This window comes from Plodia interpunctella, chromosome Z, assembly GCF_027563975.2.
Source record: "Plodia interpunctella isolate USDA-ARS_2022_Savannah chromosome Z, ilPloInte3.2, whole genome shotgun sequence".
Classification (NCBI taxonomy): domain Eukaryota; kingdom Metazoa; phylum Arthropoda; class Insecta; order Lepidoptera; family Pyralidae; genus Plodia; species Plodia interpunctella.
Genome location: NC_071324.2, coordinates 8,121,531 through 8,394,446, shown reverse-complemented (window position 1 = coordinate 8,394,446; position 272,916 = coordinate 8,121,531). Strand labels below are relative to the sequence as shown.

The window sequence follows — 272,916 nt, the reverse complement described above, 5'->3', positions numbered from 1 at the left end:
TTACAAAAAAAATTAGGCCGATAAAGAAAAATAATTTAAAAATATATCTGTATGCTTATCTGTTTGTACCGCTAATCTTTTCATGGTACAACTTATATATATATATATATATATATATATATATATATATATATATATACATATATATATATATATATAAACAAATGTATAAGTATTTATAATTACTATTGAGGTATAAATATTGAAAATCTGAAGTGTGTGTGTATGTATATAAATGACGTCTTGTTGAACTGACTTAAAAGTTGTTGAATCTGATCATAGATAAAAATAAATAATTTCTTTTTAACTATGAATCTGATGAACTCTTTCGAAAATCGAAAATCTTTTCAACATTTTATGTGGAATTTAACTTGACCGGCTACACTATAACGGCAAAAGTTGTTCAACGTAATAAGTGATTTTTCAAGTTTCATAATTTAATAAAATAAATTATAAGATACAACCTGATCGAAGTAGTATCACTTAATTTAGTTTTTATCAAGACTGCATGCAATCACTGAAGTTAAACACCGCGTTTTATCTATTCGGTAAGATTTATGTCAAAGAGCACTTGAGACGCTAATGCTATCTTGCCGAGCGAGTTGGACGGTCGATAGAGTGGTCATACATTTTCCAATAATTCGTCCGAGCCCGAACTTGAGCTACTCTGCTTGTCTTGATAACCAACCGATAGGAACTTAGCCGTGACCATCAATGATCAGTATAAACATTGTGTCAAATAATAAATTCCTTATTAAGTTTCTATACCATCACATTATTTAAAAAACCTAATGGAAGTAATGTCTGTCGAATATAAAGGTATTAAGAATTATAAGTATACTTAAATATATTATATGTGCTATGAATTTCTTTGGGAAGTTCTTTCGGAAATGTAATGGACGTTTACAAATGAAACTAAATAGTCAACTTGAATATAAACAACATCATCGACGATTTAGTTAGCATTTTTTATTCAACTAAACAATCATACGGCCCACCTGGTGGGAAGTGCAACACTAAAGGTGTAAACAGGCGCAAATCTCTGCATCCTAATTTTATTAATATATATTTTCAAATACTTTGCTGATACAAATAGGTCCACACGGGATACAACTGGACTTTCTGTCCGGACGTTGATATGACGATAGTGATGATACAACATAGGGTCATTAATTCCTCATAATCGACGTATTAAACGGTCAGTTGGATTGAAGCCAAGTTGAACTCAGTTTTAATTATCACGCAGCGCGCAACGCAGTGTTATCGACAACCTACACAGAATAAAAAGTTATGAATGACCAATGTAGTTATATAGGTATTACTCTATAATTTAGATAAGCAGTTACTATATTATGTATATACTTAAGCAACTACGCCAACGGCCCTCCACTTCATTGGAAATTTGGGAGAATTGAATGTGCTCAATACCAATTCTGTAATAAAAGGATCAGAGTCGATTGTTAGATACCAAAAACTCTAAATCAACTACAACCATATTACCTAAAAGACACGGCCGTACCATCCTTTTCTTTAATAGAAAAACTGAGGTTCGATTTTGGTTTTTTACAGCATGTTTTTGATAGCATAACTATTATAAGAACTGCAATTTGTTCGTAAACTGGTAAATAAGAAACAAGACACAGAGGTTTTAAAACTGATCAATTTCCCCGATACTATACTCACTCAAATATAAAAGTTTTAACCTGTCTTATCTTGAGTATAAGCAAATTTGTTTTTTTATAATGTGACCAAAAAGTGTATAAAAATTTTCATAGATTCATAATAATTCTGTGAAAATGTTCTATATTTTTGCTGAATTTTATATAAAATATAAAAAGTGCGCTTTTAAAATTTTAACGTGTCAACGGTCACGCGTTGGTGCCAATCAAAAAACATAAAACAATGTCTGAAAACAGCCAGTAGAATAGACTACTAATATTTTAAAAATCCGATTTGTGCAAGGATATTTTAAATTGAAGAAAGGTTGATTGGAAATGAAAACTTATTTAAATTACTCTTAGAACCCAAAGCATCAACACTGCGCGATAAATAAGAGAAAGAATAGCAATACTCGTTAGAGAATATAATACACCCTAGTTCAGGCACCTTATTAATTAATGATCCTTTTACTTATATGCTTATTTCTGTTATATATTATTCTGTGTGAATTGAATAAAGAGTATTTTCGTATGTGCAAATCAATAAGGCAAATGAGTGTTTTCCATCAATGCCTGATGATGATAAAAAATCCGATTAATAGGAGAATCAAGTGAATAGATTTTTTTTTCGTATTTTACAGCGTTAGTCTATCCAGCATGTTTGTCTACGAACGACAGTATTTTGTTGATTTTCTGGCATTGTTCCGATATAACAAGCGGCTTGCGTAAATCGAGGCTTTTTCATTGCTTCTACACTGAAACAAAAATTAAATGCTATATTTTTACTGGTTTTAAATGAAAAATAATTAAATTTAAACTAGTCTCGGACAGACAGGGGTTTGAGTTAAAATTCTGTTCGATCCTAGATTATATATATCCCAAAATACACTGAAAGGCAAACATTACGTTTTCTGAAAATCACACGCCACACACGCCTGGACTAGCTGTCGCAAAGTTCAGCAGAAATGCTTAAATCTTTTTTCGTCATCGCCATAAGAAACGAACGCCGACTGTTTCTGAGCGCTTTTTTCCCAAGATGTCATAAATCAGATCGCATATGGCGTTGACCTACACTATTATTGCCATGTTGCTACTCCAGCTAAGAATTATTATTGCTCTCGTTTCTGGACGCCAGTTTCTATTCTGTACACACATTTACAAGTCAAAAAGCGTTTTAATTATACTATAATGAGAACAAAACAAATACAAAATTGATCAATTAAGGTGACATTGATTATCGTGTTCCATTATGTGAACGCATTTCATGGCATACATATAACAGCGGTGAGCTTGTTTGCTGCTTATTCTGTAAAAAATCTTACTTTATTACTCATGCTTAAAAATATGTCCATTAGTTTAATTAGCGGAACAAACAATATGCGATACACAACATACCTCTTTTAACTTTGACCCTACATTAGAGAATTGAAAATATTGTTTTTTTTCGATAAAGTTATCATTGAAACAGTAATAATGGTGTATAAGAACAATAAGAAGCAGCTAGCTCTGGATTATTTGGGCCACAAATAAATGAGATCATATCAGACAATAAAATAATGTATATACAGAAGCAGCCCTCAAATACAACATGCACAATACTTTAGTCAACGGCAGCGGTAACGTTAAACTATATGTGAAACGTCTACCAACTACGCGCCCATACAAAAAGAGAAAGGAGTTTTCTAAATACTATAATTTTTGGGATTTCCGTACATCAACAGGTTAAAAACGATATCCTAATAAAACCGTGCGTCTATCTGTCCGATCTTCATAACTAGTTTTCTTCGAAACTACTATTAGCCTAAGTGCTTATTATTATAATTTTTCATTATTTGTACAATACTATGTCGGAGTGAAAAAATTCGAACGTACTTTCTTAATCATTCATTAGCTCTTTCAAACGCTCTTCAAACTTTCAAACGCGCATTTGATTAGTTCATTCATTATTTGACTCTTTGTGGTTCGATTACCTAAAACAGCATTCAATAACCAACTGTTGGTGTGGATGGGTATTCAAAAATTATAAAGTGCTAGTGAAAAGGATACCATACTGCTGGAGCAATCACAAGGTCAGTTTTCGTGTTTTTATTAATAATATTGTTATTTGGAAACCCCTTTTATTAATAACTAGCTTTTGCCTGCGGCTTCGCCTCCGTCAATTTTACACGAGGACAGTTTAGATCTATAATTTTTTGCAATATTTCACGAATGTAGATTGAATAGAAGCGTGAAGAGGAACATACAAACTCACTTTACATTTATCGTAGATATTAAAGGAAATCGAAAAAGTGGAACAGGATTGAACAAATCTGAAATTATTTTAGGACTCGGTTGTATAGAATATTGTTTGTTCTCTCAACACTATAGGCCTGGGATGGAAAAGCATCTAGATGTACTTACCTACTTCTGCAATCTTCAATGTCGGTCAATGGAAAATTAGTGGGGATTATTGGGCCGGAAGCTAGAAGAGCTTTGTTCCGTATCCATGATTGTATCAATGGATGATTAACGCAAGGCAATATTGCAGAGTCATTAATATTAAATCCCACAAGTATAGAACTTTTTGGTTGCCCTTCATCGTACTCCTGTGACTGAGAATGCGAAATTTCAAGAAGATTTGTAGAGTAGATAAAGTGTGAAGATGTAACAAACTACCAAACAACCAAAAGTACTTTCACATTTTTTGTTTCGGGTCCAGAGTCAACAAATGTCATGAAAACAGTTTCGCGTTTCAAAATACACTCACACTTAGCGCCATCTATTGTATAGGATGTACTAAAATTCCAAATCGCAAGAGAGAAAATTTCTGAGAATAGTCTATTTCTCTGCTTTTCTCACATCTCTAGTCGAGATTTGTACGGGAATTGTAAAAAAGCTAACCGTTTCGCGTTTTAACATACACTCTGCCTCATCTATTGATCTTTTATAGTACTAAAATTCAAAGTCTGGCAGTCTTATATAGCTAATTTCACGGCAATAGTGGTATTTGGATAATTTGGAAATGTAAATACAAAATTTCATGGCGCCTACTTCCAGAAAGACCAAGTTTCATACAAATTTTTATTTTCCGCCCTTAGGAAAAGAAATTCCAAAAGTACTGTCTTAGCGGACCTCTCCAATCCATAATTTACCTTCCAGCTACATGTAAATTTTTTTATTAATTAATACAAAATTCTCTCAGCGCGTTTAGCGCCACCTATTAGAGAATACAGATTTTTCGCTGATCCCACGGGAACCATAGTTTTTTCTGGGAAAAAGGCACCCTATATTATTCTCCATACTCTATTTTATATATATGCGAAATTTATTGCATATTGGTTGAGTAAATAACCTGTGAAGAGGTAACAAACAAACTTACTGTCGCATCTATTATTGGGATTGGGATTAGTTACGACTGGGATTATGCAGCATATTCTGCAAAATGCGTACCAGGCTTGGATTCAAATCCTAACTAATAATATAAATGCGAAAATAAGTTTGTTTGTTACTTCTTGACGCTCTATCTACTCAATCTCTCTTCTTGAAATTTTGCCTACATGTGGTTTGAAGCATGGATGGAGACGTACCTTTCATCTCGAAAAAATAACTGTTCCCATTGGAAATTTACGCTGGCGAAGCCGCGGCTAAAGCTACTTAATGCCATTGCCTCAAATTAGGTAGGTTTGAGGCAACATCTTGGTAATCGGCTACAAAGTATATTTGCAGAGATTTTAGAACGTCAGTGATAGAACGTCTATCGGGATAGAATTTCGGGATAAAAAGTAGCCTATATTCTAATCCAGGCAACAATCTATCTCTGTACCGAATTTCATTTAGATCCGTCCAGTAGATTTTGTGTGATGCGCGAAAAAACATACAGACAAACAGACAAAAATTCTAAAAAACAATGTTTTGGCTTCTATTGACCCTAAATCCTTAAATAGTCTTCTCCAATTTTTTTTTCGTAAATATCTCCTATGTACAGACATAGTTCAGTTACAGTTTTATTATAAGTATAGATGTTGTGAAAAATATGACAATCTATGTGTCTGTTAAAAGCAAATCGTTGAATTGTATTACCACTGGAAATTATATTTTGTAATAAGAAATGTAAATTAAGTTTTAGTTATTTTATTTAAACATTAAAATTCTGAATGCCTTCACTACTGAAACAATGAGTTAAAATTTCCTATGTATATTAAAAACGAAGTTTCGCAAAATAAATCGTGTGATATATCAAAATAAAAGGTTCGTTTTGAGAATAATCAAATACCTTTGTATAATACCTTACCTACTTTGTATAATATATAAATATAAAAAGTTTAATAGTATAACTGTAATCAAAAGGAGATTACGATACCATGTTACACATTCTATGGCGCATCGCCGTTTCTACAAATTCTTTACTTTGGTCCAGACCGCTACATCACCCCCAATAATGAACTGCGGGGCACATTTGTTCAGACGTTTGCTCCGTCTTACTCCACTGCCCAAAAATAAGAGTTACAGTAGAACATCTTCATTGATTTTCATCCTATCCAAATGTATGTAAAAATCTCTTAACAACATGTAATTCGTAGATAATTTCATTTCACATAAAGTTATCTGCAAAAAATATCACGATCAACGATCAATTTTGATTGATAACATCTATCTATATTTGATTAATCAAACAAAAACTTCAATGTAGTTGGGATATGTTAACACCGCCCGATCGTGACTATTATGTTTACCAAGAGACTTAACCGACAAATGCAGACAAACATACAAAATACAAAGTGCGTAACAGTATAACGACGCCGAATCCTGAAAAAGAACAATAACGCACGTCGCCAAATCCACGTGCGTCAACAATACGCTCCACTTAATCAACTTATCTAAATACATCAGCGAAGATAAAGTAGAAATCTCGTAAGCTCCAGATTACAGTACATTAACGCGTTTGTTCAATCATAGTAATGGATAATATATGAGAGTCAATTGGCAGCGGTACGAACGCACAAGCATCAAGAGATAAGTTCCAAGATAAGGGGAGGTCATTTGTGGCCCGTGATTTATACGCGCTGAGATCGAGCCGACCTCCTGCAAATGGAGAGGGAACTACGGGGACCAGTAGGACAACCTTACGTAACAATTGCAACAGTGCAAAATTTTACAATCACACGTTTCATTATCGTGACGTTAGAACATCATTAATATTTACAATGTATTGATGTTTAATTATGAATATATATATATATATATATATATATATGTATGTTACTGTAAAAGCCCGTATATAGGTAAATCTTAGATTGTTTCAGAAAATGTTATAATTTACCGTATAAGTAAAATCTCAGTCATTATTTTATCGCATATTCTGTAACCCTGGTGAAAAATATATATGATTCAAATTAGTATTTATCTCATATTTAGTTCAATTTCCCGTTTCCCGCTACGTGTCCCGTCTCGCAACTGGTCCAATCCCGCTTCCTGTAATGTAGGTATCCCGTACCATTTCCTACATATTGTCCCATAACGTTTGATCGCAATATGTCCCGCCCCGTTTCTATTTATTATATATATTAATTATTTTCTTTTATCGGTGGAAGCCAAGGACAAATTTACAAAGTAGTGGTTTCCCATCTGAGACAACTTCTAACTCCCTTTTTACCCCTATAGGGATAGAATTATCAAAGTCCTATGACAGCATTATTCTTTTTGACTAACCACAAAAGTAAATCTAAAATTTATGTGTCTCAATTCGGATAGAATTTTGGGATAAAAAGTAGCCTATATTCTAATCAAGACCACAATCTATCTCTGTGCTGAATTTCATTTCCGAATTTCAATCACATCCGTTCTGCAGATTGTGTGTGATGCGCGTACAAACATACAGACAGACAGATAAACATTCTAAAAAATTGTTTTAGCTTTTTGTGACCCTAAATATTCCTCTCCATTTTTTTTCGTAGATATCTCCTATGTATCTGTACATATTTAGTATAGTCCTGTTACAGTTTCATTATAAGTATAGAACATATACATAGTTTTGGTACATTTTAAACAGATTTACGCATCTTATGGAAAACATAGTAAATGCATATAAAGTATTGTAATAAAGATATCAAATAAAATGTTGACGATTCCCAGCTCATTTCTCTTAATAATAGTAATTAATGTCGACAGTGTGCCCTCATCCAAATTAAAATGATTACTTTTGCTCTAAGGCCCTGGGGGCTACTGGAAATAATTTGCGTCCAACTTTCACAAAATATAGCCTTTTTTTTGTTAACTTAGAGTGAATTTGGAAAAGATGAAAAAGATCCTTTGTTGTCTTGTTGAGTGCGATTCATTAATGAACATCAAAATTAAAAATGTGATCTATTCTTGTTTTCACACTGACAATATATTTCATTAGCTACGCCCCGGGGCTTCGCTACCGTGGGAATTTCCGTATAAAAAGTTCGCCAGATTATACTGGTAGAAACCAGTGTACCAAATTTCATAACAATCCGTCTAATAGATTTTAGCTGAAAGGGACACACATGTACGTATACATCGTCACAAACTTTCACATATAAGATTACCAGGATTTTTAAAGAAGTACACGGAATATTATTCCAAATACCCTATAGCTGTTTCCTTTTTTTATAATGGTAATCTGATCACTGAACGTAACCCATTTGATAATATAAATTAACAAACAATTATTTGCTGTACAGTACAAAGTAGACAACTTATTTTAAAGCCTGAGGATATATATAATGTCTGTGGTTAAAATGTTATTTGTACCAAGATTTTATGAAGACATATCATTACTTGTATTTTCCGAAACATGGCAACATTATTTACAAAACAATCATAGAATATTTTTAATGTCGAATTTCAGACAACAGAATTGAAATGCGCTTGCTACCACGTTAACAAATTTACACCACAATCACTAGTCGTACAGCAGTGTTAAAATATTCAAATATCTGTTTAAGCGCATTGTTCATTTGTGTAGTTTTATATCAAGTGATAACACTTGATATCTTTTGTCTTCTTTGGTAACCAAGTTGGGTTGCACCAGTCAACTTTGTCGCCGTTATTTAGATAAAATACTTACTTAATGGGATATTGCAACACACCCTAAATTTTTTGGTAGATAAATAGACCTACTATACTTAGGCATTCAAAAATAAAATAATTGCTCGTCAACCAGGCCGAAGTATGAAAATAGGTAGAAGTATGAAGCCCAAAGCAGATTGTTGAGTTATAATTGCAAAAAAAATTGTTTCGTACTTATAAGGTATAATATGGAGTCCATATATACTAGAATTTTTAATGCGGAAAGTTCCTGTGACATATTGTCATTTCGCAATTATTATAATTGGAATATATTCTAATACTACTTAATGATACACGTGTAAACAATTTTTTTATGTCTTGTCAACCACGCGTACCTACATTTTCTTTCCTTATATTGTTGACGTGAAAAAGCAATACTTTCATAGAATTCACATTAATATCATATAAGAATCGTAATCGAAGCCTTTTGAGCGAACCTTATTTGGCTGCGTTTTCGAATACAGTGCCATTAAGTTAATTGAATTCCTTTCGGTATAGCCGAAGAGAATCAATATTCGACGGCAAAATGTGCTTTGTTGTATAATATTCGTTGGGTTATTTTTCGTTATTCTAATTATAATTACTGATAATTATATCAAATTACGTAACTTTATTTTCATTAAAACTTTTTGCAGTGAAATGCAGCCATCCAACATACTATATGAAACTGTAAAGACGTCGATCGTTAATCATTTTGGTTCCATAACGTATATACAACAATAACTTCGATTTCATTAATATTATAATGAATAAATTTCCTTAGATGCACTTTATTGTCTCTGTTTGGTGTAGTGATTGTATGGCATATGGTTATATAGTTGCACAAAATTGCAATTTATGCAATAGACTTTTAAAAAATAATAAATATAGACAAATGACTATAATTATTGTAATCATTTCGCTCAAAAATTATGTAAGACCAAAAGCATGTTAAGAAATTAATATACTTCAACAAGAAATTGGTAAGTTAAACAACCTGCTTTCTAAGCCGAAATTGCTTTTACCACTAAGGATTCCGTATTCAGAACACTGTGGCTCTACCAATAATCTGTTATTTTATTTGACGTTAAAGCCACGACACTATCTGCCACACTGTACTTTGATGTGAACTCCTATTCAGAGTGTTACGAAATACCAATATACATGTCGAAGCTCTAAATAGTTGTCTATGTAGCTAGTAACAGTACTAACGTACGTAGTACGTAACTAAGTTAATATTAACACTTTTTAAAAGTACCAATCTGTACACAGGTAGCACACCAGCATTTCCGAAGCTAATTTGATTGGTTGATCTGGAAACTACGTAAAGAAACCTTTATAACAAATAATGATTTCTTATGATTTTTTATTATGATATTTTTGATAATAATGAGATAAAAAAAATCTGGAATTCAATTTCATTTGTGGTTCATTCCCCCCTCGATTCCAGAATTTTTTCATCTTATTATTATTTTCGAAAATAAGTTAAAAAGCATGTGTGACATGAATATCAAATCCGTCAGATAGCCAGCAAATCGGATGTAAAGGTAGTCAACAATTTTATTTTCTAAGTATTTTTTATTGTTATGAGTAATTTGATAGGGGTTTTAAAAAAATCTGTGAAGTTAAATTTATAAAGTTATATATTTATAAAAAAAAACTGTTTCCACCAGAAGTATATTACGTTGATTTACCTCCGCTATTCAGGTTTTCAAAAAGAGGGCCAAGACAACGTGCTAAACATCCCTTTTCATATAGTAGACAATGGGGTAACAACCAAGAAATATAGCAGAATTCCTCACAATGCGAGGAATTATAAGTCGCCTTTGGTGACGTGTGACACGCAAATAATACAGTTTTTTAAATAGATAAATAAATAACTGAATGTTCGCCAAAATTCAATCAATAAACACTAAAGGGATAACTATAAGTATAAGATAACTATAAGTTGATAGACATCAATGAAAATAGAAACACTTGGTGTTTCAACCAATTACGGTCGAAAAATCAGTCATTGTCGAGTTGTAATTTACATTTTTGTAATTTCATATGTATATGTAAGTATACGTTACAAATTACACAAAAAATTGAATTCAAGTTATTATACCACACATTTTACAAACGCGTAAAAAGTAGAACACAGCGCGTAGGGAATGCAAAACAACGCGAATTGGTCGAATGCCAATCATCAAAACAAAACAGCATGCACTTAACTACGCTTTTGTAATAAAAGCAGCAATAACCACTTAATTGTATTAAATATAATTACAGTTATTTATTTCTCATCTGCAATAACTACATATAATACCACTATGTCACGAATAAATTTTTATTGTTTTCTTAATGTACAGCTGCGCCCCGGGGCCTCGCTCCAGTGGGAATTTCGGGATAAAAGTAAGTGTGCTAAATTTCATACATGTGCGATCGTATTTTCCATCTCACTATTGAGTCTACAATGCCATGAGACTGTGAGACGCAGCTAATCACGTTGCTTTGTGGTAGTTGTAGCGCGTCGTAACTCCTCATTTTTTTGGTTGACTGCTTCTGTGGTTGACTGCGTGTCACTGCGAGCGGTTTCAACAATGAATATACCTATTCCATTTTGTTTCAAGTTAGTTAATAAAAAAATGAGTAAGTAGGTAATTTAGATAACTACTTATATAATAATAGCTTTTGCCTTAGTTTCACTCGTCGAAATAGCTGTATGATTATTAAAGGCCAGCTTTAAACTTATTATTGAAAATTAATATTCACAGATGTTCGTAGAAAAATATGATTTGAATAGCATCAAGTCGCTAGTTACAAACGGAGCCCCGGGACCGCTTCGCGACAAGCAATATGTCTCTAAAGCGCTAATGAACTTTATTCATGAACTTAGTTTCAAACGCTTTTGAATATGTTTTACTCCGGCCTTGCATTCTAAACATCCACTGTATACATAACTTGCATTAATCCCGTTAGAATTAGTGAATTGATCATTTTCACCTCCAATTGCCTTCGTTTTTGGTTTTTTTCTTCACTTGCGCTCGATTTGGCGCGTCCTCTCATAACTTATTATTATCGATAGTACGCTTAAACCTAATCAATAAAGATCTTGACCTTAAAAACTACATAACGAATTTTGATGCGATGTTTTTTATCAAATAGAGTGATTAAAAAGGAAGGTTTAGGTGTATAATTTATTACGGTTTTACACGAGCGAAGCCGGGACGGGCCGCTAATACCTACCTGATAATTTATGTAATATGGTACAAAAGCTTTCCATACATGGTTAGTGTTTACACAAAGGCAAAAAATCGTCAAGGGCATGTAAATACGGTTAGCTTGCTCCTGCCTATGTATAATGTCAAATAGTATTAAAAGTAGAATTTGCATAGATATTGGAACCGAGTCGGTTAGACGCTATTTGCTAAAGCAAAAGTGCTGATTATTGTGCTGTTTGTTTATCATCTTTTATTGAATTGTATTTTCGCAGTTGCCATGGATATTAATTCACGGGATAACTATGCAGGCTAATCAATTTTTAAACTTAATTTGATCAGAGGTACTAATAGTCCCGATTTTTTTGTTCATGTAGTAATAACCTATCCGTTAATCTTGTGTCAATCATTACGTTTTTATAAAATACATATCGTTTATATTTTATTATTCAGTCATTTACGCTTATAGATACCTCAAACCTGAATATTGACCGACAAATAATGAAACTAACTGAACCTATCAGGTGTTTCATCTGGGGGCACGGCATTGCCCCCGCAAGTCGAGCAAAAAAAAAGGCACGACCATACCATGCTTTTCTCGAAGCAATTCAGGCCAATTTCGAATCCTAATAATAGTTATGGATAAAACAGGAAGTCTGCATTTTCAGTAATAAAGCAGGTATTGTATAAACACAACAATTTCAAAATTCATTCAATTTGAATCAGTAATAAAAGAATATCCTTATTAAATTTCTTGATTTTGCCACTCACTCACTCACCAAATGACATAATGACTGGCAACATGGCTCTGGGGGCATTTGAACTTGTCAATAAACCGAGAAGTGGAGATGGGATCTGGTGCAGCCAATTCACTAATACTCTTGTTCGCCATTTAAATTTCAGGACAAATCATCCCACATCGGAAGGACTTTGGTGAGAAACCAGGTTGATAGCCCGTAGTATTGTAAGGTGTGATACTAAACAATCTAATCATGCGATGGCCAAGTCGATCTATTTATTTAAAACCTAAAAGATCTTTAATATTGTTGTGATAATAACTTACGTAATACCTTAAGATAGAAGGTCCTTATAAATTAATCGACTTGGTAACATGGATCTCACTGAAAAACTAAGCTGTGAGACTTGAGTTATTCACAGCATGTTTTTAAAGGCATTTGATTGTCCGTTAGAGGTTTGGCACCTTGGGGCATCGCTGTGAAATTGGAACCACTCCTCTTCTGCTATAGTTGTAGCTGTGCTATTGGCATGCCTGTTTGCGATATGTCAATGGAGACACGTATGTATTTTACCAAGATAATAAATGTCCAATATACAAAAACATTATATTACAGGATGATAAGAATATTTTCAATAGTAACGTAAAATTTTATACTAAATTATTGTGTTATTGTATCTAACTATGTTACACATATATAGACAAAGCTACGAGCTAAATAAAATTCACAGGCCACGCACAGCTGGATCTGATACTTTTCAGTGGAATTGTCAAAGTACTATCAGATCATAGCACAGAAAGAGAAAAAGCTAACATATCGTCTATCCTCCATTCGCTTACGATCAAAAATGAGAAAAATATTATCGAATTTTAATATTATTTAAATTGTTCATATAAAAGCAACATTATCTTATAGGCAGTTAATAACTTTCTTGTAAACTGCTTCCTTCGAAACTTCGCAAGCTTCCATCGGTTTAAAAGGATTAGCTTGCACTTCGGCAGGTTCGCCCATGGGAAATAACAACACTCGCTTAGGAGAATTGCTATCGAACTCTATACTCTCTGGATGTAATGACGTCACAGGTGCGCCGCTCTCTTGGCTGGTACTTATCGTCTGTGCCATAGACAAGATTGTTTGCTCACACATAAAGTAAGGACGTTTGTTTGTTAAACGTCTCGTTATGCATATACTTACTTACTAGATAATCGTTTGGTTTACGTCTATTTGTTCAGGCTTATGGAAATAAATTCCCGGTTGTTATTGAAGGCTTCTGATGAAGGGGCAAAGAAATCATTAACGCTAAGACAATAATTTAGTATATCTAGTATACTTACCCTCAGAAAGTCATTATTAGGTTTTCTCGGCAAAATATTCCTAACAAAAATATTTCCCTACCTATAGAATAACAGCTAAACCTGAACTTTTTTTACAAATGACATGTACTTATGTTGTATCTCTTTTAAAAATGTCTCACACTTTTAAAAACTTGTTGTCATTAAAATGTTTGTCGTTTTAAAACTTCAGTAGATAAGAAAATCAACCGAACATATTTAACTCAGGTCTAAATACCGTATACCTTCGATATGTTTATAGGTAGATAAGTAAAATGTGTTACAATATGAGGCAAAATCCATTAAACTTTATGGAAAGCTTAATGGTACTATTCATATCAATAATTATGAAGTTCCTCAAACAATTTATAAAGAGCGTTTTCACACTATGCGATCCGATATCGAACCGATACGATATCGGGGATATAATAACTTACCACACTGTATATTTCTAAACCCGGCATTGGGGTTCGCCAGCAAAAGAAATGAGGCAACCTCCTACAAGGTTCACTGCACTAAAACCACCAACTCAAAGACCAACTCAACCTTTCTTTCCAAACTCTCGCGACTTTTTGCAATTAAATAAATACAGATACCTAAAGAAAGTCGTAAATAATTTTGTCTTTCTGTAGCCCAAATATGTTTAACATGTTTACCATGCATGTTCGTGTATTCGAAAAGTTTGAAAAACACTACTGTATGAAATAATGTTAGACTTTAATTTGGGTAATAAATATCGGATTGCATAGTCTAAAAACACTAACGCTAAGTACCCAGGTAGCTTGTTAGCTCCGGTAGGTATTGTGTGAAAATAACTACAACTATAAACCAAATTCAAAAAATATATACTTGTATAAAATTACATAGGTACTACATTTTTAAACAAGTATATATTTTTTCAATTTGGTTCATTTTGCTCACTGATTTTGGATTGGACTGACTCAGATGTACTTCTGCAACCTGTGTTTGCCAATGGAAAATTTGTGGGAATTATTGGTTGGAAGCTAGAAGTGCTTTGTTCTGTATCCATGACTGTATGAGTAAGCAATGCAATATTGCAGAGTCATTTCTAGTAAATCCCACAGGAATAATAATTTTTGGTTGCCCTTCTTCGTACTCATGCGACTGACTACAGATATCCGAAATTTCAAGATTTGTTGAGTAGACAAAGTGTGAAGAGGTACAAACTACCAAACAAACAAACGTACTTTCACGGTTTTGTGTCGGGTTCGGAGACGGAAACTGTAAAAAACCTTCATTTCACGTTTTAACGTGCACTCTGCGGCATCTACTGATTTTTATACTCGTACTATTAAAATTCAAAACATTTATTGGCAGTCTTTTATCGTAAATCTCACGGTAAGAGATTTTGATAGTTTGGAAATGTAAATCTAAAATTTCATGGCGCATACCTCTAAATTGACGAAGTTTCATACAATTTTACAACCCTTATTTCACGCCCTAAGGGCGTGATAATAATTTCCAAAATTCCTTTCTCAGAAGACGTCACCTATCCATAATCTACCTTCGTGCCAAATTTAATCTTTATTGATTTGAAATTAACTCAGCCCATTTAGCGCCACCTGGAATGCGCTATTGTAGGCCCTTACCGTTTTGATTGCGGATGTTCTCCATATAACAACTGTTCCAGTGGCAAACCCACTTTGCTTGATGAACAACACATTCCTTTGGGCTCTTCGTGCCATTTCGAAGCACGATTTTGCGGGCATATATGGTTATTGAGCCTAGTTCCAAATAATTAATATATTTATTGATACAGATCGAGAGGCAGCATCCAAACATTCACAAGATTCCCTTTCACAAGAGTCTCAAAGAGTGGAATCTAGAAATGCAATCTTGCAACGCTGTGAAGCTAAACGCTCATCACGATCCGGTCGACTTTCTGTCAACCTTCTCAAGCGTGCACAGAAACAGAAGAATGATTAGATCGTTTTCGGGAAGGCGTTTTCAGTTTTGGTATCTTTGAGGCAAAAGAAAAATGTATTGTTTTATCCGAATCGAAAATCAATCTTATGTGCGTACGTATTTCGAGTTTGATATAATTTCCCGGCGGACACTCGAATCGACATTGCTTTTTTTATTTCCTTGTAGCGCCATCTTGTATCAGATTAAAAATGAAGCGAGTTCAGCTTCTATATTCAATGGTGAAACGTCGATGGTGAGAGTAAAATAAACTGTAATTGTTTTTTAACAAAAAAATAATTTTATGGGAGCTATAATTATTATTTGACGATTTTATTTTCAATTTATGAGTTTATGTGGCGCCATCTATTATCAGGTAGTAAAACTAATTATCCGTATATTTCTTATAGAAGTTCTAAGTAAAATTTTCGAAATTAATACTTATAAAATAAAAAATTACAAACTTGTTTTTGAAACTTCAACGTAAAGATAAATGTAAATCTAAAATTGTACGTGTCTCACTTCAAAAATAACAAAAGTTTCATACAAACTTTCACTTCCTATTTCTCCCCTTTCGGGATAGAATTTCGGGATATAAGGCATAGTTTTGATAATTTTAAGGCAAAACAAATTGCATAATGTATTTATTCGAATCGAAAGTCCAAAAGGTCCCATATGACGATATAATTTGCCGACGGTCACTCCAAATCACATTTTAATTTCCTTGTATGTGGCGCCATCTTGTTTTAGATTTAAATTGCACCGAGTTCAGCTTCTATATTCAATGATAATAGCTCGATAGCTAGAGTAATATAAACTGTCAATTTTTATTCTGACAGAAATTAATTTAATGGGAATTATAGTTATAATTTGACAATATGGTTCATGCGCGATTTATTTTTCAATTTTATGTTTTCACATGTCGCGCCGTCTATTATCAGGTAATGAATGTAATTATCCGTGCGCCATCTATTATCAGGTAATAAAACTTATCCGTATTTTCTGATTGAAAATCTAAGTATTTTCATGAATTTAAATAAAAAATAAATAATTACAAACTTATTTTTGAAATTCCAACCTAAGGGTGAACGTAAATCTGAAATTATACGTGTATTACTTCAAAAATAACGAAGTTTCATACAAACTTACACTACCTATTTTACCCCTTTCGGGATAGAATTTCGGGATAAAAAGTAGCCTATATTCTAATCCAGGCAACAATCTATCTCTGTGCCAAGTAGATTTTGTGTGATGCGCGAACAAACATACTCGTAAATATCTCCTATGTACAGACATAGTTAAGTTACAGTTTTATTATTTTTATTATATTAGTATATATTATTTTTATTTGTATTTTATCTCAGCAATGGAGCTCAGTATCCTGTAGCATAATTATTCCTGTGGCATTTTTGAATATTCGCTACAAATGTAAATACTTATTCTAATAATAAAAAGCACTCATGTTTATTTTTAAGGGACTTACAAATTTTGAATTTACTGACTTTTCCCTTTATTTCCAATGTTAACTCCAATTTAACGCCAAATTTTAACATTCTATATCAACGGGAAGTATCCAGGTTTTGAGTTTTCTGTAAATTACAAAAATGATAACATAACTGGCAATATACAATTAACGTTGGTTTACACTATATATTTCATAGGAAATATTATGATTATGCATAAGCCGGTTATTTCAGGTAAATTGGATAAGTCCTGAGAAAAAGTCCTTTACCTACGGACAGATGAACAAGGAATTGATTCTTCAAGGTTCCGTTTTATGTAAAAGTGCTCAGGCAGCGTAAGTTATTTTCTCTTTATAATATTAGTATGGATATGTAGGTTTATACAGAGCACTTAGACCAACACGTCTGCGCCGCCGTACATTGCACTTTAATAGCTAATAGCAGCGTCTACACAATCGGAAGAAACGCCCCAAGTCGTACGGAACCACCGCCTTTACTAAATATTTTAATCTTGAATTAATAAAATAAGTATATTTTACTAATTTAATTTAACTAAGTTTTTAGTGTAATAGATACTTACTCAGGACCCGTTTGTCTTGTGAAAAAGTATTTTGCTTTATCAAGTCTAAGTACTTATAATAACAAAATGTAGCTTTATAAGTATAAAGCTGCATTTTTTCATTATAAGTACTATTATTTAGTATAATAAATAAGTATTCAGTCAGTATAGTAAATTACTATTTAAAGCTTAAATCCGGAACAGTTTGAATAACTTTATAAATTTTATTTTTATTTAACAATTTTAAGTCATTTAAAAAATTTAAAGTAAATTGATGTTTTATTTGTCAAGAACTATTTGTTCTAAAAAGTCATTATTAGGTAAAAATATAATTTACAAAGTTATTCAAATTATTCCGGTTTAAGCATAGGCAACATAGGCAGCTGCCTATGGGCCGCGTACAGAAGGGGCCGCCACTATACCAAAAACAATTTTCGCTGTCCTTAGTTTAAAGAGTGGCGTGTGAGAGAAACAGACATAGATAAAAGAATAGTGAAACAGACTTCGACCATAGTATCGACATATTATTGTATTAGAAGTAGGTAGGCGCCAAGTCGTCCAAGCTAAAGTGAGATTGAGCTGGACGTGTTCGCCGCGTGCCGCCGAAGAGATGGACTCGGCTGGCTATAAGGACGTGTAGGCGCCTAGGCGCAGAGGGAGACTCCAAAAGAGATGGCGAGACGACCTGGCAACAGGTTGCTCGTGACAAATATTTGTGGAAAAAGGAAGGGGATGCCTTTGCCCAGCACTTTGTACACATCAAAAGACTAATAAATAACAAGGAAAATGCGTCGAAAAATAATTAAGCTTGTAGGTCTAATTTAATCAATTCATATCATCATCAGCCATCAATATCATCAATAGATTATAATAAAATTGAAGAAAGGCAAAATTTGTACATTGTTTTTTTTTAATTCTTCATGTAATATACTTAGTTTCTGATATAGATGACGAAAATATAATTTTGGAATTTTTTGTCCGTCTGTCTGTCTGAACGCGCATCACTCGAAATCTACTGGACCGATTTGCTTGAAATTTAGGTATGTAGGTACTTTATATTTAGGTTATAGGTATTTTCTTAGATACATTTCATCCCGGTAAATGGTCAGGTACCCATAGGATAATAGAAAAGCTAATAATGAATCAAAAATACCTCGGAATCCCGGGTTCACATCTTATAGACCGGAATATGAGGGTCCAGTAGGAAAATTAAAAAAACAATCCACGAAGCCGATTTACTTTAAAATTTTGTAGAAAGAAAAAGGGGTGAATAACTGTTAATATGAATGTTCTACATCGTTGAAGTTACTGACATGGAAATTTGGATTTTGGTTGTTTACAACAAATTAATGAATACGTGTTTCAGATTTTTCTGAAAATTAACCCTCAAAAGGGGTATGAAAGATTATATGGGACTTAATTGGCACACTTACTTTTTGTAGTAAATAACAGTAAGTAAATACAAAAAATATTTATTCACGTTTGTGGTTAATAAAAAACCGGGATGTAAAACGTCATGGAAAATGGGACGGCACGCGTTGCAGAAAGTGGGAGTGGGAGTAGGAGCGGGAAATGGGGAAAAGACACATAGTGGAGAACGGAACGGGACACATTGCGAAAAACATTATGGCACAATATGTAGAAAACGGTGCGGGATATCTACATTACATAGCAAGAAGCGAGATTGGATAAGTTTGCGGGACGAAACACGCAGCGGGAAACTCGAAATTGAACTAAAGATGAGAAAAAATGCGATTTTAAATAATATAATTATGTTTACCAGTCTTACAGAGAACGCGATAAAAAAATTACTGAGATTTTGCTATGAAATTCAAAAGCTAGTATTGAATAAGTTTCATGTCAGCCAACTTATGAAGTTGCTCTTTTATTTAATTTGATTTAAATAGAAACTATAATATAATTAATATATTGAAGAAACACAGACGATTTGTGTGCCTCCACCACTTTCCACTGCTCAGCCTATGAGCTACCGAAGTGTAAATCCGGCGCTGTATTCAATTAACCAAACTCAATAATGAAATGAAACTTTATTCGATCAGTTGTTATACGAGTACCTACCCACTTTTCTTTTGTTTTGATTCTCAGGACTGTTTATTATTAATGCTTTTTGTTTGACTCCAAAATCGTGACGACATAGCATAAGATATTACTGTCTCAAAATCAATCCATATAATATACTTACTTATATTGTTTGTTTTCAGATTTAAACCAGGCCAAGTGCGAGGCGGACTCTCGCGTCAAGGATTCCTTAATACAGTAGGTTATCTATAAAACGCGTTGGTTCAGCTGTGAACATTTCATCTGTCTATCGCGGTTCGTGAGATACTTGGTGACATACGGACAGAGACGTACGTCCGCCGCCCTTTTTACTCTTTCCTAAAAAGTATCTGTACGTAGTTAGGTACGTACGAGCTAGGTCTCAGAACCAAATTGTTTCTCAAAAATCTCTAAAACCTATCTATACCTGTATATAGAGTTTAGAAATTTGACACTAAATATAATAACTGAATCAAAGGGAATATATTTCTTCAGTGATATGATTAAAAGTAAGCGTGTTGAGACGCACAGCTACCGGAAAATAACATGAAAAACCGAAAAAGCTTTCAAAGAATCGATTTATAAGAAGTGCTTCTTGCATTATACATGATTCTTTCAAAGTTATTTTTTAGGGAAAACTTTTTTCATTGATCGACACTCAATAGGAAAAATAAAACACAAATGGTCCAAATAAAACCCTCACTTTTTATCATAAATGCTTATATGTTTCAGATGATTTATTTCTTCTTCTTCTTTAAATATGGTTTAATTTTGGTTTAATTTCGTAGTAGTAGTACTTACCTAACTAATTGATGAATGAGAAACAATTCTACACAGACACAACGGAAGTAACTGTGCCGGTATAATTTAACAAGCCAAAACATTCCACCATATCAATATAATACAACGTAAAGATGTTAAGAAAATAAAACCTGTAACATACCTATTAAAATCGTTATTTGAACCACATTTCAGATTCATATTTACTATCCATGTATTATGTAATCTGTGCCCTTGGATTTGTCAAGGTGCTTGAACCTGTGTCGTATTGTATACCGAATTCGGAAATCACACACAACCCTATACCGAATTCGAAAACCTAAATGTCATGAATTAATTATTACAAAATGTAGTAATATCGCCATACCTATTAGCAATCTGACTCAATTTTCATCGACTACCACTTACTTCCGGTGAAGGAAAGAGACGTGATGAAACTGTTATACTTGAGTGAGAAATGGAGAAGGTAATGGCCAACTACTTCATAAATAGTGGCAAATAATAGTTGTGTATGTTTCATTTCACATAAAGACCACGATCCTAAGCTCTCATAGCTTAGGGTCGTGAGTCATGTCGTGGTCATGACGTGAAAGACGACTATGAAGAAGATAGAGTTAAATGGTTGAAATGGTCACCAAAATAGTTTTAAAGATAATACATTAATAAAACCACTACTAAACCTAAGAATTCCCCAACTCTAAGAGACAACAGTATCGCTGAAGTGGCCACACTGCTTGGGCAGTTTGGATTCCGAATAGAAAAAACCGTAATGTGCACGCCAATATCACAGAATTCCTAATCTGAAAACGTCATCAAAAATTCTAATTCAGAACCCGAACATATGCGGCCGCACTTATTCTCATCCGTATGAAATATGTACCTGTACACTTACATATAATATTGTCATTTACAAGTTTTTACATTATTTAGCCCAGAAAAGATGCCGTATCAAAAACAAGTATTTTTGTTTGTGATTTTTCTTACGCATTAAAATAACAGCAATGTTTGGTACATTGCTTTCCCCGAAAGTTAGGGAAACTGTTCGACGACAGGACACTACCTATTGGTTTTTCCTCAGTAGTTTCGGAAACAAAGGACCGTCGTCGCTAGGAACGTCAGGGGCGTCACGCACATGTTTTCCATTATGAGTTTTTGTATGACGGTATAATTGAAATAAACAATTTATTTCAATAAATACAACAGCGCGAAATATTATCACTACAACCAACCATTTTAAGCTAGTGCCATTTATCTTATTTTTTTGCATTAATTTAATTTCAAACAACTTGCGCCATCTATAAATTTTTCTGGAATTAATTTAATTTCAAACCACTAGCGTCATCTATGAAATTTTTATCTTATTAATTCATATGTTTCTTAATTTGGATCAAAGTCGCCACTTGAAGCGACATCTATCATTTTTTTCTCGAATTAATTAATATATTACCTAATTTGGCCCCAAAATCACGCCATCTATATGTTTTTTCTGGAATTAATTAAATTTGAAAACACTGGCGCCATCTATCTAAATTTTCTGGAATTAATTTAATTTCAAAGCATTGGCGCCATCTATCAATTTTGTTTTGGAATTATTTTAATTCAAAACCACTATAGCGCTATCTGTCTATATTTCTTGGAATTATAATTTAAAACCACTGTCGCAATCTATCAAATATATTTCTAATTAATTCATACCAAAAGTTCAAAGCCAAAAGCATAAGTGCGCGAGTAGGAAATATTGCACATAGCTCGGCGCAGATGGCACTACTGGTACAACTAATTAGTTGTACCAGTAGCGAGCGTCACAAATTAATTTTCAATATTTAATGAAGATTACGATACGACTAAAATTCCTTCTTCGCAATCGTGGTGCGACATTAAAAGATAGAATAGAATAAGCTTCAGAATACAAAGTGTTAAATACAAGACGTCTGCTAAATTATTCAAGTCCATTGTCAAACTCAATACCTTTATTGAACACTATTGATAGGTATCACATTGCACTTTTTGTGTACTGGGATATGTATATTATTTTCCACCACATCTTTAACATGATCAATTAACCACTTCCACCCAAAAACTATTTAATCCAAAATATAAACACAAAATACCGTAACTTCATATACGACAACGACGACACATATTTGACTTTTAGCTTCACGTTTAGCAGCTCACGAACTCAACACACATGTCGACCCAAAGCATGAGTGCGTTTATTTCTGTGGTTTATTTACTGCAATGAAAAACCAATTCGGCGTTTGGCGAACTCAGTAAAAATAAAAATGTTTCCTAAATAAATATGGGGTATATAAGATTTTTAATCTGTGCTAGTCAACGTTGACGTTAACTTTAACTTGCGCGTCCCTCTATTAGATTTTTGTTCATAAAAATCATACTAATAGTATCTAGGTACTCTATTAATATAGAACGATTTATAATGTTTTGTTTTGATACAGATATTTCAATTTCTATAGCATAGTGGGTTCGCAGAGCGTTTCGACCGCTGCGGTCGTGCTGTCATTATTTTTTTTTTCAAGAAATCCCTACAAATCTTATTTTGGTGGACTAAAATCAAAACTAGATCGTATTCATGACAATATATTTATTTACCATACAGATTATTGATTGCGAATTCTACACAAATAATTTGGAAAAAAATGAGATTCTTTTAAAATATCATAAAATTCATTGAGGTCTTATTCAATATTATGTAAATTCACCAGTGTTTCAGTCTTATACATTCAGTTTGTTGATATTCTATTAATGCGGAATAAAGTTCTGTAGTCTCTTATTGCTGCTCTCCGATCGTTTCAAGCCAAACTATATGTCAGCCCAGACTATTTTTTCCTAGGCCAAACCGATTTGTCCTAGGCGTGTCAGAACGAACTAGATAGGCCTAAGACAAACTAGTTTAGTCTAAACTAAATCGGTCTAGGCAGATCTGCTTTTGAAATATTGTACAATCTGCCAATCATCACAATGGATTGGTGTCCCACTAAATGTTGATATCTAGTAAGTCACAAAGAGCAGAATTGCGATTTAGAAGAATTAGAATTTTTATTTACATTTAAAATTCACGTATATAAATATAAATTGTAACGTGTACACAACTACGTATTGATTGTTATAATGCTAGTCTTTTGAATATTACTTTCCCTCTCGATATGCTATCACGGGATAGTTTGGACAATTGTGTATTTAGATTGTGCATATAACAAAATTTAAAAGTATGCTACATTTACTTCTGAAAAGCATCTAAAAATAAGAGCATATGAATGAGATGTTTGGCTTAAAATCAGAAATGATTATTTGTCAGATTGAGTCAGCAAGCAGACTTGCAAAAAATACATTTAAATTTAAATATACATTATTAATTCATTACTAATTAAAATAAAAATTGTTATCATAGTAAAGGTCTACGACTGTTTATTTTAGCAAACGTGTAAACGTAGCATTAGATGTATATGATTGTATACATTGTCATACTGACATATTTTTATACGTAAATAGATAATAACACAATATCAATATAAAATATACAATTTAAATACAAAAAATGCAATGTTTGAATCTAAATTCAAACTATGCTTAGTAATAATGTTGAATCCTGTAATACCAATTTGATATTATTAATTTAATTAAATAGAATAAATAGCATAAGACCTCCAATGAGTAATGTAAAACACAGTACATAATATAAATCCTACAAAAATACAAAGAAAGGAATGTATACACTAGATTGCACAGGTACTACGAGTTATTGCAAAAAAAAAACACATTTTGTGCACATTGAATTAAAAACATACTTATAAGCGTATCTAATCTACTAGTAACACGAATATATTTTAATAGATACCTCAAACACTATGTTGTCACTGCGATGTATTTTATTATGATTAAACAAATTAAATGGAAATAGTTACTAGTAAGGGTACAATACAAAGGCCAATACTAATGTTTCACAATTTTTAGATAAAATATCACACATTAAACAAGCTGCCAAAATTATTCACCAATTAGCCCTTCACAACACTGACATACAATTTTAAACGTTACCTCTGTTCGACCTATAGGCTATTAGATACTTTGATAATCAAGCGGTGAAACAGGTCCATAGAATACACAAGGTTTCACATATTACAATAACTTTTTATGGTAATAAATTACAGACATCGCCATTTTAGAATGCGGTTTGTATAGGCGATTCTCGCATTCGCCTAAATTATAATAACAACAAAGAACTATGTTCTCTATTTGTGCTTTATAATTTAATATATAAATGTGTACTTATTTTAAAAGCAAATACAGAAATTACACAAATCACAACATGGGAATTAACTTCCGAGTATACACGTTTAACAATCGATACATAATAATAAATTATTTTAGATATATTAATTTTAATACTTATATTAAATCGTAACACCATAGCTAAAATTCAATAATAAATAACACATTAAAATTAAACTGTACTGAAAATTGACATATACATTATTCGGTGCCATATTGTAATATTAATACTTTTATGACAAGTCATTAGTACATTCGATAGTGAATCATCAACTCATTGTATGATATTCAGAAGCTGCGTAACTTACACATAATACATCTATATTGTATAAATTATATTACATTATATGAAACTGTATGTAGTATATATTAGCAGAAAGATAAAACTGTCTATAAATAGTAGAAAATGAGGGGTGTTGCGACCATTTGGCTGATGGGTGACACTAGGTTTTTATCAACCAATCTTGACCTTCTGGTATTGGAATGGAAAAGAATGTAGTTTGGTAAAAATCCGATAAATGCAATTTGAATAAAACAGTAACATATCGTATTCAAAAACGTTTGAAACTAAGTCTTACTTATGTGATGTAACTCTGACTAAACCTCATTTTAGACACTAAAAATACATAACATACACTTCACAAATCATGTCTTTGCAAATATAAAATCACAACACTTCAAGGTTTGTTAAACTTTTTGAAAGTATTTAAAAACGGTGTACTATGGATAGTCTAAAATAGAGGTTATGTTCGTTTCGAGGAATGTTTCATATAGATTCTCATATGTTTTAATGTTAATACTTTTTATAATTATGTTATAACATGTGATATAATACATTTTATAAGACTGCACATTAAATTTTAGTCTGAACCGACTCTCTAAATGGCGACTTTGTGCACTATCTAATAAATGTATAATAACAATATACAAATTACTTGTACTTTAATATCTTTGAAGCCACACAGTTACATATTTTTCAGTCAGTTTCATTTACTTCAAATCGCCGCTAGAGGCGCTGGTGTGGAGTGAGGTTCATATCCAAGGCGAATTTGAACTTTTATGTGTGCAGTCGTTCATTTTGAAATTTCAACCCTAAAGAATACAACTTCGCTTAATAGCTTTATATCGTCACAAGAATAGAGGGCTAGCTTAAGTATATATTGTGCATAAAAAATGCGTTGCATTATATACAAATCAAATACTGTAATTGTACGAACGCCAAAAGAAAACAGAACCAGTATGACTTAAGGGGCCGCTGTCTCAGAAGACAAATCCCAAAATAATATTCTAAGTGTGAATATTGTTTGTCTATTTGTATTGACACGCCACTACACCAAATATATAGAAAGTAACGCGCGTAATTTCAGACCAAACTGGAATTAACTAATTATAAGGATAAGCGTGATTAAAACATAGGTTTTAACTACTGAACACATGGGCGAATACTTGCCCGTATCAGAGATCACTTTCAGTTTAAGATTTCCTGACAAGAAGGCAGCAGGAACTGAGTCCAGTGGACACCTTGGCTAGTTCGGAGAAACAGATTGATCTTCTGGCAAAGTCTATCTTTTCGCAGAATACCTGAAAATATATATAAAATGATAAAGTTTATAATTTTTGCTATCTGGCTACTGGTTTTACTAACAACGCGCGTTAATTTCTGATGCAATTAAAATTGTTTAACTATTATTTGACATGTGATGTGTAATTCCAGAGATTTTCAAATGGCAAATATTTGTACATTTCTAACTTTTAAAATGTCACATTAAGGAACAGAAACACATAAATTATGTCGTATCAAGATGAAATATTTTTTTTAATAAAGATGGTAAACCCACCTTAAAAGATTCAGGAATTTCCTCAATAGCTCTATGAACAAGAGTTCCATTAACATATAGGCAGTTGGCAGCATCATCCTCCGTCACCGACAGGGTCTGGTATGAAAAGGTGGCTTCTCTCTCCATTCTTTTGAGCAGTTCTTTTGCCTCTTTGCTTGCACCTACGCAAAGTATGTCTGGGCCGGCAACGGTAACATATTTTTTCAGATTATGCGCCCCTTTCGATATCTGAAATCGAACAGCATAGTGTCCATATATATAAAATAATCTATTATTACCCTATTATTAGGCGACATTGAAAAAGCCTCCAAGGCCTTGCGCCGTGGCACGTGTTGAGTCATGATTTAAAAATCTTTATTGCGTAACAACAGAAAAAAATGGTAGATATCAATGTGGTAAAATAAGATGGGCCGAGCCATATCTTTTATTTTATATAATACAATCATATATTAGTTATAGCCCAATGCTAATATATACAAGCATTTTCCCGCGGCTTCGGCTTCCTGGGATGAAAGATACCATTCTCCAAACTACATATATGCAAAATTTCAAGAAGATTGGTTAAGTAGATAGAGTGTAAAGTTACTTTTAGACAAAAATAAATTTATAAACTTAAGGGAAGCTGTGAAGTATTATCTGGTCAGGTAAAAATACCTTTATAGGAGTGCAGGGGAATTCCGGGAAAGCGTCTGCAACCGCACTCGCTCCCGCTTCGTTACTTGTCTCAGATATACCCACGAAGAACTCTCGACCTCAAATATATGTAAATATTATTATTTATGTAATTCAATAATCATAACTTGTGAAGTGCTTAATATGATATTTTTGTATGCTTCTAAAGTACTTAATCTGTATATAAAACCTTGCGTCATAAGTATTTATGCAAATAAATAATCTAAGTTTGGGTATATGAATCTTGCATAATATTTAGACCTAAATACTCTCACGTTTTGTCACTGTGTGATAGTGATGGAAATTCGAATCCTAATTTAAATATGGTGTATCTGTCGTAACTAAGTTAATATGTAATGTATGTAAGCCATGCAACTTGTAGAAATGGATTTACTCCCAAATTACAAATATTTATTTTGGAATGAAAAAGCTGAGAGCCAAAGCTCAACTGTGGTCCAAAGTGTGGTCAACAGCAGATAAAAGGCCTGAGAGTGGAAAACAGGGTCCATAGATACATATTCAGTGGAGGTTGGCAGAAGTGTCTACCAATGTATAACATTATGCTGGCATCACTGTCTTCTGATACAGATTAGTGCGGGGGATGTCTCAGTCATAGTATATCTATTTTGTCTACAACACTCAGTAGTTTCAGTTTATCACATATTTTAAACTTACCAGTAAATAAAACATCTGATCCGACTATCTTTGCATCAGGATCTGTCACATCTATAACAGTCTGTCCCAGATCTTTATGCAGGATTTCCTTTATAGCCTTCATCTAAAATAATTCAAAATACTTTAAGTATTTAGCATTCCATCTTTCCTATGGGTGGTGATAGCAGCTCCATAGTTAGCTATAATCTGTATCAAGACATCAAAATCCCCATGAATACATCTGTTTCATTACAATTCACCTTGAGTCCATTCCATGCATTAAATTCATAAATAAGAGTTAAATAGGGGCATGTCCTATTAAGTCTAATTATTAGGCCAAGGCTGTTTTCCACAGTTTAATCTTAATCAATTCTGATAATCACATAGTCTGCTCTCTATATATAATAATATCTCTGCATATTCCTGGTTGCATTCAGGCATATGAAGGCTGTGATTTTATAATCGGCTCCTGACTGCTATCAACCTATCCTGTATCTGTGTCCTGCTATCAGCTATAATGTATGTTGCCTATAAAATACCTAGGCTATTAGTCCCTTAGTCACCTCATACTACAACCAAGGAGGATATCGAGCCTGGTCCTATTCTAGGGTGGAAACACACACAAAGTAAATAACATGTACATAGAAAAAATATAAATCACTAAACATTGAATCTAGAATTGGAATATCAGGAATGTGAAATATCTGGAAAGAATGTCCAAACAACTTACCTTTAATTCATCGGCTGTTGTAGCTGGTTTGGGCAACAGGGCTATACCATGGCAGACAATAGCAACATCTTCCAGAAACACGTTTTCAGGAAAAGCACTTGCAATATCCACTTCCAAGACTTCTACATTCAACTCTCTTAACAGCCTCAGGTAGCAGTCATGTTGCCGTCGAGCATCATTCAAATCAGCTCTATCTGTCAGCCTCAAGACAGGTGTCACTTTACCAACAATTGCATGTGTATATTCATGCATTTTAAAATCCATTTTCAAAGACCAATGTGATTATATGCAGGCAATTATTCAGACCTGTAAAAAATACTCAATTAGAAGTTCGACATGTAATATTTCTTACTGCTATTTGAATTGTCATTGTGTATTATAAAAAACCTACAATGTGTAATCAGAGATTTGATTATTACTAGAAGAAAATCAAGATGTAGACATTAACCTCTTGAATGTTATTGCATTTTGGGCATAATTTCAAGTATATTTTTATATTTTTTAAATACCTAGGTACCTATTTAAGTCCTATAAAAATAAGTACATTCATTAAATTGAATACCCATACACTAAAATATGATTGTCACAGTGAAGTTTTGGCCAAACACATTGCAACTTCATCATAATATGTGGTCAAGGTCTCAACCTCTGTACCCCTTCATTTGATACATTAGCATTATGCCATCTGCCAATATGGAAAGCAGTTACAATTACAATACAATATTATTGCTACAGATGATGTAAAATTGACAGAGTTATATTATAGGACCTACACTCATTTTCTTAGATTTAATACAAATAGATATAAATGAGGAAACCTAAGTGGTACAGTAGAAATAACTCAGACTATTATAACACACAACACACACACATGCCTTGGCGTTGGAGTAGTAAGTATACTATATAGGTACCTACATACTCATTGTTCATGAAAATGACAGTGAAATACTTGCCTAGGTATCTATGGAAATTTTATTCGTATTCACGAGTAGTAGAACTCGCAGAGCTAGAGTATTGTAACTAGACTCATATTTGTACCTAGGTATGAAATTAATTATTCGGCACCTACCTACCAAAAGCAATACTTTTATCGTATGGAGTAAATTGACTTAAGTGTCCAGCATATTCGTACATAAATATAATAATATAAAACACTCGTATAAAATAAAAAATTGTGTAACTTTCCTCAAAACAAACTATACAATGGGGAGAACGATCTTAACTTTACACATTCCTTCAAAGATTGGTGTTTGAGAAACCCGCGGCGCCAATTTTCATCATTACAAACAAAAATCACCACAAATATACCTAGATGCGTTATTCTTGCTCCTGCTGTGCTGCCCGCTCTACTTGATTGTCTAGGTAGGTAGGTTAGTTCTGGTCTTGCTTTTGCTAGGTAGTTATTTTGATTTGCTGACCACGGAACACGATTACTCCTATTGCTGACCCGCGTTGTTAGCCGCTTTGGTTGATTACCTGCCTTCCCGTAAGTAGGTTATAAAATAGGACACGTCGTCGATTTTGATTAGAAAGGATCCCGCGCGCGGGTTTATAGATAGGACAGGACAAACAGATTTAATTTGCTTATTTTGCTTTGCCTGATCTGCCTGCCTAGTACCTATAAGGTAGGTACCTACCTACAATCTGTACCTAGCCTACACTATCTTGTTGCCTCCTACCAGTGTTGCCAACTGCTAGCTGTGCCCAAAAAGTTGCTATAATGGTCGTTTTTAAATGTTAAAATAAGTAGACAAGTACTTACAAAAAAGAAAGACAATCTCTAATATAAAATTAAAATACATAATACATCCTTTTCAAATATACCTACCTATATGAAACGGATACTTGTATTACTTTGTAGTTAGAGCGTTGAAATAAATACCTACTTAAAAAATATGTGACGTCAAACGACTCGTGGTTATGAAAGAGGAAGATATAGATTGTTTGGGTTCCGTAACCACCTACCTATACCTATGTGTGTACGATAGTCTACCAATAGTTGATGCTAATGAAATATTGTCAATTCTTCGAGCTGCTAAGGGTGTCTCCATAACAACCTAATAGAAGTTAGTTATTAGTATTCTTAAGTCCTTTTTGTCCATAGGTTATCAATAATATTGATAGTCGGCATACATGAATAGTTGCTAGGAAAAAAAGCTAAATATTTTAGCTACATGCAAATAATAGCTGTCTGTCACCAAATATAAGCTATATCGAGCATACAAGTTGCTAAGTTGGCAAACCTACAGTAGTAGTATAGTACATAGTGTTGCCATAGTGTGTTTACTTACTGATGTATCAACTAATGTAAGTGCACCAATAGGTAGATACACCATACCAACAACTATGATACACCAAAGTGTGCCACGGTACCTAAATGGTCTGTGCAGGTTACGTCTATTCTCTAAAAGGTTACGGTACACAAAGTGTACAAACACATTTTGCAGAACAAAGAGTCATAGCCATATCAGGCAGATAAGCTCGGTATATACCTAACATACCGACAAAATACGCAGGAAACCAAAGGGAAAAGAGGAAAATCAATAATGTATTGGCTTGATAATAGAGGTGGAGGAGGCAAGGAGGCTTGCCTATTGAAATGAACACTATGTAAGTTACGCGTGGACAAAGGCTGTCTCTGGTCCCCAACGCTGTGGCGGGAAATGAAGCGGGAAAACACAGAGTGAGAGGTGTGCAAGGTCAGTCGACTGACCATTTTGCGCAACAAGAATAAAACAGTAGGTAATCATATTCTAAAACTAGTGGATTACCTATATACCCTTTATATATTTGTTAACAACAAATTATATATATTACCAAAAAAAGAAAAATACATCAATTCCACAGACATACATATTATTGATCAATCTAACGATACTTTTGTCTTTACACAACTTATTATCTATAACTTTACGACTATCGATAGTGTAGTGGACTGTACTATCGAGCGGCAGGCAACACTAACACTAGTGGTTTGTTGGTTTTGGTCATTGAGTTTTGGTGGTTTTGGTTACCTAGGTACATAGTATTGATCGTTTTTGTTTTGTTCCTGCCACGCCACCACATCTTTTTACTTTTTCTCTGATTTTTCATTATTGATCGAATCTTACATTTCCATATCTTCTTAGTTCTGTCTGCCTATGACTGTGAGTGACTTAAAGAGTGATATTTATTGTTCGGAGCGAAGTATTAAGTATTCATTCCTTTCGCGACAAGATCAAGAAATCAATGAAGAATTCATACCAGTACATAATACCTCTAAAAGTATATTGTTCACTTGAGAATTAATTCGTAGATTCTATTGTGCACTAGGATTGTATTACCATTAACACACACAACACCCTTTTTTCGTTGAATTAATAATTTGACGACTTATCTCGCTACGTGCTACTGTGAATGATAAGAATGAGTCGACCAGATAAGCGAGAGCTTGAATATCCCACCGAACTGGAATCCCAATTCATATTGAGGCTCCCAGAAGAACCTGCCAAGGTTTTAAGAAATGTCTTAGTCACAGGAGATAATTTAAAAAATCGTTTGACTATTCAAATAGGGAATGACATGAGACATGGTGAAGTACGCTTCGACCACTGGCTTATGCACGGTAAAATTGTGGATTTACCAACCATAGTAGAATCACTCAAAACTATTGACAACAAGAGCTTCTACAAAACTGCAGATATATGTCAAATGATGATTTGTAAAGATGAACCAGATCAACCTACAGCTGAAGATGATTCACCAGCAAAGAATAAGAAGAAAGATCTATACAAAGTAGATAAGAAATTTCTTTGGCCACATGGGGTAACACCACCAACAAAAAATGTTAGGAAGAGACGTTTTAGAAAGACTTTAAAGAAAAAATGTGTTGAAGCTCCAGAAATAGAAAAAGAAGTGAAACGTTTGCTTCGAGCTGACAATGAAGCATTTAGTGTTACCTGGGAAGTAATTAGAGAAGAAGATGAACACCATTCCAAACCTGAATCAAGTAAACCTTCACATGTCAAACCAGAAAAGAAAACAAAATCTGAACGTAATATTAAGCGTGAATCTGCAGCAAAGCATAATGCCCCAGGATCTTCTAATGTGGTCGATATTTTTGGAGGCAATGTCAGTGACAGTGATTTGGAAGATGATCATATCAATGTAGAACTGGAAGATAGCAGGCTTTCAGCATATGATAGTCGCATGTCTGACAACTCAACGCATGGAATGAGTGATTTGTCAAAGAGGGAACTGCCTATTGAGTTTGATTCACACATGTTTCAAACACCTAAGAGATCTTCAAACATCAGTTCTACAATGGCATCTACTTCACACTCTAGGAGTGGTCACTTGTCATCTGAAGACGATGTTGACTATCATTCTCGAGGCATGTCTAAGGAAAATATGACAGAGAGAATTGAACAGCTTCGAACTGAACTTGAAGAACTGAAACAACGAAGACAAAAGACACAGCTTGAGATAGCTAGTATGGAAAATCAGGCTTTGCGGCAGAGATTTTCAGAAGCATTGCACACTTTGAATAAGGAGATAATGTACAAAGAGATGGAATATCAAGGGCTGCTAACAATTCAAAACTCTGATGATATTTAAGTGTACATTTATATCTTATTTACTATTTATTATATATATACTGTTCATTTTTGTATTATAATTGTGGCTACATTTACATATTAGAATAGAATCTCAATCTTTCTTTTACAACTAAACTATATTAGTAAGAAAATACTTAATGTTTAGAGTAATTAATTGATATTATTTATTATATTAAAAATAAAGTAACTAAAATGTGGATGGAGGATCTTGACTTAGCAAACACTTTAAAGGTATTTAATTATCCATTTTCGAGTTATTAAAGGTATTTTGATACATCACTAGTGCAACATTTCAATGTTATTTATCAAAAAGCACTTAAGATTTAATCAATGACTGTTTTGTGAAATTCCAGAAAAGAATGCAACAAGAATTTTCATAGAATTAAGTTGAAAATTTATCCATTATTCTATCAAATTAGGTTAAGATGTAAATGTATGATAAATATTAAAGTAGGGAGCTTTAATATGATTGTCACTGTCATCAAAAATGTGTATTGTCATGATTGATGTAGAAAAAAAAGGTATTATTAAAGTAAATAAATAACAATGTGTTATTTATTTAGTCTAATAGTAATAAGTATAATCTAGATTAGTACACATTGATTTTCTTAACAGTATTTGTTACAGATACATAATGAAATTAAGCACATATATTGATGGTTTTCTTTTTACACAAAAATATTTTTAAAATATTTACATATAGGTACATTTACTAGGATTTTTAACTTCAATTAGGCATAATTTCATGTGAATTTATCAAATAAATAATTTAGACTCGAAATGTTTTTGTTACCTATGAGTAGTACCTAGGCACCTATAATTTTGGTTTTTTGGGTATATAACTGCAGATTACAGGATATTACGTGAAATTAGAAGTTATAATTATGTAACTATGAATACATATAATAAAATTGAAGAAAGGCCAAATTTATAAATTGGATTTTTTTAATTCTTCATGGAATACACTTAGTTACTGATATAGATGACGAAAATATAGTATTGGAAATATCAAATAAAAACATCACAGTTGTTGTTTATTGTACTCATTAAGTCTTATTTTTATTAGTATTAGCAGCATTGTGGCCAGGCACAAAATGCTCAACATCCATCCGTCAAAAATACATAATGTAGCTATAGCTTCATACGATAGATTCTGGTATTCTAGTAAGATTGGTAGTAACCATAGATTTAATAACTATTATGTTATAAAACTTTTAGTGGAGTGATCCCCGCGAGAGAACGTAGACTTGATCCATTTGACTGATCTCCAGATGACATCTTCGAGTCCTTTTTGTTTAGTCTCGAACTCCGAGTTTATTCGAAAGAAAACCACAAAATCTTTACAAAATACACAGCGATAGTGACAACAAAAATATATCTGCTTAAATTCCTTTAAATTCTAGAGCTCTTCGTGCTGATAACGAATATTAAAATGTTTGTATGACAGAGTTTATTTTTGAAGTGTCTTAGTATTCTTTTTCATTAGTCAAAAGCTATACAAAACTAAAAAGTTTTATAACATATTAATTCCATGGTAGTAACAAACGCAAACTATAAAGACAGGATAAGTGTTGTTAACCCACAAGAATATATAAAAATATACAACATGGATATAAAAATGTCTGAACAATGGGTAGGTTACCTGCTACCTAAAAACCTGCATGAAGATCCCAAGAATTTCATACCTATTTGAGTACTTACTTGTTACCTGTTGATGCAAGTTACCTACATGTTTTGCTATCCCTTTCAATAGCTATCGATAGACCTATCTCCCAATCTTGCGCGCTAAAAGGTATGAGGTATGCGTGTACTCAACCTGTATAATAACCCCATAACATTTTATGATTAGATAAGGTATATATATCAATAACTACGAACACGCATTAGAAATAAAGACGATGACCGAGTTAGGACTACATGTAGGTAAAATCTTCAGTTTAAATCAAGTTTATATCAGTTTATGACCACAGTTGACCAAATAATGCAGAATATAACCTAAATTGTGTTATTATTTTCAGGATAATCCACTAAATCCTTCTTTTTTCCTTTACACTAGCACCATCATTGCGTAGAAGGAATTGTTGGTCGTTAATCTGCAACAATATTGAAAATTGGCGCTTTTTGCCTCCATTGGCCATTGCCACAAACATTTTTGTGTACCTTAGTTGTACCAGTACCGCCATCTGCGCTGAGCTTTACGTAATATGCCCTTTCCATGCTGTGGACAAAAGTACTGTTATGGTACTGACTGAAACCACGCATTTAGAAACATTACATTGAAACACAGAGCTCAGATTTTATAGAAAAGTTAAATTTAATTTAACAAAGGATATTTTCCCATTAAACTAGCATTACTGAGTAGCATGAGTATCGATAGCTTTAAAGATAACTTTTAAGACTGAAATTTGAATTTCTGAACGCAGTTGTAGTTTAGGCATTTAATTCTGGACACGTCAAAACGTCAAACTGAAATCAAAAAAGGTATCACAGACCTACTGCCTAGGTACCTACAAAAAAAGTCTAGTCGTGTGAAGTAAAATAATGAGCACCACTGTGTAAAAATTACATTACAAGAATAAAATCCGGGTAGGTACGTACCTATCCGAATCAAGAATTTACTTAGGATATAATTAATTGTATAGGTAAGTGTACACTTTTCGAAATGATAAATTATTGTACCTGTTTTCGACATTAAATTTCATGAAATTAGTTTTCTTGAAATTAATTCTTTTCCAACGAAAGTAGGCACTTAGCTTACTTTCATGTATTTATGATTTTATATTAGATTGTTTCTGTATAGTAGATACCGCCGAGGTAGGTAAATAAATTATACATAATTATCTTACACCTGGGGCTTACCATCATCTCTTAACGCGGTCTACTTTACGACCTAACTGAACTGCATCGCAAATTCGTACTATCGACTTAATTTTTAGTATGAATGTCATTCATTTTAGGTTACTAGATTGAACTGAGTTGCATTGGAATCGTTCTGTAAGAGTTGATAAGTGGATGGTAAAATAAGTGCATCATAAGCATGATATTCATAAGCATGAACTGTCAGTGGATGATACCCATGGATTTAGTAAGTACTTCGTACAGAGTACCTACTGGTTCCATGATGATACCTATGTTTACTGTCACTGTAGCAAATAAATATTTTTTGTATATACACTATATTGAAAGTTAGGAAAGACCTACTCCAAAAAGGGGTTATTTTATTAAGTTTGTATCCAGGCATTGTCTGCCAGGTGATTGTGGTGTCAAAATAAAGTGGGATATGGGTAGGCTGATGAAGATTAAGTATTAGTCAAATATTATATTTCTTACCTGCAAAGGGCAACAAACCATCTTGTTAACTCTCTTTGGTCAACTGAGAGTAAAAGAGAGAATAACAAATAAATTAAGTGAACCATTTGTACCTACATATGATATTGTTTTGTTATTAGACATCTTAAAACACAAAAATGTTATTTCCAGATCACAATGAGATTATTTTCAAGTATAATATGTTTGACGGTGGTTATGCATTGTTCATATGCCCCTCCAGTGAACCCCGACAAATCTAATGAAGAAGAAAGTGATGTGAAAGACAATTTGGTGAGTTTTATCTTATTCAGGTATTTTTAGTCTTACTTGCATTATTATAGAATATAAATATTTTGTTAACTGTAACTGAATTACAATTATAATGTGTATAACTGCAAGATTATTTTGCATTCTTAAATCTATATGTGTGTAGTATAATATAATAACTAATTTAACTATAAAACCACAATAAACATTTGTTTTTATAACAACAACAACATATATACTTTAATTTTTTTTATTATATTCAAAGTGAACAATTGTTTCAGCTGCATGCAAAGATGGCAATGCAACAGATTATCTATTTGTCTTTAAAATATGTTACTATAAGTCAGATGTGTATTTTTATATCTACTCTATTGTAATCACAGCGAATGTTTAATAAGTCGATAAAAATGTGATAGTGATTGATTGTCATTACTCTTTAGTTAATGATTATCACTTTTGCTTTACATTGTCAAGGATCATTATATGAATTCAATATTTTTATCAAAGGATTGGTATTCTCAAAGTTATCATTCATTTAAAATAACCTAGTAGGTATTCAAACTTAGGTTGAAACTAAACTTAATAAAACTTAACTGTGCTAGTTTCAATGTTGGTTCTGGTTGGTTCACATCAACTTTACCAGTGAAAGGTAACAAAGAAAAACTGGCTGAGCTATGCGATTTAAGTTACGTCGATGTTCTTAAGGTTTAGTTTACCTTGTGATATCATTGTTAAATTAACTGTACCACTATGCTAAGCAATAATAACATGTTTCTGGTTTACAGACGACTGAATGAAAAGTAAACTGGATCTCTTAATTTTTGTACTGAAATATATCTTTCAAGACTATACTACAGACTAAAAATAACAAAAAAGAGATGTAAAAGTTTATTTATTACTAACAAAACATATTTAATATAGGTATAAATATATATTTGTGTAGATACCTATTATATGTATGTACATATAGTAAATGTACCTATACTTAATAAGGTGTCCTTATTGCTATCGCGAAGTTCTTATTACATTAAGTGAGTATCTATCGCCGTTCTCTGATTTTCAATATGAGTTTTCTAGTACATTTGGCTTTTTACACTACGAAGTGATTCACGCTTAGTACTTATCGACCTAACTAGGCACATGTATATTCCAATCAGTGATTGAGTCATTGTTAAATGGCCCCTAGTGGGCCTATTTTCTATACGTGGGTACCTACCTAGGTAAATTATGCAAAATATTGAACGTTCAATAGATACACACTTAAATAGTATGTGCTCATATATATGCTGCCATAATAATTTTATTTCAATAAAATATGATTTGTTATCATTTTGGTCTGTATTTTAAAAAGTTTATTGTACAGTTTTTTTACTTTAAGGCATGCATACATTGCATATATACATACACGACGCATGTTTATAAAGAATATAAACTATACAAAAACATCTTACATAAGCAATTATAATTTAATGTTTACATATTTTTATTCACTTATTTGAACACGAACAGTCATTACGATATTATTAACACAGGCCATTTAGGCTAAATGGTCTGTGATTATTGTATATGTATTACATCATTTTAGACATTGAGTTCCGAACAAATATTAACAGAACCCATTGCGGTTTCTGTTGCAGACTAAATTAATAAGTATAATATATTTTATATTAGTATTATTTTATATTTTATTATTCGTAACTTATGGTAAACATAAACAAGAAAATAGTCATTTGATATCTTAATTATTTTATACATTATCGCCAATTCTAACATCTACTCGTCGTTTAGTAAAACTCAGATAACGAACATTAGTCACGTATAGCACGTACGTTAACATCTAAAATCTAAATAGGTACCTAATTGACAACAAACTCAGAATAATGTGAATATTCTTGTATGAGTACCTACTTGTCCTAGGTATATTATAATCCTCGATCTGTACAATGACTGCTACCGGTTTATTGGCTTTGCCTTGAAATAAATGAAAAGCGAGGTTGCTGACCGGATATATACAGTCGGCAACATATCATGTCAATCACCATATTGGACCTTATTTTCACATTAATAAAAAGTCCGTATGAGTAGTAACTTGAGGCTGGTTCCATGCTAGCAAATAACAGATTTTCTTATTTAAGTTCGTAACTATATTCTTCTGACATCAGAAGAATATAGTTACGAACTTAAATAAAAAAGTACATGCTTTTATTCATTACGCCGGCATTGTTTTATTTTTTCGATATTTCACTTGAGCTGAGCGTTTTATTACTTTTAATTTACATAAACTTTATCGAATAAAAATACAATTTTTAAAAGTACAGTAGATAAACAAAATGCTAAAAGCTTTATCTTTAACTGACAAACATTGGGTGATACAGAAATTGCTATTTTAGTTTATTTCACGCTCTCAAGGCTCATGACGATATTTTTTATCGTATAAGTGCATTGTGTTCATGTAAACTCATCAAAGTTTGCCTAGATTTTTTTCGTAAAATGATTGCCTATACGAAACTTAACAAACCCGATAAATAGTCACGAATAATGTATTGCCTTCTTGTTGTTTTTCTATTTCTGCTATGCTTCTATTATGCGCAAGTCTATTCATCACCTGCAGAAACATTTTGTTATTCGTCCACTACAATTCAAATATGTACTCTATTCATGAGTCGTGTGTTGTTTCAGGATGAGTACATGGAATATTCCAGGTACTTGAAAGAGGTTGTGCAGGCTTTGGAGAGTGACCCTGACTTCAGGGAGAGGCTGGAAAAAGCGGATGTTGATGATGTCAGGGTAAGTAGTTGATTACCTTATTGTAAGTACCTAATAAATAGGATATCAACCAAAGCAGGTGCAACAGATACCTCTAAAAAATAATTTTAAAAACTTTAAGTTTTCGGCACTTCTCAGTTTTGGGCTATACATTTTAGTCTCAAAACGACACGACTTTCTTACTTTTTAGTCTGCCTGCTTCTGGACCCACTTATTCTCACAGTTTTCTTTTTAAAATGTAGTAACGTGGCGCGTTATGTGGCCAACCATCCTTTTACACAACGCTTGTTCATTAGTTTTTCTTTCTAACCAACTTATTTTCTCCCAAAAAAAGAATTAAATTAACAAAATCGTTTATTTTTCACAGTCTGGTAAAATAGCTGACCAGTTGGACTTTGTAAATCACAATGTGCGGACTAAATTAGACGAGATCAAACGACGGGAGCTGGAGAGACTACGCCATTTAGCGACGAAGGTAACTATTAAAACTAAATTTTACTAATATTATCAATGCGAAATTTTGTGAGAATGGGTGTAAGTATGTATGTTTTTTTTACTCTTTTTCATAAAATCTACTGGGCGGATGGTTATGAAATTTGGTACACAGCTAGAATATAACCTGGAATAACATATCGGGTATCTTTTATCCCGAAATTACGACGAGAACGAAGCCTCGGGGCGAAACTAGTTATACGTAAAAATGCGGTTGTGTTGAGATAAATTAGTTAATAGCTTATTAAGCTGGAAACGTTTCCAATCTTTAGTTGAAATGCATAGATGAACTAATAACTTGATTCATTCAGATTGATATCAATATAAGGATTGATACATAGAGTTAAAACTCTATGTATAAATTTCGTAAGAATTTAAATCCACCAAAAGATTGTAATAAAACTTTTTCACACGATGTTGTATAAACCTGTGAAATCGATTATCGTTTCGTTACGTTTTCAGTGACGTGTCCAAAACATGTTCTTATCCACAATAAGAAACGTAACAATGATTTAATATACATTCAGCAATATTATTCCATCTACTACTACGACGATAATGTTTGGGTTTTGACGCTCTTATCCTTACATATTATAATAGGAAATCACGTCTATCTGTTTGCTTGAATGCGTTAAACTCAAAAACTACTGGACGCTTTGCATAAATAGATTAGGGGTCCTGATGAATAATTTATTATGGTTTTACCAGAGCAAAGTCGGGTCTGGCCGCGAGTTTTATGTAAATACTGAATGATACATATACGCGGCTTCTAGTTGGGGAATATGTATGACACAAAACGAGGTCATATTTCCCCCAGTGATTTTATTCAATTGTCTTTATTCATACACACAAACAAGTTGTTGATGTGAATAACAATGTGCAATATGTGCATAAGGAATAAACAAACTGATTGACTTGTACATTTTTCAGAAAATTTACATGTTTGAATTGTGTTGACTTGCAAAATATTGGTATTGGGTTAACTTGTAAATGTGTTGATTGATATTCTAGATACTATTATTATGTATTCGTGCCGTGATATATTATTCAAGTAGACACTTATACATGATAGGTAGTGACCCTTTATGTGTTTACTGCTATATTCTTTTTTAGAATTTCAGTTCATACAAATGATTTTGGATGTGCTATTTTAGATTACATTCTACCCGTTTACCGAATTTCACATTTCACAACCTCACACACACACAAACACACTTTCGCATTTAAATTCCGGCTAATACACTATAGTCAAACAGCTCTCCAAAATAAGGCACGTATGTCACATTGCTCGTTTTTCTTCGGTACCTAAATTAACGCTCTCATACAAACTAAACTATGCAGTGTTCGTGCATTCGCGTCGCTATCTGCCTGAGTTCCGCGATAGTATGCAGCCGGCATCATTTTTTAGTTTAATTTTCAACTGTTGCTCACAGATAAGTGTTAATATCCCATATTAGTAATAAATGATGTTGCATTTCCCAGCAATATGAGCTGACAAACAACCTGGACGCACATATGGGGAAGGTGCCGACCAACGAGCACCTGGACCACGCTAATCCTCACACCTTCGAGGTTGAAGATCTCAAAAAACTTATCAAAAAAACGACAGAAGACTTGGAGACAGCTGATAAGCAAAGAAAGGAAGAATTCAAGGTTCATCTTTTTTTTATAGCTTTTTGGCTTTTCTGAGGACCAATACGCGATTGGTACTGCAATGTCTGTGGCATCAGTCTTTCAATGAGCTGGTGGTATTGGGTTGTGGCTATTGGTGGTAGGTGTTGGCAGGGGCATATTCCGTTTGAAGATTCAGTAAAACAATGACGTTCAGAGACGAAGATCTTTTTTTATATATTTTTTTGTAACACACTTGACTGCCTTCTTTTCTGCTCTCCTGTTATAGGGCTGCTGGGAGAAATTTTTGGAATACGCGGCACCTTTGTACTTGCTTTCCTATTTACTATATCTGCCTCTTTTTTGTATCTTTGTGTACATGAACTATGAAGTAAGGAAAAACTAACTCAATTTCCACTAGTGTTATAAAACTATTAAGTCACATATCTATTTAAAAAAATCGTATTTCGATTATTTGTCCTAGAAATATTTTTCTAGAATAAATAATCGAAACACGATTTTTTAGCTGAAAACTTAGCTGTGTACCGTTTACAGGAATACGAAATGCAGAAGGAGTTTGAAAAACACCAAGTGATGGAAAACATGGATGAGAAGCAAAAACAGGAGTACGAAGACAAAATGAAAAAAGAAGAAGATGCTAAGAAACACCACGCTCCGGTAAATAAATATTAATCTACATATATGATTTACTTTACTGCTATATATAAGAGTGTGGACCAGTGAGATACAGGTCTTTTTTTTCTTTAAAATCTGTTAAGCGATCTTCTCCTGTAAATTTTGTGTGAGGTGTGATAGTTATCGTCTCCAGTCAAAGCCAGCTTTTGTAGTTGTAACATTTAATAGACAATCCAATATCGAGTCCAATGGGTGCGTGGATATTTGAAACGAAAAATATAATTATTTTATTGAGAAACTTTGTTACTTTTTACATAGGTATTTACTATATAATATATATATATATGATGTATATATAAACATAAATATGTATATGTATAAACATTTTATAATGTCAATATCATATAAATCGAAATTCAATACAATATTTCACCAAATAAAAATAATATAATAATAAAAATATAACGCAATAAATTTTTATGTTCAATCTTTGATTTACAAGTTTTAATGCAATACAGCTTCACCACCCTGGCTCTAAGCAACAACTTGAGGAGGTCTGGGAGAAACAAGACCATATGGATCAACAGTTTGACCCTAAAGTATTCTTCATGATGCATGGTGAGTTAAAAAAACAATGATTAATTCTTAATTATCTGTGGCAGCTTCATCATCCGGGTACGAGAAAACAGTTGTTAGAAATATGGAAAAACGCGGACCAACTGGACGCAAACGATTTCGACCCAAAGGTGTTTTTCATGATGCACGGTAAGATCCATAGCGCGGCTTCCAGATAGATAGTCGAATCATCTGCATACTTAAACAAGGAGAAATTTCAAAGTTACTTATAATACAGCTTTTTCAGTGATATTGTATATTATAACAAGTTTATAATTATATAAATAAAAAATGAGGAAAGACAAGATACAGATGTAAAAATAAAAATAACTATTTGTTATAACGTTGTTATAGTTCGTGGAGAGTAGTAGTGATTAATTGGCTAAAAAGGCTTCTTATTATTAAAAAAAGACAAACGCTCAGAACTTGATTATTATTACAGTTTACGCAGATGTAACTTTGTTTAATTCCTCCAAGTTTATTGCCGAAGACAACAGTATCATAAGCACGCTATTTTGGATTTTACTGTTTTGCATGATAGACTCATCTAATTTTTGTTGGAATACTCGTCCCATTAGATTATCATTTAAATTAGATAAGTGTTTACTAAAATTTATACATTTAACTACGTAATAATTTAAAGTTTACAATATTATTTATTGGTTGACTAAATTTCAGAATTCAGATTTTCAGATGTGTGAGTATTTAGCGTATTATTAACATTTACTGAATTTAAAATGACTAACAATTTGCTTGTGTTTTTTTTTACTTACACATGGCACGTTGTTTTGCGATTATAAAGCACAGTTGCACGAAAAAATAATTTACATATTTTTACAATACGCTACATAATGACAATGCTTTTGTTTTCAAATGAACTGATCACACTTAAAAATAAGTCATAATTACGTAAAACATATTTTTCTTTCCTCTGTCTTCTAATGATCATGTCTTGTCATAATAATTGATAAGAAAAAACTTGTGTATTTGGACATTTAAAAAGGTTATTGAATGATCAATTTTATCTGAGAAACGACAGAGTAAAATAATAGATACTGTGCTTTAAAAAAATTAAGATTACTTATATCTCACTATAAACGGAATTTGAAATCTTGATTTGAATTAAACAGAGACTTCAGTCTATGGTACGTCTTTGATATACGACATATTTGTGGCAAAAATACGGTGAATGAGTATTATATTCATGTACATGAATCTTTGAATTTAAATTAATTTTCAAAAAATTCTAGCATCGTGTCATTGTAGAAAGCTAGATAATTTACATATATTATATAAATTTTAACGCTACAGCAAGTTGATTTGGTTTAAAAGGGAGGGATGCTTAAGCTTATTTAAAAAAACTGTCAATTTTATTTTTTTACAAAACGGCTGAAAGTTTGTTGTGGGTAAACAAAGCAATCAATAAAAATACGAGTATATAAGTAATTTATAATAATAATTTATTTCGCAAACATATTCACAGTTCAATTTGATATTACATAGAATGTAGTCTTACAAGTACATACATTACAGATTTTGTCTAAATTCTTGTTCTTATGTCTAATGTTTGTAACAGACGTGGATGGCAATGGCGTGTGGGACGCTGACGAAGTGAAGGCGTTGTTCATCAAGGAGTTGGACAAGTTGTATGGTCCAGGAGGCCCTAACAAGGATCTACACGAACGGGCCGAGGAGATGGAGCGCATGCGCGAACACGTGTTCAAAGAGAATGACAAGAATCGCGACGGTCTAATTGATTTTCAGGAGTTCATGATGGAGACGCAGAAATCCGAATTCAACCAAGATGAAGGTATATCTATTTTATTATATCTGAGGCTATAGTTATGACGAAATTTCAGAGCAAAATATATCGATTATAAAACAAAGTCCTCTGCCACGTCTGCCTGTGTATAGATTTTTATGCGGTTTTCACCAATTGATAGTGTGATTCCTGAGGAAGGTTTAGGTGTAAAATTTATTATGTTTTTACCCGAGCAAAGCCGCGCCGTGCCATTTTTGTTTTGATAAAATAGGAAACACTCACTTGTCATATGTTTCAAGATAAAATCACCACTAGCGACACCTTCCTAATGAAATTATATAATTGCTTGCTAATTCAGAACTTGACAGCTGAAACGTTTCAGAGAACATCCTCTAGACTCGACATTTTGTGATAACTGTAGTCTACTCCGTATTCTTTATTGAGCTTGAAACAAAAATAAACCTTTATAATTTCGCATGTATAAAACACTGGGTCCCGAAGCAGGCCCAAGGGTGTGCAGGTGGGAACGTGGACACATTTAGATGAGAGAGAGAGAGAGAGACGTATGTATACGTATACGTGACAATGAATGAAATAATAAAAATATTAGCGAGAGTTACAAACAAACATACATACATGACGGTGCTCCTCACAAACGTTTGCATTTATAATAAAGTGGGAATTTCAGATTTCATTCAGATTATATTCTATCTATCGTCGAAATCCGTCCAGTAGAAAATGAAAGCTAACGTTCAACCATCAACAGAATCTTCACAATTTTTGGTTACGTATTTATTAGAATGAAGTATTAATTGCATTAGTATGATATTTCTACATAGATAGGGTGGAATCGATATAACACGAGTTAATTCACCACTAGTGTGGCTGGCGTTGCGAAAGGTTAGTAGTTCTGGTACACATGCGTTGAAATTCCATACAATTTTGCTGTGTACGTGCTGGATTTGCATTCGTGTGCACGGGGCTGAATCCTTATGAATCCGTACCCAGTTTTGGCGCTTGCCCTCTGACCTGGACAAATTAAATGCATTTTGAGCGACGTCTGTCTTCTTTTAATTCCATTTTCTTTTATTTCATTTACAAGGCCTTGGAAGAGATGAAGGTACTTATCAACTTCGTAATTTGAGTCCTGAAATCGATCCTTTAGTTAGAGGCACTGCATACCCCAACTGCACTTGTTTCAAATATTTGCACCCTAGCATTATTGTCACAATTTTCCTATAGAAATACATGTATTCCATACATTTGTCCAATTCCTAATATTTGACCTGATTAAATAATCAAAAGATGGTCTGTGTAAAATTTTGATGTTCTTTGAATTGATTAGATTTTGTTATTGCTTTCATTTATTCACACATTTTAATATTATATATACATATAAAAAGTGTGATATACTTTTTTGCAAAGGTCAAATATCCGTGTATATGTTATCCAGGTTGGAAACCAATAGACGAGAATCAGATATACACACAAGCCGAGTACCAGGAGTATGAGAGGCGCAGACTCGAGGAGTTGAGATACCTGCAACAGCGAGGCTTGGTAAATATCGTAGATAGTCCTCTATCTACATCCTTTATTAGGTCCATACATCGTCATAGCTTCTATTTAGTTCATACAAGCCAGAGAAACGCGTAACGGAAAATTTGACAATTCAGAATATTTTTGTTGCCTATTGTGTGCCTGGCATTACAATGCGTATTTTACCGCTTTGTATGAGATTGGTCGGAAAGGTCTCATAAAGTCCTATTCCTCTCTAATTGAGTAGATAAAACGTGAGAGTAGATAAAACGTGAAGTCGTGACACATAAACTTTCGCATGTATCATTTATTAGTTAGGATTAAGAGTACAATAGTCTGCGAGCCTAACGCATTGAACATGTTAGTTCTAGGCTAGTGCTTTAAATAAACAGCCTCGATCCATTTGTGACTCGGTTGACGATGTAATAAGATAACAAGTTTGTTATTTAAATTGATTCAGATTGTGATAGCTCACCCTTCAATGCCGATTTAGATTTCATGTTGTTATCGGCTTGGTAGAATGGCGGGACAGACAGAGCAGGCCTTTGTCTAGCAACGGGACACAAAATAGGCTTATAAAAATATTTGTATGATAAAAAATGTTTATATTGCGAAGAAGCTGATGACCATTAATCTTATTACATTAGTGTACACACATTCACAGGTTTTTAATGTTTGTGTACCCAGTATATTTTTAAATTACTTTTCTTGAGATTGAATTTTTATTACCAAGCAAATAGAAGTATGGTTTTATTTTTCAAAATAATTTTAAATTAACTTAGATGTCTTGAGTCCCAGTTAGACGTAGATATCCGACATATCCTCATCAAAAACGACCGTCCCACAAAAAGCTAATCTCTATGTTGTAAAAAAAGAGATTGGGTATTAACACTAAATTTTAATTGCTTGCTAATTCATAGTTTTTGAATCAATTTCTATCGGTAATATTATCTAGGAAACATTGTCAAAAGTATTTGATTATTTGTAATTGTAGGATTAAACTTTCTTTTAACTTTTCCTTGTATGTAGGTTGACGCGCACGGGCGCCCGTTACCAGGAGCTCAGCACCAGATCCACCAGGCCCAGCAGGCGTTCCACCAGGCTTATCAGCAACAATACCACCAACAGGGCTATCAGCCCCACCACCCAGGTCAACAGTACTACCCTCAAGGTCAACCACCTCAAGGTGTGCATTTTTTATTCTCTCTCTCATCTTGCTGACGTTTTGATCCCATCCTACAGTATGGTCGTTTTATCAACGTGGATATATTGCTCTCGAGGACTACCCTGAATTCCATAATGTTCGCGTATTTCTGCCTCGCGGCTACACAGCCCGGGGTCAGTGTAAAAGGTAGTCCTTAAAAAAATTAAGATTCGGCTGTGATTTTACAACCGGCTATTTGCCTCACATCAGCCCTCCTTAAGAAAGCTGTTATTAACTAAGCATAATCAATGCTAAGCCTGTAAATCCCGTAGTCCCCTCGTACGACATCCACGGAAAGATATCGTAGAGAGTACTAGAAGAGGTCTTTTTCTAGACCACACCACACTCCATTGTTTATTATTGTAATAAAAACCACTTATGAAGAGTTATCTGCTTTTAAATAAAAATGATTCATGTCCTCCGAGAAGCTTCGGTCCTGTGAGAAAACCGTTAGATAATTTTAGAGATTGTAAATGAAGAAACTCTTTAGTTTAATTATATTAGTGCAGTCCCATTTACGTGTGAGTGAGACACAGTCAACTGCACAAAGCCGCACTAAGATGATCGTTTGTAATTCTATTAAATGTTTCCCTCTAAGTATGAAAACGAATTTTTTTTTCTCAGGTTATCAACAGGTACCTGGACAAGTGCCTCCACAAGGCTTCCAGCAACCTGGGCAACCTCAATACCAACAATACCAACCTCCGCAAGGTCAACAACAATACCAGCCACCTCAAGGTCAACAGCAATACCAACCACCTCAGGGCCAACAACATTATCAGCAGGCGCAGGGCCAACAATATCAGCCTCAAGGTCAATACCAGCCTCAAGGTCAACAACAGAATCAGCCTCAAGGTCAACAACAGAATCAGCCTCAAAGTCAACAACAGAATCAGCCTCAAGGTCAACAATTCCAGCCTCAAGGTCAACAGAAACAGCCTCAAGGTCAACAATTCCAGCCCCAAGGTCAACAAAACCAGCCTCAAGGCCAACAATTCCAGCCTCAAGGTCAACAGAACCAGCCTCAAGGCCAACAGTTCCAGCCTCAAGTTCAACAGAACCAGCCTCAGGGTCAGCCACAACAACAGGCCCAGTCGGCTCAAAACTCTAATCAACAAAACTTAAACCAACCGCCTTCAGTTCAACAGCAAGGCCAACCCGCGCCGGTACAATACCAACCTGCCCAGGGTCAAAATAAAATACAGGCTCAATCTCAGGGCCAATCCCCACCTCTTCAATCACAGGGACAACAAGGGCAACCATCCCAATCAAACACAGTCTAAAGTATAACCAGCCTCTCAATCAGGCTCGTTTGCATGTTTATGAGAGAAACTAGGGATACAAGTAATCATAGATCATCAACGTAAAACATTGAATTTTATTTACGTTACCATTTCTTTCCATATCTTTCGTAATTACCTACATATCTTGCTGTAAAAAAATTGGGAACTTCCTAAAGTCAATCTAAAAGTCATCAATCAGTAAAGTCATTTTAAAAGTCATCAATCTGTTAATCAGTCATCAGTCAAGTGAAAAGTCAAATTTTATTCAACAGTAGCGACGCCCTTAACGGTCAAATTAATTTATTCCTGTAACCCGATCAGACATGCAAGAGGGCCATCTATATTAAATAATTAATTACGCTTTTTTGACTTTGTGATCCATATTTCACAAATGGTGCCAAATTACCACTCAATGTTAACGTAAATTATTGTATTTAACTTGTTCATTGAATTTACAGACGTAAATAAATTAATGAATCTACGTATAATGTTGTTTCATTTGGAACTTGATTTATCGTATTTTTACTACATAAGTAAACAAATAGTCGACCTCTGTGGCCTAATGATCATTATGCCAGGCTGCTACACTGAAGGTCCCGGGTTCGCTTATATTTATTACTAGCGGCGCCCCAAGGCTTCGCTTCCGTGGGAATTTCGAAATAAATAGAACCCGTGTACCAAATTTCATAACAATCGGTCCAGTAGATAATGCGTAAAGAGGTAACAAACAAACTTACTTTGGGATTTACAATCACGTCCTTTCGCTGGGATTCAATTTACATATAAAACTTGACAAATTATTTTTAGAAGAATGTCCAGACTTGGGACATCATTAGTTGGACACATCATGAAACGTCGTGAAGTTCACAGACAGGTACATACTTCATTTTAAAAAATAATTTGTTCATCGCTATCAATGTTAGTGTAATACGACGGAATTGTATTGAGATCTGTCTAAATGACGTTTGTAAGCAGCGAGATTAACATTTATTTCGACCGGGTTATCTATACTATTATTATAAAGAGATAGCGTCTGTGAGTTTGTATGTTTGTGGTGCGTAATCACCGAAACTTCCGAACCGATTTCAAAAATTAATATAATACCAATTAGAATGGTACTTACATTATCTAAGATTGCTATAGGCTATAATTATATCTCAAAATTAACACGAAAAGGAAGCCTCAGGCAACATCTAGTAATTTATATAACTCAAGTGTACAAAGGATTTTCATAATTTTTTTCAGGCTGGCGTTTATTCGACTTTAATTACTACGTAGGTACTGTAGCGATCGGGATTGCTTATTATTTAATAGTACATAATTGCAGCCCGTGATATTTAGCCTATAGTTCGAGGGTGAAATTGATGCTTACACCCCAGTTAACCACTCTACATCTCGATTGTGAGGTAAGTCGAAAATAAACCGGCATTACAAGAATAAAACATTTTGTTAGGTACCTAGTTAAAATGTATAAGTTTTCTATTCCCGCCTTTTTTCATTAAAAAGAACCAAATAAAGAACTTTTTATTTTTTGAGAACGAAATGAGCTTTGCCGTTCGATACCTATTTAACATTGATAACTATATAAACGAAGACAAGACTAAGCTGAATACTCTCTGAGTAAAGCCATATAAATAAAAAATAAAAAAAGGTTGAATAGCGAAGCAACCTCTTTGGTCATTGGGCTAAATGCATGATGTCTATTGCCAGTATGATGGTTAGATGTAGGTACGCGAACTTTTTGAAAGAGTGAAGTGTTTTTTTTAAATTACTTACCATCCTAGGGCTTTTCTAGCTACATATTACCCTAGAACGCTAATCACTAGTCACTTACCATTTGGGGGTAATAAGGACCTACTTACCGAACATGAGAAAAACTTCCACCTCTCACACTTGATTTTAATTTTTTTTTATTATTATTTATATATTTTCTTGACATGTTTATTACATATATTTTGACATTTATTGTAAAACATATACGTGATTTGTGATCTCCAAGTGTCTGAAAGTAACATAGGTATCTATTATGTTAGATTATGAAGATCGAGTATGTCATGCACATTCAAATGGTCAAACCGGTAGCGGCATCGTGGATCGGGTCGGGAGGTTCCCTCTATTGTGGTTGAGCTTCGCGATGGCTGACTCACGCGTCAACTCGTGAACGGGTGCTGCCGGGGGAACTGGTCAGCTCGATCTTTTATTAAAAGTTTTTTTTTTTTGTTTGGTTAATTATACATATATATATATAAGTATATATATATTTTCCTTTCATCAGCACTTGATCACAATCATAATATGTTTCAGTATACCTTTTGACCATGTACTTTATTATGTACTTAATGTTATATTACTGATAAAAAATTATACATAAATTTATATATAAAAAATGGTAAGCCCTTCTGGCATAATAGGGACCAACACTGTTTGAATGAGTTTCTTTCGGCATTTCTTCTCAGCAGTGGTCGTTCCGAAATGCTAGTAGTTTGTAGCTTTGGTAAACATCATTTAATTTAGATTATGACGTGAAAAAGTGCCTGTGAAGGCCTAATTTCTGAATAAATGATTTGATTTTGATTTTGATTTTGAGAGATGTAAAATATTTTTTTTATTCTTTGATTTATGAAATTCTTCATCTATACATATTATGTAATCAATGCGTATTTTCATTCATTCATTTTCACACTTAAAACCAAATGTAAACTGTTTTTCTTAAGAGTCCTAAACAAATAAAATATTAGTTCAACATGAACATTTTAAGGTAAAGCACGAAAACAATTCCAAACAAAGTCTTCTGTGTGTGTATTCAACTCAATTATAATTCTGTAAAATCATAATAAGATAAGTTTGTTTAAATAATAACACTTTTAAGAAAAATCTGAGTTTAGATAGTTTTGTCCATTTGTCTGTTAGTAGGTACGCTTTAAAGCATTATTAACTAAGATGTGAATGTTTCCGTGACGAGCGAGAAATTTCCAAGAAAGTTATTAGGTTGAACCCAAATAACCCTGTTGTGTTGATGTTGATAAGTAAGACACAGTTAACCTACAAAATGTCAATCTAGTCCTCACATTATTTATTTTGTACGAAGTAGGTACTTCCCGTTGGGACAATAACATAAATAGGTAGTGAATAATGTAATTTGATTTTCCTGTTTAGTGCGATCACACAAGGTACCTACTAACGCTGATAGTAGGCGGTCTTACTTATACATGGTATAGGTACGATTTGTTGTGTACCTGCTCATACCTTCCTTACTTATTTGTGTCATTAGACTATAATACCTGTATAAATTAATAACTTAGATATAGATCGTGTTGCGGGTGGCAGACACGGGGTACCACCCTCGGTCGAAGAAAGTTGTACAAATTAGAAATTGCCTAATCTCTCGAGGACCAGAAGTGAATTTTAAATACCTACCTTACGAACTGAATTTGTTTGATCTTGATTTAAAAATAATAGCTACTTATTATTTTTTGAATATTTTCTCCAAATTCGGAATGAAAAGTGAGACAAGGTGGCCAAGTCATTAATTTCAACTCTGATATAGCCGACCTCCCCGACCTCACTGCGACGGTACTGCGTCATCAAAATAAATACTATCTCGTATGAAAAGTTATTTGTTTTGAACATTTACGAACAATCTACATATATTAGTAGGTACGAGACTAGCAACGCCCAGCTGCTTCGTACTAGTCAAATATCTGAATTGCTGTTTTTATACTCTTTTGTATTTGTGTCTGTTTTTTATTCTGGCGGTAGGCAGCACTACTTTGCTCCCTTCATCCACCGCAGTGTGTGCAGGTTACATTTGTGAACCCTACTAGTTTATACAAATGACTCAAAAACTAAACCACATTGGTATTTGAGCGTTAACTTAAAAAAATAATCGATTATCTGCCGCTTGTATAAATTTTAAATCGTGGTTGTTACACGCGTGATGAGATCACGGCTACGAGCTATTGTGGACGGTAGTTGAATCACCCACAACATACCTTTGTATTCGAAGCATGAGCAGAACCTCAATGATAAGATAAATAAGATCTAGCTAGCACTGTGTAGGCTGAAGTCATTCTCAGAACTGACAATGTTTGTGTATAGAAGCAATAAGTACCTATTTCATGGTTATATCTAGCAGAACATTCATTTGGATCGGACACAATTGACTCAATAACCTGCAATACATGATCGAACTAGTTCACAGAATACTATATCTAATCCTATGAATTTAAAAATAAGTAGGTAAGTAGGTACCTAGTGTATCTCCTCCGACTTTCAGAAAATTTTCAGCGTGGTTGGCAAAAACGAAAGACCTAAATCTATGGAAGACAAAGCCTACCCTGCAATAAAATGTAATAAAATGTAGAAATTTAAATAATAATTTTACAATTCATAAGTTAGCATAAACCTTTGAAGAACGTTTAAAATTTCCCAGTTGATTTTGTAGGTACCTAGTCAGTGCCGGTTAATCGTCAAGTAAGATAACTATTAATTTTTTAAAACGAACCTGAAATGATAATGTGAATTCTATTGTAGGTAGCTACCTAAGTGAATGATTTGTGAACTGCCTCAAGGTCGCGGAAACGGTGACCACTTCAAGTTGAACATTACGTGAAGGTCATTCAAATAATGAGAACTCTATTACAAATATATATAAATAATTCACTTGTTTATTTGTTACGAAGATTTATCGGCTTAACCGATGACAGTGATATTAGGTACGTAGGTAGGTACGTAACCTACTAGCTGATGCCCGCGACTCGCACGGACTGCATGACTGCGGCGAAATTGCTTATCAGGCTAAACAGATTTTCCATTTCCATAAGTGCTACGTACCCACATCATCTTAGATCTCACACATCTTCGTTTTATATACGAGAACAATACAAACGAACGAGAAAATGCTTATCGGGTGGAACCCTAAGCTAAGGCGCTATTTTCGTACGACTTGTACCTATGTAGTTTAACAGTTATAATTATTTTTACATGTTGCCCAAGCTTAATAGCTATGCAATAAATAACCGGTCATGTGTGTGTCGGGCCACGCGCAATGTTAGGTCTAAACTCAGCCTCAATTGGTCCTAGGTACCTGTATACATATACATAAGGAGTACCTAATATTACGTTCATACTTAGATATTATAAACGTACTGTTTAACACAGCTTAGTATACCTAATTTCTTATCTTGTTTTCGTGCAGTTCCTGGAATTTATTTAAAATTCGGCAACCTTATTATTTCAAAAACATGGTTTTAGGCAAGTTTTTGGTAAATATGATAGAAAAAATGAGGTACATTTTCCGTAAATAAGTTTTAACATGTTAAGTATATAATTGGTGTAAATCGTTAGATGTAGATGTGACACCGTCGATCGAAAGCAGCGAAATATCAAAATGGAGGTAGGTAGTCTACAAGACTCGTCGTATAATTCGTATGAATACAATGTAACAAGTTATAAGGATATTGACAAAAGGATATTGGCAAATACATAGTAAAAGTGGCTTTAACAAAATTTGATGTATAAAAATAAAATATTTTTAACATCTCATGAGGACCACAAAGATACCTACCAAAAACGCTGTAACAAGACACAAAAATGGCATCCATATGTCGTCTTAGCAAATTATATCGTAAGAATGTGCTATTTCGATAACATATTAGCACTATTAAGGGCATTGTATTGCATCGCATGCATGTAAATTAACATTTTGATGACGTATAAAATACAAAGATCTGTCTTACAGCTGGTGGAAATTCTAAAAGGTTAGCGACCACGTGGCTACAGCCAGGGTTGGGCAGTATTTGAATTATTTGTAATTTCAATACAAATACGTATTTGGTATTCATATTTTTTAATGAGCTAAGACTTGTTACCTAGGTATTTCGGTATATAAGTTCTTTTTTAAATATTTTTTAAAATAATTATTGAGTTAATACAAGCTATCATTGTCGCACAGGACAAAAGTAACTAGGTACCTACCTAAAAAGTACGTATTTTAGAAGTATATCGCACAATCTTAACTTCCGATTAGTAAAACCAGTTAATAAGTTTTAAATTTTAGATAAACGGACTAAAAAAACTTGGTCCCGTTAAACTGAATAATTAAGCAGTATTTTATTGTTATGTGATCAAGATTATATTGGTGTTAGTTCTTCATAGTCGTATTCCTCATGGCTGAGGGTCGTGGTTATTCCGTGGAATGAAACATACACAACAACTTTCTTGGCATTATTAATGGAGTGGTTTGCCATTGCCTTCTCCATTTCACACACAAGTTAATAAGAATCAACCAGTGTGCAGGTTTCCTCACGATGTTTTCCTTCACCGGAAGCAAGTGGTGGACGATGAAAACTACAAACTCATGTAGCACGAGTAGGATTCGTACCTGGGACTTTTCAATCCACAGGGGGCTGAAAAATCCGTCCAGTAGATTTTGCGTGACAGAGTAACAAACATATACACATACGCCCATACATCTTCGTACAAACCTTTTCAAAATAAGTAGGTTTAAATAAAATAAATATAAATGGGAAATTGTAATAAACATTTCAGTGGAAAACGATGTCTCTCAGACAACTTACGTCAAATTCGGAAACTTTATCCACATCGGTTGCAGAGGGTCCTGAAGCATTTTTATGCTCATTAAGCCCATCATTCTAAAAATATAAGAAAAAAGTTAAGTTAATTATAATTCTTATGTTTTAATTTTACCGGTACATAAAGACCGGAGAGAGAATCTAATTAATGTAAGTCGATGCTCAAATGGCCAATCGATTATGCGGTCATCACTATTTTGCTAACCTTTAAAGAGCGGTCGCGCGGCCAGCCGGCTCATTCGCCACACACGCGCCGTGGGAATAACACATATAGTACATACCTAAGCTGCCTAGTAAATTTTATTAAATTACCTATTCTTTTGCGAGTAGTTCCGTTTTCCGAGTAATATTAAAAGTAACGTGAACCATGAAGGCGGCCTTTCTTTTGGCCGGGCTTTTTGCGCTGGTCCACGCAGACACGCCGGCTAGCTCCAAAGTCGTCTGCTACTACGACAGCAAAAGTTATGTCCGAGAATGTAAGTACTATTTTATTTTATTTAGAGCTCAGCGATTTTTACACGTATTTCATATTTATGTGCACATTATACTTGTCTAGAATATTCTGGAACGAGTACGTCTTTCCAGAATATTCTAAACGGAAATGTAGGTAGTTTTTTTAAACTACCTACTTTTCCAGTACTACCTAGATTTTGTGTGTAAAAATTATAATCTTGCTTATAATATTATCTTATTTCCGTGGACGTCTGCGGCACACATGCACCACGATTATATGAAATTTTAACGCATGCGTACATGCACAGGTGCGTTTAAATTCCATACAAGTGTGGGTATGCTTACGTAAGTATGCAGCATAGCATTACATTTTATACAGTAGGTTTTCAGTTTTACAAAAAACTGCTAATGAAGGCCATAGGTACCTAACCTCTCTTTTAAGATTTGCATGTAGGTATTCGCATAGGGCATTTTTATAATTATCCGATAAAAATTCTAAAACCATTTTCAATCCATAGATCGTATGAAGCTTCTTTTAAATTCATAACTTTCGTATTGTTTCTTAAAACATTTATTTGTTCTTTTATATATTGTAATAAAACAGGTCAACAAGAAAGAAAATGTATAGAAAGAACAGACCAGTTGGATAGTGTCACTAAATGTGGGTAGATAAGTAAAATGCTTCCTAAAAGTTGCACATGTAGCATACACGTTTACAATTAGCGAATTATACAACACTTGAGGCCGACTTGTTCCGTAGCTTCTCTACCTTATTCTCAAAAAACTTTTTATGTAATGAATAATTTAAGAACCTGTCGTTCCTTGCGATAAATCTAACATTAGACCTATGGACTAGTTATTTTACCATACTATACTGATATACCTACCTACCTTTGAAAAATAATACCTATAACGGATTAAGACTGTATGGATCTAGGTTTTTATTCTAATATTTTTTCTAATATTTTCACATATCTATGTGAAAATATATACCTATATTATTATGTATAAGCTATGTACCTATATTATTATGTATAAGCATAACGGGCTCCTTGTATTTATTATCAATTGATCGGTCTGTAGGTTTGTGTGGATTTTTAAGATACTTTACATCATTAGCACGGTTGTATGAATTCAAAACTATTATGGCGGTTGGTATTATTAAAACCAACTTGGACGCTTATCGACGTAGCACAATGGTCAGCTAGTTGCACTGACGCACAGCCGATGTTTTCATAATGAAACGATCGAGGCACTTGTATGTTCTTATGTTCATAGGTTAATATATATGTAAATAATATGCTAATCTTTTAAATATCATTCTACACGCACCTGTCTGAATGAGTGTTAGTTACTTTGAAAGTGGAATTTAACTTAGAAACTAGATGAATAATATCTAAATCTTATACTTTTTGCGGACTTTGGCTATAAATCGATCGATGGAATTTTTTCTCGTTTAGGTTTACTTTATTATTTTTGGAATATTTGTTCAAAAGTTGTGCAAAAGCGAGCTTTATTGATTTTTGTATTTAGGTATTTGTTTTAATTTAGTGTCTTGTCACTTCCACGGCTTAATCCCTGGGGTGATTTTGATGAAGTTTGGAATAGATATACCTATCTACCAGACCCGAGGTCAAACATAGGCTACTGCGGGAGAAGCTGCGGGCAATAGCTACATAGTTTCCTAAAGCTTCGCACATTTGCTTTTCATTTAGTACTTACCTACTTAAATTATCTTTTTTTAAAAAATAAAATATGAGATCATCTGTCCATTATGTAATACAGTCGGACTATTACCTTAACAGGATAATTGGCATCAAGGTACTTATCTAAACTTCGTCTGTTTACTATTTTCATTAGGAGGTAGGTAGAAGGTTCAATTGAAGATCTTAATTAATATCATATAACCTATGTGACTATAGCAATTGCTTTTCTTCAAAGATAGAATTTAAGATATTTTTTGACCAAACTAAATAACTTTGAGATTACGGTTATACATTTTTATTTTATAAGTTGAAGGTAGCATAACATGGTAGAAATAAAATCCGAAACAAGATGGCGTCAAGGCACACTCGTGCTCTTGACATGGCGACCTCGCTCGCAGCTAAGGTTTCTTTAAGGAAAATGGCCTTTTTGCGATTATTTGATGATTATTTTGTGCATATAATTATTTTAATTTTTAAATACTTCCTGTCAATAGGTTTGTTTTCTCTTTTACCTTTTTCAATTTTCTTGGCGGTGTGCAGTGTCCCTTTTCTCCTAATCATAGGAAATAGGCGTGATACTCGTAATATTTATGAACCTATATGCAAAGATATAGGTTAAAAAAATCAATTTTAATCTAGGTACATATTTTAATTACAATAATTAAACAAACTTTTTAATGTTGGTGTTCCAACAATAATCTCAACCCCATTTTACTGATGTCACATGAACAAACAATACAGATAAGTAGTTACTTAATTGGTTTGCTAAGAAACTTATGTTGACACGGCCCCGGATAACCTTTGACTTGTTACACATTCTTGGAAGCCGAGAAATCAAACATTTATATTTATGTACGTATGCGGGTAAATGTATTTTCAAATTGTAACTATCTTATACTTATATTTTTGAAATATTTTCATAGTAGGTTTGTATTATGGATTTATTATATATGCTTTTTAACTTATTTTTGAAAATAATGAGATGAAAAAAATCCCGCTCGATTCCAGAATTTTTTCATCTCATTGTCATCATTCAAAAATAGGGTTGTATAATGTTTAATATTCCACGAAAATGTTCGTTTTTCATTTTTTCGATGACAATAAATTTAGATTTCCAAACTGGTTACCATGTGCGATGTAATTTAGTGCTCGCCTTCTATAAGTAGATAATATTACCTACATTTAGACATTAATATACCTACATAATCTTATATTTACGGTTTAATGCAAGGGATAAAGATTGTGTGATTCTGTATAAAATTTTATTTTCGCAACATGAATGTTGGCTAAAGGATGCATTTTTTCAGCGAACGCGCGGATGCTGCCTCTGGACTTGGACCCCGCTCTATCCTACTGTTCCTATTTGGTGTATGGCTACGCTGGCATCCAGCCCGACACTTACAAAATGGTGCCCCTCAATGAAAACCTTGACATCGGGAAATCGCACGACAATTACCGAGCCATCGTTAACTCTGCGCATAAGCTTCCGAACCTGAAGGCTCTTCTCTCCGTGGGAGGCGACGCCGATAAAGAAGATGAACTTAAATATAACACTCTGGTGAGTTATCTCAATTATCCTACATTATTTCTGTTGCGCGATGAGATATGAAAAAAAAATTAATAAGGTTTTTTTGTGGTTTAGTGATGAAGTCATGCTATTGTGATGAATCTTAAATTACAGAATTATGGTAATATTTGTGATTCATTATTTCTGAATTTTTAAGGAGGTAAAATAACTAAAAAAAGTACATTAACTTTCTTGTAAGACTTGCACTTCTTTACAACTACAATGGTATATTATATTTTTTCCTGGGTAATATGTAGGTTGTTATCGCGTTAGAAATGGAAACGTAAATATGGTTGAATAACACATATCACAATGTCCCGGGGCTTTGTTTGCTTAGTATTTCTTCCGCCTAAGATTTTTCCATAGGTAGGTATAAAATAATTGTACATAAGCACATACTTGTGTTTTGTTTAACATAGAATCGACACTACCGAATAAATTATGCAAATGTACTTTTGTTTTTTGGAACTTAATAACTGTTTCATCTTTGTATAAACTGTTTCATCTTTGTGTTACAATATCAATTGAAAATAGGTAGATAGCTCTTGTCTTGTTTCACTCACTATGTTCATGATCATTGATAACGACATTAAGAAAAAGTATTTGACTTGATTTGTTACAAACCCATTCTTATCTTGTGGTTCTCCAAAAGGTTTTCTAGACAAAATTGCTCACAGCGATAAGGCCTACTGCGCATATGATTTTATTTTCAAGTTTGTAACTTGTAACTATGTTTTGTTTTATATGCATTATAGCAACTTGGCGGGTAGATCTGCAAGTGAATGACCGCATGTTATGTTTTATTGTACAGTTGGAGTCACCTCAGAGTCGCACGGCTTTCGTAAACTCCGGAGTGTTGCTCGTGCAGCAATATGGGTTCGACGGGCTTGACCTCGCCTGGCAGTTCCCGAGAATCAAGCCCAAGAAGATCCGCTCCACTTGGGGTAAATAATGTCCTAGTAATTTATTTGTTGTTTTCCTTAATGCAGTAGCTAGCATTGAAGTAAGTATATCATACAATAACAATAATGTTAATGTATGATACTTATGTGTCCATACCGAGCAATGTGAAAGAACAGTTTTCTATATTCTTTTAGCATTATGCTGAATGGTACATCCGAAAGACACCAGTATACCGCTGAATATCCTTCGGTTTACTGCACGGACATGACATTTTTGTTTGTCCTACGTTGAATGCAAAAATATCTCACTATCGAAAATAAAAGCTTAGTATTGTAAAATAATTTTGTATTTTGTTATAGGAAGTTTATGGCATGGCGTTAAAAAAACTTTTGGTACGACTCCCGTGGACGACAAGGAATCGGAGCATCGCGAGGGATTCACAGCTCTAGTGCGTGAGTTGAGGTCCGCCCTCAACGCTGTCCGGCCCAACATGCAGCTCTCCGTCACCATTCTACCGAACGTTAACTCTTCAGGTAAAAAATAGTTATTGTTTTATGGCGATTTCTTTACCTACAAAATTTTAAAAAGTTCCATTTTTTTTTCCGCGACATTATCATCCGTCTTGACCTCGTGTTCTGAAGCTATTAAAACACATCATCCACCTACCCCTATGCCACTATGTTGGAACAGCATGTCAGACCACTTGACCTGTCTGATATAACTGATCTGTTACCTGCTTTTCTTTTAGCTATAGCCTGCCGAATGGACTCTCCTCTTCAAATCCTGTACTCTTCTAATACTAGTTATCTGCCTCTCAACTTCAGTGCCTAATGACCTGTCAATAATTGATTTCAGTGTACATCGACGTGCCTTCCATCATTAACCATGTAGACTACATCAACATAGAGTCTTTCGACTACTACACTCCGGAACGGAACCCGAAGGAGGCAGACTACGCGTCGCCGACCTACACGCCGCAGGGCCGCAACAACCTACTCAATACTGACGCAGTAGTTTCCTATTTGTAAGTAATTTTAACTTCAAATCTCCTCTCTCCTCTTTCAGTCGTGTGCTCACTGCTGAGCGTCGTGATGATCCCGATCCAAACTTTTCGTAAGCTCTTTGTGACGAAAAATTGAGAATACAATTATTTTTCTTACTATTTTTTTTGCAGCTCTTCTCTGCAAAATATATCGGGTGCATTTGACATACAAACCCCATTTCTATTCATCAAAATCAATTCAGCGGCTTAAGTTGTTAAAGGGTTCAACAGACTTTCGGATTTATAATTAGTAAAACTAAACTCTAATTATAATTGTGTAAATCTGTCTGCCACGCTTTCACAAATAAATCTCTGTAAGCCTACCTACTTGAAGATATGGATATGTATAGTATGGAAGTAGGTTCTTAGAGATATTTGTAAATATTTCAGTTTACAAAGCGGGGCGCCAAGCGGGAAGATCATCGTCGGTATTTCCACCATCGGCCGTACCTGGAAACTCGACTCTGACAGCGAGATCTCGGGAGTGCCGCCCCTACACGCTGACGGCCCTGGTGAAGCAGGTAAATATTACCTTACTTATTTTCCTATTACAGGCTGTTCGTTGCAAATAAGTTATTTCTTTCTTTAGTTATACTCACCGCGTGGTTTCGCCCTAAAATAGCATCACTCCATAACTTCACGTGGAACATGCGAACATGAATGATAAATAACTATTTGAGAATTGATATACGATTACAGTCACATATTCACAAAATTTCACTAAATGCACCTTCTTTTACAAGTATATTTTATGTGTATCATTTAGTATTTATATATTTTTGTTACAGGTCCTTACACCAAAATCGAGGGTCTCCTGAGCTACCCCGAGGTCTGCGCCAAGCTGATTAACCCCAACCACCAGAAAGGCATGCGTCCCCATTTGAGAAAGTTCACCGATCCAAGTGAACGTTTCGGTAAGGATTAGCTGTATAATTGGATTACATTCGTACTTCCATTATAATTTGGGTCATTAACCACTTATATTACGTAGACAAGGGGTTAAACTTGAAAATATATCTTATTTTACCATATCATTGATTATACTGTAGTCACAGTGACCATAAAGTAGATTAGATAAAAATATTTTTGATTTCAAATGTAAGTGACTTGGTTCCATGGGGAATTACAAAATATGACAGTAATATTTTCAAGATCCTTAGCACCTTGTACGCATAATATAATGAATTACCAGACTAATACCGATAGTTTAATAAAGTGTAGTGATAGTGACTGACTATTTTCCCATGTCAGGTGCTCGTGTATTTTAATAATCATATGTCATCATTAGTTGACATGACACGGGTTATATATATATTGCTTGTTTAGGATGGTTTAAATGGCAAGTCTACGTTGATTGCCAGAAATCAACGTCAAGTTTTTGCTTTTCAGAGAAAAAGGAAAATAAAGAAAGACCATTTACTAAGGATGCTGATTTGTCAAATTCATTTGGTTGGTACCATTTGTGGCTTTTGTGGCTTATCTTTTATAAAGTTATATCCATTAAAACATTAAATGTATAGATAGGTCTAACACCGTGTGCTGAACCTGGAACTAATTTGAATGAAGTAGCACTAGGGTTACAAACGTACTACTTATTTTATATTATACTGTGCTAGGTCCGTATCTCAATGATGATGAATATAAACATTGAGCACCTAATCCATAGTTCCATGAAAAAGCTTGTCAGATGATTGAAATACTAAAGCAATTTTAAAATGCTTTTCCACTTTTACATTATAAGTACAGCAATTAAAATCAAAACACTAGATATCGTTATTAATAATCTTTCAATTTTATTCTTTAGGTACTTGGATCCCACTGCTGGGCAAAAGCCTCTCTTAATTTCTTCCACGCATCTTTAGGTATACCTATGTTTTCTCCATTCCTTGTAAATGCCTGAGCGTGTGTAACATTAAAATATAAATTTTCAGGAACATATGCGTTCCGCCTCCCCGATGACAGCGGCGAGGGAGGACTGTGGGTAACCTACGAGGATCCAGACACTGCTGGCAAGAAAGCCAATTATGTGAAGTGAGTTCTTTTTCACAACTTTCTAGGTATTTAACTTAGTATATCTGTTTTATCTCCGGATGTTCCCGGTTGCGTTTGGATGCCTCGAAGCTAGGGTCAACGTTAAAAATAACTTTTAAATTTTAAAGGTTCGGCTGTGATTTTACAACAGTTGTAATTAATATAACACAGCGTTGCCGAAGCCGAAATTTTTTTACAATTTTGGATGGATTATACATATAGGTAGTCAAAATTTTGTCGTCCATGCGGTTCGTGACACTGTTTGCGGTCGATGCGCGTGTAGACCGCAGTGTTGCCATATTTGGAAATCACTTCAGACACGTGTCTTTTAGGTACCTAGTTCTAATATTCATTTTAAAATCACTTGATATTACATGACACAAAATAATCTATTTCAGGACGAAGAAACTTGGAGGAGTGTCTATCGTAGATTTGTCCATGGATGACTTCCGTGGTCTTTGCAACGGGGAGAAGTACCCTATTCTCAGAGCCGCTAAATATAGATTGTAATACTAGGTAATTTAGGTATATTATATATTGACATATGATTAATATCAGGCATTTATTTTTAGCAATTGACTAGTGCTTTTAAACGGATTACATTTTTCAGTAAAATTGACATATTTCTAATGTTATATTATTGATTTAATTTAATGTTTATCTAGTTGGTAAATTTTAGATATGATCTTTATTTCACGTCTTTGACTCCTGTGTGCGTAGTGCGGCTTTGTTATTTACATTTCACCATCGAGTCGCTTCGCAGGTACTCGTCTTTGAAAGAGAGAGAGTCAAAGAGTTTACTGCGGCAAATTGAGGGCAATGCATTGAATTATTTCTAGTTTATTTACATTCATACTTTATTAGCTTCCATTTTAACTACACTGTGTCTGTGTTATTAATTTATTTATTTATTTCTTTCTTTCTTTTATCGATTAGATAGTGATAAGTGAAATGCAAACCCGCACTTCGCCCTGTGTACTAATATGATGTAGGTTGTAATATTATATTATATTTGTAAGTTCATAAAATAATAAGAGCTCCACACATTTGTATCTAGGTTTAGGTATTTACTGTTACAACTAGATTAGCTGGGCCCGCTAATTGATGTACCTATCGATGATCGAGGAGCCAATTCAGATTTTAAAAGGAAACTTACCACTGTAAAAGAAATTCCGAAATTGTGTTTTCTGTGGTTGCCGGACGATCATAGAATATAATTATATCCGTTTAAAAACACCAATGTGTTATTTGGTGTAAATGAAAGACAATATTGTAATTGATGTATTTGATCTTGTAATGAAAGAAAATATTGTAACTGATGTATTTGATCTTGTAATGAAATAAAATATTGTAATTGAAGACATATTTTCATTTCTTATAGGTGTACCTACTGTCTTAATTTTCATTTGTTTTGGTACTGTCTGAAAGAGTTGCAAAATCCTAACTTCGTTCGGGAAATAGGTACCTATACTCTTTAATACCTACTTTTCGATCGAGGGCAGAAAGTAAATTTTGAAAATAGAACTTTGATTTTGATTTGAATTGAATTGAATGTTACCAATGATGGCCCATGGAATTAGTAGGATCCCTACTAATTCCATGGTTTTGCCTCGAACAATCGGTGAATGTTTTTGAGGATGTGTGTATGAATATTTGTTACTCTTTCAGGAAAAATCTACTGGATAGTTATGAAATTTGATAGGTACACTGGTGGAACATAATCTGAATTAATACAGGGTACTTTGTACCTATACAGAAATTCCCACAGGAGCGAAGCCCCGGGGCGCAGCTAGTTTTAACTAAGTTTACATTTTTTATTTCTACTTGATTTTTTATTAAAATACAATATTGTTACGTAGTGGTCGATTTAAATATTTAACACTGTATATGTAAAAATCACGAGTCTTTTGCCGACCAAGAAGGGCGGGCAACATAGCTTATTTTAAGTTTTTATTCCATGTAGGTAACATAACTCTATATGGCTTTAATACCTAATAATCAGTTCGATTGTTGTCATAAGTGTCAAACCGTCATGTTTTTATGCCAGTCAACATTTTTATAACAATCAAAATTTACATTTTAATAACATCAGCTTAGTTTTTGCAAAAGTAACCCAAATATGTTTGCTCAACGACTGACAAGATTGTTTGTTCGAGCACCTTCACGCACCCTCTACGTACCGACAGCAATTTATGCGAAACACACACCAGGGTGTCCTGCGACTAAAGGTAAAGGAGCCAAGGGGGGAGGGACGGCAAAAGGTGAATTGAAACGACGCGAATACTCCGACAAAGTCCGTTTAGCATTTATGCCCGAGGAATGGTTTCTGTTTTTCCATTCAAAAACCGGAGTCTCTGGACCCTATATTTTTGGCTTGGGCGTCCTAAACTATTTATTCAGTAAAGAAATTTATGTTATGGAACATGAATTTTACTTGGGTCTATCAATAGCCATAGTTATAAGCTTAGTGCATAAAAATCTTGGGCCAGGCATTGGTGCGAGTTTGGACAAAGATGTTGACGATTATGTTGCTGATATGGAAAAGGGTAGAAACGAGCAAAGGGCGATGTATGAAGAAATAATAAAATCTGCAAAGGATGCCCAATGGAGAGCCGAAGGACAGAAACTATTAATGGATGCTAAAAAGGAGAATATTGCGATGCAACTAGAAGCTATTTATAGGGAGAGAATGATGCATGTTTACAAGATGGTCAAAGGTCGCATGGACTACCACTTGAAGAGATACCAAGCGGAGGCTAGAATACACCAGAAATGGATGCTTGGGTGGATACTAGAAAATGTACGGAAGTCTATAACACCAGAATTTGAGAAACAAGCTTTAGACAGAGCTATTCAAGATTTGGCTACCGCTGCTAGCCAGGCAAAACAATAAATTGTAAAATTATATGTAGAGGTACATGTGTTATATGGTTAATGTACAGACTTCTTTAGATAGCAATGCTAAGTTTGTTATCTTTAAGGAAATGTGTAGATAGAACAGGCTTTGCGTTATATTCAAAATTATTGTATGAAAATTGAATTTATTTTATTTCACATATTAGTGAATAAAAGGATTTAAAATACAATAAAATTTTACTTTCACTTGAAAAATTACAAAGTTTCATACAAAACTTGCAACCTCTAGGTATATTCACCCTATTAGGAATGTAATTTCCAAAAATAAATTCTAGTTACAATTTACCGTCTTTTGGCTCGAGATTTAGTATTTGATTTGTTTTTCGCTTTTATATATTATTATTTACATTCTATGCATATAATGAAACTAGACCTAAGTGGGCTATATATGTACATAGGAGATATTAAAGAACAATTAATATTGGGTCTTGATGAGATGAGTAAAACATTTTATATTTTTTGCTGTATGTTTGTTCGCGTATGACGAAAACTACTGGACTACTGCACTACTGGATGGAATTGGATGCGTTTGTTTGCTGCAGAGCTATATAATAATATAATAAGACGTGCGAAATTAATGAGTTCGAAGCTGCGGGCAAAAGCTAGTAAATATAAATATATACATATAGCTTTAGCAAAACTGTCAATCCCGTCACCTTAATTCACGGAATGATTCCAACAGTAATAATTCATTCTCTGATAGAAAATATCTAAAACATCAAAGATTTATCGTAGTCGAACCGAACCGTTGCCCTTGTACAATTTCTATTATTCATCGCAATAACTATAAAAAGATTAAACATTTTGTATTTTTTTCCGAATAATGAGTTTAACGTCGATTTTCGTTTTGAATAAGGCATTTTATTGTCCGGTTACATAATATTAATAGTTTTTTGAAATATATGATTTTATTGAAAGACAAATAGATACTGTAAGCGTAGGAACGATATTAACACACTATAATGCCAATAAATTAATACGTGAGCCCTCGCGACTCCCGCGCACCCCAGGTCGGCCATGATCTGTTAATGGATCCTTAGAACTACCGCTTCAAAAAAAAAAAAGTTAAAACGGGGTAATATTTACTTTAGTAGTAGGTTAGCTATAATACGAATAGGTACATTATATGTTAGTACATTATGTTGATTAAATTTCCATTTTACGAGCGCGTTGTCAACAACATATTTTAGTCGAAAGATTTTACAGTTAAACTCTTATTTGCAAAAAATGTATAAGGAAATTATATTTGCTATTTTTTTAATATATTATAATGACGTTATTTGCGGCTTGTTGGAAATGGAAAAAGAAGAAACTACACGAGCACCGAGTAAGTTATCTCACTGATATTTTAAATGCGAAATATGATTGAGTAATGATTTGGTAAATAAGATTCGATGAAATTTGGAATATAGGTAGAATATATGTTGTAAACACATAGGGAAATTCAAAGGGCGGAGCTATTAAGAGAAACATGCAACATGAACTCGTAAGAAAAAGATATCTATGGAAAGTGTCCCAAAGATACAATGTATCGTATATGTTCATCTTTATTTGTACAAATACGTTATGCCAGGGTATATTGTATCCATGTAGCAAATTTCATGACAATCCATCCAGTTGATTTTGCGTAAAAGAGTAACAAACATACATATATACACGCATATAACCTCATAAACTTTCGCATTTATAACATTAGTAGGATAGGATATAAGTAAAGAGCTATGTTCTCATCATAGATGTGTTGCGTTTCTAGTGGACCTTACGAAGTTGAACAATGAGTTATATTGCAAGTTTCAGCCAAATGAGTACGATTGTGGTGAAAAAGATAGACGCCATTATAATTGGTAAGCAATGAGCAATAGCGTTAAAAATTTTGCTGGATCGCAGTTGAACATCGATCGTTTCATAATTTTTTTACCATTTCGGAATCGTGAAATATTTCGTCAGATTCTTGGATCAAGTCTGTACCGTAAACCATTGTTGTCTTTGTCAAAACAAAAAATATCTAAGAGATTAACCGAAACGTTATGATGAAACGGTGATGATAATTCTTGCCTTTATTACCCCACCATATGTGACTATAAGGAAGGTAATGCAGGCACGAAATGGCTAAGGGTTGTGGTCGTTAAGTGCAATGAAGCACATACAACTTTTTGGCAATATTTCTTTACCACAATTATTAGTTTCCTCAAGATATTTTCCTTCACCGGAAGCAAGTGATGGTCTATTAAAACAAGTATGTTAAAAACTAGATGTTAGATTAGTATTAAACTCACGTGGCACAAGAAGAATTTGAATCTGGGACCTTCCGGTTCCTAAACCATTAGACCGCGTAGCGGGCTTCATTATTTACATGAACGACAGCCAAAATAGTATGTTTATGCTTAAATTTATAAGATTTATTATAAATTTAAGCATAAACATACAATTTGGGTAGAGCTGTATTTTCAATATTCATCTTTTCTCCAGGTATTACTTTGACCTTAAATTGGAAGATTGCAAACCTATTTCTAGTTCGGTAGGAGATTGCAGCGACAACAAAAATGCATTTTCATCTTTGAAGAACTGTAAAGAAACATGTCGTGGTAAGGCTCAGAAGCTCTAAAAGATAGGTATAAGAGTTTTAACAAACCCCGACTCCTATGTTTCTGGCATTCGCGGCTGAAAAACTATTCTCCTTCTGTCGTCAGGGTCAGGGGTTGTAATAGAGTATGCATAGTAGTTAATAGAGCATGTATAGTAGCAGCCAAACAGCTGAAGTGATTTTAATGTCGTTTTTTTATTGGAAAGATCGACATTGTTAACTATGTATGGAACAGTTCAGTTTTTTTATCAGATGGGAGGGTGGCAACGACATCGGAGTCTGCAGTTTCTTAAAATTTTAATTTTATATTACAGAATTCGGCATGGTTTCTATTTTGCCTAATTTGACGGAGAATGTTTTTTGCCGTTTACAATTTGATTTCGGAGATTGTAGTGATTACCATCCTTTGTGAGTATACAAAATATTTAATAATAGTTCGGGCAGTGTATGGTTACACTACCCGATCTAGGTAGTATGTTACTTAACTATCTAGACTTTGAAAATGAGCAGAATTTTACATTAGGTTGATTTAGGCATCGTATTTGTAAAACTAGCCCGTCTCGTTCGGGTAAAACCACAACAAAAAAGCGGCTAAGTGCGAGTCGGACTCGGCAATGAAGGGTTCCGTAGCAGCAAGTACCTAACATAACATAAAAGAACTGGGTTTGATAAAAAAAATGAGTTTCAGTTTCTAAGTATCTGATATACTGATTTTGGGACGATTCCCAAAATGTATTGTGTTTTTATTTCTATTTTTGTGTAAAATCTTAATTCGTTCCACAGAATACATCTACTTACTTACCAAGTTTCAATAGATAGTCCTTATGGTTTTGGAAAGTGGCTATGACATACAGACAGACACAAATGTTTTCTTTTTTTATATATTCGTATGGATGACGGCACTGCAGCTGAGAGGTATTTCTGGGTATTTCATTATAAGCAATGCAATAGGCAGGCTACAAAGCATTTTTCTCGATAAATTATTATTATTATATTTTTAATTATTAATCTTCATATTCGAATAAATTGTGTACAGTCAACAGCACATCATAGGTAGGTACCTAAACAGAGATGGGTTTACGCCTATCTATGCTTGCGAAACAATATGTTGCTTTCAGGTGGTATTTCGACGTGTCAACGAGAACTTGCAAGGGATTCTCCTACAGTGGCTGTGGCGGGAACCAAAATAAGTTCGGGACGCAGCAAGACTGCACCACGGCCTGCCTGCCAAACGTCGACTACAATGTTAGGGTGCTGTAGTCATTTCAGCTGTATTTAAAATTTTGATAAGAAATAAACCTGACGTCAACCAGGATGTAAAATTAATCTTTCTAAAAGCGTATGCAAAGGTAATTAATTTCAAAGTCGTATACGTCAATCAATATTTCTTTAGAGATGAAAATATTTTACGATGATTGAACATCAACCTATAACAATCGTAGACGCGTAAAATGTATAGAGAAAGTTTATTTGTTATTATATTTTTCTATACAAAAACAGTTGTTGGTCGAATGATAGGAGAGCACAAGGAGGAAACAACGCAAAAACCAAGTAAGTATAAATAAAATTACTTTATATAAAATTAATTGGCCAAGATATCTACACAGCAAGCTATCACAAAAAAGCTTTAACGGGTTTGTGATTTTCAGTCATAGTTTTAGTTACTTGAAACATATTAATCAGTTATGGAAAACTAAATGCCTATAATGAAGATATCCATAAAATCGATAATTTCAGTGTTAATTACTGGTTTGACTTTCGATGTGTGGTGCAAGTTCCAAACGAATACCTACGATTGCGGTGAGCACGGGAGACACGCCTACAGGTATGATTTTGCTATTATTTATGTATGTTGAGACTAACTAGTTGGATTGTTCGTATGGAATTATGCAACTAAATATTTGAAGTATATTTGTAATTACCTACGATTAATCATAGTCATCATTAACCAATAGAGTAGAAATGATGTAAGTAATACTGAGACAAGATCTCACTGACAATAAAGACTTGTTTCTAAAATTACCTATATATATATATTAACTATAGCTACAGGATAGCTTATAAAACCCCATTAACAGTGTTGACTACGTGGATTTTAATGGCCACCGTTTTCAGTTCAGTCAACTAAGAGACATTGTATAAAACAACCGTATAAAACTGTGTAAAATCTTTTGTCTAGAATACTATGATTTTATTTGTTTTCGCTGTTGAATAAAATATTTTGACAAAAAATGTATGTATATTATTATCATATGATGTCAATATTTTAATACATCTATGGATGTCATGTATGTTATGTAAGTAAGTATAAATATTCAAGAGTAAAAATTCTAAATAACAGTCATAATGACATCAAAAGCGTGATATGCTTAGAAATGACGTTAGTGTGGATTGCCTTGCGATTTTATCGTGTAATCTACGATTGTCTGCAGGTTTTACTATGACACATTAAATGAAGGATGTAAAGCCACCCATATAGGTGACTGTGATAATAATCTTAATAATTTTTACGACTTGAGAGAGTGCAATGATATTTGCCGAGGTAAGGTTCGGTTAAGGGTACAGGTTTGTATCTACTTAACAATTTTTGCTTATTGCATTAAAATGTTGAAGGAAGCAGAGCCGCTTCAAAATCCTATAGAATATGGTTGAGCTTCGCGATAACCCACGCGTCAACTCGTGAAACGGGTGCTGCCAATGTTAATGTAAATTATATACTAATTGTGTGTGTCATGGGAGGGGACTAATACTATTTGAAAAAGTGTCCGACTCATTACCTCCCATCAGTTCTAAAATGCGAGTAGTTTAGTAGCTTTTAGAACGATATTGTCAATTAGATATGTGGGAAAGTGCCTGGAAAGTAAATGTCTAATTACTTAAATTAACTTTCACAACTTAAGCCCATACTTCATCGAAACTGATCGAGGAATTTGCATGATCGAGTAAAGTACCCTCACACACACACATCCAAACTTTCGCATTAATAATATAAGTAGGATGGAAAATGAGTGGAAAGAGGATAAAATTATTATTCTACTCTCTCATCTGGGCGTTTTCCAGGCTCTTTCTCATCCGTTGACCGTCGGAGCCCAGACAAATCTGGGGGCACAGCAGTGCCCCCGCAAGTCGAGCGAAATAAAAAGCGGCGCGGTCGTACCATCCTTTTCTCGAAGCGATTCAGGCCAATTTCGAACCCCAATAACTTGGTTTTGGATAATACAGGAAGCCTGCATTTTCAGTAATTAAGCAGTTATTGTATAAACATTGTAAATTTCAAATTTCATTCTATTCGAACCAGTTTGAACTCGTTAAAGTTTCTTGATTTTGTCACTCACTGACCGATCATCAAAAGTCTAAGGCACTTTTAGCAGATATAAAAATTTAGAATACAATAAGTGTTTTGCCTAAATCAAGGGAAAATCTAAATATTTTGGAATTCCGGTTAAATTTTCTAGATACATAAACTGCATTAATAAAGTTGCATTTGCAGTTAATGAATCATTGTACCTGTTTAATGGAAAGGGTGTGTTCAGCCCATGAAATTGAACAACATTCTCATAGGAAAATATGAAAAGAAAACTATTTTCCATACAAAATCGACATATGACTACAAAGATAAGTGAGATGTGTTAGTGAGAACCCATGTCTCGCAGCTCAGTTTTTCTACGGTAATAAGTTAACAACCTAATATAATATGTGTTACTCGTGAGATACATTGTTTTCATGCGATGGCCAAGTCGATCTATTTATTAAAACCTAAAAGATTTTTAATATTGATATGATAATAACTTAAGACAGAAGGTCCCTTAAGTAGGGACTGAATAAATAATTCGACTTGGTATTACATGAACCTCACAACTTTTTACGGTAGAAAAACTGAGATGCGTGACTTGGGTTTTTTACAGCATATTTTTGATGGCATTATTATTTTCAGCAAAAGGGCTATATTTTTATAATTTTTTTAGAACCCGGAAAGCGTGTTGTACCTGAAGTGTTGACACCAAATGTATATTGTAGAATGCAACCAGACTTCGGGCTTTGTAGCAATTATCACCCCATGTAAGTATCTAATTGTTTAACTTTTTTTTGCTGAAAAGTTTGATTTAGCTTAAATAAAAAATAATATTAATAACATGGGATTTTTGGGGTTTATTTATGTTATGTTCTCTTTCACACTCCTAAAGACCTAATTATTGTTGGTATATTTATGCAAAATTTAAAGAATGATTCACAGTTCTTTTTAATTATCTACATACCATAAAACATATTTTTTGCGAAAATATGTTTTATGTAGATTTATATTGTTCGGTTGTGATCTCAAAAATGGAGTAATAAAATATATGTTTTATTTTATCAAGGTGGTATTTCGACATCTCCACGAGAACATGTAAAGGATTCTCGTATAGCGGGTGCGGTGGGAACCAAAATAAATTTGGAAACATTCAAGACTGTACTATGACTTGTTTACCGAATATCGAATATAGAGATTGGTAAAAGTCAGGTTTTATTTTTAATCTATCCAGTTTTTGACCGATCGGCCGAAATGACCAAGGTTTTTAAACAGGGCGAAAATCGAAAATACATTTTTATGGTCAGTTTTGCTTCATAATAAGTAAGCACTTATTATCAAGTTTGTCACAAAACCTAAGTAGTTTTTTAGACTGCAACATATTATTATTTAAATTAAATTAAATCTTTGTATACAAATTATAAATAAAAAATTATTAATATATCACCTGATTGTCTGTCTATGGTGAGTCATGGCCCAAACTCCTTACACATACATTAGGCCCGTGCTTCAGCTGCTGGGACGTTTAAATGGCTGTTGATGATATTACTTGAATTCACCTCTTTGTGCGATAATAAATTTTCATTTCGGAAAACTTATTTATACATAGACTAAGCACTAGAAATACAATTCTATGACTTTATAGCCTAATTTTGTTTTTATATAAATATATAAAATGTACAGGATTTTTTTCCACTGTTTTAATGTATGTATTGATTAGCGCAAACGAATTTATATAGCTACTTTAGGTAAATAATTTTATTAGAACGTAGTTATTATTCAATACAATCAATCCAATTCCAGTCAACTGACTACAAACATTTTGGTGGCCACCGTTTTCGTTTTAGTACATTGTGACAGCGGTGTCAAATATGTTTGTTTAGAAGATAAATAACTGAAATCTAACAAACCTATATCAAGACTTTATAGAAATAGCTGGAGGAGGTATTACTTTTAGTTATTGTAATAGCTATTTCGGTTATTTAGGGGAAGGGAGGGCAAAATGGAAGTATTGGACGAAATGGACACTCCCCTTATACCCCAACCACGCGATGACGATGAGATATGTCACAGGCGCAGCATTGCCCAGCGATACACGGCGAGTTTACCACTGAAGTTCAGTCCTGAAGAGTGAATATTCGTTGTCTATTAGACTGTTAAATGTTACAAAAGCATTTATAAGTGAACTTGTTTGAATATGGTAAGAAATATTCAGTTAATTTATATACAAGGTATTTTCTTCTTGATATCGAGCATGCATAAATACATAAATGTATTTATACAATTGTTAATTACAATTATTGGTTGTTGCAATATGTTAGAACTATAGGTAACTACTTAGTCAGCGCACAGTAAATTTGAAAATTCGAAGTTTAGGGATAAACAGAAAAATAACATACATACCATAATATGGTGGAAGGTATTTTTAAGTTGTATGAATGACTGATTTTGCTAAGTTACAATTACTTCTTAAGTTTTTTTAGAATGCCAACTAATGTGATAAAGAGTCATGCGTGAGGGGGTAACTTCGAAGATGTGAGATTAGGAACAATTTCTTATTCCGTAAAAATAAAAATAATTATGAAGATAAAAGGAGAGAACCGTAAGAAGAGAACTATATCTTAACTTATTATATTCCATTTTGCCCACATATGCATTCAATTTTACGTACAGGTGAGCAAAATACTTATTTGCTTATTATTGTGATTAGACATTTAGTTTAATTTATTATATTATCTTTAAAGACTGATCAAAATAAAATATTAAGACAAATAGCTGAATTATTTTTAATATTGACATTAAGAAATAAACCGATCTTGCCCTCCTTAAAGCCTATGAAATTGGCAAACTGTTAAGTTTACTTTATCAATATTCCATAGTTCCGCGTAAACAATAAACAGGGTCCTAAGCTAACAAATGATAGTTGACGCTGGTTGGCTTTATTATCCCGAGTATCGCTTCCAATAGATTCATGCTTAACTGGAACTAAACAAAGAAAAGTAAGTACATATTAGCCCACTACAGAAAATAGAAAAAAGATTTAAGTTACATCTGCAGCAATTCAGTTATATCGGGAAGTATCTGTCTATTTGTCTGTATGTACACGCTAATCTTCGGAACTACTGGACGGATTTGAATTAATTTTTTTTTTTTCTTAATAGCCATATAAAAAATTTTTTTGTTATATAGGGTTATTTTGTTATTAAGCCTGGGCAACATATAGGGTATAAATTATTTTGAAAACTAGAACACCTGATGGAAAGCAATGATGGTACAGGCTAAACAAAAATTGTTTAGCCTGTTAAGCATTTTCTGTTTAGATATAAAAATGGAAGATCTGGAACACTTGCTGCATACCCATGATGGTCCAGATAAACTATAGGAAATAAAGAAATGACGCCTTAACAAAAGTTGTTTAACCTGATGAGGTTGTTCGGCCTGATAAGCATTTTCTTTTGAGGCATAAAAATTGAAGATCTGGAACACCTGATCTAGACGGTACAGCTAAACTATATGAAATATAGATATAACGACTTAACAAAAATTGTTCAGCCTGTTGAGCATTTTCTGTTGAGATAAAAAAATCGAAGATCTGGAATATCTTATCCAAGATGGCATAGCTAAACTACAGCAAATATATAAATGACGCCTTAACAAAAGTTGTTCAGCCTGATGAGCATTTTCTGTTGAGGTATAAAAATCGAAGATCTGGATCATATGAAGAAGAGTCATAATAGTTCAGCTAAACTATAGAAAGTATACTTTTTTAGTCTGATTAGCATCTTCTGTATGTATAGGTATTGTTACATTTGTCTGTACAATTAAATTTCTCTAATAATTTTGACTCCTTACCCAAAATTGTTCGGCCACGCGAGCGAAGTCGCAGGTATCAGCTAGTGTGAATATAAAAGCAATAGGTACTAACGCTTTACATTTTCAAGGGAGAATATTCTCTTTAGCCGACGATAATTACGACAGTGAAGGAATTAACATTCTAATAGCAATTTATGCTGATTACGGAATATTACTCTATTATGCCTTTGCTGAATTATTCAGTATAAAGAAAAAAAATGGAATACGGTATGTACGAGTACAACGAATTATGTCCACATTATTTTATGAGACTGGCTGTTGCCCGTCACCATATTTTGAATAATATGTGTTTATCATAATGTTGGAAGCTTTAATATAATTCAACAAAGGTAAGTATACTTACCACGACTTCTAGTATTTGAAGATATCTAGTATAAAAAATATTAATGCAGCAAAATTTTCACATATCAATGTAGCGGTCGCAGTGTGTGGTGTTAACTGAAATACAATTGAGCTTTAATTACTACGAGATTTAACCATTTTATATCCGTCTGCGGTTAAGCGGTCAGTCACATACTTTATTGTTAATGATGTACATAATATACCAAATAAATAGCGTAGCTACCTTCTGGGACTCTGGGATAAATTCATTGGTTTAGGGCACAGAATTGGGCAGCTGATAGTGGACTATAGTATTTCTGTATATCACAGTCTTAAAAAAAAGATGTTTGCAAAACCTTGGAATAAGGTTGCTACTGTTAATTAACGTGAAAACTTTCAGAAGTATAATAACTAATTTTATCACGTTTGAAGTTGCAAAAACATTACATATTAATATAAAGGTAGATTTAATGATATAGTAATAATTTACATTTTGCAATAATGACACAACGTTTCATTTGAAAACAATTTTTCACTCTTTGCGTTTATTTGCAAAAATTATTTTAAAATTCAAGTTAAGTGGACTGTTCAAAATAGAACCAATCTCGTAAAATCTAACGGAATTTTAAATTTCATAATAACAACACAAAGAACACTTTGTGTTGTAACTTGACATTAAGCTGTATAAAGATAAGAAAATATACAGACAATGTCATAAACGGTAAACCACGTTTAGGTAGGTACTTGTTTAGAAATATTAAAATTATGCGAAAATCTATCTGTCTTTCCCACCTAAACCGCTGCACTGATTTTGGTAAAATTTGTTTGCATATAATTAAAGAAACTTATAAAAACATAGACTGTTTTACAAATACAACCTCCGTAGGCCAGAAATGGGAATGAAAATTTGTATGACGCACCCTTTACATTTTGATGATGATTGATGTTCATTGATTCCCCACATCTAATAAACCCAATTAATATGTTTTGAACATTTTAAAAAATCTGCACGTTTATCAGTAGGATAAGCGATACACTCACAATACCGAGAGCCTTGGATTCGCAACAGATGTTCCGTTCGCACGGCATCATGTCTACAGCTTCATGATAACTAAACCAACTATTTTACCCTCCTTTTTATAGTAAATAATAGTATTTTTTATTTTTGATTATACATTCGTATGCAAGTTAGGTACTGTAAGCACTGGGGCATAACAAAGTAGGCAATACAGGCATGCTGTGACTATTGTCAATGAAAATTTTTGTCGATAGCAGGTATAGTTCATTAACATTTTATAAGTTGGTATCACTGGCATGGTGCTATACCGATAGCGAAGTGATTTCTTGAAATTATTGTAAAGAAACCGCAATAGTATTTACCGTTCTACAAAATAATATAGGTTTTACTATTCATAATGCCTATCGAATTTTCGATAATCGAAAACAAATCGTATTTGTTTCGAAATGGGAGGATAATATTGTGAAAGAGGTCATATACGAGAGAGACGTATTTTATGTGATACTAGGCTTATACTTATCATTATCATTGTATAATTATACCAGTGTAAAGTGACACCGAGATGCTAATATATATATTTCAAAATTCCAAATTCGAGAGTTGAGGTTGTTGGATTCTGCCTTCATCAAAGCCTAAGCGTTGCTCAGTAATTTCGGAGTGTTTTCTCTTAACAAAGGGGGATCAAAAGATCTGTCAGGAAACATCTGACTAAACAAAATTGAAGGTTGTTGCCTACTTCATAATGAAGCGCGTTAGTTAGGAACAATTACAGGGCGGGTAGGGTTCCGTGCCTTTCTGAAGTTTACTCGTAAATTGTGCTCTTGGGACGTTTTTGTTGGCGTCAGTAGGGAAGAAAGGAAGACTAATAGAGATGGCTTCGTAATGAACTTTATGCTTATATCAACGAGACATAAATTGTGATTTGGTGATTTACAGCGGTAATTCGAGTGACACTAGACCGAAAAATATAATATAAATCTTGAAAACTAAATAAATTGCATAATCAACATGACATCACATCACATGACATCTTCCATATTAAAAAAATCTCTATATTTTCATTGACACACTTCCAAGAAATTATTAGGTACACCTCATGTACCTACCTATCACTTATCAATATCAATAAAATCTACTTGTAAGGTAAAAATGACTTTTCGGCGATAACGGATGTAATAATGTAACAGTCTTTGAAATATTTAAACGTAATGAGATGAAACTTTCCACAGCGAATTTTTTCCAAGGGTTTCGGGTAAGAGCGAAAGCATGTACACTTCACTCGATTTCACTTCAGCTGAAATTAAAGGCGGCATCGGCGTTTTTCTGCCGAGCTCGCCATTGTTGGCGGCAATATTACATTGAGCTTTAGGTGTCTAGTGGTGGGATATCTACTAAGTATTTATAGTCAAAGTAAAAATAAATAAATAATATTTTGTCCGTGCAACTGTTACTGTAAATATCTATTAGTTCGCTGATATAAAGTTTTGCTATGATAAATAAAGCATCACTTGAAATTTTCAAATATATATTATAGATTAAAAATAAAGATTTTTCGCGAATGTAATTTAGGTAGGTATATATTATATTTTGTAGACCTTCTAAGTAGTTATTTGATTTAGATATGACACGTAGATACTTTGTGTAAACAGAAAATTAAAATATTATTGAATTATGGTTTTGTGCTATTCACATAACTATTTTTTTTTATATTAAATATATTCCTATAAAACCATTAAAAATATTAATTTCTTACAACGTGAATCTACTACGCTAATTGTTAGATAAATTCAAAGTTACCTACGCATTTCATTACCATAAATAGGTGGGCAGTTTATGGTGCAACGGGAAGGTAGTATTGACTATAAAACGAGGAAAAGAGACAAAAGATACGATACGTTGTTTCTGTTATGGTCGTGGGTTTATCACCTGTTGTTGGCTCGTTCCTCGTTTGACGATTGGAATGACTCACACTCACCGGAGGCTTTAGGAGTTTAGGTATTACATAATTATGAATTCTTAACTATATTTTAACTTCTTAACTAATTTCCTTTTCATTTGCTAGGTACCTACTAAAGTTCTCAAAAGTTTGTCAAAGTTAAGTAGTCCGTGTAAAAGTTGCATAGCGAAAAAGAATAGCCTGTAAGCTTTTAAGCTCTCACGTAGTCGTAGGCTCCAGATTATTCTCCTGCGAGAGCGGTGAGATAAGAGATGATGAAACAATGACGTTATCATGTAGGCAGTGTCGCTGGGGTTCCTGGGCTCGGCTGTCGGCGAGGGGGGCCGCGCGCTCGCTCGCGTCCGTCACACCGCGTGATACCTTCCGCGGAGCTTCGCGTACCCACCGAGCGCTCCGTCCCGAATAAACTTGTAAACTCACTTTTCGCCGCCGAAAATATATCACACATAAAACAACTTACCCTTGCTCAACGCACTTGTTTTACATCGATACTAAAAATTATTATTTCGAGTGAACACTAGAAACACGCGTTCAAAAAACTTCACAAAGTTTGTTTTCAAGTCCGTGTGCATGTGTGAGCTTAAAGTCATGGCTGGACGAAGTCCCCTCTAAACCGGTAAGTAAAACGGATATTACTGGATATTATGCATTTGAATTTTATCATTCATTCTTAACTTTAGACAAGTTCATCTATACATACCTAAAATATTACAAGGTGATGGATGAGTGAAGAAGAGTCTGTTATATTATGTTTATAGCCTATGGGTGTTTTATTATATATTATGGTCATTGACTATTTTGTTGTCGGGTTGCATTCCGAGTGTGCCTCGTGTCGGTTCCACAGATGCGGTACCGCGTCAATAAAGGCCTTGTTTAATAACGTTTAATTTCTTCGAAGTGTTGCGCTGTTTGATGCTGAACACAGAGTTTACAGTGCTCAGCCAACACGTAAGTACTGAGTGTCGGCTTACACATCATTGTGTGATTCGGAACTGCGTTAAATTCTTACCACCTTTTGCCTCCATGTGACAAGTTTTCAAGAAACACGAAAGTTCTCATTGTCGAATCAAATTAGTCATCGATTACCGTCACGGAATTGCTTCAAGTTAACAAAGTTCACAAACTGTTTAGCACAAGTTCTGAGCAATGAGTCGAGCTTTTGTTGTACCTACTGGTTGCTTAGTAATTAGAAGGCAAATAATGATTAGCTGTTAATTTTTAACCTATCCAGGATAATAAACAGCTATCTGATGATATCTATATGATGATACTACCTACCTACATGTTCATTTTGAAAATGCATAATTAGGTAATTATCTAATTAGGTATGCATTTTCAAAACTAAGGAATTACAATGAACATGTAGGTATGACACAAGACAATGTATTCCTCGGAAATAATTACGTAATTTGTTTTATCCTCAACGACAAACAATACATCCATCATTGTCGGGATGGGACAAACTTAGGAAAAAATACAAAGCTAACCGACGTTACGAGATATCAGTGAGAGGATAAAATGAAATCTTGAGACATCAGCTAAATGAAAAAAAGATTACCTACCTACACAATTTTCCTGCCTGATGTCTTTCTGAACATAATTTACAAAAGCAGGTTTAAATATTACCTTCTTGTCATTTTGTAAAGCCGCGAACAAAAATAAATTGTCCATTAAAGTTATGAATTTGACTGACAAGCTACTGATAGATTTTAATAAATTTCAGTTAGAAACAAAAAGGATACAACTAATCAAATTATGCCAAATATTTTTACGTTAGAAATGAAAGTAATTAAATTAATGGTGTAGCCAAACAAAAGATCAAATGAAAGAGAAGTTAAGTAAGTAAGGGAGCTTTGGACGATAAGTAAACGTTAACTTTAATTTTTATCGTTCGCTAAATAACTATCGCTTAAATAAAGAAAGAGAAGACACAAATAGAGAAAAATAAAATAGCGCACTTAGTGATAGAGATGTTTAAAATACAGTACGAATTTAAAAAGTTACTGGTTAATGTTATTATTTAAAATATATTTATATTTTATTCCTAGGTCTGATATGAATACAAATAGTACAAGGAAAGCTTTTGTCAAAATGTAGGCATTCGTTTAGTAATTTTAGACTCGTCACCCTTTATCACCGGTGGGGAGTCAAGTTCAGTCGAGTGAACCGTTGTTGCCTTCCTTCTGGAGTATTGTGAGTCAATTTGTTTATCTCTATACTTAAATAAATAAATAGAATTTGTTCTTCGTTTGGGCCGTTCGAAAAGATGACGCATTTTTATCAATTAAGTAACAACAAACAAGTAAATTATATTTAGGCTGCGGTGTCAACTCACCATTAGGTAGGCCGCATGTCCGTTTTCTCAGCTTGGTAGTATAATGAAAATCTACAAATCGAAATCTCTCTATAGCATTTTAGCCATTTACAGAGGCGTCATAAAAGTTCCAGTCTCAGATGGGATAGTTCCCATCTAAGACTAGAACTTTTTCAATTCAATGAGCAAGTCTAGTGACTTGATCATTGAATTGGGATGACAATAATAGAATAGTATAGTATAACTAAATTGAGCGCGTGGCAGTCCTTAGTATAACTTAGATCATGTTGCTTTGTCTTGGATGCACGTCATTCGTGGAAATGACTCACGCCACGGACGTTTATCATAAAGATACTACGACATATTACCATCGAAAGATTTAGCTTACTGTTATAACGTCTTTTTATAATAACTACTACATTATGTAGTAACATTTCAAAAAATACAGTGAAGCATAAAAATTTAGACAATTATATTCTACAAATCAGCCCAGATAAAAACGTGCCGTTTATGCACATTCAATTTATTTATAATAAATATTTCCAAAATATTTATTATAAATACATTGATGACCGCCTGTAAAATACTTTGATGTCTTATGAATTTCACTTCATTGGATTTTTAATTCCAAAGCAGAGGATCCAAATTATTAAAACATTACGCTCCATTTGGCATCGAGATGAAAATAATTTGTAAGATATAAATTTGTGGGGGTTTTTGAAGAGTGGAAAGACGAGTTAGGCAGACGCATCCTTTCCTATCCTTTAGTAATAATGTAATGACAATTGGCATAATTATATATGGTCTAATTACAAGTTGTTGTTGGGATCAATAGCTTGAGATCCTGTTATTTCACCAAATACAATTTGTATACTTATTGAAAAAATATTCATAATAGGTAATTATCAACATTTAAAACAGAGGTCTTATTCTCAGTAATATCCAAGAAAGTGTTCATAAAATACTTATACCAAACGACTTCAATTATATGTGTGCTATATAATCAAAATAATGTGCAATGCAACGGCTTTAGCCGTTAATTGTTCCCGATAGAGTTTATGATGTTTAGAAACTCAAAATTTCTTAGGCTTTTCATTTAATTAACTAATCATCAATAAATATAGGCAATAATAAAATTGAGAACTAAAATATGGTTAGTTAATATATTATTATAATAATTGAAAATGAACAGGGACACGATTTTCTAGCGATTGAATTTCACTCCATCCAATTTGTCCAGTTGGACAAACTATTTTTTCAATTTTTCAATTAGTTTAAAAAAAAAAGAACGAAACTTCGAAGTTCGAATAAATAAATAATAAATTTAAAATTTCGGCTCTGAATTTTTTGAAAAGCAGAAAAACTGTTAGACTACCATATTCGGCCAGAGTCTCAGCATTGCAGTTCAAATTGGCAATGCTGCCAGCCTTTGGGGCACGCCGCGCTATATGTCTTCTTCATTTTTCTTCCCTCGAGGGCTATTTTTCGCAGTTAGGTCTCCTCCGCGCTCTAGGTATATACCTAATTAACCGAGCGAGCGAAGCGAGTGAGGTCTACATATCAACTTCTGACAGAAACACATAACACGTACGTATAAGGTTTATATGTATATTAAATGTGTCATGTTATTTTTGTCAATAAAACAGAAATCGCGTTCAATAAAGATAAGTACAGACGGACGCATACACCAAATAAGTACTATTTGTGTTAGTACCTATGTTACTCATTTGTGTTAGTACCTATAGTGTATTAGTTAGGACTATACTTTAGCTGCTTTTTTACTGCAACTGGATAGAAATGTCCGTTTAGGGTATTCTGTTAGGTACATCTTTGATCGAATATTGTGAGAGTTTAAGTTGAGCCATCAGAGAATATATTTTGTTTACTTACCTAATGCATATAGAATAGTCATTTTGCATACAGAATACATGAATATACTACGCTTGTCATCTTCGCTTGAAGGTACCTTCAAGCGAAGTTGGTACAGGGTACCATTTTATTAACTTGTTAGCTTGTAGTCGACGTCTTAAGTTTTAAAATGTATTTGTTTCGTCGAATAGAACATTTTGAAATAAAATTTATGTACTAAATATTTTTATATTTATAAACAGTCCAAAATTTAAAGCCTCAATTAACTCTAATCTAAATTAACTCTCTCCTTAAAGTTTCCGAGAACACTGGAAGATGAAATTGACAGACAGTGTAAATTAAACACGTCAAACATGACGCTCGACCGTGCTCAAGGCAAATTTCGAAATTTTCTAATCTCCATCAGTAGTCGTTGTTATAAAGTTATATCCTAATGCAATTGTAAATAATGCAAACACAGCTTCATACGAAAAATGCGCAGGTGCACGCGTTACATAGTCTAGTCGGTGTGTACCGGCCTTTATTACACGTGGTTCAAACCGCGGTTAGCGACCGCTTCGCGTTGCTAGTCATCTCATTATAAAACTACTTTCGTCGTTGACCATAGACTTCATAAACCCACTCTTTACGTCACTAACGTTTATTTGAAAGGCCTTGAACTTGTTTTTCAAGAACATCTGACAACTATAGGATTTGAAAAGAATCTAAAAATGCACGAGAAAAAAAATATTTATCTCTTTTTTAATATTCTCCAATGTTCTAGTTATTATAGTTTTATTTTTAGAGTACGCAGCTTAAAAAGAAACAATTATTCTTAAATTGATTATATATTATAACTCATTAACTTTTAAATTGTTTTGAATTTTCGCTGTTCCATGTGATGGCGACGATTTTATTTGTATATCAAAACAATAGCTACGTGACTGCAATCTAAATAACATCCGAGCTCGCAATTCTAGGTAATAACATCTGACGGAGCATTTTTTGTTTCCCTATTTCTATCGACGATACATTTATTACACTACCTGGATTCATTTGACGGGCGATAAAAAATCTGGTCAAGTGCGAGTTGGAGTCGTGCACCGGGGGTTCTTTTATTATGTACCCAGACTGATTAATTAAATTCAATGTATTGTACATACACATTCACAATTTTAAAATGCAATTATTAAGCTGTTTTGTAAGACAAATACTTCTTTCATGATTCTAGGTCAAATAAAGACTTTAGTTTTGATACACAACATGACCCAATATGCGACTTAAATTAAAATATTTGAATAATTTTTCATGTGACTGTTCTGTACTTAACATAGATTTATTATTAAAATTACGGGTAGTCCAATAGGACTATCTGTAATTTTAATAAAAAATAAAATCCGGCTAATAAGCCGTAACAAAAAAAAACCATTGGATATAGCGAGTGGAATCGCGGTTCTAGTTGATAGCGGCCCTAGTTGGTGGTATCCTCATGTTATCTCTAAACATTCGGCCCAAGAAGTAATTATATAAGAATTCCGTTTTTACCTTTTGAGTTACGGGTCTCTAAACGACGAATATCCGAAAGTCGATGTCATCCCAAAGCTACGAATCGACGCCAGACGATAATGCAGGCTTAGGTAATTTAATTCATTTGGTTTGTGGTATTCCGTATTACGCACCAATTGGCCCCTTAAATTAAAATGTATATAATCGATTACCAAATTATACGACGATTCGTATATTTATTACGGTACTTATATTTTATTTTGCGTATCTATTAATTTTAAACTCTTCAAAACAATCAACAACAAAAATTCTATTAGGAAACATTAACAACAAAAACTTTGTTAGGAAACATAAAAATTTTATCCTCAAATATTACATGTAAAAATTGATTGGTACCTACTCAAAGTTGGAATAGCTAGGATTCCAATTCTTCGATTTGGAGCGCTAAACGGCATACCTGCCTTGGTGTCGATACCAACCAGCTCTATATTCAACTAGCAGCCCGAATTGGCTTTTCGGGTAAAACCATAATAAAACTTTCACAGAAATGACATAGATAATCAGATTAAATTCAAAATAATTGAGGGATTCGAACCATCAACAGTAACAACGTGAATTCAATGGTGTTTACCGTTGAGCTATTTACACATATCTTTAGTTGACGAAATTTTGAATGGGATTATTTGTTATTTCTTTTCACACTCATTTAACTACCCTAAAGGTCAGATTTTAAAAAATCCTGAAATACGGGTTTCAATATTTTTGTTGCATATCATTTGTGCCAAGTTTTAAGTAGATCAGTAATAGTGATTTTCGTTATTTTTCATACAAACTTTACCCCCAATTTTTACCTCTTTAGGGGTCGAATTTTTAAAACTCCTTTCTTATCTGAACGTAGTGCTCAGATAAGAAAGAAATTTTAATTCGATTCGAAATCGTAATAACCTAAAGCTACTGCACAAATTTCGCGTTTATAGCTTCTATGATATAGGTTGGGCGTTTATTAGTAAAAAACGCTTGTTCTTTTACTTTTATATAGATTTAAGTTAGGTTTAGTTGTTCGCCATGAATTTAAACCCCGCGAACACATTACATTTTTGATGAGTTTTTACAAAATTGTGAATATTTCGAAAACGACTGAACCGATTTTGATACCCCACGAACTTAAAAATTCTATTGATACATCCTATATATCTTTTAATGGTTAAGTATTAGAATGGGTACACAGTGCCAAGTTCTTGGGCATTACTGTGGATAGTAAGTTTAAGTGGGATAAATATATTGAAATCACGGTCAAAAAACTTAGTTCGGCAATTTTTGCAGTGAGAAGGATCAGACAGTGTACAAACATCGAAACAGCTACTACAGCTACTTTCATAGCATAATGCCTTATGGATTATTGTTATGGGGTAATGCAGCTGATATAGGAACATTTTTTGTTTTACAGAAACGAGCAATTCGTTTTATTTTATGGGTTTCCTTGCGAGAATTAATTCAAATTAATAAATATTATGACTGTTGCATCTCAGTACATCTTCGACGTACTTATTTTTGTTAAATCTAACTTACACCTGTATAAAACATTGAGCGATGTTAATAGTGTAAACATTCGTGTATGAACAGATTCCGACATAAAAAGGTTAGGCGATCTTTCGTGGGTCAAAGTGTAAAATTGTTCAATAAACTCCCTGTAGAGGCTATTAACTTGCCAATGCCAAAATTAAATAAAATAAAAATTCTTTGATGGATGAATATTTATTACACAATTAGCGATTATTTAAATGATAAAAAAAACTTGGAACCTTCCTAAAACTTCTACCTCTCACACTTGATCTTATCTATTTATAATTATTTATATATTTTCTTGACATGTTTATTAAATATATTTTGACATTTACTTGTAAAACATATACGTGATTTGTAATCTTCAAGTGTCTGAAAGTAATATAGGTATCTATTACGTTAGATTATTACTTTCGGCATTTATTCTCAGCAATGGTCCTTCCGAAATGCTAGTAGTTTGTAGCTTTGGTACCTAAACATCATTTAATTTAGAATATGACGTTAAAAAGTGCAAATTGAAGGCCTAATTTCTGAACAAATGATTTGATTTTGATTTAAATTTCAACAAATCGGACCAAGGGTTCGAAAGTTATGGCGTTACAAACATACCTACAAAATATGTATTTTTGCCTCAAATAGAATGTTAGGCCTCGCTCACTTTGCTCGCTCGGTTAACTAACCAAATCGCAGTCCTCCGAGCTCTGCAATATAATGATAGCCAACGGGCACACTGAATTGCTGTGTAGCACTTTTGCTGCACCGTATTATGGTATTCTAAACAATTTTGCTGTGCACGTCCTGTACGCAACTCATATGGTGTGCACAGGAATAGGCAGCATAAAAACTTGGAACGAAAATTGGTTTAAACCAACTCGATCAAGCAGTTAAGAAATAAGTATGGGATTATTTCAATATTAACTTTTACTATTTAGGAACCTGTAGAAGATTTAATAAATATTTGTTTATTATTGATTTAATCTTCAACCATAAGGTTGAAATATTAGAACCATTAGATCCTACATAACTTTTAAATTTCATCAAAATCAAACCAACGGTTCAAAAGTTATCGCGTTACAAACAAACATACATATATACATACTAAAGATGTATTTTTGCCCCAATGCTAATTGTAGACCTCCATCTCGCTTCGCATGTAGACAGATCAAGACGAGTCAATCAGCTTAGTATTTATAGTTAATGTATGAAAAAGAAGTTCAATGTTGTTACGGTTTTTTTACAGACCCGGAGCTCAGGCTCTAGGTTTCACTGCCGAGAATGTAACCGGGAACTCGCTCATATGAGAGTGATAAACGAGAACTATCTGAACCGATGAATGCTCCATGCACTAAAATATGCTGAGAAACCATAAAACTTGCTGTGCCGGCTAACTTCAATAGTTTCCGATTTATGCCTTAAGGGATATTATGAATTAGTAATTAAACTACGCAAGTTTCGTTCCCCGAAGCTAAGATATATTTACTAGTTAAACATTTTCAAGTTAGAACCAATATAATAGCCTTTTGATTTTCTTGGAAGTTTCAAATTCTAACTTGCTGTATTTTAGAGCATACAGACTGGGTGTGCTAATTTCAAATATTAAAACATTACATTGACTTAAAAATAAAAAATCGAATCAAGATATATCAACGAGAAACAGAAGAGAACGGATAAGGCTGCATAGGTAGCGTGTTTGGGTAGTCTATAAATGGTTACCTCTGAAATACTTTGAGGTGCACGTGCAAAGAAACCGGTTTTTGCGGGGGCGGGTAGGCTGGAAACTTGGACCGGCACTGCCGGCAGGATCGGGCTCCTGGTGACTAATGCATAAATGATTTATAAAGGTCGCCCCTCTGAGAATTTAATTGGACTACGGAAACCTTGTGCATTGATGTGGTGATCAAACAGTTCATTCGAACACAGAATTTCCGTTAACACTTGCAATTAAATAGTTGTAGTTGTATACCACCACTGTGGCAGACGCAGACATTTCGTTAACTTGGGATATTAAATACTGTAAAGTTAGGTAAAGCACGAATTATTTGTCAATTTTAATATTACACAATTGTCACTTTTTGTTAAAGATCTAAAGATCTCTTTCGGTTACTGTTAAAAATGTGATCTTATAAAAACGGAACGGATGAATCAGCAATATGTAAAATTTAAAAATACTGGAGGGTTTTATGATATAATGCTATAAAAGTAAATTCGAATCAATTTAAGCCTGCCTTGGAGCCCTTAGAATTGAGCTAAATACGTTTATAATAACATGAATTGACGTAACGTAAGAAATTCATTCTCATCTTGTTACTAGAGGCTGTGAAAAATATTAGGCGAAAAAAAATCTCCAGACGTTTTCCTGCAACATTTTGCAATTTCATCTGAAGCTAAATAAAATTGGCACTGCTTCGTCGGGAAATACTATCCAAGGAATATATGAGATAGATCCCGCTCTGCACCATTTATTACTAGGATTATTCCTATAAATTTATATTCACATTATTATATAATTTTGTTTTTGCATTAGCTTTTACTTAGTTTCACCCGTACCGATGCTTGTAATCAAATCTTGCAAGTTAAATTTCCAGAGTTGGATTCTTCCGGTTTCGTTACAATGCAACAGTGTGATTAAATAGCTGTATATAAAACAGTTTGTAGCCCCTTGCCTTGATTTTTATCGTCTGCGCGGGTAGAGAAGAATGTACGCTCCAACCAATACCAAATATAAGATTAATTTATTCGATTATGGTAAGCCACTATACTAAATCCTCTGAAGAGTATCTGAGTAGCCAGAGTTAGGTATCATATGATAATGAGGACGTTAGCGTTAGCTTAGGAAGTGAAACCTCAGACATCTTCAATTCATTTCAGTAGAGGTTCATTACTATGCATTTCGCTATTCCTCCGGTTAGATTTGAGACTTGATTGTCGAGACTTAAAAATACTTTGCAGAAACAGATCATTTACTTGTACAGTAATTTTATTACATTTTCTGAGAAATAATTTGAATCGTTTATTAGTTGCTCGTCAATATCTTATTTTATTACGTAGAGAATAAGGAAATAAATAAGGAATAAGGAAAAATCAGTAGAGAAAATTATGAAATTTCATAAGTTATTCAAGAAGATAGGAAATACTTAGATAGCGTAAAGAGGAAACAAACAATAATATTTTATCATATTTTATTTGAGATTTACATTAGATAGTATGCAAAGAGAGGTCAGAACCTTTTTTATTTAAGTTCAGAAGTGGTTCGCCCTTCAATAAAGAAAAATAAGTCATAATTTAAGAAGAGATATTCTAATGTAATAAAATAAAAACAGACTGTACAAATAAAAATATAATAGCTAACGAAGTATAATGTTCTAATTGTAAAAATAATTTTTTTAGCATCTGGATGCCTTGTATAACTAAGGCAAAATATAAAATATCATATAATTTTAATACATTATTTTTTTTTATAAAAATTAGCCCGCAATTATTACTTTACAAAAATATATTAATCAGTAGTAATAAATATAAAGAATACTAATGAAACCCGTTCGGGCCGTTGCTCATGCCTCTCGTAACTCGATTTGGCGCCATTTTGTGTAAGCAAAGTGCTTTCATCAAACATATGCTTTTAGCAGACTGCAGCAGCTACGTAAGACCAGCCTTAAGTGCCCTTGGCCTTTCTAAAATATTGTGACATATAATTTATTTAAATTAGCTGCTGTGATACAGTCCCTTCTGTCGTGGTAAAAACTTTGTTCCCCGATATATATAAAATTTATAGCGTAACTCTTGTGTTTTTATGGATTCTCACTTTTCCAAACGCTCCAAAGTTTTGTACATTTTCCCCTTAGCTTGGTAACCTTTTTTATTTAATTTATTTATGTGATACTAGCTGATGCCCGCGACTTCTTTCGCGTGGCCGAACAATTTTTGGTAAGGAATCAAAATTATTAGAGAAATTTAACTGTACAGAGAAAGCGTATATATACAGAAGATACGACTGAAATAGATATTTCCTACAGTTTATCTGGACCATGACTCTTCTTCAGGTATTCTAGATCTTTAATTATTATACCACAACAGAAAATACTCATCAGACTGAACAACATTTATTAGGGCGTCATTTCTATATTTCCTGTAGTTTAGCTGTGCCATCTTGGGTCTGCATAAAATATTCTAGAACTTCGATTCTTTGAACTCAACAGAAAAAGCTCAACATGCTGAACAAATTTTGTAAAGTCGTTATTTTTATATTTCCTACAGATGTACCATCAGGTATTCGAAATCTTCAATTTTTATACCTCAACAGAAAATGCTCATCAGGTTTCTGTTAAGGCGTTGTTTATATATTTCCTATAGTTTATCTGGACCATCATGAAATTGCTCATCAGGCTGAACAAAGTTTGTTAAGGCGTAATTTCCTATAGTTTAGCTGTACCATCATTGTTCTACATCTGGTGTTCTAGTTTTCAAAATCATTTATACCCTTTATTTTGCCCAGGCTTAATAGCTATATAACAAATACAAAGTAAAAAAAATCCTGTACAGGTTTTTTTTTTACTTTTATTTATTTTATATAAAGATATCGAAATAACCTACAATTCGTTATCTTGAGGTAGCGTGCCCAAAAGGCGGACAGCATTGCCACATTCTTAGCAAATTGTTTTTTATTATTGCCTCAATCAAGAATATATTTCTTTTAAATATATAATTAACTGTTGGGATGTATAGTGTTGTAAATAAACACATATCGAGCTTATATCTGCGGAGCTAATTAAACGTTTTTGCCTTGTTTCCCGAAGCTAATAATAGCGATAATTTTCTACCCACCATTCACTTGTTTGGAATCACGAAGTCCGTGGAGCCTACAGCGACATACAGCAGAAGTATAGAAGTGATATATAGAGTTTACTTCCAGCACAGACAGGGCATAATTGTCCTTGCTAGGACTGTTAACGGCTGGCATTAGCAATATAACCCTGGCGTAAACCATAATTCTAAAAACAGTTTGATAAGACAGTATCATGTTTTTATTCTTTACAGTATATACAGACAGTTACGTATAGATATATATGTATAGACAAAGCCTATATACATAATAAAACTTATATACTACTTAAAACTTTATTATACAGTTTGCTAATATGAAAATAATTCTAAGTATACTGGCTGAACAAGGGAACTTGTTTGAATTTTATAATCAGCTTTGGGAGGAGATCTAGCTGTTATTGACAAGCGATTTACTCATAATTATAATAATGTGATAAAATTCTGAATCTTCTTCAAATAACGTAAATATCTGTGCCCTTTGTATTTTTTATTAGAGTTATTTCAGATACGTGATCTTCTGAACGTGCCAACCCTATTTACAGTGATTCCAAAACTTTTTCAGTATGTTTTATATTACGTACATATACAGGCCTACATTTTTTATTTTTATTTGGTACTTTCTTTATATCCGATTATATGTATTTTGCTCACTACAGTAAAAAAGTATACCTACACCTAAAAGTATACCTACCAAAAATACAAATCATTCTGTATTTCGCAAATTTTGATATACTTGGTATTGTAATTGTGTTTTTAGTTAAGATAAACAATATATAAATACTACAAAAAATATTAAAAATACAATTTCTCTATACAAGACTAATTAACAGCGTATTGTATGGATAAATACAGATATGACTATGAATATTTGTTGTTTCGTTTGATATCATTGATTGATATCAACATGATGTAATTATAAACACTTGTCCTAACGATATGACAAGGCTGACAATGATATCGGGCATGGTGAAGCGGTGACGGAATCGCTGTGGAGGGCCCGGCTCGTTTCGATCACGTCACGATCCACGTCAAACAAAAAAGCGCAACGGACGGAGAGCAACTCTGTAATGACACAATGGGGCAGGACGGAGTAATAGTGCCATATTCTAATATACGAGTACTTGTCAGATGTTAAATAGATTTCACAAATGGAATTTCCGATTTTGACCGCCGGAACATCTGCCTCGGAAAATCGGTCTCACAAGGATATCTATGCTTATTTGTCCCATCTACTGAAATACTTAAATTTTTACGGTACCCGTCACAATGTTATCACTTTTTGGTCAGAACGTATATGTTATTAAAGTTGAAATCTGTCAAAGGTATAGTAGTATTGGTAGGATAGCGCACTATTAGTGTGAGTTGCAACGTCAACTTCGTGCGCAGAAAAACGCAAAGTACGCAATTTTGTCTCAAAGTCAGTTATTTATCTAAGCTTTAAAATTAATATAATCATATCTCAAATAAACTAGTCTTGTTTGTCCCTCCTAACACCCACTGTAATCCTTCTTAGAGGGGATAATTAATCCCCTTTTGATAATCACTATTTCAAAAGCCTAGCCGCTCTGATCGAAAATTCATAAGACGTCAAAAATGCACAATTTAATTAGTTAATATTCAAGTTTTCACTTCTGTGCCGGCAATACCGGAGTGTTTTTTTTTCGAGACGGTCGATTGAAAATCAATTTTTCAGGAAAATTCCATACTTTGTTTTCACCATAGATAAAATTAATTATTTCTTTTATCTATAGTTTTGTTTTGGTTATCTATGGTTGAATGTCGACATAACCTGAATGGATTGATAAGTCTTCTATTTTAACAACCCTTCAGTTTTAAAAAGGTCGGTTCATATTCTATTTTGAAATTACACTACAATGACTAAGTAAAGATATTTTCTATATTTTTTAAAATGTATATGTAAGCAAAAATGCCTATGCTCAGGTTGTATGTTAAGCTGTAAAGTTCTAAAGCACGTAGACCGCAAAAAAATTGAAAAATTACTTTGAAGTTCCGGTTGCGATTTTACGATCGGATATCTCCCTGACGTCAAACCTCTTTGAGAATGCTGATGTGATCTTATCTGTCTAGATTTTTATCTAAAATGGTCTTAATCTAGGATGTCGAATTATCACTGTGCAATTTTAATAGAAATTGACCCACATATGAATTCCCATGTGAAAAGCCGAGCTAATGTATTACGTGACGGAATCGCACGTAAAATTTGATGTTGCAACTTGTAAAGCGAATATATATAATTTTTCTGTTTGTACATTCAGTATTTTTTTCTGATAAGTAATTATATACATATACTACTGTATTTACTTATTTGAATTTTGTTTATTTCATTTTTATATATAGTTTTCTCGGTTACTATTGCACGGTGTTACTTCTTGTGCACATGCCATTTTTACTTATCGCCGGTTGATTGTTTTATTAATTTCGTATAAACCACCAAATATATTTTAGTGAAACAAAATATGAGTATACAATACTTTATGTAGTATGTATATAATTTTTTAAAATTTTATCGAGTCAAACGTGGCCTTCTTTTTGAAGACCAATTTCTCGCCTCTATCAAAGCATAGGGAAATGAGGATACACAAAAGTAGCGGCTAAAGCGGCTTTTGATTCGCAATGTGGCAATATTTGCTGCATATTTTTATAACACTTTAAGTATTTGTTTACTTGCCCTCGCTTCCGCATATTGAGGTAGTTGAAATTTAACACCACCTGTATGTAACAAGAGAAATAATAGCCAGGAACTCTGGGCTCAATAGGGAATAACTCAAATCCACACTATTTAAACTGAAACAATGTGTTTCCTCGTGTTTGCAACCAGGAACGTGTACCTACATTAAATCTCAGTTCAAAACGTTGAAATGAATTTTAAGATCTGTTGACTAGAAAGAAAATTAATAGAAAAAAAATTCTTGAGATGTCCCCGAAGTCGTGAAATATTTCGTCCTAAGAAAACGTGCATAACGCACGTTTTCTTAGGCATGAAAATATTTCAAAGCATGAATTTTTTTCTTAGCTTCTAAATCTTCTGTGTCTATCTTATAGGTAAATGGCGGTTAAATGCGTATACATGTGTATAAACGGTTTGTTTCGCTTTGTGTAAGCTTTCATATCTGGGAGCTCCCTTTGAGCAGCGTAATTACAGGCAGCAGGAAGGCATTAGCATGCATAAGTTGGATTTCACTTTATGCCCCACGTAGCGTTTCGCAAAAATATGCAAAACTAGAAACTGAAATGTTTTCCGAGCTTTGCTTTCCTATTCATGATATACCGGATGAAAAGGGATGCCTTTTAGTTTCTGTGACCACTTTGTTGTTGGCTGTTATGTTCCTCAAATGCGCTCGTTGCATTTCAAAGCGACCGAATATCTAGTTTTTGTTTACCGGATGTAGATTAATATTATTACTATAAAATTTATTTAAGTAGAAGTTTTATAATATTTTAAAGTTGAATTTGAACATTTTGCTGGTTGTGAAGAATCCAATCATCTTCCTATATGTATGAATTGGGTTTTATTGATTTTTACTACAACACGGTTAATATCAACTTATCTAGAATAGATATTTATCTGCCTTCAGATCACATTATAGTCCACTAATTCCAATGGCAATAGCTTGAGGACGGATTCGGATTTGGAGGATTGCACGTCGACCACGCTCGGGAATGGACAATATTGAGAAACTTTTGAGGACCATTAGAAAATGTCCTTTACTCTTTGTAATACCATGATAAAGAATCAAATTGAGCTTTGATTATATAGAGAGTTGGAGCACAACTGGATTTTATCTGCCCAAAGCAGAGCAAACTGGAGTAGATAGAAAGATCCGTACAATAAAATAGTCGAAGATGGTTTTAAAATGATGATGATGATGATGTTAAAATACGCCCTTTATATAATCAAGGAACATATTTCTTTTACCCCAAACCCAATTTTACCATAGTAATATTTTTTAGGTAATTCATTAAAAATGAAATCTTTATACATCAATATTAACAAATTAGGAAATAAACCATACTGTACAAGTATTGTTTATTTTTCCTTTATTAGAATATGTAGGTAAGTTACAAGCAGAAGAACTTTCTGCATTTTTAAATAAGCCTTATAATATTACCTATCGAAGGACGTCAAAAAGCATTTAGCTATTTGTCTGGAGGCGAGTAACTCAATTACGGTTGTCTGGAGCGGATGTCCTAGATTCTGAAAATTTCCGATCAATTTCTGGGCACCAATTTTAATTACGTACAGCGTGAAATTTACGATCGCAAAGAATATCGGCTATCTACTCGTATATATCTTTATTTGGATTCTTTCTCGTATTAAATATTTCAACATTTCTTTTCAGCTTTGCTCAACCAAATTTTTTTACATTAGGTAAGTAGATAAGATCCAGTTACGGCCTGCTATATTTTTGATGTCGTCTTTCTACCTCACATGCGGTCTTCCTGCCGGACTTTTTCTCCCATGATGAATATTGAAAACGACGGCTAGAGTGGATATTGTAGTCGTATTTCAATGTAAAATGAAACATGTAAAACTCCTTTTGAACTGTCTTTGTATGGAGAAAGCCAACAAAGTAATCTGATAACTGTTTTCGTTTCTTAAGAATTTACAGAGCTAATTGAAAACGTAATTGTTTGATACTCGAATGAGAATGAAGCATTAACAGCGCATGACGAGTTTTAGTATTATTACAACACAGACTTTCCCTCTGAAATTTTGAAAATATTTATCTCCGCGAGCTTGAATATAGAAGTATTCTGTCGCATCTCAAGTATATTTAGAGTGCTAGTCAATAATATATTATATTATATATATATAGGTAATATAGTCAAGTATTTCCCCTAGAAATTACTGTCACTGTAATAGTTACTTAAACTTATGAGTCACTGAAATTGTCACTTGCGAGGAGAATTACTGTTAGAGGAAAAAATTCTTGCAACCGAAAAATAGGTGATTAGAAATGAGGTGCCATTAGAATTGATGCGGTCAACGGAATAAATCATACACATAACATCTTTATTGAAATTTATTCATTATATTTTTTCATTACATATTATAATTATTATCAATTGTCACACTGTTGGTCCAGTTGTCTTTATTCAAACTAGCTTTTGCTCGCGGCTTTGCTCGCGATTTACTTATTATTGTCGATATCTTGGGTTTCAAGGAAACGCGATGAAACTAAGTTAGACCATACTCTATACATCTGAGAAAACCGCATCAAATTCTGTGCAGTAGTTTTTACGTTTTGCGTAAACATAATATAGATATATAGATTCTTATAAAGAGAAGGGCCTTAGGATCATGATCTTGCCTATTTAACTTTACTAAGTTATGTTCATGAAAAGCAAGATATTGATTTTATGTTTAGCACAAGGTTAGCCCATGTCCCATAATAAGTAGCAATATTCTCTTGGGTTAGAAAGGGTAGTCTATTTTTGACGTCACTATCATCTTATCCCGATTTTAACAAATAACTTGTGTAGTGAAATTTCTGAATGAAACTATAATACTTTATGGGTGTCCCCAATAAACTTATGAATTTACGAGCATGTATTTTGTGAGGGAACGTCGAGTTTATTAGTCTACTGATGAATCGTGGTAGCAGTGACAATATTAGTTGAGTCATGAATAACTTGGGAAGTGCGAACATTGCGTGAATATAGATACGTCGTTCAATTTTTTTATGAGACACAACAAAACTAATTGACCGAGCGAGCGAAGCGAGCGACGTCTCACATTCTAGGTACTTGGGGCAAAAATACATTTTTTGTATTTATGTTTGAAGCGCGAACTAAAGGTTCGTACCTTTGGTTCGATTTTCATGAAATTATTAAGGTATGTAGGATCTGTTAATGGAAATTTTAACTTCGGGGGGCAACAAAATCACAATTTTGTAAAAAAATATTGTGTACGCGAGGTGAGTTTGTATGTTTGAGCTAGCTAAGTTCCGAAGCTACCAAACCGATTTAAAAAATTCTTTATCCGAGATTGCTATAGGCATATATTTGTTTTGAAATAAATTAGTTTTCAGCCATATCAATGAATACTTATAAAATAATCCGAAATAAAAGCGCTACCAAAAATTTTAAAGTGCGTGCGCTGGCCCTACTCTTGATTATACATGCATATAATGTACTACAAAAATATAGGTTTTTAGATAAAGTCCGCGACACTATACATCAATCTTATATAATTAAGTAAATATAAAGCATTTTATATGCAAAAATATAATATAAATTAAAAGGTACATTTTGACAATTTATTACTACACAAGCATATTAATCTTTATGATTAAAAGTTATTTCATCATCAAGATAATTTCATGAAGATAAATTTTGTCCTTTACAGCACATAAATTAGATAAAGAAATTCTGAAATATCGTGGAATTAAAAAATACGCGCGCCAAATTATTTTATGTTGGTAGGTAGGTACACCTATATATTGTTAACATGGCACGCACTGCTATGTGAAGCCAAAATACTGTAACTTTGAAAAAGGTGTTTTGAGATATTTGATAATTTTATATCTTATATGTAAAAAAAAGTAAAATAAAATAAAATTGTATTCGCGAGGTCTACGTTCGCAGCGAAAGACTAGTAATGAAAGTATTAGAATAGGTAACAGAAATTTCATGATTATTTTATCTTCTTTGCAGTTTACACATTTGCATGACAGCTTGTGTATGGAATTGGTAAATGTTCATAATATCCGCCTATTTTCTATATAAGAGCCAGCTATTACGCTTGAAATAAATATTGTTAATGTTAACGTCAAAGCTGACTGGTCAACTCACCCATGAATTAAACCATACTGACAGAGATAAGTACAAATAAAAGTAACTTAATATACAACAATAAACAAAATGAAGCCATAATCCTCTATTACCAAAAGGAGTATAAATGTAGATGATTTTCTTAAATGTTTATATCAAACCATTAGGCCTACAGTGCAATAAAGTTAAACCGGGCAATGTTAATGATATAAATGTAGATACTATTTGTACAATTCGGGTAATCACTACATTATAAATTAAAGTATTTCCATTGTGTATGTTTGTGATAAAGTCTGAATCTTCAGGCATTTAAAAACCGACGTAATAATGTTATAAATAAATTTGAATCAAATACTAGCTTTGTATGTTTGACCTCAGTTATATAACTATATCTATTTCAATTTACATCAAAATGTGTTCAGTGGTTTAGCCAAAATGATATTTTTTATGACCGAAGGTAATAATTATGTTAATACAACAACTTCCAAAATTATGTATCTACAGTGAAAGAAGAATATTTGTTTTCACTTTTCATAAAATATGTCTGATCGGTCAATTTGTTCTCCCACACAATGACTGACCAGCAGAGTGACTGACCGCTACTAATTGCAAACTTAGCGCGCTAATGCCGCGTCAATGCTGACTTTGAAGAAGCTCAAGCTTCTCAACCATATCGACCATCGGGTGATCAAGATGTTGGCTAAATATGGTTTCTTTATATATAGAAGCAGCTTTCAGCTCTCAATCCCCGTAACAAACTTTATGATATCGCATTTGAAATGAAAGACTAATGGACAATGGAAGGGGAATTTAAAATCGTTTATTTTGTCCGCCAACTTTTCCATTTATGAGTTTCAAATTTATTACATGGCGGCCTGAACTTTTGCCTAAGAAAATCTCTGTTTAGTTACAAAGGCATTACAATTTTTATGAACTATTTCAGTAAAGTGTTGCCAGAAGTTGTTAATGTATTGCAAGATACTTTTTTCCATATGTCAAAAACAATAGGACTTTGTACATCGTGGCAACAATGTAACGGATTTCAACGAGGGTGACATTAAAGTCTGAGAAATAGTCGAGGGCGTACTTTCTTCCATAGTGTTAATCGGCAACTGCCTATAAGGATCATAAAATGAAAAAAAAACCGGCAAACGGTTATTTATAATAGTTTATTCCCTTTCGATAATTTATAGTGGCGTTAAAATATCTTCAATACTGTCACTAGACTACGACATGTCCATATATCATCAAATATCTAAAGAGTGTTGTAAATTTCAAAGAAAATATAATTTGAAAATAAAATTCAACAAATTTCCACTGCACAATGCGTTTGCGCTATTTCCTTTTTCTTCAAAAAAGAACAACGTTTCAGAAATATTTATTTTGTTGTTTAGCAAAAGAAAAGTGACTAGCGATATGGAAATTGCTATACTATTAAGAGTTTTCTATTTTGATGTATTGATTTGTCATCGCTGTAATCGAATTCTGGTGTAAAACGATAGAATTGTTTTTGGATTTACTGAATAACTTTTGTATTTTTCGAAAGAAATTCGTATTTATTCGTTAATTGAATTTTCTTCTTTCATAACTATTGTGTTATTGCAAACACTGGCGTTCGATTTTCATTAAAGTCGCCTAAAGGCATCTGACATGACTTTTACTTCAGTTTTTGTTCGAAAGGTCCCAGGTTCGTATCCAACTCGTGCTACATGATTTTGTATGTCAATCTGACTAATGTGACCACCACTTGCTTCCGTTGAAGGAAAACATCGTAAGGACCGCACACTGGTTGACAGTCTATGTTTATCAGTGTGTATGTATGAACCGGTAGAGATATACGTAAAAGTCGATTAATATTGAATCCAATTAATATTGAATCAAAGTTCATTCATTTGGTCCATAGATTTAGATTTGGACACGAAGCTACCACAAATAAATAATAAAGGATCACAGGTGCGCTCCCTCGTGTCAATTTAAATTACAAACGCTGTTTCATAAAATTTTACCGTAACCATTATAAATCATATTCATTGTATAACCCAATGATTTAGAATATTTAGATGACAAAGTGCTCTTCGATGTTGACCTATTTAGGACCAAATGAAAGGTATCGGAATGTTTTGTGTACCTTATATAGGTAAAATGGAAATATTATTTTCATTAATATTTCATATTTCAATAATAGTACCCAAATTAAATACCGCAAACCGGGCTAAATTCCACTGTCGACTTTAAAAGCGCAGTTGAAGAAAAACCGTCACAAAGCCTTCTCTTCGGCCACGGGCCAAATAGTAGTGATTAATACACATTGAGGGTACTATGGCCGCCCTAAATAAGGGCTTCTGCACGTGCCCTATCGCCGGAGGCGTAGGCACGCTTCGTGTTACACAATATTGTGGACCTAGAATAGTATAGACATGGGCAGATGTAAAACGCTCGAATCTTCCTATATTCCCGGCTGCGTATGGTGTCTTCAAGCACTATAATTTTATATTAGATTTGATGGTTATAAAATAGCAACAGATTTTTTAAAATATTTAATTAAGGAATAATCTTAAAGTGTATATGGAGTTCTAATTCTATTCTAAAGTGCCATACGCACATGAGGTAAAAGTCACGCATAAGGAAAGTCGAGCAGTGGGGATATTAACATGGCTGACGATAATATCTTTAAATGATAAGCGGGCACGCGATAACAGACAAAGGACATCGCTCTGTCCCGTTTCTCTTCGCATTTATATTTATTTTACCGATGTCTACACTATTCTCTGTCTACACATAATACCTACAAGCGAGGAAGTGGACATGCATCTTCACTTAGGGTTACCACTTACAGAAAAACCGGTACAACAATATCTCTTGCTAGGCTTTTTGGCAAAATGCGTTCAACTTGAGTTTCAAAAAAGTGTGCAAGCGGTTACGTATCTGATTTTTCTAGGAAAATTAATGTGTATTATTAAAAACCAGCTGTTGCCCCCCGGCCATTAACAGTATTTATTTATTTCAAATTTCATCAAAATCAGCCCAGTAGTTTAGTCTAGAAAGTGTGACAAATAGAAATTCTCATTTATATAATATTAATGGGAAACGTATGGATTAAGAATGATTAATAACTTCATACATATATTATTTTGGCCTGATGCAGGTGCATCAAGTAAATAAATCAATAATAATAAGGTGCATCAAGTAAGTAAATCAGGTGATTTACTTATATGTAGTTCGTCACAAACATCAGTAGTTTTTGAATTATAATTTTTTACTTAAATTAAATTTATTAGGTACATAAAACTGCTTAGATAGCTTTAATTTTAACTAGTTTTAATTTTATTTGTTAAAATTTTAAGTGTTTATTAAAGATAATAAGATCAGTTTAATTATTTTTTAATTTTATCACATTTCATATCTTAGTTTTCTGTGCAAATAAAACATTTCGTTACAAACTGTAATAGAAAAACTGTACACAAAAATACTCTTTTCGTTTAGTTTCTGTCTTAAGTAAACCTTATGCATATTTATATCACTTTTTCTTCTTTTGCAGGTAAGCATGGGATTTTCCGGTGGATTTATTGAAGATTTCTGGAAGATGTTTGTTTGATCCGGAATAAAATTACAGAGGCCTGTTAGTGCTATATTAGATTTCTTATGCCTATTTATATTTCTGGTAATTTCGAAATACAGCTCTAGTTTTGGTTTTTGAGCTTTATAAAACCATGTAAGATAAAATATAATAATTTGGCATACTACAACAGCGTGGCAACACTTTAATAGGTACATAGCAGATTTAATTTTAAGATACACGTATACATGAAAATAAATACATTTTTATAACACAATATTATTTCGTCCAATTAGATCGGTAATCCTGTCCGCTCTTACAACCAATGAAATATTTTGGGTAATCCCAACCCAAATTTTGCCAATCGTAGCGACCCAAACCCATCCACTAATTCCAGCCATTAAAATATGTCAGCCAATATAGCGCCACAAATCCATCAAATATAATATATGGCCCAGTCAAAGCGTGTCAAACCAATTGTCTATTTCCTAGGAATATGCAAAGTGAAATTGATGAAATTCGCATTTTATAGGCCCTATTTGAAACCGCGACCACATCACAAATTTTTGCCTCGCAAGTATAGTAAGAATATTTCCATCAAGGCAATCCATTATATGGAACAACACGGCCTGTTCATGTTCATTATGATTCAGTTCGGGAAATAATGCCCGTTCTTTTGCTCCGATATAGTGTAGGTACTTGCCTTGGGTATCATTAGTGAGTGATTCGATCTCAATTATCCAAAGCCACGTACGAGAACAATACCGATATTTTTGAATGGACATTACTATATCCTATACAGGGTAGTAGATGTTTTCTTCACTGCAAAAATTGTACATCCAACTGCACATCAACCTACTCACATACGTTGCAAACTCGCCGCTATTACCGCGCCATAGAGGTTTAAGCAGGGGAACTTGATGTGCTATTGACAGTACAATTTGTACAGTTGCAATTCACATTTCGTGATTGTTGTCGGAAAATTTGTGAAAACTTCTTTGGATCAGCATTTAGTTATTCTCAATGTTGTGAAAATTTAGTTAATGTTTAAAAAGTCAAAGCTATAGGTACCTATATGAACACAATAATTGCTATTATTTATGAGTAATTTCTTCAATTAAGTGTTATAATTTATTACCTGTGCTCTTTGATATTAAATTTGTAACATTCAAGTAAGTTTTAATTAATAAACTTATAGCTTTATAAAATTTTACATTGAAAATTTAATGTTTCTCATTAGAAATATAACTTTTATTGTGCTCAAACTTGTAAAGGTTCTAAAACAGTTGTATTGAGACAGTTCCTTAAGCCTTAACTTAGCCCAAACTAAATGCTCACCTCGTGTAGTTTTTTTGTAAATTGTGCTATAAAGTTTATATAAATTCTGAAATGACGAATCATTAAAAGTAACCTAAGAAAGCCACTTCAGTTTTTCATTGTATTAAATTTTGGGAGTCGACATTCACGGGGGCGATGGCGAGGTTGGGCTGGTTGGGCCAGTATGCAAGCTCGCCATGATAATTAGGAGCAGAGAGCATTGCCCCTGGTTGGCCTATATCTGACACATCACACGAGAACATTGGCTCCTCTCTGTAGCTATGCTCTTTTTACACTGTGCTGTGGCTAAGGAATTTATAACGTTCAAATGTGTATGTGCTTTCGTGACCTCACCAATTTTGTTCCACTATTAGGCACCTATACTAATATATGCTGTCGATTGAGTTGCTTTTTTTCTATTGGTTGATGTCCTGACTGTGGCCAAGATGTCCTTCTTTACTTTAACTTTTCACTGAAGAAGTTTTTTTTTGTTGTGTAATAAAATGCGGAAAGTCTATGTCGTCTTGGAAAAATTATCTAAAATATAAGAAGTACACAGAACATTATTTACCCCGAAGAAATATTAATATACTTCACAATCAGCATCACATCAAGCTCTGCAAAATCACTGCATTTCGCCGCTGCGTCCATGGCACAGAGTTCCATACAAGGCAACACGGATATAATAATTTGACACTTATTAATTTATTGCATAGAAGATGAACGTGTTAGCATTTGGTGTAGATATTTATTTAAAAATACGAAACAAACGAACAAATTGGGGTCAATTGATACAACTAACGGAACCTCTCATGCTTCCGTGGCACCCTTGGAACCCCAAACTCTGAAAAGTTAGCTACATTTTTTAACTTCACCTAATAAGTTAATGTGCCAGACGCCGTGTAGGTGTAGGAACGGCGTAACTTAATTATATGGGTACTAATTTCACTGGCTTGAGTGCCAAATAAATTAATTCGGACACAATTAACCATAATGGATTAAAATTAAATTATACTTTTGAAGTAGTTAGTAGCTATCCATGGTAGGCTTTCACCTCCTTTACACATCTAATGATCGAGGCCATTAAATGTAAAGGAGCCTTAAATTGCTTACGGCTCCTTTACACATAGCATAGTTTATATGTGAGCTTTTTTCCCACAAAAAAAAGCGAATGATGAACGTGGAAACCGTCATGTTTGGCGAACCTTGTACCGATTTAAATCATAATGTAAAAAGATATTTATATGTATAATCAAACACAAGTGTAATATATAATTTATTAGTTTTACTAATTACGTTAAACTTGAACCGGTACTGATGTTATGTTCGAGACGGGTTCGAATCCTATTTATCCCAAAATAGTTTGTATGTCCATCAGCCTCACGTATATTAGTTTTCATTGACCATCACTTGTTTCCGATGAAAAAAAAACATCGTGAGGAAATCTAGTTGATTAACAACTTTTGTATGAAATGGAGAAGGCGATGGCAAGCCCTCCTCGAAGGAACCATGAAAGTTGTTTTTTTTGTTTCATTCCACGTAACGACCTTTGGGCATTGGGAATCTGACTGATGATTTTTGACTCGTAGGTACGTCACAGAATACTACTGTAATTCAAGCTCTGTATAAAATTTTGTTGCTGATTAGAAAAAAGTATCAGATTTGTATCTTAGTAAGAAAATAGCCAATTGATCAGTATTCGTCGAGTGTCGGTGATCATGGCCAATGGAGGCAATGTACAGATGAAAGATGAATGCTTCGGAATCAGTGGTGTGGCCTTCACTGAGGTCAGTGACCCCAAAGCGCTTCTACCACACAGCTACTGCCTGTGATGCACTGTCAGGCTGCATTCGCAGTTGATAAATTATTACGTAGTTAAGTCAGTAGGAATAATGTAGATATCTATGTTCAATAAGTAATTAACCAAATTTGAATCTTTATACATGTACGTTTAACTAAAATTAATTAAAATATATTATGGTCTACCTAAAAATATTTATGATTTAAAATAACTAACTACAGAATTATCACAGTCAATTATGGTTAATTAATATTATGCATTGTTTAATTCGATTACATGTGTTCAACTACTATTAGGTACCTATACATGAGTCGGATTGATAATCACACGGTAACGGTGGCGCGAGTAGGATACGAACCTAGGACGTTTCGAAAGGTCGAATTTACACCACCACTCCTTCTAACACTTCTATTTTTACTATGCAGTTAGATTACCTAATCGGTATAGGAACTCGTAAATTTGTAATATTTAAGAAATTTGCATCGAAATCAAATAGAATAATGAGTATTATCGAATCGATGATGGTAATTATGATATAGCTTTCAGAAGTATTATATTATTGCATTGAAACAATCAATTTAACCTGTTCTGGCTATTCATATAAAAGCTATAGCATACTTTAAGCTGATGTTTGTTGTATGTTTTCTTTCTTTTTGTCAATACCGAATTTTATAAAATGCGACAGTGAAAAACAATACTTTAGCTTCTTTAATTCTTACATTTTTATATAATTATTTTTGTGGGTCTGTCTCTTGTAAAAAAAGCAACAATAAACACATAAGTATATTAAACTTCCAATTGGTTATTTACATGACGTGACGATTTATATGCATTGTATATATATAGTGGGACCCGACTGATGTTTGTTTGGCATCATTTTAATCGATAATCCCTCCCATTTCAGCACTTCATTATGGTTACGTGCAAGTCTAGAGTACAGTTTTCGATTTTTTCTTCTCCACTTCGGACGATCTTTGCATTACGCACATCTCATTGACAACATCAAGTAATTTTTGGGTTTGCCCCCCTCTGGCTTCTCATATATTGCCACTATTCACACTAACGGCTCGTTCCGGCTTCGTTCGGGTAGAACTATAATAAGTCATATACTATACACCTTAGGAATTACATTACTATTAAAATACCCACATCAAAATCCGCTGCCTAGTTTAAAATACATGGGTACACAATACATGGGAACAGACGTATAGAGGGAATCGACTTTGTTTTATATTATATTAATAACTCATTTGATGATTCACTATAATCAGAAACCCTGTTGTCCGAGGTAGAGCGTTACTTACTGGTGCTTGTATATGTATTCACCATACACATTTCACCCCTGAATTTAGAAGCAAAAAAATGTTCCTGGTTGCTTAGTGATCCAAACTAAACAAATTTCCAATTTCCACAATTGGTTAAAGATATTTTTGCTCTACTTGCGGGGGCACTGCCGTGCCCCCAGATCTTCAAATTCTGAACCAACTCACCCACCAACATACACAGATTGCAAGTTAATTAAAACTTTTTTCTTTGTCTATTTCAATAAAGGAACTAATCTTAAATAATCTCGATACATTTCTATCTTAAATAATCTCGATACATTTCTGAGATATAATGTTTCCAACCGTTCGATTCCACATTTAGTACCGTTCTAGTTATTTCAGCGTGTAAGTTGATTGGCGCAGCCCTGTGAATAGGGTTTCCGTCCTTACGCTTCGTTCAGCCCTTTGAAGCCGCGATATTAAATGAACGCGAGTGTAATTAAAGCTATCTCATGACGGGTGTAAATATATTTTTATTAAAATATATCCAGGTCAAATGAATGGGCAGCTTTGACCCTCAACAAAAATCCTTTGCTCACCCAGGCGGACAAGAGTGGGATTTTTCTATTAATTCACTGCCGGTGAAGCCAGCTTAGCTGAGCTAGAGTCGGTCTACTGTTGTGTGAAGAGTAGTTTTCCAATTAATACTAAATCATTTCAAATAAACCTTTATTCTATTACTATCTTTTGCCCGCGGCTTCGCTCGCATGAATTTTATAGCAAAATCTCAGTAATTTTTTATCACGTACTCTGTAAGACTGGTAAACATATATGATTCAAATTAGCATTTTTTCTCATCTTTAGTTCAATCAAATAAACCTTTATTTTATTATTAATTAGTATATTATATTTAGTATATTTATTATTCATATCTTTGCTACGGGCATCACGGCCACAACAACATTTATTCAAGAAGGAAAATGCAATGCCTACTTAACGTATTGGTAATCAAATTTACAATTTCTAAGTACCTACATAATAAACCTATATAAATATTAAAACAAAAATACACTTACCATCTTAGAAATTGTATAACCAATGGCTGTGTAAAGTACTTTTAAATTTTCTTAATAATAGAATATCATTGCGCGATATCGCCGTCTCCAGAATTCTGCGCTCCATTATTTTCAAATCGTTCGTTAATAAAATTATGTAAATGCGCCATCCCTCTCCCACTTGTTTGAGTTCCGAACAGTCACCTCTTTTTCTGCTATTATACTTTGCAATAATAATTTTCAACGACTGGTGCCGCATAATTTTATATTTCTTTTCCTTCCAATGTTCATTTATCTAATACACTAATTTTACACAATATATTTTTCCTGGTTTGTTTGCTTCATTTAATCACTTTAACAAACGAGATACATTTCCATGTTTATGAATGATAATCTATGTTGTTTTGCAGTTTGAGTAAGCTTGTATGACAATACATCTATTTATACCCCGTGAACATGCATGAATAACATGAATATCAATCCAGATTAAATAATAAATTGCTCATTTATTTACTTCACTTTTCATATATTATTGGACAATTTAAGTACTATACTAATCCAATAGTGAAAAACTACTATTTGAAATAAAGTGACAATTTTAAAAGGGTCATCGTTTAAGACAAAAAAATAAAAACATGACATTATAAAAAACAATATTACAAGATAATCTCGATATTCTGTTATTCAAATCTCGATACTTATACAATCAAAGTTCACCTCATCAGTGTTCTACAAATATTTTCGAGTGTTTTAAGTTTATTTGAATAAAAAGTTCAATTGAACGCTACAATTGATCGAACATTTTTAATTGTAATTTTTTTACAATCGTACATTTTCGGTCTTTGGATGCGTTCAATTGAACATTTTCAATGCAAAAAATTTTTTAAATAGTAATGAGCAAGGAAATAGTTATGTTGTCCATCTGATGGGAAGTGGTCACCGCAGCCTTTGGACGCTTGCAATACCAAGGTATAAACTAATAGATATAGGATGTGAGCGCCCACACCTTTTGAATTTCAGCAACTTGTCAAGTAGACAAATTCGCATCACATGTATGTGACATGAAAGGGGTGGAAATGTCTGCGACAAATTAATCAAACAAAAGTTTTAAGACAGAGCTCAGTGGCTGAGTAGCTTAGTGCCTTTGTCCAAAGTTTTTCTATTATCGAACAAATTCTTAAAGAGCTTTGTGACTTACGTCTAATAAAGGTTTCGGTCAATTGAAATGTGGTGTTATTTATTATCTTCCAATGTCTAATAAATAAGAGCTATAGTTCAAAATTTAGACATGTGTTGCTCCATGTATTACTTTATCTTTCTGTATTCTTTGTTCTGTTTATTTAAAATCTGTGAAGATAAAGTAAAATATTAATTTTAAAAACGCTTATATTTAACTAAAAGGTACCTGGCTCACGTTTTTAACAAAAAAATAAGCGCGGTAAGTACAAATATCTGACTTCATGTTCGTGAATGTCTTCAGGGACTACCTTCCGAGTTTGTGTCTTTTTGTGAGGCCGAAAACTTTTTTATGAATATGATATTAGGACATCTTTGACACTCCTGGGTGCTGTGTTCGATCCAACTTCATTTCTTTGACACGTTTTCAGGTAGGCCAGGGTCGGGCATGAGTATCATCATTAACAAAATTAAAATATATGAAAATAAGTTAGATCAATTACGAAGGTTAGATATAGCAAGTGTTTTCCATATTTATAAGCCAAGCAAAATAACTTACTCAGATAGTTAATTATAATTAGCAAAAGCAGCAAGGAGATAATTTTCTACTATCTGCTTTTGTTTGCAGTATTTGAAGCACACTTGAAGTTGCGCCCGAGTGGTGGTATGAACAGTGAGTCATGTTATGGCTCGCTCTGGTTTTTTGACCTATTCCTCGTACTTTCACTCATAAAACTAACATGTTTTTAAATTTTTGGGCTAGTCGAGGTTTAAGTATGTTCGGAGGTCTGGAGAATTCTATGCATCAAAATCGGTGGCAGCGGTTTATTCGTGATAACGGAATAGACGGACTGATAGACAGACAGACACGTATTTATAATATTGACTAACTTTTGCCCGCGGCTTCGCACGCGTGAAATTATTTCTTAAAAGGAATCGAAGTAAAATTAAAGTTATTCTTTTATCACGTACTCTAAGACTGGTAAAATGTATTTATTACTATGATTCAAATTCGTATTTCTTGTCATCTTTAGTTCAATTCCCCGTTTCCCGCTACGATTTCCGCTACGTGTCTCGTCCCGAAACTTGTCCTGTCCTGTTTCTTGCAAATTGTCCCATGTTGTTTTCCGCAACGTGCCCCATCCCATTTCCCGCTACGTGTCCCACTCCCGCTTCCCGAACCGGTGCCGAACATTTCATGGACCTCTCTTAAAAAATAATAAAGTTTCGCATAAATTTCCACCCCTACATCATTCCCCTAGAGATGTTTCCCCAATTTTCAAAATCTAATTAATGCGTTATTATTTTATACCAACTAGAAATAAAAAAAAATATGTGTCTCACTTCAAAAATGACGAAGTTTCATACATAAACTGTGGTGAAGCGGTAGTGGTGTAATGGTTAAGACGCCCGCCTGTGGATCGAAAGGTCCCAGGTTCGAATCCTACTCGTGTCACATGAGTTTGTATAAGAATCTGACTCGTGTATAGTAGTTTCATCGACCACTACTTGCTTCCGGTGAAGTAAAACATCGTGAGGAAACCTGCGCACTGATTGATTATTAATCTGTGTGTGAAATGGAGAAGGCAATGGCAAACCACTCCATTAATAATGCCAAGATAGTTGTGTGTGTTTCATTTCACGTAATGACCACGACCCTCAGCCATGAGGAATACGACTATGATACAAAAACTAGCAACTCCGATTTCACCCCTTAGGGATGGAATTTCGAAATATACATAAATAATTTTAAACGATATAACTATTTTAAACGATTTCTTATATGTACCTGTAATTACTATGCAGATGAGCTGTGTTCTTTTATTACCATAAATTAAATACCTGCAAAATTTGTAAATCTACTTTGTGTCACAAGCAAAATATTCTGAACTTCATAAATCCAACTGTGACTTGAATACAATCTTGAATAACACATTTTAGGTATATAGCTAGCTTTTGCGTATTTATTTCATTTAATACATCGTTATTATCAAAATATATCGGGTTACATGATACATACATACATATATACATACATACATACATACATACGTACCTACAAACATACGTACATACATACGTACATACATACATATATACATACATACATACATACATACATACATACATACATACATACATACATACATACATAACTTGCAATGTATGTATACATTGCAAGTTAAATAAAAGCTTTTAATAATTACCGTTATATATCGTATAGCTTACATACATGCAATGATTGTGACTTAATTTCAGTTTTTTAAATTCATTTTTCCTTTTTTAGAAAAAGAAAAATAATTACAAATTGTTTTATAGTCCATCAAAGTTTTCCCATTAGCGCGCATAGCCCAATCAATCCTCAAATAAGTCGAATAAAACACGAGCAAGCTTAGAATAAACTACAAAACTATCCCGAACGATACAATTGTGGCGGAGAGGACAGAGGCTATGCTGTTTTCCCGCCAAGTTATAATGAGACCCTTGGGTCTCATTCTCAGTGTCAAGACACTGCGTAAAACAAACTGTGATCTAAACTTAATATAATTATAATTGTATTTACCGAGTAAAAACTTTTGCAGACTCCGGAAACGTTAAATAACTTTTTCAATTTGGTTTTGTTTACACAGCTCAGGTATCTGCGATATTCCAATAAACGAAAGCATTAAAAAAATGTAATGGTAATCTCAAATGGTAATAGTTTATTTTTTATTGAAACTTCGAAAAATTAATTCATCATATTAAACTTATTTATATTTTTAAGCGATAAACACTTTCTTGTCGTTCCGCAAGAAATTATTTAAAAGAAAATAGTTTATTTATTTTCAATTTCTATCGGCTTCATTCGAAACATTTCATAAAAGACAGTTTTCTATTAAACACTTTAGTTGCTTATACTTTTTACCTGGTGAAGTTTTGTAACAGAAATGAGAAAAGTTTGTGAATATTACTCGGGTGATTTATTCCTAACATTATATTTCTGTGAACCACCTTAAACAAAGATATATTTTTGTCAAGAAATTTTCACAATAATTCACTGTTGACACTGGGGAGAAGAATAATTTAACAAGCATCATAGTACATCGCAGTACCTTACTAAAAAATGTTTCTTTCGTTTCTCTGCATCAATTATTTATAGATTCTGAACAATATATTTTAAGATGGAAATGTAATTGACATTAAATAATGAAACCAATATTTCAGTGCAGTTTGCTGCACTTTTGCTCAACGACAGTGGTGGTGGGCGATCCGTCTCGCTAAAATAATTATTTTATGTGCTTGAATCCTCACCGATGTAATTAAATTAGTAAAATATTATTATCTTTGGTTACCTACCACTGTCTCTTGTCTATACCATCCTATATTAGTTAATAATGTATTATATTCTGGTCAAAATATGAATAAGTATCAAATGGCACTTTTTTCTTGTTTGGTGGATTGCTGACACCATCTAATGTTACAATTTGTTCGATTAAATGTGGCCTGCCTGATGTCAGCATATCTATAATTGAGTCTCTATGTCTCTTATTTTAACATAATAATTAATATTTAAATTGGCAATTTCATTTTGCCTTTGTAATTTATTTGTTGTCACAAATAAATAATTTGCAGTCAAGTGTGATTAATTGGTAGTGGTATCACTTTCTAGCAAATATACTTACTTACCGAATCTGTGTACTGATGTATACGTGGCCAATCCATAAAATCTTATCAAGTCCTGTATTCTTCGGCTACGTTTTATGATTGTACAATAAGCACTTTGCATTTTAAACAGTCTTTTGTTAGTAGTTAAAGGAGAACAATACGGTTACATATTTTAAAGGATCTTTGTGCAATTTCTTATTGAAAAGAAAATTCTTCTATGCATCTTGAAGATATATCGATATATTTTTTAGCGTTACGATGTGTCCCTTTTCCACAAATCAACGTCGACGGCCGCGCGTTGTTATATCAGATAACCATTGTTTAGTTGGGGTTTCAAGAATTTATATAAGACTAGCTGATGGCTGCGACTTCGTTCGCATGGCCGAACAATTTTTGGTAAGGAGTCAAAATTAAAGAAATATAATTGTACAGACAAAAGTAACGTTACTTAAAATATGTTTTCTATAGTTTATCTCAACTATTATGACTCTTCTTCAGGTGTTCCAGATCTTCAATTTTTATATCTCAACAGAAAATACTCATCAGAAAGAACAATTTTTCAGAATCATCATTTCTATATTCCTTATAGTTTAGCTGCACCATCATGGGTCTAAATCAGGTGTTCCAGATTTTCGATATTTATATTTCAACAGAAAATGCTCATCAGTCTGAATAACTTTTCTTAAGTCGTCTTTTCAATATTTCCTATAGTTTAACTGTACCATCATTGTTCTCCATCTGGTGTTCCAGTTTTCAAAATAATTTATACCTTATATGATGCCCAGGCTTAATAGCTATATAAAAAAGTTTCATTCAAATCAGTCCAGTTTAATTAAATGTCACAATAGATTACAGTTCACGTTTCTCCGAAGAATATCTATTTTTGTCAACCGATCGCAGAAAAGATTCTGTCATTTTGTGAAATTTTATTTGTTCAAAATTTCTCTGCTGATATGATATTAACAGCACAAGCTCCCTCTGGGATCTGATTTGATCAAAGTTTGGAAACAAAGCTCGGCATACTGTGAATTCCGGTCAGCCATCTCAAAACGGAAGATCGGATTCTTTATACGTTATTTACTTTGATTCAAGTTTAACAGAAACTTGTATTGGATTATTCACCCGAGTAGAAACGATCTCAGATCATATAGGAAGCGGATTTATTTTTCCGATAGCAAATAAAAGAGTGTTAAGCACTTTATTAAAACTGTGCTGAATAGATATCGATATTTTTTTAGAAAGAGCTGTCTCTATATTTTCTGAAATCAGATTTTTCATCAGTGAACAATATTTCTTTTACTAAATGAAATTTTGTCACAGGCTATCACTGGTGTCAGGGACATTTTGTTATTTTATAACTTCGGGTCATGCTTATCATAATCATGAATGATGTAACCAATAGTTTAGTCTATATTGCCAAGAATATCAAAGAGATTTTGATTAATTATCGATGATAATTAACTAACCGACGTGTAAATTCCATTTTTGCAAGATTTGATAACAAATAGACTGACGGGACAGGTGAAACTAAACAAAAGCTTTCACGAATGCAGTAAGTACGTTCCTAATACTAAGAAATTGTCATATATTCGTACGTAGAGATTTTACGTAACGTCGTAACTTTGTGTTTGGTGTATCCTCAGGCTAACAATTAATAATAATCATTGATTGGGCCGCTGCCGTCTCCACATGGTTGACCTTAATCGGGTCGTTAGTGACGCGTCTCATTTACAACACAAAGGGGAATTGTCACTCGTTTTTTACCACAAACATCCAGATTGAATATCGAAATTTTACTTTCTGATTATTTTGTGTATAATAGCTGCATAAAGCCATAGACTCTCGTGGGAATGTTTGATCGCAGTAATTATAATATCAGCCTAGTATTCAAGCCGTCCCGACGTCATTGAGTATTATTTTTTTCTCATTAAAATAGGGTCAGTTAATTTAGCTATGTTAGTTATACGGTATAACTGTATGGACAAAAAGTCCAAGGTGATATACTAACCACATTTGGATTAATGTCTCCGAATTCCTATAATAAACCAATCTTTGACATCATTCTCTGACGGACATCAAGAAAAAATATTTCTCGATTTCTCTCGATTTGACTTATTTCAAATCCATAATAATATTCTAAAGAATTCGATAGTCTGACTGTCAAGAATAAAAATGCTAGTATCTTTTTATATAAGTAAGTACATAGTAAGTACTTCCAGTACAGATGGGTTTTAGGTATCATTTTACACGCCACAGTGTGTCATACTCGTGTTACGATGGCTTCAGAGAAGTAGTCTTGAGAAACTTATAATGATGCCTTGAACGGTATGCATTTTGTATGTGTGAAATATCATTAAAACTTTACAGTCTTAGAGTGGGTTGCACCAGTCAACTTTGACTTTGATTTAAGCTGCGTAAAAAACGTAAGATACGTCGTTTTATATAAACGACGGCGGAGCCCAGGTCAAAGTTAACTAGTGAAACTCACCCTTATTTTATATAAATCATTATGTAAAAATTAAATAAGCGTTATGCAGCCATTGCAATTATCCTTATGTTAGATATACAAGTATCATTAATGAATAATTTACCTTGGTTTTGTATATTTTGGCGACAATCGATTATCATTTAAGTTCCATAGATAGATATAGCTGGGACTTTATTTGCAATGTATTTTTTTAATACACTTCTCACTTTAATCAATTTATTATTTGTAAAATCAAATGTATCTTTTTTTGCAGGAGGCGAAAGCAAGTTTGTAAGGCGGTGCCTATAATGAGCCCTGATGTTTAAGCGCGGATACAAATTTCGTATCCGCGTCCTCAAGAACAAGACCTGGAAGAGGGTCCCGATGAAGCTGCTCAAGTGGAGTAGGAAGATGCCCTCGACCAAGCAGTACAATCTGGTGCCCAATGACGAGTACGACACCAGGATACCGCTGCATCCCGATGAGGCGTTCCATTATGGCCTAACGTTTCAAGCTAAGGTACGTCTTGTTTGTGATATTTTTATATCACAATACTTTTGAAGAGCGTGGTCCTATTTCACAGTCGTTGTTTTGATTCGTCGACGAACAATGCAGGTATTGTACGCAGATTCGTACGACAAAGCAAGTCAATGTCAAAACCAATAGAAAACGACGTAGCACAACGTATCAACACGACGCAACGTAGCAATGGGGTGTGGCTCTAATCAGAACTGCAAATCCGTGAAGCTCTGGGTTAGAGTAAAAAAAACACGGGTAAAAAATAACCTTAACATTTTCAAGATTCGACTATGATTTTACTACCGACCGCCTGCTTGATGACAACCAAGCTATAGTGGCTTATTAGTTGCCTGTGGGCGGGAACCTTACGCGACTTCGCTCATTTTCCACATGTACGATGTTTCCATGTTTTACATATGTTTTAGGTATGGCTGGCCGACAACGGTTGAATTGCAAATTAGTGGGATTATATTTTGAAAGCGTTCATGTTTGGTGTGGGATTAAAAGACTGAATACGATGATGAATCTGCTAGGCGAATAATGGCCGAAACCATAAAAATATTTAAAATCGTTTTTTATTATTTGTATTTATTCAATATTATCAGAAAATAACTATATACGGCTGATGTAATGCCTATAGGGCCTTTTTTAGTTGTAGATGTAGAATAGATGTAGTAGTATTTTTAAAATTTCGACTAATAAGACTGCTATATACTTAAACATGGCCTCGTAAGGGATATAATGACAGTGCATCTTGTACTAAAATCATTATTGTGAGAGCCATGCCCCATTTCTAAGTCGTGCTTCGTTGCGACGACTGTTGATATTTAATATTCAATATTTGACGTGCGTTGACGTACATTAAATTTCCTTACAATTTAGGCCTTGTCCATTGACGGATGTCAACGTATCGGAGGACGACGACGGAGCGCAATGGAGCGTGACTCTTATATACAGGAAAAAAACCGGCCAAGTGAGGGTCGGATACGATCTATGACGTATAAAAAAACTACTTACTAGATCTCGTTCAAACCAATTTTCGGTGGAAGTTTACAGGGCGGGGAACACATTTTACCGCTTTGGATGTGTCTCTCGCGCAAAATAATCAGTTAAAAACAAGAGACACTAAAAACCTCAATATCATGTTTGAAGACCTGTCCATAGATAAGTACCCCATACAGGATAGATATTTTTTTTTAGTTTCTGTTCTAAGTATGGTCTCTAAAATTTATTGTTTTTTATTTTTGTGTAAAATCATAATGCGGTTCAAATAATACTTCTACTTACCAAGACAGACAGACATGACGAGTCTAAAAGTTAAAGAAGAGTTAGAAATGTAAGTTGTATCTTTTTTGGTTAGTTCTTTCTGGTTCGTTTCTAACAATGTCTGTATAAAATTTATTATCTTTTGTTTTTCATAACACTACGTGATACAAGCTTAGATTTTCATTCCGAGTAATTTCATTTCTTATTTGTTTGTTTGTTCATCTATCGTTTTTTTCATCAAACACCATCGTTAAAAAGTACCCTATGTGTTATTCTAGGTTATATTCCACCCTTGTACCAATTTTCATAATAATAAAAAAAATTCCCCTTTTATAATAGTGGTATGATAACAACCGTGACTTTTACTATCAAATGCCTTTCAGCCGACGTCGAATGTAAATAGGTATATTTACATTCGACGTAGGCTGAAAGGCATAATTCGCAGAAAATATTATATAAGTATTATCAAGCTTCAAAGCTCGAAATTTATCCAGACAGTCTGTAGACGTGGGCCGGTGTGCTCCTCATAAGAACTTGGAGTGTCAAGAATTATGACCAATTATCATTACATTATGGGTAAAAATATTTGTAATTGGTAAAATGGCTCTTTAGGAATATTCTTGTTGTAGTCAACAGCTGTCAAGTCTTTTTATCCCTTACCTGGCTCGTACGACATCAGCGGGAGGATATGGAGAGGTACATAGGGCGCGAGGCACACACCCCCTGTTTGTAGTTTAATTTAGTATGCTGCAGTGAGGTATCCAAATTAATTTGGACTTGGAGTGATACTAAAGCTTTCCATCGACGAAGCTATTACACCCGTAAGCAATTTGGATGTGTTGTATTGGTTGTTGAACCGGAAATAGTCTGTTACCAGCAAAATTGATTTGAACCCAATTTCACAGAAATGTAGACTCCCGCTGAATAAATTCCTATAACTGCCTAGGCATCTAGATGCATAAACAAAGGTATACGGCAAACCAACGTAATTTCACACACATAATACCTGGAGGCACGGCAGGGCCCCCGAAAGTCGAGCAAAAAGAAAAGGCACGGCTGTACCATCCTTTTCTCGAGCAATTCAGGTAAATTTCGATCCCTAATAACTTCGTTTTAGTTTCTTGATTTTGTCACTCACTCACTAACTGACCGATCATCAAAAGTCTATGGCACTTCTACCAGACATAGAAGCTTTAAATTTAGAATACAATTAGCGTTTAGTGTTTAAACCAAGGGAAAACCTATATTGGGGGACCATAGACTAAACAATCTAATAATAATATGTATTACTTAAGATACATTGTATTTTCATGAGATCTATTTATTTAAAACCTAAAAGATATTATTAATATTGATGTGATAATAACTTGCGTAATAACTTAGGACAGAAGGTCCCTTAAGTAGGGACTAAATAAATTAATAGACTTGGTAACGTGGATCTCACAACTTTTTACGGTAGAAAATCTGAGTTGCGAGACTTGGGTTTACAGCATGTTTTTGATGGCATTTTTATTTTGTTACTCAGTTTATGGGGCCGCAGATCAGTATTGAATAAATATTAATTTTAATTTGACATTATTGAAACGATACATACCTACTCAATCCCAAAAAGAAATTGATTTTGTTTAGGTGGCTGTTGAAGCTTAGCTCGCACAATTTCAAAAGTTGAGTAAATATTTAGCCTGTTATATTCATATAAATTTACTTACTATAATATAGTAAGTAGGTACTATAAGTGAATAAGTTATATATTTTTTCAATGTTCAATGTCATAAATTACAAAACATATTAGATATGTTTAATAATAAACATAACAATAACAATGAGATTAAAAATTCCTGGAATCGAATGAGTGAATTGAACCCACGCCACTGTCTATCTTTATTTCCTCTCATTACGTCTTACGATGAAGTAAAGTGTTTTCATTAGAGAATACTCTTAAGTACCTACTCAACGAAGTACTTAAAAAAACATGTATAATAAAACCATTGATATTATTGTTTTTATGAATAGCAAGGTTTCGTGTTTTTCATTTATTTTGAATTGTATTATATTGAAAAATATTTTTCAATAACCCATGGGAATCTGGATAAAGAAAAGGAATAGAATTTTCGGAATATTGTGGAGCGAAACAAATTGCACACGCTCGCCCACGTGTCTCGATCCACTAATAAAATAGAACGTCTGACGAAACTTGTACTTAACATTTATATATATATGGCTCATAAGCGAGAATATACGATCGTTGACCATTTCTTATTTCATTTTATTTGGATCTGGAGAACTTTTATTGAAATTCAATTCTATTGTTGTATATGATTTTAGAAGTAAGATCACATTTATTGTAACAATTTTTAGCAAAATACGAGTGGTAAGCAATAGCAAATAATTTTAGAGATTGGCACGGTGAGGGTGTCGCTACTGTCTAACAAATTAGATAAAACCATGGATTTAGTAAGTACTTCGTACTACGGAGTACCATTAAGTCTATTAATTCCATGGATAAAAAGCATTCTCCATTTTGACGTGAAAAAACAAACGTCATATATAATATCCGGAATGGATAAAAGCTGTAGGCCGCAATACATTGTAGCAGTGAATATCATTCATGCGTCGCTATTCCATGTAAGAAATACAATAAAATAAAATTCTATATCTTGAAATGAGATCAATCACATTACATTCCCTGTTTGCGTGCGCGGTAAAAGGTGCAATGAGGTTACAGTCCTGAACCTTTTCAGTGAAGATTTTATTCAACATTCGTTCAAGAAAATCAATTTTCGTAAATAGAGATTGTTTAGATATATATTCGTATTCTTTTAAAACATATATGTAAGAATACAAAAACTTTCATACTTTATTTTACGCACACGTATACGTATATTCATGCACTAGACGGGTTTCTTGAAAAACATACAAAGTCCCTTTACATATTTATAAAAATCTAAAGTTAAATATTCATACCTTTTAAGTTTTTCGGGAAACGGTCACAAATTGCCTAAAGTCTGTAGTTTTTACGGCAAAAACATTTTTTGTTCTATTCTAAGAAAATGGACCTATAAAATATATTCATTTTCCTCGATCGAGGGATAACAAAAATCTTATTGGACCTTTCTGCCTCTTATCGTCGAAAACAATTCATAAGCCATTGTGGCGCGAGAGGAAGGTGAAAAGAGTAAATAAATTCATATGTCCGTTTGCGCACTCATTGAGGATTCGTAGGTATCCTTATATGTTTAATGTCAAAGAAAAGTATCAGTATGTTCGACCGAAGCGGCTTCCTAAGCCAGGATTACGCTGGGTTTGCCGAGTTGTGCCCGCTCACTATGTCTTCTACCCGACAAGTATAAAAGGTTATCTTAACAGGATCTTACAACCAGGCAAAATTAAAATTTGCGCAAAGGTTCAGGGTTGTCCGGGAGATGCTGGATAAGGGGGAACTTTTAATAAAAATCGTTGCCGTGTAAAGGGGTCCGTCACCGCGGGGCCCTATTCATGTCGGGACAATAAGCCGCCACAAAGAGCCTATTCATAGGATCGAGACTACAACAAGGAGGTTGTCGGCTTAAAGAGGCTTCGGTTAGTGCTTCCTGCCGGCTCAGATTCTGTATCGTGAATGTTTTACAACATAAACTTACATCCATTCTACGATTTAAATGTAATGCTTTTTTATACGCCAGAATGTGTAGATAGATTTTCCATTATAAAAGTAAGGTTCGGATATTATTTTAATATTCCTTATTTACAGATCGGTAGAATCGCCCTTTCTGGTCATCTTTAAATATTATTAACGGCTGCACAATTTAACGAAATAATTATGGCGAGCCAGTATCTGAACCATATTTAGATTACTGAGGGGATGAATCCCCCGCGGCCGCAACCAAAAACCGAATCAATGTGACTTTAACAAATGGGGTCATTCGATCGTGTCTGATCACTCAACCAGCACAAGGCCTGGGAGTCGAAAAAACCGCTCACATGAGATTTTGTCTTGCACCTCGGGAGATCCCAAATATTACATTATTTTTGGTTTTAACTTAAATTTCCACTAATTATCTGTATTATAAACCCTTACTTTACAAATTTCACGATTCCAGGCTAAAGGAAAGTATCCGGTAGGTTTTGTCCCTTTAGAAATCGATATAGATGTGACATAAATTGATCATGTTGATTTTAAAAATTAGTTTTTTCCTAATAAGACTACCGTCAACGATTCTTTAGAAAAAGGTCTTGAAAGATGGATTGAATATTACAATTTGGGTTCCAATTTTACGGAATTGTAATATCAGAATTCTTTAGTACTAGCTATGTGCTACTCAAGTTAAATTATGTTGGTAACCTAGTAATTATTTAAATAATATTGATTTTATATATGCCGCCGGGATGTAAAGATCGCTATTGAGAAGTAGAGATTACCTAGGTAAAAAATTATACTTCACAGCTTTTTACTATAGGAAGATCAACGTACAAATGTAACCTTGACTTGTTATTTGACGGCAATTACCGTAACAAATACTTAATCCTAAAAAAGTTCGAAATTCGAGTGAGATGACAGAACGTGTTCACAGACAGAGTCGCAGGCGTGTGATAATTGAGCAAATGGAAGCTGGGTATAACGACATCAAAGTAATGCTTGCATACCTGAAAAATATTTTTATTTCAATCGATGTAGTTACTTTAATTAATTCCTGAATATCAACATTCCTGAGATCTAAGCTTGAGCTACATCAAAGTAGCACTACTATCGTTTAGAACTAGAATGTTATTGGAAAACATTTTTTGGAAAATATTTCGTTTCTTCTGCTCCTTACTTGATGTTCTCTTCTTTACATGAGTGCATAATAAATTCAGTGGATGATGAGATAATAAAAAAATACAGTAAGATATATTTGTAATACAGGATTTATTCATGAACACAAAAATCGCGACTTACGTGACAGAAAAATAAATATGTTGTAATTAGCATTCAAATTCTTCTTGCTAGGTCTTCTTCGACTATGATTAGACCGTGCAATGTCTAATTTTATTAATATCTAAATTAGGTATTTTATCCTTTAATTTATTCTTTTTTTAATGGCTTAACAAAAAATCTAAATCACGTCAATGTGGTCTTTGGAAAACAGTTTGCCGGCAAATATTTTGGCCATGTTAACTTGTTTCATTTTCGCTCGGGATACGCAGCTTTGTAACTCTAGTGAAATTAAATTCCTTTCCAAGCTACACGTATTATAGAATATGTTATTGCACTTTATGGCATTATTGGTATCGTCCCTGGTTATTTTGCTTTTATGTTAACTATTTGTAATGAAAACATATTTAACTTATTTCATTATCTGACCTAAGCATAAATAACTCGCTATTACTACGATTCCCGTGGGAATATTTATTTAAATAATATCTAGCTAACGGTTTTACTGCTGATTAAGAAATATGAATCAAGTATTTCAAGTATTTATTAATACATCAAGAATAAGCATTTTTGATAGAATTTGGATAAAGGATTAGTAATACCTTATCATTATATTTTTGTCGCATTTTTACATGCCTATAGTAGGTAAAATATACGTACAAGAGTATAATGCAAATATATGTACAAGAGTACAAATATTTGCATTTTTATCAGATGAAATTAAACAAACATTTTTATTTGATTATTCATGTTAAAATTATTTATAAAGCTGGCATCGTTTTGACTTTCATTTAAGTGCTTTCTTGCTATTGAATAAAATTTAAAAATGAATTGTACACATTATGTAGGTACGTCATTTGAACATAATGCCATGGACAGAAAAAATCGGATGACAGCAATCGTCCCAAATGGATTTGGCGTAAAATATGATAACATAAAAATATAAAATTGACATGACAAGTGGGGCGAAACGCATATTTTTGCTCTTTGATATTTGTTCGCGACATCACCGTTATATTCCTAAAACGCACATTTTTCCTTGAGCTTCCAATTTCATATCTTTGCTTTTCGTTAGCTTTTCAACACATTTATGCATATTGAGAGTTTTATCATGTACTAGCTTATGTCCGTGACTTCATTCGCGTGGTCGAACAATTTTTGGTAAGGAGTCAAAATTATTAGAGAAATTTAACTGTACAGACAAATCGTAACGATACCTATACAGAAGATGTTCATACGACTGAAATATATATTTCCTGTATTTTAGCTGGACCATTATGACTCGTCTTCAGGTGTTCCAGATCTTCGATTTTATACATCAACAGGAAATGCTCATCAGGCTGAACAACTCTTGTTAAGGCGTCATTTCTATGTTTCCTATAGTTTCGCTGGATCATCGTTCGCATAGGCATCATCTAGATATTAATATAAGCTTGTACACTTGTAAGCAAATAACTAAAATAGTTAAGTACATTGCATAAAAAGTATAACTAAGCGCCTATTAAGAGACAAAAGCCCAATCTCTTTGATAATATACACCATTCAATAAGGTTTGTGGTGCGCTAACGACCAGTGCTAAAATTGTGACCACATGCATTAGTGTTGACCATGTCACCGTTAACGAATGTGGTCTAATGAGTACCGACTCAGATAAAGCAAAAATTGCACGTCGCTGACTCACACACAAATGTATTGTCTACACTAGTATCATCATCAAGTAAAACTCTTTGTCTATTTGCCACCTCCTTCTCCGTGTTGACATATTTCTCATGGATAAGGTCTTGGGCATTACGTGAAATGAAATGCCCACAGCGACTTTCTTGACAATACTGTTGAAGTAGTTTGCCATTGCCTTCTCAATAGTCAATCAATATGAATTGAGTAGCACAGTGTATGGGCAAAACATACCCGACAGGGCCTGTTTTAACCATAGGACCATTACTTGCTTCAATGTGCATAAACTAAAGGCCAATTGATGCAATGTTGACCAGTGGCAGAAAAAAATCGTAAGGAATTTTATTTTATTACTGATGGCATAATTATTTGTACAACCACTAGCTGAAACTGGACTGAATAGGGATGACCTTCGCGAAGACAACTTATACGTTCCCGAACGCACTGCGATTTTGCATCAACCTTAGCTGTCTTATCGTCTTATCAGCACCTCACCTGCCTGCTTATGCTAAGTACTATTTATTATACTGTGCTAAAACTAAATAAGAAGTTCATAGTTTTACTCACGGGATCCCAGCGCGGTACTTTTTCACTTAAATTCGTCGTCGCGTCGCCTCGTCGGAAGTTTTATATTAGATGAGCAGAAAAGTTTTAATCCACCGCACTACTACATTACTCTTTATTCGTTCTTAATCTTTGTTTATTAAGATTTAGTTTGTAGTATTTCGTACTTGAAATAAAAAAGCGAAAAAATCAGAGCTCTTGTGAGATTTTGTTTGTTAAGGAAATGAGACAATAAATTTTTTTACGAACTTAAAGTTGCGTATCATAACTATTGTATCGCGAATCCGATGGGCTCAATTTCAGAAAATAGTTTCATAGATCCGTAATACTCAGATTACAAAAAAAGTAGTTAGGTAACTACTTTAATTCAAGCAGTATTTAGAACTTGTATCTGTTTCTTTTTACATTTGCTCAAAGCTAAGGTGGCGTGGACGTGACCGGAAAGTTGGCATTAAAGTTGTATTACCATTGGACTCACTTTCCGCAAATAATAATATTTGGAAAACATCATAGGCATAAGGATTAGCAGTGTAACTTGACAAGTGTACGATCACATGTGCGTGTGGTTTGAGGGCCCACGTTTTGAAATTCTATAAAATTATGCAATTATTAAGTTGGAATTAGATTTTGTGAAAGCCAAATAAGCTAGTTACGATATTTTATGAAAGGTCCTCAGTCCGGCTTTGTTATTTTACTGCATACATACATACTTATTTATGCATACTTACGTATTTGATATTCTTATCTTTCATCCCAAAATTAACTTTTTCTAAAAATAATTTTCGAGAATTGATAATAATAATAATATAATAATGGATCATACTACATACGGGGAACTCCTCTATTCTCCTCTATTCTTGACTCGGTTTTTAGAATTCGAATTTTATCAATTGATACTCCACACATCCATTTCAACTTTTGCATCTCTGTCGCATGCAGTTTCCTTGAATCCATCGTTTTTATCGTCCAACACTCGAAACCGTACATCATTTGGGAAGGCAGACCGTTTGGAAAAGTACACCAATTTATAAAGTAGACTGTCTGGACAAATATACTAATCGGGAAAGCAGACCGATGGTTCCGAAAGGCTTTACAAGTGTTATAGTTAAGTAACCCTCATACATATGTACATTACTTGTACTAATTTAAGTATGTTTGTTTATATATACAAGCTTGTAAAAAGTAGAACAATACTTAGGTGGATTTTCAGTCGAGTTTGTTGGACTGTAAACGTTAACACGGGAGCAGAACACATGTGCAGTGGGTTGTGTTGGGAGTACGGCCAACCATTGCTTCCTACACTTGAATACACCCTTTGAGCTAAGTTTTGAAGACAAAACGTACTTGTTTGCAAGTCTGGCATTCTACTATACTATATAATATTATTATATGCTTAACTCGAAGAAAATATATTGATATTTTTTTCAAGTTATAGTAGAATCTCAAAAATAACTATGTATTGTAAAAATTTCATCTGCCATCGCTAAGACGAGCCTGCGAAGTGGACAGGTTTTTTCACTACATACGGGGATTTGTTAGATAATCACTAATAAACCAACTTGAAACGTCACAAAAGTAAATCCATTTACAGGATGATTACAATTCTAGGGTCTATTGTGGGTCAACGCTATGTTTATAGTTTAGATAATTTATTTTAACCTTCGCAAATTTAATTTGTAAATTAAAAGTTTTGTGCGCTTCATCACAAAAAGCCACATTCGCAAAATATCCCCTGGTCCCATATTAGTGCCCCTTTCGCATGGCGGTTTCGCGAAAGGGACATTTTGCGAATAGGTCAATTTTCGACGAAGCGGTTTTATGCTGACAAAAGTGAAGAAAAACTGCAGAGCAAAAGATAAAGTGTCACGTTCAGGGTTTATACTTAGCAAAAAATTTAATTTAGATAATTAAAACTGACTATTAAAATTTTCTTCATAATAAAATACCGGTAAAGTGTGAGTCGAGCTCGCACTCCGAAGTTTCTTGTTCTCGTTTTGTACTTATATTTATACTCTCTCTCTCTCTCTGACTCTGTGTTCATAATTCCCTTTACCTGTACACCCTGACTTCTTGGCAAATTCGTGATTCTTAGTCAACGGGAACTAACTTCATGGTTTTGATTCCCTTGTGAAGTCGCAAAATATGCGTCATAAATCGTCATAATATATCTTGTTTTTTATTTATCACGTCTGATAGAGACTGTAGGTTGACCCGAGTATTTGATATAAATTTCAACTTGACATCTCCAACAATTCTTATGAATAAGAAAGAAGAATAAAAAGTTGCTTATAGTTTTTACCATAGTTTTTACATTGCGTAGAAACTATAGTGGTATCTATGCCGAAAAGGATCCTAGGTCAGCTTTGTGCTGTGAGTAGAAGCCGTAGCCCTGATTTTCAGCTGGTACATACGAATATAATATAATAAAAAATATAAAAAAATTGACTCAGTCAAGTTATAAAATAAAAATCAAAGAGGGCATTCAAGTGTAGGTTTATGGTTTAACTGTTAGGTATACAATACACTACTAGCATCTACGCAATGTGAGCATTACTTTTACATTTTTAGATATTGTAAGTATTGAAATTTTATAATAATTCAAATAACAAAATATTAAGATATGTACAGGTTTCATTCTTATCCTTGTTGTCTGGCATGTATAAATAAATAATGAAATATTTTGGTAGAAATAAATGTAAATGTCCGGAGCCGTGTATAAGGATCACCGCATATTGTGTTATTTATAGGGCGGCGGGCAATCGATCTGGGTAACCACCAACATTCCGAAACGGACCATAACCGCCCACAAGCGGTTAATTCAGATGAATGTTTTTGGATTAAATACTCGTAAACACTCTATGTATAAAACTGTCACAATTCTATCCTATTTGTGAGCAATAATTAACATATTTAGCAGAATACGAAGCATCATCATGTACAATATGACCTGTTATACTATGCCCCATTGCATGGTCATTAATTTTCTTTATCACTCGTCATTTCACTTAACACCTGAATTCCTTCTCTCTTCATACTTTCTCTAACGTAATCCAAACATCTGTTTACTCTTTAACTCTGAAATCCTTTACTTTTACATAATATTGTCTAATACTGAAACTGCAGATTAACGAGTGATTTTCAATAATCCCAATTTTAATTAATGAACGTTAGACTTAGGAGTTCGTTTTTCGAGCTCCTCACTTCGTAACTTGACATAGAAATTGAGCTCATAATAACGAGTAAAAACTATTAATTTCTCACAACTTCTCCAAGCACCAACGCCTCGTTTAATGAAAGTCCAAAATTTCTCAATTCATCTAGTCAAAACTTCTCTAAGTAGTTGTGAAAGTAGTTTATACGTTAATATACCTATCGTCAAAAATTTTATCGTATCATTTACTTTATTTTTCTAGCTAGTATGTTTTACTTACCTTTTTAGTAAAATATTCGGTTTAGTTTATACCCTCGGGTATATTGGATAATGTTCACGAAATAAATTGTATTCATATAAAGCCCCAGCTTAGTACTGCTTTTTGTTTTATTTGTTGATGAATAACAAATGTTTGCGGTAAAACGACTGTGTTTAATGAAAGCTCTCTTGTGTCTGAACCCAATAAAGAAGAACTTTTGTGTTTTAGACACCCAAGTAGTTTATTGTTTAAATTTATACTATGTAGTTATTTCTGTTTTCCATTTATCTTCTTGCTCTTTATATGCATTAATGGATGAAAATAACCATGACATAATTAATACACACTTGATTGTGGATACACATATAATTATTGTTTTTGTTTTTAATCTGAATATCAGATTACGCCAATTATGCGTAATCAAAAATCGTCTAATGCACAAAACCTATCTCTGTTAATATCGTGAAAAATCTGAATTTTATTTTTATACTAGATATTGCCCGCGGCATGGCCCGCGTAATTTCCCACGGGAGCAGTTATTTTTTCGGGCTGAAAGGTACCTAATGTCCTTCTCCATATTTCAATGTACCGTAAAATTTCAAGAGATAGAGCGTGACGAGGCAACAAACAAAAAACCAAACTTACTTAATATTAGTTAGCATTTACTAGGAGAAAAAGAAGTAGCTAAACCTATCGCTGCAGTCATCAACAAGTGGCAAATAAATTGAATCTGGTCTTTTCATTTGTTCCCCTCCGAAGTTGGCCGTCCTCTCGCAACTTCCAGATTGAGGCGGCGAATTTATTGTCCTGGTCATTTCACGCTCACCCGGTATTTCAACATTTAGCTTTTACTGGAGAAGTTTTACAGTAGAGGCAAAGTGAAGAATTTATGAACTAAACTTGTTTATATCTCACAGAGTTAAAATATAGCATCTATTCTGCTGTCGTTCACACAATGTAATTTTTTTATCTTTCTCTCATTTTCAATTGCTTCTCGAACCCAGGTTCCACTTTCCAACTTTTTCTAAACGTCTTCACCTTCGCAGGAAAGCGCAAAGTACGCCATTCAGGGTCGCGCAAGACAAACTCAACATCAAAGTCGACTCTTGCAACCCACTCTTTAGTGTTGGGAATATTTTGTAATGTGACAGTATCGGAACACAACATTACAGAAGTTACCTGCTTACATAGTTTTACATAGTTGGGATTCCTCTCACAACTTGAAACATGACAAACTCTCGGGATTTACGTGACGTTTATGGCTTTTGTTAGACTAATTTTTCAAAAACCATTATTTTGTTAAATGATTTTATTTGAAATTATACATTTGTAATAATGTGCCTTATTTTTGGTGTTTTTATCATGTTTCGAACAAACTACTTTTGAAAGTTACCTAAATAAATAACGGTAAAATGTAAAGTAATATTGTTGTAATGTTATGTTGTAATATCACAACATCCTTTTCCGTGTATATTATTTCCATTTATATGTTTCAAGTATTATATCTCATTAGCACCAAACAACTCATTCAAGTCCATTCTCACGTAATGGGATGCAGAACGCAGCTGTTTCCGTGAATGCACATATCTATATATAATATTTAATTGCGAGTACATGACCTCCGTGTTCTACACCTGCATGCATTGTTTTGCAATTAGCCAACAAGTAAAGCAACAAACATATTCATGAGCAATCAGTACAACTTCTCTACCAACCTCAATTCAATGCTTGGTCTTGTCGTGAAAGAAGGAAAAATACATTTTCACAATAATATTTGTATGGATTATCCAATCCATTATTATTTATTTATCCAAATATGAATAGAAAACGGACTTCGGATTTGAAGCCTTTAGAATACCTCTAAGGTAGACGATACCATTTATAGGACTTGCTGTTTTGACCTAACTTGTACGTCGCACTGCTCTCTAGACTAAGTTTGCATAATAATATTGTCTTCGTCTGGGCTGTCTGTTCTCAAATTGGATTGGTTGACACGACTTTGGGATCCCCTTCAGATTTGGATTTATACCGTCATACACGAATAGCCAGGTCACCTAGTGTCTATTGAAAAAAGCATTGACAATCCTTACATAACGTCCTTGGCGTAGTCAAGCTATCCATATTTTAAAAATAAAATTTGCTTAGGAGCCCGTGTTGGAATGTTTAAATGCGTCCTCGTGTGCTGCATGACAATGATACAATACTATTTCCGATTCGCCGAGCCGTCACCGGCACTCGATGTGATGTGCTATTTTATGAATTTTTGACATCCGTATGTGAGCCGTGAGCACGACGACGCCTTTTATAACGACGAGCTTCGATATTACTTTGATAAATATTTGACTTATGTGGCTTGCGCTTTCGTTGCGTTATTCTCTTCTTTATACAACGTATTGTGATTCTGAAAACGAAATTTCTTTCCACTGCAGTTACTTCATTCAAAATTAGAAGATTTTGAAAGAAGTTACGTAAAAGTAAACTAGTAAATCACGATAAGTTATAAATCGTGTAACAAAAATTACATACGAAAGACATTTAGGGGTTAGAATGAAAGGAGTGTTAGGAAATTCACAGAATGAATTCAAGTAAGATAAATGGAATGACCCAAATAATAATTTCGGCAACTATTCAGAACGTCCCAAAACCGCCGTAATGCTGCCTTATAATTCATTGCCGTGAAATTATTTTGTACATTATACAAATGTCGCCTTGCGAATTAAATATTATAAAACTGTTAATCTTCATAACAATTTAATATTATGTGATCATTGCATATGTCTAGCAAATGCTTTATTTTTTGTTTATTCTACATTATTTAGCAACTTGAACAATCAGTCTGAAGTTACTTGTAAGTAACCCTCTTAAGAATTCATTATCCTCATTAAGTTTGATTATTTATTTACTCAATAACGTTAATTTTATTTTTACAACGTAAAGGCTTTATAAAGCTAAATCAGCTATAAAACATTTTTGATTGTATCTCTGATTTTTTCAGCTTGTTAATAATTTCGACCCTAAATTTCACCCTCATAAAATGTAACCACTATAAAATATAATGTCGGCAACATTAAATTAAATCAGGCCGCATTTTTTAAAATTAATTCCGGTCTAGCGTTCCCCATTATAATGTGAATGGAACGAGATCAGGATAAAATTGTTGAATTATCTTAAGTGTGAATTAATTCGATTGCCAAGCCGTTTCCTTTGAAGTATGTACCGTTTCATTATTGCTATCTTATTATGTGAGGACTAACAGAAATGGAATTAGCTCCTACATTTCAGGCTCGATCTTAGTCAACATTCATTTTCACGCACATAGTTCTTAATTGAGTCGAGTAACGTCCCTCGTGCTCGACAAAATGTATAATACATAATAGCGCGGAGTTTAGAATAGAGTCGTCATTAATAATGCACACAAATGCTGATAGTGGGATCTGACACGCTGTCAATCTGAAATCATAGCGGCATGGTAATGTATCTAATATTTTTGTTACAGTTTTTATTTAGTATTTAGCTGTCCCCTAGAGGTTCACTCCTGTAGAAATTGTAGGATAAAAATAGCCAGGTTACTACTACTCTTGTAAAAATGTATGCACGAATGAGTAACATTCTAATATCTCCCAACTTTCACATTTAGCCATTCTAAGACTTAGGAGGAGAACCACCGCAGTTACAGGTAGCTCAACTGAGCCATTCGGGCTTAACATGCTTTACCAGTAAATTAGGCAGCACGTGAGACATGCTATATAGATTTTACTATAGCACTAGTACGTATATAATATTATTAGCTTAGTAGCTAGTATATTTTTAAGATATTTTTTATGGCACTAAATGCGATAAAATTATAAACTACAATATAATTATTAATCTACAACCAAGTAAATAGGTACATGGACTTAAGTAGAAAATTCGCCTTACGCTGAACAAAACGAGCGAGTTCAAGATTGAATTGTATCAATTAGCATAAAATTAATTACGTTTCAGGTCTCGTTAGAGAGTCCTGGATAATTGCAGATTAACTGGTCTGGTACCTACTACTGCAGAGAAAAGGCTGGGGCGAGCGCTTTCGAAATTAAAATTTTCTTTATAAAGCGCCGGCTTGCCTCGGGCATAATGTGACACTTTTTCTTTGGTTCGGGCGACTGTCCAGCTGCTGAGTTTTATTAAAACTGAGGTTAAATTTTCACTGAATTTTGGAGGTTATTTATTATTAGGTATGCCGTTTAATGCACCAACGCAGATGGCACCGATTTACACTGAAGGTTCTGTTGATTTCGAAGAGAATAAATCATCTTAAAACAAATAAACTCGAAATACATAACATTGATTGGAACTCTAAACAGAACCAAAATCGATGGCATTCGAATTGGTATGCTAAATGGCATTCCTTAATTTGGGTATAGGTGGGCCTCATGGCTCATAAGGTTTTTATTTTTATGTACATCAATGCTCATTTAACGTTTTCATAGAGAATAGATATAATAGATATTTAGAGTCAGAAATCTTGTTAATGTAATTGCATGTAACTACGACTAGTAACAAACTCATTATACTTACGAACTTTCAGACGCTAGGGAAATTATGGCTGCCAATTATTTGCCTATTATATTAACTTATACCGTAATGTATTTTGCGTTCATGTTTTCACGTGTTTGCTCAGAAACTTTGATTAGGTATTACTTATATATATATATATATATATATATATATATATATATATATATATATATATATATATATATATATATCGCGGATGATGCCGGGATTTACCGGGATGAAAACTGAACTTCTAGAGTAATAGACAAATTCTGCGTTATTATTAACTAAAAGTTCATGGCTTCGTGCGAGGCTAAAATTAGCCTATGTTACTCTCCAACCATCTAAATCCATGATTATAAAAACATCTCAATCCATGGATGACTAAACACATTTTCATATTTAAATATTGATCACATGGACTTATAATAAATAGATTATAAATATAATGGTATTTCTACAATACATAGATGTGTACTCATCTATCTCTATATTTAGTTAATTTTAACAAAGTTAAATCTACAAAGGAATGTACATGACAATCTCTGCCGATTAAAATTTTAAATTTCCATTTGTGGATGTAAATTGGGTCAATAAATTCTCTGGCTGCGTGTTGAAACAAAAGCTTTTAAAGGATTTAGGATTACAAAAGGAGGATTATCCCAAACACCAATACAGTTTGAAGGTGTATGTACTCTGAACTCTGAATGCCAAATGGTGTAGTTTTCAAAATCTGAAATGAGCAGGCTTTTATCTGCATAGTATAAAATAGAGCAGCTTCCCGCTATCTGTCTGTCCCTATGTATATGATTAGATCATTAAAACAACGGTTGAGGTTGAGGTAACTGAATTAAGTGTCACGAGGCAACTAAGGACTATTTTAGGCAGCGGGGATGCCTAGGATAGGTGTCCCTATCGATCCCTATAGGTGGGATGCTGGAATCTAAGCGTAGATGAGATGCCAAGTAAATTAAAATCCGTGATAGTTAATCACTGTAATTAATCATCTCTAATGTGAGAACAATAAGGCAGAAAAATAGATAAAGGTTTTTTTACAACAAATCATTATATTTTACCTTCACTTTTTAATCACATTATTTTTGTTGGAATACGTTTTGAGTATTAATATTTAATGTCGTTTTGACGTAACAAATTTCAAATATAAACATTATTTGAAATTTGTTACGTCAAAACGATATTTAGAAAATGGTTTCATATTCGACTTTATGTGAAATTATTTCCGTAAGGTTAATGTTGCTATTTCAATGTGTGAAATAGACTATTACAAACATCGATGATACTTTGAATACTTTAAGTAGGTATAAACTAGTTTTATTTCTCGAGAAAGTGATATGGTTTATATTTAAATCTAAGTATAACTTCAGAAACAGGAACACAGGTGGTGAACTTCTGAAGTTAAATAACATACTTAAATGCAGATATTCCTAATTAATGCCGCAAACTATATTCTTGGAACTGCTAAGTTATTTCAAAAACACATACTTTTGGACAATAAATTCTGTTTCGTTTCGTAAAGCATCAAGCTTTTGAAATTGGAACAAAAAGGAAGTTATTATATGTCAGAGCGAAATGAAACAACTTTGTAGCGAATTACACTGATGTTCATAAAGTTAAAACCAACAGGACCTGAGGCCCAAAATAAAGAAATTGCAAAAATATTCATTTTGTGTATGAATGAATTAATAAAAATATATATAGAATAAAATTAAGGATAAAAAATCTTTTTCTTTATCTGTTGTTGACGTACGAAAAAAGCTATTCATGCTACATGTTAAGTATTTCAAAAGAATTAATAATGTTTCTTTATTTTGAAAGATTTGCCTTTCGCTGTTCGCTTCAAAGTACACTGGATTGTCTCAGCGTGTTCCAGGTTGTGTTCGGAGACCAAACTTCCTTTAGAATGACATGGTTTCTTCAGCTGCTAAAGAGACATGGTATCGTCGCTTCGTACGCCATCCTCGGGAGTAGTTGCGGGAATTACTTACTTATAAATCTATACCATTTAATTATACTTCTGTCCCCTTGTTCTGTCAAATACCATGCCTCCTAAGTGACAATTTCATTAGGTACGGAGTAACTCCGCCAAGATACGGTTTTCCTGCAAGTTATTACTTACCGTGTCGGCGCCACGTGTTTGTGACAAAATCGAATGTCACGGATTTACAGCAATACTTCTGACACTATCTTATTTCTTCTATTTGTGCTTATTTCGTATATGTACTTGTATTTATTTTAAAAACTGTAAAATTCCGATAAGTAATTTGTATGTATCTGATCTATCTTCAAAGGATACTTAACTCATTATATGTAAACCACACTCATATGTTTAGCTAAACTTAGAAAATGCTGCTATTGAATAAGTAAAACCAGTGAGTACAACATCTTGCACATCTCGACCGATTTTAAAATGTGTGCGTGTCTAAATAATTAGATTTATTTATTTTTAAGAATAATATTTCACAAGAGAGGTACTTATGCTGTAAGAAATTGGTATATTATGTAAAACATTATTTAGGAATCCAAGTCAGTAAGTGTGTAAACAACAAAACTCTGAACAGGTTTATTATTTTGTTCGCCTATAGTAACCTGAAAGAAAACCACCTAAGCCGGGTTTTTAGCCATAACGCGTGATGACGCTGGCCCTGACGGCCATTAGGGCCCAGTCAACACTTTGATTTTAACAAGGGGTCTGCGAGCCCTTGTAATCCGTTTACGCATAGCGAGGGCCCTTGTGTCCCGAGTGCCTACGTTTTGTCAAACGTCTTACCAACTTGGCTTTCTACTTGTCTAAATATTTGTCATCTATTTATTAACCCTCCATTTTGCGCCGATTCGGCTAATGGTAGATACAGTTTGTTCCTTTTGGAATTTCTATTATAAGCACAATTTTTTATATTTATAATACTTTATATTATTGCGTCACTTTTATTTCAGAAAGTAGTTTCTAAATAAGTAATCTGCTCCCGTTGATGTCGTATGAGGAAAAGCAGTTGATGTTAACACTTCAAAATTTAAGGTTTGAAAAACCGTACTTGCAACAGGGGATGCGCTCTGATTTGAGAGAGATATTTATTATACTCGTAAACTGACTGGGGACGCCTGTCAGTGAACGGTCCTCCCATTACGAGACCACTTCACCCAGTTTCCCGATTGCCTCCACTGAAAACTGTGACATTTAGCATCTACTAGTTTTATTTTGGTAAAGCAAATTGGTGTTTTCTCTATATATATCATTGGGAAATCAATGTTACCGTTTTGCTATGTTTAAAAATAAACACTTGTTAAATAGACATTATCCGTCTAAAATGAAAATAAACTAACAAGCACCAGGTAACCAAGAAATAGTAGGATAATGTGATTAAGAAGGTTAAAATTTGTAGTAATAGTAGTTTTTATTTACTGAAATGATATTATGCTTATTTTAATCTATTTAACTGTTTTGTCATCTTTCCAGGTAAAATAAGAACGCTGTGCACTGTCTACATAAAAGGTATTTAAGAGATAAAGCTTGCACTGTTGCGAATGTAGCGCCCGCATTTTATTTTGCTTTTTGCTGGATGCGCTAGAATACAAAGAGCGATTGGTAAAATGTTTTTGCATTTTGTGTTATCTGTTACTTCTTTTGTATTTTGTGTTGATACCATAAGGGGTTTATGGATTTATGTACTATTTCGTCGATGACAATAATATGTACCAATTTACTATTTGTTGTCAGTTTATTTTAGGTGTATTTGTTCTTTTCAACTATGTACTTGTAATCTATTCATTTATTGGAATAGGTAGGTATTCTGTACAAAGTACTTATTAATTTATACACACAAATTCTGTTTTTATATGTGTGATAAATTCAAAGAAGTATGAACTTATTATTTTTTCATCGAAATTTACCTAATGAGTACAATCGATGCTAATTTACTTTGTCGTGGATTTTTTCAAATAGGGAGTTTTACTGTTCATATATCCCGCTAGAGTGCAGCACTGTATGTTAGGTACACAAAAGCTTTGCTGCCTTTTGCTAAATCGGTTAAAACGTACTTTATTAATCCTTTCATTATTGTGAAGACTTATTAAAAATATGGACTTCATACAGGTAAGATCTTCAGCCAAAATCAAGTTCATATTAGTTTATCACCACAGTTGATCAAATCATGCAGAACAAAACCTAAAATCGTGTTATTTCAGGGATATCCACAAAATTCTTCCTTTTTCCTTTAAAACTACCACGATTTCGTAGAAGGTATGTTTGGTCGTAAATCTGCGACAATATTGAAAATTGGCGCTTTTTGTCTCCATTGGCAATGTTTGTTGACTCCAGTTGTACCAGTAGCGCCATCTGCGCTGAGTTTTGTGTTATATGCCCTATTGACATTTTGACATAGCAAAGCTGAATATTTGTATATAAAAATATATTAGTAAGTATACTTGACGTTGGCATAATCATCATTTTGGCGAACCATGAAAGCCATGAAACTTAAAAAAAATAGTAGCACGGTTTTGCTTTAAAATCGGTTTGGTTCTTAATATGGTAAAGCTACATAGATAACACACAGAAACTGGACTTACTTTAGTAATTAATCCAGCTGATATAATACTTGAAGTAACATCTAAGTGTCGCTAATTTCAGAATTGTCACAACTGAAACTGCATCACGGGTTCCTGAAAGACTGTCATATATTGAACGTTGATGATGTCTCTTACACATTATTTATTACTCCACTATGATACTTAACTTACATCCTCCAATACTACATAATCGTATAGGTTTAAAATAAAACCTTGGCTGAACTTATTCACCCTTTGCCATTTACGGCAGTTAATATGAAAGAGGTCTGATTGAATTTCCCTCGGCGGGTCGTTGACTGCATAGTTACTGGCTAAACCGAAATTGAAGCACAATTGGATTACTCCTTAAGATCTCCTAGGGGAGGCCCCGCTCGGCCGCGGTATGGTAAGCGCTTACCACCTTATCTAAATGACTTTGTTTGGTCCAATTTTCGAGATATTCTCACTCTCAGAGGAACCATTACGGGTGCAAAAAGTGGTCGGATATTTATTCAAGGAATACGTTACTGTAGCCACATAATGCCTTATTTCCCCTTTTGATAGCATGTGATGTTTACTTTTCCATTTCACTTTTGAGTCTTGATAGAATTAGTACTAGAAATTACTACAAATAGTAATAGAGTTTCTTACGCTAAATCCATTGTCGCATTTAGGCAGGCGGTCGGTTATAAAATCACAAACAAATCTTCAAAATTTTACACGGAACCCTCGGTGCGCGAGCCTAACTCGCACTTGACCGGGGTTTTTTAAAATCGACTCCCAAATTTAAATGAGTGGTGAAAGTGGATGAAAATCGTATCTGTTCCGCTTTCGCGAGAAATTATCGCGAGCGAAGCCGCGAGCAAAGGCTAGTAATACAATATTCTATGTATGGCTCCTGGAAATTGTGAATGTATTGAGTAATTCTAGAATCAGCAAATAATGTAGGTATATACTTATTGTTTATTCTAGATCGATATTCAGTTATGCGGCTAGTTTTACAAATATATGCTGAAACCTGAAGTGGTGTAACTAGTTGTTAAATAAAACATTGAATCATCGTTTATTCATACGATTCTATTTTCTTCTCTCAAGGTGTTTCGTAACTTGTTGATAACTAGCTATTGCACCCGCGTAAGAAAGTAGCCTATTGGCCTTCAGCTATATCCATACCGAATTTCATCGAAATCTCTCCAATGGTTGGTTACATCCACGACAGCGTGATAAAGACAATAAAGTTTTAGCATTTATAATATTAATATGAATATTAGTCATTCATTAAATAGTTGCAGTAAAATTGGCCCAAAGGATATAAAGAACACTTATTAAGTTTTTAAAAATCCATTTTATATAATAGCATGTACGTGTCTATTATGTCCAGTTTTAAGTTGGTTCTGAAGGACACACCTGACATGTTTTTGGACAATTATGTTACTTACTCAATCTCCAGTGACGTGTCCCTTATCAAATTTATCCAATAACAAAGTTTTAGCTAGATATGTGCGCGTCTCATCGGCTGTGTTTCGTCTATTCGAATAAAATGGTACTTGTTATACTATGGTAGTTTTTTTTATATAGTATAGTAGGCAAATCGATATGCGGGTGTCCAGATGGTAAACAAACACCGCACCTATGGACCAGTAATTGTTGATGCTCGATATTATGAAAATATCATATTTTACATAAATTCTAATAAACGTATTTTTTGTGGTCTCTAGAAGTAAATGATTAAGTATTTCATAATATACAATGCTAGCATAGAAAAATATTTTATTTATTTATTTAAATATTACTGTATTCTATCCTATACTGATAAGTTTCAAATAAAATACACCTACAATGTGAAATGGAATAAAATAATATTAAATTATTGTGCAATTGGATTTAAATCCAGAACAATACACATTTATGAATTTTATTACAATCCACTTCAAAGTTTACGGAAAATGTGAAAAATAAAGAGATTATGAAAATATAACATTATTTGATGAACTGTACAGATGAACAATTTACAAACCAATAAATACAATACATGAAAATAGGAAAAGAGTAATGCTCAAAACGCACAGGTATTCTGAATAGTCCACCGACAAAAGCATAGATAGCTCTTTAATAATAAACAGAACTTTGCAATATACTTCTTCTTGACCTTATCCCATTCATGTGGGGTCGGCACAATATAAGTTCCTTCCATTTCGTTCTGTCATTTGCCATATCCATTGATATTCCTTTCCTATTCATACTATCCTTGACATTCCATCCATTTCTTCTTAGATCTTCCTCTATTCCTGGAACCCTTTACTTCCATCTTTAATGCCCATAGACATCATACAAATTTTAGGTTTCAAAATTGTGACTTAAGCTAAAACATTCAGGTCAGTTATCAAAGGCGTGCGGTTAATTTTGAAAAATTAATATAATTTTGTATATTCTACGAAAAGCAAAGCGCACTCAGTTTTACGTTAACCACAACATACATACAGCTAATTAGTCCTTTTTGTTGAAATAACCATGTATAGTAATATTGTGGAAAATGTGTTTCAAAATAACGTTAATGTAAATAAACAAATTGGAAGTTTTGTGAGGCGGATGGAATAATTAATAATTGTTACACAGATTTAGATTTTCATCTGGTGCGTATAACTTTGGATTATTCTCAACTGTTGTATTGTAAAACTTAAAATCGACTTATAACACAAATTCAGTGATCAATTCAGCTAAAATAAAATACCTAACTAAGTTATCAATTAGAGGTTTTCCTCGAAGCGCACTTGTTTTGAGCGCACCCATCGAAGCGCACCAAAATTGTTCATCGAATCGCATTAAAAAAGTGCGCTTCAAGGAATTTAATAATCTATGTCTATAAGAGAATACATAACATATTTATCATTTGTTATACTCTGAAAGTTGTTCTGTTTCACCTGAATACCTAAATAGCTTTCGAATTCAGCACATTATTGCAATAGAACCATTCCCTCACTAGAGTGGAAAAAAATATCGATATAATATTTTACTTTATGGATCTTTCTTTTTCTTATTTTTAAACGTGGGTACGCTTCGCAGAACGAAATTTCAATATTTTTTGTATTACTCGAAGCGCACTTTTTTGGTGCACTTCGACGGGTTCGCTTCAAGGAATACCTCATCAGTTAATTTTCAGTGTTAGTTTATCTTGAAGTAAAAAACCGGTCAAGTGCGAGTTAGACTAGCGCACCGAGGGTTCCGTACAAAAGATTCGGCTGTGATTTTATAACCAACCGCCTGCACGACCTCAACCCTCTTTGGGAAAGCTAAGTCTCTATATAAAAAAAATTCAAGACATTCAACAAAAACACATACACTAGACATTGTTTGTGGAACATGTTTTTAACACACTCCGTCTATAGCGCTTGTTTTCTACTGTTTCATTATATTTAGGTATCAGACATTGGTCGAAACGAAGTATGACATGAAAAAAACCTTCAATGTTTCTAACGATTAATAAGTAAGTAATAAGCATAGCCTGGTTGAAATCGATCAAAACTTTTTAATACAGAATCGGTCAGAAGTTCGGAAAGGAACACAGGAGCAAAGTAAGAACCACAATGAGAAAAAAATCATGTCCGCGTGAAAACCGTCAAATACTTTGCTAACTTATCAAGTTCCAAAAAAATCTCCATAGCAAAAAAGGCACAGTATCATCTAGTGGTAATGGTGAAAAGCGGGCGTATGCACTCATTTATACGAAACCAATTACAAATATTTTTTTTCTGTGATGTAAGTATAAATGACCAATTTTTGGGATTTTTCAAAACCTGACAGACGGACAGACAGACAGACAGACAGACGGACAGACGGAATACAAAGTGATCCTATAAGAGTTCCGTTTTTACCTTTTTAAGGCACGGAACCCTAAAAATGAAAGCAACCAAAAAAACTAAACCTTCATTTAAATGAGAAATACTTAACAGTCGAAATGAGAGAACCGTGAGCAGGCAACTAGGCCGCAGTGAGCGGGAATAAGGTGCCAATGAATGAATAATGAACTTCGGGGTTGCTTCGGTACAAAAAATGAAGTAATTACGGAACAGCCATCCTCTCTATCCTTTATATTTATGTCAACCGCAAAGATAGAGTAGCACGTCGAAATTCTCTTTAGACTTTGAGGAGGAGTTAAAACTATTTGCGAATGCTGAAAGTTTTTAGTTTCCTCGTACAACATCCACGAGAGCATGGAACATGGAATGGCCTGTTATAGGATGACACATAATTTAAGTTATTATTGATAGAAATACTAAATACTGATACTATTTAAATAGAGGTATGGCTGGATGCAAGTCTCTCTCATATACTGTTTCGTGGAACTGTGACGCCGCAAAGCTCGGGCGGGGTCGAGATCCTAAAACCCTATCCGCCGCCTGCCTAATGTCAACCCTCTACGGCAATACCATTGTTGCTTATCAGCTGCCTAGTCTATTAGTCCCTTAATCACCTAATACGACATCCACAAGAGGATCTGGAGTGGTCCTAGTCTAGGCGGAACCGCATAACTCGAAACGAAAGTAGGTCGATGGGTTATCCTTCCGCACAGTGGTCAATTTACACCCTTGGGCTATTTGAGTGAGGCCACAGCCAGTGTTTGAGGTTTGCTTAGATACTCGACATACCAAGATGTCTGAGCCACCAATACTATGGTATTTGACTACCACAGTAGGTTTAATTAGGACAGTGCTTACGCTGTGATAATGTAATCATATTTTTATCGATTTATATTTTGAAAGTAGAAAAAGTTAGAATTGGCTTTGATTTTATGACAGGCCGCTTGACATCACCTGAAGTTGTTGTCTTGTACTGCATGTACGGGAGAATGGATATAGAGGGCGGGGACAAATATGACTCTTGGTCCGTAGTACGGACCCAGAGTCATATTTGTCTCAAAGTTTAACTATTTTTACAAAACCACCAATCTGGCTGACCTTATTATAGTATTTTGGTCTTCTTGTAAACATCAGATTTTCTTGTCATTTTTTGTACCTACATAGAAGTCATTAAGTAAATATTACTTTGAAAGCTTTATCTTCTTCCTAACAAATATGACGCGACTTTAGATTTATCGATTGTATAAGGAAATTAATCAAAGAAACAGTACCTAATGTCATGAAAATATACTTTACTAACTATAATAAGTAATAACTTCTGGAATGGAATAACTTGTTATTCGGTGTGATGTTGCACTTTACTAATATCATAAACGTAGAAGTCTGTTTGTTTGTCCATTTTTAAATGTTATAAAGAAGAAATAATTTATTATGACTTTTTACGTTTACTTGGAAACATGGAGTGTCGCGGGCAACAACTTTGGTAAAAACGAATTGTGATCATTACTCCTGTAAAATAGGCGTAATTCAAAGAATGAGCGGCGGATCGATTAGGTTTTTAATTTATTTGAAAGTCCTCAAGTCAGTGATACTCGTACATCCCGGAGGGATGGATTCTTTTCACATGTTATAGGCAATATTCCTCAATAATTAATTATAGCTGGTTGGTGATAGAATGCCAAGATCGCTATTCGATGAGAACGCAATAAATTCTCGCCGTTTCGTGGGGAAAATATTTTAATTAAAATGAGCGTATATACCGACACGTAGATGGGGTCTGAAAGGTCTGTTTCTGTATTCTCTAAATTAGAAGATTTCTTAGTGACTAACATTAAGTCTGGACGTATACAGTTAGCATTGAACCCCGACCATTGGATGAAATTTATACAAGTGTATTTGTTAGACAAATTAAAAAACCCCCGACTTTCAATATTTATATCGCTGACTATCACTTTCGAACGGCTCTTTTTGCGTCGGGGTTTAAAAATTGTAGGGAAAAGGCCGAATCTTTAAATGTGTTAGGTTATTTTTTCGCTGATCCTTGCTTCGTGGTGTCACAGCCCCGAACGAATCCCCGGGAATATGTGGTGATGAGTCTAGTGGTAGAAATGATTAATTATAAAAATCACTTTGCATTTATTTTTTAAAAGCATCATAACAAAAGCAAAAGCATCATAACAAAAGTTGGTCAGCCTGATGAGCATTTTCTGTAGACTTATACAAATCGAGGATATGGAACATCTGATGATGAACTCCAACAGACCAGCTACACTATAATCTGTTATAGTGTAGCTGGCCTGTTGGAGTTCATCATCAGATGTTCTGATCAAATATTTGTTTTTGCTTTTGTCATATCTGTATGACAAAAGCGCCTTAACAAATATTTGATCAGCCTAATGCGCATTTTTAAAATAGGTATTTATAAAAAGACACATTTGATCGACGTTTTTAACAATGATTCACAAACATCTTGAGACTCTCAAAAATCTATTTTATTCCTCATGTCTTCTTTGCCGCGAGCAACAGCTCTTCTATAATATATATGAAAATGACGTCTTAGTAAAAGTTAACCAATCTGATAAGCATTTTACGTTAAGTGAAATCTTAGCAGATATTGTCCAACCTAAGGAGCAGTAACGGTTGGCGTATTAAAATATCGTTTCGAACATATCTGAAACGGAAGTTCTGTAATAAAGTCAATCTTATATTTACCCTAGATTATTATAACATAAGCTGGGAGTACCTCCACGTGGTGAAGGCGGAAACAGTTTGGGCTACGGAAGGTATTCGTTGAAAACTTACATGAACTGGCTAAAACTCCCATTTAAGTATAGAATATGCCTTCGGGCTTATGTTATTTTCTCTCTAATAATTTTGATTCCTTACCAAAATGGTTCGGCTACGCGAACGAAGTCGCGGGCATCAGCTTACCAATAATAGCAATATTTATTATCACAATTAATAATGCACACCGGGATCGAGCTGGTGTGATGAGATTATAATTTTCTTAATATATAGCTCTAATAAATTTACATGTTACCTACATTTTATATGCACTATCATGGATGTATAAAAAAGATCTCTTTTACATGTTCATGTCCACTGCTATGTGATATCGTATCGTGATTTAATATATATTGATCGTGATAAATTTCAGTAACATCTCTCCAGCAATATATCGCCGGCCTCATAACGCGTGTCTCCACCCTAGATTAGAACATTCTAAATTTATTTTTTATCCGTGGATATCGTATGTGGTAATTAAGGCACTCTAAGTCTTGGCATTGGATAAGTAACCATAGCATTTCTAAGGAGCGTTGACGTCATATAGGCACACTTTATTACACCCAGCTAAGTGTAAAATCACAGCAAGCATCTTCAAAAATTTAAGGTGAACGCTGATTCCAACCTTGATGGCGTCAAAATCCTTAATGCAACCGGTATTATACCTACAAATATAAGAAAGAGATATGTTTAGCCATTTTGGAATGTTGAGGATGAAAGAGAGAGAGAGTGTGTAAAGAAAGTGAGATGTTTAGCCATTTTGGAATGTTGAGGAAGAAGGATGCGGATTAGATTAGTGGCTTAAAACGACAAATTCAGTCAAAATCTGAAAAAGTAACAAGACAATTGAACAATTTATTTTCGCAATAATAAGTGTGATCGTTTTGAAGGTGCTAAGAAAAAAATAATAATATTGATATTGAATACATTTACAACACGAAAAATATTTTTTCCGAAAGGGATTTTTTTCTTCACAAAGTAATTGTTAGTTATAGTTTGTGTAGATTTCTCTATACAAGGAATACGCGGCTCAAGTTCCAATCAAAACCCAGATTGTTTTGTGTCGTGTAAACAAAGGAGAATCGAAAGGCCACGTTCTGTATAAAATATCTTTAGATCGACTCTAAGCCTTCGCTTTCTATAACCATAGTTATTATATACACACTTACATTTAATATCTATATAGCTTTTGTTTTATCACATTCTGTATGTCGATCTATGCATATGATAATTATCACTCAGTGTGGTCCATTCAGGGCCTGATTAATCCTTCAGCTAATCATGCGTTGGAATTATCAACCATCTTCGGAATGCTATTGTGACCTAGGCTATTTATCCCTTAGTCTATTTATCGAAATAGACTATGGTATTCAATCTTATGACAGCGTATCCAATTTAATCAGGGGAGTTACAAGAATAATTTGATAAAAGCTTTCCCTGGCACATTAGACTATTATGGTTTTTGTATAACGAAATTATACTTCGTAAACCAACGTACTTAAATAAATGAGTCTGTATATCATTCTGATTAATGTATAGTAGTTTTATTTGATCATCTCTTGGTTCCAGTGAAGGAAAACATTTTTTTTTAGACCACGACCCTCAGTCATGAGGCTTTTTTGATAAGTTTTTTTCTTTTAATTTATTAAAACAACACATCACAGTTTTAGGGCGCACTTTAATTAAATATTTTATAGAAAGTTCACCCATACTATCACAACAAAGTCGCTTCCTGCTGTCCGTCTGTCGCTGTATGCTTAGAATGCAACGGATTTTGATGCGGATTTTTAATAGATACATTCCGTAAGGTTAGTAATTAAGGTAGATTAAGTAAGGTTTCTACGTAAAAATAATGATTTATGTTATGGTACCTGAGTGTGGTAAATATTCCAACAGTATCAGTCAGGTCATCAGTGTTTTATGTAAAAAATAATTGATCATAGTGCACAAGTAAGTACGATTTGTAATGTTTTAAGAGAATTATACATTTACGAAACAACGGGTAAGGGTAATTATAACGTTCTTTATATCTTATTCCATTGCTGCACTCAGGCGTGATAACTTCTCAGTGTCATGACACTAATAAATTTTATAACTTATTTAGCTTGAAATTCACGCGTTTATAGACATCTATGAACCCTACTTATCTACCCGTTACTTCCAATTTAACTTGTGAAGTCTGATACTCTGGCTCCAGGGTAATCGGATCGCGTCAGCGCCGATACTTTGCAGGTATTCATTGCAGCGTGGGTAATGTGTGTTGAATAATGCATGGCTACCAACTTGCTAGGCGACGATTCATTCTCTCGATAGATGTCTATTAGATAAATGGAAGAAGAATAGGGATGTTTCCTGGATGAAAAATAAAATATATTATTTTATTTATTTATTTAGAAAATAATAAAATCACTTGTTTCCTAGTAGTCACATTCTGAAATTATGACAGATTGGTAGTCCTAAATTAGAAAAGTCCTTTTTATGTACTCTCTCATCATCATCAAATAAATTAAAAATAAATAATTTGTTTATATTTTAGCCGTAAAGAATAATAAAAAAACCATAAAAGAATATTTAATAAAGACCGTGTGGTAACTAGATGAAAAAATGTAATTATGAAAATATAATCTAATCTAAGTATGAATGCCAAAGCATTTCTTTTCGTAAGTCTATGATGCTAATTCGATGCTAAATCAGCTTACGACCCTACGAGTACTACGAGCATCTCGAATTTAGATGCGAGGCACAGTTAGTAAAAGAAGTGGTGAATTGCTCATGCAGCCCTTACACGAAACTAGGTGTACATTTTTAGTTTTATTGTCAGCCGAAACCGTCGCTAATCACATTTCGCCAAAGTAGCCCCCTTTATTGTATTACGTCGAGGAATTAGCTGCTCGAATGTCTTACGCGTTACAGGCTTGTCAGATCTTTATGTAATGCTACTTTTGCTTCAGAATGTTGGGATCATTGGACCCCTGCCCCGAATAGTCAAAACAATCATTATTTTGCTTCTTGAATAGGAAATAACTACTTCATTAATTTAAATAACTTTTTTAACTATAATCAGCACTTGTTAACGATTCGATCATTGGAACTTTTCATTGGATTAAACATCTAGAAAAAGTTTTTTCCATAATTGCGTTCCTGAGACAATTATTGAGATAACCGAAAAGTTGCCGACCCTTGGACTCTGAAGGGGCATTTATTTGGAACCGCCAGTTTTTTGAAATAAACACGCCAACTCCTACGCAATTATGTTACCCACAAAGCGTTTTGTTTTTCACAGCGCCAATCTTTTTTGACTCTTCAAAGAGACTGGCAAAACATAATTTAAAAGTTATACATAAAAGAAACAAACCAATTTTAAATAAAATCATTTAATAGCCTGTTATCTGCATTGTTATTCACTTTGTTGTTTGTTTGTTCATTATTATTTAAATATTATTCGTTGTTAACATCAACATCGTTAAATAGGTACTAGACATTTTTTTACACCCATTTGATATTAGGAACAAATCAGTTAGGTAAGTTACGCTTCACTTGTGTCCGACTTTTGAAGTTTTTTCTGTATTTCTATTGAGATACTTCATTTATTGTGACGCATTGATGTTCGAAGCTCATATGGATTTTCAGACAAATAATGTTACAATCGGATTCGGAGCGTAAATATGAATAAAATACAGTTAACCACAGAGTCTTAATTTTGGCTTATTTTAAAGGGAATCTGAAAATATTCTCTTTCTAATTATTAAATTGGCTCCATTTCACCTACTCCAGGTGAAATCACAGACAATATTATTATGAACTAAACGTCGGTTGCTCGGATACTACAATTTCACCGTAAATTATAAGGTTACAGAGTGAGCGACTAATCGTGACACTACAGACAACATTTCGTCTACAAAATATTCACCAGTTTTAATTCATATATTCGACCGTACTTTAAAATGTATGTATACTATTTCCATGGTTCCAATGATTTAATGATTTGTTCCGTATGCGTATCCTTAATAAAGGCAGGGAATTAGTAATTATATAACTCTCTCAGATGCCGACCTAAATTAATAAACATTGCGTAGTTTGTTATTGAGCTTTAATTTTCCTCAATGAAAACCCGGCTACGTATGCCGCAAATATTCGGCGATAGTGTAGTCGGCATTTTTTTGTAGAATGATAGTATTTAAATTTTCATACCTACCCACAGCCGGCGAAACATTTAGAATTAAGCATTAAGTTTTCTTTTACCACATTTACCACAAATGATTTAAACTCAATGTTTATGCAAATAAATTAATATTTCAGTACAGAAGCTTCTTCTTGTAGTCGCCCTCATCTCATGGGGTTGTGACTATTTTGGAATGTAATACACACAACGATTGCTTATAGGTAACAATAATGAACTGGTTTACAATTGCTGTCTTCCAAAGCTGATAGACAAATGAGTTTCTTTCTGCCTTTTTTTCCAGCAGCTTTCCGAAGTGCCAGTAGCATTGTTTCAAGAAGTTACACTTCTTAAATGATTCTTTATAAATATAATTTGACGTGAAAGGTGCGTATGATGGTCTATTTTCTGAATTCATGCTTTGATGTCGAATTCGGTGGAAAGACGTCACCATCAAACAGCATCTAAAAGCAGTTATCTTTCTGTACTCTAGTGAGTTTACTAGGTGAGTTCTGTCGAGAATCGTGACTGTTTTCGACCTTGACTTGCAACCGGTTTGTCTGCGACGCGACGTCTTTAAACCCTCGATCGACAGACGACGATGTTGTAACTATCAAAGCTACTAGCGGCGTGTAGTTCCCGCCCTAGAACGCACCACTCCATATCTTGATGTCTCAGTGGATGTCTTTAAGAGATAAAAGGCTTTAGCAACGGTGAGGTAACAATTACACTTCCAAAGAAGGTTTACCTCAGACAGGTGGCGGGTAGAAACATCAGAGTTGAATTGAAAAGAGTGAATTGAAGGTATAGGGCAAGCGCTTTGAGACGCCACTGCACCAAAATCAAACTGTTGGGCAACATACTTGTATTAATTTGTAAGATCTTTTGTAATATATTAAGCCTGTTTGTTTTTTTTTCAAATAAATAAAAAAAAGACAACGGTATGGTGTAAAATACCTAGATTAGTACAAACAACTTCTGTGCAAATTCCAACAAACCAAAATCCATTGGAACTCGACGTGCCGAAGTTAGGGCAATATTTTCCGCTAAATGTAAATAAAGCGACGAAAGATTTCGGGCAAAAGGGCTTCGGAACGCGCTCCAGAATTCCTACAAGTGATTTCATTAGCAATATATTGTACCAATGTTCAATTCCAAATACCATTTCTCAAGTGACGTACTATAGATAGAAACAATATTGCTTATTTGCTCTTCGTAACACGTCAGGGGATCAATATTAGTATGAATATTTCAAAATTTATTTATTTACTAGCGTTCATTCGTGTGTTTTATTAAAAAATAATAATGTTCCTATATATATAAATATACATCGACCAACATGGTACATTATATTCATGGCCTATATGGATTCTGTGGACATTTAATCATTACTCATCTGCCACGTTTGTTCGCGATAAACTACTACATACTGCACGCATTTTTAGGCGGTTTTTACCAATAGATTTTGTGATTCCTGAGGAAGTTTTACTTGTATAATTCATTATGGTTTAACCATACGAAGCCGGGATGTCTCGCTTGTTACTTATAAATAAGCATCCAGAAATTTAATTAGTGGCTTAAAAGCCTCACATAGATTAAGACTATTTTTACGTGATTAAATCGTGAAAGATAAAGTTAATGACAAGTCTCTCCGAGGTAAGGTTTAATTTTTATAACACCATGCTCTAAAAGAATTGAGATCTTATTCAATTAATTTTAATCTTGATTCTAGGTAACTCACCCCAGTGATTTCATGGATGTTTCCGTATATATTCTTGGCTATTAATGCGAGGCCACGGCGTGTTATGGTATTCCTGAGTCTTCTTCATCCGACTGATTTTCCGGTTTCTTCCGCAGCCACAAAATCATAGAGCCCAGTGTCCGCTCATCTACTTTTTAAGGTTTCCTACTTCAAAATATATATAGGCACGCGTAACCCCTCATTGGACGTCCTACCTTAATTATTTTTATCGCATATTCGTTTCGCCCGATATCGACGTTAGATTTAGAATATATTTCGATAGCTCTAGTTATATTTTCAATTTGATACATAACGAGTTAGACAAGAAAATTAAAATATAAATTTTACATAATAATAAAACTGTAAGTGGGCTATATCTTTAGAAAGGAGATATTACAGATAAATAATTGTAAGAGGTCTTGAAGGGTAAATATTAGGTAAGGGCTTAATATTAGGTACTAATAGAAGCCACATATTTGTTTGTATGTCTTTCTGTTTAACCGTATGTTTGTTCGTGCATCACGCAAAATTTACTGGATGGAATTTAATGCAGTTTACACTATTGTACAGCAGGTGGTCTAATTTAAACTCTAATATAGTTTATACATTTTTTAAAACCTTAGATATTGAAAAAAATAATTGATGCCCGGTGGCTCATATTAAACGCTGGCGTAGCCGCGGGCAAAAGACAATTAAGATATAGGTAAAAGTTTTATGATTTGCCAAATATTTTATTCAATCTGGGCAAAAATCTCTCTCTCTCTGTCTATACATTTAAAGAAGAAACAAAGACTAACTATCTAATAACATGATAATCATAGTAGTTGGCACCCTGGCTCACATAGGTCAGGAATTACGTTAACCAAGCTTTCAGTCTTATATGTTCCAATTATATATTGGGTTAACTTCGCTGGAACAAATTGAGACAAATAAGCAGCTTTATGAGAGAACATAGAATAAATAAGTAGCAAGATTGGGCATCTTGAATTTATTCTTGTAATATGGGGTGTAAGTAGTAATCTAAGCCTCCCTCTTTGTGTTCTTGTTGGAATTTGGGTAAATAGTAATGAACGTAACGTTTATAAGGTAGACACAAATTAACTATAAATTTATTCAAGGGTAATTACTAATTTATTTAGAACGAATATCAGTGGTTTTTCTATTTTATGAAATAGTACTATCAAATTTACGAGGGTTAATGAAAAACATAAAGATATTCATTCCTATCACCAGATAGACCAAACTGAATGGATGCATGCACTCTCATGTTGACACTGACGTTTCTACTAATTCTGACATATCTTCACGCACTTTTCGTTAGTAAAGAGGAAGATAGCAAATCAATTTATTCAATTAATAAATATTTAGTTGGGAGAGCTTAAAGTTGAATGAAGTGTCTAACATGTGTCTACAGTATTAGTAACCACTAATGTCATCATTTGGTAATATTTTTGGTAATCTTTAATTTTTTTTCTTTCTTCAATATGTTTGTGTAGTCCCCTGGAGCCAGCCCTGAACAGTTTTTGTCTTCATGTAAATTAGGTCTCAGAAGGATCAATGGAAGTTACATAATAATAGAGTCAAGATAGAAGTTGGAGACAATTATTTGACATTTGTAAACTTAGATATAATTTAGTAACAAAACTCACTTTGGGTTGAGACTTCCACAGAAACAATTGAATGCAGTTAACTAAAGCATATTGTAAGTACATTTAATAGAACTACAATAGACCGACGTCCTAGTGTCAAAATGATGGTCTACAAATACTCTATTTGATACTAAATATTTTTTTCAGAGAGCTGTTAAAAAGTTGAATTTTTTTATGATAATTTTCTTTAATGACAATCTGTGGAAATTGGAGTTATCAATAACTCGATTAAAAACAATCGATGTACCGCCGCAAATATCATTACGTCACAGAACAGATTATAATTAAGGTTGTAGGATAGGACGGCCGGGGTCGCGCCGACTTTGTTACTTGTAACAAGTTTATGGTGGTTAGTGCTACAAGACAAATGACTTCACTCCAGATAATATTCGATGGGTAAATCTTGTGGCTCTACTATGTTTTTATATATAATATTTATTATTACGCAAAATTCAACTCAGATTGCGGATGAAATAGTGAATGAACTCCGTTGACATGATGCACAAATCAATATAATTTGATCAATTATTTTTATTCCAAATTCTGTTTTCATGCTATGAATACATATTTTTCAAGCGGTAAGAATCATGCCCCGATACTTCGTCGTGCTCCGTCGCCCTTCGTCACGTTGGCGTTTCGTCGACGTTCGTCCACAGTGGCGGCGATAGTAGCAGCCAGTGAAGCCAGCAGAGAAATAGTCTGGTTAAACAGATTATTTAGAAATTAATGTGGAGAAATAGATAAACCTATACTTCGCATAGATAGCGAAATCTTGTACATGAACGTCATAGAAAGACGAAATATATCAAGCTAAAACATTTTTATATAAGAGAGTGTGCACAAAGGGTGAGTTAAAAGTGGAAAATGTAAATTCCAATGATCTATTGGCAGATTTGTTGACTAAGCTAGGTTTTATACCAAAGCTACAAAAATATTGGACATTATTTTGTTTAAAATAAAAAGAAAATTGGGCAAGTTAAGGTATCAAGCCACATCTTGAAATGTTGAATAACATTTCTAGTGTAATCATTTAAAAGTTTTACCTTTTATTTCACTTTGATATGGTCAGTCTAATTTCATAATTAGTAACGAAGTACTTAGTAAATCCGTGGCGCAGACATTGTATGAAGATTCGACGTAAGTTAACACTGTCAAAACCTATGAGAACAAAAGAGCATAAAGGAGCCGCGACCTGCTGAGCCATGGTTTTATATTAGTACGGTCCTCGTTATTTTCCGCCAATTTCTAGATTTTTGTTGCCAAATGAAGCCGCAGTAAACGTTGGCTTGTTATTCTAAGACAATGCCAAGTTTTATTTTAAGGCGCCGCGCACCGTTCATTTACTATATATACGTATCTGTACAGAAACATACGAATATACACAGTATCACAACATGTACATTTTTAAACGTACAATTTAGAAATACACATATTTCAATGACTTCCTCAAAACAACATTTCATTAGAATACCAAAATCTTATGTTAGGTTTTGTTTAGCTAATTAGGTTTTGAGGATACAGGCTTTCATTTCATGTCTGAGACATACAAATACAATGGTTTAAATGCCCCCGGATCTTATCTCTTTCCAATAACCACAACCGCAGTGGTAAAAATTAACAATAATCATAAATATAGCCTACTTATATATAGCGGCGAGCTTTCCACATGTCTCTTCTGATTTAGGAGCTATGTGTGGAATGTATTTTTTATGTTATAGGAAGAGCATGCGATTAAGATTTTGGTAAGTAGTCCTCAGCGAAGTGGTGGTAGAGTTATGGTTAAGACGCCCGCCTGTGGATCAGAAGGTCCCAGATTCGAATCCTTCTCGTGCCACATGAGTTTGTGTACCAACCTGACTCATGTATAGTAGTTTTCCTCGGCCACCACTTGCTTCCGTGAAGCAAGAAGGTGAAGGAAAACATCGTGAAGAAACCTGCACACTGGTTGATTATTAACTTGTGTGTGAAATGGAGAAGGCAAACCACTCCATTACTAATGCCAAGAAAGTTGTTATGTGTGTTTAATTGCACGTAATGACCACGACCCTCAGCCATGAGGAATACGACTATGAAGAAGAAAGTAGTCCTCTGCCCAGGGATGACTGCAACGCCAGGTGTCACAGTAGCTTGTCGGCCTTTCAAGTGGTGGACTCGTCTCTTGTAGGCTCCGTCCATAGACCAACAAAAAAGAAAAAAAACCGGGCTCCATTTTCCCGTATGGAATAACTATGTAGTTTGTGTTTTAAGCGTCAGAGCTGTGCTGTGCTTCTTTACTTCTGTATGGATAAGGGTGACCTTAGTTGTCAGATCATTTATATACATGTTTTCTTTAACGACATCATATGATCGTAACATTTTAATAATAAACTAATTTGTTACATATAACAATCGTATAATAATTTATTTAGAATTATCGGCTAGAAGGGTATAATAATCAGCTATTATCTGTATAGTAACTCCCAACGATGGGATAAAGAAAGTGCAGCAGTATAATATAATAATTATAGTTGTGATGAAGCAAAAAATTAAAAAATCATGACAATCTTTCTCCTGGAACTCATATTTGCTTATTGCGCTTGGAAGTCCTGAGCGTAGGGAGCCTAGTTGACATTTTTTTATTTTGATAAATTATGAAGGACTTTATGTTAATTGACACATCATCATAAATTAATGTGATAATAACAAAGCTTTCAAAGATGACAAAATTATGATCACACATTTTTTGACTCGTCCAAACGATCCATACTAAATTATACGAATAAGACAGGATGTTGCAACTTGATGTGCTCACATAGAAAGCTAGGTTTGTTCAACAGCTACTTTAAATATTACGTTTATAGTGATGACTTCTTAATTAAAGTTGTTACAAAGTTAGTATTTTATGACGGTTGAATTTAATTTTATAAGTATCTACATACTTTTTGAAATTTGACTTTCCAACCAACTTGATACTACAATTCTTTGACCTTGTAAACTAATCTATAGTAATAAAAAAGATTTAATAGACTATAAATAAGTATAATCATATCAAATTATCTAGAATTGATACTATGTTATAATGTTACATTCAGCCTAGGATCAGATTCAGAAGCTTGTGTCCTTCCATCCTTCTGTCTTTTCGTAATATCCAAATCATCCAAGGTCTTCTTTTTCGGAAGAGGTATTCTGCTTCGATTGGGTGATTGTATTTTTATTCTATTTGTATTGCAATCAATTCTTACTTCGATAACTCTATTTATCCTTGTGGGTATTCTACTTGTAATATTACGGTAAATATTTGATGTATCTACATTGCCATCGATTTGCTTTTTTGTACATTCATTTTCAATCAATGCCGTGGCAATTAATTTGGGCTTGGGAATTTTTTTCTCTTCTTTAATAGGTGTTGGTTTTGTCCTGACCTTTTTTTCTTTATCCAGATTAATATCATTTTTTAATATTTGTGTTTTTTCTATATTTCTTTTCTCTTTATCTTCACATATTGTATTTTTAATCATTTTAATACGTTTGACGAAAGTATTATCTGTTATTTTTCTATTTTTAACTAAACTATCTTTAATTATTTTCATATCTTTGAAGTTTTGTTGAAGTTTTGAATCATCTTTGGATTTTGGAATATCTTCTACTTTTTTCACATTATCTTTCAGACTTTTTGTGGTATCATTATTCAATATACATGCATCATTTGCTTTACTTTTTTCTGAAGAAATAGTTTTCTTTGAGTCTTTGTTATTAGATTCAATTCGATTTTTCTGTTGAGTATCCAATGATTGACTAGCTATGATTTTCTCATTAAAATCACTTTGGATTCCCAAGTTGGCTACCACTCCAAAGCTACATTGACATACAATGGTTGTTACTGATTTACTTGCAGTATTATTTTCGCAAGAGTTCGAATTATCTCTCTTCTGGATAAATTCACATGAATTTGAATTATCTCTTTTTTGTTTATGTAATTTGTCATAACTAGAGTTCGAATTATCCTTTTGCTGAGTGTTTAGAATATCTTGATAACAGTTGATATTATCTTTTTTCTTGATGTCTACATTATGTTCTTCTTCACGACAAAATGACTTTGAATCACCCTTCATTGGAATATGACGGGAAAATTGTACCTGTGTTTTTGAATTGTCTTTCTTTTGAGTATTTATATTATCTTTGCACAAGTTCAAGTGGCCTTGCGTCTGGATTTCGGGATTATTTTTGGAGGAATTGAAATTATCCCTTTTCTGAGTGCTCCTATTAAATTTATATGAGGTCGAATTATCATTCTTTTGGGTATTATCTTTGCAATATGTTTTTTTATCTTTATACTGGATTTTAATATTATTTGCACAAGGTTCTGCATTATCTCTTTTCTGAATATTCCGATCAAATTTACATGAGTTCGAATAATCGTTATTTTGAACATTAAAATTATCAATGCCACAGTTTGAGTTATCTGTATACTGGATTTCAATATATTTTTCACAAGATTCCGCGTTATCTTTTTTCTGGATGTTCTCGGTACGTAGTTTATATTGACAACAGCTCGTATCATCTGTCTTATCTTCAAAAGAATTTAAATTATATTTCTCTTCTCGGTTGTTTCGATTAGTTTCGCTCGAGTTCGAATTATCTGACTTCTGGATATCTACATCATCATTGCTACAGTTGCAATCATCTTTCTCTTGGGAATCCTGATTTTGTTCATTATCTTGTTTTTGTCTATTTGGATGACATTCGCATGAGTTCAAATTTTCTTTTTTACTAGTTTGTAGATTACATTCACAAGAATTAGGTACATCCTTCTTCAGGACTTTTAGGTGAAATCCGCTTGGTATCAGACTATCCTTCTTTTGGATATTTAGACTACGTTCTGATGCATCCGAATGGATTTTCTTTAAAGTACATGGATTACATTCATTTGAGATCAAATTTTTCTGGATATATCGACTACATATGCAAGAGGTAAAGCTGTCTTTTATCTGGGTGTATTTATGACATTCGCATTTAACTAATTTCGCCTTTTTGTTGATGTATCGTTTACATTCGCATGAAATTAAATTCTTTTTCTGAGTATCTTGATTATATCCGCATACGTTCGAATTCGTATTTTTTTGACATTCGCATGAAATTGAACTCTCCTTTCCCTGGGTATTTTTATGACATTCACATGATATTGAACTCTCCTTTCCCTGAGTATTTTTATGACATTCGCATGACATTGAACTCTCCTTTCCTTGGGTATTTTTATGACATTCGCGTGACATTAAATTCTCCTTTAGCTGGGCATTTTTATTGCATTCGCATGAAATTGAATTATCTTTTACTTGGCTATTTCTATTACATTCGCATGAATTTGTTTTCTCGTTTTGATAAATATTAAGATTGAGATTTAATTCGCTTGTTTCCGTACAGACCTTTTTTTTGGTACAACGGCATTCATATGATATGAAATTATCCTTCTTCTGTGTGTTAATATCAAAATCACTTGCTATCACCTTTTCTTTCTTTTGAGACGTCTGATTAAATTCGCATGATCTCGTCTTTGTCTGTTTTAATAGGTTGTTTAGTTGTTCACATTTACATGAATCTGAATTATTCAACTTAATTACAATGTTTTTGCTACCACTTGATAAACAGAAGTCTGGTTTTATTAACAAAGAAGAGCTTTTATGAGAATTTTGGGTTGATGTAGATTTTACTAAAGTTTTCGTCTTTCTTTTTATCTGTTCACACTCTATAATCAACGATTCTGTTGAAAGTTTAGAACTATAAGCAGTACAATCAGATGGTTTCTTCGTGTTATTTGGGATTATTTTAGTTATGATATCACTAACATTCGTCTGTTGCGATACTTGTTTGCCATAACTGTGAATATTTCCACCACATGAATCTAGACATATACAACTAGTTCCAATATCAATATCTGCAGTAGATTGGCCACAAGTTTGACTGCCAAAACTATTACAAATTCGATTAGTGCCAGCAATTTTTTTAGGCATTACATGGAAAGATAAACAAGATTGTTTCTTTTTTTTTCGTGATTTTGAGCATAGCATACATAATAAAACCAGTATACATCCAATCAATTCAAAAAATATTATCATAATAAAAATAATGATCTTATGAGTGTCCAAGCCAGTTTTATAACATTTTTTATTATTTCCAATTTCAATAATTCTTGGGAATGATATGATGTTATTTAAATATTCTTTACTTGTCAGTTGGTTCATGGCTAGTGCCAGTATTCCACCCAAAGCATAACACAAGTGATCTTCATCTTTATCTACTTTGGTAAGAACTTCATTAGTTAACCAAGAGCTAAATTTATTATCAAATTCTGCTTCATTTTTCGGACTTCTTGATTTTAAACAGTTTTTAGCAGCATAATAATATTTAGGCAAAATATCGGAGTATGAATCTGAGTGAAGATTTATTAATAAATTATCTCTTAGAGGTACAAACATAATTGGTGTTTCGTTATTGAAAATCATTGAGGGTAAAGGTATATTCAATCCAGTTGCGGTTTCGTCATAGAAAGCAAGTTGCTCACAAGATCCTTTTGTAGATCTTATATTGTTTCTAAGTTGTTTTGCAATAAGTTTCAAAGGTCTTTTAATATTTCCGTCAAAATTTGTCCATCCAGAGCCGTCTGTTTTTAAATATTTTTTAATATCATGATAGAAACTGTATATTTTTTCAGCATTACTTTGTGATACTGTCCCACCGTAGTAACCATATTTAGTAATAGGTAGTACATAGGCCTTCATGTAACCTCCGATAGCATCAAACACAGCTGTAATCAAAATATCAGTCGATGATGGATCTAGTTTCTCTTTTTTTATGAGATCTACAATTCCAGCAAAATAATCTAATAACGAATTTTCAAAATTATTGACCGAAGGATCTACTAAGGACAGCGGAGGCAATATAAACTGAAAGTATCTTCTAGCTCTCAGCAAATCTAAATCAGTCTCACTCCAGTACTCTTTCTTTAGTTGTTTAGGTGAGAATATCACGGTACCAACATTGATCATCTCCTTGGCGACAACGAATGTTTTAGAAACAACAATCGCCAAAATAATGATCCATTTCATTATATTTGAACTATGTATAAAGCTATTTAAAAAATAAGAAAGAACATACTTATATAAAATGGATTAACTGCAAAACACAATATAACATTTGTCAATGTCACTTCATTTTTTAATTTTACAACCACAAAGTTAAAAAATATTTGCAAAAGTACTCCATACAACATTACTTACTAAATCAACAAAAATACAGAATTGTTTATGGTAAAAACAGTTATTATCATGGATTTAGTAAGTATTTCGTTGTACGGAGTATCTACTAATTCCAAGGTTATTATATTAACTAATATCACTATATTTGTGCATATATATAATTATATATGTGTGTGATCTTATGACCGCGGCTAGGCCCAAGTGGATCTGTGCGAAAGTGGATCATTAATGGAACAGTAAGAAAAATAATGGTCATCAACATCAATACATATAGTAAAAAAAAACCTGTACATTGAATAAATTTACATAAACCCCAACTAACATAAATAAAAGTCACACCAACAGAGTAAGAAATTGAAAAAAAAAGTCTGTCTGTATGTTGTCTGTTTTTCTGTTTGTATACGCTAATCTAACTGAACTACTGGACGGACTTGAATGAAACTTTTTTGTTATATAGCTATTAAGCCTGGGCAATATATAGGGTATAAATTATTTTGAAAACTGGAACACCTGATGGAGAACAATGATGGTAGGTACAGCTAAACTATAGCAAACATAAAAATGACGCTCTAATAAAAGTTGTTCAGTCTGATGAGCATTTTCTGTTGAGGTATAAAAATCGAAGATCTGGAACACATGAAGAAGAGTCATAATAGTTCAGCTAAACTATAGAAAATATACTTTTTCAGTCTGATTAGCATCTTCTGTATGTATAGGTATCGTTACATTTGTCTGTACAATTAAATTTCTCTAATTATTTTGACTCCTTACCAAAAATTGTTCGGCCACGCGAACGAAGTTGCAGGCGTCAGCTAGTAATGCAATAATATCTTTAATCCTACTTATATTTTAAATGCGAAGATTTGTGAGCATGCATGTGTGTATATTGTTATGAATTTTGGTACACGGTTAGAAAGTAATACCTGGATTAACACATTGAGTACATGTTATCCCGAAATTCCCAGGGGAGTGACGTCCCGGAGCGCTGCTAGCCTCTCATTATTGTAATAATTCATTAAAAGCATACAATACAACACGTTAATTTAAGTTTCTGGTTAATTTGATTAAATTATTCTGAACCCAGCTACATTGGGGTTTCAATTTAAATACTTCTATTGGGTCTTTGACATTGATTATAATCCCATTACTATGCAGATCGTAGGTTGACGTCCGACAACTACGTGAGTAGTATACTTATGGAAACCCTTCGGAAGTCAAAAAATACTATTACATCACTCTTGTTCAACTTTGTTGTTGACGGTGGTGTTAAGTAATTAAGATCATTCGGCTGTCATCGAGAGGTCCCAGGTTTGAATCCTGCTTGAGCCATATTTATTAGTATACTAATCTGACTTATGCATAGGAGTTTTCATAGACCATAATTTGCTTTCCGTAGTAGGAAAACAAATTTTGTCGCAAGAGTCAAATCTGGAGGCCTTTAGGTAATTTGAATAAAATGTGCTATCAGTGGTAGCAATTAACCACTCGAATAGGAGAAATAACTTTGTTTACTGTCGTATAAAAATATTTAAAAGATCACATTGGTATATGGAAGTAAGTTGTTCTAGACCTAGCTTTATTATTCCGTTCTTGCACAGTATAATTCATGAAATATACTAGGTATCTTAATAAATGTAAAAGGTTTTTGTTTGGTTTTCCACTGCTCAACGATGTTTGTTATTCAATCATGCGAAATCTACTGGGCGGGTTTTAATGAAATTGGAAACACTTTAACTGCATAGTGTATACGTACTTTTTATTCTGATATCCCCACAGACGAAGCCCATTTGAGTAGCCAGTATGGAAACTTATGAGTGAATGCTATAGGAATCATAATTATATATTTTTTACAGTACATCGGGACGATGGACGTGCCGCGTCCAACCAGCCGGGTGGAGATTGTGGCTGCCATGCGACGTGTCAGAGTAAGTACATTAACTTCATAATTTTATCTTTCTATTAGTTTTAAACTAACGGTCAGAACAACTTGAAGAAGACAAAGCAAAAATTTAATCAAATAAAAAAAACAACTTCTGCCACATCTACAAGGCCTCAATGTAAGTAATCCTGTTTGTGGGAACGTGAAAATTCTAAGCAAACGTAAAGTCTGAGCTTAGATCAAATCGAAAATCTCGGGAACGGTATTATTATCGCATAAGCGGAGCGTGCGACGCAAAATGGTCTCGATCGTGTTACATTGAAATATGAATATGACACGCATCGTGACGCCACCCCGCCTGAATATAAATGAATCGCATTTACAGAATAAAAACCGCCATCCGGAATAGGTCGTTGGTTCTCAACCTTTTTCGCTATTTCTCCTCAGCATTGGTTAACTCTCTATTTCATGTATTTATTTACTGACAAGTGTAATCTACTTAAAGTTTAAAAAGAAATAAATTTATGTAACTAAACTTTATATGCATAATTGAATTCTATTATAAACTAGCCTTTGCCCGCGGCTTCGCCCGCGTGAATTTCATAACAATATCTCTGTAATTTTTATCGCGTACTCTGTAAGACTGGTAAACATAAATTATTCATATTTGCATTTTTTCTCATCTTTAGTTCAATTTCCTGTTTCCCGCTGCGTGTTTCGTTCCGCAAACTTGTCCAATCCCGCTTCCTGCTATGTAATGTAAAAAAGATATCCCGTACCGTTTCCTACATATTGTGCCATCATGTTTTTTGCAATGTGTCCCGTCTTGTTTCCCACTATATGTCTCCTCATTTCCCGCTCCTACTCCCACTCCCGCTTTCTGCAACGCGTGCCGTCCTATTTTCCATTCACGTTTTATGTCCCGGTTTTTTATTAACCATAAACGTAAAATTAAACATTTTTGTATTTACTATTACTGTTATTTACTACATAAAGTAAGTGTGCCAATTTTCAGCTTTTTATCTTCAAAATTGTATTAAGTCCCATACAATATTTCACCCCCCTTATGAAGGGGTTGAGGGTTAATTTTCAGAAAAATCTGAAACACGTATTCATTACTTGGAACGTGGAACTTTCATATTTACAGTTTTTCACCTCTTTCGCCCCCTTCGTAGTAGAATTTCCAAAAATACTCTCTTAGTGCTCACCTACATGCCTAATTTCAGTTTCCCGTCCAGCAGTTTCGTAGGGTGTACGTTGTCTGTCAGTCAGTCAGTCACTCAGTAACGGAAGAGTTTTATACTGATATATTGATACATACTGCGCCCAAAATGCACCTACCCTCTTCTGTTATCCTCTCTCACTACCCAAAGGTTGGCTAGGCCAACCATTGGTCCATATGTATGCACAATTTGTATTATTTTACTAATATTACTTTAGTATTAATATTGTTTTTATGGGCAATAAATATATTTGGTATTGTATTGTAAATTTAGTTTTTTCAAAGTTCAAATTTCAAGCAAATCGGTCCAGTAGATTTCGAGTGATGCGCAGACAGACTGACAGACAGACAGATAGACAAAAAATTCCAAAACTATATTTTCGTCATCTATATCAGTAATGAAGTATATTCCATGAAGAATTTAAAGAAAATATCCAATGTACAAATTTGGCCTTTCTTCAAATTTATTATATGTATTGATGATTGATAATATACATATTTTGTACATACATATATAATTATATGTGAAATATAGACCTTATATTCAAAATAACTAATGTTTATTCTGAAACCAATGTTGAACCTGAACCAATGTTGTTTTGAAATATAGACCTTATATTCAAATTAACATCATATTTCCACAAAGTCAAATCAAAGATCAAAGGTATTATAGTAGGTACTTATCAATTCCTGGTTAATATACAACACCAGCAATACCAACAAAGCAAAGTTTGAGAGCTGGTGAAACATATAATTTTATTATTATAATTTTAATTTTATTACCTTCGGCATAATGTCGACTATGAGGATCCTCCAAGTTGAATTCAATCGTTTGCCTTCGTATGAGATGTTTAAATTGCGCGTAATACGATTTGTGTTATGTGAGACAAGCTCTAGTGTTATGAAAAGGCTTTAAACTCACGTTAAAAATTCGAAAAATTTACATTTATTTATATTATAGATTTAATAAAACACGTAAAATGGTTTAATATTGTTAAATATTTTTCGTTGACGTATATTAGTGTAATATTAAATAAACACGAATTCATCTCAATAGAGTACGAGCTCTCAACAAAGTTTCTCACAATACTAGATTAGTATTATCAAGAGATATCCTTTATTGTGAGAATGTTTACTTTAAAATCGAATGCCTCTGTAATATAATATCTAATCTACGTTTTTTTCTGATATATAAAATAATATAGTTTAATAAAGCTCAGAAATCCGTCCTTTTCGTTTCGCGCCTTCAATAATTGATGAAATAATCACATAAAGAATTACAGCTACAGTATAGTCAAAACAATAAAATGAGTATGAAATACGATAATTAAAAAAATACAGACGTTTGTGCCTTACTAGTGTAGCAAAGTCGTCAAACTGAAATCCGGGTCGGGAATCACGTGATAACATTTAGTTCTGATTATACATTGATATTTTTTATTTTAAAATGATACCGACTTTTTCTTCTAAGAAAAAGGAAACCCTTTGCACGAGGCATAACGATTTGTCACTGAACAGCTGACTCGAAACTGAAAACCTCACGAAGACGGGAGTCAAATTCTTATTTGCAATTCAATTTGAATTTAGGCTTCACCGTCTCCCCTAATGGCGCATTTACTCGAAATTACAAACCACACCATCATTGAAATTAATGAAAACATTCTCGATTCATTGCTTTGGTTGGTTAGACGATTTTGCATCACAAGCTTCGATGAACTTTACATTTAATTTAAAAACGGCTGAATTTTTGTAGATAAAGAGTTAATTGCCAGCTTGGCCAGTCTTAAGATAAAAAATAACATATAATAGTTATATTGTAATATCTAACTAAATGGTTGATATATTGGCACTTCTAAAGTTTGAACATATTTTTAGCACATCACCTTATTGATGTTAATTTTGGTTTGTTTTGTATAACTTCACTTATTTTATGAAAGTCAATAAATTATGATGATTCATAAGGGTCGCATCACATAATTATTCTTACTTATTTGCGTCTGGCGCTGGATTTTGCTTTACAAAATTACGAGCTTTTAACTTAGATAAAGTTATTATGAATAATGCCTTGATTATCTTGGTAATTAGTTCTTAAATACTTTACTACATACAATTTCAACGAAACATGAAAAATACGTAGAATAAGTGTAAAGTAAGAAAAAAATATTATAAATATTTCTTACTATTTTTTTTTACTGCAGAGTTTTGAACCCTGAAGTGAAATAGAAAAGAAAATATTTAATTTTACTTGGATCGCCACATGGGCGCTGACTTGATGTTGTTCACGATGATATGCATGGCACTAGCCTGATAGCCATGGATACCGAAAATTGAGCGAAGTGAAGGAGTAGGTAGTAGGAAAGTGGATCCTGGGTGATGCAACCGGGAAATCGCTCAGATGAGATAGAGAGGAACCCCGTATGGGTGAATCAAAGAGTTAAGCTAGGTTTCGTTATCTATATGTGGATCTAGACGGTTACTTCAATTGGATAAGTGTGTATACTCCTGTTAATATCTGAACTTCTATCATTCATGACAATATCCATTATACGCGGCTATAAAACTTTGCTAGTTATATTCTGTAGTAAATACTCGTATATGCCGGACAATTTCATGCAGATCTATTTTGCTATGCTATTGTTTACAATCTTGACGTAGATATTTACTTATTTGTATTTCTTTAGATGCATTATATTAATTAACTTAGTTCTTTACATTCTTGTTGTCGTTATTAGTATGAAACTATTTGTTCAATATAATTCTATAAAATTTTACATTTAAATAGAATCAGTGTAATGAAAAGAAAAGCGCACAAAATCTTTTCATGGTCTGAAGACATCAACAAAGAAACCTATAATTATTTTCGAGTAACTTTTCCCCGTTCCATTCGAGTTTATAGTGATGATCAAGAGGGTTTATTTCTTTTTCAGTACGAATTCAAGGCGAAAGGGGTGAAAAAACGCAAAGTTACAGTAGATGTTTCCACCGACGGGGTGAGGGTTACGACTAGGAAGAAAAAGGGGAAAAACAAGGTAAGTACATTCTGAACACGGAAATTGCTTTCGTGATTATTTTTATTCGGCATTATTTATCCTATTGTTTATGCTCACTTGAATAGTATAAAATATTTATAAAAAGTTTACTTATTGAACAAAATGTTTAACATTATATATTATTTAATTTGAGATCAACTGTATGTAAATGTTTAGTGAGCACTTGTAACAGCTATGCGCACAATACTTGCATACATTTATTTGAGTTTTGTCAAATTGTAATTTGAATATTTTAAATCGATTTCTAATAATTACAGAAAAATATACCTATAAAACATAGACAATCATATGTATATACATCTTTGATTTATAATTTATGACAACCAACATTCACAGAAACATGAAATTTCGTATATTTCCTATTATTATATATTGGTTGTCATAAATGATAAACCAAAGATGTATTGTACAAATGTATTATATCGTTATATCACATTTTTTATACAAATTGGCTGGCTTTGATGTAAGGTATTTTATTTTTCTAACCTACTATGAAAAATACATAACATATTCACCTTGGAGTTTTCCGCATAGTACATTTTTTCACAACCATTAATCATGCGAGGGAGGACTATCAACTGTCAAGTTTCAGACAGAAGACTGGCCCAGAGGCTGGCACTCTTTTTGACAAAGACAAATTCTGAACTTGCAGCTTTTTATCTACCCTGACTACACTGCCAAATATTAGAATAAAAATTTAGACCCAACGACGTCGCTAGGCTTTGAATAAATGTTTATAAAAAAACTATCGACATATTTATATTTAATATATGCCTTGTAGTCTGAAATTACAAATGATAGAAACCTGTCTGGGGCGTATAGCTTCTTGTAAAAGAACATATTATAATATTTAAATTATTATTATTTTATGTTCTTACCTGAAAAATATTGAATCGATAATAAATGAGGACATTAAATTATACCTCAGGTGAATACCTAAAATGAGAATAGCCTCAGAAAAACAAGCTAACATTTTACATTACTTGACTTTTGAATCAAAAAGTTAGTTTATTTTCCTTAAGTATAATTATCAAAACCTTTTTATCAACCATTTTCCTTTTATTACTCAATGACCTAAGGAAATAATAGAGTGAATTCTTTTATTAAACGATGACCTAAGGAAATAAAAAAGTGAAATTGAGAGTTTGTGACGATTCTGACACAATTTATACGGGCACATACAAGTTCAAACTAACTTGGTATCGAAAAACGCCAAGTCCAAATGTCATTTAAAATAGTACTTATATGTACTTACGTCTTATTTTCGCATTCTCACATTTTAAGTACCAATGCAAACAATATTATGGAAAAAGCACTTTTTTTTCATATTGCTGAGACAAGCAGGATATTTGAACACCAACAGCGGAGTCAATTGCCCAAATTCCGTATTTTATGGGCATAACGAGATTATTATTAGAGTTTATCAGCCAGTAGCAGGGTAGCTTCAATCATCCCGGTGCGAGCGTAGGCGTCATAAATACGAAATGGCCGGGGCCCTTCGAAAAGATCTTTACACTAGTGTTGCAAAACTATAAACTAATCACAGTCACGATATTACTAGAACAGCTATCGATAATTAGTTTTTAAGAAAAGTGATAAATTTCTAACGAAATTCCTAGGGAATTTTATATTTGTCAAGTGTTATTATAAAATCAATGATTTTTCGACGGATACAGTTTAATTTTATGGACATAAGCATTCGTGTTTATCGCACCTATTTAAATTGTTTTTTTTTTCTTTACTTATAGTACTCTTTATGTATAGCAGCGACTGTCTATATTTGAACACCATTCTTTGGTAAGGTATGTTTTAAGATTCAATGTGGTTTGTGTGGTGGTTTTACAAATCATATCTTTTATCAATAGTGCGGTTTTCAAAGACAATATCCATAAATTTATCTACATTGATCACTTTTGCAACATTACCACGCTATACTATTTCTCAAATAGGTAAGTTTTTCATGTTTCTTGGATATTTTTTACATTTTATATAATATGGATGTTGTTTTTGTGTATAGTGTACATGTCAGCCATGCAGCTTCTTATTCATCTGATTATATCACTTATTACAAAGTCGTTTAAGGATGGATTTCAAACCTATCGAAATCATGTTCTGTTTGAAATTAATTGACTAACTTATACAAAACTTTTCCACTGTTATTTTATGATAAAACATCTTCTCTAAGCTTCAACAACAGGGAAACAATTTATTTCGCAGGGAACAACACGTTAAGTTATCGAGCATAGGCCGTCAAGTTGTTCTGCAATGAATAGGAGAGGTTGATGTGTGCTTCATCACATCAGTAGTAATGTGAACGATTGGATATTGGATCTCCAATTACCAGTGATCAGACCTCCGACACGTGACGTGGCTGACACCTAGCTAATTGAGGGCTATTTTCTGATAAATCCCTCGCTTACGTAAAACTATATACATATCTTGAATCTTTTGTTTCTTCGTGCGAGTACTACAAGTGGAATCGCATATTATATATAAAAATAATTCCCTATTATTGATTGATGTGAATAGAATTTGCACTATAAATACTTCAATTATATGACACAGTCGACAGCGCCTATCCATATGGCAGTCTTTTAAAGATCTATTTGAAGGATCCTTTATAGTCTTATAATAAAAAAAAACGTTTCTTAAAAAATAATTTAACTTTGATTCTCAGTTATAAATAAATAGTAGAATAAACTTACCTAGATCATAGATTTATTACTTCGTGTTCCGTGTCAAGGAGTACGGTCTATACGCATGGACTAAAAGTTAGTGTTAGTTAAAGACGGAACAAAATAATTATTTACAATATTGTTATTTTAAATTATAATATAGTATATAATAATTATTGTCACTTTCATTCGACAAATAATGTAATATAACTATATATACAAAAAACGTCGCCATAAGTGGTGGTGATGGTTTATTGAACACTATTTATTGACCATCGTCATGGTCAATAAATGGTGTCTTAATAAACCGAGGCAATGAAAATATATGTATTTTTTGTAACAATCTATAAAACGAATGTAATAGAGAGAGCTTCATTACGATTCCCATTGGGAAAAAGATAGAAATTAATCTACATACAAAGTCATTATTCTGTTGCAGCTAGTTGATTGGTTCCTGGTAAGCCAAGTCGATTAAACGGGATATTGATACTCTTTAATTGTCGTTCATTCCACTCGACTGTAACCAACGTTCCTATTGATTTATTGGTTTCATATTGGATCCTTTTGTTTACGTTCGATATTTCAGACACCAAATCAAAGTAAATGTCATAGAAACATCCATGTAAGAATGCGGCCCCATTGTTCCGTCGTGCTCTGTTATTTTGACGTCCATGAACGGACAACGCAGATATTGTATGGAGGTCGACGTACCTCGAACGGAGCGTCACGATGCGACGTAGTAATGGGGCCTGGCTCTAAGTCCACGTTTTTTTAAATGTGCTTTGTTTCAGAAGAGTACAAGTTCGAAGTTGTTTAGCCGCAGCAGCAAGAACAGCTCTACTGGTAGCGACAGCAACGAGATCATGCACCACCCCATCTACCGCATCTTCTACGTGTCCCACGACAGCTCCGACCTCAAGATCTTCTCCTACATCGCCAGAGATGGCGCCACCAACGTCTTCAAGTGCAACGTCTTCAAGAGCAACAGGAAGGTGAGTTCAAACTAATTATTAAAAGTATTTATTTATTAGTTACAACTGCCACAAATGATTACCAGGCTGTTCTAGAGCATTAGAAATATACCTAAGTGCCATTGATAATATTGTTTCTACGGTAATTTGTGTTTTAGTAATATACAATGATGATGTATCAGAATGCTTATCACGTGAAAGACCTAAAATATCCTAGTTACGAAATAAATAACCATTTCACATCTAGACTTATGTATTTTACGCAGACAAGTCAGGAAGACAAACAGTTTTGTAAATTTTGCTGTTCGTTTCCAAAAAGTAAACTGTTTTAGACCGATGAGTTTATTCAGTAAATTGGATTAATTCTCTTTGTATTTACTGAAGTAATGAAAAAGTTAATAAATTGTTTAACTGGTTTGAGTTACGTATGCAAACGTTTAATGAATAAAGTGCGAGTAACGACGCCTAATTAAAGTCTTGTTTCAGTGAATTTTTGAACACCGTTTGTTTTGCTATGTTGTATGTTAACAACAATGTGGTGTCGGATTTAGAGCCCTTTAATGAGATACATGATACGACATGTACATTACATGTCGTTCATACATATTATATAAACATAATATAATAAAATCTATGATTAATCAAGTCTTAATGTATCTTTGTAGGATCAAAGCTGCTTCGGCTACATTGTTAGCTTCAGTTTATAATCACTTCAATAACAAACTAACTATACTTACGTACTTATTTTCTACGCCTATGGTTCCGTTATTGTGCAATACATTTTTCGCACGTCGATTTCCATAGCCTTACGAGTATCTAGGTCATGCAAGCTTTTATGCCATTTTTTTCTAATAGGTGGAGCAGTGGAATGACAGGATTTAACCACATAGCTAAATAGATATAAAGTTAATAAATACTAAGTAATCCTTATTGATATATATCAATAAGGATGGTAATTACAAGTTCATTGATAAATAAATTGTAGACGATGAGTAAACAAAATGCGATCATCAGCTTGCCGTTTAACCGATTATACATATAATTGTGGTAATATAATCTAAACTAAGGCCGTAAGGCAAAAATGTAATTCTAATCAACTTAATCTATATACATATATAAAAGAACAAGCGTTTTTGAGCAGTAGCTTTAGGTTATTACGTATTAAGGAATTTTCAAAATTCGAGCCCCTAAACGGGTAAAAGTGGGGGTAAAGTTTGTATGAAAAATAATGATAATCTACTGATCTACTTGAAAAATGCCATAAATACTATGCAACAAAAATAATGCAACCCGTGTATCATTATTACTTAAACTTTGACCTTTAGAATCGTTAAATGAGGGTGAAAAGAAATAACGAATAATCCCATTCAAAATTTCGTCAACTAAAGATATGAGGCCATATTACTAGCATTAGTGCATCATATCTTGATGGAAATTAGTGTTTTACCTGTGGGTTTACCCGAGCGAAGCGGGGACGGGCTGCTAGTAAGATTATAAAATGAGAAGGTCAGCTATTTACTCTGACTTGGGATTAACATCCAGCGAGGAAACTGCCGTAACGTTGCTCAAGTTATTACCTAAGTATTACAAAAAGGTCTGTAACATGCGTATTTTACTTTGGCGATTATGGTATTTTTACAAACTTTTTATGTCTGTCTGTAACAAAACTTTCACTTTTCCTACAGAATTATATTTTTCCATGTCGCTTTAGTTTCCAGGACAAACTAAAGCGGCATTAATTATTATTGTGATAAGTATGACCATGTGTTGCACCAAGTATCCGAACGAGGGAACTCCTTAACGGGTTTCAGCAAGGATATAAATTGTTTGTTACGCATTGATTGAATGCAACAAGTTCTCTCTGACGGCAACAAACGCTGAGGCAAATAATGTTTTTGTAACAAAACTTGTTTATGGACAAATCAAACAGGCAGAGTTAGTTAGCCCTAAAGTAATTTCATAATATAGTTTCAATAAAGATATTTTGCATGCCCGAAGATTCCATTTTATCTTAGCATTATCATAATATAGGGCAGATACTTTATAGATAATTATTAACAACCCATAACAGCGGTATTTTATAATAAAATATAAGGCTTGCCATCCGCCTTCATAAATTATGCTATCTACTTACATGTATCGTATCGTTAACACCTTTGGTAACCGCCCACAAACAAATTCATTGTTATTTGGACACTGGTCACCTGTGAGATACACATTAGATGATGAATTACAGTACCTTATTACAATATTATTATTATTGATAAATTTATCAATTATACATATAAAATTCGCCTTTAAAATTTATTGACCAAATATAAGGCGAAACTATAATGAAAAAGGGCTTAGAAAACTATAATTTGGTAGGTTCCATGGGAAGTGTTGAGAAGCGTGAAAAAAGTAATTCCCACGGAAAAGAAAAAGGAAATTTTGCTTGCGAATGAAGTCGGGACCTAATACAGCACCAATGAGATATACGTCCTTAAATTAATCAGAAATGGATATTTTTCCCTGCAAATTGAAATAAGCCGTATCCATCATTAATTTCCACACTTGTTTACACACAATCTTTTTTACTTCAACATCATTGAAAACTGTAAATCTGAACTCTTATATCAAATTTTTGAGAATGTTTATGCAATCAGCATAAAGTCATGTATAATGTCATCAATTATATTCCTCACTCGGATACAGATGAACCATAACATTGTACAAAGTGGCGTAAAATCTGTATGTTTCCGAAATTCCTAGAATGAGTGCAGTGATGTGCAACATGTGCAGTTAGAATCACCGCCTACCGCTAATTGGAGCTAATCTCATGTATTCATATCCGAAGGCAGACGAGCTCGTTCAATTGTGCAAAATTTCTCCCGATGCAATGGTATGCACCAGTTTGAATGTACGTTTTGTAAAATTTCTGTAAGCGAATAAAATTCAAGTTTCACTTTTTATATTACGAGTGCCAAGTCTTGTTTTTTTCGGTAATTTTTTGGCCCATACTTATCTGGTTGTCCTTTAGGAGGACTTCTACGCCGCTACAATAGCAGCAAAATAGCTATGAATTTGCGTAGTTTGATGAGATGATGATAACGATAAAAATTTTGTGGAGCTTAAAGTAAAAGTTGTTTAGTCATTTTTTGTCCTCATATCTCTGATTTCAGTTCACGTTAGAAAAATATTTTTTATTCATCACATAAAAAATATTTATTATATGTACTCGTATTTATATTGTTAATTACTAACTTTACTAACTTAATCAAAACATTTACAAAAATATTTTTTTAATCTTTCAAAATACTTTAATTAATACACCCGTCACAGAACCAAATTAAAATTTAAAATAATTTACTGCATCAGTGATTTCATTTTCTGACAGTGATAATGCTAGCAAAATATGTATAAAATTACTGCTTCTTCAGAAATTCAGAAAACTTTAACTTTCCAAAAGTATACATGACTTGTGTTGTACTTATGCATAATAGTTTAAAATTGGTATCAAAAATAGAATAGATTAGAAATTCTTTCTATATATACCGTATATATAACGTTATACCCAGTCGGAAATATATATCAAGTACATAATTAATAGGACTTCATTTCGCAGTGTATCTCGTAGTTCTAATCACCCGCGCATTATAAATAAATTACGACAAGCTTCGAGTAAAATATACAATTTATAGTTGGAACTTATTTATCACATTGTTTCAGACAATACGTTACCTACACGTGTTATGTTTTTAAAATCCAGTTACGATCTGCTCTGGAATCAGGAATAGGACTATTCCTATTCCTGTCCTAACCTAACCAAAACTGTCCAGTTTTGGTTGAGTACCAACCTACCCCAAAATGTAAATTCGATACGCACCTACTTAAGGCTAACGATGATGTAACGACAGCATAACAAACAAAACAGCTGGTTTCACACTAACCCCGCCATTTATTCAGGCAGTTACAATACGTGATCGCTGGATATTTGGATCCAGGACATCTCATTCGTATTCCTTCCATGGCCGTGGCTTCGGGAAATTGTGCGTTTAACGTATCTAATGGCTAACGCTGTTTTCTTAACATGAGTACACGTAGTAAACACGTAGTATATATATATATATATATATATATATATATATATATATATATATACTGAGTGAGTGTTGCGTTGCGTTGCAAAATTATAAAAGTAGTTTAATTTTCATTAGCTTTATCAGCATTCAGTGTCAGAAAGAATTGTGTTATAGAAATCTGATTCCTGATTTTTTCATATCATCTAAAAATGCATTTGGCGCGTCATTGTTTTCCGCTTTTGGATTGGATTTAATCTAATTGGACGGTATTTCCATTTTTTTTGCATTGAGCCGTCAAAAATCGGAATTTGTTTGCTTTCAAATATATGTCTGTTATTCAATATTTTTTATATATTCAAACAAAATAAATTGTGACGAAATGTTGTTAGAATCGTTAAAACCTTGGTCATACAATAAATAAATACATCTTTTAATCTTTTTAAGGGTCATCTAATGTTCCTAGGTCTGCTTCTTCTTCGTTTCTTTTCCGAAATACACGTCAGGTTTTTTCAATGTTCAAAAAGACGTTTTTCACATATTTGGACATAGTTACAACTTTAGAAAAAAAACTGAGCGGAGATTACTTAAAGGGGTTTCAAAACCGATGGTGAAGACTTATACCTAGCAGTGGAACTATATAGGGGAATAAAAAAGTAAACGCTCACAAGTATTTATAGGCGTGATTACCGGCTTCACCTTATAAATTTTTAACATTTCAATTAATTGGAATTCAGACTAAGCTCCAAATCGCTATCAGTATCAATCGCGACGGCGCTCTAATGAACCAATCCCAAAACTTTGAAAAACTCAAATCTTCGGATTAAGCGTTTAGGAATTTTAAATAAATTTTTCCAAACGTTTAATTGGAAAAATATATTCATGCGTCAAATTGAAATTCCGAAAATATTAAGTTCATAATTTAATAAGCGCAGTTAGGTAGGTAAATTTAATTTTTGATGATGACTATCGTGACTAATAAAAGATGGACAGACTCAACGGTCCTCTCTTAGCTCTAACTTTGTATTGTGAAACCCACTGTGAAATAAATACGTATATAGCCCACATTGGGTCGTGTAATTGTTATTTTGTATAAGTTGGTATATTAGCATTATGCCTTCATAATACAATGCAAAAATAACATTTCTGTAGCTGTGCGGGGATTTATTTCAGCTGATTGATTTTGTTAGTCTTCATTAAAACTATATAAAATATTAATTTATTTTTACTTATATTTCTCGATTCAAGAAAATTTATTCCCTAACATGAATTATCACAACTCTTCCGGAGTTGTGACATAGTATCGAGTTTGTCTGGTAGCAGTCGCCACGTGCTATGAAGATAACAGTAGGTAACTCGTAAAGCGCCGCCCATAAAGCGCAGCCGGCAGCGGCATATACCCGGCATAAAAAAACCCTTTTAGGGCAAGACCCTGCTAAGTATAGAGACGTGAACATTGAACGTGTGAAAAAATACAAAATTATTTTGCTGAAAATATGTTTTAGCTTTTGATGCATCGGCAGGGAAACTAATAATTGCGTGTGGTTCTGATTTTTATTGTCGGTACAGGTAAAATATACAATACTTATTCCATCAATTGTAAAAAACAAACCTAGGTACCTACGTTAGAATGCGTAACCACCATTTGTAAAAGTAGGCTACAAACTCTTAAAGCTACTCAAGGAACAGTTTACTACAAGATTCTAAACTCGTTAAAAATTTTCCTTTCCGCGATCTACAATTTCGTGTTAATGAGTTAACGAAAGGCAAAAAGCGAATGGGTGAATGTCACGACAGTTTGAACGCAGCGTGTAACGTTTCATTAGTGTCCGACTTTTTTTGAATAGAGAATATATATTTTTTAATTAAACATTTACAAAATTAACATTTTACTAGTACTTATTTACCTGTACAATAAGTATATTGACCGAGCGAGCGAAGCAAGCGAGGTCTACTTGGGCAATGGCAATTTTACTTGGGCAAAAATAATTTCTTTTTTATGTATTTACGTATGTATAAATATATGTATGTTTGTACCACGATAACTTTCGAACCGTTGGTCCGATTTTGATGACATTTAAAATGTATGTATGTAGGCCAATAGAGTTTTTAAATTTCTGGGGCAATGACATCGGTGAAGCAGACACACAGTTACAGTTTTTTGTATTGTGTGGTCCAATTTAATAAACACTATGACAGCACGCGGCGGAATTAAACGCTCGTGAAATTCACCCGAATAATGACGACGTTAAACAAAGCAAAACCAAAACGCGGAATTACGAATCGAAATTCCGTATTTCTTTGTTTACCGGGTCCGGAGAAGCCGTTCGTTTGCTTAATCCTTTGAAAAGCTTTCCCATATTCTTGTATAACCTGTTCAATGGCTAACCCAATCCAATGACTATTCCATATGGTGAGGCTAACCCTTTCAAAGGATTTCCTATATGATATGGCTAACTCTTTCGAAGGGGTAACCCGTTCGTTATAGCGCTTACCCTGGCTTTCCCCTTGAATGCCTGCGGGGGTGAGGGGTATAGTTTTCATCACACTCCGCTCCTGCGCAAATTTGCGTAACTCCGGGTGTGAACAGCCTAAAAGACACGAAACGACACATTGAATCGTGTAAATAATAACGCACCGCTTTACCGCACGCGCTTAGTAGGTATTTGTTGTGCATTACAATTTATTCAAATTAAGACCAATGGCCTGAGCTTAAAGCTTAATTAGTCTGCTATCTGAACGGGTAACCCCTTCGTATGACTTAAAAGAAAGGGTTTTTTAGTCGTTGATAAAGCGCTTACCAAAGCAAATTAAACGGGTTACAGAACCGAACGGCTTTCGAAAGCAACCCCATTCCAAAACCTCTTCAAAACCCGTCAAATTCCAACTAGTAGTTATTGTGTGATGTTAGAACAAATATACTAACATTCTAAAAAAAATTAAATGGTTCTAAGCAACGTATCGCGATGAAAACTATACCACATTTTAACTAAGAACATATTTTCTATATATAGTAATTCATATAGTAATAAATATATTTTATTAGTCAAATTATCATCTTCTGTATATATATACTATAATAAATGTAATATATACATATTACATTTATTTGTACGTTATATTTGTCTGTACAATTAAATTTGTCTAATAATTTTGACCCCTTACCGAAAATTATTCGGCCACGCCAACGAACTCGCAGGCATCAGCTAGTCAATACATAGAATAAAACACTAGAAAAAATCCTGTACATTGAATATATTAACATAAAAACAAAATTAGGCGATAGAGTTATGACTCTAAACAGAGAAAAAATTTGAAAAAAAAAACTGTCTGTTGGTCTGTCTGTATGTAGACGCTAATCTTAGGAACTACTGGACGGATTTGAATGAAACTTAACGAAACTAGGAAATATGGAAATGACGTCTTAATAAAAGTTGTTCAGCCAGATGAGCATTTCCTGTTAATGTATAAATATCGAAGATGTGGAACACCTGATCATAGGTCATCAGCTGAACATCATAGGTCTATCTGCCTATGATGGTACAGCTGAACTATAGGGAATATAGAAATGACGACTTAACAAAAATTGTTAAAAAAAATCTGATGAGCATTTTCTGTAGAGGTATAGAAATCGCAGATCTGGAACACCTGATGTCACAATGAAGAGTCACAATGGTCCAGAAAACTATAGGAAATATATATTTCAGTCGTATGAGCATCTTCTGCATAGGTATCGTTATGCTTTGTCTGTACAGTTAAATTTCTCTAATAATTTTGACTCCTTACCAAATATTGTTCGGCCACGCGATCGAAGTTACGGGCATCAGCTAGTTGATTACTAAAACTTCAAACATCCTAAGAGTAACCTCCTCTCATTCATAACTTACGTCCAATTTTTCCGAAAAGTCTGAAGTTTGATCTCCCAGAAAATACATGGTTCAGAAAATAATTTTGAATTATGTATTTTCTGGGAGATTATAGAAAAAATACTGTTTCAATCTATCACTGAAAACAACCTTACCTAAGCTTGTTAAAAATTTGATTACCATCTTTGCACGACTGCCTAAAAAAATTTGTGTTCATAATATTCAAAGTTCAGGTGATATTGAATTACAATTTACTCGAGTTTGGTTTCTCTTCTGTCTGTGCCCTATAATCAGAAGCGACTATTTACCAAACCTGTGCCAAATCATTTTTTGTCACAGTTCACATTTATTTCATCTGAGTAAGTATAACAATAAAGTACAGAGATCAAAGCCCCCATTAATTTTGATCGTTACCCACACAAATATTGTGACGACAATAACTCGTTTCGTAATGATGGTACCGCTTGTGATCTGATGGATTTATGCATGATATTTCTAAAAATGTTGTTAATATACAAGTAACCGGTGTTATATGTATATTGTTTAGACATGATCCAATGTCTTATAGGATGGAAGTAAAGCGTTATTGGTTGGTAAGGAGTACGTATTGGTATATGGACTCGTATAATAATAATATAGTAATAACTAGATATCATCAATAGTAATGTTATATCCCTACTAATATTATAAAGAGAAAAGATTTGTATTTTTGCTTTTTCGTTTGTAGTGAATAAACTTAAAAACAACTTCTAGGCCGATTTTGTATGAGATAGGCTGAACCTTCAGTCTTTCCCGAGTGTACCCGGCACAGACCTATATTTATTTAAGTATGTGAACCTCTGCCATGTGGGATGCCAACTTTTTTTTACGAAATCCAAACTGAAAGTACTTTTAGATGCATTTTTTCACTGATAACGAATGTATATTGTACACGTAAATAACCCGATTTTGAAAAAAAAAGAAAAGCAATTTTGTTGTGTCTTTTTTAAACAACAAAATATTATGTACATTAATACATATAATAAGATAATAAGCATCTCGAAAGAGTTATGTGTTCGGCATTTGTAACACAAACTAGGTAATATAATGTATCTAACATAAATAACAGACACCGACTACACTACTATATTAATGTATGAGAGTGTAACAACGGGCTCCGCACTGAGTTGTCAGCTGTAGATTGTAATAGTTTGAAAATATTATAGCGACAGTACCTATATGCAGGAGTTATTGTGTGTAAAGTAGAGAGTGAATAGCGCTTGTTTCAATAACATCCATTTTAACCCCCGATTCATTCAAAGGGGTTATAAATTTGACGTGTCTATGATATATGTGGCATCGTAGCATCCATACTAATGAACCGATTTTGAACTAGTGTTTTGTATAAAAGGTGAAACTATATGCTTGAAGGTATGCGATGTCCCCACCAGGTGGGTCAATTAGGAAAACGTATAATTCTTTGGTATATAACAAAGAATGATAATTAATCCTCTGCTTGCAGACTCCCAGTTCAGTCAGACTCCAGGAAGAAACGAGATGAATAATATCAATGTATGTTAATTGATTACATAAATTTAATTGCGCAAGTCTCCTTATGTTTCAGAGAAATTGTTATGTTTATACTAAGTACGAGGAAAACAAGAAATGAAGTCGTGGTTGAAAATAATTTGTTCTTTTTTCTAATAAATGAACAAACAATGCCGGTGTAGGATGTTTTAATCGAGATGATGTCTATTAGCTAATAGCCATTGATTATCGGTCTGTTTATTGGAATGCTCTAAATCTGTCAGCGACGCGCGTCGGCCGGCGCACAAAATTCGATCTCACGTTGACTGGAAGTAAAGAATAGTGCAGATTTTATTAGATTTCCGTCGTTGTGCTATCCATACTAATATTATATATACAAACGACTGTCTAACACGGCTGTCACGATTTTTATGAATTTTTGAATAGAATATTTAGTGCCCGAGTATTATAAGTAGACAAATGAAGGAGTAACATAGATACTACATACTTCGTAATGTATATTTTAACAAATTAGGGACACGAATAGAGTTTGATTATTTTTCAATAAATCATTGCATATCCAGACGAGGTCAGAAATAACATAAAAATATATAAGTTAGTCAAAGGCCAAGTGCCTACCTGATATTTAGCACAATTATTTTTATATATTCACATGCTTAGCTGATCGCATTCTATCGCCGTTAATGAAAGATTTACTAACACTATGCCAACTCCTTTTTATAGACCATATAAATCTTCCATTCCACAAGCTACTCGACTTTTATAATCAATTACAGTCGCCGATCACTCGCTCAAAAGCCATAAATATTCAAGGAGTAACAGAGTTGTTTGCGTTAAGCCATCGTTTGCGGCACATTTTTCATTAAGACTATTGATTGCTACCATATCTGATTAATACGTTTGTTCATTGATACTGCGAGTTGTAATAAATTTATTATTTTCTTATATGTATAACTATTTGAAGGAAATGGAAAGACATTCTGTGCTTGATTGGCTAATCAGGCTGCAACCTATTCGCGAAATTCAGTGGGCACTCAGATTGTACTATTGTACCTACGTGTTGTTACATAGTATAACTGATAGAGACAATCAATTGCTATTATGAATATATATTGAACTAGAATAGTTCGGAGTTAAGTTTAGTGTCGTAGCTTTCAATTCAAATTGTTCTGATCCCTTATTCGTATAAGATACATCAATATCATAATTTTTCTAGGGCGGTGGTCAGGACTCTTGATCAATCATTGAAGACACTTATCCAATAGTTGTGACAGCGTAATAAACAAAATATGTGTATACAAACTTGGTAATCCTGTCCAGGAACATGTTCTTGTTTTTCGTGACCTTATTCCATTAAATAATATAATGATATATCAGATTAGGATTTCTTCCAAAGTAATTGTATTATTTTCTATTGGTAGTAAATTCTTTAGATTCGAAATAACGTGCAAAATATTATTTTGTAGCTTTCGTAAACTACATTTACATCGTTCACTGCTGCAAATGACTGTAATAAACTTTATACAGTAAATGTACATTTACACTACTCAACTTATTCTATTTCATCATTATGTTAACATTGCACACCTCAATTGGCTTGTAGGTATACAATGGCTTTCAGTTTCCAACTTTCGATTGATCAATGAATAACTTCTGGATGCGTCGCATTTTTAGTCATACCCATAGATAAATATTTGTTTTATCTATTGCTGTACCTATTTAACTTTACCGTAAAGCTTTCGTCTCTGTGCCAGCTTTATGATGTGTTTTTTTTCTGGATATACTTACTTATCATTTCTTACACCTTGTGGGGCTTTCTGTAGGAATATGAATAGGTATACTGTTTGTATGCGAATGTTTATTTGCGGTAGCAGAAGCGACGCGCGTCGCACGCGCCTGCCGTCCATGCCGTCGCCACTTCAGTTGTTTCGTAGCGAGCAGTGCGCCTGCGCGTATGCGTGGCCCAATTTTGTGCAAATGGTGAACTCGTAAAGTAGAATATAGATAGTACTTCATGTACATTTTCAATACAAATCAATAAAAATGTCTAATCGTCGAGAAAATAGTATAAAACTGAGGAAGAACGATCACCTCTTGAAGAATTTGCCAAGTGAAGTGTTATTGAAAGCCCGCAGTACCTTGGTTTCTCTCAGCGGTGCGCTGAAACCAAAACATGAGCAACAACAACGGCCAAAGCTTACGAAACAGGAATCCAAAGATAGGACTCACGAAAGATTAAAGAACAGTCAATCGGAACCAGAATTTAGTGATCTAAGAAAGAACAAACATAGAAGTCGTATTGATAATTCCAGTCGAGATTATATTGTAGAAACAAGACCCAGACCGCTATCTGTTGGAGCCACAAAACGATACGAGATAGAACCTGATGATTTCCGTAACGATAGTTTTCCAAAGGAGCTTTCGCCTTTGCGTCAAAGACAGTACGAATCATCGGAAGAAATATGTACAGTACAATCGCGGCTAATCATACCGGTAAACGACAGGCTTGGTAGTCAAGATATCCAGGTGCATGACTCTTCTGACAGACCTCGGAAAAAGTTGTCATTCCGTGAACCAGAAATAGACAGTAGTAGTACCGCCACCCTGGGACGATCCCATAAACTTATGGGCGTGAATAGTTTGACAAGGAGACCCAACAGAGTTTCATTGCGATCTGACGCTCATACTTCGAGTGTCGAAGGCGGTCTAGATTCTGATTTAGAGGTATGTTTGACATTATTTTATCGTTAATAAGTTAATAAGTTTTGTTTTATCTCTCAAGTAATAATGGTTAATATATTAAAAAAATCCCGCTAAGTATTTCGTGATGCCCTAATGGAGTAGTACATTTTATTATTTATTGTTTGTAGCTTTGAAACTTATAAATATTCGTTCTTGTACTCAGAAAAAATAAATAATTGTTCAGATTTCTTTTTTATCATTCAACATTTTACATTAAAATTTTAGATTTATCATCTATCTAGTGTGTGAAGAGAAGGCAATGGTAAACAAATCTATTAACATTGGCAAGTTGGTCGTGAGTGTTTCATTCCACGTAATGACTACGACTATCAGCCTTGACGAGATCTATCGCCACGCCAATAAAACTAAATATTGTTGATATTTATTTTGACTGGAGTGGCGCCCTGATGCGGAAGACTTTTTATAAATTCTACGAGTATAACATTTTGAAAGCGTGACATATCTGCGTTTTATTTCGCGGGTAGACATAAAAAACTATAGACTTCGACATCGAAGTACAGCATTTCCTGTCTACGCGCGTATTTTTTAATACTTTTTTCTTTTTTGTTTGAGTAAAATGAAAATGAAAAATATGAAGAAATATTTAATAGAGTGCTAATGTTTTTATCACTCACTGTTTGCGGTTTTACAACGCCCAATATATTAGAACTAAATATTTTTTTCTTTGCCATTTGTATAAAGTGCGCACGCCAGCCCGTCGTTTTCCGTTTTCTTTTCCTTCATTTCGCGTCGCCTTACGTCAAAAGCAATATACTTCCGTCAACGGCATCATTTATTATTTAGAAAACTTTGTTAAACCTGATCGTTTGTGTGAGATATTTTGGAACCATAGACGTTGACGTGTGAATTACCTACGTTGTTTCCTAGTATTATGGGACTTAAGTGGAAATTAATTTGTAACACATTACATACACTTTAAAACAACTATTATGCCTTTATATTAGTACTTCTATTCAAGTTGTTTTATGTTCAAACAACCCCTTCCTCTATATTAGTTTATAATATAGTAATTTTTGCCAACGACTACGCCTGCATTTATATTTGACGGGAATATTATGTTTTTTCCGGGAATACCAGTCCTAACTTAATAATTTTACATGCATGTAGTTACAAAGTAAGGAAAAGACATATAGTGCATCACGGAGAATATAACTATATCTGAGGAAAATTCTCGCGGGCACAGCCACCGGCAAAATGAGATAAAAAGCCAAACTGACTAGGTACTAATAACCTGCAAAATTTGAACCCGTTCTATAAATTGGTAAAAACAGCATTACCCTATTTGATGCTATGTAATAATATTTGTTTAATTTGATTCCGCTTAATATCTAAATCTTTGATATTGTTTATCTGGAATGGTCAAAACTCTATTTCGTACATCACTCATAAATAGCAACCACTCGTCTATTCGATGTATTCGTGATAAACCCAAATATTCATCCAATTTATCTTTCAACACTTCAAATAGTAAACACTGTATAGTTTTAAACCTTTTCTGTGAATTGAAAATACTAAGACTTCTCCCGTATGATGTGTAAATAAAAATCCTTTTAAAGATTTTAGCAGAAAACGTGTGTGCTTGACGACATTTATACGACTGTACGATTGCGACGCTTTGAGTATACACGGTGACAGTACGCGTCAACATATTATCCACCGCGTGGTTGTCGCCCTGAATTGTTCAAGCCAAGCGTGGATTGCTCTTCGAGATAATTCCACGACAATTCCAGTCTTCGAGACTTGCAACTATTATATTCGATCAAACGTCATTCTATTTCGTAGCTCAGATAGGACGCCGCCGCCGTCGTGAATTTTAGTTTCCAGACCCAGACACGCGACAAAATAGAATCCTTAGTTTCTTTTACCTCGTAGTAGTGATAGATTAAAAATAGATTCTGACGTGATAGATGAGGTGGCCAAAAAATTATGATCGACAATAAAGGTCATTGTCTCGGTCTGACCGAATTTATTGAGGTAGTTGGGCTGCAAATTTTAAAACGTGTGTTGTTTCATTTTGATTTTTGAAATGGAGATTTTTCAATAAAAGGGAAGAATTTGGATAATCTATTTTTTACCTATACTTTTATTTATGCCTTAAATGTAGCTATTAAGTACAATAACAACCTGCACAGAGTTACATGATTTCAACATTGTTGTTTCACTTCATGTCGCCGATCAATCCGTCCACAAAGAGATCATTCAGGCTAATCATTCAATTTCCTGAATACCAATATAATAGATGAACGTTCGAAGTCCGCTTTGTCGAATAATGGCGCAGAGGTGGTAAAATGAATAAGTTTGACATTGATCGATGGCCACCCCCGGAACGCTGCAAAGGGATGTTTTCTAAATGTCTATCAATTTATTAACTCTTTTCCTTACAACACAAAATATTATATACAGGGCCCGACTTGTTCCATCTTACATGGCGATAAAAGTTTTTGTATATTTTTTTATTTATTTATATATTTATTTGTTTGTTGAATTTGCTAGCGGTGATAATGCACAATCAAAATAAGATAGGTAAGTACGCTTTTACTTTACAAAAAAAGTCTTCTTTTTGTGATTACTGCGTACAAAATGATAGAAAAATTGTCTAAGTGACTCGATTCATTGGATTTTATTGTACTCTCCAGCTAAAAGGTTTACACTAAACACGTTACGTTTAGGTATTTAATGAGGGTTACTAAACGAGATGTTGGAAAGTATACCAAAAATGATAATTAAGTAAATTTTTCGCATGCCCTTGGTCGTACATTAGTTGTTGCCAGAAATTTCGCAGTTTACAAAGTTTTGGAATCGTTACAAAGTATAGAAATATAAATATAAGATTTAAAATATATGTATTCAATTCCTATCGAATTTTGTAGGCGAATTTTGAGCAGGTTGAACTGTATAACTGTTTTAAAAAAATGTTACACATTATTTAAGGTGACATTTTGGCCCAAATCCCAGAGTTTATGACGACATAAACCAAAATATGTACGTAACCAGTAAATAAATCTTGTCGTACCTCATTTTGACTTATATGTTTTTTAATTTACATACTTATTTATTGACTGAAACAACATTTTACTTCCCTTCATCCTTTGATGTAATTACTAGGTAATGATATACATATATTTTATTTCATACTAGTTTTTGCCCGCGGCTTCGCCCGCGTGAATTTCATAACAAAATCTCAGTAATTTTTTTATCGCGTACTCTGTAAGATTGGTATACATATATGATTCGAATTCGCATTTTTTCACATCTTTAGTTCAATTTTCTGTTTCCCGCTGCGAGTCTCGTCCCGCAAACTTGTCCAATCCCGCTTCCTGCTATGTAATGTAAAGTAGATATCCCGTACCGTTTCTTACATATTGTGCCATCATGCTTTTTGTAATGTGTCCCGTCCTATTTCCCACTACGTGTCTCCTTCCCATTTCCCGTCTACTCACACTCCCGCTTTCTGCAACGCATGCCGTTTCCATTTGCACGTTTTCCGTCCCGGTTTTTTATTAACCATAAACGTAAATTAAACATTTTTTGTATTTACTATTACTGTTATTTAATACAAAAAGTAAGTTTGCCAATTTTCAGTTTTTTTGTCTTGAAAATTGTATTAAGTCCCATACAATCTTACACCCCCCTTATAAAGGGGATGAGGGTTAATTTTCAGAAAAATCTGAAACACGTATTCATTACTTTGTTGTAAACAACCAAAATCCAAATTTTCCAGTCAATAACTTCAACGGTGCAACGGTCACGAACTTTCATATTTATAGTTTTTCACCTCGTTCACCTCCTTCGGAATAGAATTTCCAAAAATCTTCTCTTAGTGCTCACCTACCTGCTAAATTTCAGCTTCCCGCCCAGCAGTTTCGGGTGTACGTTGTCTGTCAGTCAGTCACTCAGTAACGGAAGAGTTTTATACTGATATATTGATACCTATTGCGCCCATTATATCTATAACAGACTTTAATCGATAAAAACAATTTGTTTATATTCTGTTTAAACCTTTTTACAAAATTTTAAAGTAAAACGGCTCCGTGGATTTCATCATCATTTTCCGAGATGAAATGTCTATAAGATGTTAATGTTAACCAGGGATCCCGAGGCATTTTTTATTGAACCTGATTATTTACCGGGATGAAATGTATCTAAGATGTTAACCCGGTATATATGGTACCTACATACCAAATTTCAAGCAAATCGATCCAGTAGATTTCGAGTGATGCGCGTTCAGACAGACAGACAGACAAAAATTTCCAAAAGTATATTTTCGTCATCTATATCAGTAACTAAGTATATTCCATGAAGAATTTAAAAAATACCCAATGTACAAATTTGGCTTTTCTTCAATTTTATTATATGTATTAATAATATAATTATATTTATCATCCGAATAAACTAGTTATAAGTTGAATTCTAAGTTTTTTATTGTCCATTTCCCGTAATTGCACGTCCTCACGTGTTGTATGAAAATAACATATAAAGAATTATGTAAACATAAACCTGAATTTTTATGACGTTGCTATAGTCCCGCAAGATTGCTGGAGTGATCTGGAGTTCCGTAAACAATGATCATTAATTAACGTTATTGTCGTCGAATTAGTGTCTCGAACCCAGAAGTTGTGTCCGTCGATGTAGGAATATCTTGTAGATCTCTGGCTGCGGTCCAAGGTTGCGGAATCCGATGGGTTATTCATGACGAGACCACAAGGAGCTAAACCAGGCGTATGGTTAAATGGTAAAGTTGGAATTATATTATTTTGCATTTTTTTAGACCACGCTATTATTTTACAGTATTATTACAGCCGCGTAAATGTGAAAAAAAAAATCTTAATTTTTTTTTTATTATTTGACATTCATTGTCTATCTGTTGGCGAGTGTACTAATAAACAATGATGTAATCTTATGGTAAATGTAAAATTTTTACATTACCTTTGTCAAAAAATTAGGGAAGGCTAGAATAGCAATGGAACACTTGAACAAAAAAAAATACATTTGACTACTTGATCCAACGACTCTCAAACGTGAATCTTTAATCTTTTTGTCGCTGTTCATTGTCTATTTATCTCTTCATATAGTCGACTGTAAAGGTAATCTAATTTATGTCTATAAATTCTAAAAATATAAAGTAACATTTAATGATACCTACGATTGCTATTTTACTGATTTGTGTCATTTTACCATAAAAATAATAAGATGTTGTACAAGTAAAATATTTTTAGTTTTCTTCTGTTAGGTCGATGAAAAACTTATATTCTTCAGGAGGAAAGGATCTGTAAGTCTGTAAAGTGCTTGAAAAGGGTCCAATTTACTTCCAAATCGCCGAACATGGATCGTACGCTTACGGCCCAAGTAATCTCTTTCAATCCGCAGTATTAATTAGATGATTATTAAGCACATGTCAACCTCCACGCTGGCCGCTCATCACCTTTTGTTCAATAAAAATTTTATGGCCATGCTGTCTAGTTACAGTCTATATAATCACCATCGATGCTGTCTTGATATTACGTTTTTGTTCCAAGCAACGTAATGCAATGAAATCTATACGAAAGTTTGAGTTAGACTTAAACAGCTGTGAAAACACATGAAATTCCAACAAGATACCTACAGACAAAAATTCTAAAAACAATAGTTTTGGCTTCTATTAATCCTCCCACTATTATTATATGTATGAATATAGATTGTTAGTCAAGGACCGAAACTACGAAAGGAATCAATTATTCAGCATTCGAGATCTTACAACCATGGCAAACTTTAAATTCGAATAAGTATGTAGTTATTCGGAAATATATATATTTAACTAAAACCAAGAATTTTAATTTCGGTCTAAATTAATTTTGCCACAAAATTGGGTAATTGGCCACTTGACTGGTTATTTTACTATTTTTTATTCTCATTAAAGTATGTCCTTAATTTACAGTTTACTTTTTACATTCATACTGTTTAGAAATTTACAAGACTGCAGCATTTCTTCATTTTCTTCTTTTATCCTTGTTTCAGCTGGTTAGCTGAAACAAGTTAAACCCATGAATTCTATTTTTAAAATTTACTTCTCGCCTGATTTATTAGTTTTTCGAAACTTCTACAATGATTAAACATACACGACTTTACAAGTAGGTAAGGGAAATGTAAAATATTTTCAATGTAGGTCTTCACCTAAATCTAGTAACTTTACTGTAGGATGTATTCGTTTTGTACATGAATTTTTGGTTTTCAAAATGTACGAACCTTAAATATCACATTATTATTTATGAAGGGGATATGATGAAAAGTTCTACCGGGTACGTAACTCACGTCAGACTTGCTCTTGTTTTCAATTTGTGTCGACATTTGTAACGGGAAGTGGTTCGGAGTTTTTAAAATTGGATACTAAAATGCAAATTGAAGTTCTGTGTACCTAATTCGTAATGGATTTGTTGAGTCTACGGTCTACGGTAAAGTTCCAATCTACTTTTTGATTATAAAACTTCTTAACCATAGATTTCAATACCAATATATATATAATATAGTAGCTGATGACTGCGAATTCGTTCGCGTGGCCGATCATTTTTTGGTAAGGAGTAAAAACTATTAGAGAAATTTAATTATACATACAAATGTAACGATACCTATACATACAGAAGATGCTATAAGACTGAAAAAGTATAATTTCTATATAATATATATATCTATCTATATTAGCTGTACCATCATAGGTCTGCATCAGGTGTTCCGGATCTTCGATTTTTATATCTCACCAGAAAATGCTCATCAGGCTGAATAACTTTTATTAAGGCCTTATTTCAATATTTCCTATAATTTATAAATTTTATAGCAACGCCCCGGGGCTTCGCTCCTATGGAAATTTCGAGATAAAAAGTATCCTATGTTTTATTCCATGTTCGACCCGTGTACCTTAATATGGTACCTTTTTTGTGTTGTTTCAGAGTCAAGCTATGAGAATCGTACGCACTGTGGGCCAGGCCTTCGAGGTGTGCCACAAGATGCAGACCAACACTCCAGAGCAGCCTATACCTTCGACCTCCTCAGTGATGGACGAGCCTGTATCCGTAGCCCAGGGCAGCGAAGCACCACCTTCCAAAGGTCTCGAAAAATATACTCGCGCCCTGATGGCTATCGGTTTTATCGTCAAATTTTACTTTCTTATTTTCCTCTCCTTTACCTTTCGGGAAATGTTGCCCGGGAAATATGATAGCAATGCTGTGTTTTTCACATACGGTATTATTTATGTACTGTCAGCAGCACATCAAACTGCCTGCATTGTAAACTCGTGATAAAGATCTGTGCAGGGTAACGTGATGCGCTGTCTACTGTATATAGTGACATATGCACTATATCAAGGAATATAACCGCACTGGCTGTGATACTGAGCCGCGCTGGACGCTAAGCGACTGTAGCAACAATAATAACATCTGTCGCAATCGACGAATTATATTTATTACGACATCATTTCCAGTACAGGTTGCCTGGAAAGACTACACATTAGGACCTCTGGAACTGGACATTTTCCGCGGTATATACCTAGTTCTGTTGTATGGTACACTATGCCGTACACTATTAATTCACTAATACTGCATATATAGTGAATTCAATTAAAGGCCTGTCCAATTCCGATTTGACTGCAATTTGATCGTCATCCGATCAATGCTGATTTTCCATTAATTGCTTGCGATATAGACATTTAACCGAGCATCTTCGACATTTGTATGGACATTGTTGAATATTGCTATCTGCGAATGCGCTTAGCGAAGAAATTTTACGTACTTTATTTTGTACTAATTTAGTATAATTAGATTTTTTGCTTTAGAACATAGTTATAATATACTATAATTTTAAGGAGCGTATAAATGTGACAGAATAATATTTGGCATAAATCAAAAGGCAGGCAGATGGGCCGTCACATAACGGACAGACATGTTATTGGTTGGATTACGTTATTCAGTTTTACTGTCGTTGACGTCAAGTTGACGACGCGTCTCGGAGTTTTCTGGCTTATTTTATAGCTCGCGATCGATTACGTACGAAACTCAAAATGATACTGGCCTACATTCATCGCAGTTGTTTCTATAACTGTCGTATTCTGCTTACTCGAAAAAAAGTACCTATATTTAGTATTTCTACTAATTTAGTATGAGGATTTTTGAAGAGCAAAAAAAATTTCAGGGTTATAAACTGGCTACTTGCCGAATAACATTTATTTACTAATAAAACATATATTTAGTTAACTAATGAAAAAAAAATCGTGCAAAATTCAGAACTTAGAAAAATAACAATCGACGTATTTTTTATGACGTTCTTTGTAAAGGCTTTACAGCATTTGAATTCCGTTTTTATGTCTTGCGATCGCGGTGTTAGCAGGAGTCCTTACTAAATGCCAAAACTGTTGTACGACACCACGCGATGCTAAATACTTTCCATGTATAAAAATATTGACAAAGATAAGCTGCATATAAAGTTAGTTTTCTAGTCTATGTAAAAATCTTACAAATAAACAAAGATTATTTATTTGCTTACTTTCCATCCTTTTTTGTGTACTTTTTTTACTTAATATTAATCAAAACATACATTTTAGGATATTATTTTCGTTGTTGGTTTGATTAAATGTTTACTTATCTGTGTGATTTGTCCTAATATATTTATTTATATATTTACTTCTGATTGTATGGTTTAAAATTATAATTAATGTAATTTAAAAAAAGTGAAAAATGAGTACTTTGAATATTGTGCACACTTGAGGACTCGTAATTTACCTTTATCAACACGTACGTTTGACAATGAATTTCACCGCGTCGCGCTCCTTTGTTTCATTCCTAGCTTAGTTAGGACGCCGGGTTAGCTCACAATTCTCTTTCCGCGTTGACTGTGGGCGGCTTATAATTAGCTTTATGTTTTGTTTTATGACATCCGACGCAACGTGAAGGTAACAGCTGTTTTAACGCACAACGTCATAATTTTACTACCTATACCTTCATTTACTACGATTTCTTTGCCAATGTCAATCAAAATGTATGTTATTATTTTAATATGCAGTAAATTGGAACAACGTTTTAGTGTGAAACTGTTCAGGCGAAATAACAATAAAAAATATACTTATGTATGTTTTGAAAATACTACAAGATTATTAAGAAAAGTTGCTTTCTTTTACATATCATACAAATTAAAATAATGTGGGAGAAGGGCTATCGTCTTAGGTGAATAAATATAAATTACCAAAACACGATCCTTAAAAGGTCTTAACGATTTTAAATCCTGATTGAGAATGAGATTAATATCCCTTTTCAACCCTCTCTTAAAACCGGGGCCATTGTTTTATTATTATTAGTAAACTAGACGAAGGGTTGACTTCGACTTTTGGAGAATAGGCTCCTGCGGGTCGAGTCATTTTATAGACAATTACGAGACGATTTCTGGAAATACATTTCGAAACCAGATCGCTATCTGGTAATAATCAATCTATTTATAGAAAAAAAGAGCTTATAACAACTTTATAGAAAAAAAAAATATTACTTTGTATGTTTAATTTGTTTAACATCATTTAAATACTTGCAATAAAGATAAATGCGAGTCGTTTGATTTATATGTATGCCAAATATTATACTGAAATGTCACCAACACAAATCGTCAAAGCAAATGTAATTAATCAACAAAATTGAATCTAATCAACAGAAGTGGCATCGGAATGTGGTGCATCAGAATCGGGAGTACCCTCCACGTCGAAGGCAGCTGAGGAGGGGGCAGTGGGAGGGGAGGACCCCGCCAGGCCGACACACTTGGAGCTGCTTCCACCGCCACCCAGGAAAGATGGGAAACGATCCCCTCAGGTGGGTCTTTATCTACTTTCCAATGTTGCCGACGCATTAAGGGCTGTGAAGCCGCGAAGGCATTAAAATACATCCCTAAATTTTGTGATTGGATACCGCCACCCGACCGAAGTCAACCCTCCTTGGGAATACTATAATTACCTGCCAAGGTTATATCCTTAGTAGCCTCTACGACATCCGCGGGAGGATATGGAGCGATCGTGGGTCATAGATCGTGGGTCTAGTGGAGAATCACAAATCTCAGTTGGGTAATACTGAATTAATTCCGAATGAAAATTCCGACGAAATCTTCCGGAGTGACATGGGCTATTTTTTACTGATGTATTACACGAGCGAAGTCGGGTATTATAGCCGGGTATCGCCGGTAACCGGGTATTATATATGCTTAGTTTGCAGGAAAAATAAAGATATTTACATACATTTACTCTTTCTCGAGTTTTATGAGTTTTGTAAGGAAATCGCAGTCCTTAACTAATCTTGACTGAAACTTATAATTAAGTAACTATTATCATATTTACAAACGCGTGTATCCGTTAAACTGTTCAACATATCCTAAACTGTTCACTTTAAACCGTTATAGCAAGGCATGAGATGGTATGCACTTGACTTCAAGTAATTTGTTAGTAGTTCCAAGCTCTAGGCAATACAACTTCTTGTTGCTAGAAGTTTGCTTATTATCATCAAATATTTAAAGTAACATATATGAAGATGTCATGTTGTATATTCTAATTACATAAATGCATGATATTATCGTTATGGGACCACGAATGCATTATTTTCTATTGCGACCGCAGAATCAGAATTATCGGTTTCAAATGTTCAACAGATTTTCTTGCATAGAGCAACATAAATACTTTTTTACAGTTTCATAATATTATGTACTTATATTGATAACGTCAGTCTATTATATACAACATCTACTGAAAATCTCAATAATCCATGTTAAGCGGCTTTGTTGCATAAAATTAAAATTCAAGCTTAGGAAGCGAAGACTCGAATCGATCACAGTCTGACGTGCCAGGTAACTAAGCTGTCCGATGTTGCATAACGTTCCATCTTGTCGGGGATATGACAATTGATTAAAAGCCTTTAAATTTGTAGATACGTAAGTTTTATCTTAGACATAGGCTATCAATTAAATTGAATTAATTAACAAACATTGTTTTCATTTCATTGTTCACTGTAAACTCTGGTTCGGGCTACATTCAAGATAGACATTGTGAATACCTACATAAAGGTAAAGAGTCTCTTCAAAGAAACGAGAGGTCCTCTGCGAAGTTTTACTAATGAGCTTATTTTTAGGTCGTGACCATCGATACACGAGACGAATATACATGGTGCATCGTAACACCAAAATACGCTGGTCAAAATACAGTGATAGTCTCATACATACAAGACGTGTGGCAACCTGCCCCTTGTACTTGAACTGAAGCAGCGGCTCGTTCTTTAAAATGATAAATTGAAAATGCTTTGCTTTGTCAAAGCAAATGTATATGTTTTATTCTACTGTATAATGGTTGATATACCAAAATCGAGTGTTTTATAAGCATTTTGTGTCCCATTGCTGGGCAAGGGCCTCCTCTTTCTGCCTCCACATTTCCCGATCCAATGCGGTGTCCCGTCATTTTGCCAGATAGCGCTGGATGTCGTCACGCCTCCTCGTTCTTGGTCGCCCTCGTTGCCGACACCCCTCTGGTTCCCACGGTGTGGCTGCTCTGGCCCTTCTGTCCGGCCTCATCCTACACACGTGTCCAGCCCAGCCCCATTTGAGTCTAATAATAATAACCAAAATCCAGTAGTCTTATAAAATAAACAGTAATAAGTACATTTATCCATAAATTAGCATGCAAATCAATACACATGGATTATACCTAATCACTAAGCATATAATATCGTCCAATAAGATCAATGTTTTTGTCTAAATAGATTTTCTAAATAAAATACAACCGTATGGCTTATGTATTGGGTTTCTATCTGAAATTCAAATTGGATTAAGAGGTTATCCATAAATTACGTCACACGATATCATGTTGTCGTCATTTCATGTTGTTTGACCCCCTCCTCCATCCTTGTCACAACTGGTATCATTTGTGAAACCCTTTCTACCCAGTGTGACATCACATATTTATGTTGCAATTTCATATCTACCTAGATATAAGTATATCATTAAACAAGCAGTTCTAAAATTTGTTTTATTTTTATTTCAATTATTTTTAATAATAAAATTAACATCTAAATTGGATCTTGAAATATGACGTCACTAAATATACGTCTCTCCAACCCCGTATATTTGCCGCTGCCGTATATTTGCCCCGTATATTTGAGACGTATATTTCGTCACGCAATGTCACACTTCGTCGACCCCCTCATAATATACCATAACTTATGGATGGCGCCTTATAGGTCTAGTACATAGGTACTTCCCAAAAGCAAAAAGATCACGAGTGTCCATTTGACCCTTTAAAAATTTCATATGAAATATATTTGATATGAGGTCAAATGAGCACTTCTACAGAGAAGATGAGGTCGAATTATGTTGGTTCGGTGGAGACTAGATCTAAATAGTAGTTCCCATTAATTTACAAGGTAGATATGATATCAAAAAAAGAGGAAATAATCCAGTACAAAAATAAAAATTGAAAATTCGTTCGGCACGTCCGTCCATTTCAGGATTGATCCCGAACAAACTAAAGCCCAGTAGACCAATCAAACCGTCTGTGTTGGTATTGTTGATACAGCAAACATCGAAAATGGTTCAGATTATAAATTCTCTGTAAATTTTCCGATGTTTTAACCTTATACTTTATTCGTCATTCTTGCGATTTTTATTGTTAACCCCCGAAAACAAAGAGTGTTATAAATTATGTGTATCCGTTTTTCTGTTTGTGATCCGTTTTTCGCATTGACGAGTCAGTTTTTATTTGTTCAAAAACTTTAGAGAATATGATTTAAACATTCAATTACGTGGTTGGTTATTAAATTATTCATTTATAGTTATATATTAATATTCAACCTGTATATCTTTTGCAATTAATTTTAAGCATTAGTCTGGCTTTGTGGAAATTAAATACTAGATGAAAGAGAATATGACCGTATATAAAACAATTAGGCTGGAATCACAATAAAATAGAAGCTGATTTTACATAAAACAATTTTCCTTCTTGCTTTTGTTGTGGTTTTTATATATAATGTAGAGAAATGAAGCTTATTTTTTTATAAGGCGCATCAACAACATATTATGCAACATTAATAGAAAACATAATTTAACACATTTTTGATGTTTACGTGAATTTTATAGATATGCACAACATTACATTTAGCTTACTGATTAATTTAGTAACCATAAAAATTAGATTATTCATTATTAAAGACAATATTTTTTTTAATGTGTCCTTTTATCCTTATTAAATATTGTATTAAAGATAACTGAAACAATCGATAAAGCAATTAAGTAATTTTAATTTTTACATATATCTATTGCAAATGCATGTAGGATAGTGTATCCTGGGCTCCGGAGTTCGGCGGCTGCAGAAGAAACAATCCGAAAAAGCTTAGTCAAAAATCTCCGAAGAAAATTCTTTAGAACCTAGACAGGGATTAAAATTAATAAGGATTGAAACACATAAATACTTTATTCACAACTTAAACAAAGATTTTTGTTATTGACAAAATTTATGGTTTTGTAAGGATTTAAAAATATTTTTAACAGGATTGAAAAAATAAGTTATTTAACTTATGTATTTTGTATAGTAAAAGAACTGTGTTAACTTCTATCAAAAAACTATGATTCTAAATGTCCAAGTTGGTCTTGGTAGAACTATTTTGTATGGCTAAACTTTTTTTAGGTTTCGTCGAGTAAATAATAGAAAACTTTCTATAAAGTTCAGGTAGAAGGTAGTCTTTTTCTATGTATTCACAAGGGAAAGAAATAATATATATGTATTGGTTTCGAACATTAAAGTCACGAAATATACGAATAATAAAGAGATATAAATTGAAACGTATGAGTAGTTTTCTTCGTGTGAAAATAACGCTTTGTGATGTTATATGAATAGCGAATACTCCTGAATACAATCTATAGCTCTTCCCGTTTCAAACTTACCCCACGGGATGAGTTGCATGACTTGAGCAACTCAGGAAACTTCCCACCAATGCCTAACTGAACGTTATTGCTATGATTGGACCGAACAATTGTTTTTAAATCTAGCCTGTAGGTATTATATTCAACTGCTGGATAAATGCAAACCCTAAGCTCTGCTAAGGCGTCCCGTAAAAATTAAATTAACATCTGTTGTTAATCCTACTAAATAATAATAGATAAAGCACATCATAGGAGCAATTTTGGAATACAGTAACTGTTTATTTTTGCTGGCAACCTTGGGTAAATTTGGTATCTATTCTTATCTCTATAATACGTAAATAACATCAAATTTCTCTTGTCACTGAAATAAAGACTCATGTCGGTCGAAATCCAAACAAAACTGTTTTAAAAATAGAGACAATAATATTCCATCTGAAAATAGTAACCGACACTATAATAAATGTTCTCCCACGTTGGATCCAAGAATCGTTGTAATAAATCATATCCATAATAATATCATCGGGTAGCGAATATTACTTGATCCTACTTCTGAGGTATTGCTATCTGTTTGCCGCATTATCTATCACAGAGTGTAAACATGTGAACATTATATAACCTAAAGATTTAAGAGTTATTTCCCTTCATAAATATATAGTTAAAGGTCGTGATATTTTTTTTACTTTAGATTAAAGTCATTATCTATCACAGAGTGTAAACATGTGAACATTATATAAGCTAAATATTTAGAGTTTTATTTCCCTTCATAAATATATACTTAAAGGTCGTGATATTTTTTTTACTTTAGATTAAAGTGCGTTATTAGCATTAATATTAGTTAGGCTGAATTGCACTAATTTACTTTGACTATAAAAAAATATAACATATATAGGCAACAGAGTTGAGCATTAAGCATTCATAATAAAGGCTATTGGGAATCTCGAATTTCCTATTAATAAGTACACATATGCTGTACTTAGGTCCATGACAAGGACTAATGACTAGTAGACCAAACCTAGTGACATGACAAATGAGATCACTACCATAGTTTGAAGGGCAATATCAGCAATAGTCATAAAAGGGCTTCAGCTACAGGTGCCAAATGACGCTGAAATTCATCCAGCTAATGTTTAACTTTATTAATCCTAGCTGTAAAAAATAAAAGTTTAGAATTCAAGATAAAATATTCAGTTTAAATTAAGAAACTGTTGCCAAGAAACTGAAGTCGTTATGCAAACTCGCGGTACTGCGACTTTAAAATCGCGCACATAGGCACTGCAGTTCTCAAGTCGCCCAATATCCGATAATCAACTTAGTCAGGTATTTTGCCCGTAATAAAGTTTACTACACTCGGTAGTTTAAGTTTAAAAGTTTAGTTCAACTGGATTACTTACCATAATCTATGTAGTAAGCGAGTAGTATCGTGTCGGAGAACGCATGGAGACCACTTTTGGAAAGCGTTCAAAATTCTCATGTGAGTCAATTGTAAAACTAGACTACATCACAAACCAAATGTACTTGCTGACATATTCTGAATCTATTCTTCAATTCCATTCGATTGCACTTTGGATTCATACAGCATGTTACCCAAAAATGCATTCATTTGCTAACTACAGAATAGTCAATCCAACTCGCGTACATAGCAAGGTTAATTAAAAAAATGTTCTTTTTTTTATTACAAAAACATGTCAGAATGGGGTTTCAAACAAAGACAAAAGACAAAGATTATTTGCAAAACATGAGTTTAATTTTTTTTACAATGTGGTGTTCAAAGAAAAGCTTAATCCCACATGTTTCACCGTCCATGGTATGCTAACAACCAATCCAGGAAACAGACGAACTACAGCACAGGTTTTCATGCGGTTTTCACCAATAGTTAGTATGATTTCTGAGTAAGGTTTATGTGTATAATTTATTTTGTTTTTTCCCCGCGCTATGATCAGACATGACGCTAGTTTCAAATAAATTGAACTCTACAAAACGAGTTAGAACATGCATTTAGATAATCTTCCTCCTCTGTGTAGATCTATGTATATCTGTGATCTGTGTACTACGCATCCCCATTACAAACCCAATGTGAAATTACGATAATGTATCCGGGATACGATAAAATATTCCGATAACAAAAGTCTTTTACCAAAAAAGACGAAGGACGCAATTTGTTTCAACCGCCACTGGCATGTTGAATCGACAAAAGAGATAATCGAATGCTTATAGAAATTGGCCAAACCGTGACACGACACGAGTAATCCAGGCCAATTGTTCGGAACGAGAGGTAAAAACCCTTTTCGGGTTGCTGCGATCCAGAATGTTCGGAAAATGTTTTGTCCCCTTTTGAATAATAACAGTTGGGGGATTAGCATTACCCTTCAGTAACTTTTGCCCTTCGTTTTAGAAACATGCACTGAAAGAAGCTGGTATTCGTATTTAATTCGCTCTGTCATAAATGTTAAAATGGCATTTAATCAGTTGGGAACTTGGTTCATATTGCTGATATATTCTGATATACTAAATGAGAAAATTAATTAATTAATTAACCTATCATAGGTTGAAAATTAATTAACCTATAATAGGTTAGTTAATTTTCTCATCTAGTTAATTTATAAATAATAATACCTTGTAATATTAAGATTAAGACGTGTGACGATTTACATACTAAGTATAATTACAAAATTGTACTTGTTGTACTATCGTACAACGGACTACAAAATGATAATAGAGCGGAAAAATATAATTTGAATTATATTTATGTACCTAATAAATACTTACTTACCTAGTTAAGTCATAAGCTGTGTGACATTTTATTGTCTAACCTTGCTAATGATTTAATTTCCAGTTAGTAATCCTATTCATTTGGCAGTTATATTTTCCAGTGCATATGTCATCTGCGACAGTTTCAGTGGACCATGATTTGCACCACAAATGTTGTGTGGTTTTGTCTCCATTGGACATTTTGTAATAAACTGAAATTTCATCTGAAACTGGGACATAGTTTGTAGCAGTTAGGTAGGTTTCGCGGGTTTGCGGCCGCGGGTCAACCCAAATTGCTGATACTTGTGGCGTAGAACTTCAATATAATGTGTTGTCTGTATGTGAGCTAGCCAAAATAAGTTTTAGTTGAATTAGCAAAAGACTCTAGGCCTCAATGTAATGTTTTTATATCTGCGGCTAAACCTCAAAGTCGGCAACCCACTTTTACTAGTGTTGTAGGATATGTTTACCATTATCAGTGTTATCAAATGCTGCGAAAATTCAAGGAAAATGAATCTACTTACGGAAATTAGATCACTTCGCTGTATTTGTCAATTTGTGTTGAATTTATTGCGCGACTTGCGTCTGCATAAATTATTCTATGTCACAATAATTTGTGACATTTCATCTAAATTATCTACGCTAGCTATTTTCCGTATAAATCTGAGCCATGAAAATAATTTTCGCAGACAGTTACACGGAAAAGACTAAAATAAATCGACTTCGGAAATCGAAAATCGTGTTGGCAAAATGGAAATTATAGAGTGGTAGAGATTATATTCTAATTGAAGAAAATGTAAATATCATTTTTGTTGGCTATATATTCAATATATTATTTAATTGGTATTTACAACATAAAGCAAAGACGGGTTTTTTGGATCAATTATTTTGCGACTACCACTACATATCTTTTTAATTCACTCATTAATTCGCTTTCAAAATCAAAGTACATTACAGTGTAAAAAAATTGTCACTAAACCTTTAATTAAGGTTATGCGTCATATTACCTATTGAATAGGTTTGTTAAAATTTACTGTTTATGTATTAAAATCAACATTATATATCTAAAACAAGTTGAATATCAGAAGCTGATCTTTTACTTTGTTACTAATTACAAAAATAATATATTTTTCTCTGAAAACCTGTGTTGAAATGGCAATAAGGAAAAATAATAAACCAAATTTATTTCAGACATCACTTATTGATTATATACATAATACAAACAGACACGATCACAGAATAAATCGTTTTTATTTTTTACAGCGCGGCGTTCCAGCGGCCAGTGTTAATTTGCCCGATCTCCCTGAGTGCGTGACTAAAGTGGAGGTGACAGTGAACGGGGAGCCTGCTGACGCCGCGACACCGCTGAGCGCGCAGCACCAGCTGCAGCTGTTGCGCGAGCGCCTGGAGCAACAAGCGCAACAAACTCGCGCCGCGGTCGCGCAACTGTTGCTGCTGCGCGACCAGCTCGCTGCTGAGCAAGCAGCGCGGTGCGAGGCTCAGGTGACTTTAGTTTTTATAATATTAATAACAATTTCATAAATTCTCTATTGTAGGTTTGATGAAAAAATATTTACGACGTCGACTGACGGACTGATTGACAATTGACGGATGTTGATGAAATTAAAACGCATTGAGTATATTTTATGAGTATAAAACAAATAAGTTCTCACAATTTTCACATATATTATAGGTACATATATGCTACATATAAAGGTGAAGTTTAAAAGTAAGTAGGTTCCTTAGAAAGAAATAAGAAAAGATCTACCAAACGAGAATAAAAGGCGTTTATGCGCGTTCAATGTTGCGGACAAAAGCAAGTTTCAATGCATAAGCTTCCAAAGTGTAGCACTCGAGGCTAAGGCCATAATAATTACATTTTTACGTTTAGGCTTCACAGAAACTGTAATAACAACTTGTATAAACGACAAACTTTTTAACAGGCCAATGAAAACGATTTGCACTTACCTAAAACTTTTTGTCACTTGTGTCTCTACCCTTTTTGTAAGCCCAAACTATGTAACTGCTCTTATCTACTAGCGGAGCAACTCTCATAATTCCTCTAATATATTATTCAGTCTCGTTGGTGAGTCTTGATGCACCAATTCAAATAGCATCGATTTTCAGATATTTGAATTTTTACGTAGCACAACATATGTGTTTAGAACTGGGGTCAATATTCTCAGAAGCTATTTGAGGTACATTAAAAAGTGTCTTAGAGCTACCTATATAGTTACTATTTATTGGGATTGTGACTTTTATAATTTCACTATTTAATTATTCTAAGAATAGCACCTTTACAAAAGTTATCAGTGCTCTAGGAACAAATATTGGTACTCTAGACTCGTGCGTTAAACATCATACCATACATACCCCCTTTGATCACCCAGTGTGTATTATTAAATGTGGATGCATTGCGAGGAAAGCTGCACCGCTAGAAAATTATGTCAGATTTATAATAACACATACTTAATAACACATTCGATAAAAATAAGTTTTTAATTTTAATGAGGTGTAGAAACACCGTGAATCGCATGTTATAACAGCATTTATTTATTTCTTCATCTACTTATTTTCCTTATTTTACTCTTTTTATATTGGTTCGGGGATCCTATAAATAGTCAGAAGGTACCAAGCAATATAGACCTAAAGCAAATTGCAAATGTAAAAGTTAGAAAAGTAATTAGTTATCGAAGATTACTTTAGTTAATTAAAACTCTTTTCTTTGAACTTTGTAAAGTAGATAATAAGTCTACAGCATATTCTAGATTATTTTATGCTATCGAGTTGTGGTCTTTGTAATGTTTCCATAAATCGTGACTGGTTGTTTCATCCAAATCACGAGGATCACGATCAATTCAGCATTGTACGTGTTGAATTTGAGGCTAATTGTGCCTAAAATTGTTCACTGTAAATCCATTCCCTTTGAATACAGCGTAACTGCTTTGTTGCAGAGAATTGCTGATATTTATAATGGCACTTGAATTAGAACTATTGGTTGTTCAGTGATCAGAACTACAAATTTGGTAATATATTTTGTGTAATTTATAATTTCTGTCACGTTATATAGGCAGACGTATAAGTATGACAAAATAATTATTTAATTTAAATGTAATAGCGGGGTATTTTATGAGTATATGATCAAATGTATTGTTACCGAGAACATGATTAAAATAGGTAAAAGCATGTTTAATAAAATGGATTTAATTTTATATTAATATTAATTTAGGAATGCAGTTTTTATTCACATAATACATTAGGAAGTTCGATTTTTATTGAAACACGGCCTGACTTTATTGAAAAAAAAGTCTTGCCAACTCCACAATCAAGATGATAACATTACATACATATGTAAAATATGTTAACGAATTATAAATTAAATTATTTTTATCCTTTAATTAAATAAAGTTTTTCTATTTTGTTTTAAATTTGTTTGCCTAAATTTCGAATTAAATAAAGTCAGTTACATACTAATTAATTTTTTAAAAGTACAACTTGAATCGTTCTCTCCAAAAATATATTGTACAATACATGGTATAAAAATACATATATTCACAAGAAATGCTAAAATACACGACATTTCAAGCTTGTTATCGACACTTCTTAACAAAACGACACTTCTATCTAATCAAGGGTACCTTGCTTCTATTAAGGTAATTTTTATGGTTCTATTATGGTATTTTATAAAACCTTGTATACAATATTTGTGATGTTTTGTTTCCAGGCAAGGACGCACCAGCTCCTGATACACAACAAGGAGCTTCTGGAGCACATCGCGGCTCTGGTGGCCCACCTTCAGGAGCGAGAACGAGGATCTTCCCGGCCCATCAGCGCCCAACAGCTTACGCTCTTGCCACAGGTACCAATTTCCACTGAAACTCTCTTTAACTCTCTTTGGACTTTTTTATGGGGAAAAGGGTTTACCTTATGAATATTTTATTTGAAAAATTTAAATTCGTTTTCAAACGAAACAAAGAAAAAATGTTGACTTTTTTGCTTTCTAAAACAATTCGATTACTTGAATTTCTGGTATTCAATCCATTTATCGAAATTAGTAAAATATCTCGTTATAAATTACGAGATATTTTACGTTCCCTTTTCCCTATATTTATGTGTAGTGATTTGTTTAAAGTGCAATGAGACTTATCGCAAAGAATAGAAGCAATTTTATTGGATAAGTTTACTTACTTTTAACTTGACTCAAATGGTTAAACAAAATAAAGAACTTTTCAAGTTATGGCGGAAAATCTCTAGCACTAATTGTAGTTTTATTGCTGTTGACATCTTGTCTGTTAGCCACAAGAAGAGGTATTAAATAATGTGAAACCGTTTGTTTCTGTTGTTAGTATCACGACAATTTCAGGTACACGTTTGGAAGACATGATTACTATAATTAGTAATTTTGCTGGCTGACGAACAGGATAATTAGGCGATTTTTTTAATATTTAACATAAAAACCTTACCGGCTATGCTCGCTTTCGAAATCTGACAAGATTTTCAAATTTGTTTTGTAGTAGTAATACCTACGTTTCACCGTTTTTTTACACGTATGTAAATTTATTTAAAGCATGTTCGCTTTCATTCATTTATTTCTAATTTATTTATTTGAGTTTGGTAGCCTCGCCTATTACTTTAGCATATGCCTGTTGTTATGTTACGCAAAGGAGTAAGGGGCAGGGTTGATCCGTGCCTACCACATATTAACAAAAAGTGAAGGCTTTAAGTTAAAGTGAAGGTCCTAGTTGATCAAAAATATAGTTACTTAATTTATATGGGACAGTAATAAGAAATAAAATGTATATTATACTTCTTACTTTTTTAAAAGATATAACTATCTGCAATAATATTTTTGATTTAATAACAACCGTTTTGTTACGTATGTACGACTGGTCAACTTAATATACACCTACCTAAGTGAGAACAATATCACTGAAACGGGTACGCATAACAAACCCCATATTACCTATAAAAAAATCACGTAAAATTTTTGTTACGACCAGGAAAATATTGTAAAAGTTACGCAAACAAGATAGAGAATGAAGTATCTTAAATATAGTCTAGAACTTGTCACGAGAAAAATAACCTTAATTATATCGTGATTTATTAAATGTTTAACAAATGCAGACAAATTTCTTTGTAAATTTATTTACCAATAAATATTTAATTTTTTATAAATTACAATAACACTTTTTTAAAATTATTCTTAATCATCTTTTGCATATACGTTTTTATTTGCTCTTTGGAAACTTAGCATCTTAGCATGTGCTATGGATTCTTTCACATGTAATGCTAGCAGAGAAAATTATTATTTATATTTTTAATTGAAAAAAATATCATTTATTAGGTTTGGTTAAATCTTGGATGAAATTTGTTTTTATTTACAAAGTGAAAGAACCATATTAGAGGACTGATTTTATATGTCTAACATGTAAATCTGTGCGTTGTGTGTGTGTGTGTTGGCTACGTGTTTATGATGGCTACTAATGATTTCACCTTTTTCTTCGATGTCTCATATATTGGTTTTTTTGTTAACGCTACCGGAGCAGACCTTGGGAATAACGGAAAGTGGACAAACTGAACCTAACTGCAATGGAAATCTGCAGCTTAATAGAGCGGACTCCTTCATCAATCTCATTACTAATACAAATAAAAAAACGCAAAATGCAGAAAACAACAATGTGCGGCTATCACCATTTTGCATCACTCCTACAGAGGGTCCAGCAAATGGGGCCAACTCCGCTCCCTACTTCGGCGGTATGACTAACGAGCAAATTCAAAATTATCTAATATCCAAATTTCAAGATATGGGTGGTTTCCCCAACGGGGCTGCTGAAATGAAAATGAACCCGAATCCACAATTCTTCCAGAATTGCAAAGCGTTTCCAAACATACCACCACTGACGAATCACTACAGCAACTCCGATCTCGATAGCCTATTGAACCACCAGACTTTCAAAGACAGATGCAACTCATCCGACGAGTTAGCAACGTTAGCTCAAGCGATGAGCGTAAGTCACTCAGATAACTCACTGTTCAGCAACAGTCAACCGACCACTTCAAAAAATTCAACTCCGGATGACTATAGTTCAGACGATGGTGTTCCATTCATAATGCCCCTTTCACATAATGGAACACTAACTGCGACTGGAGAAGACGGGCGAGTGAGACTGATAGTACCAGTGAGCCCGTCCGAGAGCGCCTCGGACGTTGCGGACTCCAAGACTGAGATCCCGTCCACGTCGGGGACAAACCTGAAGGTGCCCCAGTTGTTAGCCCCGGCCGCGCCCATCACGCGCACCACCAGTGAGAAGGTACCGAACCGGAGCGAGATGATGGCCGCTATGAGGTCCCAGTGGACGAGGCACACTACGAAGTAGACGAATTTATATTTAGGAATAAATTCAAGTTACCTTTTAGCTAACCTGAAGATTCATTGCTTACTGTCTTAGGTTTTTTAATTTACGTTATATTTTCTACAATTTTATAGATAATATAGATCATTGAATTTCTAAAAGACCCTAATGCTTTTTAATTATTGCAGTGCCAGTTTTTGGCTATACAAACATTTTAGGGATTGAGACTAGAAAGACGGTGCCAAGAAATTGTGTCTACCAAAGAGAAAACCATGATATTAAAGATAAATTTATATTTAGTCTGTTTCTTGCATATCAAAATGTATCTGCTTATGCTGATGAAGCATAGAATCTTCATCTGGTGGAAGTATAAATCATATTTTAATATCCATAAACATATCTACTGCCATATCCAAATTAATATAGGGTTTAGTTTTATGACCCATTTGGTTACGGTATAAAGTGCAAGACCCTGCGATATTTATGCTTCGATAAACCATAAAAATGTTATAATATTGTATTATGTTGGATAATAATAATAATGATATTTTATTCACTATACTACTTCTAGATTTGCGATAAATAACGTACGTACCTTTTATGGTTAAAGGTACCTACTTAGCTTAATGTCAAGCCATATCTTGGATAAATAGTCAAGAAATAATATTTGGTAGCAGTGTTAACATAAATATATTACAATGTGTAGTCAAGAACTCTGGCCCTTGTTAGTAAAACTGGTTATTATGAGAATTATGCATAGGTAGGTATTCATTCCTTGGACACAATTTAATAAATCTATTGATGTGTTAAAAACATACTTATTATCTTAAGGAATATTTAATAATTAAAGATTTGCCAAAGTTGAAGTATATATGAATGTTTATCAAATTAACTATTACTATGGACCAAAGCAACATAGTTTTGGTTACAAATATTTTAGTAGAAAATGTGACTAAGGATGTCTTTTGTGATCTCAGATGTGTAAACAAATGTGTATTGGCAAACATAGTTCTGTCAGTTACATTCTATTCGAGTCAATTTTATCAATGATTTTTGCTGAAGTTTTATGTAGCCTATCTCTTTACAATTTTTAAGTTATAAAATATGAAACAGAAATTTTCTATTTAGCTTCTGCAATGCTTTCTAAATGCTATTCATTTAAGAATTATATACGAAACTCAATGAATGGCATCCAATATGTGTGTGATTACTTGAAAATTATAATATATTACTTGAAATTTAAAATTATATTGATAATATTTTGAAATAATGTTAATGCAGCCAGTATTACTATTATCAAATAGTTAATTTAAACGTTAATGTTGTTCGATTATAAACATGTTTTAAAAGTACCCAACACTAACGCCTCTTGTAGATTAAGTGGTATACCTATTCATCATATCATATCAGTAGTTACATTGAGATTTTTAAAAGCTCTCATAGAAACTAAGAATTTCATCAAACTATGAGTGATTTAGCGAATTTGAATAAAATTATAAAAGTGCTACAAAGATCAATCCTAAGTACAAGTTGCATCATAATAGTAGACAGGTTCTTCTAAGCTTAATCTCTTAGCCACGATTGAGAGCCACATTTCAATGATAAACCTTTTCATTTTCTTTGTATATATGTAACTATATTTTTTTATATCCTGGTCTATAAAATAAAATCTAATCAAATGTAATAATTGTAGCACATAGTTCAATAGCAACCCCACGTCGTTTCAGCCGATTTTTAGAAATCAGATAAATAATCATGTTTTAAATATAGCTAATTCCAAAAATTATCGGTGTCTATAGTAATAAATAGTTTTAACGATTAACTGTATTGAAAAGTTCATATTTCAGAAATTATTGATGTGTTCACGTTACGATGATGGATCACTTATTTAAAGACAAACATAAATTCGTACGTTAAGTACGAAAATATTATTATATTAATCATGTTCTGATTATATAATATTTACAATATGGCGTTGGTGTTCGTATTTATGTATTAGTTATTCCATAGATAACAAAATATTGATCAACAATATAATAGATGTCAATCTGTAGTTCAAGATAATTATAACTCATTTACTTACTCGATATTATAATAATAAATGTTTAGATTTCAAATAATTGCAATTTTCAATCTGTTGTTTAGCATCCTTTCAATAATGTTCCATAGTACAATTCTGAATGTAATATCCATAATCAAAAATATATTCTTCAAGCATTTGTTCAATAAAGATAAAATTGTAATGTTTAGTGTCGTATTATTTGCTTACGCGATAGAAAATAACCTTTAAAAAATGCTTTTCTTTTCATCCAAAGTCATACATATTGCTATTTTTCAATTATTTTACTATGACCTTGAACATTGTACTCAGTATGATGAATAGGCGTTGAGGCTTAAGAAAAATGTCCAGATGGGTAGATATAAAATCAAGGTGCGAAACTCTGTGAGATGTGTGTTGACCAACTTATTTAGTAGCTTTGAGTACATAAGTAACCGAAAATATTAGAAACAAATATTATATTTTCATTTTTGAATCCAGTAGGTACTCATTGATAGGGCTAAAGTATTAGGTAGGTCCATACAGTGTTTTTTTATGAAATATAGATACATGAGCTGTTTTTTTTTCAAAATCTTGAATGGGTATTACAAACTTACTAAACTTTAGAGACTTTTCAAAATAACCAACTTTACGCTTTCAGTGATGTCGCTATGATCAATGATAATTTTAAGGCCAATAATAGATACACACATTTTTGAATTGTATTGATGTGCCATTCAAATTAAAGGCTCCTGACCTCCAATTTCCAAATGGAGAGAGGCTTAACAGGACTTAGCGCGTTTTCCTTGTCACAGCATTCCTAATTGGCCGTTTTTTTATGTAACCCACGCAAAGTTTGGAATAATGAAGGCATATTGAAATTGATTTTCTGAGAAACATTACAAAGTAAAGATTATAATCAATTTGTATATTTTATTTTTACCTCTTGTTGGATTTTAGGAGGCTAATATTATGTTCATGAACTCGTGAGATAAAATGAGATGAGAATTTTTTTTATTCACACGGTTGGGTCACCACACCACCAAACTGCTGAGAATGTAAGTAGATGTATAAATAATTAACATCCAAAGTGTATAAATTCAAAATCGATTAGAGTGATTTGTAATTTATTGACCTGAATGTCGAAGTTACAGTTTTCCAATGTAGTCACAGTTTACTGAACCGAAAACAGTGCTACCAAAATTAAATTGTACCTAGTCAATTTTGACTAGGTACATTGTGCAATGAAACATTTTTTATTCTTTCTAATAAAATCCTTTATTTAGTATGGCGTAATTTGTCAAGATTGTATTCATGGCTGTGGCGCCAGAAGCCCGGGTCCACGTAAAAAATAAACCTTTAAAATTTGAAGATTCTGCTCTGATTTTATGCATGATGATAGGATGAGTTTATTCATTTCTTACCACCTCTCGCTGTTCTTGTAATAAATAGGACTACGAACAAGGACTGATGCTTAAGAAAAATTTTGTTTCATCCGTGTATAGCATACTTATATTTTAAAATCAAAATGCATGATTTTTGGGGAGGCCTTTGCCAGGTTATGAGACACTTGATTCATAATAATAATAAAAAACTTTAGTCTTATAAATCAATAAATATACCTACCTATATACCTTATCTTACCCACGGTCGAGGAAAACAATCGCTTTTTCTAAATTGATCCCTATAGAATACATATGTATGGGCTAAAACGTATGGCCTCACTCACAAAATGTATGCTCACACTCCTGAGCACTTGTTTTAACATATCATACGCATATACTCTATAAACTATAGATTGATTAGTAAATGTATTTGTGATGTTCACGCTCGATTATAGTTTTTAAAAAAGTGAGGTTGAGAAAATCCTTACCAAAAATTGTTAGCTAATGTCGTATTCTAATGACAGCTTTTGCTTTATCCAGTATCCTAGAAAATTTCCATTGTTCAGAAATCTAAAAATAATATACTATATTCAATAATATATATGTAATAAAGTGGAGGACAGGAAACAGGAATGGAGGACGTATATAATTGTTTTATATATTAATGTTTGCTACGTAAAAGATAAATATGGAGAAAAATAAAGTTTATAAAATAATAATACGTGTATGTATGTGTACCTATGTAAATAAAATAAGTTCACAGAATACCTACTTGTCAAAATTTGAACACCGATATGTCACTGTTTTTCGCGCGCCGTCAGATCATAGTAGTATAATTCCATAATCTGGGATGGAATACTACTATTATTCCATCCCAGATTATGGAATTATTCCTGATTCAAGAAAGATAATAGGGCATATTACGCAAACCTCAGCGTAGATGGCGCTACTGGTACAACTAGGGTTAACAAACATTGCCTTGGAGGCAAAAAGCGCCAATTTAAAATACAACTAAAATACCTTCCTCGCAATCGCGGCGCGTGTTTAAAAGAATACAAGAAGGATTTAGTGGATTATTGAATAGGCTTTCAGAACACAAACTGTATTGTAAAACACGGTACCTTTATTTGTGGGATTGGGATATGTATATTATTTTCGACCACCACTTCTTCAACATAATCAATTAACCACTTCTACCCAAAACCTATTTAAATCCAAAACATAAACACAATAAACCGTCTATAGGGTTAACTTCACATACGACGACACATTTTTTTTACCGGCTCAAAATGTTGCAGCTTATGGCAGTTTCCCATAGTTTTCGAAGTTTTTTATCTTTTGGAAAATGATTTTCCAATATTTTGGAACCTTATTATGTAACGTTGTTATAAATTTTCACAAACAAATGCTTACATAATGAGGATTTAATAAAGTACTCTAACATAAACGTTTTAATCGACTTAGAAAAAGGCGACACTCTGGCGGTATACATGCGTAGTAATATTAATTTTATAAATAGAATCCTTTCCCTATGTGTTAGACCTCTTACGAAGAGAATAAAAGAATGTGAATTTAAAAAAAAATAACTTGACGGCCTGCACCATAGATAAATATATTTCTTTTATCTATGATCTGCACTCATTACTTGTGGGTTGCATTATTTATAACAATAAGATATACGATATTCAGTTTGCTAATAATAACATCTACTTCGAGAAGTTAGATGATATCAAGTTAAATTAAAAGGTTGTATTTAATGGCATTTCTTATTGTAATTACAATTTTCAGTTGTCGTCGAGCGCAAAAATTGACCGGTGGTTTTCGCTTTTGCCGTCGGGTCAGGCTCTATCCAGACCGGAAAGTGGCTTTGTGTCTGGAGTGGAGGACGCCGATGCTGTCACCCTGGCCGAGGCCAAGAACCTCCTCATGCAACTTGGCGCCAAGAAGAAGAGACGACTTCTACCCATACGCTTCACTAGACGAAAGATAGTAGTAAATAAGCATACGTTGCTATAATATGCATTGTGCTATGTACGCTGTCTTAAATATTATAGACAAGTTAAATTAAGTAATGAGTAATGTTTGTGCAGTAGGTCGAGCAATCATTAATTTCCTTCGACTTAACTAATACAGAGAATGACCCTGATATAACAATTATTAGAGAAAATCTAAACCACAATCAAATTTATTGATTTGTAACAAAAATTCAATTTTATAATAGTTACATTGAATACTGGAACAAACACCAAAATTTGTGTCCTAATTATTTACTCCATTAATCCATTGCCAATTTAAACTCGCACTGCAGTCAAGCCTAGAAAGATGTGACTACACTAGAACAAGACAATAATGACCGGTAGTTAGAACAAATTGCAGTTATCTACGCAGTCATTCAGTAGGTTACTGTGCAGAGGAGGTTTGTTCCCGGGCAATAACTTTAATGCCCGGGTGCAAACCCATCTTTGACACTGGTGGTTGACATTACCTGGCTCATTGGATAAAAACGCGGTTTAGTCTTGCAACGGAAATAAGTAATTTCTATACAAATATTTCTCTATTGATTAAAAGGGCTATTGTATTCCTAAATTTGAAACCTATTTACAGATATAGTATGTAGTCATAGTCATTTAGAAAGACTATTATAAGACTGTATTAGGTGTACTTATGAGGAAATGAGGATTGGTAATCATTTTGACTGATTTAAGAGTGACCGCTTGGAAGACTGAGGATTGACCGTCAATTACGATATAGTAATATATCTTATTTTAGGCAGCGTACATTATTGTTTGTAGTGCAATTTAATCTTAATAAACGTAATTAGTTGTAACGAGTATTTCGAAAAGTATTACTATATAATTATTAATACTATATTTAGTGAAGAAAAATTATGACAGTTCCATAAGGACATCTGAATCAATAGCGCTAACCATCACTGTGATTAAACGAACAATTTATTCGATATAAGTAAATAGGTACTTATTTCTTCAACTTGGTTTCCATTGATGTGGTTTTGTGACTAAAAACTACATTTTAAGGACATTAGTTGGAAATCATTATTATGAAACATAGCTAAACAGGTACTTATTTCAATTCATTATTAAGACTTAGACATTAAAAAATCCATCGAATATTTTCCATGCACACAAAAACTTTAATTTTCAGTATAAGTTAGCTTGTAAATTTGCTAATAAATTTAAAGTTATTATGTATTACATACAGCTACCAAATATTTTTGTTAAAAATATTTTCACTGCCTACATGGTCAATCACTCGAACCAATTGTTGTTTAATGTCATTTCAACTTTAGTAAAAAATCTTTATAAGAAGTAGGTACTTTTAGTTTCATAACGTCACAAGATCTCGAATTAATCATATATCAATATTGTGACCATCGAGATATAACGTGTTCACGTATAATAGTCTGTTTTTAAGGTGTACAAAATATGAATAAGGTTGTGGTGTCCTCTTGGCTGGCAACACTGGCAAACTGGGTTAAAGCATAGATTTGGTATTTCAATAGCAAAAAAATCCGTAATACATGCAAAATTATAGCGATGTGTGTTGGCCGGGGACTAGTATTGTGGACGATGGAACTCAAAGCGTGCTGCGAAGTTGTTGTTTGTGGTTTCGGTTCTATATTTAAATTATATTTCGATGATGGTGACACTTTCTATGCTAGGAAATATTTTTGTAAATCACAGTGCCATATTTAAAAAATTACTCCTTTTTAGTGTAATATGTGGTCCAGGATGATCGGCTATACAAAGCTAAATATTTTGTTTCAAATGATATATATTCTCGGTGCTATAACAGTTATTGGAATATTCAAATTATCACCATGAAATGTCGAAAATAACGTAGATATAGAAAAACAAAGTTCGCATGTTTCGACCGATGATTTTTCTAATTTTGAAACAATTTATTTCCAAAAAATTGCTTTCTCTAATGTTAAGATATTTATTAGATGTTAAAATATTATTATGGACATTTGTTTATCTGGTTTCATTACACACCAGTTGACAAAATTTAAAACCAGTCTCTAGTGTCAAAATTAAATAATATTTAATATGTCTTATAGCGCGCTATTAAGTATATTACTTATTGTGAATGTTATTAATATGTTGTGTTTCTGGACTGATATAACTATCTCTTGTGTTCTCGTGCTAATTTTTTAAGTTATCATAAGGTGCGATCAAACAAGTTAAAATAAATTTCCTAACTAATAAATCTGTTTTTGATTTTCTTTTCTCGATCTCTACTTATCTACTTCTTCCTATTAGAATGTGTGAATGCGAAGAGGATTTGGTGAAGGATGAAAATCTACTAGACGAATTACGGTGAAATGTGCAACTTGCACGCACGGATAGCAAGATGAACGAATTCTGATTACAGATAAAAAATTACCTTACGTAAAGCGTGAATACCTAGATCCCACGCATATGTGAAATTCTAGATTTCAAATATCTCTAATACTCATCTAATAATATTGACGTTCGTAGATTTTTTATTAATGTGCCTACTTATCCACATCCTTATGATTTTAGTTGAAAACCTTGACCGTGTAAAACAATATCATCTCAATATGTACCGATTCCAAATCTTCACCAACAACAGAGGAGGAGGTATCGTAATCATCATCACTAAATAAGTACCTGTACACATCTACCTGTACCTGAGTATAAGTATGATGCTTGCCTACCTGTTACCTGCCCTTTCATTTTACAATTTAAAATGTTCATAATTAGCACCCTAGTATATTTTTTATTTATACTATAGATATACCTAATATTTATATAATAGATATACCTAATATGAAATATTGAATTGAAACTTACTAAACTTACCCATACATTATAAACAAAAAAAAATAAATTTTACAGCCCTACATGGGCGTTGTTTAGCCCATACTTAGGTCCAAAGAGGCTTTATAATTGCCAATTTAATTCCCATATAGGTACCTAAACGTTGCACTCTTATAAGTTTTTTTTCTTTTTATTTACTTAGTGGCTTAGCGCACGTAGTATAGGTACTCAACGCCTGTCTATGAATATAGGTTGGGATTTGAGTTTTCGTGCTATGAAAATTTAATTCTAAAATTATCCCTATAAGGGTAGTATAAGTTGACTAAAGCAAGTTGATATAAACACAAAATAAAATTTAAACCGAGCTACTTAGCATTCGTACCTATTCATACCTATATGAAAACGTATGTAGGTAGGTACCTAACCGTTATCACGCATAACCTCCAAAGTCTTGTTACGACTTACGACTGCGTGAGTGGCTGTAAACTCTGTTTTCAATGTTTTTTATCGCCACATCCCGGAGCTCTGAACATATGTGTTAATAACTGAAACACGAATTGTTGAGTACGTAGGTACACCTAACTTTTTATATGTATGAATAGCAACTGTGTTTTAAAATGTATGATTGCAAGTTGCGCATTAAAATGTACAACTTTATCTACTTATATTTATTTCATTTATTCCATGCGTACATGCTCATTTACATTAATTACTTAAAACGTTGCTATACACAGGTATGGGTGTTGCAAATTCTATCAATAAAATCAAAATAATATAAATACATAGATATAGTTAGAAATAGGTACTTACACATTTGTCACTGATTCAAAAATCTATAAACATATAAACTATATCTTAGACCTACCTAATTATGAATTTTCTCCTTGTCACTTCAATAATTCAGATGTTTCAGAAATAATGAAATAAATATTTATTATAGGCACTAGACTACATGTCTAGTGCCGCCACAGCAGGGAAGACATGGCTGATCATTGGAAATATGTATCCAATAACGGATCTAATTTTAATTTTAAAACTAAAAACTACTTTTACCATTTGGGAAACATTACACACTTTTATTTATAAAAATACCAACAATTTAGGTAAGTAGGTACCTAAATAGGCACATCTGAATGTGGCATTCTCTAGTTCTATTGTCAATGTGTTATTGTAGTCCATTGAGTACAGTAATTGTTGAGACGACTAAAGCAATTATATCTAATTGACAATTACTAAATATAGACATGTGTCACGAACGAACCTATATTGAGCCTAAAGCGAGGTGGTTGTGAAGTTGTAATATGGTCTGTTTTGATTTTCATTGTGTCGAATAAAACAACTTTCAACAGTTGAGGACTTGTAGATCAACTACCTATTTCCAATGATCACGGTGCAATGTTTGAAATACACTTTGTAACTATAATTTGATGGAATAATAGATAGGTAGGTACATTTACTGAACGACGACGGCGAGACACGCGTTGCCTCAAAACAAGAATTCCTAAAAACTCTAAACTTTACAGATCCAACTATGGCTTTATGATCAGCCATACATAAACCATTTTTGGAAAAGTACAGCTGCTGTTGCCTCTCAGTTTTTATATAAGACAATACCATTATGTCAATGGGTATCCAATAAGTACGAAAGAAAACAAGTGACTACAAACATCAAAATAATTCCTAAGCGTCCTAGTTATTTTCTCTAATTTACATAGGTACCTAACAGGAAATTAACAACAGGTAAGTAAACTACTTACCTACTCTTGCAATCATTATGTAGGTCCACATTGATGCGATTATGCCCTTGGCAAGTGCAAAAGTCATGTCATGCATGCCCATTTAGAAGGGATTAACCTGTTCGCTCACTAAATTAGCCATTAAATATATTTTGTCTTGACGATGATTGATCCATCCCTTCCATAAGTATATTCATATTATAATTGCTATTGTCTATCTGTCTGTCTGTTTCGCGTCTGGACAGATTTTGTTGAAATTTAACATGAATATAGGTAAAGACCGTGTTCAAAAAGAGACTAAATTTTGTTCCAAATGTAAAAAAGTTAATCTCATCCAATTTTTACATTAATCCTTTGAGCCTTTCTTGTCCACTTCATAAAACTTTATCAAGTAGGAAAATGAATCTTGTACGCAATAAAAATAAATATAAATATAATAAATCTTGTATGCAATCGCAATGGGTATGGCTTAAGAAAGTAGGTACTTAGGTAGATACCTAACCTACACATAAGTAATTTGAATAAGTAGGTACGGGTAGGTAATAAACTGACTCATGTATCTACGTAGTAATAAAGAGGTATGTAGATACGAATAACTTAGCTAGGTATTGTTTGAAATATAATAATTCAATCAGACAGAAAAAAGTGGGTCAAACTGAATATGCTAAATTGTAGACAAACAGTTACAGTAGGTACCTACTAGACGTATAAAATAAATGTTGTTGAAAGATATGTAAATAAATAAAAAAAGATCTTTTTTATATATCCACATGCTTGGATATAAGTAACAATGTATAAAAAATATATAGTGGTAATACACTACATGTACCTATATAGTGATTACGCGAACGAAACAAGAAGACAGTTATTTATTATGAGTCAGAGCTTTAAAAGGTCTCTTCCTTCGATATCCTCGATATTCTATTTATAATGACTTAACTCGTAAGAAACTATAATACAGCTTTGTTGTACCTATAAATTTCTTACTTTATTCGTTTTATTCGATCGATTTATTGACAATAAATTTATTATAAGTATTTAAGTAAAATACTTATGTACTCATAAATGTATGTAGGTAATGTACACCATAAAAGTTAAGAAAAATTTTCTGTGATCTCTGTGATTATACATACGGATATCGGCGTACGTGATATAGTTTCAGAAATGTATTATGCAGCTTTATCACCTTATAAGGAAGTCTAAAATTCATATGGACTCACACAAACAAAAATTACGTACAACATTTGTTTGAAATGATAAAATTATTGTTTTCATAAGCTTAATTGAATATTACGAATAGCTAACTTAGTAATAGGTATTTCTAACCAAACAGGTGGCATGGCACGGCGCAGAAAACCAGTCGACAAAGTGTACGCTCTGCGCACACGCATGTGTTACACGTACCAGTACCAACAAAACGCGCGAGTGAAATCGAAAATACCTTTGTGTATTATATGGTTTCCCTCTAATCGTCGTCCAACCTGACACGGATCAGTTATAGGTATGTCTAAATTGTTTTATTACGTTCCACTTTACATCTCAAATTATTAGACATTTATTTAGTCTGCTCTCACGGCCAATAAATAAGAGACGTGACTTACATGACCTATTGCTGTTATCAAAGACAACATTATTACTGTAACTAACTACTTAAATAGTGAAATAATAAGAGAATATATAGTGTGAACAATGATTTATAACTCTAATACCTATTAATTTCTTAAACTAAACTTTTCTTAGCAAATCTTGAGGTAAGCACTACCTATAAAAGTTCAAATCAATGGTGTATTTATGAATAAAAACAATAATAACCATTTAAAATTAAAATGTAAACTGATTCCAAAGATTAACATCAACACACACAAATAATATCGACACGAATCACGATTTCGACTCGTGTTAGTAGGGCAGAAACATTTCTCCATATTTAAATAAATTAGCCTAAGTCGCCCCAAGAATAGTTGCAGAAAAGTAAAATCGACATACATAATTTTTCTAACTTTATCTAGGTACTTATAAATATAATTTCCGATACGTACATCTACAGACCACCTGTTACTTACAGTATGGATTGTACGGTAGAGTCACGTAGAGACTTGAGAAGCCTTACCTATAAGGCATACTTTCTACAAGCTTTAGAAACTGTAATCCCATAACAAGTTATCCGTCCGTAAAGTGTCCGACATGATTTATACGAGTATTGTTCTAGTTAATAACGTATTTATTATGATGCAAATATGAATGGACCAAACGTTTAACCTAGGTTTTTCAAGGGTCAACACTTAAATGTACCTACTCGTACACAAATCACTCACTTCAGTAGAATACATTTTTGCATACCCAATTTACTTGATTTTTTAAAACGTGTTTTATGTACATTACATTTTAATAGTGAAAGACTTAAAAATGCAGATACAAAAAATCGTCAAAATCTACAAATGTCTTACTCACATCAAATCACATCGATATACTTAGTTATACATACCGTCCATGCACACGCGTCCGTCCCTTTAAAGATTATTATTTTTTAATAAATATAATAATACCAGAGATTTTTATTTTATATCTGTGAATATAAATTACATTAAACTAGCTGATGCCTGCGACTTCGTACAAATGTAACGTTTCCTGAAAAAGAATATTTTCTATAGTTTAGCTGAACTATATACGCCATACGCATTTAGAATACGCTATAGAAGAACTTAACTGAAATTTTACTACGACTCCTTTTAAAAACAGAAATTCACGTGTGCGAAACCGCGGGCAAAAGCTAGTACCTATATAAAATAAGATAATTTTCAGTAGTTTCGGACCTGATGAAAAAATTTCGCCGTTCAAACAAAGTTCATATTAAATTAAATTGAAGAACAAATTATATAGAGCGACAATAATTTCTTCTTACAGGCTTCACAATGGCTCCCATAAATCAGAAGTCAGGAGCCGGTTCCACCAGTAAGAGTGGATCCGGACTCGGGAAGATGCAGTCCACATTTGGCAAAAGTTCCTCATCTTATGGGAAAAGCGATAAAAGTTCCGGTAAAAGTAGTGGAAACTCACTTATGCCAAAAGTCAACAAATCGTCTATGCCTGTTTTGGGAGGGAAGAGTTCCAGTGAATCTTCAAGTGTCAGTAGAAGCTACCCATCGTTTACTCCACCGAAAAGCAGCAAGCCTTCTGTAAGTTTAGGCATTATATGGATCCCAACGAGGAAAAACAAGAAAAAAGAAGCTGTCTACACTCCCCACAACAACAAATATGACTATTCTAATAGGACACCATCAATGTACAAATTGTAAGTTCGTAAATCAAGTTACAAATAGATAAATTAGTATATTGTTAGACAAGGTTCCAAAGGAATCATTCCCATACGAGGTACTTACTTATTTAGATGAACAGAAACGTGACAGTCGAAGCGGTGGTGAGAGAGAGTGACACAGATGGTCTGTAAAATATTGGTCTTACAATTAATCTTTTGAGACTTTTGCACAGCAATGGGACCTGAGAGCTACTTACATAAAAAAATTATAATCTGGCACGGGTAAACACATTACAAAAAAATATAATTATGCTGTCAAAAGTAACTATTTCACACTGACGAAGCTGCGGGTAAATAGCCTGTAAACCTACATAAGTAAAATTGAAACTGGTCTGTGTCTGTACAAGATAATAATTATGCAATCTCTCCCTGCAACCGACAGGGATGCAGGTATACGTAAAAGAAAGAGATACATGAATCCGTGGTGAAGTCAAATTTCATGGAATTAGTACACGAAATACATAGGACAAATAATTTAGTTTTATGTTCGATACCTATAAATAATATTTATATAGCGAAGATAAAGAAAACTAAAAACGACAGAATGTTTCCATACAACTTCCCGGCTGCGCATCCCATGCTAAACAAAATAGCAGACTGGACATAGTAAAACCATTGTTTTACTATATCCAATAATTTATTCAACAAACACGTGTTGAATAAATTATTGGACTCCCTTTTCAGCGTGCATCCCTTCCTGTTTCAATGATAATTTGCCTAGTGAGTTAGTCTATTAACGCGCGTACGCTGTACGTACTCCGTACAGGTACCTACCTATTAATTTCATGAATTAGTGAATATTACGCAAAGTTCGGCGCAGATGGCGCTACTGGTAGAACTAGGGTTAACAAACTTTGCCATAGCGGCAAAAAGCGTCAATTTTCAATATTTTTGAAGATTTACAACTAAAATATCTTCTTCACAATCGTGGTGCGAGTTTGAAAAAAAAAATACGGATTTAGTGGATTATTGAATATTATAGGCTTCAGAACACAAAGTGAACACATACAAGACGAATTTGCTAAATTATTCAAGTCCATTGTAAAACACAATACCTTTATTATAATTATTGAACGCTATTGATATCACATTGCACCATTTGTGGGATTGGGATACGTATATTATTTTCGACCATCACTTCTACAACATAATTAACTAACCACTTCCACCCAAAAACTACTCAAATCAAAAATATAAACACTCACATTGATTTTTAGCTTCACATTTAGCGCCTTTGAGTTCACTTTTAAGACTTCAGTGTCAGCACCATTTTAGGTTAGTTTTGCATTCTTTGGTCAACCGTGGTGTAAAACTTGACTGAAAGCCTTACCTGTATGAAGTCAATTTTTTCATAAGTCGTCAGGTGTGAAGTGTTCCGAGCATATTTTTGACTATTTACTGGCTCTAAAATTTTGCAGCGTGTGGCGGTTTCTTATAGTTTTCGAAGTTTTTTAACTTTTGGAAAACGATGTTCCCCAATATTTCAGTACCCGAATATGCAACACTGTTGTTTATTTTCACAAATGATTGCTTACGAAGGAAAATATGAATAAAGTACTCTCAATTAAACGTTTCATCAACTTAGCAAAAGGCGGCTACGCGTTTGTTTACCAACCACACAGTGCTGCACTCTGGCGGGATAAATGCGCAGTAATACTCACTTATCTACAAAATTTGTACGTATTGATGTCTGAGACTAAATCCACAGATATAAGAACATTGCATGGAAAAACACACGTAATACCTTTATAAAAAAAGCTCGCACGTCTAACTTTTAGCCAGTCCGTTCAGTGCCCAACCAAACGCCACTGACACATCTATGTAGTTTGTGGTATTTTTGAGACGGTTAGGTTAGCTGTCATTATCGTTGACTTTGTAAGCTGTCACCATTTCATTTCCTAGAAGAAGCTTTGTTTTGTTTCGTAAGATAAACAAGGAGGTGGGTGAGGTGACATAAAAATTAAATTCTCTAGTACGAAAAGCTTTTGAAATTTTCAGTACTTGATGAATTAAGTTATATTAGTCTTAACCCGACTTAATTTCTGTATTTTATGCAAAGTCGATTTTGATTCAAGTTTTTTACTTTTTATTGAACTCAAACTTTTTGGTCGATGATTTTTTCGCCATCAAGATGCAAGAGAACAACAACTTTCAGACAATCATTAGCACATGGCGACGCTTGTCTGGAGAACAAATAGAATCATCTACTTTAGTAAGGTAATTAAAAGTATTCCGTGCAGGCTTTTATAGTCTATTGTTTACGTATTTCCAATCCATAGTGTATGTGTGGTCGTGCAGTAATTTGATCTACTTTAGCATTACCGAGTCAGCATTCGGGTTCTCGCGTCCGCACGTCACGACCTAGTATTTTTGTTCAATCGACTTTTAAAGCATTTTTATGCGTATCATTTCTAGTATGTCTGGAGACTCCCCTGATTACGATCTATACAAGAAGAAAGAAGAAGAATCCAATTTGTTGGTCCCTGAAAGGAGCAAAGCACCATTAGCAACAATTGCTAGTGCTGGAGTGGCTGCGGCGGCAGTAGATTTACCACCACCTGATTGTGTAGGTACAGAACCAGAAGAAAAGCAAGAGTTTCTGAAGTTCGAAAAAGATGAGAATAAGGTAACTTTATTGTCACCAATTAATTGTGCACAAAATATGATTGCTGTACTTCTTTAAAAGTGTCTAAGGTTTTATATTAGTTAATACCATTCATTTTAAAATTTTTGCACACCAGTGATATAGAATTACAACATATTACTGCTAAACAGCAGTAATATACATATATTACTGGTTAAGCAGTGTTATATTCTATATTGCTGGTGCATAGAGAAAATTATCATTTTGAATTATAAACACTAGTCTAGCCTATGTATATGTATGTTGTTATCTGATATCCCTGATCTCAGAGGCCTTTTAGGTCAATGGAGTATCATTCCTTTTACTCCTATTTCTTATTCCATAACCATAATTTTCTATTTAAGGATGGTTCTGGAGACACAAAAGAAAAAGAAGACCGAGATGAAGACTATCTGGAGAACAAAGACATTGAAAATAAATCTGAAAATAAATGGGATAAAGATAAGTTTGGAGACAATGTAGACAGTGTCTACTTACGACCTCCCCCACCACACAAAGCCCGCTCTACGGCATCCTCCATAGAAGAGAAGGACTGCTGTATTGAATGCCTATATTACACCCTTCAGTGTTGTGATTGTGTACTAATGTAAACTAAAGTTCACTATAGTTTGTATGGAAGAAATTAATAAAAAGGCAGCAACTTCTCTCAGACAGCTATTGATAGTCTGATAGTATAGCTATTAAAAATATGCCTTAACCTATGTATCATAGTAAATATGGAGTGAGTATGATCTTGCCTGTTTGTGTGTATGTCATAGCAACAATTTGTACGAGAAGCAAAATGTATGTGTGAATCTTTGTGGTCATGGTTGTCAGAGAAAAAATCTTGTCTAGATTTATTCTGTGCAAACTATACTGATGGATATTGAGGCAGAAAAAACAAATAATTGTTTTTTGCTATAGATCTGACCTTTTATATTTATGTATACATGAGGTTAGGTACATTATAAAATGTATTCAAAAACAAAAATCTGATCAAATACTGATTAACCATTTCATTTTAATTTTATTGGTAATATTTCAATTAGTTTCATGAGTAATTATTGGTAATGCCACTATTGTTGCATATTTCATAAACCCAAATACTATAAGTTCTCTAATTAGGCTTAAATAGCTAAGTTGCCATTTGATATATCATTGTATTAAGTCTTCTAGACCTTATTATTGTTAGAATGTTTTAATTTCTGTTTTTACTACTTGCCTATATTTCTTAATTTTTGATGTAGCTTTTTAGGATTCATTTCAAATAAATCAAGTCTGAATAGAATGAAAGTACAGAATAATACAGTCAAATGCATTTTTATAAATTGGTAGTGTTTAAGCTACTTTCTGTACATTGTTGATTTCAGTACAGTCCAAACAGACAGAGGGTCTTGCAAAATTTATTCTATGATTCTAAAATATAACAAAAAATAAATGTATAAAGTCTTGTTCTGTATGATTAGTTCTCATTTTAATAAAATTTACATTCCATGGAATACAAAGCTGAAACGAATTATATTTTTCTATTCATGGATTTACATGTATTTTGATACTTGCAAATATACATAAATTTAGTAGTACTTTTAATTTATAAGAAACGAGATTGTATTTAATTCTCTATAACTTTTTTACATTCTATAAATTTGAACAGGTGCTCAATAAGTTGAATTTATATATTAATTTTTATGGGATCAATCTTACTGATAATGATCTCATATAGTATCTCGTGACAAAGTATTGTTAAACTAGTCGGTTTAACAAGGCAAATATGCATTATATAGGTACTTTTTGTACTTTGATATTAGATAATAAATACTTTTTTAACAAAGTAAATTTGCGTTTTTTTTTAATATACCTTTATTTATATTTTTGTAAAAAGATGCAGGGTTATTGTTACATTTATAGTTGTCACATAATATTTAATAGATTAAAATAATTGTCACATAATATTTAATAGATTAAAATAAAATAAACCATGAAGTCCTGTAATGAAATTGTAATCTCAAATTGTACATTTATTACAACCACTGTAAAATAGCACAACGTTAGTCAATGTTAATCTAAATATTTTACAAAGTATATAATTCATACAATTAAAATTCACTAAATGATTTACGTATAGCTACAGGGTACTTTACCCTACCGCTTGTGCACACTAAGTTTTTAGTGCTGCAACTAGTTTCATGGTAACTAATTATAATTAGGTTTTAAAAAAACTAAAATAAAATTTTTTTACGTCACTCTAGAGATGACATCGAAAGAAATTTTAACCTGTTACCACGTCACACTATAGTAAAAATGTCACAACTTTTAGGGTGAGTTGCCCCGTAAAATTTGACGTTGGTTTTAACTGGCACGCCGCTGACGTTTGGTTTGGACGAATGGCGTACTTTGCGTTTTTCTGCACACGTTTAAATTAATGGAAGTTTACGTTGCAACCCACCTTTAGTAGTACCAAAAATTAAGTTCACAGTCACTCAATCACTTGCTTAGACCAAAGGATATACATCACATTCTGACAGAAAATGAAAGTACTTAAATATACAAAAAGATTTAAGATTTTTCATTTTGTGTCATAATGTAGTATTTTAATGGTAGATTGTTATATAACGGGCTATTTAAATGCCCGAAAAAATATTTACAATTTATTGATTCGATTTAATGCAAAACGCTATATCATACATAGCCAAATATACAATCAAGGAAATAACGAACGAAAAATACTTTCATTGGTTAATTAAAATACAAGAAAATGCATAAAATATTTTTCAATATAAAACAAGTAAACAATATATTATGACCACGTATCTCTGCTCCTGTGGAAATTAAAGTGAAACTGGCTTTCATACCAAAAACAATCTATTAATATATATTGTCTCTATAATATTGACTGTTTCATCTAAATAATATAGATTGATAAAATAATATAGACTGTTTAAATAGAAAGTAAAAAATACAATTTCGCCTAATAACAAGCCAAGTCACTGTGGAGTAGTAGCGGATTGGGGTATCATATTTGGAGTAAAATATTTAATTACATGTACCAAACCCATATAGAATGAGTTAAGAGGTAATCTTGTGATGCAGTCTAGCTTAGGTTGCGTCGTGCAAAGGTCAAACTATGAAGGTACACAGTATGGCCTTCGCAAAATTATGTTTATATGTTTATAAACAATTAAATATTACAATACCAATCAAAATTGACATGTTCTCGTCTTCACGTAGGTAGCTTTGACTACATTAATACATTCATACATCAATTTTAGTATTTGACTGTCATAAATTAATTTAAAAATCAAAATGCATTTATTAAATCACGTCAATTCTATTATTTATAAAGTAAGTACATTTGGTAATCGACTTAATACATTTTATATCTATGGCAAAACCATATAAAAATATTCAAATTACAAAACATTAACAATTATAAGCGCGTACCTTAAAAATAAATGTATAATAGGAATGGTACTATACAAAAATTGAAATAGTATTGTATAATGTTACTGGATTTTTATATATGTTATATGGTTTTGTTAATTGGAATAAATACGAAGGAAATAGTTTTATGTACACCTAACCATTTCCCATGTCATACAATAGGGATGGTTAATTTACTATTAATACATTTAAAAGTTATACTGGATAATACACATGATAGCTGCCTGTATATTAAATATTTCGTTTGCAAATTATTCGTTTGCAAGTTATTCTGTACAATAGGTATGTCTGTGATTGCATGTGCAATACAACGAATGCATGTGCGATACATAACTTTTCTTTCAGAAATTACCCGAAATGTATAAATATCATGTCGGGTATTTTCTGAAGGTTATTTCCCGTATTTTTGTTAAATCAACTTTATATTCAAAAATTTAATGAAATATAATAAATTAATTCCTCATAAACTATACGCCGAAAATAGCACAATTATATTTTTCGTATATTGTGTACATTGATCTAAATCGGTAAATCTTTGACTTGTCATCATCCTTATTTAAAAGTGTTAAAAAGCTGTACTGCAGTATATAATTACAATAGATACAATTAATGCAAATATTAAGATAAGAATTAATTTATTACAAATATATTACACAATTTACATTGATTAGTCATAGAAGATAAACAAAATTCATGGTCATTTTACAATTTCAAATTAAAGTAAATTCCCATACTTATATAAAAATATGCTAAACAAAGAAATTTTGCACAAAATTTCCATGATTTGCATTTTTTGCATGTAATCAATCTCCATTTTATTACATAAACAATATTAAGTAAGTATATTATAAAAAAGTGCGACTAAAATTATTGGTCTCGTAATAACAGGGAGAAAAATAATAACAAGTAAACCATAGGTATTTCTTTCTACCGTAATATACAATCTTCATTCAGTCTTTTCTGTACTAGTTTTTAGATGTTCAGGACTAACATTTACAACAAAATAAAGTCTTTGGATGTTAATTTTTATGTATCGGCAGTGGGTGGGCTTCTGAATTCATGACATAATGATTCAGGTCGATTTCATATCTGTTGTCACTGAACAAAAGGTACAGGTATTTGAGTGTTTCGGACAGGAAGAAGGACTCCATCATATCGCGTTGTAGTGGCTTTTCCGACTTCACATTCCCAAGCGACGTATACCCATTTGGTACTTTGGCGTATTTCTCGAACCCCTGATGGTGATGATAAATTATGTGTTATATTAACATTGGTTGCAGATTTTCCTCAAGTCATCGGCGTCTGATGACTTACGATGTACTTAACTATCTACGAGTTCAAATGGTAAGTTGGCAAGAATGAGAAAAAATCATAACTGTAAAACAATACTACCTAACACACTAACTACAACAAAAATTTAACAAGACGCCCTATAAATTGATTGCGATAATATATAGGTAAATATACGTTGATAATATATAGGTAAATAGTCATTACGCTCACATTGGTAGATAGCCACATAGTTGTGTATATTCCTGTTGATATACGTTAGCATTAAAAAATAACTAGATATTTTGAAGGACTATTTTATCCTTATTCATAAATTTTCATACTTAGTGAATGTGGACGACAGGACTAGATATAGCAGGATTGAAGAGATGGATTTATGCCCTGATTTTTGATGGGTCTTCTGGAGTGAGTTTATAAATTTTATTTATAGAATATATATTTATGGGATTATGCATACATAGTAGTTAAGAGTACTGAGAAGGATATACAGCACTTTTCGCACAAAGTATAAATTGTATATACAAACTTGGTATATCTGCCAGCCCCATTCCTGGTAGGTGGTGTTGCCAGTGACCTGATACAAATACCACAGGCTTTCGACGTACTCGGGTCGCAGCAGGCTATGGGAGTCAGCTGTTTTCGTGTACATGTCGTCTGTAGGACTGGCCTGCAATGAGAAAGGCAGATTTTTATTAAATATTCCGTATTTTTTTTTTTTCAGATTGGCAATGGGCAAAGTTTTTATTTTATATTTATGACTATGATATAATATATAGTAACAACAACAATACGCCATAATAATAACAAGTATTTCCCGTAAGTATTATTATTAGTATTTAGTAGTATTTAAAATTCTATCTAGCAATATTCAGCCAACCGGGGGCAATAAAATGCCAAATAAATACTCCAATCACGTACCATGTTGAAATGTGTTATTTCGGGAGCCAAAAACGTAGGATGCGCTGCGTAAGTCAAATAACAGGTCTGCATAAGTTCTTGAGCCATGGTCATGTGCCAATCGGGAAGGCCATTTGCGTGGCCCAGGGCCAGGGTGCCGGGCAAGAAACAAGTCAAATGATCCATTTTAGGAATGAAAGTCTGGAATCAAACAAATAGTGCAAGTCAGTATTAATTTTTCAGACGGCTATTAAGCGACTTGAAAATCTGTCTTTATTAAGCATAAACTAAAATCCATTGGTATTATATTTCTAAACGTTTAGTTTTCCACAAGGTTCAATGTTAGCTCTCTCTGTGTAAACATCGCATATCCCCGATTGTTTTTGGAACTGTAACGTCCCAAAGCCCAAGGAGTGCTATAACAATAGCACTCCCTGGCCTTTGGGGACACACAGCCTTAACAGTTGATAGGTTGTTGCCTATCAACTGTTGAGGCTGTGTCCCTTAGTCTTAGGTATGGAGGGTCTTATAATAGGGCGCGACCACACACACGATATTACCGCTTCAATGTTAATTATCACTACATAAAATAAAGTCGCTCACCGCTGTCTGTCCCTATGCAAGTACGTGATGAAGGTGTTTGTTGATAGGTACTCAATAACATTGATTCTAGGATTTTTATGTGGTACATTGTGTTGTTAGCATATACATATGCCTAGTTGAATAAATGATTAGTCAATACAACTATGACCATTAAAGTTTAAGCACCTCAGCCGCATTTGCATATGGCTTGAGTAAAACAATGAATTTGACATGCACACAAATGAGTTATACAAAAGATTATATAATATTATACCACGCACTGTATATTATATTGAATTGGTTACGGATTAGTAACGGACATCCTAAGTTGAATGATCGCAATCGCTCATTATATTAACATAATAACACCATATTAACATAATTACTATTTGCAAGCGAAGTCATGTCATGAAAATACGAGAAATCCAGTGTTCTGATTGGATTTTCTCAGAATATCTGATAATATATAATAATACCTTATTATCTTGAAATACAGCTCAGAAAATGAACAAAATAAGTTGAGCTATCTGAATTCTCTACAAAAATCCGCGTTGTAGTTTTTTAGTTCATTGTACAGACCGACAAATTGGGGGACTTCTTTTACAATATGTAAGGAAATCAACATATAAAAAACCGGTCAAGGGAGTATCGATTTGTTGATTAAAAATTAGACAAACATAATTTTTTGGATTACTTTTACGATAATTACAATCATTTTATCTATCAGACCCTCAATATGTGTGTTCCTGAAAATAAGGGTGTTAAGGTTAACAGACGGACGGACAAACAACTTCTCATAGTATATGTTAAAATAAACAAAACACGTTATATGACGCTTACGTCTCCACGTGCGAGAGATCTCTTTCGGATGGATCGAATCCGCGAATCGTCTGTTTTTGTCACACGCAAGATTTGTGTCATAAAGTCTAAAAAAATATAAATGTCAATATATACAGTTCCCAGTAAAACAATATTTCAGCAATGTATTTTTATGTTATCTATATTCCACACATGTTAACATACCTCAGAACCAGCTGACAATTCTCCAATAAATAAATGCTTGTTAGGGGATGACCGCTTCGCTAGAAACTCCCTCACTCCTTCCATGGCGGTCATATAGTCGTCTAACAAACTGCAAATAAAATTACAACCCTTAATAGTAGAATTGTTAATTGAATTTTATCGTAGTAAATATACCGAGTATTAAACGTGTTTTATTCCAAGCAAACTCAAATTCCTTAACACATATAACAATTTATTAACAATATTTTGATCGATTCACAGGATAGATATTAATAAAATGTGCAGCACAATTACTCTCCTTTCATGCATGTTGTACTAATCTCGGCTGTATGCAATGCACTATAGCCAGAGGTCCGCTACGTTGCTCTAGTACTTATAATAGAATACGATTTCGAATGAAACGCGGATGAAAACTATTTTTGAGCTGTTAATTGCACATTACACACATTATTATTTTCACATTATTATATACTAGTAATATCTCTCTGTGTCATCGTTTTCCCGGTTACCGCTTTATTTTTTCTCCTTCATTGAGTACATAATACGCGTAATATTGTCGAAGCACCATTCCGACTTTATGGCAGTTTCATACATAACATCGCACTATTCCTATAAGCTTAAAATTGAAAATTCACAATTGTTTTCATTGTATTTGTCGCGTCATAAACGTGTTTAAGCCTAAAACGTAACGTGTTTTACATGATCCATTTGGCCTTCGCCTCGAGAATTGGTCTAATTGTCATTTGATATGATTATGTATACTGCCACGTAATACTTTACCATTAAATTTAATGGTATGCAGTGAAAGCAAACGAGTTGTCATTTGCTCAGCATGTTAATTTTGACTAATTCCTGAACCGAGGAAGATTCCATTCTTAAATAAAAAAAGCTTGCCTTAGAATATTAAGAAAGAAATTATTCATCGTGAATAATATCACAATCGTTCAAAAATCATAATAAAACATATTTTATAGTGTGCTGACTTCGGTACATAGGTAGTTGTGCAACAATACTTATCGATAAGGCAACCGCAGGAAAATAAATCAAAAACATTATTGTAAGCTATAAAAAACTTTCAAAGACATAATTTATAGACTGCATTGTTGGATTGTAATCTATGAATCATATCAGGAAAACAGTAGTGTCAAATCTTACAGCGGCGGTGGTCTAAGTTAAGACCCCAGACTTTATTACAATCCTACTTGTTCCATTCACGTCAGTTGCCTTTAGGTGACTTACAATCTGACACCAGCGTTAGCAATAACACACTCGACACACCCGATAAGAAAAAGACTTGTTTCATAAGCTGTCTGCATACCAATGTATGTCATAAAACTATAGACCACGAGACTTGCTTCCGGTAGAGGAAAACTTAGTCAAAAAACGTAGACTTTGACTTTATGTGGTAGTCGTAAAATTAATGACATCACTGTTAGCATACTTGATATGCCTAAATAAATACTACCAGGGTTTACCAGAGTTATCGTCGATTTACAACTATGATAACTTTTTGTTAAGCTACATATTTCATATCATATATTTGCAAAGTTACAGCGGATGTAAGTGGTGTAACAAAGAATCCAAACTGCAACTATTGTTTATCAAACATTGAAAACATTTTACTGACCAGAATCAAACTCTCTCGGCGAATTTTCAGTGCAAAATACATTTTTTTATAGAATATAGCTTCAGAATTAAAATTAAAAAATATATATAGATAATATTTTTTTTTAAATAATTTTAATTAATATTGATTTTCATCAGTATGAGGCGCAAAGAAGACTGGAATTTTATGATAAATTTTGTTGTACTGTTATTGTACACTTGTATTGTTATTATGACGATTATATAATTATAATAAACGTTAATACGTTACATTACAATTTTTTAATACCGGAAACGCACAATCAGACAGATAATATAATCAGCACAGTTTTATCTTTTACTTACTAATTAATAGTCTTTCCAGTTTGCAGCCATTGCTTGAGTAGATATTCGTAGTAGCTGTCCCCCCTTGCGCCCAACGTGATGGTGGCGTGAGGGAGAAAGTGCCCAGTGCTTGGATTGATGAAGATGGGTACAAGGCCATGCTTTTTAGGCAACTGGTGTATCTTCTCAGAGACTGCTGCTGCAGCATCCTATTTATAATAGAAAATAAGTTAAAAATTGAAGAAACCTCTTATTGAGATAATATACGTTGTTTTTATTTATTTCGACCATGCAGTCAAAAGCGCGATATAAGTAGTATTAAAACTTAATAATATTTTAAACATGAAAAAATTTCAAAATGTTTACGAATGCCTGTTACACTAAAAACCTACTATATTTTGGTACACGTGTATGGTACTTTATCAGGGAGCTCCGGGGCACCGCTAGCAAAATTATAAAATGATATACAACGCCCTTCTCTCTTCTTAGATTTATTTAAAAAAGCACCTAATAAACGTTGACTTCAAAAAGCATGCTAGAGTTTAGTCTTACATTAGTACTAGTTATTGAGGCTTCTGGCCTCAGTGAGCAGTTAATATGGGGAAATCAGTTCCTAGCTCACGCAAATAGGTAAGACTAACACGCATACCTGTGCGTGTTAGTCTTACCTATTTGCGTGCCCACAGCAGTAGTGATATTAAACATGACAATGATTATGATGACCTTATCTAAGTACCTATTTAGACAAGGTCATCATAATAGCCGCATTGGGATGGGCAATGCATGAAGAATTACCAACTAAAGTATTAGGTTTTGATAACATAGTTGTTAAAATTAATCTATTTCTTACTTCATAAGCGGGGACTTTGGTGGCTCTGGAGAGTTCTCTGAACTCAAGTTGCACGGTAGTAACCTCTGCAGTGGTGCTATAGTGGGACCACTCAGGCGCATGCGCGGTCTTCATGCCGAGGTTCACGTCGGAGTACGGAATCCCAGAGGGCGACGAGAATGCCGCCATCAACCTGTCTCCCAGATCTTGCTGCGGAACATTTATTATACATTTAAGCTTCACATGTATTTTTGTTTTGGATAATAGATAAGTACTTGATCTGATTAGGGCTCATGTTGAGAGGATGGATGAAAGAGACTAACGAAAAGTATAAAACGAAGGTAAATTGTAGTGGGTCAAGCTCAGACTCACCGAAAATACCACGACCACGCCGATCTCTTTCTATAGGATAATCGAAACACCCATATTCAGAGTGAAAGCGTGAAGAGAGCGGTGAGAATAGAGGGAGCAAGAAAGATCTGTCAGAATCCTGGCAAGTAAAAACCTCGTATCTGTCTATCCTCGTGGGAAACAGGCGTGATAATATAAATTAAACTTAAATACTAGCAATATACAGGTATATGAAGTCTCACTATTTCAAGTAAAAGTTAGTGAAATCTAACGAATTTAATTGTTTTTGTTTCTTAATTCCCAGTAAAACAATAGAATTTTATACGCCATTGAAGCAAATCTTCGTAGGGAAATGAAACGCAACGAAGTTGGTGAAAACTAGAACACGCAGCAAAAAGCTATTATTCCATTCTTCAGTTCTTTTGGGTGTTACCTATTTCAACTAAGTCTTAATATTGGTGTGTTTACACTTTACAGTAGGTTTCTTCCACAACCGATAAGGCCACGATCAATTGTATTTCTTATGTTGTCAAGTCAATATTTCATGAAATAAACCAAATATAATAAAATACGGAATATATAACATAACTTTTGTAGTTTTATATAAAAATATCATTAGCATATTACAAGTAAGAAGGATTAACTTACAGCTTTATTTAGAAACATGACATCTTTAGTAAAGTGATAATTTGACAATAAACCGCCCAGCACTCTAATGGTGACTTCGAAAAAGTTGACGTCTTTATTTTTTGTGAATATTAATTCATTCTTAATCCATTGTTTCCCCTCTTCGAATTCTGAAAAATAAAAAATAGTTTATGGCCATTGGTTGATATATGGCGTATTTGTTGGTCTGTTTTGCCGCCAACAATCCAATGTGTACAAGATGTACAATAAGTATGACTACAATCTGCTATATTATCGTCACAGATTGGTGGAGACTGGAGCATGTAGAACGCTGGGCCTGTAACACAGAACTCTTTGTTTAGCTCACCTTCAGACAATCCCATAATGTAGGCCGTATCCAATGAGTCGACTATAGTTAGTCCCAGAGAAAACCAATCAAACGGCATCCCAGATACAGGTTTCACATTGTCGTGTCCCCAAGCATGTTCTTTGTACCCCTTCCACGCGTGTTTGAAGCTCTCCACTACCGCCGACTGACGAGCATTTGACGGCCCTACGTTCATACAAATAAATGTGATTATCAAAAAATATACTAACATTTGAATAAGGTAATTTTTGGTACTGGTACAAAATAGGATTTAAAAAAAATCAACATCGACATGTTCACAGTCGTTTCATTAATAGTACCTAATTAAATATTTACCTCTGAAAACAGGAGGTTGCCGCTCTGTCTGGTCAATTTCTACAACTGACTTTTTACTGGGTATCACATTCATTACTGGCTCATTGACTAGGGATAAATTTTTTAAATGTTCCTGTAAAAAAATGAATTCTTAAATTAATATCTGTATGAAAGGCATAAAAAAGGGAAGAAAAGCAATTTCTACTTCTTTAAACCAAATATTAGGTTTCTAAATAAAGAAATGTGTAAGTTATTACTAGAGTTTGAGCATAATTCATGGAGAATAAAAAATGACTTACCGGAACTAAATTGTTTACATCATTAGTTTTATCTACATCAAGCGCATTAACTTTTGCAGAATAAAATAAAACTAAAATAGTTGCTGTGACAGCAAGAAATGAATATACTATAGATCTTTGCAGCCGCGACAGCCGATTCCATTTCTAAAAAAAAACACTTTTTTTATATTGAAAAGAAAAATTAATTGATTGAATATAGATAACGACCATACTTCGAATATCGTTCAATATAAAAATTGTTTGCAACTAATATAGGTACTAACAAATTCAATATTATTTGATCAATTTGATAACACCATTTAATGACGTCAAAAATTTACTCCTAAGTAAATATGTAAATAAATATAATATAAAATAACAAATACCAATTATAATTAATTGTATCTACAATAATGAAATTGATTGGTAACTGGCAATCGTATCTTACGTATCGCGATGATATTTCTATAACAGGCGCTCGTGCTCTGCCGTTCATTGTAACTTCAACAAACCAACTCAGGACTTATTCATGAATAGCCGACAATTACTAAGAGAAGAAATAAATGCTATTGAAGTATTTGTATGCATAACGCTCATCGGAAAAATGCAAATTGTTTGTGGCATTGAAAATATCAACAATTTTTTGCAAACTGTTTAGATTTTCAGTTTTATGTAAAAGAAAAAATTAAATACACTAGAATTTTTTGGAATATTTAAAAAAAGTAAAACAGTTGCAAGGTAAGTTATAATAGATTAATATTTCAATATTATAAATAATACAAATATTACAATGACTTAAAACATTGTAGATAAAACCACACCTACAGGACCTACTTTTTTTCAGGGTTATTTAGAATATAAAAACACATACTAACACATAATAATAATACATGTATTGAAGGGGTGGTCCAATGAAGAATGGTGAAGATTGTGGCCACATGTGATTGAAAAGTCCTAGGTTCGAATCCTACTCCCGCACATGACTTTGCATACCAATCTGACTCATGCTTAGTACCACCACCACCACTTGGATGAAACGGAGAAAGCAATGGTAAAATAGTTCATTTGGTTACATAGGCACATTGCCTCTCTATTGAGCATTATTTTGCTTAGCCCATGGATGCATGGGCATCTTGCAATGGCATATGAGGCCATCATACTCTATGTTCTCCCATGTATGTTGTATTAGGTAACTAAGGGATACCTAGTCTGGACAGCTGATAGACAATGATAGAATTCTAAAAGGTGGGTCTTCTTATCCTGGGACTATTTGACCAGCTTCCTGTGGGCCTGAGACATACCTTGGAAATCATGAATAATGTTAAAATATAGATAAGTATAATAAGGTTCTGAATAAGTAGGTACTTACTCTTATAATTTTCTGATGGGCAATTGAGTGACCAGAATCAAATGAATTAATCAAAATTGAAGTATCTCTGGCCAAACTCCATTTACCAACATTGCTAGGTAGATCTGACGTGGGTTCATTGAAGTCAATTTGTATATTAGGACTCTGCTCTTTCATAGTGAAGAATTATATTATTTTCAATGAATAATATTGACAAAGACCCATTGCAGTTCCCTGTTGAGATAGAATAGAATCATAAAAAATACTGATATCTAGATATACAAATTCAAATTGTCATATATCACTTGCATGACAGGTATTTTTCTATGAATTTGAATTGCTAAATTTAAATACAGCAAAACCTTCTTGTATTAAATAAATAGTATAGCTGGTTCTATTTACTAAAATGGTATAGTGTTGTCACACTTAAAATTGCTTTACAATCTCAATCTGAATAAATAGATGATTAGGGGTTCAAGGCCTGCAACAGTAGTGCACTTCAAAAGGGTTGGCTTTAGAAAATGGTAAGTAGGTAACAAATTTTTAAAAAGGATAATTGAGTGAGAGAGAAGTGCAATAAAAAGTATAATGTAGTCTGTTCTATCATACTCTAAAGCTCCTCCCTTCAAAGTTCATCATGAGAATTTACTATATGACCTATAAAAATATCTTTTTAGGTACCCATCTAGCACGAAAACCTATGAAAGGTATTCCTAACTTGTATAAAAACAAGTTAGGAAAACCTTTCATAGCTAAATAATTCTGCTTATAATATCACTAATATCGGAAAGTCAGGTTTGTTAAGTAGGTACTCACCAGAAGCTATCAGGCTGAAAGCTACATATACTCCCAAAGTCGCAAATGATTTAATATATTTTTATTTTGATAATAATTGTTATAGTATACCACGTCTGCAGAACAGTGCAACGAAAGAAAAATGCAATTTTTTATGTTCCTTGTTAAAAATTATGGTTTACAAAATTATAGTTTTAGTTATGTGAATATGTTTTAATTATTATTTTGCTGGCAAACGATGATCAATTACGATTTTATTATTTGCAGTTTTCCATTTTTCTTCCAGTTCTGCGATTCGCCGCACCCCGCTCCGAGCCGAGCCGAACGAAAAAAATTGCGCTTGAAATTCATTGACACTAGACTTATGGATAGGTACTGACACTGACACATGAGAGTTGACAATGACTGTAGTCGACAGCGTCAGCTGGTTCAAATTATATTTCTAGGGATATAATTGCGTGAGTTAAACGATGCAGCAGTTTTTTGCAACCTTTATTTTTCCAAAAGTTTATTTTGAATGCCACAGTCAATATAGTTTTTTCTTTAAGAAGAAGTCAAAACCTATTGAGGTTTTAAGTCATTGTGGCCATCGCCAACAATGACATTGACGATGCCCAATGAACATTTTATTAGAATACCTTTAAATAGGGAGTATTACTGCACATTTCTCCCGCCAAAGTACAACACTGTATGTTAGGTACACAAAGCTTTGCCGCTTTTTGCTATAGAAAACGGTCGAAAGGAAGATCGGAACACTTCACACGTGAAGACCTAATTAAATATGGACTTCTTACAGGTAAGATCTTTAGTGAAAATAAATTTAACCTATATCAGTTTATGACCACAGTTGAAAATAGTGTATACGGGATAATGCATTAAATCCTTCCTTTTTCCTTTAAACTCACACGACATTGCGTAGAAAGTATTTTTGGTCGTAAATCTGCAACAATATTGAAAATTGACGCTTTTTGCTTCCATTGGCATTGTTTGTGTACCTTAGTTGTACCAGCGCCATCTGCGCTGAGCTTTGCGTAACTATAATAATGCCGTATTAACGTACCTATAAACTTTCACCTTCTTTTATAAGGAGATAGGGATGATCTTTGAAAAATTACCACTCACGTATTTTTTTATTTGTTACAAGAAGTATTTTTACTAATTTTAAAATATTTAACACCAGAAATAGTGCTAGTCTCATACAAACTTCCACCCCTTATACCAAGGGGATGGGTTAGGTTGGGTTTTTAATTTTTTGTTGTCAAGATTCTTGGCTCTACAAACTAGATTCGTCTTGGCAACATTTTTACATGAAAATCTTTTTGGTGGGGTAGACGGTTTTTTTTTGTGTTTATATTTTTGATTTGAATAGTATTTGGCCACCCAAATGAATTGAAGAAGTGGTGGTCGAAAATAAATAGGTATCTACATATCCTAATCCCACAAATAGTGCAATGTAATGTCATCATCTCAATAATGTTCAATAATAATAGATGTCGTATTTTACAATCAAATGGATTTGAATCCTTGAATTGTACTGAGTAAGTACTAAGTACAATAAATTATAGAAATACATCCACTTGTACTGTAGTCGAGCATGAAAAGGAGCTGTTGCTTAAAACCTACTGGCTGATTTCAATTAGTAATCTACCTATATAAAGTGGGTATCTATTTATGACGCTGTCAAATTTATTGATTGACTGAAGGTAACCTAGACCGAGATATTTTGGATATTCCTCATTTATTTCTATAATTTGTTTATAATTTTTGAAGGTTGTATTTGATAGGTAAACATCGAAATTTCCATCCAGAGAATATATATAATATAACCTTACTTATAATTTTTATTGTGGGCTTATAATATTTAGGTGTGCTCTCAATAATGCCTCAATCAGATTTCTGGCCATTTTCTACTAAAAATAAGGCTGTAGCCGCCGATTCTACTGGGCAGCCCTCAGTTTTAGTAAGTACTGTCTAGTACTAAAGCCTAAGCGTAAATTTAATTTAGCTCCCCTATATCGCAAACTTTTATATTATTCGGTTCACCTGTGCCGTTGTTGCAATCAAATCAGTTAGATTTCTCTTACTTGTAGTTGACCTACAGAGTTGAAATTTCCCATGTCGCTTAAGTTTTCATGACAATGCATTATTATATATATCATCGGCTCCAAATGAGGGAACTCTTCAACCGTTTACAGCACGGAAATGGGTTTTTCAAGTCTTAAATGCCATAAGATCTCTCCGACGACAATAAAAGCTTGTGGTAAAAATTACATTTCTGTAAAAATCTTGTTGCAATTGTTGACGTCATCTTGTAAATACGGACCATCTTATAATTTGTCAAATTATTTTTTCGATACCTTAACATTAAAAAAATAGCGAAACGATTGAGATTCGATGTTATTAAATGTAATTAGTGCGATTGGAAAAGATTTTGGGCACAGGAAGTGCAACTGGAGCCGACTGAATCCCCTGGACTAGGGTTCATTCTCATATCCACTATTTTTATAATCTGTTTTTGAAGTGTTTATACAATAATTACCTAATACTTATTTCTTCATAATCGTTTTTGTGCTTAGCAAAAGCAGTTGGGAGATATGGAAGGTGAGGTGAAAGAAATGCAAATGGAATTGGCAGCGATCAAACGTAATCGAGTTGATTTGCAAAACCGAACAACTAACGATTTCCTGTACCCGGTTAGTATAGTATAAAAGAGCTAGAAAAGCGTCTTTCTTTTTGTTTTGAGATACACCTAATACAAAACAGAATGAAAAAGGTTCGTCTTTTTTTATAATAAATATATAATTTTTCATATTTTTTTATAATGATATTGTACTGATTCTAGGATTCTCCTGATTTGATGACAGAACAAGAAAAAAAGGAGGAACACAGAATGCAAAAGGAGCATTTTTATTGCTACCCTCACGAATTGAACGAGGTCGTAAATAAAATGATATAAGTATTTTATTGTTATTAATGCAATGCGTTTATTTTTTATAATTACCTATAGGTGTCTTTATCTTGGCTAAACACATTTTTTTTTATTTGCGAAAGACGTAAGACATTTCGATTTGGGGATTGAACATTTTCCGGGAAACAGGAACAAGGGTTTATGCAATCTCTTCTTGTATCCAGTCTTTTTTACTAATACTAGTGTCACTTGGACTTGTTTAGTCAAGTTTATTCAAGTATCATGAGTATCTTAGACGGTTATTAATTAAGATTACTAAGAAAAGGAAGCTGAAAAGTACCTAGTATATACCTTTTATTAATTTCTTCTTTTACGCACCCCTAGGCTGAGTGCCTTCCCGTAAATAAGACCCTGGATGTTATTTCCAAATTCTAAATTATTTATTTCATCTAAGGATGTTACGTACATCACTTACATAATAACGTCAAAAATTACATAAAACTAAGTATTGCCAGTTGCCAAACCGCAAGTAAAGAAGCGGCGCAACAAACTTCACCGCAGCCTTCTTTCAAAGTTGGCAACTTATGGGTCTAATTCTTACTAATTTCAATGGCAGTTTCTAAATAATTAAATATCGTTTGTAAAACAGATTGCAAAATTGAAAGCGGAACTCATAAAAGCAAAGAATATAACTGATGAGGAAAGATTTCAAAGAGAAAAATATGAAGCTAAGCTGAAAGATTTAGAATTGAAATTGAATATGTTATGTGGAGGCGAATCGATAACACAGTACAAGGTGATTTTAAGTATAATGTTAATGTCAATTGGTCACTTGCATAATTAACTTTTACTTACTATACTAATTAATATTGTATTAGTAACTTAATACAATTATGTAAGTATATAAGTACCTACTAAATGTATTTTACAATATTTTTTTTGTAAACATTAGGACCAAATTGTAAGTAGATATTTAAAATTGATTACATTGCATTCACCGACTGAAGTTTGCTAGTAATTGCAAAGAAAGTTCTAAAAACACGACGAAAATAATTTTTTGCCCACGCCTATAAGTATCGCTTCAGCAAACACCTTTTTAGGCATCATTGCATCCACAGATTTCAACATGGTACCCTATATAGCTTGTTCATTTTAAATAGAAACAAAATGTTGTATATCATAGTATATAAATAAAAGCATGGCTAGCTACCTACCAAATACTAAGCAAGGGCATACCCTTGCTTCTAGTATTTGGTAGGTAGGTCATGTAATACATACTTACACAACTATATAGGTAGTTATTATATATTTTATTACACCCATATATATTTTATTGCCCACAATTTTGTAATGTGAGAAAAAGTTCGTTTCCCGTGGGAATTTCCAGAAATCCCTTCTTAGTGCTCCCCTACACAGTCCTAGAAACCTACATGCCAAATTTCAGCTTTCTACGTTAGTTTCGCCTGTGCGTTGTCTGTCGGTCAGTGACTCAGTAGCGCAAGAGTTATATATATATATATATATATATATATATATAGATTAATTGGGTCCAGGTAGATGAAATATTTCATGTCATTTTGCATTGAGTAGGAACTTCACTCCAAAAAGTTCTTTCCAAAAAACTTCTTTCCAAAAAATAGGACACGCGTAAAGAGTCTGACCAAGAGGTTGTCGTCGCTATGAAACAGCAAATGAGGGACATGAAAGAGGAGATGGAAGAAATGAAGATGACAGTTGTTGAGAAATCTGAGCAGCTACAGGAATACCGTGTGAAGGTATGGTACCGGCTATGTAATATTGGCAAATAGTTCATCAAACTTTGGCGATTTTGACTTCCATTGATTCCATTCATTTTAGCGCTTAATGTGTCAACATGCTAGCTAACATTTATAATGTACCTACCTACGTCAGTAATTAATCAGAGAATTTCTCACCGATAGTGTGTAGGTATATCTTGCATTAGCATTTGTATCATATACAGGCAACCGTAGTCAGTATATAGGTACCTGTGGCACAACAATATCTATAAAGAATGTTAGAAGAACTACTATTTCACTTTCTCAAATTCGAAATGCAAAGTAGAGTGTTTGACACGGTTGAAAGTATTTTCCCATTTGCACCTTGTATACCTTGTCCACGTTCCACGCTCTCGTCAAACAGTTTGCCAAACTTGTCTTTTGAAGCTGTCGAATATGGTATAATACGGTATACATTACTGGTTTTTCATTGCGGTAAATAAATGCACTCATACTAAAAACAGGTATGCAAAAGTTTGAGTTCGGCGTCAGTGCATGTGGAGCTGGTATAACAATCACTTGTTTTTTATTATAGTATCTTCAAGCACAACAGCAAGTTGAAGAACTGAAACGACAAATGGATGTTGTTGAATATGATAATAAACAAGTATCTGACCAAATTCAAATAGAAATTCAGAAAATGAAGGTTAGTATCTGTTAGGTAAAATTTAGTTTTAGTACTCGATTTCTTGTAGTTCTTTCAAGAATAATTAAATGGGTGACCAAAAATTTATTATCACGCACTCATCCGTGCATTTGCCAGTTAACCCAACAATTGTGAAATACAATTTTTAAGCCATAAGGCTAATATTACTCTTTATCAGCGAGCGGTTAAACAGGTACTAAATTTTACTAAAAATTAATATAGATGCAATTCCAAGAAAAGCTGCAAGAGTTGGCACCTTTGCCCGACTTGCTGAAAGGAGCGCAGTTCCAACTTCAAGAGGCCAAACAGCTCCAGCATCTTGCCGAAGATAGCTCACAGCAGCTCTCCAACGAACTTCACAGGGTCAAGGAAAAGGTAAATCGATTAATAAACTTTGTTAAATCGATGTTCAGAAGAATATTTGAATGTTTTGTATTTGTTATTATGCAACTGCTATTTTTAATTTTTGAGTAGATTTGGAAATCTTAAAGAAAGTACACAGGGTCAACGAAAAGGATCGAACTGTACACGACGATAACTAGATTTTGTGAAAACAACTGATTTGCTCTGTACTTATTTGTTATTATTGCAAAGTAGGTATCACATTTTTTTATAAATTTGGAATAAAATCGTACAGAAAATTAATTCAAACATGGTGATTGCTCACTTTCAATATATCTGGTATGTTTTTATTATTATTTTCATATTTAAGTAGATTTTTAAAAGGAAAATATCCATTGTCCTTACCAGTGTCATAGACCGAATTTCATGTATACATATTTGTTTTTTTTAAGAAGTAAATTAAGTAATACTTTATAACAACATCGCATGACCGGATACTTGACTGAACAGATAAATTAATCTATATGGTTTGAAATGCGATCTAGCTTCCTTTACCTCGGAAGCGACCTTAATGTCTGATATATTTTGTCTGATATCTTTTTGTTATATTTCCTGATTTATTCTATGTTTGTTCTTATTTTAAAATAAAAATAACTATACATTGCTTCATTTATACAACTGTAATATGTTTGATTTTTAATTACTTTCGCTAGTTGTATAAGTATTGACTATCTATCAATTTTCTTATCTACATTAATCACTACATATTTTGTCCATATATTTTATTCAAGTACGCGCCAGCGTAGTCATAATAATCTGGATAGGTAAAATAATTCTCTAGTGGCTCTGAACTGTTCTCTGTGTACCTATCTGTTGAGATTGAGACTCCGCAAAAATCTAAAAATAAGTTGTTTCGTCTATACTTACACTTAAAACAACTTGACTTTTACTTTAGGGCTCTGACAAATTCTTAACTTTCCAATAGGGTCTGTCTTCAAAAAGTTTAGAACCGCTGCTCTAGCTACAACATTTAAATAAGTTCTTACTAAGCCTTAATTTACGTCACAAAAATATTTCTCATTATAATTTAGTTACATACCTATACCATTAAACTGCAAGTATCTAGGTAATATCTATCTACACTCAAGCAAGCATTAAAAAGGCTACTTTAAGATTTATTGGGTTGGAGCTAAGCCGCTTAGCAGAAGTACCTATACATATTAAGTACATTGAAAAACCCCTTCGCTTATAGCCCAATAGTAGGCGTAAAAGATTGTATATCAACTAACAGGTAGGTACTTAGATTTCCTATCAGGAATACCATTGGTCATTTTCAGGACTAGATAAAGAAATGCATTTTACCATGGACGAAAAAATGGTAAGTGTATAGGCCCAAGAGTGGTCCACTTATAGGCTATAATTTTACAGAAACTATAAAAATACATAGAATAAATTATTTTTTCAGGAATTATGCCAGGTGCATTTATGAGAACAATATTATCTGATAATATGAAATAAAAAAAAATCCATATTAATAAAAGTTATTACAAGATTTCTGAGTTTTTCGATGATAATTTTTTGTACAGATTCACTTTGATTTCTCTACTGTACAAATCACGTTAGATATAAGACGAATTTATTTTGTAAGTAATTTGGCAACTAGTTGGCAACTTGTGGTTTGCAATAAATCTCAATCTGAATCCTATCTGATCATTTACTATTGCAAATCACGAGAGGTTAGTATAGGCAAATTATAACTTGAGCTATAGTATTATCCCGAAATGAAGGAGATTTCTTAGAAACATCATCAGAATCATCGAGCTGTTATGACCATAACAGCTTCATTTGAGGCAGACGTAATTATTGAAGTGCGGAGCGCGTCATCATGGCATATTTATTAGATGGTGATGTCAAGGTGCCACAAAAGAGGGTCAGCTAGAAGGAAAAACTCTATGCTAACGTAGTTAAAATATCACATTATTAATAACTATCTGAAAATTATTGTTATCCTCATTACTCATTTTAGTTATCGACCAACATACAACTACATTATTTATCAAAATTTGATTATATAGGTAGATTGCCTATATAAATCTGCATAAGTATTATGTATTATCTACTATGTACTTATAAATTAGGCGTACATGTTTATAAATTAGATTTTCCTAACTAGGAAGGTAATGATAACTGGGTATTACAGTCGATATAGAACTTTATTAAAACTTGTTACAAATTACTTTTTTAATTGAACAATGATTTTACAGTTGGTTGAAGCAGTGAATAATTTCAACCAAGAGAAGGCAGACAGATTGAAGTATATGGATGAAAACAAAACTTTGAAAACTACCGTAGATGAACAGAAAATAGATTTGGACTTATTGCATAAACAAGCTGACGACTATAAGTACGTATTTTAATCAAATGTGTGAGGTCTATCATGAGTTAGTTAATAACTAGCTTTTAATAATTATATAAAAAATAAAAGAAATAAAATCGCGGTCAAAAGAACAAAATTTCCCACAGGACCGAAATGATAGATAAGTATGCCGAATTGCAAGCACAACACAACTGCATAGTGAACCTGAGCGTATCATGCTTTAGTCTGCAACCGCACTATTACATTAACGTAAGGCTTTGGAAAAAATTATTTAATGGGATCTATAATTATTATTTGACGATATTTTTTTCAATTTTATGAGTTCACATGTGACGCCATCTATTATCAGGTAATAGATGGCGTAGTAAAACTAATTATCCGTATTTTTCTTATAGACATTTTAAGTAAAATTTTCGAAATTAATACTTATGAAATAAATAATTACAAACTTGTTTTTGAAACTTCAACCTAAAGATGAACGTAAATCCAAAATTGTACGTGTCTCACTTTAAAAATAACAAAAGTTTCATACATTCTATCTCAGTCTCGAATTTCATGCCGATCCGTTCAGTAAATTTTGTGTGATACGCGTACAAACATACAGACAGAGAGACAGACAAAAATCTAAAAAAAATTGTTTTAGCTTCTATTGACCCTAAATAGACCTCTCCTATTTATTTTTCGTAAACATCTATATACAAAGTTCAGTTACAGTTTTATTATAAGGATTGTTAATCATCTGCCTTATATAATATAATACGATATTTTTTGTTATCACAACGAATATTTCAGATGCCAAGTGTTACGGTTGGAAGAAAAGTTAGACCTTTTGGAGAACAGGTACAAAGAGAAAACTGCGGAATGCGCCCAGCTGCTAAAGGACCTCGACGAAATGAGACTCGAGAACAGTCGCGCAGTGGGTCGGTACAAGGAGAGGTCAGACTCTATGAGGAGATACCTGCAGACACAGATCTCGGAGCTGGAGAGGCAGTTGATACAGAGTCGAGCGCAGTGCAGAGCTTGCCAAAAGGAAAGGGATGATGTAAGTTTGCTTGTTTTGATTAAAATAAAACAATTCACATATGGGATATATAATGAGAAACAGTCAGTTTATTATTGAATTTCGCAAAATCTTCGTTACGGATTTCAAATTATGTATATAAGTAGAACATGACACGGAATACTTATCTCAAAATTACTACGACAAAGCTCCGGGCGGTTGGTGATAGCCTATTCTTCAGTGTAGTCCGTCGTCTTCAACTGCATTGACGTCCGTCGACGAATGAACGATAAAATTGGATGAAGTTTCGACATAAGACGACGCATGTCAATGTGAAAACCAACTATGTTAAAATAACTGAGCTCAACGGAGCGGCTACGCGCTGCGTCTTCGGAACGGAGCATGATGAAGTAATCAAGCCGGAACCTTATCATGGTAATGGTTTTAGGTACGCCAACGAATGCAGATTCAAATAAACAGTCTGCAAGAGAATTTTGAGTTGGTGGAAATCAGACTGAACGCGCTGAAAAACCAGGTGACGTCACTCAAGAGCAGCTACACTATAATTCTGGCCGAGGAGGAAGAAAGCTCCGACTTCAACAAGATCACTACCACTTGACTTTATTTTTCCTTTCTTGCCTAATGGTAATAAATATTGGTATTTTCTTAAATGCTGTTTGATAACTCTTTTTTGCTGAGTTTTATTTTATCCGAACCGACTTATGATTTCCATTCTACATTTTGTGGAAATATATATATCTCTGTTACATTACAAAAATGTAATAAGGCAAGGCAGATACAACTATAAGTTTTTAGTCTAAACGTCCACAGTTCATTCGGGAAAAATAGAAGCTAAAAGGCCATAAAATCTTTGCATACCGAGTTCAAAGTATCATTTTAATTTAAACTCTACCCTTACAAATGGATAGAATTGGCATTGCCACTGAATATCATGCCGGATAAACTTACATCAACCAAGTGCAAAAGTTAAGTATGTTTGTGTTCACGATCACCAATCCTGTTTGATGTTTCCAATTTTCCACTTTCCAATTGATTTTTTCCAATTGACCAAGGAGCATATAATATTGACTTCGACAGAGGCAAAAATAAGTACACTAAAGATTCCCGCTCTTACAAGTACTTATGTAATGAAAACTTACTTAATTAAATAATGCGTGAATGAGTCAGTGGATAATTTTTAGGTATTTTTGAGAATAAAAAGCCATAATTTCTCGGGTCATTTGCAAAGTTTCTTGTCAAATTGATACTTGAGACCTCGTATTCTCCTCTGACTCGATAAAATCCACCCACACCCAGACTTTTTAGTTTCCACGGCAAGTCTCAAATCGAACAGTTTTTTATACAATTATTATTTCAGTCGCTAAGTGTGCATGCTTTGCTCTCGATCTTGTGGAACCAGTACCACTTTATTTTTTGTTTTGTTCGCATATTCTTTGTCTTTACGCATAAGGAACTCTCGCCTCTAGGTCCTACTTAATTAGAATAATTGTAGGAAATGAATATATATCAGTTCTGTAAATAAAACAATCGGGGAGATAACTTGTAATGGATTTTCAATGCCTTCCTGTGAATGGCAATTAATATTGTATTTTCCAAAATCCGATTACGCTTGAAATGATCGAGGGCGTCCCGGGAGACCTCGGGACCTGAGACAATCTGATTACCGGTGAGCAGCGCTCTACCCAAGTCAGGATTCCATTGGATTTTATTCTATAGAAAAGAAAGAAAGGAATATTAGTTTCACTGAAATTGTTTTATAAAAGCTTTTATTTTCTTTGTTCCAAGAAGATATTTTTGACAGGTTTTTCGAGGTGTAAATACTTAGTTGAACAAGATATAGGTAAAGATAGGAAAGAAATACAGGTTTTTGGCGATTTACCTTTAAAATAAATCTGAGTATTTTCCCGATTGTAAGTAGTATTCATGCGACTAAATACATCTGACTACATCTATAATTGTGTGGAAGATAAGAAAAAATGTTCAAATCTACTTCTTAATATGTTAGTTATAAATCGATTACATTTTAAAAGAAATTAGTAATAATTGCCTACATATCGTGCCCATGGCAACATTATCGCAATTTAATTTGATACGATAATTTATATACAATTTATGACTGTGGAATTATTTGTGTATTGAAGCTGTTTTGCTGTTTTGATCACCATCACCATTGATTGACCAATGGTGATGGTGATCCAGTGGTTGTCACTCAACTATGAAACACAATGTCCCAGATTGAAATACTACCCGTGCCAGTTAGTATACCAATCTAAAATATAATAATACTTACCTAATTTATGTGATAAATATCGGGAGTAATCCTGCATTCTAGTTCAAGATTTATCAGCTATAGTGTGAAATGGCGAAGTGGAGTAGACAATGTTAAAATATTATTATAAGTTAATTTTATCCATTAACTGTCAGCCACGTGGAATAAGGAGAATTTAGAGATAGATTACCTAGATTTATTTATTTAGAATAAATAGTATGAAATTCTACATAAATGCAGAATTTCATGCTTCTCATTATAAAAAAATCATTAATTTAAATAATACAGGTAGTATTATTTTATTAATTGGATAGGTATTTGAATAAAAGATCGAAATCCAGTCAAACACATATATTTTTGGTTTGATTTTTTTTCATTTTGGTGCTCCATTTTTATTCATTTTGCGTTGTTTTAAATTATAAATAATACTAGTAGTAGTTGGCCTTCCACACATGCACAGTCTCCGTAAATGGGCAATCGGGAGCTCAGTGCAGTTTGAGAGGCCCGGGCAATGAGCTCGGCAATAAATAATATACAATAAGGTACAAAAAGTTATTCAACGAAATATCATCCGATGGTATCCACTCTCGCACACACGCTCCACACACGCACACAGTCTTACGTCTATAATATCACTAGCTATACAGAATACGGCGAGGCCGCGTGCACTGAACCATTTATGTGTTTACAGGATAGGGTGATCACTCGAAATGAGATCCCTTAAGCTTCTTGACGGCGTTGGTAAGATGCAGCATCTCTGTGTTGAGCTGCCAGATGAGCGTCTCGAGCTTGTCCACCGAGTCCAGGACTTCTACGCGCTCCGTGTGAGGATTGAAACGAACCTCGAAGGGTCTAGACATGGTGGATACCCAGCGTCTGAAATTAAAGTTCAGATTAGACCTTATTCTTAAATCATCTCTTTGTTACTTTTTGCGATCGATGTTGCATACAACGTTGAAATGCATTTAGTTCGTGTTGTAGTCCAAAATGCAAAATTAAATCGAAGTGTTTGTAATCTAGATTGTATACGTTTTTGCGTTTTAGGCGTCGCGCTCAGGAGGGGTAAGTTTATACTTATTTGTTAGAGGTACTTTTGGCTGAAGCAAAAGTTTATTCACTTCTTCGTTTTCCATACAAGTTATAATTTCGGCTACGCTGAAATAATTACCTGAACTTGTCTTTGGCATCTTCAAAACTTTCAGCAACGTAGTAGATCGGCTGGTACTCCTGGTCCTGGTAGGGTTGCACCGAGGTGGAAGCGGGCTCGAAGGGCCTCAACTCTGGCTTGTCACTGAGGGCGTGGAGGAGCTCTCCGATGGATGACAGGAGTGCAGCGCCGTAGGCCTTTAGCTGGTGGTTCTCCTTGCAGAGACCGAATTCTACCGTGAACCAGTATACCTGCCAATCACATGTTTATTGTATATAGAAAGAAGAGAAAATATATAAAAGAGTTCGATGATCGCACTAAGTTTTTAAGATAAAGATAAAGTTATCAAATCCTTGATGTATGGCTACGTAGTACTAAATAAATCAATATTATTTTCGCGTTGCAAAAGGCAAAAATTCGCTCAGGCCAAGGTACCAAGATTTGAAATAAGAATACATTTACTTTTCAAAATATAAGTTAGAATAATACTATAATATTCAACAGTTACTAAATACTTAAACTTACAGTAGACAGTTTTTCGATTTCAGAGTCCGAGGCACCGAGCGAAGCCAAACCAATCTCTTGAGAGAACTGAGCGAAGCTGGGGTCAGCCAAGAGAGGTATGTGTCCTAGCAGCTCATGGATGCAGTCACTGGAATTAAATTATAGGCATATGAAGTTAGCTGCATCGACGACGTATAGCCTTTGACCGTAAAACCTTATAGAGGTCTTATTGATGCGCAGTTAACGACATTGAATTCAATAAAATGACTCATGTTCCCTTTGATGTTACTAAACTTTCCTATGGAAATTGTCCCGGTCCCGGATACGGTAACTGAATAAATGCTGAACTGAGCTAACAGAGTTAACAACACTATTAACATGAAGTTTAGTCCTTACGATGGAAGTTATTAAACGTGATAGAATATGAAAGTTGCACACATGCCCATAGTTCCGCACTAAAATAAGGCATTGAACGAGTACATTTTAAATTGGTCCGGTTCAAATTAAGTATACTGTATCGACCTAATTTATATGATATACACGAGGACTTATTACATAATATTTCCGTAAAAAATACAAGTCAAGGTAATTTTATTGTAGTTACTTACAAATTCTTTGCTTATTTAATTAATCAGTATCTAATTAAATGAGTGGACTAACTTTTGCAAAACTTGGTTGGCAGCTTTGAGAGTGACAGATCCATGTATGTCCTGGTTCATTTGATATACAAAAAGTATAACTTTTTAGTTTTGGTTTATGTACTACAAGAGTGATGAGAAATGTTTTTAAATAAGGAACCTTACAATGATGTATAAGTAATCAAATAAATAAATATATGGTCGCCGAATCATTTCTCTCTTCACATTCTATACTAAATATTATGAAATTTGAATAAACATTATATACTTACGGTTCTGGAGTGTGGAATGGGGAGTTGGCGTGACGGACGTACTGGGTAGATTGGAAGACGCGGAAAGCGAGAGAAGCGAGGAAGTCACGCGCAGTCAGCAGTCCAGCAGCGGGGCGCAGGGTGAATCCTGTGTGCTTGCGAAGGAAGTTGCTGACATCCTCCAGCTGTGGGATACGATGTGGGACGAAGATATCTGCCGATTGCAGCTTTCCAAATGCTACTTTGTACTCGTGGCATGCGTGTTTTGGCATCAGGTCCAAAACGGTGTTGAACACTCGCTGCCAAGTAGCGTTCTCACTCTCCGTGTATGTGATGGATGGGATTGGGTCTCCGTATTTGTAAGCGAAAGCGATTTCGGCAATATCTTTCCTGCGCTCTCTGTATTCCTTGTCAGCGAATCCAGGGTGGTTCATATCAAGCTCAGGCTCGTATTTAGTCATGAGATGGTTGCAGTTGTCGAGATCAGAAGCGTGGCGAGGGAACCAAGGGGTCTTGCTAGAGATGTTGTTCTCAGACACAAGGTTAACTCCAGCAAAAGCCGTTGATTGACGTAGAGATCTGATGAGTTGAAGAAGGTTGCAGCGAGACATGCTCACTTTGACAAGAGCATCGAATTGGATGCCCGTTAGTTGAGATGGACGAGTCTCCAGATGTTGAACACAGCCCTTGTAGTTGTCAATGGTTTTGAGAATGCGAGCGAGTGATCCCATGCCATCGCGCATGCGCAGCAGCAGAGCTGCTTGTTGGATAGCATGCTCAGCCTCTGGTGATTCACTCGCTGCATTTTGAAGAATCACTTCTTCCTCAGTTAGGGTATAATCTGCAAAGAAGGTCATAATAATATTAAGTTGTCCACGTTAGAATAGAATAGCAACTGTTTAAATATATCATGCAACCATCTGTTCAACATGATACTGACCCTCATCCGACTTGGTAGCATCGTCACCAATGTCAGCATCGGCTAAAATTAAACAGAAATAAAAATAACAAAAGAGAACTTTAAAAATAAAAAAAAATAAAAAAATAAGACAAGAAAATAAAAATTACCCAGTTGTCCATTTTTAGTTTCGTCTTGTTGGGTACCATCTTCGACAGTCGGTGATTTATCCTCATTACCGATATGAACTCCATCTTGGATAAAATCGGTGTCCAAGCCAGAGTCTAGATAAACCAAAAATAAAAATAAATAAAAATATAAAGAAAAATAAAACAATAATGCTCTTTTTTAGATATGAAAAAAATAAAGGTGTGTACCATTGGCACGGGCGCGAGCCTCTTCCAGCACACTCTGCTTGGTCTGTTTGACTACCAGTGTCTCGAAGCGGGCGTCGTCCACCAGGGAGCGACGGCGAGATGGGTAACCATTCTAAAAACAAAACAAACAATTAGGACGTTTTAATTTAAGAACTAGCCTAGATTTACGAGTAATAGTGTAGCGATTTCCTACATATGACAAAGAAAAATCATATTATTTATCGAAGTGTTAATTAAGTGAACTTATTTATGGATTATGTATATACTACTATCGTATTATATAAAGAGGTACCTAAATGTTTGTGAGTTTGTATGTTTGAGGCGGGTAATCTCGGAAACTACCAAACCGATTTCAAAAATTCTTTCACCATTAGAAAGGTACATTGTCCAAGATTGTTATAGGCTATATTTTATCTCAAAATTCCCACGGGAGCGAAGCCCCAGGTTATGAATATTAACATCTAGTGTTCAATAAAATCTATAATCATATGAAACTTTGTTTTATAAATTAAATTTCATAGTTTCGCAAGGTAGTTCACAAGGTGTCATAACTAGAAACAAATACAAATTTCATTTTCATTTAGATGGCATTAACTAAGTTCATTTGCAATATTAATTTTAAATATATGTACATTGAGAATCCCTTGAATGATAAATAAACATGATTTATGCATAATTATTATAACTAGTAAAAACTGACAATTTTAATGTTTGATTTACAATCTACATATCCTAAGTGTTTGAGATCTAAAGTTTTAAATCAAAACAAAATGTCCGATATTTCAGTAAATGCTACTGAAATCCAGTAGCTTGAGTCGCGGCTCTAAAAATAACTTGATTCCTAAATCCTTATAAATATAAAGCGGTCACATCGCATTATATTTCATGTGAGAGTAGGAATTGCTTTTATGAAGTTCCTAAGCTTATTTCCTGAGTGTGGCCGGGCGTAAAGTGCTGCCATTATACCCCACCCCGCCCGACGGAAACGACATCGCAAGATGGAAATCTTTCAAAGGAAGAGACCCACTTTCTGGAACAGTGAGCTTGAATGAAACCAATTAAGTACTACAACTTGCTGCGAACTTTCAAAAGCCAATGTTCAGTCATTTCTATAATCTTTGCAGTTACGGCCACTTTATGTCGCGCATCAAACTTTAGGTTTTAAAGTTTCAAATTTGCTAATAGTTGTATATTAAACGATTAAATAACGTTGATTGAATTAAAGGGCAATCGTAATTCTTTAATTTAATCACGCACGTGTCTGCCGATAATGTAAATTTCGTGTAATTAAAGTTTTTGCGTGTTTAGTGTTTACAGGTGGCCGACGCGTCGCGGCGTGATGTGACCGTCGCGTCGGCGAGCCGCGCGGGCGGCAAGACCTAGCATTTTCCAGTAGAGTGGTCTCGCGAGTCTAACTATGTATGTCAAGGGTTGCACTAATCACTCGCGATTGTTACCGAGCCCCTGAAATGCAGCCTTTATACTGCACAATTACTGCACCTGAAAGCTTTGTTAATGATCCGTGTATTCAATTTTATACGCAAGGTGACCGCCAATAAAATTGCGGAAACGTGTCGCATACAGTGAACTTTAAGGTTCGCCTAACTGGAGCGGGCTGGAGTCGGAATCCGGTTGATATAACCTTGGTTTGTCCGAATGGCCACTTCACCGTTCCAATCGGTCGGCTGGTAATTAACTGGAGCCCTGACAAAGTAAGGAGAGTGTGGAATTTACACTAATACTTTATCATTGTTCTTCAGCTCTAATCCTGTATCTGACTTGAGTTCAGATCAGCATATCATTACAAACTAGTTTAATTTTACGATATATTAGTGCTTTCTGTATGAAAATTGAAATGATGAGATCCTTTTGTTCTCTCTACATTTGAGGAACAAGAGCGCCCGGCCTCCACCCTACTTGACTATATCTACCGTAGATACTTGATGTACCCGAACACGCTCGATTCAATAACCTGTCATCACAAATTGCCAAATCCATTGGGCTTTTCGATAACGATAACACAATTATTCAACAGCCCATTAGCAACCAGCACTTGTTGGAAAAATGTCATTAACAGTTCTAAAGGGTTATGACTCTACAAAAAGTGCCACTAATAGCAAAGAACTATAATAAAAAGATGAGTTTTTTTTTAATTAAATTGACCGTGACGAAGACCTGTTGGTCAAGGGCAGCACCAGAACCTCGAATATATTGTTACGATCTGCTAGTCTTTTGTTTTGTGTGTTGTTTTTATTGTTGTTGTTTGCTTCGTGTGATGCATTTAGTGTCTAGTCGGAAAATAGGTCGCATTTTTTAATATGAGGTTGTTGTTAACGTAGTTGTATATCGTTACCTCATGAACATGTGTTCATATAACAGACTGCAGATAAGAAGTGCATTGTTGTGTCTCCTGATTGAGTTTTAACGATCTTTACCGATTGTAGCGGTGAGCGTCCTACCTCTTTACATTCCGACCTTCTATGGTCAAGGAAACACAATCATTCAAGCGCTAATTATAAAATATACGCTAATTATAACAAGTTTGCTGAAACCAGGTTATCGCACAGCAGTGTGTAAATCAACAAAAAATACAACATTGTTTATTTGAATTATAAAAAAGCAATAGATATATTAACACCGTTGTTGTAAGTAAATAAATTCGCAAGAATATTTCGCAGAAGCTTTTGATTGATTACCTGATTGTATCAGGAATTTAAGGTACTTAAGTAAAATATTTGCAGTAGTTGCTAAAACATGTCTGTAATGAGGTAACGATTACGCATCAACACCTTGAATATTGACAATAGCTATTAATCTACACAATGATGAGAGATTTGTACGCGGGATGTTAGCTGCGGCGGACTACATTCGGTGGTAATGATTCTGCTCCCACTTCTGTCAACAATGGCTATATTTATTTAATAATTGTTACGCGATTCATTATGTAATGTGTCACACGCCGATTCTCGTGAAAGTGTATTATTGCATCTTAATAGTGAATTCATTCCGCGGAATATGTGATTACGACCCCATTTCGTCCGGACGGAAGCTTTTCGACAATTAAGGTGGGATTGTCGCTGACAATACCATATAAGTAATGTGATATCGGTTAAATTTTAACGCTTTCTCGTTATTATTTTAATTGATACTTAAATGTTTTACTTTTAGTCCGGTTACAATTATTACGTGCAAGTTACATAAAGTTTATCGAGGTGCAAGGTCGTTCTGAATAAACTGCACTTGTGGCTAATATAGAAGTTCTATAGAAGTTAATGGTATGGAGGAATGTGAACATGAAGTTTTCACAAGTAATGAGAAAATTAAATATACCATTTTTTTTTCTTTAAACACACCCAGTGTTTGTGCATGCAATTAACGCAAACTTTTTTGAAGGTGGATAATAAATGAATTGCGATGGATGAATTTGGAATTGGATGAATAATATGAATTGGGATGTCTATTATCGGCATGATCACAACAAAGTTTGCAAATGATATGATTTCATCCATTTCTGTAAGCGGTCACTTGTTTTTATTTGATATTCGATATATTGTTTTAAGATAAATCACCCGAATGAGAATATATCAAAACTTTGATAAGCACTATGTTTCATAACAAAACTTTTTGACCGATCACAAAAACTGAGGTAGGTGTCCTTTAGGAAGCAAGCAAGGGGCAGGCCAGGGAGCGCTGGCCTGCGGAAGCCGGCAGCTCACCTCGATACTGTAGGACTTCTTGATGGCGAACATTTCACGGTTCTTCTGGGCTGCTGCGACGGCCATTGCTTCTCACAACACACCACTGGGATCGTACGGCCTGAACGTAAGTTCACTGCGCGCTTAGCTAGCGTAAGTCTGCGAGAGCTTTATGTCTCGACCACGGGCTGTAGCCAGTCTGTCTGCGACTTGAGCTGTCGTAATACTAAGACTAACTAAACTTTGGATTGCAAACAGACCAATGCATGATGACCGTTCGCAAGAACAGTTTAAATAGTGTTAGGCGCTCGCCTCCCACCCCGCGCTGCCTTTCGTGGCGCATGCGTCATACTCCGTGCCCCGCGCGCCCTTCGCGCTCCTGCGAATCCTGCCGCCGCCGTCGACCAACCCTTGCCATTGCAACGGCCCTCCAACGACTCTGCATATATCGTCAATCACATCACTGTATCTATTTTATCATCATCAAAATTCAAATTACTACTTAGCTCAGTAATCATTTCTAAATAACAACTTATATTCACATTTTTTTTATAATTAATATTTATAAATATTTACAAATAAACTGTAAAGATGCAATTGCATAACGCAGGTTGTGTTGAGGCTGGTAATGTTTATGTTTGACGTATGTCAATGACCCAGTGAGTGGTATTCCCCGGCCGCTGCGTATTTTCCACCGTCAGGTATTGCCCGGCATGCGTATACATTAACTTCCTCGAAATTACTTTTACGTACTTATATTTAATTAATGTAGAGATCATTTTCCAGATTATTTATTAATATTTACCTCGATTTTTCGGATTTTCTCTCATGCCAAGTCGTATAGTTATGGTTATGCTCAGTTTAAAATCATCATGATTCAAAATTCGATAATTTATTTCTACGTTTTCTTTCAATGGTATAAAATTGTTTATAAAGTTAAAATTTTAGAATCAAAATCCAATGTGCCATATAGGTATATAATAGTATCGTAATGAAAATAATATTATTGTAAATAACAAATGTCATAACGCGAACGGAAATGATTATTAGATTCTTCTTCAGGTATGACTGTTATTTAGTAGGAAAAAATTAAATCGCTGTAAAGTATGTACTATGTCTTACGAGTAATTGTTAACTTTGTCTACGTTGCAACAAAAAATCCATTATGATTCATAATTAGATTAGAATGTATCTTTATATTTGTGAAACTATCTACCTATATAAAATATGTCGTATTTTTTTTCCAACAAAATTTTTTACAATGTTTTTTGTCTTTATATATTTTTAATAGTTATAATACTTGTTGCCTTTCACCGAAACCATTTCCACGATCCGCCCCGTTCAATCCGTCGATTGATAAAAATCGCATGAAAATGTGCTCAGTTGCTTTTGCATTTATCTGGAACTAGCTTTTGCCCGCGGCTTTGCCCGCGTGATTTTCATAGAAAAATTTCAGTAATTTTTTTATCGCGTATTCTGTAAGACTATATTATATGATTCAAATTGGCATTTTTCTCATCTTTAGTTCAATTTCCTATTTTCCGCTGCGTGTCTCGTCCCGCAAACTTGTCCAATCCCGCTTCCTGCTATGTAATGTAGATATCCCGTACCGTTTCCAACATATTGTGCTATCATATTTTTCGCAATGTGTCCCATTCCGTTTCCCTTTTCCTTTCCCTTCCCCGTTTCCCTTCTAATTATATCTATATCAGACTTTCATCGATGAAAAAAAAATGATTATATTCTGTTTACACTTTTCTACAAAATTTTAAAGTAAATCGGCTCCGTGGATTGTATTTTAATTTTCCTACAGGACCCTCCTCATTTTCTGGGATGAAATGTCTGTAAGATGTTAACCCGTTACTCCGAGGCATTTTTGATTCATAATTAGTTTTCAATTATCCTACGGGAACCTGACCATTTACCGGGATGTAATGTATGATAAGATGTTAACCCGGTATATAAGGTACCTATATACCAAGCAAATCGATCCAGTAGATTTCGAGTGATGCGCGTTCAGACAGACAGACACAAAAACTATAATTTCGTCAACTATATCGGTAACGAAGTATATTCCATGAAGAATTAAAAAAATATATCCTATGTACAAATTTGGCCTTTCTTCAATTTTATGATATGTATTGATAAATACGTCGACGTATGAATTTAAACATACGGAAAAATAATCTACTTGATTTAAGGTGTCAAATAAAAACAGCTCGTTGAAATCTTTTGCGGGACTCATTTGTTAATACTATTGTTGAGTCCGAAGGTGTTTCGTATCATTGGTCTATTGGTTACGAAAAATATTAATATAATTATGTGTGATTCATCAGATTATTTCTTTAAGAGTAATGTCAGCAAATAAATAAATTAAACCTCCGTGGTGGTGGTGGTGGAGAGGTTCCGGGTTCGCACCCCGGTCGGGTCATGATGGAAAATGATCTTTTTTTGATTTGTTATAAAATATAGTATCGTTGAGCTAATATCCCATAACACAAGTCTTAAACTTACTTTGGGGCTAGCTCAATCTGTGTAATTTTGTCCTAATATATTTATTTATGTAATTTATTATCTTTCTAGCTGTTATCAAAAGATTTTTAAACTTACTAAAACCATTTTGTTGATATTAATCGTTTATTTAGAAATTTACTCCCGCTATCGCGGCGCCACCATAGCTTAATTTCAGACTGGGATCTAGATAGAGTCAAATTGATATCGCTAATGGAAAAGTTCTGGAACGTATGAGATTGATCTATATCGGTATTACTTTAACTGTATTTATATTAAGTACTTTTCTATACAAGTGACTTTAGTTTGGTGATCACTTTCTTTAATTTCTTTAATAATTAATTCGATGTGTCCTAGATTTTTATGAGAGGCATATTTTGTTGAAGCTTGTAAAAACTTAAACAAACCAACAAACACTGCACAAGATATAAAATGTTCGGAAATACCCGTGTTGAAAAATATACCGTGTGATACTTGCCATTCGCGGAACAGTTGTGCGTATTAAACCAATTCCAATAAATCTTAATTTTCCTACTATTTAAATACTGAATTATTTTAATATAATTAAACAATATATGTTATTTATTTATAGACAGCCTATAAAATATGATGTCATTTTTATATTCTGGTGACTATTACAAAGCCCTTATTAGAAACACCAGTGAAAATATTACAATGATAATGTTTACAAAAATGTGATAAAAATAAAATCACACATTCTTGGACTCATCCAAACGCTTCATACCAAATGATACTCTAACGTGATGTCACGCTATCGTAACATCACGTTAAGAGTTAGCTATGATAATTACATATTAATAAAAGATGTTTAAAATTTTTATTTATAATAGTTGAGTTTTTTGTATAACTTAATATTTTTTATGGACTTTAAATTTTCGTATAATCCAGTAACATTATTACAATCTTTTAATTATGACAATGATTTTAAATACACATATTTTATCTAATACATATTTTTTACAATTTCCTGTTAATATAATAAAAAGAGTTATTTTGAAATCGTCCTTCTATCGAAAAACCTACAGGTGGAAGAATCACCAATTGTATACACAAGCAGACACAAAGGAATGTGGCTGATGCATCAACCTGATGCTAAGTGGTCACCACAGCATAGGCTCTTTAAGATATCTCGTCGATAGTAGTGCCTGCCACATCTTGTGGCTAATTTAGTAACCTAAACATTCTGTATTGAAATGGTCTTAAAATATTTAATTTGGCGTGTTTTCCTTGTAAATTTTCATTGAAGGGAAAATTTTTCATGTAATCGTATCAAACCTGCACGATCTGAGGTGAAACCAGTTTCTATTTACTGTTGCAATAATATAAGGTAACTAATGTGCTAAACTATGTTACCATAACAGATCTTGTGTTTATGGTGATTATGCCATAAAACAATTTCGTCCAATCATTGTATGCTTCCTGTCTGGTTTGTTACATTCAATAAATTGCGACGCCACGGTCTTATAAGAAGTAACTTTTATGGTTATTTATAATGAAATATTATTATTAAATATATAATTAATCTATGTTCTTTAATGTGGGGAGACAATCTCATGTCACAAGAAAATAATAATTTATTATCACATTGCAGGGTCAGTATGCCATAACACAAATCTCGAACTTACTTTGGGGCTAGCTCAATCTGTGTGATTTGTCCTGATATATTTATTTATTTATCACACAACCCTTGTAAAGAGGTACATTTATTATTGAGGGCTACCACAAATCTTAGCTCGATGACAAGTGCATCACCAATACCAAAACACGCGAGGTTGAGCGACTAGGTTTTCCCAAGTAATCAAATTATGTGGTGTATGCAAAAAGTTAAGTGCAATGGGAAGTCCCGCTAGGCCGCAGGAAAATATCGTCAGGCATACGCACCTCAAGCGCGACCACATACACACGCAAACCTGATACAAATCGGACGGAGTAAACTTTCAAAAATTTACTAAAATTTTCTTTTTAATTTTTATGTTTGGCTAAATGATCTAAATTTTTGAAAGGCCTTTATACGTAAAATTTTATTATATACTTAGTAATTTCTTAAAAAGCTAAACTTGATATTTCGGAACGACCACTGCTGAGGAGAAATGCCGAATGAAACTCATTTAAACAGTGTTGTTCCCTATAATCATGCCATACCGTTTTACCGTTATTGTTTCTTATATTTTTCTAAAAATGTGGTTAGGAAACCAATTACTTTTCATTGTTTAAAAAAAATAGTACTATTCCTTTTTCATACCACATCATCACTTTCATTTTAAATCTTTAGAAGCAGAAATAAATATACGTATCTTTTTTACAGAAAACATTTTTTTAGCGAAATCCTTTTTATTCACAAAATCATGCATAAAACGTCTTACTGATAGACAGGTACAATCAACAGCACATCAAGTTACCCTGTATGAACCTTTATAGTGCGGGAATAGCAGCGAGTTTGCAATTAATTTGGGTGGGTGGATAGGTTGATGTGCTTTTGAATATACCTATTCGAGATGTCATAAAATTATGCAATGATTTTCGCTGCCTTACCTCTAGAGTAAGTAATGGCACGTAACAAATTATTAAATTTCTTATAATGATGGAATGAAGGTGGAAAAGGTAACCTTTTCCAGCTTGATCTGAAAATATCTTGATCGCTGAGGATGGCTCTCGGAGGCCACAGCTAATCACGCCGTGCCGCCGTGCGACTGCAATGGCTGCTAAAATATGTATCAAGATCATCCTGGGATACGGCATGGGAGTCAATTACCAAGATGCCCTTGCACTGATTTGATAATCGATCTGTGCAACGATTGCAATCATTAGGAAAATTGTCGTAATGATTACGCTGTTTATCACACCTAGTTTAAGAATAAAGTTTGTTTATTGTACAGCAGAATACTCATTACAGCAGAACACTTTTATTCACTACAAATTAAATATGCAGAAATCTTGTCGATACAAACTCATATAATATTATAGACAAAAAAGCTTATGGTTAGAACCATATAACCTTTCGTTAATTTGATCATTACGACCGTGGCGGCTGGATCTAATTCACGTGATTAAGCCAAAAAACATTGACAATGAAATTTATTTTTAGTTTGTTTACTATTTTTGTAAACTTGTTCCTGCAAGTTGAAGTGAGAAACTTACTAGGCCATTTTTATAGTGTATTTCCATCTAACTGGAGTTTCTCAAATAAAATGGCACAAATTAAAATTATTGGACTGTACCGACAAGATACTTGAAAATAATATTTGATAAAAAGCAAAGAACAAAATAAATTATCTTACTTTTTACCATTTGGGAGTGCCCTATAAACAGCAGTGGCCTTTTTATGAAGTTGATGATGATTTCCAGCCATGACGTTCCAGCCTCTTATTGCAAATTTAGTTTATTTAGTTGCTAAGTATACAAGCATCATACAATTTATTTTATGTGTATTGCCATAATCAACAGAAGAAGTGATAATAACAAGGAAATACTTTTGTTTAGTGTATTATCATGCGGTTTTAAAACATATATATTTCAAATGTACTTATTTATTATAATAAACTACTTATTTGTACAATCATTTAACTTTATTTGGTCCAAACGAGATGTTTTTACCTTGTGTTTAAAAAATTCTGAAATCATTTCCCGTAAACACAAAAATACAATTCGAAGGTTGAGGCGAAGACAAATTCCAAATTCTCTCTGGTTAAATGCTACTAGAAGGTCAAAAATAGAATTACATAGCCTTCCGCCAATTAGTTGTAAGTTATAAACAATTCCAACATAATTTTAATAATAAAGAAAATATAACTATTTACTGTTCCCAAACCAATAAGATCTAAATCAAATATTATTTGAAATCGAAAATAAAATACTTTTACATCGGTACTCGTAGTTAGTTAATTGTGAAATATGTCATTTTGTGAGTATGGATGGATGTGAGAATATTTGCCACCAATATTGATATATATTATATATAGGATTTCGAAGAAATTTAGGAAAACTTAGCTTTGTATATCGAATCCAGCAAGTGCTGGCTCGATGTCGTCAAACAAGGTCTTGTGAAGTGTTGATGACCGTGTCGAAACACTATACTTATACCTCTTAAATTTCGAACGAAAAGCCAGAACACCAGAACGAGATAGGCAGAAAAAATGTTTTAACATTTTCTCCGTACCTCAAAAGGAAATAAAACCGTTTAAAAACGGAACATGAATCATGAAATTTGGCAAAAAGTTGGGGCATACCGTACTGTATATAGGAAAATATCTGAAAATTATTGTTACATCACAGAAAATAACTAATATTTTTAATTTAATCCATACAAAATGAGTGCATTTTGTGATTTCACAATGGAATTAAAACCTACAGGGTACTTCCCGATGACCTATAATCATGAAATTTGAGATATAGTAAGGGCATACTATTCCTATATAGGAAAAAATCCAAAAATTGCAACCATAGCATTCCCAAAGAGGGTTAACGTTAGGCAGGTGGCCGATAATAAAATCACAGCCGAATCTTCAAAATTTTGTATGGAACCCTCGGTGCGCGAGTCTATCTCGCACTCGACCGGTTTTTTGTACTAACTTAATATAGAACTATAAAAAATCAAGTGAAGTCGGGTGCTTATTTATTTGTCTATCTACCACTAAGCGGGTTGTGGCTTAGCGTATAATGGACGAAATTTCGATATAATTACAACCTTGTTTCATTGCTTTGACCAGGGTGTGCCGCGTGGCGTCTCGGCCAACCGGACCAAAGACACATTCATGTCTTATAAATTAATACGATGCAACACAGTATTATACCGTGCATTTCATAATACAGTAGACTCAAAATGAAGAAGTAAATCATAGGGAATTAATATCTTAATTAAAGTAAACAATGGCGTGGTCAATTTTGGCGGTGTCTATACAAAAAGGTGCCGCCGCCGGTGTCTACAAAAAAAACTTGACGATTGATGTTTGTTTACTTAAATCTACACAGTTTTCGATGGAGTAGTAACGATAGTAAATCTAGAATATAATCTATTTCAGAAATTATCAACAATTTCTTTTACTGAATTGTAGTGCCTCAGTTCGTTGCAGCAAAAATATGAGCATAGTATGATATAGTTACATTTAATTTATTAGGTAAGTTACGTGTCATGTTGTAATTTATTTCAATAGCCATATCAATGCAAATAGAAGCAAATAGAAGCCTTCGTTCTAGTGCACAAGGTCAAGTTCACTTGCCCCGCATAGGCTCTACGAGTATATCTCCATCTGTGGCTCTATAACCTAGCGTGGTTATATTATCCATATTAAATGCAAGTCAAATTCAAACTCAAAATTCTTTATTCAATTTAGGATGATATACATCACTTATTGGCGTCAAAAATTACTTAAACTAGGTCTACTGCCGGCTTTCAAAGCGCAGGTGAAGAAGAAGCGGCGCAACAAACTTCACCGCACCCTTTTCTCCAAGGACGTCAATTAACAAATATAGGTCTTATACATATATTAAAAATTAGGAGGATGAATATAAATATATATATATATATATACTTGTAATATGCCTTTTTACAAAGTACTTCTTTTATTATTTATAAAATAAAAGTGGTGGTGATAATATCCATATTAAATGCATTGCATTTTCTCAACACGTTGCCTCAGACCTACCTACTGCAGTACAATATATTTTGAAAACTTTATATCATTTTCATAGAAATAACACGCTTCATTGCAGCATTGCAGTTGCTGATTTTTAGGAAGTGTGATCTCCTTCGTTCGATTTTAAACATCCATATCCATACTTCTTTACTAAAATTACAAATGCGAATTGCGATTGTCTGTCTGGTCTGCTATCATGGCTAAACCACTATTTAGACCGATTTTGATAGAATTTCGCGGACAAAAGCTAGTTTATATTTAAGTTAAATTTTCCTTGAGTGATCATGATACTCATCATTATCAGTGGAATCAGTCGGAATTTCATTACCTTGTTAAGTATAGAAGATTGTTTAGCTACATAAAGTATTTATCAACTCAGGCTAAAGTAATAATAAGTGGTGCCATGATACCGCTAATCAATCGTCATATATCGAATAACGAAATCTATAGACTTTATTCGATCCATTTTAATGTTCCCGTTTGGTTTAAATATCAATAAGGAATATTACTGCACATATATCCTGCCAGAGTACAGCCCTGTATATTAGGTACACAAAAGCTTTTGTGTACCCAGTCTTTGCCGCCTTTTGCTATGTCGATTAAAACGTTTATTTTAGGGTACTTTATTCCTTTCATTATGTAAGGATTCGTTTGTGGAAATATACAACACTGTAGCATATTCGGGTGCCGAAATATTGGGAAAAAACGTTTTCAATATGAAAAAAATCTTCAAAAACTATGGGATAATACCTAATGTTGTAAAATCGAGCCTGTAAACGGTCGAAAAGAAGCTCGGAACACTTCATACGTGAAGGCTTATTAAAATATACTTCATACAGGTAAGATCTTCAGTCAAAATAAAGTTTATATCAGTTTATGACCACAGTTGGCCAAATAATGCAGAACATAACCTAAAATAGTGTTATTATTTACAGGATAATCCACTAAACTTCTAACTTAACTCTTTCCTTTTTCCTTCAAACTCGCACCACAATTGCGTAGAAGGCATTTTTGGGTCGTAAATCTGCAAAATTATTGAAAATTGGCGCTTTTGCCTCCATTGACAATGTTTGTGGACCTTGGTTGTACCAGTAGCGCCATCTGCGCTGAGCTTTGCGTAATAATATAATTTATGTTGAATTAGGTACATGACACATCAAAATTTTAATTCTTAAGGTCTTATGTCAGTCTTAAGTTATGGCACGCGTGAGGTATAGAAATAGGGATTTATTTTTATACAAATATAACACTTACCTATATAAAACTGACAAGTGTCCCCTGTGCGTGTCCCCGTGTCCGCATCTAATTCAAAATGTGATGATTTAAATTCCAAGGTCAACAGGAAGCAAAATATAATTGGTAACAAAAAAATGAGACTCATTTACTTACCAGCCATGTAGTAAAAACTAACATTTCAAGACATTGGCATACATAATCGTGATAAAAAAAAATTGTAATTAAATTTTAGCGAATTCAATATACATAAATCAATAAAAACTTGATGTTCATTGTGTGTGAAACTTCCACATATCGCAGAATTTATACTGTAACCTATAAAAGTTGCTTAAATAGTTAAGTTAATTTGTATAAATTTTGGTAGACAGAACATTTGACACATGTCAATATTCTTACATAATCTGTGAGTTCTTTGGCCCTTCGCAATTATGTAAAGTTCCCACGGACGCGATTAAAGGAGGCGTCACGCAAACAGACCGTAAATTTCCTACCAACAATGTTGACAACCACTGGCCACCCAAGGTCAGGTGACATTAATTGTTCTGTCAGCAATATTCAATAGCCGTTTAGTTTGCCGCATTAAGTTTGTACCTAGGCGTTTTACGTGTCTGCTTGAACCACGCGTCAACAACCCTTAGTGCATACGTCAATTACAAAAACGATAGTAGCCCCGAGTGGTAAGAAAATTTTCTCAAAAAACATTTTTTTTTATTGCCGCATAGGTACGAAAACAAAACTTACTAACTTGTTTTATTTCTTAAATTTTTCATTTTATTTTTATAAACCAATGTTTTCCAGGCATTCCATTTTTGATAATTATACATAATAATGACCAACATTACGACTTATTTTATCATCTTTAAATATTAAGCTCATCCAATCGTCAATTAAATTTTCAATAATTTTAATTTAATAAACTTAACAAATAAAACCGTGAAGTAATTTAATAATTATTAATTCTATCTAAGATTGAATGATTGAATAAAACTTATCTGTTGCATTACTTTTTAATCATTTTTCGTTACACGGACACTCATCATATATTACAAGTACATAATAAAAATGCACTTAAAAATGCATAGTTATAACCATACGTTTCTTATCTTACAATGTGAATCATGCAATTACGTACAAAACCTTGGCTGTCCATTTTTGATCACAAATAATCAAGTAGAGCGCCTGCAAAATGCTTATAACGCATTATTTACCTGTTACATCAAAATATAAATCAGCTCCATAAAGAGTCTAACAATTACTATAGTACATACATACATAGGGCACTTTGTTTAAATAAATTTGATATTTGCCCGTCTTTCTAACTATAGATAGTAAAACCGGCAAGATAATATTAAAATTAACTAGTATTTTTCCTTTTTTTTTTTGAGATAGAAGACATTTATGATAATAATAGTGCCGTGAATTTGAATGGAGAAGCATAAAATAGGCGTTCAAGGGGAAGATTTAGGTTGATACGAAACGGAGCGCAATAATAAGGCCTAATACCTTAATCGTTGTCCAACACACTTGACATCAAAGAAAATACAAGTACTACAATGTTATGTTTATTTTTTTCGCTGTCCATACTTTTATTATTTCAAATATGAATTTATAAGAACGAAAATAAATTGGTTGGACAAAAACCTGTTAGTTTTGGAGGTAAACGAACATATTTAGGTCAGACGTGTTTGTTATGAGAACGTATTTAATGTTATTGTTTGTTTGTTATTTTCAACTCAAGTACTCACGCTTTCGGTCATTGAATATGCACTTCCTTCTGGAGCCGACTTCTTACAGGTTATTGCCCTAGATATAGTAATAGCATAATAGCGATATGTACTGTTCCAGTCACAGAAATGTAAATATACATAATTAAACAGACTAAACGTAATTCATAGGAAATATATGCGGGCTGATATCGCCGTCTTACTTTTGAATAATACTATTTGAAATTAAAAATCTCACTAACTTAAATATATTTTAGAAGAAAATAGTTTTCCTTTCCTCTGATTCGATATTAAATGAGTGAGTAAAAATGATTAGAGTTAGGAGAGTGTGACATAGTTGAAAGTAATCAATTCCAGTACAATAACCTAAATGTTATTTACTGGAATAATAGGCTAAAGCCTATTATTCCTTTCGGACAGTTTCGATATTAATAAGTGTCGTATCTGCTAAGCATACTCGTAGGTATATAAAAGTCGTTGTGATAGATGTGCATTTTTCAGTAATTCCATGTTATTCCATATGCCATTCCTATGACTAGTATAAATAAATAATAATTAAAACCCTGTTAAATTGCCTCACAGAGGCAAATTGCGGTTGATAACTGGTTTGCGAACTCTGGGGATATTCCTTAGCGAGGTTCTCTTTGTGGCCTCAGGGGATATCCTTCGGTGACTGGAAAATAACGAGGACGATGTGTACCTGGAATTAGATACATCGAATATTCAATGACGTTGAGAACTTCTCACATGTACTTTTGTCATTCAAAAATAAGTGAGACGAGCGATCAGTAAATAATAAAACAACAGAAATATTGAGAATTAGGAAAATTTTACTAATTCATATAATATAATATGTAAATTAAATTACAACATATATGCGTAACAGTAGCTACAGAATAAATCATCACATTACTGGAATCACCAACAACTTTAGCAGAAAATAAGTTTTATTTTATATTAAAATTTGAACTATACATTAACCTACTAATAAATTTTGTTGTGCTCCATGATTGACTGACATTACCAAGTGTCTTTCAAAATCAACGTAATTACTATATTCCAGAGATTCCATTGTTATGCCAAATTGTCAACAGTCGGACACGAAGATGACTTTTTTATATCAGTGGACATAAACAAAAACCGGCTGTAGGTAATTACGATGCTGTTGTATAAAAATCATGGCAAAAACAATGACAATTACTTACAAAGTAATTGACTTAATTTTTGTCATGTTTCGGTATACATTAAATTGTGGTCTAGAACTTGAATAATGTTGCGTCTGTATAATGATACACATTATCTATACATATAATAAAACTGTAAGTGGGCTATGTCTGTATATATCAGATATTATAAAATAATAATTACGGAGAACTTTAATGACGTTTTAATAGAAGACCTGTTTTTTTTTTAAATAATGGTCTAAGTTCACACGTCGATTTAATAATAAAATCTACGTTGGTTATTGTTAGATACACATTTTTCTACAAAAAAGAAGACATTTTTAAATTCTTTTATTTTTAAGTTTTTTACATAAAAATATAATATAACGATATACCTACATTATATAACTAGATTACACATTTGCAACTGAACCATGTACAGTCACCTTCATAATTACTAGTTCCTTACTACCTGATAATCTATTATGTAGGTACTAAAAATTCATAAATGATTCAATGAACTTGACCTCTAAAATAACGGACACGCAGAATATACTTATTATTATGCTAGAGGTCGACCATATAGTTACGGTAAAACTAGTCCTTACATAATGTTAAAACAGTTTTTTAATAAATAGTTGAAGAATTTCTTTTTTTAATTTTCCGAAATTTATTTTCTCGAATTTGAAAACAATTTTTTGTTTTGTTAAGTAATCCCGAATCTTTATTAATATTGTCACAATGTAATGTACTAAGGTGTAAATAAATTTTAAGTTATATGTATATTTTAATGTATGTTTTGTTTTCAACGTCATTGATAAGGAAGCCGGTAGTTATAACATTATATGTCTACTACGATCGTTTTTTCATAAGCATTTTATTGAAATGGATTAAAAAAAATGTTTTTTATATGTGCCTGCGGTAGTTGTGATTTGATTATGTCTAGTTCCAATTATTTTCCGTTTAATGTTACTACTTACATATGAATGTAATTCATTAGCCTGATATGATTATCTTTAAAAAGGAAGTTATATTATAACAAAGAACGAAGAAATAATAATTAATCATAAATTTTGTTTTATATTAAAGTTACATAAAATCAATTATTGTGAGAGGGAAGTGGCCAATCGCATTATACAAATACTTTATATTAATAGATATTTTTTTTAAATTTTAATGTAGTTTTCAAAAGTTTTTAAAGATATTTATAAATTACCGTGGCCGGTTTCTCAAGGACTAAAATAGTCTAGTCTAGTACCATCACAACTTATCGAGCGATATGATATCAGCAAATCAAAAAAAATTTTAAAGATTTATAACGCACTAGCACCCGCGTGAATTTCATTCCTTAAGAAAAATGGTGAAGAGTATGTTTACCAATTTTCAGCTTTTTATTTTGAACATTTTATTAAGACTCATACAATCTTTCCCGCTACGTGTCCCACTCCCGTTTCCCGTAACGCGTGCCGAACATTTCATGGACCTCTCTTCGAACATAATAAAGTTTTGCATAAATTTCAAACTATAGATTTAAACTTCAATAAAATATTGTTTAAAACTTAAAATATTGCATCATCGACTAGTGTCAGTATTATTTCACTTTTCCTTTTGAAATTTTAGAGTAAAATGGCAAATTACAAGCTTATATTATATAACCGCATGTTAACCGGAATTTACGAGGACAGCTTACCTATGCCCCTATCTATATCTATATACCTCGAGTGAACAACTCAATTTTGAAGGTGACATGTCTTCAACCGATTAAGCTGAAATAGTTTAGATGACAATGCATTATTATAATAAGTATTATCTGATGGTGCACCCAGGTACGGCTAGACGTGGAAACTCCTCAACGGTTTACTGCACGGCCCCGATTTTTTGGCACATTAATGTAATTAGATCTTCCTGACAACAATAAAAGGTTGTGTCAAAAATATCATTATGATAAAAACTAATTTTATTATTTAAAATATTATTTACTTTGCTTACTTTCAACGTAAACTCTAACCGCTATAATTTCAGTTACATCAATTATCTCAAACCATTTTCTTCGAAATCTGTTGACGTCAATATAGTTCATAACACAAAGTTTATTGTGTCTTGCGGGTTTTTGGGGGTTTCCCATGCTCTCTGGAAAACTTTGCTTTAGGAAAGCATCGCAGCAAACCGTTCCTTTTCCACTATAAACTAAATTTTTTTATGAATTCCTCGAACATTTTTACAAGTTTAGTAATATTTAGTTTCTTGCAGATGACCTTTACAAATCACTACATATTTTAAAATAAATGCGGTTTTTATTTTCTTGATAAACTTAAAAACAACCGGGTGATTTTTACCTAATACCAATGTAATGTGTATAATTCAATATGTTTTACCCCAGATTAGCCGGGACGAGCCTATAGTAAACCTAATGTAGTGATGTAGTTGATATTCTTTCCCTCATTATATGAAAAATATCCACAGATAAAACTGCGGCCTGGACAATGCGTCACAGCCGCAACCAAGCGAGGTTTCCGAGTTCCGGCCGACACCGACAGCTGCAGCCGGCCGCTCCAATAAATCTCATGTAGGGTTGTCACTTCAAATGTGAAGAATAAAGTCATCCTTTAATCCACTATTAGCTTTTTATATACCAGTTCCCACCGAACTCGTAGTCGTAGTCCGAAACACGATTCAAGAAAAAAGTGGTTGGAGTGGCTGGATTGTAAAGTATGCAAATAATTTCATCTAAATTATCATTTTATTTTAGTGTTAACCTAGTTTATTTTAGTGTAGTATTATAATTATAACTACCTACGCAAAACTAAAAATATAGATGGGTACCTACTTGGTTTCTGTATACTTCCACACAAGTATAATTTTCGAGACATAGTCTGCTACACTTTCTTGGCTAAATGCTGGACCAATTTTAAGGAAAATTTGTATGAATGTATAGATCTCAAAAGTATTGTCATCATATATGATAGAAAAATTATAGTAGGTAAGTGATTATTGCCACGAGAGGAGCTGCTGTCAATATAATTATAAAGTAATTCCCCAAATCAAATTTGCATGCTCAGATCTGTATTTATTTATACCTCTATTAAATTCAGTTTATAGCATTGACTGCCCTTGCTAAGAGTTATTAAACACTTGCTAACTGTCGACAACCCTGAGTGACCAGACTGGGCGATATCTGTGATAGTGTAGCAACAAGACCCACTGGCAAAATGGCTAGCTTTGGACCTTGTGCTCTGAGATAATGTATTGCCGGTTTTTGCGATTAAGTCTGATATAATTTTCCGGATTATGACCGTTGTACACTTGTGGCAACGTCATGTTAAAGTGAGACCTTGCGAACGTGTGCCACTTGGTAATAAAATCATTCACACATATCTACAGTTGAGAAAAAAATGCCAATGATCAATTACTGAGTAGTTAGCTAACTTTAATAAATCTTTAAAAGTACCTGCTTCTTACGACATATGAACCAATCAGTCTTGCAAATAATAATCTATTGAATAAAAACAAATTTTTGCCGGTTCCTGCCTCAGCATCTCTAGATCATTAAACTTTGTTCTAATATATATTGGTTTACAATTTGAATAATAATAGGGCTCTATATCAGAAGGACTTGTTCCGTGCTGTTGTTATTATTTATAATATTAATATTTTGGCATGAACTAAAGTTAATTTGCAATTCACTGTCACCGAACTTGTTCTAGAGAAATTTATTAGAGGAACTTTTCGAAACTGGTAGAAAACTGGTTATTAGCTCATAAACAAAAGGAACAAACACGGGCAAGGACAGACGATTTGACCTTACGTGTTCTTTCAATTAAATGATATAAAATAAATTATCTAAATAGGTGCGTAAATTACCATTTTTTACGTAACTGTGATGTCCAACTGCTGATCAAAATTCCTAAATTGTATCCTATTCACCAAGTTAAGCAGAAAATCATAAACTCCGCAATGTGATTGGTCATTTTCTTACATTCTTATCGCTTCCCTTAGTGAAGTTTTTAAGTCTTGCCATAAACCGGCTATCTATGATTTATCAGCTCTTGTGTGAATTTGTGGGGAACAATTCCATTACTTTTTATTTTATGTAATGACTGCGATCCTTAGCAATACGAATATAAAACAGAGCAGTAAATACCATGACCGGAACGGAAAGCTTAATGTGACACTGTAGTCACTGCGCCCACTTGTCAATACTAATTGATGCGAAATGAACACGCATGCGGATACACACCGGGTACGTAAGAATAACGCACCTGATCTAATTTTATTAACAGATTGCGTAGCTAAGAATAGAATACGGTGTATTTGACAAGGTTTTTCTAAGGATATCCGCGTTGTGTTCATAGATGAAAGTATAGGTATCTAATGTTGAACAGATCCGGCAAATCTATTTCTCATGGGGGCAGGCGGGAATTATGGACTTCTATTTCAATCGCTACGATCATTCCACTTAGATATTATATCTAGGTGCCACTGGTAGATCATAAATGATATTGTTTTCTTCTTTGATCCACTACTAGACCAAAGGTATTATCCATCGGTGAGTCCAATCCTTATAGATCTCTGACCTTATCCAAACTCATCACTCACCTCATCAATTTTCTTATAATCTTTTCAAATTATTATAAAAACGAGTCCCCTCTGCCGCGTCGTGATATTTTAAAAACTACAGTGCAAACTTATACGATTTTAAGCAAAAAATAGTATGTAATAGTCAACCACTTATTCTCAATAAAGTAGAAATATGTTGATTAAGCCCACATTGATTAAGAAAAACCAATATCTAAAGTTCGGTAAACCAATCAATTAAGTATGAAACTGTGACTTTTATGTGGAAAAAATATAAACGATAATTTATTTCGTATATTTCGATGACGTATTGGAATCATCGCGTCACTTAATGGACGTCACTGTGGGGCGTTAACGTTCGGAATAATTTTGCTTTGATAAATAGTTATGTATCGTGCGATATATTAAACGTGCTTTACAAAAAGGAATGGCTTTTCCATCATTTATCATTTTTGCAAATTTAAAAAGCACCTCAGGTCCTTGCAATCAGCAATATAATAAATGTTATTATAATTTGAACATTTTTTTAATGATAGATTTAGATAAAATTTACTTAATTTAGCTACTTTAGCTACTTTTATTTATTCGATTTTGTTTTGTGAGATGATAGCATGCTCTCCATTTAAATTTGCATACCTGTGAACGGTGAAACATGTAGGATGAAGCTTTTCTTTTAACACCACATTGTAATAAAATGTTAACTCATGTTTTTGCAAATAAATAATCTTTGTCCCTGTCTTTATCATCAAAATAGTCGTCAGTTCTAGAAATACTCTTTATGGAAATACTAAATCAGTCAATCGTTGGTTCTGTAAATTCAGTCAAAATCAACCTTAATTCCCTGCTATGTTAGAATATCTAACTTAAAATATTTTTTTGTCATTAAACCTGTCCATGTGAATGGTTTCTCTGAGCTCTGAGTTTATGACGGCTATACAATCGTATCGGCAAACAGTACATTACTGGTTTTTTTTCTGTCGCTTATTGCCGCCAGAAAGCTCACGTACACACTAAGAAATGTACATTTTCAAGTTTGGCGATGTGTAGTCGGCATTAGACTCGTAGCAGACCAGTCCCAATCAAGTATCGATGTCAATTAACGGGCATGACATCGTATGTTCCAATTCACGAGATTTTGGGTATTTTCTAATGGAAAATCTTTATTGGTGTGGATTTTTCATCAACGTAAGCCTACTCCACATGACTCGTGACGTCGATTTTGGAAGAGTTAATGGGAATTGAAAACTGGTCCTCTTTGATATGTGGAATGAAAAATTGGTATCTGTCAATATAAGGCTTTTATATAAAGTGGTCCAGCAGAATACAAGTTATCGTCGGCATACTCTTAAAAATCTAAAATCGCCTTAATGTTCCGTAATTTATATAAGTTTTATTAGACAACATATAAATGTAATAAGGACGCTTAGGCCCCTTTAAGAACCTATATTTTACCTATGGAACCTATAGTATGTATATAGTGTGTATATAGTATGTAGGTACTTCAAATGATCATGTACAATATTGGTAGATGTACATTATTGGTGGAATGATATTATAATTTAGCACACACATGTCAGCACATTACAAGAATAACTAAATTTTGGTCGCCATATTGACAAAAGTCGAGAGCGTCATAAACGAATATAAAATATAAAATCATAAACACGCCATCGCCATAAGGGCTTATTTAAATCTCTTGCGAACGTGGCCTAGAGCAATCAATTATGTATAGGTCTATAGCAAATATTTTAATAAAGCTATAATCTAGATATATTACCAATGAAGCACACATATTTTCCATTAAGGCTTGGTGCATAGCTGTTGGGTATTCCATTTTTCGCTTCCGTAAGCAAACCGTAATATTTTTTCCAGTCACCAGTGATCAATATAGTAGATTCATATACCTTATACATCTTTGATTGATTTTATTTTCAACGAGGTTGTTATGATTTGTTTGTGAAACGGAAGGTCTCAGGTTCGAAAGCTACACGGGTTTATGATTCAATCTTACAAGTACAGTAGTTATCACTATAATATAATACGTATAAAAGAGACATTTTCGGGACGCTGAAAGTTGTAGTCAGTAAGTATGATATGTGTATGGGTAATTCCAAAAAGAAAGCATGCATTAATTAGTGGTAGTCGTGTTCGTAGGAATAGTCATTACGATAAATACATTACGGTACGACCCCAGTAATCACAATAGACGTATCAATATCATTTATCGAATACAAAAACGTTTTATTTATGTTTCTAAGGCAATTACCACTACCTGTTCTGTTTTATTGAACAAAATCGTGATTCATTTTATTGTCATGTTCTTTGTCGTAAGTTCTTCATATTATTTATTATTACATTCTAGGCATAACTATAGGATTTGGAGCGAGTATAATTATGTATATGTACATGTATATCATTTATCTAGAATTTTAATACTACCCTTATCCTTCTAGGCGGCTCTTTGTGTGTTATTGGTATCACTGTCGTCAGACTTTTTCAAGTCGCCTAAAGGCATCTGACTAACTTTTACGACTAATTCGGACCAAAATCAACGACCCCAGACCAAATCTTTTGGATTTTTTAAATTGCTTAATTATAACTATTGTAACTATGGCGCTAAAATGATAATGCTCGTTTAGTTTTAATTACCATTTTAACAGAGTGTAGTACTTAATATGTCAATCAGTCGGGCCAGAACTATAAACAATGGTACAGGAAGTAGAGCAATAAAAACGTTCCTTGTTTGGTCACGTAGGCCACTGTTACGTAGCATACTTCTTTAACTCAATAAAATTTATTTGTATGTAACTTCACTTCACTTCAAGCTTTCGTTTAACTTGAATCACACTATCATTAATTTCATCAATAGATAGTGTGATTCCTGAGAAAGGTTTACATTAATAATGTTATGTTTTTTTGAGGCGCTAGTATATTAATACTAGCGCCTCAAAAAAACATAACATTATACTTTGTATATTAACAAACCGTTTAACTACAAAACCTCGTTCGGACTATATTTTAGGGCTTCTTTATATGAGTGAATTTATTTTACTTCTATTATAATGTTTGTTACTACAGAATCTAGTACATAAAAATTTAATTGATCAGTTCAATATAATCTATTTGTATAAATCTTACACGATCGGTTAAGTAATTTAGACGGATACGGAACTGATTAATATCATAAATGCAATATGGTGCATATGTTAACTGACATTAATTCAATCAATGCTCGTTACTCATAAACCAGTCACGGCACGCCTGCTTGTTACTGTAACAATCGTTGCTATGGTCATATACAATGATAGCTCCAGACCTGAAGATTTTATTATACAGCAGAACAAGTTTTCTTGAAACATAAAATCATAATACGACGAAATGGGACACATGGCCTAGGCAGTATAACAATAACATTCCCAAAAAGGGTTGACGTCAGCCAGGCGGCCCATTAAAAAAGCATAGCCGAACATTTTAAGGTTATTTTTTACGCTGACTCCGGATCACGTTTGGACCGAACGCAATTGGGAATATACAGAAATAAGACAGTAACAGATAGCTTTTACCGGCTCCGTCTTACATTGCTGGTTTTTCATTGCGAGAAACAAAAGCACTCATAAAACTACGGTTTTTTCGTTTATCTGTCTGAGTTCGACGACAATATGAATTCGCCATTAGGATTCCGCATTACAGTCACAAATTAAATGTTAATAATATTATTATAACAAATGTTAAGTTAACCTATATTGTACGTGCCATGTTTATAGTACTTAATGGATTTTTAAGGTAGAAAATAAAAAGATTAAGTAGGTAAGCGGACCCTGGGTTCAGATGAAGAGAATATAGAATTGAAGGTATACTTTTTTGATGTGAAACGTGTTTGTTTTCCATTGCAATAATCCTATTTATTTTTTTTCATAACTAAACAGATATTTAAATTTCGTCGTGGTGTTGCCATGCTTATTTACTACATGGCTATTTACGTTGTAGTCGTGGCTGTTGTAAGTCCTTCCGGTCACGAAGATTTATCTTCGACATTTCCGACATAGCTATATCCAATAAATATCCACAGATAGTTTATAGGTAATTTACAGATAACCGTTTTAGATACGAGAACCGCATGCTCGGAAATAAATTTAGAATCTTATTATCATTATCACTACTAAAAGAGCAATAATATCGCCATATATTATCTTTGTGATACATAATGTAAGTACGTTTGGTAGGTACTAACCTATTTTAATGCTACCCGCGGCCCGCCTGGTGTGAAGTGGTCGCCGTGGCCTATAGACGCCTGTAACACCAGGGGAGTTACCATACACAGCCTCTATAACCCGTTAAGTTCTAGGTGTCACTTCAAAGAAAAGGAGGAGGTTCTCATTTCTCTATCTATCTATATATGTAAAAACAACTAATTATTAGAAAAATATTATTTCAGTAGGTGCCTAAACCCAAATTTTTGGTAATCGGATAAATTTTTGTGAACTTTTCACAAAATAAGTTTACTTTTTTGTGAAAAGTTGGCAAATCTTACAAATGAAATATAAACATGTTCTGTAAACTTTTCTTAATTATAATAATCAGCACGTTGTGTTAGATCATCAGTTTTGAATAAAGCCATAATGCTTCGTCAACATAATCATTAAATAACCAATGTCTAGGTAAAAACAATTACCTTTAACCTTATCTGTTGTACCCGGGCGTCTAAAAAAAAAAGAAAATGAGATAAATTGCTGTAATTTAGCAATAAAGTGACTAGATACAATGATGGACTATGGAAAGTGTAGAGATAAAACTTGTGATCTAAGTTCTATATAGTCCACATGTAAAACTTAATAAAATCTAACTTTCCAACAATAAAATTTATTTAATATGGAATTAAATAACACATTGTCATCTCAAAATGATGTCAGAAAATATAAATAAAACAGTGTAGTGAA

At 33.5% G+C, this 272,916-nt stretch overlaps 13 protein-coding genes and 1 long non-coding RNA gene across 37 annotated transcripts; 9 read left to right on the top strand and 5 right to left on the bottom strand.

Annotated features, from left to right (window-relative positions):
• Positions 1–25,842: 25,842 nt before the first annotated feature.
• LOC128682772 (uncharacterized protein) lies at positions 25,843–30,634 on the bottom strand. Of its 7 annotated transcripts, none has more exons than XM_053767612.1 (6): positions 30,581–30,634; positions 28,944–29,249; positions 28,235–28,337; positions 27,542–27,639; positions 26,888–27,115; positions 25,843–26,630 (listed from the first exon to the last, which is right to left on the bottom strand). In XM_053767612.1, the coding sequence occupies exons 2-6, from the start codon at positions 29,205–29,207 to the stop codon at positions 26,523–26,525; spliced, it is 801 nt and encodes a 266-aa protein (XP_053623587.1). In that variant the 5' UTR covers positions 29,208–29,249; positions 30,581–30,634; the 3' UTR covers positions 25,843–26,522. The 7 variants fall into 7 exon arrangements, with proteins under 7 accessions (XP_053623587.1, XP_053623580.1, XP_053623581.1 ...); XM_053767605.1 differs by lacking the exon at positions 30,581–30,634 and adding an exon at positions 30,252–30,574; XM_053767606.1 differs by lacking the exon at positions 30,581–30,634 and adding an exon at positions 30,420–30,574.
• A 1,556-nt stretch (positions 30,635–32,190) lies between these two features.
• On the top strand, positions 32,191–33,600 carry LOC128682771 (transcription initiation factor TFIID subunit 7-like). The gene has a single exon (XM_053767604.2). The coding sequence runs from the start codon at positions 32,340–32,342 to the stop codon at positions 33,537–33,539; it is 1,200 nt and encodes a 399-aa protein (XP_053623579.1). The 5' UTR covers positions 32,191–32,339; the 3' UTR covers positions 33,540–33,600.
• Positions 33,601–35,987: 2,387 nt separating this feature from the next.
• On the top strand, positions 35,988–49,507 carry NUCB1 (Nucleobindin 1). Of its 4 annotated transcripts, none has more exons than XM_053767590.2 (11): positions 35,988–36,183; positions 37,022–37,141; positions 39,797–39,904; positions 40,251–40,358; positions 41,858–42,028; positions 42,542–42,664; positions 43,141–43,240; positions 44,814–45,047; positions 46,453–46,556; positions 47,565–47,721; positions 48,364–49,507. In XM_053767590.2, the coding sequence occupies exons 2-11, from the start codon at positions 37,028–37,030 to the stop codon at positions 49,020–49,022; spliced, it is 1,878 nt and encodes a 625-aa protein (XP_053623565.1). In that variant the 5' UTR covers positions 35,988–36,183; positions 37,022–37,027; the 3' UTR covers positions 49,023–49,507. The 4 variants fall into 4 exon arrangements, with proteins under 4 accessions (XP_053623565.1, XP_053623564.1, XP_053623566.1 ...); XM_053767589.2 differs by lacking the exon at positions 43,141–43,240 and adding an exon at positions 43,285–43,387 and having other exon boundaries at positions 35,996–36,131; XM_053767591.2 differs by having other exon boundaries at positions 35,996–36,131.
• Positions 49,508–55,929: 6,422 nt separating this feature from the next.
• On the top strand, positions 55,930–64,676 carry LOC128682770 (chitinase-like protein EN03). Of its 2 annotated transcripts, XM_053767602.1 has the most exons (10): positions 55,930–56,091; positions 59,082–59,332; positions 60,153–60,285; positions 60,604–60,777; positions 61,100–61,268; positions 61,677–61,807; positions 62,075–62,200; positions 62,676–62,735; positions 63,218–63,317; positions 63,716–64,676. In XM_053767602.1, exons 1-10 carry the CDS (start codon positions 55,983–55,985, stop codon positions 63,825–63,827), a joined length of 1,365 nt encoding a protein of 454 aa, XP_053623577.1. In that variant the 5' UTR covers positions 55,930–55,982; the 3' UTR covers positions 63,828–64,676. The 2 variants fall into 2 exon arrangements, with proteins under 2 accessions (XP_053623577.1, XP_053623578.1); XM_053767603.1 differs by lacking the exon at positions 62,676–62,735.
• A 136-nt stretch (positions 64,677–64,812) lies between these two features.
• Positions 64,813–66,408, top strand: LOC128682773 (ATP synthase subunit b, mitochondrial-like). Its single transcript, XM_053767614.2, has one exon. The coding sequence runs from the start codon at positions 65,437–65,439 to the stop codon at positions 66,208–66,210; it is 774 nt and encodes a 257-aa protein (XP_053623589.1). The 5' UTR covers positions 64,813–65,436; the 3' UTR covers positions 66,211–66,408.
• A 674-nt stretch (positions 66,409–67,082) lies between these two features.
• Positions 67,083–70,130, top strand: LOC135309685 (amblin-like). The gene is made up of 5 exons (XM_064437038.1): positions 67,083–67,560; positions 67,987–68,077; positions 68,703–68,818; positions 69,132–69,225; positions 69,936–70,130. Exons 1-5 carry the CDS (start codon positions 67,461–67,463, stop codon positions 70,075–70,077), a joined length of 543 nt encoding a protein of 180 aa, XP_064293108.1. The 5' UTR covers positions 67,083–67,460; the 3' UTR covers positions 70,078–70,130.
• A 138-nt stretch (positions 70,131–70,268) lies between these two features.
• Positions 70,269–74,878, top strand: LOC128683260 (thrombin inhibitor hemalin-like). 4 transcript variants are annotated; one of them, XR_010370344.1, is made up of 7 exons: positions 70,269–70,368; positions 70,555–70,642; positions 71,250–71,359; positions 72,783–72,876; positions 73,176–73,429; positions 74,093–74,306; positions 74,590–74,878. XR_010370344.1 is itself a non-coding variant. In XM_064437039.1 (5 exons), the coding sequence occupies exons 1-5, from the start codon at positions 70,269–70,271 to the stop codon at positions 73,309–73,311; spliced, it is 528 nt and encodes a 175-aa protein (XP_064293109.1). In that variant the 3' UTR covers positions 73,312–73,552. The 4 variants fall into 4 exon arrangements, 1 of the variants encoding a protein (XP_064293109.1); XR_010370343.1 differs by having other exon boundaries at positions 74,581–74,878; XR_010370342.1 differs by having other exon boundaries at positions 74,093–74,878.
• Positions 74,879–79,610: 4,732 nt separating this feature from the next.
• Positions 79,611–209,929, top strand: LOC128682920 (uncharacterized protein). Of its 4 annotated transcripts, none has more exons than XM_053767963.2 (10): positions 79,611–79,891; positions 114,679–114,923; positions 159,121–159,192; positions 163,296–163,397; positions 166,888–167,085; positions 186,199–186,355; positions 188,939–189,093; positions 197,186–197,425; positions 199,647–199,781; positions 201,469–206,276. In XM_053767963.2, exons 2-10 carry the CDS (start codon positions 114,723–114,725, stop codon positions 202,297–202,299), a joined length of 2,091 nt encoding a protein of 696 aa, XP_053623938.1. In that variant the 5' UTR covers positions 79,611–79,891; positions 114,679–114,722; the 3' UTR covers positions 202,300–206,276. The 4 variants fall into 4 exon arrangements, with proteins under 4 accessions (XP_053623938.1, XP_053623937.1, XP_053623939.1 ...); XM_053767962.2 differs by having other exon boundaries at positions 166,885–167,085; positions 201,469–206,271; XM_053767964.2 differs by lacking the exon at positions 201,469–206,276 and adding an exon at positions 207,487–209,929 and having other exon boundaries at positions 79,613–79,891; positions 166,885–167,085.
• Positions 153,033–157,204, bottom strand: LOC128682919 (general transcriptional corepressor trfA-like). Of its 2 annotated transcripts, XM_053767959.1 has the most exons (2): positions 157,049–157,204; positions 153,033–156,816 (listed from the first exon to the last, which is right to left on the bottom strand). In XM_053767959.1, exon 2 carries the CDS (start codon positions 156,788–156,790, stop codon positions 153,089–153,091), a length of 3,702 nt encoding a protein of 1,233 aa, XP_053623934.1. In that variant the 5' UTR covers positions 156,791–156,816; positions 157,049–157,204; the 3' UTR covers positions 153,033–153,088. The 2 variants fall into 2 exon arrangements, with proteins under 2 accessions (XP_053623934.1, XP_053623933.1); XM_053767958.1 differs by having other exon boundaries at positions 153,033–157,204.
• A 3,649-nt stretch (positions 209,930–213,578) lies between the features above and the next one.
• LOC128682917 (uncharacterized) lies at positions 213,579–220,011 on the top strand. 3 transcript variants are annotated; one of them, XM_053767955.2, is made up of 4 exons: positions 213,579–213,737; positions 215,141–215,528; positions 217,968–218,178; positions 218,541–220,011. In XM_053767955.2, the coding sequence occupies exons 2-4, from the start codon at positions 215,149–215,151 to the stop codon at positions 218,784–218,786; spliced, it is 837 nt and encodes a 278-aa protein (XP_053623930.1). In that variant the 5' UTR covers positions 213,579–213,737; positions 215,141–215,148; the 3' UTR covers positions 218,787–220,011. The 3 variants fall into 3 exon arrangements, with proteins under 3 accessions (XP_053623930.1, XP_053623932.1, XP_053623931.1); XM_053767957.1 differs by lacking the exons at positions 213,579–213,737; positions 215,141–215,528 and adding an exon at positions 217,322–217,491; XM_053767956.1 differs by lacking the exons at positions 213,579–213,737; positions 215,141–215,528 and adding an exon at positions 217,322–217,769.
• LOC128682918 (uncharacterized) lies at positions 214,759–217,332 on the bottom strand. Its single transcript, XR_008406224.1, has 3 exons — positions 217,214–217,332; positions 216,758–216,882; positions 214,759–214,864 (listed from the first exon to the last, which is right to left on the bottom strand). It is a non-coding gene; the product is annotated as an uncharacterized LOC128682918 (long non-coding RNA).
• A 145-nt stretch (positions 220,012–220,156) lies between the features above and the next one.
• On the bottom strand, positions 220,157–232,593 carry alpha-Man-Ib (alpha-Mannosidase class I b). 2 transcript variants are annotated; one of them, XM_053767953.2, is made up of 12 exons: positions 232,269–232,593; positions 231,474–231,686; positions 230,126–230,269; positions 229,848–229,959; positions 229,512–229,697; positions 229,166–229,314; positions 228,188–228,376; positions 227,359–227,546; positions 225,409–225,517; positions 223,825–224,004; positions 223,433–223,573; positions 220,157–222,851 (listed from the first exon to the last, which is right to left on the bottom strand). In XM_053767953.2, exons 2-12 carry the CDS (start codon positions 231,627–231,629, stop codon positions 222,636–222,638), a joined length of 1,770 nt encoding a protein of 589 aa, XP_053623928.1. In that variant the 5' UTR covers positions 231,630–231,686; positions 232,269–232,593; the 3' UTR covers positions 220,157–222,635. The 2 variants fall into 2 exon arrangements, with proteins under 2 accessions (XP_053623928.1, XP_053623929.1); XM_053767954.1 differs by lacking the exon at positions 232,269–232,593 and adding an exon at positions 230,553–230,651 and having other exon boundaries at positions 231,474–231,589.
• Positions 232,594–233,628: 1,035 nt separating this feature from the next.
• Positions 233,629–242,005, top strand: LOC128683271 (outer dense fiber protein 2-like). Of its 3 annotated transcripts, none has more exons than XM_053768711.2 (10): positions 233,629–233,785; positions 234,824–234,940; positions 235,090–235,182; positions 235,805–235,951; positions 236,796–236,930; positions 237,487–237,597; positions 237,820–237,972; positions 240,204–240,343; positions 241,109–241,358; positions 241,765–242,005. In XM_053768711.2, the coding sequence occupies exons 2-10, from the start codon at positions 234,842–234,844 to the stop codon at positions 241,933–241,935; spliced, it is 1,299 nt and encodes a 432-aa protein (XP_053624686.1). In that variant the 5' UTR covers positions 233,629–233,785; positions 234,824–234,841; the 3' UTR covers positions 241,936–242,005. The 3 variants fall into 3 exon arrangements, with proteins under 3 accessions (XP_053624686.1, XP_053624683.1, XP_053624684.1); XM_053768708.2 differs by lacking the exon at positions 233,629–233,785 and adding an exon at positions 233,921–234,207; XM_053768709.2 differs by lacking the exons at positions 233,629–233,785; positions 235,090–235,182 and adding an exon at positions 233,921–234,207.
• Positions 242,006–243,942: 1,937 nt separating this feature from the next.
• On the bottom strand, positions 243,943–251,384 carry ple (pale). 2 transcript variants are annotated; one of them, XM_053768381.2, is made up of 8 exons: positions 251,138–251,384; positions 247,422–247,533; positions 247,215–247,328; positions 247,087–247,128; positions 246,168–246,987; positions 245,279–245,405; positions 244,775–245,004; positions 243,943–244,482 (listed from the first exon to the last, which is right to left on the bottom strand). In XM_053768381.2, the coding sequence occupies exons 1-8, from the start codon at positions 251,201–251,203 to the stop codon at positions 244,308–244,310; spliced, it is 1,686 nt and encodes a 561-aa protein (XP_053624356.1). In that variant the 5' UTR covers positions 251,204–251,384; the 3' UTR covers positions 243,943–244,307. The 2 variants fall into 2 exon arrangements, with proteins under 2 accessions (XP_053624356.1, XP_053624358.1); XM_053768383.2 differs by lacking the exon at positions 247,087–247,128 and having other exon boundaries at positions 251,138–251,382.
• Positions 251,385–272,916: the final 21,532 nt, after the last annotated feature.

What these genes read in the sequence shown, in the direction of transcription:
- LOC128682772 (XM_053767612.1), bottom strand. Translation starts at nt 29,207, where the DNA reads ATGGATTTTAAAATGCATGAATATACACATGCAATTGTTGGTAAAGTG. An exon ending in CAACAGCCGATGAATTAAAG is followed by an intron (nt 28,338 to 28,943) that starts GTAAGTTGTTTG and finishes GAATTATTTTAG; the next exon opens with ATGAAGGCTATAAAGGAAAT. An exon ending in TCCCCTGCACTCCTATAAAG is followed by an intron (nt 27,116 to 27,541) that starts GTATTTTTACCT and finishes GTTCGATTTCAG; the next exon opens with ATATCGAAAGGGGCGCATAA.
- LOC128682771 (XM_053767604.2), top strand. Translation starts at nt 32,340, where the DNA reads ATGATAAGAATGAGTCGACCAGATAAGCGAGAGCTTGAATATCCCACC.
- NUCB1 (XM_053767589.2), top strand. Translation starts at nt 37,028, where the DNA reads ATGAGATTATTTTCAAGTATAATATGTTTGACGGTGGTTATGCATTGT. An exon ending in GGTGTTTTTCATGATGCACG is followed by an intron (nt 43,388 to 44,813) that starts GTAAGATCCATA and finishes TGTTTGTAACAG; the next exon opens with ACGTGGATGGCAATGGCGTG. An exon ending in ACCTGCAACAGCGAGGCTTG is followed by an intron (nt 46,557 to 47,564) that starts GTAAATATCGTA and finishes CCTTGTATGTAG; the next exon opens with GTTGACGCGCACGGGCGCCC.
- LOC128682770 (XM_053767602.1), top strand. Translation starts at nt 55,983, where the DNA reads ATGAAGGCGGCCTTTCTTTTGGCCGGGCTTTTTGCGCTGGTCCACGCA. An exon ending in AACTTAAATATAACACTCTG is followed by an intron (nt 59,333 to 60,152) that starts GTGAGTTATCTC and finishes TTTATTGTACAG; the next exon opens with TTGGAGTCACCTCAGAGTCG. An exon ending in TGACGGCCCTGGTGAAGCAG is followed by an intron (nt 61,808 to 62,074) that starts GTAAATATTACC and finishes TTTTTGTTACAG; the next exon opens with GTCCTTACACCAAAATCGAG.
- LOC128682773 (XM_053767614.2), top strand. Translation starts at nt 65,437, where the DNA reads ATGTTTGCTCAACGACTGACAAGATTGTTTGTTCGAGCACCTTCACGC.
- LOC135309685 (XM_064437038.1), top strand. Translation starts at nt 67,461, where the DNA reads ATGTATAAGGAAATTATATTTGCTATTTTTTTAATATATTATAATGAC. An exon ending in AGAAACTACACGAGCACCGA is followed by an intron (nt 67,561 to 67,986) that starts GTAAGTTATCTC and finishes TTGCGTTTCTAG; the next exon opens with TGGACCTTACGAAGTTGAAC. An exon ending in GATAGACGCCATTATAATTG is followed by an intron (nt 68,078 to 68,702) that starts GTAAGCAATGAG and finishes TCTTTTCTCCAG; the next exon opens with GTATTACTTTGACCTTAAAT.
- LOC128683260 (XM_064437039.1), top strand. Translation starts at nt 70,269, where the DNA reads ATGTATAGAGAAAGTTTATTTGTTATTATATTTTTCTATACAAAAACA. An exon ending in GTGCAATGATATTTGCCGAG is followed by an intron (nt 71,360 to 72,782) that starts GTAAGGTTCGGT and finishes TAATTTTTTTAG; the next exon opens with AACCCGGAAAGCGTGTTGTA. An exon ending in TGTAGCAATTATCACCCCAT is followed by an intron (nt 72,877 to 73,175) that starts GTAAGTATCTAA and finishes TATTTTATCAAG; the next exon opens with GTGGTATTTCGACATCTCCA.
- LOC128682919 (XM_053767958.1), bottom strand. Translation starts at nt 157,117, where the DNA reads ATGAAATGGATCATTATTTTGGCGATTGTTGTTTCTAAAACATTCGTT.
- LOC128682920 (XM_053767961.1), top strand. Translation starts at nt 178,559, where the DNA reads ATGTCTAATCGTCGAGAAAATAGTATAAAACTGAGGAAGAACGATCAC. An exon ending in GTCTAGATTCTGATTTAGAG is followed by an intron (nt 179,240 to 186,198) that starts GTATGTTTGACA and finishes GTGTTGTTTCAG; the next exon opens with AGTCAAGCTATGAGAATCGT. An exon ending in CGAAGCACCACCTTCCAAAG is followed by an intron (nt 186,356 to 188,938) that starts GTCTCGAAAAAT and finishes TCTAATCAACAG; the next exon opens with AAGTGGCATCGGAATGTGGT.
- LOC128682917 (XM_053767955.2), top strand. Translation starts at nt 215,149, where the DNA reads ATGGCTCCCATAAATCAGAAGTCAGGAGCCGGTTCCACCAGTAAGAGT. An exon ending in ACACCATCAATGTACAAATT is followed by an intron (nt 215,529 to 217,967) that starts GTAAGTTCGTAA and finishes TATCATTTCTAG; the next exon opens with TATGTCTGGAGACTCCCCTG. An exon ending in TCGAAAAAGATGAGAATAAG is followed by an intron (nt 218,179 to 218,540) that starts GTAACTTTATTG and finishes TTTCTATTTAAG; the next exon opens with GATGGTTCTGGAGACACAAA.
- alpha-Man-Ib (XM_053767953.2), bottom strand. Translation starts at nt 231,629, where the DNA reads ATGAAAGAGCAGAGTCCTAATATACAAATTGACTTCAATGAACCCACG. An exon ending in GCAACCTCCTGTTTTCAGAG is followed by an intron (nt 229,698 to 229,847) that starts GTAAATATTTAA and finishes GTATGAACGTAG; the next exon opens with GGCCGTCAAATGCTCGTCAG. An exon ending in AATTGTCAGCTGGTTCTGAG is followed by an intron (nt 224,005 to 225,408) that starts GTATGTTAACAT and finishes GTTTGATTCCAG; the next exon opens with ACTTTCATTCCTAAAATGGA.
- LOC128683271 (XM_053768708.2), top strand. Translation starts at nt 234,127, where the DNA reads ATGCCTCAATCAGATTTCTGGCCATTTTCTACTAAAAATAAGGCTGTA. An exon ending in AATCGATAACACAGTACAAG is followed by an intron (nt 235,952 to 236,795) that starts GTGATTTTAAGT and finishes TCCAAAAAATAG; the next exon opens with GACACGCGTAAAGAGTCTGA. An exon ending in TAGAAATTCAGAAAATGAAG is followed by an intron (nt 237,598 to 237,819) that starts GTTAGTATCTGT and finishes AAATTAATATAG; the next exon opens with ATGCAATTCCAAGAAAAGCT.
- ple (XM_053768381.2), bottom strand. Translation starts at nt 251,203, where the DNA reads ATGGCCGTCGCAGCAGCCCAGAAGAACCGTGAAATGTTCGCCATCAAG. An exon ending in AACTAAAAATGGACAACTGG is followed by an intron (nt 247,129 to 247,214) that starts GTAATTTTTATT and finishes GTTTAATTTTAG; the next exon opens with CCGATGCTGACATTGGTGAC. An exon ending in GATGCCAAAGACAAGTTCAG is followed by an intron (nt 244,483 to 244,774) that starts GTAATTATTTCA and finishes CTTTAATTTCAG; the next exon opens with ACGCTGGGTATCCACCATGT.